Source organism: Salmo trutta, chromosome 15 (genome assembly GCF_901001165.1).
Source record: "Salmo trutta chromosome 15, fSalTru1.1, whole genome shotgun sequence".
NCBI lineage: Eukaryota > Metazoa > Chordata > Actinopteri > Salmoniformes > Salmonidae > Salmo > Salmo trutta.
The window spans coordinates 8,843,063-9,131,420 of record NC_042971.1 but is presented as its reverse complement, the minus strand read 5'-3'; the positions used below and the strand labels follow the sequence as shown (position 1 = coordinate 9,131,420).

The 288,358-nt window shown below is 43.2% G+C and overlaps 1 protein-coding gene and 1 long non-coding RNA gene across 2 annotated transcripts; one reads left to right on the top strand and one right to left on the bottom strand.

The window, feature by feature from the left end:
* Positions 1–48,392: 48,392 nt before the first annotated feature.
* LOC115148431 (E3 ubiquitin-protein ligase RNF43-like) lies at positions 48,393–224,505 on the top strand. Its single transcript, XM_029690319.1, has 8 exons — positions 48,393–49,982; positions 164,230–164,352; positions 219,286–219,360; positions 219,535–219,669; positions 219,943–220,044; positions 221,072–221,345; positions 221,522–223,141; positions 223,483–224,505. Exons 1-8 carry the CDS (start codon positions 49,743–49,745, stop codon positions 223,506–223,508), a joined length of 2,595 nt encoding a protein of 864 aa, XP_029546179.1. The 5' UTR covers positions 48,393–49,742; the 3' UTR covers positions 223,509–224,505.
* Positions 224,506–277,674: 53,169 nt separating this feature from the next.
* LOC115148213 (uncharacterized) lies at positions 277,675–278,295 on the bottom strand. The gene is made up of 2 exons (XR_003866596.1): positions 277,906–278,295; positions 277,675–277,743 (listed from the first exon to the last, which is right to left on the bottom strand). It is a non-coding gene; the product is annotated as an uncharacterized LOC115148213 (long non-coding RNA).
* Positions 278,296–288,358: the final 10,063 nt, after the last annotated feature.

Sequence of the window (288,358 nt, the reverse complement as noted above, 5' to 3'; positions counted from 1 at the left end):
CCACGCTCATCTGTAATCTAGACTGCTTTATATTGTCAATAACACAGTTGCAAAATTGAAAAGAGAAACTGAAAACTTTCAATGTTGAGAATCAATTGGAAGAGAGAGATAAACTACGATAGTGTTCATGATGAGTGTGTGCATATGTCTCTTCAGAAATCACATCTAGTTCATTTTAAATAACTTAGTTATAGTTACAAGAATATCAGATGAGATCAGTCAGGTGAAAAAAGTCTATTGGTTTTACCAGTGGAGGTTGGATAAGTCGTGCCAAAGGGTTAGTTGAGCCACCCCTTGTTTCTAGAAAACTCTACACAGAATTAATCACGTGACCAAATATTTAGGAAGAGGTCATCATTTCATGGAGTCTGTGAAGGAAAAAAACACATGGAAAAAGTGGTAAGCAAGATTTTCACAAAGAAATGAATTTATTGTGTTAAAGTTTTCCTGATGCTTGTATCTAAACCAAAGTAGATAATTTAAAGACTGTTTCATACATCCATTAGGTTCTCTATAACCTACAATATGACATCCTAAACCTAGCGTGAAAGTGCATCTTCGTAGCTGTGTGGGCTAATACAGTAAAAATGGTTGCTCTGGGGGAAATTGTGCCGTTTGGCCAGGGGCAAGTTGGGCCAATGGCTCATTATACCCCATACAAATGATGATTACATTGTCAATTTTACGCATAAAATGTATAGTATTTTTGCAATTTGTCATGCAGATGAACTCAAGATAGTGCATTTTTAATGTTACAGAGCAGACACAATCATGCCCTGTGTATACAAATGTCAAACAAGCAGGGGTCTTGCCCCCTTTGAGGTTCTTGAAAGAGCAGCCAAGGAAGTGAGAGGAGGGAAGAAGTCCATTCAAGCAGCAGCAAGGGATGAAAACATTGATCGATTGACACTGAAGAGGTACAATGACAAAAAATAAACCAAACATGTACCGTTTGGAAAGAGAGACCCCATACCCAGGGTAAGTTGTGCCAGGACAACCTATGTTTTCAAAACTGTTATGTTTACATTAATTCAGATTATTTCAAGGGATACACAACATCCTGAAATATATGTAGATATACAGTATTTGTTAGAAACAATACTATATTTCCCTTGACGTAGTGATGCTAAATGTAAAGAATAACTCAACATACCCCAGCACACTACATGGCATTAGTTATTTTAATTCATTGCTCAGTGACTTTACCTGCATTGGTATTGTGCAACTGTCTGATAATACTATTTCAGGAAGTACCTGTTGGAAAAAAACACATGTTATTTCCTGTGCGAGGCCTAGTCCTGCACTGTAGTCTTCACACATACTGTATATCACTCTCAGTAGCTTTCTTTTTCCTTTTCTTGAAAACAGGAAATACTGTATTTGCAGTATGTTTATACTGTTTATACTGTATATAGGCATTCTCATAGGTAAGATTAAACTATATGGATTGGATTATGCTATAAAGTAGCATAACATAGCTCCTCCCCTTTGCCCTGACCTCCTTTATAGAAAGGCTCACTATGGTATATCTAAAACGACTTGTTACCCACATTGTTCTTGCTGGCTTCATAGCGAGATATTTTCATGTCTAAGCAACCCACAGCTCAGCTCAGAGAGAGATGGAGGAAGTGGGGGAGGGCTGCCTGCACCACAGCAAAGCACCAGAAGTGTGCACATTAGAAAATACACTTGACTTCTTTTAAATGCTTGCAGAAAATACATTAATTCATTTTCATTTAAGGTTAACAGTTTTGAAAGGCCTTGACATTCAACTTTGTATAGAAGGCACAGGGAGGAAATCAGCTTGCAGTTTTGTGCCAATGCAATCAGACTTGATCACTACTATTTTATCATGTATGTTTTGATTTGGGCGTACACATTTCCAAACCAATGAATGCTTGTCAGTTAAATTCGGATCAAGTTAGGCCTTTGTAATTTATCAGGTGGAGCTGAGCTCTACACAATAAGAGTCCTCTTTCCCTAGGTCTTTGTTGATAAGAGATGGGTCCTTAGGGGTCTGGTGGTGGCAAAGTTAAGTTTTATTTTCCACTCTACAGTTTGTTTGAGGGACTTCACCACCATTGCTGTTCACAGCTGAAAGGCCAGAGAGGTTTCAATTCCCTCTTCGACCCTACGATGTAAGAACACTCTCACCAGTACAGCCGTGGGGGAGTGGTTTGTAACTATGACAACCTAGGAGATGGAATGGCAATGGGTGGGAAAAGGGGGGTCTATGGGGTTGGAAGAGATAAATGGATATGACAGTGGGTGTTGAAATGTAAGGTTACTTGCATAACCCAGGTTCTCTGATATTAAGAGTGAAATATCTCACATATGGTATTCACCAGAATCTCAGAAGCTCGAAGAACCTATTACACATCTGTTGGTCAGATAGGTCGAGTGGAAAGGAACTGAGCCCCTTTCCCCATTATAAGGAGCCACTCGCCCGCCCTCTGGTCATTCTTGAGCATACTGACTTCCTCACACTCTTGCGAGTAAGGGAATGCAGTGAGATATCTCACTCATGATATCAGACAACCTGGGTTACGCAAGTAACCTTGAGTTCTCTTTCAATGATTTGTTTTGATGTCTCACATGTGGGATATGGGCAACTCCTGTATCGCAAACATGCGCTCCGATGCCAGGTAGTCTCAACGTATCAACCCTCACAGGTCTTGACACTGAGGACAGTATGCGCCAATGAAGGTGCAGTGACGTCTAGCCAGTAAAACCTCATAACAGTATGAGAGGATGCCCAACAAGCCAAAGAGATGCCCTTAAACAGTTCTACAGCTGCACCATTGAGAGCATCTTGACTGGCTGCATCACCATTTGGTACGGCAACTGCAAGGCACCCGACCACAAGGCGCTACAGAGGATAGTGAGATCGGCCCAGTACATCACTAGAGCCGAGCTCCCTGCCATTCAGGACCTCTATGCCAGGTGGTGTCAGAGGACGGCCCTAAAAATTGTCAAAAACTCCAGCCAAGTCATAGACTGTTCTCTTGCTACCGTACAGCAAGCATTACCAGTGTACCAAGTCTAGAACCAACAGGACCCTGAACAGCTTCTACCCCCAACCCATAAGACTGCTGAACAAGCACTAACTATTGTGTTGTGCACTGACTCTATGCACACACATTGAACTCTACCCAAACACACACACACACTACTTATGCACACACACACACTCACACACACACACACACACACACACACACACACACTATTTCTATTTTATTAAAAAATGTATCTTTATCTTTAACTCTGCATTGTTGGAAAAGGACCTGTAAGTAAGAATTTCACTGTTAGTCTACACCTGTTGTTTACGAAAGCATGTGACAAATAACATATGATTTGAAAACCCACCACTGGTGTGCATGGCCAAAGAGCACCAATCCAAGTGTCTATGCCGTTTAGCAAACTCCAGGTGTTTAGAGCTCTTTGGCCACGTACAGCGGTGGTGGGTTTTGCATCGAAAGAAGGATACATATACAGCTAACAAAAACATATGGAAATGTCTGCTCTACCTGAAATTACAACCAACTAATTGCAGCATTGCTGCAAAAATGGAAGAGGAAAATGGAAGGGGGAAAAAGTAAGGAACTGGTTGTCGGCCCTGCATTAAAGACCATAATTGGTTAAAGTTGTGATAAATAAAAATGTATACCGGTTTCATTTGAGGACCAAAAAATTAACAGCCGTGCCATATAGATTGCAAAATAGTTGGGAAGATATTTTTGACGTACAGATTCCATGCCACATGGTTTATGAACTTATACGCAAAATGGCGACGGATTCAATACTTTTTTTTTCTTTCAATTTAAATTATACAAAAATCTTGTAACCAATATAATTTTATTTATACGGAGGATACAGCCTTCCCAGCTCTGCAGATTTTGCTGTGAAGAATCATTAGATCATTTGTTTTGGTAACTTTTTGGAACTGTTTGGCCATAACGAGCATCGTTATGTTTGGAGGAAAAAGGGGGAAGCTTGCAACCCGAAGACACCATCCTAACCGTGAAGCACGGGGATGGCAGCATCATGTTGTGGGGGTGTTTTGCAGCAGCATTGTCTGGTGCTGTCACGTCCTGACCAGTAAAAGGGGATATTTGTTATTGTAGTTTGGTCAGGACGTGGCAGGGGGTATTTGTTTAGAGTTTTTCGGGGTTTGTTGGGCTATGTGTTTATGTAGAGGGGTGTTTGTTTAGAGTGTTCCGGGGTTTTTGGTTATGTTCTATGTTAGTATATTTCTATGTTCTGGTCTAGTCTTTCCAGTTCTATGTTTAGGGTTATTGGTTTGACCTTCAATTGGAGGAGCTGTTATTCGTTGCCTCTGATTGAAGGTCCTATATAGAGGGGTGTTTTTGTAATGGGATTTGTGGGAAGTTGTTTTTGCATAGCTGTGTGTAGCCTGCATTACTGTTCGTTCGTTCGTTTTCTTGTTTTGTTTTTTCAGTGTTCTAATAAACGTTAAAATGAGCACTCAACCCACTGCGCCTTGGTCCATTACATACGATGACCGTTACAGGTGCACTTCACAAAACAGATGGCATCATGAGTAAAAAAAAGTATGTGGATATATTGAAGCAACATCTCAAGACATCAGTCAGGAAGTTAAAGCTTGGTCGCAAATGGGTCTTCCAAATGGACAATGACCCCAAGCATACTTCCAAAGTTGTGGCAAAATGGCTTAAGGACAACAAAGTCAAGGTATTGGAGTGGCCATCACAAATCCCTGACCTCAATCCCATAGAAAATGTGTGGGCAGAACTGAAAAAGCGTGTGCGAGCAAGAAGGCCTACAAACCTGACTCCGTTACACCAGCTCTGTCAGGAGGAATGGGCCAAAATTCACCCAAAATTATTGTGGGAAGCTTGTGGAAGGATACCCAAAACATTTGACCCAAGTTAAACAATTTAAAGGCAGTGGTACCAAATACTAATTGAGTGTATGTAAACTTCTGACCCACTGGGAATGTGATGAAAGAAATAAAAGCTGAAATCATTCTTTCTACAATTATTCTGACATTTCATATTCTTAAAATAAAGTGCTGATCCTAACTGACCTAAGACAGGGAATTTTTACTAGGATTAAATGTCGGGAATTGTGAAAAACTGAGTTTAAATGTATTTGGCTAAGGTGTAGGTAAACTTCCGACTTCAACTGTAAGCAAACTTAGAAATGACATGCCAACAACAAACACTGACACTACACATCCAAGTATACCGGACCAAATTATGAAAGACAAGAATTTTACTTTTGAATTCCGTAAAGTCAGTGTGGAAGAGATTAAACAATTATTGTTGTCTACCAACAATGACAAGCCACCATGGTCTGACAATCTGGATGGAAAAATACTGAGGATAATAGCAAACAATATTGCCCCTCCTATTTGCCACATCTTCAATTTAAGCCTACTAGAGAGTGTGTGCCCTCAGGCCTGGAGGGAAGCTAAAGTCAGTCATCTACCCAAGAATAATAAAGCCCCCTTTACTGGCTCAAATAGCCGACCAAACAACCTGTTACCAACCCTTAGTAAACTTCTGGAAAAAATGGTGTTTGACCAGACACAATGCTATTTCACAGTAAACAAATTGACAACAGAATTTCAGCATGCTTACAGGGAAGGACACTCAACAAGCACAGCACTTACCCAAATGACTGATGATTGGCTGAGAGAAATTGATGATAAAAAGATTGTGGGGACTGTCTTTTTAGACTTCAATGCAACGTTTGACATTATCGATCATAGTCTGCTGCTGGAAAAACGTATGTGTTATGGCTTTACACCACCTGCTATAATGTGGATAAAGAGTTACTAATCTAACAGAACACAAAGGGTGTTCTTTAATGAAAGCCTCTGAAATGTAATCCAGTTTGAATCAGGAATTCCCCAGGGTAGCTGTTTAGGCCCCTTACTTTTTAAATTTTTTACAAATGACATGCCACTGACTTTGAGTAAAGCCAGAGTGTCTATGTATGCAGATGACTCAACACTATACATGTCAGCTACTACAGCGACTGAAATGACTGCAACACTCAACAAAGAGCTGCAGTTAGTTTCAGAGTGGGTGGCAAGGAATAAGTTAGCCCTAAATATTTCTAAAACTAAAAGCATTGTATTTGGAACAAAACACTCACTAAACCCTAAACCTCAACTAAATCTTGTAATAAATAATGTGGAAATTGAGCAAGTTGAGATGGCTAAATTGCTTGGAGTAACCCTAGATTGTAAACTGTCAAGGTCAAAACATATTGATGCAGTAGTAGCTGCCGTTGGGGAGAAGTCTGTCTATATTAAAACAATGCTCTGCCTTCTGAACAACACTATCAACAAGGCAGGTCCTACAGGCCCTAATTGCACCTTGACTACTGTTCAGTTGTGTGGTCAAGTGCCACAAAAAAAAGAATTAGGAAAATTGCAATTGGCTCAGAACAGGGCAGCATAGCTGGCCCTTGGATGTATATAGAGAGATAATATTAATAATATGCATGTCAATCTCCCCTGGCAGAAAGTGGGGGAGAGATTGACATCATCACTACTTTTATTTATGATAGGTATTGACATTGAATGAATGCACCGAGCTGTCTGTCTAAACTACTGGCACACAGCTCTGACACCCATGCATACCCCACAAGACATGCCACAAGAGGTCTCTTCACAGTCCCCATGTCCAGAACAGACTATGAGAGGCACACAGTACAACATAGAGCCATGACTACATGGAACTCTATTCCACATCAAGTAACTGACACAAGCAGTAAAATTAGATTTAAAAAAACAGATTAAAAAACACCTTATAGAACAGCAGGGACTGTGAAGCAACACAAACATTGGCACAGACACATGCATACACACACACACACACGATCACATACGCACTATACACACTATAATGCCTTGCAAAAGTATTCATCCCCCTTGGCGCTTTTCCTATTTTGTTGCCTGACAACCTGGAATTTAAATTTATTTTTATTTGGATTTCATGTAACAGACATACACAAAATAGTCCAAATTGGTGAAGTGAAATGAAAAAAATGACTTGTGTCAAAATAAAAAAAAATGTAAAAACGGTGGTGCGTGCATATGTATTCACCCCCTTTGCTATGAAGCCCCCAAATAAGACCTGGTACAAACAATTACCTTTAGAAGTCATATCATTAGTTAAATAAAGTCCACCTGTGTGCAATCTGTGTCCCATGATCTGTGACATGATCTCAGTGTATATATACACCTGTTCTGAAAGACCCCAGAGTCTGCAACACCACTAAGCAAGGGGCACCACCTAGCAAGTGGCACCATGAAGACCAAGGAGCTCTCCAACCAGGTCAGGGACAAAGTTGTGGAGAAGTACAGGTCAGGGTTGGGTTATAAAAAAAATATTGTTAACTTTTGATCCCACGAAGCACCAATAAATCCATTATTAAAAAACGGAAAGAATATGGCACCACAACAAACCTGCCAAAGCTCATGGACCAGGCAAGGAGGGTATTAATCAGAGAGACAACAAAGAGACCAAAGACAACCCTGAAGGATCTGCAAAGCTCCACAGAGGAGATTTGAGTATCTGTCCATAGGCCCACTTTAAGCCATACACTCCACAGAGCTGGGCTTTACAGAAGAGTGGCCAGAAAAAAAGCCATTGTTTAAAGAAAAAAATAAGCAAACACGTTTGGTGTTCGCCAAAAGGCATGTGGGAGACTCCCCAAACATATGGAAGAATGTACTCTGGTGAGATGAGACTAAAATTGGGCTTTTTGGCTATCAATGAAAACATTATGTCTGGCACAAACCCAACACCTCTCATCACCCCGAGAATACCATCCCCACAGTGAAGCATGGTGGTGGCAGCATCATGCTGTGGGGATGATTTTTATCAGCAGGGACTGGGAAACTTGTCAGAATTGAAGGAATGATGGATGGCGCTAAATACAGGGAAATTCTTGAGGGAAACCTGTTTCAGTCTTCCAGATATTTGAGACTGGGACAGAGGTTCACCTTCCAGCAGGACAATAACCCTAAGCTTACTGCTAAAGTAACACTCGAGTGGTTTAAGGGGAAACATTTAAATGTCTTGGAATGGCCTAGTCAAAGCCCAGATCACAATCCAATTGAGAATCTGTGGTATGAATTAAAGATTGCTGTACACCAGTGGAACTCATCCACGTGAAGGAGCTGGGGCAGCTTTGCCTTGAAGAATGGGCAAAAATCCCAGTGGCTAGATGTGCCAAGCTTATATAGACATACCCCAAGAGACTTGCAGCTGTAATTGCTGCAAAAGGTGGCTCTACAAGGTATTGACTTTGTGGTGGTGAATAATTATGCATGCTCAAGTTCTCTTTTTTTTGGTCTGATTTCTTGTTTGTTTCATAAGAAGAAATATTTTGCATCTTCAAAGTGGTAGGGCATGTTGTGTAAATCAAATTATACAAATCCACAAAAAATCTATTTTAATTCCAGGTTGTAAGTCAAGAAAATAGGAAAAATGCCAAGGGGGTGAATACTTTCACAAGCCACTGTACACATGGATTTAGTAGTGGTACTAGAAAACTAGTGGTACTAGATGGTACTAGATAGAAAACAAATTGTGCAGGCTACTTTTATGTCCGTTTTAGATTATGGTGATATTATCTATATGCATGCATCGGCAAACACATTAAAACCACTGGATGCTATTTACCATTGTGCACTCAGGTTTATCACGGGTGATAGTTACAAAACTCATCACTGTATCCTTTATCAACATGTGGGTTGGGCCTCTCTATCTGTGAGGCGAGAGCAACATGCTCTCTTGTTTATTTATAAAGCGCTTCTTTTAAAACTACCTCCATATATATCATCATTAATTTCCACTAGATATACAAATTTTAAAACCAGATCACAGATGTGGATTACATTAGAGACTCCTGCGGTCTCCACAGAGTTGGGTAGGACTGCCTTTAGTTCCTTTGCGCCTTATTTATGGAACAAACTGCAGATCCAACTTAAGTTAGACACTCTGGTGTCCCTTGCCCATTTTAAAAATGTTATGGAGGATCAATATGATGTTATTTGTGATTGTTTCTGTTGAATTGTGTCTTTGTTTTGTATGTTTGAAATGTTCTTGTCTGTATGCCTAAAACTGTATATGTCAACATGTTTACACAGGGCACAGCCGTAAAAGAGATCCAGGTCTCAGTCTGTTTTCCCTGTTAAAATAAAGATTTAAAAAAATGGGGGGCCTGAGAGCACACAGTGTGTTGTGAAATCTGTGAAGGTATTGTAATGTTTTTAAAATTGTATAAACTGCCTTAATTTTGTTGGACACCAGGAAGAGTAGCTGCCGCTTTGGCAGCAGCTAATGGGGATCCATAATAAATACAAATACAAATACAAATCCCTCCCAATGTGTTCTCCCATCTCATAAAACCTTTCAGAAATAGAGTCAGTGTCGTTATTTTTACAAGGGGAAAGTGCTGGAGCATTGAAAACGTGATCCAATAATTTTGACCCCTATCTTAAAAATAAAATAACATTATTACTTGTTAAACAAAATCTCTTTCTCTGAGCAATTGTATAAGTATAAAATAATATAATGTTAAAAAAGTTTGAGCATACAATATAGCTTAGAATATTATTTATTTTATACAGTCTTTTTTGCTCATCTTTATCAAGGAATCCAATCATTTTGGTCCCCACTATACATATAATAGGATAAGAGGATGAAAGGAGTCTGGAAAGTTATCCAAAAAGGTGGCATTGTCGTAGTGACAAGGAAAATCATAAAGCGGTTGACATGAGCTATGTTCGAATACCCATACTAACATACTGTATACTACATACTTAATGAGTATATACTACATGCTATATACTATTAGTTCATTTTAGTATACTGTAAACAAACGGTATCCTTTCAGTTGAGCATACCAGCGCTATGTCTGTCTATCGGAAGTTGATGCTGTTGCTATGCCACCTCTTGCTAGCTGTTTAGCATAACAAATTACTAGCTAGATATTTTACGACTTTGGGTGTGTTTGTAAATTCAATCTATAGTGCCAGAGTGCGCTCTGTGAGTTCATAAATTCAGAGTGTTGTCAGATGTCCATTCTTAAATTCAGAGCGTTTCCCTCTCGGAGTGTTCACAGTGCACACTGGACGCTCTGGCCAAGGAGTAGGGTTGATCCGAGCATTCTGACCATCACAACATAAGCTAACTGGCTAGCTACCTCCAGCCACAAATGAGAGACCACCTCACTCTGATCATTTTACTCGCCCTAGCAAAGCAGGTTATGCTGTTATCATGTTATCCAGAGCGTAGGTGACTGTAACTGTACTGCTGGAAACAATTTAATTACGCTTTTTTTTGCAGACGTTTACTGACACCGGACATATTGGCCATATTCAACAGGTGTTGAGCATTCATAAATTCATCATTTATTCTGCGCTCTGGCACACTCAGACGAGAGTGCTCTGAAATCAGAGTAGATAGCCAGTGCGAATTTATGTCCATTGAGAACGCACAACAACTATACCACTTAGCTAAGAATGACGTGAATAATCAAGGCAATAAACGTTGGATAGTTAGTGAGATAGCATATAGTTAATATACTGGCAAGTTCAATGTATTAGTAGCCAACCAACGTGAGGTAGCTAGCTAACATACCGTTACCTACTGCTGTAATGATATACTATGCGGTTCATGAGGATAGCATAGCCAACGAATTGTCAGCCAACATAATGTGTAGCATAACTTATTTGAAATGTCATTACTTTATTACATTGCTCAACATTTTCTTAACATTTGTCATAATTAGTTAAAGCAATGAATATGTATCCGCTCTTGTTGGACTTCGGCTGCATATTTTCCGCCATTTTCTTCAAATCATAAAACATTGTGAAGCCAAGCCCATTTTCTGTAGAATTGCATTATGGGCCCTAAAAGCACGAAAATTGTGTCCACTGCTTGTAAACTTCGTATTTTGGCGAATGTAGTACATCCTCCGGGAACGTTTTATTTTTTTTACTACCTATATCCATACTATGACCAATAAGCATACTACATACTCAATTTCCATCACAAATAGTATGGTTAGTGCGGTTAGGATGAGTTCTCGAACACAGCTATAGTTCCCTTGTGCTGCTGAAAGAAAAAACAATGGCCTTTCTGAAAACTAGTCTCTCTTGTGCTGCTTACATTGATCGGTTTCAAGAACACTGAGATCGTGCAAGGAGAATATCTGTTTTAATCTTCAGCCATAATCATTTTTTATGTCAAGTGATGTTTTAGAGTTAACCAGATGTCCAACGGATTAATAATTCATGGAAGATCAATATCATATAATGACAAACAAATACAGACTGTACATCAGACACGGAAAACCTAGAACTTTGTATCAATCCGTATTTATTTGACAATGGCAAATATGTTGTGAAATGGAGGTCATATGTGTGAGTCGGGATATAGGCCATATATATGTGTATGGTATGGGTACTATAACAAGGACCCTGGCTGCCAGTTGTAAGGCGTTTGTGTGAGTGCCAGAAGGGAAGTGATCAGTGCCTGTCTGTTTGATGAACACAAGGCGGGGGCTTTCAAAGACTACCACACTGTCCCTAGCGAGATAGACCTTATCTGGGCCGGCAGCCATTTCCCCTCCATGCCTCCCTGCCCCTGCTCTCCCTGGCCCTATCACACGATGTGCCTCAATTGACACCCTATTGTCTATGTAGTGCACAACTTTTGACTTGGACCCATAGGCTCTGATCAAAAGTTGTGCACTATATAGGGAATAGGGTGCCATTTGGGATGAAACCCCAGTTTCATTTAGTCATGTGTCGACACCAAACCACCCTGCCACTGGATAGCCCTGCTGCCCCACTTCTGCCCTCCAATCCTCCAACCACTGTCTGTCTACACGTCCAAGCCATGGCTAACTTGACTCGTCTGAAGTTTCGTTTCAAGTAAAATTTTGTTTAGAAGTTTATTTCCTAGCAAACATTTTTAGGTAAGATATTATATCCTCCATTTACTTAGTAGGATCTCCATTCTCTCAGTTCTGTAGCTGTTCTGAATACTGCTAAAAAGAGGAAGTTTCATCAGCCCTTATGAAACAGAGTCACGAGCAACAGCGCATGTACGTGCACGTGCGTCCTGCTGTTGTAATGTTCAGAATCGCACTTGCTGCCTTTATCGCCTTCTTTAATATCGACCCTCCCTTCTTGCTGCCAAGTTTACCGTAAGCCTAAGCAGTGAGGGTACAATAACAGCTTTGGCCCAGACATAAATCATGTCGGAGCCTCTACTGAGATATCTTCCAGCTTGTTTCTTCACTTTTTCAATAGGTGTTCATACCATAAGATGAGTTTGATAGTTAACCCAGAAGTTACAACCTTGCTAGACATAAAAAAGACACAATCCAACAATGGATTGAATTGAGACATTCCCCTTCAAGATACTGATAGAAGCGTATACATGTCCAAATAAGGGAAAAACCATTCATAGCAGCTTCAGCCACCAATGAGACCTTGTAGGCCTGTGTGTCCTTGTGAGCGGCAGACAAAAGAGGATGCGCTTTCATTCGCAGGGGGAGGCGGAGTCTGATGATCTCTTCTGCAGGGGTTGGTGGCATGACCACATAGGCGGAGCTGACAACAGAATGAGCCTTCCCGACAGCGCCTGCCTACCCTGGCCTGGCCTGCGGTTGACAAGAGTTTCTGTACCGAGACGCTGATAGCTGGTTCATGTTTTTTTTGTTTTCACCCACCAGCTTTCGTGAAATGACTCAGAATGCCCTAAACTATACATACATCTAGTATGTAATCAGAAGAACCATGCAAAATGTGATAGAAGTATAAAAAAAATATATCATCTTACATACTACACATGTAGTGACATCCCAGCTAACAGCAAATGTTCCCACAACTTTAGAGAACATTCTCTTAAAAGTCTTAGGAGGGTAAGGAGAATATTCCATCAATGTCCCACCAAACATACACAGAACATGGTTGCCATGTTCTCATAACAGAAGATATTCATGTTCTAGAAACATTTCATGAGAACGTTGCAAAAAACATTTGTCCCCCCTAAAAACCCATTACACATCACATCTTGTTGCCAAGCAAATCGAGGCCCTGATTGGTTAACCACTGATCCATTCACAGCTCTTTTTCTGTTGGCAAGGTTCAGAATGCTCACACACAATGCTTTAGTGTTGATAGTGTATTTTTTACTTACATATTTGACACACTTTGACATACATAATTACATTGTGCATGTTCAATTAATCAGTAGTTATTATTCATGTTCTCACCTAGGATTTGAACTCACAACCTCTTGGTGCACGGTACTCCAATTTTTTGGTGCACAGTATTCCAAATACATACATTTCATTTTCATTTCATGCATTTTTTTTTTGTACTGGCCCCCCGTGGGACTCGAACCCACAACCCTGGCATTGCACACACTATGCTCTACCAACTCAGCCACAGGGAAGGCATCCTGCTACGCAACCATGTCTGTGTAAATTATCAGTTCATCTTACTATTCTCTTATCATTGATTTTATTAAAAAGGAACACAGACTGAGACCAAGGTCTCTTTTACAGCTGAGCCCTGCGTATACATTTTTACACATACAGTTTAGGTACAATGATTAAGAAACTACACAAGGCAAACAAAACGATCACAGATAACACAAAAAAATACAGCAGCAGATTGCTACATGTACACACAGGTTTTTCCCCTAACACCACAATAACTTGCATTACCCGAAGCAGTTACAAGCAATACAAAATAAAAATCCTCCAATAAATGTTTAAAATGGGCAAGGGGGACAAGAGTCTCAAGTTTAAGTTTAGTCTGCAGGCTATTCCATAGGCAAGGAGCGTAACAGGAAAAGGCAGCCATACCCAACTCTGTGGAAATCTCATGGGCCTCAAGTGTAATCCACGCTTGAGACCTGGTTTTAGGAATTATAATTCTAATGTTGATGAGTGATGATAAATAAGAAGGTAGTTTATTCAGAAGTGCTTTATAGACAAACACGAGAGCATGTTGTTCTCGTCTCATGGACAGCGAAGCCCAACCCACATTTTGATATAGAACACAGTGGTGAGTTCTGCAGCTAGCTCCCGTAATAAACCTAAGTGCGCAATGATAAGTAGTATCCAGCGATTTAAGTGTGGATGCCGTAGCAAGCATGTAGATAATATTCCCATAATCTATAACAGACATAAAAGTAGCTTGCACAATTTGTCTTCTATTTGTAGAGGACAAACATGTCCTGTTTCTATAGAGGAAGCCTATCTTGATTTTTAGCCGTTTACAAAGTTCGTCAACATGCATTTTAAAAGACAGTTTATCATCCAACCATATCCCTAAGTATTTATATGCAGAGACCTGATTAATTTGAGAGCCATCTGAGCTCGTAAGTGCAAGGGTATTTTCAACCAACTTTTTGACCCTATTAAAAATCATAAAATGTGTTTTCTTTGCATTTAAAACAAGCTTCAGTTGTATAAAATACCCTTGTAATATCTTAAAATCTGTCTCCAATTGTGATAATGCTTGGTCAGCTGTTGAAGCGATAGAGTATCACTGATATTGCTTATGTAGAGATTGAACAGTAATGGACCAAGTATAGAACTTTGTGGGACCCCTTTAACCAACCTCAATGGCTCCGACTTGATGCCGTTGACTCTAACAGCCTGACTTCGATCCTTTAGATAGTCATGAAATCAACGACAGGCATCCGATCCCAGTACTATTAACGACAGCTTACCCAAAAGTATCGCATGGTCTACAGTGTCAAAAGCTTCAGACAAATCTATGAACAAGGCAGCACAGTACTTTCTATTATCTAGGGCATTAGTAATATAATTTACAACACATACAGTGGCCGTAGTGGTACTGTGTTTAGGTCTGAAGCCAGATTGATTGTTAGAAAGAGTATTGTTAACAGTTAAAAAAGATTGTAGTTGCCTATTCACCAATGACTCTAGAATTTTTGCCAAACAGGAGAGCTTAGAAATGTATAGCTTAGAGATATATAGCTGAGTATATCTCCATCATCTCGAAATCCACACCACATGCCATATATGTATATACCATTCATTTACAAGTAAAAAAATAGTTGTAACAAGTGAAGATTTAACATATTGTGATTTCTGTGAATTGTCCCAAGTGATTCTGTATTTTTCCTATTTTGTTGACTTACAACCTGGAATTAAAATAGATTTTTTGGGTGATTGTATATTTTGATTTACACAACATGCCTACCACTTTGAAGATGCAAAACATTTTTTATTGTGATAAACAAGAAATAAGACAAAAAAACAGAAAACTTGAGCGTGCAGAACTATTCAGCCCCCCCAAAGTCAATACTTTGTAGAGCCAACTTTTGCAGCAATTACAGCTGAAAGTCTCTTGGGGTATGTCTCTATAAGCCTGGCATGTCTAGCCATTGGGATTTTTGTCCATTCTTCAAGGAAAAACTGATCCAGCTCCTTCAAGTTGGATGGGTCCCACTGGTGTACAGCAATCTTTAAGTCATACCACAGATTATCAATTGGATTGAGGTCTGGGCTTTGACTAGGCCATTCCAAGACATTTAAATGTTTCCCCTTAAACCACTCAAGTGTTGCTTTAGCAGAATGTTTAGGGTCATTGTCCTGCTGGAAGGTGAACCTCTGTCCCAGTCTCAAATCTCTGGAAGACTGAAACAGGTTTCCCTCAAGAATTTCCCTGTACTTAGCGCCCTCCATCATTCCTTCAATTCTGACCAGTTTCCCAGTCCCTGCCAATGAAAAACATCCCCACCGCATGATGTTGCCACCACCATGCTTCATTGTGAGGATGGTGTTCTCGGGGTGATGAGAGGTGTTGGGTTTGCGCCTGACATAACATTTTCCTTGATGGCCAAAAAAGCCCAATTTTAGTCTCATCTGACCAGAGTACCTTCTTCCATATGTTTGGGGAGTCTCCCACATGCCTTTTGGTGAACAACAAACGTGTTTGCTTATTTATTTCTTTAAACAATGGCTTTTTTATGGCCACTCTTCTGTAAAGCCCAGCTCTGTGGAGTGAAAAAAGTGGTCCTATGGACAGATACTTCCATCTCCTTCAGGGTTATCTTTGGTCTCTTTGTTGCCTCTCTGATTAATGCCCTCCTTGCCTGGTCTGTGAGTTTTGGTGGGCAGCCCTCTCTTGGCAGGTTTGATGTGCTGCCATATTCTTTCCATTTTTTAATAATGGATTTAATGGTGCTTCGTGGGATCAAAGTTTCCAATATTCTTTTATAACCCAACCCTGACCTGTATTTCTCCACAACTTTGTCCCTGACCTGGATGGAGAGCTCTTTGGTCTTCATGGTGCCGCGTGCTTGGTGGTGCCCCCTGTTTAGTGGTGTTGCAGACTCTTGGGCCTTTCAGACAGGTGTATATATACTGAGATCATGTCACAGATCATGTGACACAGATTGCACACAGGTGGACTTTATTTAACTAATGATATGACTTCTGAAGGTAATTGGTTGCACCAGATCTTATTTAGGGCCTTCATAGCAAAGGGGGTGAACACTCATGCACACAACACTTTTCCATTTAATAATTTTTGGAAACAAGTAATTTTTTTCATTTCACTTCACCAATTTGGACTATTTTGTGTATGTCCATTACATGAAATACAAATAAAAATCAATTTAAATTCCAGGATGTAAGGCAACAAAATAGGAAAAATGCCAAGGGGGATAAATACTTTTGCAAGGCACTGCATCTGATATTCTGAGAATATGACAACCATGTTCTGGGTGTGTTTCTACCAGAAGTAACGCTACCACTTGGGCCATGTGTCAGCAATACATTAGGACTGTTACTGTAACGATGTGCTCTGAGCGTCAGGAAGCAAGTTTAGGGAGTGAGTGTTTTAATAAATAAGCACAACATAATACAAAATAAGAAACACGACCAATGCACAGAACTGACACAGGAACATAAACAATAACGCCTGGGGAAGGAACCACATATACCACATATATAGAGAAGGTAATCAGGGAGGTGATGGAGTCCAGGTGAGTCTGGTTGATGCGCAGGTGCGCGTAACGATGGTGACATGTGTGCTCCATAACAAGCAGTCTGGAGACCTAGATGCCGGAGAGGGAGCACCCATGACAGTTACAGATAGAAATGCAATGACAAGAGCTGATGTGATTACTAATCAGAGACATGTTTGTTCTACATTGTTTATGAACAGGAAGGTTCTCATGGAAGGTGTCTAGAACATTAATATTGTATATTCTGAAATCATGGCAACCATGTTCTGTGTATGTTTAGTGGAACGATGATGGAATATTACAGATAGAAATGCAATGACAAGAGCTGATGTGATTCCTAATCAGAATGTTTGTTCTACATGGTTTATGTAACTACCCCTCAGAAAACTGGATACATGAATGTTCTTGCAAGGTCCCATGAAACGCATCTACATTAATGTTGCATATTCTGTTGCATGTACTTATTGGGCCAGTATTAGGCCCTGTCCAGAAGAAACCTTAACCCTTCCTCCCTAGGCACTTGTGTATATCTGATACAACTTCATATGTGTAAGCAATAGGGTGAATGCACTTTGAAGTAAATCTCAGCTCTGTTAAAAGTACACTCAAGAAAAACTTTTATTGATCATAGTGATTCAGGAGTATCATTAAAACAGGTTAATATGCCCTACCAACATTAGATAACTATACAGAAGGCCCTTAAATTGTTGAAATAAGTCAATCAAATCAATGATGAGAGAATAGTCAAATTAGCTGGTAAATGACACAGACATGGTGGAGAAGCAGAAAGATCTGGATGCCTTGAACCAAGAGGTTGTGAATTCAAATCCCAGGTGAGAACATGCTGAATAATAATTACTATATAAATGAACATGCATAATGTAATCATGTATGTCACATATGTACATTGAAGACACAATGTTAAAGGCACTGTGTGAGTATCCCTTACCAAAAAGCTGTGAATGGATCAGTGGTTCACCAATCAGGGCCTTGATGGTCTATATATGTTTGGTGGAACGATGATGGAATATTCTCAGATAGAAATGCAATGACAAGAGCTGATGTGATTCCTAATCAGAGACACCTGTTCGTTCTACATGGTTTATGTAACTAACCCTCAGAAAACTGGACACGTGAATGTTCTTGCAACGTCCTATAAAATGCAACTAGAACATTAATGTTACATATTCTAAGAACATTGTTTCTGTTTGAAATTAAGGGAATGTTATCCTAACTTTAACACCAAACACATGCTAAAATGGTTCTCAGAAGCTTTTTGCAAACATAGATAGAATGTTCCCCTAACTAATGGAAAACTGGACACTCCAACATTAGGGGAACATTACAGGTAACATTTCAAAAATGTTCTCTCTCCCTAGAATTGTTAGCTGGGTAGCTACTAGTAGCTAGCTTACCGTTTGTAAACAAAGATAAAGCAAGGCATAGGCGCACATATAATGATGGTTTTAAGGTGGTACATATTAAAATGAGTTAAAATCATAAGACGCTACCATTGGTGTTTTACATTTCTGGCTTTATGTGACGTTGCATAAAGCTGGAAGTAAATCCTTAGTAATGCCTGCCTCCTGAATCCAAGTGTTTGACACAGGGGGTGGCAGGGTAGCCTAGTGGTTAGAGCGTTGGACTAGTAACCGAAAGGTTGCTGACAAGGCAAAAATCTGTCGTTCTGCCCCTGAACAAGGCAGTTAACCCACTGTTCCTAGGCTGTCATTGAAAATAAGAATTTGTTCTTAACTGACTTGCCTAGTTAAATAAAGGTAAAATTAAAAAAATTTAAAGTGGGAGGGGACCAGTAACTTTTTTTATCAAACTTGATCAATGTACCATCTACAGCCATTTGTCATACTTAGGACACCCTTACTTTGAACTGGTTCCATCCAAATATCATCACATTTGATGAAAAACATGATTTTTACTGTTTACTGTTAATATCTAAATTGTGAGAACATGGCAACCATGTCCTGTGTATGTTTGGTGGGACATTGATGGAATATTATCCTAACCCTCAGAAAACTGAACATTAATGTTATATACTATGAGGACAGTGTATACACGTTCTAGATAAGATCTACTTGATATTTAGGGAAAGTTCTCCTAACCTTGGCACAAAAACATGCTAAAAAGGTTCTCTGAAGGTTTTTATTAAATTACATAGAATGTTCCCCTAACTAATGAAAAACTGGAAAATCAAACATTAAGGAAACTTTATGGGTAACATTACAAAAACGTTCTCTCTCCCTAGAATTGTTAGCTGGGATAGGGCTGTTAAGTAATTGGCTCCATAGTGATTAATTTAGTGTACAGTATAGTCCTACTGACCTAGAAGCTATCAGAGGCCTCAGGTGCCTACCCTCTTCCCTCACAACAGAGGAAGCTGAAGTGAAACCACAAGGCGGGCTGACGAACACTCAGGATTGATCATACGCATCTCTTTAATTTTACTAGCAACCGTCCCTGATCACTGATTGTTGTTCTGCGAACTTTGTAATTATGTGTTCCGTAACTGCTGCTTTTTCAAGTCGTCTGAATAGACTTCAAATATTGTTTTCTACAAATAAAAAGGGGATTTTGTCAGGTAGGCCAAGTCAATAGGTAGCTACCAGTGGTAACCTGATTGCATGATGAGTGGAATGAGGCCATGTGACAACCAAACCAACACAAGAACTTAAAGATACCCCAAGAATATCAATATTGTTTGGGAAGAGAATGAAACACAAAATATAATATCACTGCTTCATATTATATCCATATGGAGTAACATTTCAAGATAGGAAACGTATATTGATATATGAGATGATAACATTTTCATCAGTGTAAACTGAGGTAAACACTCAGTAGTACTAAGTGGAGCATATGAATAGGAAACATGTCATAAGAGAATATCTCATGTTAAATAGAGGCCTCATCTGCAAAAAGCATATACTCCCCACTTCGCAATGAAGTGTCTGAGATATTTTTGCATTTTCAGCGGGCCACAAATTTGAGACATCTCTCATAGATTCAGCTAGCAAAGGGAATCTGTGGTCTATTGAGTAGAAAGGTGCTCATGTGACATACCTGCTGAGACCATGAGTCTGCCAGGAAATAAAACATGTAAGAGCTGATATATACATCGTTAACCTATTTTTCACTATCTTTCAAGTTGAATTTATGATCAGATTTCTTGTCCAAGTACTTTTTTACACTTCATATTGTTCCAAAAACAACTGCAGATGTCATTTTTATTGCAGATACTGTACCTCTAACATTGATATTCTCAAAAGGAGGAAATTATGCTGTGTTCTTACAGGTGTCATTTTTACCGTCTTGTTTCTCAGCGTGAGAATGAAGAGTCTCGTCACCACAGAGTGGGTCTGTGGGGTTGTGGTGGTGTGTGTAAGAACTATAGAAATATCTAGATTCTATTTCTATGATAAGAAAACTATTCTGCTTGACTGTGGGTTAAGCACTTACAGAGCCACCAAAAGAAGATCATACATGATTATGAAATTCAGAAATCTTGCACACTCTCTTGCACAAATCTTGCACATTCAGAAATCTTGCACACTCCCCCCCCCCCCCCACACACACCTTGTATCAAATTGATCATAGCCTACATTAGGCTAAATTTGTTGTCTAACAGTCTCAACTATAAACTGGACAGAAGCAGTTATTTTCAGCGTTCATAAGACACAAAAGGCACCCGTGGGTGGATATATGCTAAGAAGGTATGTACACAAGCATACGACCATGGTGTCGGATGTCATTGGAGGCGTTTGTCATGTGTAGAGGAGGGCAAGGGGTGCGGGTGTTCAATCAAACGTGACACAGTGGTCAGACGGAGGGTATGTGGTTCTTCTGGCAAAAAATACATCCGCTACACTCCACCTCACCCACTACCTTTTTTCCCCCTTTATGAAATTGCCTCCTTGCGCTTCCAAGCAGATAAAGGCCCAAAGATCTTTGAGATACCTCTACATGAGGTATAACAAAACACAACCATGTTTTTCCATATCTCTAAGGTCTCCCATATATGAAATTGATAATATTTTACTGCAAAAGTGGTTATATTGATAGATATTGTGACACACCCCCTTAACTTAAACAGGGCAGAATAATGCCTGGCTGGAGGGGGGTTGGGGCACATAAGCTCATGTAACCCAATATTGCAAGTTAGTAAATTGTCTGCCCTACATACAGAAACAAACAACATTAGGACATATTAAAGCATTTTGGAAATATAGATGTGTAAACACACAGATGCAATAGGCAGAAATATCAACTATGAATATTTATGATGAATGTAAACTTAACTTTTTGGCAGCTGTTCAATAGACAACTTTCCAAGTCAAATTTGTTTTCATTCAGTGCTGTATGGTCCTGCCTGGCAAAAAATACATAGAGATGCACATTTGATGTTGTGGCTAATATAATTGGCTCTAAGGAAAACAAGTGGGCTCAGACATCTAATGACCTTTTTGGGGCTCAAGGTTCCTTAAAGGATTTTGTATATTTAGCCCCTAGTCTCAGGGCTGCCAACTTTTGAAAAAAGCTCGGACTGAGATTTGCTATCTGAATTTCATTGCCCCCTGGCGCAACCCCTAGATGGGGGAAATTGAACTATTTTAAAGCTAATTTATTGCAATTCTATATATTTTGACATGGCTTAGGTTTTTGACTAAGGTGGACAATTAAAAAAGTATAAGCATTCAGGATGCTTTGAACATTAAATGAACACCCAAAATTGGACGACTTTGTTACTTTGTGGAGATGAAATGTAAACCATGCTACTATTTTTGTAAACATGTTTTTTCGGTGGTTTGATACTTTCTTGAGACAGTAATGACATGAGATAGGGAGACAGGCACATGCTAGAAACAGTGGGAAGGTTGGAAGCAGGGATTTATCCCTGTTCTCAGGTGGAAAGGTGTATGCGGCACGTGCCAGGGAGTGTTACCACCACACCAAGGTGCTGCACAGGAAATATTAATAGTTAATGGCAGAGGGTAACCAAATAATAGATTGCAGTCTCCTTGTCCATAGATTGCTTTCAAGGTAAACACAAACATTTTGTATTTTGTCATTTGGATAAACTATCTCTTTAAAATAGGTCTGGAAGAAATCCTGCTTGCTCTCCAGGAGGGTTGGCCACCCCTGATCCATGTTTCCCAAGTGCTGGGTGTTTGAAAATGTTGTTGTTATGAGACTACATTTATCAAAATCACCAAACCTTCAAGAAAAATCTAAAATTGTCAAAAATTATATTTCAGGCCTGGAGCATGTACTATCCAATGCTTATTTGTATGACTTATTAAAAACTGTCTGTGAATGGCTGCAAAAAAAATGCATAGCCTCATAGGCATATCATATTTTTAAATATGTGATTACACTGGCAAAATTGGAAAGAAGTGGAATAATAAAATAAGTGTGAGGAATAATGGTAATGTCTTGCTGACAAGTACACTAATTACCTTATATTTTAGCCTATTGTGAAGAATGAGAGAGTGTTCCAATGATCAGGTAAATAAAGTAAATAGATAATAAAATCTCCTGAAAACAAGATTACATAAGTCTGCCCCTACACCCTAACCAAATAACTGTTCTATTTATTGTCCCCCCTCTAGAATCAAACTTACACTTTTGGATTCAGTCTGTTTGACAAAATGATTTTCATAGTTACAAATCAGTTCACTCTACCAAAGTTCCCTGATAAAACATACTGTAGGTCTGCTGCCTTTTCGTTGTCACAGCCTAAATGTCAATCCCCAAACAAGGGGACTAATGCAAGTGTGGATTACAATGACTTTAGTACATGCTGTCAAAAGGCTGCGTTCTGCAATAGGGACGGGAGTAACAGCAACCTATGTGGTATCCCAGGAGGTCTACCCCGGGGGATGGTAATAGAGGGGAGGTACGTGAGGCGACGTTGGCTCCCTCTGCTGGGAATACGGGAGCTGGGCACCCCGACACAGACCGCTCTAAGTGGAGGTAATTAGAGGAAAGTGCCAACCAGCCGTGGAGGCCAAATAAAAGGAACACGGTGGCACACTGCGAGAGAGAACAGGGAGAGACCGACACCAAGCCACAGTAGAGAAGAAGGACCAAGCCAAACCTAAGTGATTTTCTTTATGTTTATTTTCTGTCTTAATAAAGTTGTTTTTGCGGACTAAAACCTCCCTTTCTCTGTGTCAATTTCTGCACGCTCAACCCAACACCCCACGGTTTACCACACCTAATTTTCTTGACAACATTGTTCATAAAACAGCGCTACCGCGCTACTCTTTTTACAATTTTATACACTCTCAGCAGAGAAGGTTCTCTCTCTCCATTCACCACTGCAATCTTGAGGGGCGTTTCTTTAAAACATGCATCCAATCCCCTTGATCCCTTACATAACTAGACCAATACACACAAATCTAGTAAAGGAAAGGAATGGAATTAAGAATATAAAAATATATGGACAAGCAATGTCAGAGCGGCATTAAAATAAGATACAGTAGAATAGTATAGGATACTGTATATACATATGAGATGGGTAATGCAAGATATGTAGACATTATTAAAGTGACTAGTATTCCATTTATTAAAGTGACAAGTGATTTCAAGTGTATGTATATAGGCAGCAGCTTCTATGTGCTAGTGATGGCTATTTAACAGTCTGATGGCCTTGAGATAGAAGCTGTTTTTCAGTCTCTCGGTCCCAGCTATGATGCACCTGTACTGACCTCGCCTTCTGGATGATAACGGGTTGAACAGGCAGTGGCTCGGGTGGTTGTTGTCCTTGATGATCTTTTTGGCCTTCCTGTGACGTCAGTTGCTGTAGATGTCCTGGAGGGCAGGTAGTTTGCCCCCGGTGATGCGTTGTGCAGAACGAACCACCCTCTGGAGAGCCTTGCGGTTGTGGGCGGTGCAGTTGCCGTACCAGGTGATACAGTCCGACATGATGCTCTCGATTGTGCATCTGTAAAAGTTTGTGAGGATTTTAGGTCATAAGCCACATTTCTTCAGCCTCCTGAGGTTGAACAGGCGCTATTGCACCTTCTTCACCACACTGTCTCTGTGAGTGGACCATTTCTGTTTGTCAGTGACGTGTACGCCGAGGAACTTGAAGCTTTCCACCTTCTCCACTGCAGTCCCGTCAATGTGGATAAGGGGGTGCTCCCTCTGCTGTTTCCTGAAGTCCACGATCATCTCCTTTGTTTTGTTGACGTTAAGTGAGAGGTTATTTTCCTGGCACCACATTCCCAGAGCCCTCACCTCCTCCCTGTAGGCTGTCTCATCATTGTTGGTAATCAAGCCTACTACTGTTGTGTCATCCGCAAACTTGATGATTGAGTTGGAGGTGTGCTTGGCCATGCATGGGTGAACACGGAGTACAGGAGGGGGCTGAGCACGCACCCTTGTGGGGCCCCAGTGTTGAGGGTCAGTTGTTTCCTACCTTCACCACTTGCGGGCGGCCCGTCAGGAAGTCCAGGACACAGCTGCACAGGGCGGGGTTCAGTACCAGGGCCTCAAGCTTAATGATGAGCTTGGAGGGTACTATGGTGTAAAATGCTGAGCTATAGTCAATGAACTGCATTCTTCCATATGTATTCCTCTTGTCTAGATGGGGTAGGGCAGTGTGCAGTGTAATGGCGATTGCATCGTCTGTGGATCTATTGGGGTGGTAAGCAAATTGAAGTGGGTCTAGGGCAGGTCTGGGCAATTATTTTCTATGGAGGGCCACATTATAATATATTTTTGCCATTGTGGGCCAGAATCCTATTACAGGATTATACATCATGTGTATGACTGTGTTGAAAGATATATCTACTGTCAATCACGTCCAGATATGCTACTTATTTTACTTTTTTAACATGCACAGAAATAAACCACATACATGTTCTCCTTTTGGTAGGTATTTTCATTATTAAACATGCAATGAACTACACAGAGGGAAAAGTACACTGTGCATTCAGCACTACGGACAGAACTCTTGTTAACGTGTATGCACAAAAACACAAGAAAGAGAGAGAGCTCAACATTACATTTAGCACATCAACCCCCCCCCCCCCAAAAAAATGTAATCAGTTGAGATATAGCAAGAGATCAGTAATTTACTCACTGATCTTCTAAAGAAGCTACCCCTTTCCATTTGTTTCTGTGCCCACAAATGTTTAATAAAGTAACCAGCTATACTGGTAAAGTAACCAGCTATACTGGTAAAGTAACCAGCTAGCTAGCATGACTGAACAAAGTGTAAACAAAGGCCTGCAAGTGGATTTGGAATGACCCGCAACATGGTTTATGAACAGGGCCTAAAAACTAAGTTTTTGGTCCACCAGCCACTGTGGCAGGTGAATAAAATCTACCAAACACTCAGAATCCTTACCAGCCATAATAAAGTTCTTGGTTGTTTTTTCAGGTTTTGGATTCCACCACATTTTTTTCAGGTTTCCCCTTTAAAAATCACACTTTTAATAGAAAAACTACTAAACTGGATGTTCTAAGTCAACAAAAATGCTTAAACCACATCAGGAATTCCTTTTGAGATCTGGGGAAGAAAAACAAGTTGCCCTTTAAGTTAATTTGTCTGGCAATGTTTATGTAGGATACTGCATGCACAATAGCAGAGTTTGCTAAACAAAAGACCACCTGATTGATAAAAAATATGATATGATACCATTCTGCCAGGTAAGCCTACTTTGCAGTTAACATTTAATTTGGACAGTTTTATGGGAAATAAATGTTTTGGCATCGCTAATTGGCTAAACAAAGTGGAAGACTGAGGCATTCCCATGCCTTTACGTCTTCAGAAAGTTGCAAGAAACACAAATCACTGATGCATTCGTTAATATTCTTTACATGTAGCTAAGCTTTGGATTGAATAAATCTGCGCTTGCATCTGCCAACTGTAACGTTTGGTGGAGGTCTGGGGCTGTTTGTCATGGTTCGGTCTAGGCCCCTTAGTTCCAGTGAAGGGAAATCTTAACGCTATAGCATACAATGACAATTTACACTATTCTGTTCTGGCAACATTTCGGGGAAGGCCCTTTCCTGTTTCAGCATGATAATGCCTGTGCACAAAGCAAGGTCCATACAGAAATAATTTGTGGAGATTGGTGTGGAAGAACTTGACAAGCCTGGCCAGTGCCCTGACCTCAACCCCACTGAAAATCTTTGGGATGAATTGGAACACTGACTGCAAGCCAGGCCTAATCGCCCAACCTCACTAATGCTCTTGTGGCTGAATGGAAGTATGTCACCACAGCAACGTTTCAACATCTAGTGGAAAGCCTTCCCAGAAGAGTGGAGGCTGTTATAGCAGCAAAGGGGGAACCAACTCCATATGATTTTGGAATGTTTGATGAGTAGGTGTCCACATACATTTGGTTATGTAGTGTATCTAGGGGCATATACGACCAAAATGGTCGCACTTTAGAGCCCTGGTTGAGTATTATACAATTAACTGCCTTTGAACGTGACATACCTGGAGGTAACCACCCTGTCACCGTCACAGCATAGACACCTGGCTTGAAGTTACCTGAACAAGAAAAAGTGAAAACTAACATAATAGCACTACAACAGAATGAAATGAAACTTCAAGGTGACGTTTGAAAGAAAGTCATAGTCCAACAGGATAAACCGTGACAACAAACGTACTGATTCTCTGCCATTTGGCCACCCAGCTGTCCTCTGGACTCATCTGGGCTATCACCTTGGGGCTACGGCTTTACAGTTTGTGAGGGTGAGAATCTGAAGCGCATAGTAAGTAACATATGTAACCGTGTGGCCCCGGTCTTCCCCGAAGGATATATGGACATGGCTGTGGATGTCGCTCATCGTTTTGGGAAGAAGCAAGATGCCATCGGCAGCCGCTCGATCATCATCCAGTTCACTTTCCGCACAGTGAGCAATGCAGTTGGGAAGAAAGCAAATGAAAGCGCCTTTCTGAAAGAGAGAACATTTAGATTCAGTGAGGACCTGACTGCAGCAGACAAGGCTGCAAAGACAAAGTTGTGGCCTCTCGTCCAACAGGCCCGAAATCAAGGAAAGAGTACTACAGGGGAATCAGTCTTTTTCGCTGACTGAAAATACATTTGACCGGGGTGATTTGCTCCGTGGGTAGGCTTACAAGGTAGCCCCTTCCCCACAACAAACTGAGTGTTCTAGTTTTGAATTGTGGTGTTATGGTTTACAAGTTAAAACTTCTGTTAATACATTTATGAAGCACCTTTTTATAGAGACGGTAGAGTTGAGATTGCATAGGATTTTCCTTTCTATTTTGTATATGGAAAGCTTTTGTTTTGTTTTGAAAGGACTGCAACGCAGATCTTGTATTCGTTTAATAAATACATTCATGCAAGGACTATCTTTTTTATTTTATCTGTGGGGCAGTGACATTTTCTTGGCCCACGGGATTAATCATCAGCTGGGGTTGCAATCTTAACACACAATTTCAAAGGGAAAGATTTGTTTACTCAAATGAGCTAGTAGCGGTCATCAACCACATGGACAGATTATTTGTGTTGTGTACTGTATATGGTGTCACGAACAAGCTCGAATCCCGTAACAAAAAGGGAGACAACGTGGAGATGAGGAATAACAAAAATATATTCAATAACTGAAGTAACCTATATACAGTAAACAATGGTGTATGTAGTCAGTAGTGCAAGTGAGTGGTTGCATGCATACAGTTGAAGTCGGAAGTGTACATAGACTTAGGTTGGAGTCATTAAAACTTGTTTTTCAACCACTCCACAAATTTCTTGTTAACAAACTATACTTTTGGCAAGTCGGTTAAAACATCTACTTTGTGCATGACACAAGTCATTTTTCCAATAATTATTTACAGACAGATTATTTCACTTATTATTCAGTGTATCACAACTCCAGTGGGTCATAAATTTACATACACTAAGCTGACTGTGCCTTTAAATAGCTTGGAAAATTCCAGAAAATAATGTCATGGCTTTAGAACCTTCTGATAGGTTAATTGCCATCATTTGAGTGAATTGGAGGTGTACCTGTGGATGTATTTCAAGGCCTACCTTCAATCTCAGTGCCTCTTTGCTTGACATCATGGGAGAAATCAAAAGAAATCAGCCAAGACCTCAGAAACAAAATTGTAGATCTCCACAAGTCTGGTTCATCCTTGGGATCAATTTCCAAATGCCTGAAGGTACCACGTTCATCTGTACAAACAATAGTAAGCAAGTATAAACACCATGGGACCACGCAGCCGTCATACCGCTCAGGAAGGAGACGCGTTCTGTCTCCTAGAGATGAATGTACTTTGGTGCGAAAAGTGCAAATCAATCCCAGAACAACAGCAAAGGACCTTGTGAACATGCTGGAGGGAACAGGTACAAAAGTATCTATATCCACAGTAAAACGAGTCCTATATCGACATAACCTGAAAGGCCGCTCAGCAAGGAAAAATACACTGCTCCAAAACCGCCATAAAAAAGCCAGACTACGGTTTGCAACTGCACATGGGGGCAAAGATTGCACTTTTGGAGAAATGTCCTCTGGTCTGATGAAACAAAAATAGAACTGTTTGGCCATAATGACCATCATTGTGTTTGGAGGAAAAAGGGGGAGGCTTGCAAGCGAGAAGAACACCATCCCAACCGTGAAGCACGGGGGTGCTTTGCTGCAGGGGGGACTGGTGCACTTCACAAAATAGATGGCTTCATGAGGAAAGAAAATGATGTGGATATATTGAAGCAACATCTCAAGACATCAGTCAGGAAGTTAAAGCTTGGTCGCAAATGGGTCTTCCAAATGGACAATGACCTTGTGGGAAGCTTGTGGAAGGCTACCTCAAAAGTTTGACCCAAGTTAAACAATTTTAAGGCAATGCTACCAAATACTAATTGAGTGTATGTAAACTTCTGACCGACTGAGTGTATGTAAACTTCTGACCCACTGGGAATGTGATGAAAGAAATAGAAGCTGAAATAAATAATTCTCGCCACTATTAATCTGACATTTCACATTCTTAAAATAAAGTGGTGATCCTAACTGACCTAAGACAGGAACATTTTTACTAGGATTAAATGTCAGGAATTGTGAAAAACTGAGTTTAATTGTATTTGACCAAGGTGTATGTAAACTTCCGACTTGAGGGGAATGAGGGGTGTTGAAAGGTGCCAAAGCAAACAAACAAAACAGCCACAACCAAAATCAAACAGTGTGACTGCATGGAGAGAGTCTCCTCAATGAATGGGGAAGAGGTGTATTTATCCCGGGACACACCCGGGCCCAGGTGTGTCCCATTTCGCTGACGACCCTCCCTGCTCCGCCCACCAACATCCTAATAAGGAAAACAAGAGCGAAGAGAAAACAATTCAGCAGACAGAGTGGGAGGGTCGTCACAATGGATACTGCAGGTATAGGGCACCCCTCGGCAGGAAAAACAAAACTTGACAATCATTTTGACTGTATGTTTGTTTATGTGTAACTGTGTTGTTTTTTTGTCGCACTGCTTTGCTTTATCTTGGCCAGGTCGCAGTTGTAAATGAGAACTTGTTCGCAACTGGGCTACCTGGTTAAATAAAAGTGAAATTAAAAAAATATATATATATTAAATTGTGCCAGGTGTGACATCCCTCCTAAATAGCTCTGGCTAATGTTCCAATCGACCCAGTAAGGCAAGCAGGTATGTAACTGTTATGAAAGTTGTATTGTCAATTTGTTTTGTTATTTAAACACCACTTTAAACGTGTACATGACACTGCAACAACATTTTTGCATGGGGACAATAAAGTCAGTAAAGTAAAGTATGTTCTAGTCCTCCAAATGATTTACTTATAAAGGAAATTGTGGAAATTCTTAAAAGGCTTCTGAGAAAGTATCCATCCAGTCAGATTATAGTTGGTGGGGATTTTAATATAGCTTATTATAATGAGACTGATAGATTGCCCCATAGGCCTAACATTGGTGTGAACAAATTGGTGAATATCTGCCAAAGCTTGGACTTAATTGACATATGGGGAGTTAAAAACCCTGGAGAGAAACAGCACACTTAGAGATCGTTCACTACAATTAAGAATTGACTTGTGGGTGATAACCTTAAGTTTTGAGGCCAACACTAGAGGTAGAAAATAGTGCCTGCAGTCCTGACGGATCATAAAGTCATTTGGCTGACTGTAAGAATGTGCAGTAATGATGATAAGAAATACTCTGGTGGTTATTGGAAATTAAATAACTCATTGTTATTTCATGATTATTTAAAAAACATGATTAAGAATCAAATTTCTGTTTACTGGAATATAGCTACCTCTAAGCAGAATATGGGAAATATTGGGAACTGCTGAAATGTAAAATCCTCTCCGCCTGTATTACTTATGGCAAACGGCTTGCTTTAAGAAAGAGATGTGAGGTAGTTGTGCTCTCTAACAAAATTGCTGACATCACAGAGATTGAGCATCTTGATCTTAATGAGAAAGCTAGAGGAGCTTTCATAAGATCCAGAAAAACAATGGCTTGAAAAGGGCGAAAAGAACAGTAGATACTTTTATAATTTGGAAAAGAGGAGAGGGGAAATCAACACACTTTGAAAACTTAAGATTAATGGGGTAACCTCTAAGGATAGAGAGTTGTTATCAGACTTTACCACTAAGTTTTATGAGAATCTTTAGTCCTTAGATAACAGATTGAGTGACTCTAAGAATCTCCTTGATTTTATAGAGAATTGTGGTATCCTGGGAGGTCTATCCCGGGGATTGGTGATAGAGGGGAGGTACGTGCCGCGACGTTGGCTCCCTCTGCTGGGAGTACTCGGGCTGGGCACCCCGTCGCTGATGGCCCAAGTAGAGATAATTAGGGGAGAGTGCCAACCAGCCGTGCAGGCCACATAAAGGGAGCACTGTGGCACACTGTAAGGGAAGACAGAGAGACAGACACGGAGAATAATCTGAGAAGAAGGACCGAGCCAAACCTAAGTTATTTTGTTATGTTTATTTTGTTGCCTAGTAAAGTCATGTTTTCTGACTACAACATCCCTGTCTCTGTGTTAATCTGTCCCTGTCTCTGTGTTAATGCACGCTCAACCCAACACCCCACGGTTTACCACATATGCTGGAGAATATGGGCACTTCAGTAGCTTTGGGTGCCGTGGGGTCGAGAGTACGGAGATTACCATGGAGGAACTGGTGGCTCAGTTTATCCACATCCAGCAGAAGCAAAAGCCTCTCCAGGAGCAAGCGCTAGACGAGCAGTGCTAACAAAACCTCATACTGGTAGCGGAAGTAGCCCAGTTGAAGGGTGGGATGGCTCAGGAGTCTAGCCCGAATCAGTTCCTGGTCAAGTTAATGGAGGAAGATGACGTGGCGATGTATTTGTGCACCTTCAAGAGGACTGCGCAGAGGGAAGGATGGCCCAAGCCCAAGTGGGCCAGCCTTTTGGCACCCTATCTCTCTGGGAAGGCCCAGATGTCCCACTTCGACTTAAACGCCGACCAGGCAGTGAATTATGAGGGACTCAAACGTGAGATCCTGAGCCGTTATGGATACAGCCTCGCACGCTGTGCACAACTGGTCCACCATCTCCCCCCACGCTCAGATGAACGATCTGATGCGCCTGACCAAGGGCTGGCTACTGACTGACGTACCGTCCCTCCCGATAATCAATAAGGTCATCCTGGATTGGTACATTCGGGCCCTCCCATGCGAGATGAGGAAGCATGCAGAACCCCCAGAGCCTGGAGGAATTGCTGACCGTGGTGTAAACCCACCAGAACACCCAGGACCTGCTGAAAGGGGCCTGGGCGAAGAGAGTGGACACGGGGAGGGGGAAGAAAAGCACAGAGAGAGGTGAGGGGCTGAAGGGGGCCTGGACGGAACCAGCTGAGGCCGTGAAACGGGAGGGCAACCCAAACCAATGACGACGTCCACTGCTGGACCTAGATCAGAGGCACTGCTATGAGTGTGGCGAGCCGGGACACCTGGTGTGGAGCTGCCCCAGCTGGGAGGAGTCCATGCCCTCCGCATCCCCCAGCTCCGGGGTAACCCCGATGGCGAGTTATGTCGCTTCCTGTTGGAAGCTCACTGAGACGGCCCCTCCGAAGGTTCCAGTACAAATAGACGGCATCGACACCAGCGCTCTGCTGGACTCTGGCAGCATGGTGACCCTGGCCCAACCACAGTGGCTCACACAAGAGGGGAAAGACGAACCGGGGGACGAGGAGGTGAGTGACACAAAGAGGTACACAACTATGCCAGTGTGGATAACCACCCCAAGAGAGATGCCAGATGCATGTGGGGGGAGCTGATCCTAACCTGCCCGTACCCATTCTCCTCAGTAGAGATTGCCCTCTCTTCCAGGCACTGTGGAGGAGGGACCTGGGGAGGTGCGCGGGGTAGGAAGGAGAGGAAAAAGGAAGGTTGCCTGCACAACCCACACCCCACAGCTAGAGGTGTCCTCTGGGCCCGAGTCAGACCAGGAGGAGGGAGAGTGGGTGGCGATGGATCTGATGGGTCCGTTGGTGAAGACCATGAGGGGACACCAATACATCCTGGTAATCGTGGATTATGCCACCCGGTATCCGGAGGCGAACCCGTTGCGCATGGCTGCAGCAAAAGGTATCCCACGGGAGCTCTTCAATTTATTCAGCTGGGTGGGTATTCTGCAGGAAATCCTGATGGACCAGGGAGCTGCATTCATGTCTCGTGTAATGAAAGATGTCTGCAATCTGTTACGAATCAAACAGGTGAGGACCAGTGTGTACCATCCACAAACAGACGGTCTAGTCTAATACTTCAATAAGACCCCAAAGCAGATGTTGAAGAAGGCCATCGAGAGAGACGGGAGGAACTGCTAACCCAGAGGAAAAAGAAACGCACACCTATTTAGGTGAGGTGCTGGCTAGTGGAGTGAAAAACTAAGAGCTCAGATGCAAAAATGTAATGTCCAACGTTTCGACAGGCAAGCTGTCTTCATCAGGGTATAATCACAAACACTGCAGGGTGACTCATTTATATAGTGTCAAAAGACACACACACAGGTGTCTGTAATCATGGCCAAGTATGGCCTAATATCATTGGTTAATTCTCAAATATTAAAATGACATACAAAGAACAACATACAAAAAACTAATGGATAGCATACGATCATAGATTAAATTTAGACTACATAAGCCTACAAACAATTACAATGGCAAAGTCACAATAATGGCTACTGGACTGGACCTGACGAAGGGGTACTGGCAGGTGCCGCTGGCAGCGGCCTCCCGGGTGAAGACAGCCTTCTCCACCCCGGGGGACTATACCACTACCGGGTTCTTCCTTTTGGGCTCCACGGGGGCCCCAGCGACCTTTCAGCGATTCATAGACCACGTCCTGTACCCGCACTGTGAGTACGGTGCTGCTTATTTGGATGTAATAATCGTGCAATGACATCTTGGAGTCCCATCTCTGTAGGTGACAGGTGGCGAGGAATGTGCTAAGGGGTCTTTTATTTTCAATGACAGCCAAGGAACAGTGCAATCTGTTAGGAATGCCTCCGGTCACAATGCCTCCGGTCACAACTTGCAGACTTGTTTACGTGCTGCTGTGCGTTTTGTTGCCGATCTTACTTTGCTACCTGACTACTTCACGGTTTTTACTTTTTCATTACCGTATATTTTTAGTTTTTCCCTCACTCAACTTTTTCACCCCGGAGGTTTTATCTGGACATGGTTCGTCAGGACTTCAAACAGCCGAAGCTAAGTAACATTAACATGATGCCTTCTAATTGCAGTCGTTGTACTCATACTATACAGGAGAACGATCGCCTTATGGCGAGGATAGCTGTGCTGCAAGCCCAGCTTCAGACGCAATCGTTAGGCAAGGGTAATTTCAGTGTAGGAAAGGATGAAACAGCGTCTGTGCCACCAGTAAGTACAGATAGTAACGTTAGTATAAACCCCCTCGCACGGTCCCCGCAGCCGGACAACTTTCTCATGGCTTTTGGAGGGAAACGCTGTAGGAATGCTCAACCGGTGTCGCTTATTCAGCCGACAGAAACTTTCAACCGGTTCTCCCCATTAAGCGAGTCGGAGTCGGAGGCCGAGACTTCTCTGGTCTCTGCTCCTCCCGTTGTGGGGTCTGAGACGCCGAAGCCTCTCACCATTAGCTCTGACAAATTGAAAACCCTAGTCATTGGCGACTCCATTACCCGCAGTATTAGACTAAAAACGAATCATCCAGCAATCATACACTGATGTTAAGGCTAATCTAAAGACGGTGCTGGCTAAAGCTAAAACTGGCGAGTGTAGAGAGTATAGAGATATTGTTATCCACGTCGGCACCAACGATGTTAGGATGAAACAGTCAGAGGTCAGAGGTGATGAGCTCTACAGCAGTCTCACAACTCAATCGCTGGTTGAAAACTGTTTTCTGCCCCTCCCAAAATATAGAATTTGTAGATAATTGGCCCTCTTTCTGGGACTCACCCACAAACAGGACCAAGCCTGGCCTGTTGAGGAGTGACGGGTTCCATCCTAGCTGGAGGGGTGCTCTCATCTTATCTACGAACATAGACAGGGCTCTAACTCCTCTAGCTCCACAATGAAATAGGGTGCAGGCCAGGCAGCAGGCTGTTAGCCAGCCTGCCAACTTAGTGGAGTCTGCCACTAGCACAGTCAGTGTAGTCAGCTCAGCTATCCCCATTGAGACCGTGTCTGTGCCTCGATCTAGGTTGGGCAAAATTAAAGATGGCGGTGTTCGCTTTAGCAATCTCACTAGTATAAAGACCTCCCCCATTCCTGCCATTATTGAAAGAGATTGTGACACCTCACATCTCAAAATAGGACTACTTAATGTTAGATCCCTCACTTCAAAGGCAGTTATAGTCAATTAACTAATCACTGATCATAATCTTGATGTGATTGGCCTGACTGAAACATGGCTCAAGCCTGATGAATTTACTGTGTTAAATGAGGCCTCACCCCCTGGTTACACTAGTGACCATATCCCCCGTGCATCCCGCAAAGGCGGAGGTGTTGCTAACATTTATGATAGCAAATTTAAATTTACCCCCCAAAAAACAACGACGTTTTCGTCTTTTGAGCTTCTACTCATGAAATCTATGCAGCCTACTCAATCACTTTTTATAGCTACTGTTTACAGGCCTCCTGGGCCATATGCAGCGTTCCTCACTGAGTTCCCTGAATTCCTATCGGACCTTGTAGTCATCGCAGATAAGATTCAAATTTTTGGTGACTTTAATATTCACATGGAAAAGTCCACAGACCCACTCCAAAAGGCTTTCGGAGCCATCATCGACTCAGTGGGTTTTGTCCAACATGTCTCTGGACATACTCAATGCCACAGTCATACTCTGGACCTAGTTTTGTCCCATGGAATAAATGTTGTGGATCTTAATGTTTTTCCTCATAATCCTGGATTATCGGACCACCATTTTATTACGTTCGCAATCGCAACAAATAATCTGCTCAGACCCCAACCAAGAAGCATTAAAAGTCATGTTATAAATTCTCAGACAACCCAAAGATTCCTTGATGCCCTTCCAGACTCCCTCTGCCTACCCAAGGACGTCAGAGGACAAAAATCAGTTAACCACCTAACCGAGGAACTCAATTTAACCTTGCGCAATACCCTAGATGCAGTTGCACCCCTAAAAATTAAAAACAATTGTCATAAGAAACTAGCTCCCTGGTATACAGAAAATACACGAGCTCTGAAGCAAGCTTCCAGAAAATTGGAACGGAAATGGCGCCACACCAAACTGGAAGTCTTCCGACTAGCTTGGAAAGACAGTACCGTGCAGTATCGAAGAGCCCTCACTGCTGCTCGATCATCCTATTTTTCCTACTTAATTGAGGAAAATAAGAACAATCCGAAATTTATTTTTGATACTGTCGCAAAGTTAACTAAAAAGCAGCATTCCCCAGGAGAGGATGGCTCTCACTTCAGCAGTGATGAATTCATTAACTTCTTTGAGGAAAAGATCATGATCATTAGAAAGCAAATTACGGACTCCTCTTTAAATCTGCGTATTCCTCCAAAGCTCCGTTGTCCTGAGTCTGCACAACCCTGCCAGGACCTAGGATCAAGGGAGACACTAAAGTGTTTTAGTACTATATCTCTTGACACAATGATGAAAATAATCATGGCCTCTAAACCTTCAAGCTGCATACTGGACCCTATTCCAACTAAACTACTGAAAGAGCTGCTTTCTGTGCTTGGCCCTCCTATGTTGAGCATAATAAACGGCTCTCTATCCAAACTGTGTACCAAACTCACTAAAAGTGGCAGTAATAAAGCCTCTCTTGAAAAGCCAAATCTTGACCCAGAAATTTTAAAAAACTATCGGCCTATATCGAATCTTCCATTCCTCTCAAAAATTTTAGAAAAAGCTGTTGCGCAGCAACTCACTGCCTTCCTGAAGACAAACAATGTACACGAAACATCACAGTCTGGTTTTAAACCCCATCATAGCACTGAGACTGCACTTGTGAAGGTGGTAAATTACCTTTTAATGATGTCAGACCGAGGTTCTGCGTCTGTCCTCGTGCTCCTAGATCTTAGTGCTGCTTTTGATACCATCGATCACCACATTCTTTTGGAGAGATTGGAAACCCAAATTGGTCTACATGGACAAGTTCTGGCCTGGTTTAGGTCTTATCTGTCGGAAAGATATCAGTTTGTCTCTGTGAATGGTTTATCCTCTGACAAATCAACTGTAAATTTCGGTGTTCCTCAAGGTTCCGTTTTAGGACCACTATTGTTTTCACTATATATTTTACCTCTTGGGGATGTCATTCGAAAACATAATGTTAAATTTCACTGCTATGCGGATGACACACAGCTGTACATTTCAATGAAACATGGTGAAGCCCCAAAATTGCCCTCGCTAAAAGCCTGTGTCTCAGACATAAGGAAGTGGATGGCTGTAAACTTTCTACTCTTAAACTCAGACAAAACAGAGATGCTTGTTCTAGGTCCCAATTAATCTGGATGGTTGTACAGTCGTCTCAAATAAAACTGTGAAGGACCTCGGCGTTACTCTGGACCCTGATCTCTCTTTTGAAGAACATATCAAGACTGTTTCAAGGACAGCTTTTTTCCATCTACGTAACATTGCAAAAATCAGAAACTTTCTGTCCATAAATGACGCAGAAAAATTAATCCATGCCTTTGTTACTTCTAGGTTGGACTACTGCAATGCTCTACTTTCCGGCTACCCGGATAAAGCACTAAATAAACTTCAGTTAGTGCTAAATACTGCTAGAATCCTGACTAGAACCAAAAAAATGGATCATATTACTCCAGTGCTAGCCTCCCTACACTGGCTTCCTGTTAAGGCAAGGGCTGATTTCAAGGTTTTACTGCTAACCTACAAAGCATTACATGGGCTTGCTCCTACCTATCTTTCCGATTTGGTCCTGCCGTACATACCTACACGTACGCTACGGTCACAAGACGCGGGCCTCCTAATTGTTCCTAGAATTTCTAAGCAAACAGCTGGAGGCAGGGCTTTCTCCTATAGAGCTCAATTTTTATGGAATAGTCTGCCTACCCATGTGAGAGACGCAGACTCAGTCTCAAACTTTAAGTCTTTACTGAAGACATATCTCTTCAGTAGGTCCTATGATTAAGTGTAGTCTGGCCCAGGGGTGTGAAGGTGAATGGAAAGGCTGGAGCAACGAACCGCCCTTGCTGTCTCTGCCTGGCCGGTTTCCCCTCTTTCCACTGGGATTCTCTGCCTCTACCCCTATTACGGGGGCTGAGTCACTGGCTTACTGGTGTTCTTCCATGCCGTCCCTGGGAGGGGTGCGTCACTGACGTGGTCTTCCTGTCTGGGTTGGCGCCCCCCCTTGGGCTGTGCCGTGGCGGAGATCTTTGTGGGCTATACTCGGCCTTGTCCCGGGATGGTATGTTGGTGGTTGGAGATATCCCTCAAGTGGTGTGGAGGCTGTGCTTTGGCAAAGTGGGTGGGGTTATATCCTACCTGTTTGGCCCTGTCCGGGGGTTTCATCAGATGGGGCCACAGTGTCTCCTGACCCCTCCTGTCTCAGCCTCCAGTATTTATGCTGCAGTAGTTTATGTGTCGGGGGGCTAGGGTCAGTCTGTCACATCTGGAGTATTTCTCTTGTCTTTTCCGGTGTCCTGTGTGAATTTAAATATGCTCTCTCTAATTCTCTCTTTCTCTTTCTTTCTTTCTCTCTCTCGGAGGACCTGAGCCCTAGCCCCATGCCTCAGGACTACCTGGCTTGATAACTCCTTGCTGTCCCCAGTTCACCTGGCCGTGCTGCTGCTCCAGTTCCAACTGTTCTGCCTGCAGCTATGGAACCCTGACCTGTTCACCGGACGTGCTACCTGTCCCAGAACTGCTGGAACCCTGACCTATTCACCGGACGTGCTACCTGTCCCAGACCTGCTGTTTTCAACTCTCTAGAGACAGCAGGAGCGGTAGAGATACTCTCAAAGATCGGCTATGAAAAAGCCAACTGACACTTACTCTTGTGTTACTGACTTGTTGCACCCTCGACAACTACTATGATTATTAGACAATGCTGGTCATTTATGAACATTTGAACATCTAGGCCATGTGCTGTTATAATCTCCACCCGGCACAGCCAGAAGAGGACTGGCCACCCCTGATAGCCTGGTTCCTCTCAAGGTTTCTTCCTAGGTTTTGGCCTTTCTAGGGAGTTTTTCCTAGCCACTGTGCTTCTACACCTGCATTGCTTGCTGTTTGGGGTTTTAGGCTGGGTTTCTGTACAGCACTTTGTGATATCAGCTGATGTAAGAAGGGCTATATAAATACATTTGATTTGATAACAAGGGGGGGAACGCCAGATTTTTACCTTGTCAGGTCGGGGATTTGATCTTGCAACCTTCCGGTAACTAGTACAATGCTCTAACCACTAGGCTACCTGCCGCTATCTCATGCATCCTATCTTTTTTCATCTATTGACATTCCCAAATCCACTTGCTGTATGTTAGGTTATTGTACAACTTCATTTGGAAAAACAAGCCACATAAGATAAAAAGAGACGTTCTCACCAACAGGGTTTGTGATGGTGGTCTAAAAGTCTTAGACTTCACTCTCTTTAATTAGATATCAAAAGTCAACTGGGTTAAAAGGTACTTCAAAAATCCTAATTTTGTTTTTCAGAAGCTCAGAGAGCTTAATTTTTTACTACAATGTCCTTATATATATTATATATTTAACCAGGAAAGTCAGTTAAGAACACATTCTTATTACAATGACAGCCTACTCCGGCCAAACCCGGACGACACTGGGCGCCGCCTTATGGGACTCCCAAACACAGCCAGATGTGATACAGCCTGGATTTGAACCTGGGACTGTAGTGATGCCTCTTGCACTGAGATGCAGTGCATTAGACCGCTGCGCCACTCGGGTAAAGTTCCTGTGATATTAGGGGCTTTTCACAAGCAGACTTTAATGTGCTGGGCTTTGCTGTATAAACACAACTTTTCACCCCATTAATGTTTTATATGGAATAATGGGTCGATATTACATAGAAACAAGATGTTATTTTACCGTAATTGGTCCTCAAAAAACATTGTCCTTGTCAGCCAATTAGTTAGTATTATTGGGAATCTATTTAGAATGAGAGAATTTATGGAAAGATACAACTTTGAGGTTTCAAGCAAGGCATATGACACTGTTATAAAAGCTATACCTAGTGGGATATTTTCTACAGGAATTCTGTTCCTTCTGCTATATTTTGTTGGGCTTCATCGTTTGATGTAAATAGGCATCATGCTTGGCTCAATCCAAACAAATTTATGGTGACCAATAAAGTAAATTCTACCCGTGTAATAGCTTGATTTCTAAATATACAGTGATTTAAGAAAATATTCAGACCTCTTGACTTTTTCCACATTTTGTTACGTTACAGCCTTATTCTAAAATTAAAATACAATTATTTCTTCCCCTCAGAAATCTACACACAATACATTATAATGACAAAGTGAAAACAGGTTTTTAGACATTTTTGCAAATGTATTAAAAATAACAACTGAAATACCTTATTTACGTAAGTATCATAGCACAGGGTCTAAAGACTCAACATTTTGTTCAGGTGCATCCTGTTTCCATTGATCATCCTTGACCACAGTTGACAGTTCATGCCAGAGAAAAAACCAAGCCATGAGGTCGAAGCAATTGTCCGTGGAGCTCCGAGACAAGATTGTGTCGAGCCACAGATCTGGGGAAAGGTACCAAAAAAGTTCTGCGGCAATAAAGGTCCCCAAGAACACAGTGGACTCGGGGGAGGGAGGTGACAAAGAACCTGATGGTCACTCTGACAGAGATCTAGAGTTTCTCTGTGGAGATGGGAGAACCTTCCAGAAGGACAAACATCTCTGCAGCACTCCACCAATCAGGCTTTTGTAGTAGAGTGGCCAGAAGGAAGCCACTCCTCAGTAAAAGGCACATGACAGCCCGCTTGGAGTTTGCCAAAAGGCACCTAAAGAATCTCAGAACATGTGAAACAAGATTCTCTGGTCTGAGGAAACCAAGGCTTGAACACTTTGGCCTGAATGCCAAGCGTCATGTCTGGAGGAAACCTGGCACCATCCCTACGGTGAAGCATGGTGGTGGCAGCATCATTCTGAGGGGATATTTTTCAGTGGCAGGGACTGGGAGACTAGTCAGGATTGAGGCAAAGATCAATGGAGCAAAGTACAGAGCAATCCTTGATGAAAACCTGCTCCAGAGCGCTCAGGACCTCAGACTGGGGCAAAGGTTCACCTTCCAACAGGACAACAACCCTAAGCACACAGCAAAGACAATGCAGGAGTGGTTTTGGGACAAGTCTCTGAGAGCCCGGACTTGAACCCGATCAAACATACATTTACATTTACATTTAAGTCATTTAGCAGACGCTCTTATCCAGAGAGACCTAAAATAGCTGTGCAGTGACGCTCCCCATCCAACCTGACAGAGCTTGTGAGGATCTGCAGCGAAGAATGGAAGAAACTCTCCAAATACAGGTGTGCCAAGCTTTTTGCATCATACCCAAAAAGATTTAAGGCTGTAACCGCTTCCAAAGGTGCTTCAACAAAGTACTGAGTAAAGGGTCTGAATTGTTATGCAAATGTGATATTTCAGTTTTTTATTTCTAATACATTTGCAAAAAAATCAAAAAACCTGCTTTTGCTTTGTCATTATGTGTGTAGATCGACATCACACTGCCGGTCAGTGCCTGGTTGGTTCCTCTGGGTATTGAGGCAGCAGGCAGGGCGCTCTGGCGTCACCCCAGGTGAGTCGGCACCATTCTCACCCAGAGCCCTCTGTTGCACATATGTTTGTGTATGTCACTTTTCCTGAGTTTTCTCCGCATTCCCAGCATAAGGCGCTCGTCGATTCAGGCGCGGCTGGGAATTTTATAGATAGATCGTTCGCCCAAAGTTTAGGGATCCCCATTGTTCCCGTGACTGTGCCCTTCCCCGTTCACGCCTTAGATAGTCGACCATTAGGGTCAGGGTTGATTAGGGAGGCCACCGCTCCTCTGGGCAAGGTGACGCAGGGGGATCACAAGGAGAGAATTAGTCTCTTCCTTATTGACTCTCCTTTGTTTCCCGTGGTGCTAGGCCTACCCTGGTTAGCTTGTCATGACCCCACTGTTTCTTGGCCACAGAGGGCTCTCACGGGGTGGTCGCGAGAGTGCTCGGGGAGGTGTTTAGGGGTTTCCTTTGCTACTATGGTGGAAAGTCCAGACCAGGTCTCCACCGTGCGCATTCCCCCTGAATATACCGATTTGGCTCTTGCTTTCTCCAAAAAGAAGGCGACTCAATTACCATCCCATCGACGGGGTGATTGTGTGATAAATCTCCTGGTAGACGCTGCACTTCCCAGGAGTCACATGTATCCCCTCTCACAGGCGGAGATGGAGGCTATGGAAACATATGTCTCCGAATCCCTGCATCAAGGGTACATTCGGTCCTCCACTTCACCCGCCTCCTCGAGTTTCCTTTTTGTGAAGAAGAAGGAGGGAGGTCTGCGCTCGTGTATTGACTATCGGGGTCTGAACCAGATCACTGTGAGGTATAATTACCCGCTACCGCTCATAGCCACAGCGATTGAGTCAATGCATGGGGCGCGCTTCTTCACCAAACTAGATCTCAGGAGCACTTACAACCTGGTGCGTATCCGGGAGGGAGACGAGTGGCAGACAGCTTTCAGTACCACCTCAGGGCACTATGAGTACTTCGTCATGCCATACGGGTTGATGAATGCGCCATCAGTCTTCCAGGCCTTTGTAGACAAGATTTTCAGGGACCTGCACGGACAGGGTGTAGTGGTGTATATCGATGACATTCTGATATACTCCGCTGCACACGCCGAGCATGTGTTCCTGGTGCGCAGGGTGCTTGGTCACCTGTTGGAGCATGACCTGTACGTCAAGGCTGAGAAATGCCTGTTCTTCCAGCAGTCCGTCTCCTTCCTAGGGTACCGCATTTCCACCTCAGGGGTGGAGATGGAGAGTGACCGCATTTCAGCCGTGCGTAATTGGCCGACTCCCACCACAGTAAAGGAGGTGCAGCGGTTCTTAGGGTTTGCCAACTAATACCGGAGGTTTATCTGGGGTTTTGGTCAGGTAGCGGCTCCCATTACCTTACTGCTGAAGGGGGGCCCGGTCGGCTGAGGCGGACAGGGCTTTTGGTCACCTGAGGGCTCTGTTTACCTCGGCTCCCATGCTGGCCAATCCGGATCCCTCTTTGGCGTTCATAGTGGAGGTAGATGTGTCCGAGGCTGGGATAGGAGCTGTGTTCTCTCAGCGCTCGGATACGCCACCGAAGCTCCGCCCCTGTGCCTTCTCGAAGAAGCTCAGCCCGGTGGAGCGAAACTATGATGTGGGGGACCGGGAGCTGTTGGCTGTCGTAAAGGCCTTGAAGGCGTGGAGACATTGGCTTGAGGGGGCTAGACACACTTTCCTCATCTGGACTGACCACCGCAATCTGGAGTACATCCGGGCAGCAAGGAATTGAACCCTCGCTAGGCAAGGTGGGCCATGTTTTCACCCGTTTTGTGTTTACCCTTTCCTACAGACCAGGCTCCCAGAACGTGAAGGCAGATGCATTGTCCCGGCTGTATGACACAGAAGAGCGGCCCTTGGATCCCATTCCCATACTCCCCGCCTCCTGCCTGGTGGCGCCAGTAGTGTGGGAGCTGGATGCGGACATTAAGCAGGCGTTACATGCAGAGCCCGCTCCCGTCCAGTGTCCCGCTGGGCGTCTGTACGTCCCTTCTGCTGTTCGTGACCGGTTGATCTATTCGGCCCACACGTCACCCTCCTCTGGTCATCCTGGGATCGGTCGGACTGTGCGCTGTTTGAGCGGGAGATACTGGTGGCCTACCTTGGCTAAGGACGTGAGGGTTTATGTTTCCTCCTGCTCAGTGTGCACCCAGTGTAAGGCTCCTAGGCACCTGCCCAGAGGGAAGCTACACCCCTTACCCGTTCCACAACGTCTGTGGATTTTCTAACCAATCTCCCCCCTCACAGGGTAACACCGTGATCCTGGTCGTTGTGGAACGGTTCTCGAAGTCCTGTCATCTCCTCCCTCTGCCCGGTCTCCCTACGGCCCTACAGACTGCGGAGGCCTTGTTTACGCACGTCTTCCGGCACTACGGGGTGCCTGAGGATATAGTGTCTGATCGGGGTTCCCAATTCACGTCTCGGGTTTGGAAGGCTTTCATGGAACGTCTGGGGATCTCGATCAGCATTACTTCAGGGTTTCACCCCGAGAGTAATGGGCAGGTGGAGAGAGTAAACCAGGATGTGGGCAGGTTTCTGCGGTCCTATTGCCAGGACCGGTCGGGGGAGTGGGCGGCGTTCGTGTCCTGGGACGAGATGGTACAGAACTCGCGTCGCCACTTCTCCACTAACCTCTCTCCCTTCCAGCGCGTACTGGGGTACCAGCCGGTTCTGGCGCCTTGGCATCAGAGTCAGACCGAGGCTCCTGCAGTGGACGACTGGTTCAGGCGCACGGAGGAGACATGGGAAGCTGTCCGTGTTCACCTTCAGCGGGCCGTGCTGCGCCAAAAAGAGAACGCAGACCGCCACCAGGTCTGGCTCTCGACCCAAAACCTGCACTTCTGCCTGCCCTGCCGGAGGCTAGGTCCACGGTTTGTGGGGTCATTTAAAGTCCTGAGGAGAGGGAACGAGGTTTGTTATAGGTTACAGCTTCCCCGCGATTACCGTATTAACCCCCTCGTTCCATGTGTCTCTCCTCAGGCCGGTGGTGGCTGGCCGGCTCCAGGAGTCTGAGGTGCGGGAGGTTCCTCCGCCCCCTCCTGACATCGAGGGGGCCCCGGCGTACTCCGTTCGTTCCATACTGGATTCGAGACGTCGGGCGAGGGGCCTTCAGTGCCTCGTGGACTGGGAGGGGTATGGTCCAGAGGAGAGATGCTGGGTTCCGGTGGAGCACGTGTTGGATCCTTCAATGCTGCGAGAGTTCCACCATCTCCATCCGGATCGCCTTGCGCCTCGCCCTCCGGATCATCCCCGAGGTCGGTGTCGATGCGCGGGGTACTGTCACTACTTCAGCCGAAGTTGGTCCCTCTCCTTGTTCGGACGGTGTTCGGCGCTCGACGTCACCTACATTCTAGCCATCGCTGATCCATTTTTCATTTTCCATTGGTTTTGTCTTGTCTTACATCACACCTGGTTCCCATCTCATCAATTACATGTTGTGTATTTAAACCCTCTGTTTCCCCTCATGTCCTTGTCGGTGGTTGTTTGTTTGTATGTGTACCCACTTTTATTATTTTGTGTATTTTGGTTTTCTGAGTTTTGGGAGCACTTATTAAACGACTCCGTTTATACCAAGTTCGTTCTCCTGCGCCTGACTTCCCTGCCACCAGCACGCACCCATTACAGGATCCCTGTGGTGTTTAAAGCAGAGCTGCTGTCACCTCAGAAGCAAATGTTCAACACCATCGACTGTTTCAAAATGACCAACTTTACAAGTTTAAACCGCCAGCTGAATCTTTATCGGTTCAGGAAGATGACCCATGGCGCCAGGGGCTCGGGAAAATAATGATTGCTCGACGGACAGGATACAACACCACTTCCACAACCCCAACTTCAAACAAGATCCATCCGAACTGCTGGTGAATCTAAAGAGGCTGACAAGCAAAAACAAGGCGAAGATGGAGGCTGCCCAAGAAGTGAACTGTCGGTCCCCCAAAAGTTTCCGGCGACTCATGGCCAATGGTGAGGAGGAGGTCAAAGTAGAGAAAAGAGCTTCACTCAAATTGTCAATCAAGTCTATACCCTGTATTTAAAACGAAACAAGTAACTACAGTAATTTAATTGCCAATAACTCAAAGAACATTCTTATTTGTGCCATAACTTGTGTGTGATAATTTCTCAGCCTTGCTATAATTTGATGTTTCCACAGGTTACATGTTTGTTCGACAGGTACACCGACTATCTCCTTACCAACAGTACAACCAAAGCAGAATCCAGACCATGAAGGAGTATGATCGGACCCCCATCCCACCCCGCGGCTGTATCATGGGTCATGGGGATGCCCCCTCCCCTACGACCATCTACACAGACAAGGGAATCCCCATATCCGTCATCCACCACTTCCCTTCAGACACTTCCTGCTCTGTGCAGTCCAGTCCGACTACTGCGCACATCCAGCAGGGTTCACAAAGCCTGGCAAACCCTAGGCCCAAGTTCAACAGCTTCATCCCTCACCATGATGGTTTTTATTCGCCTGGTAACTATAATAAACCGTGCCATGGAAGCACCCATTAATTACACACAGAAACACTGCGATTTCCTCACAAACTGCCATAGAAGTTTAATTAACATACTTTTTGATTGTGTTTGTTTTTTCAGCATTGTTGTGCCAGTGCAGCCCCCTAGGTTCAACGGACTCAAACTGCCATAGTGTCCACCAGACAACTCCCTCATACTCTCATTACAGCTACTACCAGGTAGGATGAAATCAAACTGCTAGGCCTACTCATATAGCAGCATGTCTGTGAATCTGCCCAGTTAGATCTAAAATTCATATGCGTGGAAATATGGGGAGCATATAAGTCAAATGCTTGAACATGAAATTGCAGGCCTTTCATGCATTGCTATAAAATTGATATGATTAATCCTGATTTCTAGCCAAACTGTCCTGTGGGGTTTTTGTATCATGGCAATCAAAACCAGGACTGGCAGAGCAGGGAAAACTAGAAGGCCAAGAAGAGTGATGTCAACTTGGACACAGTTTTCCAGATAGTGGACGAACTGCACCACAGTTCCCCCAAAATACGCATGGTCAAAGTGTAAACCCCAGAGCGCCAGCAGCCGGTCCTGGCCACCTCTACATCGTCAGGGCCCCAGCCCACCACCAATATCAACAGCTCCCCTCACACAGTCACCGTCTCTTCCCAGATTGACTCCTCTGTCAACTCCAGCTTCCTGCCTGGCACAATACTGATGGATGCCAGCACAGTGACTCCACGAGGGTCCATCATTATAACAGTCCCGGTGAACATTCCTTCTCAGGGAATTGCCATCATGGTCGGTGGTCATGCAGCGGAGCAGCCAGTCAAGAGGGAGGAGGAACCTTTGCCTGTCGACGCCATTCAGAAAGTTAGCTAGCCTAGCTTAGTAAAAACATGGTAGATAGAGGCTATTATTCATCAAGAAACAAACCAGTGTACCTAAGCTCATTATCGTAAAGTTTAATAATTTGGGGTTTAAAGAATTTAGAATTGTGAGTGTAAAGAGAAAGCAAAGATATTCAGTTCGTATTCCTTGTTAATAAATGTAAAAAAACATGTATCGTATGGATGGTCAGTGATCCTGATGAACTCTGTTTTATAATAAGAGGTTGATCATGCTGTGATTTATCCCAGTGCCCTAAGGAAGCATCCAAGTACATCACCAAGGTGAAGGAGATGGAGGTAAAGGAGATCAAGGGGGTGGATGCAGAGGTCTGCAGTGTTCTACATGACGTTTCAGTGTTCTACATGACAAGTTTCAGCATCCTGGCAGAGGCATCCAGGTTTTTAGTTAAAATGTCCTGGTACTGGGTAAAGTTCATGATACCACCATATTTTACAGTAGGTATGGGGTTCTTTTCTGCATATGCAACTTTCTTTCAATGGTGTTTGTGGCCAAAGAGCTTTATATCCATGTATTCAACAAATGTAAATGCCTGGTGTTTGCTAAACGGCATTGGCACTTGGATTGCAACTAATGCTATGGTTAGATGAAAATGAAAATAAAGCTCTTTGGCCACACGCACCAGTGAAGAGTTTTGCGTCGAAAGAACAATGCATATGCAGAAAATACCTCATCCCTACTGTAAAATATTGTGGTGGATCTTTGATGTTATGGGGTTATTTTGCTTCTACATGTCCTGGGGCCCTTGTTAAGATCAACGGCATCATGAGCTTTACCAAGTACAAGTAGGAAATGTTTGCCAAAAACCTAGTTCCCTCTGCCGGAGGTTGAAACTTGGCCGAAAGTGGATCCTCCAGCAAGACAATAACCCCAATTACACATCAAAATCCACAAAGAAATGGTTAATTGGCCACAAAATCAACAGTTTGCAGTGGCAGTCTCAGTCTCCAGAATTGAACCCCATTTGAAAATCTGTGGTTTGAATTGAAGAGGGCAGTCCATGAGCACAGACAAAGGATATCAAGGGCCTGGAAAGATTCTGTATTGAGGAATGGTTTAAGATCCCTCCCAATGTGTTCTCCAATCTCATAAAACATTTTAGAAAAAGGCTGTGTTGTTATCCTGGCAAGGGGAGTTTTTTTTTAAGAAGTATTTTGTAGTTAAACAATCTCTTTCTCCGAGCAATTCTATTAAGTTAGTGTAATTTTTTTTATTTTTTACATACACTATAGCTCCGTATTTGTATTTATTTTTTACAGTCTTTTTGCTCATATTTATCAAGGGATCCAATCATTTTGATAATCTTCCTGCGGCCATACATACCAAGACTTATTTGTCTTTTTTTGTTTTTAGTTAAAGCACAAGTAACATTAATGTTTATTCCTCATTTGCTTTAGTTTGACACCAAAAAGTAACATTTTTACACAGTTTTGAAATGCAAAAAAGCAACAAATCTATTTTAACCTTGAGTCATTAAAAACCAAAAAAAATCTCTATCGTTATTATGATTAAAATGTGATATAATTAATTGGATATTTGCATTTCATTTATTGCATCATGTAGTTCTTTATATGGGGCCCTCAAAGGTGGATTGTCTACATTCCAGAATCTTCGATCTAAACGAGGTCAAAAAGTGGCGCTTGGCTGTTACCAGGGTTGTCCGCTGGAGGCCGCCCCGTGTCTTCTTTAGTCTGTGGTGCCACTGTGTAGCTCGTGCTCCACCCTCGGTAACAGGCAGTCAGCAGGTAGACGGTCAATGAAAGCCCAGGGGAGGGAGACTACGAGAGGCAGGCTTCGGGACTTCGCTTAATGTAGTGTCTTTTTCCAACTTTTCAATGTTTTTTTATGAAGACCAATAACAGTGTTTTAACGACTTGCGTTCCTTCGATTCTACATTTGTTCTACATTTTCAGTATCTTCAGTAAATTACTGGAGTTTAGCGTATATATATTTTTTCGGCAACCGCGGGAAGTATTTCGTTTCAGAATTGTTATAAATGTCAGACGTGGTACTCGGGAAAAGATACAACTTTTTTGGAAGGTGGCAGGAAGCAAACTGGTTTTAGATGCGTAACAACTTAAGCGGGCGATAGACGTGAATGCGTCGGCTGCAGAAATGACACGTGATTTCTACTGCTAATTAATTAACTAGTTATAACATGCTATGTAAATAATGTCAACGGTTCCATTGGATTAGCTAGTTAAACATGTCAAAAGTCCGGAATGCTCCGTTGTCAACTTTATGGTGGCATTTTTGTCGAGATTTAGTCGCTACAGAGTTTAGGAAAGTTACTATAGCGTTTCCGTCGTTGTTTACTGTATGGTCGACTGTCATCTTGGAATCAGTCTTATCAACATCAATTTGACTTTGTTCATCTCGGTTTCTGAAGTTCAACAAACCTTGCCATTCGTTTGAAACCTATAGGGATACAGTGCGGTGGGGATAGCCTACATTCACACATCTAGCGTAAATAATAGTAGGGGGAATTGCTTTTGAGATACTTGTTGCATCTGGAGTCCGTCAGCGAGATTTTACCAATTTTTTCCTTGCCTTGGAAATGTGACATGGAATACCGGTAAATTGGATACACTTTTTAAACCAGACGTAACTGTAGCATGTTTATAGTGGGTTGGTCACATAATTAATTATCAACATTGTTGCAAAAGATTTTTTGAAATATTGCCAGTGGTTGAAGATTACAAGAGCCGGTGTTTTGGAAGTGTCCGGACTGAACCGACTGACAACTTCAACCTGCACGTTGAAAATGAGGACTGGGCTACTGTTTATCTCGTGTAAGGACTGGAGCTCGTGTTGTATGTGAAGAGTGAAATCATTAACTTTTTAAAACTGGAACAAACTTTTAAAGCGGGGTAAGAATTAATCAGAAATCCACAAGACATGCATCCACAAAGACAACATGGCAGTCAGTGAGCCTTAAAACGTTGGATTTAACCCTGTTTTTCGAATAGTTTTCACGGGTTTTTACATTTTAGAACCCACAAAGAGGAGGACCGTTGCTGGGCCATATATTTCCTAAATCAACCCCGGTTGTTGACAGCTTTGAAGTCCACGATGTGCGGCCGGAGCCCGCCGCTGCAGCCGATCCAATGACCGTTCCCCAGCGGCGATTGGCCGGGCTCTGGCCGTGGCTGCTCATAGCGGCCCTGCAGGTGGTGTTCGGCCAGACGGGCCTGGAGCTGGCGGCGGCCGTAGAAACGGAGCGCTCGGCCCCAAGGGCTGTCATCAAGGTGACACTGCTGAGACACGAGCCCACGGGGAAGCCCATCACTCTGGAAGGGCTGTTCGTCGGAGGGAGCGCCGGCTCTGCAGAGGGGAAGCTCATGCAGGTATGTGTCACGGTCATATAGGTTTCCAGGTCCACCTGATCATGTGCAATGCAAGTCAAGTGCATACTGGCTACATTTTATTGGTTAGCTTTCAATAACTCTTTGGTAATAAGTTTAGCAAAGAGTGGTTATTGGCTTAAAATACCTCATGCATCTTAAATCAATTATGTCACATGAATTCAGTCCATGGAGACATCTTGTGATATAGGCTGGCCTGGTAGTCCATTGGACTGTGGAGTATTGTTTCAGATTTTTATGCATTGCTTGGTACAGTATGTCACATTGTGAAACAACATCCTCCAGAGGACCACTTTAGGCATCAAGCCTGTCCGATCTGAGGGTTATGGCTTGTTTTGACAAGTTTGGTTTTACCATTTTTGCCACCCTGACTCTTCACCTTGGCAGATTCACCTTGGTAAGCTCTGATGTTAACACTGTGCCATATCCTAAACCACAAAACCCCCATGGCAGTGTTAAATCTCCGGCCAACTTTTTTGTCATCTTTTTGTTGATCTCAGTCACTATAATGTAATAGGTTATTGAGCTGCTAGGCATATAACCCTTCGTTGTCACTCAGTCTCATGCATGCTGTCTGTGTCAACCATAGAATTAGGATTTAGAATTGAATAGGATCTCTCTATATCAACATTCCTCATTAACAACAGTGTTGACATATATATTTATAGAGCTCTGTTTGTTTTAATTTGACCTTATTCCCATGTGTCTTCTTCCTGCCTGCCAATAAAATACTGGTTAGGGGTGAGAGTGCCAACTTCTCCACCCAAACCTTTTATCAAGCTGAGGGATTTGTAGAACCTAAATTATTAGGGACAGCCATGCCCAGAAGTTGCCAAAAAACTCTATTTTTTAATGTTTTTTTTACTGAACAGTGTGATTAAATACCAAACAATGCATTCCATGCAAGTTCAACAGTTGAGATCAAAAGCTGCATTGTTTAAAAAAAAAAGTTAACTTGCTCGTGCCCTTACTGTACACAGTGCATAATGGAAATGCTAAACGCATAGGCATACATGTGGGCTGTACTGTAAATGTTCCTATTCTGCAAGCCAGGCCAGTTCCTGCACTCTCTGTGATGCATAGTTTGGATTCATGCATGGATTAAGGTTGTTGGGGAACTAAAGCAAGGCTAAGTCAATTTATTTCCAGTCTGAGAAGAAAGGGGGACAACAGATATGAGATACATAGAGTCTTGTCTGTCCTCACTCACCAGGTGCATAAGGCATTTTGAATGGAGAACCAGATGCTGCAGATGGCCATAATTGATAATGAATTAGCCTACACAGCCTTTTCCACAGGGAATGTCCAATATTAGACATAGCGGTGAAAATGATGACAGTAGATTAATTTAATATAAAATATATACTCAGTACGTCGAAGTGTGTGCACGTGTGTGTGTGTGCTTGCGTGTGTGTGATGTTGATTTTTTTAGAGGTGTATTGCATAGCAGTGCTGCTGAAAAGATCAAAGGCATAAGTCAGCTTTCCGGGTCTTTGTTCATTTACATTGAGGCAATGAAGCCTTTCCTTTCCTTTGCACTGAGTGTTTCTTTGATATCTCACCTTAGATATGAGTGATAACATTTGACCTGACCTTGAAGGAGGAGTGGATTACAGTTTGAAAACAACACTGAGGTGTAGACCTAGGTCTGTCTGTCAGAAAGTGATTCCTAGATTACTGTTTTACTGAGTCTGCATCCCAAATGGCATCCTATTCACTATATAGTGCACAACTTTTGACCAGGGCCCATAGTTAAGTATACAGGGCCGATTCAGACTAAGGACATGTACATCATGTCCTTTCCTACGCACTTCTCAGTAGTTTGTATTCAGACTTACCTTATGCAGGTTGGTAATGGGCTTTGCAGGCGTGGTTTCTTTGCTCGCGCTGAAAACATTTAATTCAACCAGGAAGAAAGGTAAACTAACGATGTAATGGAATGATGCAAATTGTTAGGAAACTAACTCTAGTCAGTGACAGTTAGAAACGTATGTGGGTATAACTGATGGTGGCTACCGATAGTGGCCAATATTTAACACAATACAAATTGTCAAAAAATAAATACAGTGAAAGTCTGGGCATATAATTAAAACATTCTAGAAATCATAAATCAACTCGGTAGGTTTGGTGATATACTGTCATTTACAGAAGCCTATAGCTTGGGTCCCCAAATTTCATCCCAAGTTATAAGACCAGGATTTCAAAAACTTCCCTGTGGAAAAGGTGATATGTTGATATGCTTCAGTTTGCTGCTATATGACTGGTTTCCAGTGATCATTATTGTGTGTGTAAAAGGTAAAATAGATCTAAAACAATTGTCATTTATATTTACAATCCCCTTATCCAAATGGCTTCCTCATTTACTTCTTATCAATAGATCTTATCAATTTGTAAATTACAGTGCATGGAGAATGGTGTTATTTATAGGGGGAAAAAATAAATGAGATGTTGTTCCACTTAGAACTGACAGGTTGCTCGACCTTATTCATCGTTTCATCGCTCGTAAAGGTGTTGGAATCAGAATAAGGAGTATCTGTAGACACACCTCCGCCACACCTTCATTTATTTCATCTCGACTCCCAGCGAATAGCGGGTGAATAGCATGCTATTCTCATGCTTAAGTTCAAGGTTAGAATACACTTAGAGAGAAAAGTGCATCAAAAGGGAATTACGTTCCATTTACGCGAGCTTAACTCGGGTCGGAATTCCCCACATAGCGAATAAGGTGCTATTTAGGCTGCGTTCTGAGTATTGGTGGACCAGGGTTGTGGAGGTGATTGCTGACATTACAGTATTTCCCTGATGGTGTGAAGTGATGCATATTTAGGCTTCATACTGGTTCCCTTCTATCTGCTGTTGTTCACTCAGCTCAGTTCGGTTACCTAGGGATAGTGACAGTGCTAATCCAGCGATGATAAGATCCCTGTTTATTTTTCCTTCAGAAGAGAAGAAATCCCAACACCACTAGGTCTTGGAATTGCCATGGACCTAACGCTAGGATAGTATCACCAATACGATATGTATTGCGATTCTCACGATTTTATATGTATTGCGATTCGATACTGCCATTTTATTGCGATTCCATGTTCCAAACATATTGCTCACCATTTCTGCTGCAGAGCGACAAGACCGAGCCATGAAAAATGAATGTGCTGAAAACATGTTGTCTCACCATTTAAAAAGAAGATGAGAACAAGCTAGAGAAGGAGAAATACCAGAGTTTTGCACAGTTAGTCAGCCGGCTAGCGCTAGCTAATGTAATTTTTACTCTTTTTGCGCTTGTAGTTTGTCCCCCAACTGTTGTTTGATATTTGATTTAATTCTAATGTATTTCAATCTATCAGGCGTGATGCAGTTCCTTCAGCAATGATTCTGTAAGGAAATAAAGGCTGAAGTGCAACACTGGAGAGATGAGAGTTGCAGGCTCATGTACATCAGAGTAGAGAGAGGGAGAGAGATCATATAAAGTCAATCTCATTTTAGTTCTGTGAGAGATACAGGTGCGCTTCTCACTAGAGGTCGACCGATTAATCGGAATGGCCGATTAATTAGGGCTGATTTCAAGTTTTCATAACAATCGGAAATCGGTATTTTTGGACGCCGATTTGGCCGATTTTTTTATTTAAAAAAATAAATAATTGGACCTTTATTTAACTAGGCAAGTCAGTTAAGAACACATTCTTATTTTCAATGACGGCCTAGGAACGGTGGGTTAACTGCCTTGTTCAGGGGCAGAAAGACAGATTTTTACCTTGTCAGCTCAGGGATTCAATCTTGCAACCTTACGGTTAACTAGTCCAACGCTCTAACCACCTGCTTTACATTGCACTCCACGAGGTTACGCGAATGCAGTAAGAATTCCAAGGTAAGTTGCTAGCTAGCATTAAACGTATCTTATAAAAAACAATCAATCAATCATAATCACTAGTTAACTACACATGGTTGATGATATTACTAGTTTATCTAGCCTGTCCTGCGTTGCATATAATCGCTTAGGTACACGTTGCTCCAACCATAAACATCAATGCCTTTCTTAAAATCAATACACAAGTATATATTTTTAAACCTGCATATTTAGTTAATATTGCCTGCTAACATGAATTTCTTTTAACTAGGGAAAATGTGTCACTTCTCTTGCAAACAGAGTCAGGGTATATGCAGCAGTTTGGGCCGCCTGGATCGTTGCGAACTGTGAATACTATTTCTTCCTAACAAAGACAGCCAACTTCGCCAAACGGGGATGATTTAACAAAAGCGCATTTGCGAAAAAAGCACAATCGTTGCACGACTGTACCTAACCATAAACATCAATGCCTTTCTTAAAATCAATACACAGAAGTATATATTTTTAAACCTGCATATTTAGCTAAATGAAATCCAGGTTAGCAGGCAATATTAACCAGGTGAAATTGTGTCATTTTGCGTTCATTGCACGCAGTCAGGGTATATGCAACACTTTGGGTAATTTGTCAGAATTTTACGTAATTATGACATAACACTGAAGGTTGTGCAATGTAACGTTTTGTTTTCGAGATGATAGTTTCCGGATTTGACCATATTAATGACCTAAAGCTCGTGTTTCTGTGTGTTATGTTATAATTAAGTCTATGATTTGATAGAGCAGTCTGACTGAGCGATGGTAGGCAGCAGCAGGCTCGTAAGCATTCATTCAAAATAGCACTTTAGTGCGTTTTGCCAGCAGCCCTTCGCAATGCATTGCGCTGTTTATGACTTCAAGCCTATCTACTCCTGAGATTAGGCTGGTGTAACCCATGTGAAATGGCTAGCTAGTTAGCCGGGTGTGCGCTAATAGCGTTTCAAACGTCACTCGCTCAGAGACTTGGAGTAGTTTTTTCCCTTCCTCTACATGGGTAACGCTGCTTCGAGGGTGGCTGTTGTCGATGTGTTCCTGGTTCGAGCCCAGGTAGGAGCTATACTGTTACACTGGCAATACCATAGTGCCTATAAGAACATCAAATAGTCAAAGGTATATGAAATACAAATTGTATAGAGAGAAATAGTCCTATAATTCCTATAATAACTACAACCTAAAACTTCTTACCTAGGAATATTGAAGACTCATGTTAAAAGGAACCACCAGCTTTCATATGTTCTCATGTTCTGAGCAAGGAACTTAAACGTTAGCTTTTTTACATGGCACATATTGCACTTTTACTTTCTTCTCCAACACTTTGTTTTTGCATTATTTCAATCAAATTGAACATGTTTCATTATTTATTTGAGGCTAAATTGATTTTATTGATGTATTATATTAAGTTAAAATAAGTGTTCATTCAGTATTGTTGTAATTGTCATTATTACAAATAAATAAGTAAAAACAAAATCGGCCGATTAATCGGCAGGGACCTTTTTTGCCCCCCCCCCCCCCCCCCCCCCCCCCCCCAATAATCGGTATCGGCGTTGAAAAATCGTAATCGGTCGACCTCTACTTCTCACACTTTGGTCTCAAACATACAGTTGAAGTCGAAAGTTTACATACACCTTAGCCAACTACATTTAAACTTAGTTTTTCACAATTCCTGACATTTAATCCTAGTAAAAATTCCCTGACTTAGGTCAGTTAGGATCACCACTTCATTTTAAGAATGTGAAATGTCAGAATAATAGTAGAGAGAATGATTTATTTCAGCTTTTATTTCTTTCATCACATTCCCAGTGGGTCAGAAGTTTACATACACTCAATTAGTATTTGGTAGCATTGCCTTTATATTGTTTAACTTGGATCAAACATTTCCGGTAGCCTTCCACGAGCTTCCCACAATAAGTTGGGTGAATTTTGGCCCATTCCTCCTGACAGAGCTGGTGTAACTGAGTCAGGTTTGTAGGCCTCATTGCTCGTACACACTTTTTCAGTTCTGCCCACAGATTTTCTATAGGATTGAGGTCAGGGCTTTGTGATGGCCACTCCAATACCTTGACGTTGTTGTCCGTAAGCCATTTTGCTACAACTTTGGAAGTATGCTTGAGGTCATTGTCCATTTGGAAGACCCATTTGTGACCAAGCTTTAACTTCCTGACTGATGTCTTGAGATGTTGCTTCAATATATCCACATAATTTTCTTGCCTTATGATGCCATCTATTTTGTGAAGTGCACCAGTCCCTCCTGCATCAAACCACCCCCACAACATGATGCTGCTATCCCCGTTCTTCACAGTTGGGATGGTGTCTTCGGCATGCAAGCCTCCCCCTTTTTCCTTCAAATATAATCATGGTCATTATGGCCAAACAGTTCTATTTTTGTTTCATCAGACCAGAGGACATTTCTCCAAAAAGTACAATCTTTGTCCACATGTGCAGTTGCAAACCGTAGTCTGGCTTTTTTATGGCGTTTTTGGAGCAGTGGCTTCTTCCTTGCTGAGCGGCCTTTCAGGTTATGTCGATATAGGACTTGTTTTACTGTGGATATAGATAATTTTGTACCTGTTTCCTCCAGCATCTTCACAAGGTCCTTTGCTGTTGTTCTGGGATTGATTTTCTCACCAAAGTATGTTCATCTCTAGGAGACAGAACACGTCTCCTTCCTGAGCGGTATGACGGCTGCGTGGTCCCATGGTGTTTATACTTGCATACTATTATTTGTACAGACGAACGTGGAACTTTCAGTTGTTTGAAAATTGCTCCCAAGGATGAACCAGACTTGTGGTCTACAATTTTTTGTCTGAGGTCGTGGCTGATTTATTTTTAATTTCCCATGAGGTCAAGCAAAGAGGCACGGAGTTTGAAGGTAGGCATTGAAATACATCCACAGGTACACCTCCAATTGACAAAAATGTTCTGGAATTTTCAGGAGCTGTTTAAAGGCACAGTCAACTTAGTGTATGTAAACTTCTGACCTACTGTTAACAAGACATTTGTGGAGTGGTTGAAAAATGAGTTTTAATGACTCCTACCTAAGTGTATGTAAACTTCCGACTTCAAATGTAGGTTGCAATGTTGCTCAAAACATAAGCCTACACCTCAAATCATCTCTTACAATATCAGGCACGTGCTGAAAATTACTTTTCAAATAACTTTTTTTGTGGGGGAAGGATAATTAATGACGAGGCAACACGAATGAACTTTGATCGCTTATTATAATTGTTTTATTTTAACATGTCCTCAACTGGCAGCTTCATTAAAATGTTACCCGCAAAACACCAGTCTCAACGTCAACAGTGAAGAGGCAACTCCGGTATGCTGGCCTTCTAGGCAGAGTTCCTCTGTCCAGTGTCTGTGTTCTTTTGCCCATCTTAATCTTTTCTTTTTGGTGGCCAGTCTGAGATATGGCTTTTTCTTTGCAACTCTGCCTAGAAGGCCAGCATCCCGGAGTTGCCTCTTCACTGTTGACGTTGAGACTGGTGTTTTGCGGGTACTATTTTAGTGAAGCTGCCAGTTGAGGACTTGTGAGATGTCTGTTTCTCAAACTACACACTCTAATGTACTTGTCCTGTTGCTCAGTTGTGCACCGGGGCCTCCCACTCCTCTTTCTATTCTGGTTAGAGCCAGTTTGCGCTGTTCTGTGAAGGGAGTAGTATACAGCGTTGTACAAGATCTTCAGTTTCTTGGCAATGTCTCGCATGGAATAGCCTTCATTTCTTAGAACAATAATAGACTGACGAGTTTCAGAACAAAGCGTCTTGTTTCTGGCTATTTTGAGCCTGTAATCGAACCCACAAATGCTGTTGCTCCAGATTCTCAACTAGTCTAAAGAAGGCCAGTTTTATTCCTTCTATAATCAGCATAACAGTTTCCAGCTGTGTTAACATAACTGCAAAAGGGTTTTCTAATGATCAGTTAGCCTTTTAAATTGATAAACTTGGATTAGCTAACACAACGTGCCATTGGAACACAGGAGTGATGGTTGCTGATAATGGGCCTCTGTACGCCTATGTAGATATTCCACAAAAAATCTGCCGTTTCCAGCTACAATATTAATTTACAACATTAACAATGTCTACACTGTTTTTCTGATCAATTTGATGTTATTTTTCAATGGACAAAAAATGTTATTTTCTCTTTAAAACAAGGACATTTCTAAGTGACCCCAAACTTTTGAATGGTAGTGTACATATTTTGATATTATTTTTGACGGTGTATCATATCGTTTTGACAATATCGCTAGTTTGCTGTACCTGCACCAAAACTCCAGTAGCTTTCCTTTACTGCTTCTTAAATAGGGAGACAATTAGGATTCTTCACTTTTATTTACATGACTGATAAACTCATTTTCTCATGGCTCTCTCTTGTCCCTCTGCAGCAGACATATGGTAAGCAATATGTTTGGAACCTTCGGTTCGCAATAAAATCACAGTATCGAATCATAATACGTATAGAATCGTGAGAATCACAATACATATCGTATCGGCACCTAACTATTGTGATAATATTATATCGAGATGTCCCTGGCAATTCCCAGCCCTAGTACGAAATGGTACCCTATTCCCTATTTGGTGTACATCTTTTGACCATATAGGGTTCCATTTCAGCCTCACCCTGTGCGATGAAGTGTCTTTGTTGCAGTGCAGGGAAGTAGACCTGTTCAAACAGGCCTCTATTGCCTCTGAGCGCTGCTTTATGTTCACCGCTTTATGTTCCTGTCTTCCTTCCAGGGAAAGAGGAGATGGGGGGGGGGGTGAAAGGAGGTTAGAAAGGAAGAGGTTGTGTCTGTCCCTTTCTCTCCATTAATGGCTTGGATTCAATGAATAGGCTACACATATAACTGGTTTATCAAAGGTGTTTGTGTTTACATTAAAGTACTTAAGGGCTGGGTAGAGTGCAACAGCTCTGAGTCTTCTAAGAGAGAAACACGGTCTTAGCTTTAGCCTAACTCACCTGTCCAGTATCCAGCAGCACTAGATAGATCTGTCTTTCTCTGTATCCTTCTGTTTTTTTGTTATCACTCAGGCGTGCCTGACTTGTAGCTCCTCAGGCTACTCTGAATTTGACTCTCTCAACCATGGTGGAGCATGACAGCCAGTTTTCATAACCCACAGTAATTACACCTCTCTGGCCACGTTTGATCTTCTTAAGCATGTTGTTTCTCTGGGCCACAGGTTCTCGCTCTCTCTCGCTCTCTATTTGATCACAGAAGAAAAACAAGATCTGGCATGAGGAAAAATGAAAAGTTTTATTTGATGAATTATCAAGCACCACAGCCTTTGGGTTTTTTCCCATGGATATTTTCATATATATTTTGTAACCTTTACTTAACTAGGCAAGTCAGTTAAGAACAAATTCTTATTTTCAATGACAGCCTAGGAACAGTCGTTCTACCCCTGCCTTGTTCAGGGGTAGAACGACAGATTTTTACCTTGTCAGCTCAGGGATTCGATCTTGCAACCTATTGGTTACTAGTCTAACGCTCTAACCGCTAGGCTACCTGCTGCCCCCACCTCAGCCCCTCATATTGAGTTTTTATTTTCCGTTCTTTGTCATTATATAGAATACAGTGTTTAGAATGTTATGATTTACTGTTCGACAATACAGAGAAATCATTGTTGGTATTAAATGCCTGTCATATAATATTTGATCAATGTGAGCAGTAGGGGGATGTGGGTGCTTTTATTTTCCCTGATATACACTGAGTATACAGAACATTAGGAACACCTGCTTTTTACATGACAGACTGACCAGGGGAATCCAGGTGAAAGCTGTGATCCCTTATTGATGTCACCTGTTAAAACCACTTCAATCAGTGTAAGTGAAGGGAAGGAGACCGGTTAAATAAGGATTTTTAAGTCTTCAGACAATTAAGACATGGATTATGTATGTGTGAATAGGCAATACAAAAGATGTAAGGCCTTTGAACAGGGTATGGTAGTGGGAGCCAGACTCATCGGTTTGTGTCAAGAACTGCAACGCTACTGCGTTTTTCACACTCAACAGTTTCCTGTGTGTGTCAAGAATGGTCCACCACCCAACGGACATCCAGCCAACTTGACACAACTGTGGGAAGAATTGGAGTCAACATGGGCCAGCATCCCTGTGGAACGCTTTTGACACATTGTAGAGTCCATGCCCCAACGAATTGAGGCTGCAAAAGGGGGTGCAACTCAATATTAGGAAGATGTTCCTAATGTTTTATACACTCAGCTGAAATAGAATGTGCCAAGCCAACACTTGTTGGTAATAAACAAACACAGCCACATAAAGGACTCTCTAACATGCTGTTTGCTATTCTTATCTCTTTCATATCCCTCAGTGTATTCAGGTCAGGGGACTGTTGCCACATTCACCCCTCAGAACTAATATCCAACGGTCTAATCTCTCTGGTAGGATGTCCTCAGGACACACACATATCCTACATTGGCTGGCTGGCTGGCCTGGCTTGGCTCAGGCCTGTACTGTATGTTTGGACGACTCCGAGCGGTCAGGAATTTTGACTCCCTCTCTCCGCCTTTCCCGCTACAACGCCAGTCGAGTGGCTATGGAGGGCCAGCCAGTGGAGGAGAAGAAGAAGAAGTGAAAAGGTTTCTGGGATAACTTTGAACTTGAAATGAAATCCAGCTGTCCTCTGGGCCCAGTGGAAAGGAGGAAGAGGAGGAGGTTACGCCTGCCGCACCTCCTTTTGAAGTTTAATCCTCTGATGGGCTCTCTGTCCAATTAAAATAAGCTAAATGGTTTTAAAAGGGCTATTTTTTCCACTAAGTCCCTTTAGAATTCTTCTTTACTCTCTCCTCTGTCTGCCGAGGGCTTTGTCCCAGTGAAAGGTCAGATTGACCTTTGTGAGGGCCCACAAAAACATCAGGTATAATTGGGGCAGGCAGGGCACTAGACAGCGCATACTTGTTAACTCTCCACCACTGTATGGCAAGCAGGCTTTTCATTCCTTCCTCCCTAGCCTGACGACCCCTGGGGAGGCCCTGTTTCTCAGCCTCCACCTCTCCCCTCAGACCAGAGGAGTCCCAATGTAGACCACTATCTCTCTCTGTGGCCAGCAGGCAGGCAGGCTCACCTAGCCCAGAGAGAGAGGCTTGGCCTGTCAGGTTGATAGTTAGTAGGCCAGGGATGAGAGGAGGAGGGGGAGAGGGGGGCTGAGGGAGAAGAAGATCAAAGTGTGTGTTCAGTTAAAAAAACATGAGCTGAGATGATTAAAAAAGGAGTCTGTTTACTCTGCACTTCCGATACACACCCAGCTCCCCTCCTTTCCCCGCCTCATGGATTTCCTGTCCGTATTTCCTCCCTCTCCTTTCCTATCTCCCTGGATGTGATAACAGCTCTCCAGGGCTCCTCATCTCCTCACTATGCTGCCCTGGTGGGATGAGCTGTTCTATCTGGGGGCTGGGCTGGCTGATTTCTTCTGGCTTTAGACTCACCACCTCACTGACTGCCCTCTAGATGTGTGTGCAGCCACTGTGCACACCATAGAATTACTAGCACAGATATCGATTAAATGATCTCAGGGGTTTTATCCGTTCTAGTATTTCTATTTCTATGGTGTGCACAGCCTTTTGTTGTTATCTATCTAATGAGTAATGTTGACGTATCGCTTTCTTTGAAGCAAATTGTGTATTATTTGTTTATAATGCATTCTGTTACACTTTTAGCAGGGATGTACATCTTTCCCTTTCAAGACAATTCGATACGTATCTACAGTGCCTTCAGAAAATATTCATACCTCTTGACTTATTCCATATTTTGTTGTGTTACAGCCTGAATTCAAAATGGATGAAATAAAAAAAAAATTCACCCATCTATACACAATATCCAATAATGACAAAGTGAAAACATGTTTTTAGACGTTTTTGCTAATTGATTGAAAATGAAATACAGAAATGTCTAATTTACATAAGTGTTCACACCTCAATACATGTTAGAGTAACCTTTGGCAGCGATTACAGCTATGAGTCTTTCTGGTTAAGTCTCTAAGAGCATTGCACACCTGGATTGTGCAATATTTGCATATTATTCTTTAAAAAATTAAAACTCTGTCAAGTTGGTTGTTGATCATTACTAGACAGCCATTTTCAAATCTAGCCATATATTTCCAAGCAGATTTAAGTCAAAACTGTAACTCTGCCACTCAGGAACATATAGGGCTTTAGTTTCATCTGGTGTTAAGACAGTGCTAGTGTCAAATGTTAGTTTAGTTAGTTTGCAATTTCGTCATGTAAAAATTGGCGCACTGGCATTTTCCAGCTGTAACGCCAGGTTCGGCAATTTACCTGTCTTGCAGTTGAAGTCTGAAGTTTACGTACACATTAGCCAAATACATTTAAACTCTGACATTTAATCAGAGTGAAAATTCCCTGTCTTGGGTCAGTTAGGATCACTACTTTATTTTAAGAATGTGAAATGTCAGAATAATAGCAGAGAGAATTATTTATTTCAGCTTTTATTTCTTTCAGCAGTTTACGTACATTCAATTAGTATTTGGTAGCATTGCTTTAAATTGTTTAACTTGGGTAAAACATTTGTGTAGCCTTCCACAAGCTTCCCACAATAAGTTGGGTGAATTTTGGCCGAGCTGGTGTAACTGAGTCAGGTTTGTAGGCCTCCTTGCTTGCACACGCTTTTTCAGTTCTGCCCACAAATTTTCTATAGGATTGAGGTCAGGGCTTTGTGATGGCCACTCCAATACCTTGACTTTGTTGTCCGTAAGCCATTTTGCTACAACTTTGGAAGTATGCTTGGGGTCATTGTCCATTTGGAAGACCCATTTGTGACCAAGCTTTAACTTCCTGACTGATGTCTTGAGATGTTGCTTCAATATATCCACATAATTTTCTTTCCTCATGTGCCATCTATTTTGTGAAGTGCACCAGCCCCTCCTGCAGCAAAGCACCCCCACAACATGATGCTGCCACCCCCGTGCTTCACAGTTGGGATGTTGTTCTTCGGCATGCAAGCCTCCCCCTTTTTCCTCCAAACATAATGATGGTCATTATGGCCAAACAGTTCTATTTTTGTTTCATCAGACCAGACAGAGGACATTTCTCCAAAAAGTACTATCTTTGTCCCCATGTGCAGTTGCAAACCGTAGTCTGGCTTTTTCATGGTGTTTTTGGAGCAGTGGCTTCTTCCTTGCTGAGCGGCCTTTCAGGTTATGTTGATATAGAACTCGTTTTACTGTGGATATAGATACTTTTGTACCTGCTTCCTACAGCATCTTCACAAGGTCCTTTGCTGTTGTTCTGGGATTGATTTGTACTTTTCACACCAAAGTACGTTCATCTTTAGGAGACAGAACGTGTCTCCTTCCTGAGCGGTATGACAGCTGCGTGGTCCCATGGTGTTTATACTTGCGTACTATTGTTTGTACAGATGAATGTGGTACCTTCAGTTGTTTGGAAATTGCTCACAAGGATGTGCCAGACTTGTGGAAGTCAACAATTTTTTTTCTGAGGTCTTGGCTGATTTCTTTTGATTTTCCCATGATATCAAGCGAAGAGGCACTGAGTTTGAAGGTAGGCCTTGAAATACATCCACAGGTACACCTCCAATTGACTCAAATGATGTCAATTAGCCTATCAGAAGCTTCTAAAGCCATGACATCATTTTCTGGAATTTCCAGGAGCTGTTTAAAGGCACAGTCAACTTAGTGTATGCAAACTTCTGACCCACTGGAATTGTGATAGAGTGAGTTATAAGTGAAATAATCCGTCTGTAAACAATTGTTGGAAAAATGACTTGTGTCATGCACAAAGTAGATGTCCTAACCGACTTGCCAAAACTATAGTTTGTTAACAAGAAGTTTGTGGAGTGGTTAACACGTTTTAATGACTCCAACGTAAGTGTATGTAAACTTCCGACTTCAACTGTATGCATTGTAGTCAGGCCCATTATTATAGTCATGCAGGTCCCATTTTGGACGTGTGTTAAACCCCCTCCATGATGTAGTCTATGTGTCCATGCCCATCATGAAACGAGAGATGAGTACCTCGGTGAATACTGGTGAACCTTGTATTTAGAAGTTATCTGTAACCTGTAAAAATTAGGGATGCACAATATATCGGTAAGCATATTGGAAACGAACGACATTAGATACAAATGCCAACATTGGCTCTATGTCTAGTTTAACGGCGATGTGCAAAACCGATGTCAAAGCTGACGTGCATAGCTATATAACATAAGTAGATGACGTAATGACGCCACAAAAAATACAGCGCTACTCAGAACAAAAGCAGAACAATATTAAGCGCACACTTCCAACAACTAAACAAGTTCAAGTCGAGCAGTCATTTGAAAGAGTAAGACAATTTCAGCGAGACAACTCAAAGGCGAAATCCATTAACGCCAAGATAATAGAATTCATTGCCCTTGACAATCCACCGTTCTCTGTCGTGTATGATGTTGGCTTTCGCCGACTGGTCGAGCACCTCGAGCCCCGGTACACACTAGGTGCTATTTTTCAGATGTTGCCCTACCGTAGTTACACAGTATTGTTGAAACGCACATCCATGAGCTACTTGCTATGGGTGTCACCGCTATTAGCTTCACGACTGACATTTGGACCAGCGATGTCAGCCCCATGAGCATGCTGAGTCTGACAGCAGTGGGTCGATGAGGATTTCCTACTGAGGAAAGCCGTATTGCATGCTCAAGAATATGCTGGTTCTCATACCGCTGCTGCCGTTTCAATGGCATTTGAGAACATGTTTGAAACTAGGAAACATGAACACACTCCTAGCTCCATTCGAACAGCTGACTCGAGAAATAAGCTCATCAACTGCATCTGCAGCAGACGTGATACCCTCTGTCATGGAATTGAAACGCCTGCTCAACAAAACTGCCGACACAGACCGTGGGGTTAAAATTTGCAAAAGTACTTGGCTGTGAACACGCGATTTGGTGGTATTCTCTCTGAGCTTCTTTGCTGTGTCGCCACCATACTCGATGCTAGGTACAAGAACCACTACTTCGATGCAGACAAGAAACAGGGTTTACATGAAATGTTACAGACACAACTGGACAAGATGGAAACGGACATAGTGACAGTGCACACCGAGGAAGAGATGCCACGGACAGACAGAGCTGAAACTTCACTGCTTGACATGCATGATGAAATCCTGGTTGAGAATGAACAACGAAACAGCACAACAAGTAAGTGTGTGTGTGTGAACTATTTAACTGTACTAGATTGCTTAAAAGGCTGCTAAAATGTTAAATATCGGTCATCTGTATTGGGTTTTTTGGCAAGGAAAATATCGGATATCGGTATCGGCCAAAAAGGTCATATCGGTGCATCCCTAGTAAAAAATTGCTTGTTTTCCATTTTTATTTCTTCAAAACCCAAGCCCTCCCTTAGGCCTATTATAATGAAGGCTGGTTCAACAGCAATGCATATCTTTTTTATGCTGACAACGTCTGTGGCGCGCTTGCCAATGCATCTTTTGGAGATAAGTGAATACGATCTGATCCTTAAGATGGTTCCAATTATGTTCATAAAACATAGGCCTATTTGGGAGCCGTATAACGGTGAAGGGACATTCTCCCTTTCTTTTTATATTGGATCTTTGTCCAGCTACTGTAAAAAGTTTGAATGTGCGTAAAACCCAAAGTAGTCTGCGTAGTTTTAATATTATATGCCCACAGGGGAAAATTATGGTGCCTGTAAGTGTGACAAAGCTGATTTAAAACAAGTTTGAATCAGTGATGTTCAGGTTGGAAAGTCGAGGCTCTAGAAAGATTGCCCGAGTTTCTGACTTGGAGTTCTGAGTTGGATGACCGCTCAAAAAAATCTTCCCAGTCGGGTCTATTTTTCTTGAACACTCTGAAGTCTGAGATTTCCCAGTTCCCAGTTGGTTTGAACACGGCATTAATCTCAGCGGAAGGCGGGAGAGAGCAACAGAGGGTCAGCTGCTCTCTCTTTCCTTTCCTTTGGTGAGAATAGCCAGACTGAGACTGATGGCGAAACTCGAGTCACACCGCAATTCATGTTGTTCCTATGACCAGAGAAAGTGAAATAATCATGACAAGCTTCTAATAATAATTAAAACACAGGTCTATCGATACACTTGGCTACTCATTCATTGTAGGTGCAGCGCGACTGGGAGTAGGGAGAAGGTGTTTTATGTTTTGTAATAGTGTTGAATAAAAACAGTGACAGTGCTGAATAAAACATTCAACTTGAACTCACTCATAAAAACAGCAGCTCTTTGCCATATTCTTTGACAGTCTCTCTCTGGTCATGATTTTAAAAGTTATGAAATCTCACGTAGGCTAGTATTAAACTTGTAGGCGGTGATTTGAGCTATCAGATTGGCCACCGCAGTTGGTGCACTCGGTTTAGCAATAGATCTTCAGGTCCACTGGGTAGGTGGAGTTTGCCTTTTCAGAAAAATGAAATGGTTCAAAATGGGAACACTTTGCCTACCTAATTTCCCTTTCCCTAGTAATGCTCAGGGCTTCTGAATCAAGTGCACCTACCTCCAACAGCGCAACGAATAATAATGAAAAAGGAGCGCAAGCCTTTATCGTTGCCGTTTTTACATAAATGTTTGATGATCGACTGGGAATACCTTGAAGATCGACCAGTTGGTGACCACTCCTCTAAGTTTTTGTCTAAAGTGCTGCAAAAGGTCAGTTGTTTGAGGATAACATTTTTAGTTTTTAATGCGCTTACTAAAACTTCTTCATCTAGATTGGTAACAGATATTTTTGTTCCGACTTCATATTTAAATAGCAGAGAAGTAGACGAAGTTGTCATACCCTCTAACTTTTTGTCTAACTTGTAGGAAAAGTGGTCAAAATGTCAGTTGTTCATAACAAGTTACAGAAAATGTTGTTGATGCGGTTACAAAAACCAGATAATTCTGTTGCAATTTCAGATTTTAATAACAGGGAAGTAGACCAAGATGTCATATCCTCTAACTTTTTGTCTAAGTTGTTGGCCAATTGGTCAAAGTAGCTGATTTGTGTAGTGAAGAACAGATGGAGTCAGACTGTATCCCACCCTTTACTGCAGTCTGATAACAAGATGATGACCCTGCTCCTTCACCCTGTCTGTCTCCCAGGGCATCTGCTGCCCTTGCCTTCCCGGACTAACGCTTTAGCTATCTCTCTCTATCCCTGACTGCTGGCTGACTTGTATCTCTTTCTCCGTCTACTCCTGACAGTCCTACTATCTTTCTCTCTGACCTGACTGAGCACTCGCTCTCTCTCACTCACTAGTCTCACCCATGCAGTGGCTTCAGGTTTATCTAATCTCACCCCTTCTCCCTTTCTCATGTCTCTAACAGATGCCTTGCTCAGTCATGGTCTCGACATTATCAGACAATCATTTCAGACAAATAGACAGACCCCTTCCCTTAATGTGTTATCCCGAAATGGATCTGACAAAATATCCCGATTGCAAGTAGACAGGAAAAAAGGGGATAGTGAGTCCTGTCTCATCCTGTCTCATCCTGTCTCGTCCCCATTCCACTGGGGCTGGCTGTACTGTTGAGATGTTTCTCAGGGCACTGGCAAAGGGAACAGACAAGGGGGAAACATGGCAAATCTCCAATGCAGCCGTTTTTATCTATCAAATCATTTCTTGGTAACAATTAAGTAACTTACTGTGATTGTTTTCAATTAAAATGGTCAAAATGAACAAAAATAGCTTCTTAGCTATGAGCAATTTCTCAAGCTAAAATGTAGCTAGGCTAAGCCCAGTCAAAGCTCTTCTCTGTCCTGGCACCCCAATGGTGGAACCAGCTTCCCCCTGAAGCTAGGACAGCAGAGTCCCTGCCCATCTTCCGGAAATTTCTGAAACCCTACCTCTTCAAAGAGTATCTTAAATAATCCCACTGCACCCCCCCCACCCGGCCTTGAATTCCTGAATGTGTTTGCGTCTGTCAGGCCCATGTTTTACAACACATTTTTTCCCCTTTTTCATGTCTCTCCCCACGCAAAAAACACAGAAGGCTTCCATCACTCTTCCTGACTGTCCTGTACACAAGCACACACACAGGCACACACACACACACACACACACACACACACACACACACACACACACACACACACACACACACACACACTCACACAACTGCTCATACACACACTGTCTCTTACAAAAGTACTCTCTTCCTTACATATATTTGCACATACTCACATACACACACACACACACTCTCACTCACTCACTCACACTCATCTACTATGGCGGGCCAAATGGTGTCTGGACTCCAGTCCCTCTCTGCTGATGTTTGTGGCTGCTACGTACTACTACAACACACACACACAACACACAAACACACACACACACACACACACACACACACACACACACACACACACACACACACACACACACACACACACACACACACACACACACACACACACACACACACACACACACACACAGCACTCAATATGTTAAAGGCATTACTATTGGCCTTATCCTTGAACCGGCCCACGGATGGGGTGAGCCAGAGGGGGAGGGAGGGAGAGCGAGAGAGAGGGAGGGAGGAAGTGGGAGACGCACACACGCTGAAACACACACAGCCTTACCAAATCAGCTCGCTCAGATTAAAGGGTGACCTGCTCTCCCGCACCCTTATCACCCGCTAGTTTATCTCCACAAACAGTCTACATGCCAAGTTAGTTTTGGAGGGTTGGCTAGCTAGCCTGTAACCTGTTTTGAACTGGGGCCCCCTCCTTCCCTTTCTCCTCTCTCTCTCTCGCTCCCTCTCCTCTCACTGTTTTGTTGCAATGCAGAGCGAGAGAGGGGGCGGTTCCTGAATGATCCTTACCTGGAGCCTGTGTGTGTAGACAGACTGGGAAACAGACCATCTGTTGCGCTGGGCACACACACTCCGTTTGAATCCAAAATCAGCCCCTCGCCCCTACCAACTCGCATGGAGGGCCGAGGGTGACTTCCAGAGAGTGGCGAGGGCATCAATAAACCCATCAACGTCGGGACACACTCATTTTACAATGAAATAATAATACAAGCATTAAATTCAAATGAACCATTCCCCTTGTCTTTTTGCAAGATATAAACCTCAGTAACAGTTAACCATTTAATTTTGAGGCGCACGGGAATGTGCAAATGGACGGCCAATGGGTGAGGGAAAGGGGAATCATGTGATTTGGGATTCAACCTCACACTCACACACACACATGTATGTTTTACTGTCCTGTGGGGACCAAACAATTGATTCCCATTCAAAATCATATTTTCCATAACCCTAAACCTGACCTTAACTCCTAAACCTGACCCTAATTCTAACCCTAAATCTAACCCCTAATCCTTGTGGGGACCAGCGAAATGTTCGAATTCTTGTTTTACTGTCCTTGTGAGGACTTCTGGTCCCCACAAGGATAGTAAAACCAAAAACATACACTTAGACAAAAACTCACACAGAGACACACACACACACACACACATAGTGACACGTATACAGAGAGACGCACACACACACTCTATAGACAGCTTAGATAACACTTCCGGGGGTCGGTTAGAGGAACGGTCACCTGTCATTCATTATTTCTGAGCGCCATATGTTAAGTTTTTCATGGCTCAAAAAACTCTTTAGGTAATCACTCCACTCACTAAAGGACCAGTCAGTGACTGTAGTCTGTAGTGTAGGCTGATCTCCTTATGTTGTGCTATTGCGTGTGTGTGTGGTGAGACACTCACCTCACTGCCTGAGTACTACTGAACACACTCGCACACACACTCCATGGAGGGAAAGCTGTGACGCTGAGAAACAGGTCAGGGTGGAGTCGGGTCAGTGGAATTCAATTATCCCAAGGTCACGGGGTCAAATAGTTGGTCAGAGTGAGTCAGACAGACCTTGGTGGATTATGGGTCTTGTCATTTCAAAGGAGGTATTCATAACAGATGTCAGTGTTGCGTAGGTGCCCCTTGCTGAAACTAGCAAGGTGTTGTAGCAAATGATGAATAGAATGGGCTTGGAATCTCTAACTAGTATTGTCACGGTACCGACACCAGGTTTATTATCACGATTCTCGATACCATCACAATACTCAAAATCAAAACGATACCAAAATGATACCACTGTAAAAAAAAAAGGCATACAGTTGAAGTTGGATGTTTACATACACTTAGGTTGGAGTCACTAAAACTAGTTTTTCAACCACCCCACACATTTCTTGTTAACAAACTATAGTTTTGGCAAGTCGGTTAGAACATCTACTTCGTGCATGACACAAGTAATTTTTCCAACAATTGTTTTACAGACAGATTATTTCACTTATAATTCACTGTATCACAATTCCAGTGGGCCAGAAGTATACATACACTAAATTGACTGTGCCTTTAAACAGTTTGGAAAATTCCAGAAAATGATGTCATGGCTTTAGAAGCTTCTGATAGGCTAATTGACATCATTTGAGTCAATTGGAGGTGTACCTGTGGATGTATTTCAAGGCCTACCTTCAAACTCAGTGCCTCTTTGCTTGACATCATGGGAAAATCAAAATAAATTAGCCAAGACCTCAGAAAAAAAATTGTAGACCTCCACAAGTCTGGTTCATCCTTGGGAGCAATTTCCAAATGATTGAAGGTAACACGTTCATACCACGTTCATCTGAAAAGGCGTTTGCGAGCAAGGAGGCCTACAAACTTGATTCAGTTACACCAGCTCTGTCAGGAGGAATGGGCCAAAATTCACCCAACTTATTGTGGGAAGCTTGTGGAAGGCTACCCGAAATGACCCAAGTTAAACAGTTCAAAGGCAATGCTACCAAATACGAATTGCGTGTATGTAAACTTCTGACCCACTGGGAATGTGATGAAAGAAATAAAAATCTGAAATAAATCATTCTCTCTATTATTATTCTGACATTTCATATTCGTAAAATAAAGTGGTGCTCCTAACTGACCTTAGACAGGGAATTTTTACTAGGATTAAATGTCAGGAATTGTGAATAACTCAGTTTAAATGTATTTGGCTAAGGTGTATGTAAACTTCCGACTTCATCTGTATTAATCAAAGTCACAGAATGGCACTTGATCCAGATAGATCATCTCAGCTTCTGGTCTGTTCAATCGTTAAGCATCTTTTGAGTTCAATATCATTACAATAGCATTACATGTTTTATGTAAACATTTTTCAGAGGCAGCCATGTAGGCTTATGCATTAATGAATCAATCATACAATCAATTTGACTTCGGTTTTTACCATTTTAACTACTTACATAATAGTAATAATTTATTTGAATGGTACATCTCTTGATAAACTGGGTAAATAAAATACAGGTGAATGCATATTCAATAGGAGTGTGTGCATGCATTGCGCTATCAACCTTGTTTTGGCTGATTTCATGGGACTATAGATAATTAAAAAAAAATGGTTTACCTTTATTTAACTAGGTAAGTCAGTTAAGAACAAATTCTTATTTACAATGACGGCCTAGGAACAGTGGGTTTATTTAACTGCCTTGTTCAGGGGCAGAACGACAGATTTTTACCTTGTCAGCTAGGGATTCGATCTAGCAACCTTTTGGTTACTGGCCCAACGCTCTGACAAATAAGTTCCATTTGGGACTTATTTAATTGGACTGATTAACAACATTTGCATAGAAGTAGCTTATTGTTTTAAAGTGCACTCTGTCTCTAACCAGTAATGACATCATTCCCATGACAAGAGGGGGGCGGCCCAGAGTCAGTTCACTGAGACAATAGATCATCTTTAGGAGAGACGTGAGAGAGAGGATGATTAAGTGACTTAATAAAGTTTTGGTGACAATCCACTATGAAATCAGCATATTTTGTGTTATGGTTTGCATATTATCACAAACAAAGTACCAGGGTAGTGAATTGATGATAGCTTCAGCTTTAAACTAGCAAGAAAAGTTAGCCTACAAAGCTGGAAGCTACTGGTATCTTTTTGCATTGTAAAGGGTTCTAGCCTGTATGGACATTGTTTTGCGAACAATAATTAACAGTTTCAACATTTCTACATGCTGTGTCGCATTATTCAATTGTGTTAACTTTTGTGCAGCATGAGTGGGGAGCTAACATGATGCAGCACAGACTCCCAGTGCAGGCTAAGTGGAGCAGGCGCAGTGCTATCGCGCTATAAGGGGGAAATCAGCTGTGCTGATAGACAAGAGTTGATCCGTGAGACACATTTGACAGATGTACCGAAAGTAAAACAAATTCTAGTACCGAACTGTTTTTCATGTTCTAGTGTCGAAAAAATACAGAAGTTTCGGTATACCGTGCAACACTACTTGTAACCTTGCAAATTTGACTGGTAAACTCATGGGCGCACTCGCAATGGCTGCCTGGTATTGCGATGCAGTAATTTCTATGGTAATGTAGAAGGTTCATTCAAATGATGTTAACTGATGTGGCTCATGCAATGGAATGTATTTTTGTAATGTCAGTTGAGTTGAATCAACAATCACATCACAGATTGATGGGTACATTTCCTGCTTTTACTTCCTGCTTTGCTTGTAGGTTGAACAAATACAGGTTAAGACAACGGGATTCTAATATCCCATAACTCTTTGCAGCAATGGGACCAGCTACGCTAGTTAGCAACGGTACTGGTAGTTAGCAACGGCGCTGGTCCCAGATCTCTGACGACGTTGTCTTAACCTGTATATTTTCGACCTAGCTTCGCTATTATGGGTACACACGCAATGGCCGCCAGTCCACCTATTATGCGACGCCTGTTTTAGTCATTATATTTCTATGGCAACGCATGCAGTCACGAGCAGAGGAAAGGAGAAAATATGCTATTCTATACTTCAGTCATTTGTCTGGACAATTACCATCATCCAAAATTCCATGACCATCCCAGTCCTAATATTGTGTCATACTGTTCTGTACTGTATGGCACTGTAGTTAAGCATGCCTCTCCTTAATGTCAATATGCCTTGTCCATTGCTGTTCTGGTTAGTGTTTATTGACTTATTTCACTGTAGAGCCTCTAGCCCTGCTCATTATACCTTATCCAACCTCTCAGTTCCTCCACCCACACATGCTATGACATCTTCTGGTTTCAATGATGTTTCTAGAGACAATATCTCTCTCATAATCACTAAATGCCTAGGTTTACCTCCTCTGTACTCACATCCCACCATACCTTTATCTGTACATTATACCTTGAAGCTATTTTATCGCCCCCAGATACCTGCTCCTTTTTCTCTCTATTCTGGACGTCACAGACGACCAATTCTTATAGCTTTTAGCCGTACCCTCATACTTATTCTTCTCTGCTCCGCTGGGGATGTAGAGGTGAATCCAGGCCCTGCAGTGCCTGGCTCCACACCTACTCCCCAGGCGCTCTCTTTTGATGACTTCTGTAACCGTAATAGCCTTGGTTTCATGCATGTTAACATTAGAAGCCTCCTCCCTAAGTTTGTTTTATTCACTGCTTTAGCACACTCTGCCAACCCGGATGTCCTAGCTGTGTCTGAATCTTGGCTTAGGAAGTCCACCAAAAACTGTGAAATCTTCATCCCTAACTACAACGTTTTCAGACAAGATAGAACGACCAAAGGGGGCGGTGTTGCAATCTACTGCAGAGATAGCTTGCAGAGTTCTGTCCTGCTATCCAGGTCTGTACCCAAACAATTTGAACTTCTACTTTTAAAAATCCACCTCTCCAAAAACAAGTCTCTCACCGTTGCCGCCTGCTATAGACCCCCCTTGGCCCCTAGCTGTGCTCTGGACACCATATGTGAACTGATTGCCCCCCATCTATCTTCAGAGCTCGTGCTACTAGGTGACCTAAACTGGGACATGCTTAACACCCCAGCCATTCTACAATCCAAGCTTGATGCCCTCAATCTCACACAAATTATTAATGAACCCACCAGGTACAACCCCAAAGCCGCAAATACTGGCACCCTCATAGATATCATCCTAACCAATGTGCCCTCTAATTACACCTCTGCTGTTTTCAACCAAGATCTCAGCGATCACTGCCTCATTGCCTGCACCCGTAATGGGTCAGCGGTCAAACGACCTCCACTCATCACTGTCAAACGCTCCCTGAAACATTTCAACGAGCAAGCCTTTCTAATCGACCTGGCCCTGGTATCCTGGAAGGATATTGACCTCATCCCGTCAGTAGAGGATGCCTGGTTATTTTTTGAAAATGCCTTCCTCTCCATCTTAAATAAGCATGCCCCTTTCAAGAAATTTAGAACCAGGAACAGATATAGCCCTTGGTTCTCCCCAGACCTGACTGCCCTTAACCAACACAAAAATATCCTGTGGCGTTCTGCATTAGCATCGAACTGCCCCCGCGATATGCAACTTTTTAGGGAAGTTAGAAACCAATACACACAGGCAGTTAGAAACGCCAAGGCTAGCTTTTTCAAACAGAAATTTGCTTCGTGCAACTCCAACTCTAAAAAGTTCTGGGACATTGTAAAGTCCATGGAGAATAAGAACACCTCCTCCCAACTGCCCACTGCACTGAGGATAGGAAACTCTGTCACCACCGATAAGCCCACTATAATTGAGAATTTCAATAAGCATTTTTCTACGGCTGGCCATGCTTTCCACCTAACTACCCCTACTGCATTCAACAGCACTGCACCCCCCACAGCTACTCGCCCAAGCCTCCCCCATTTCTCCTTCTCCCAAATCCATTCAGTTGATGTTCTGAAAGAGCTGCAAAATCTGGACCCCTACAAATCAGCTGGGCTTGACAATCTGGACCCTTTCTTTCTAAAATTATCTGCCGAAATTATTGCAACCCCTATTACTAGCCTGTTCAACCTCTCTTTCGTGTCGTCTGAGATTCCCATAGATTGGAAAGCAGCTGCTGTCATCCCCCTCTTCAAAGGAGGTGACACTCTTGACCCAAATTGCTACAGACCTATATCCATCCTACCCTGCCTTTCTAAGGTCTTCGAAAGCCAAGTCAACAAACAGATTACCGACTATTTCGAATCCCACCGCACCCTCTCCGCTATGCAATCTGGTTTCAGAGCTGGTCATGGGTGCACCTCAGCCACGCTCAAGGTCCTAAACGACATCGTAACCGCCATCGATAAGAAACAATACTGTGCTGCCGTATTCATTGACCTGGCCAAAGCTTTTGACTCTGTTAATCACCACATCCTCATCGGCAGACTTAGTAGCCTTGGTTTCTCAAACGATTGCGTCGCCTGGTTCACCAACTACTTCTCTGACAGAGTTCAGTGTGTCAAATCGGAGGGCCTACTGTCTGGACCTCTGGCAGTCTCTATGGGGGTACCACAGGGTTCAATTCTTGGGCCAACTCTTTTCTCTGTATACATAAATGATGTCGCTCTTGCTGCTGGTGAATCTCTGATCCACCTCTACGCAGACGACACCATTCTGTATACTTCTGGCCCTTCTTTGGACACTGTGTTAACAACCCTCCAGACGAGCTTCAATGCCATTCAACTCTCCTTCCATGGTCTCCAACTGCTCCTAAACACAAGTAAAACTAAATGCATGCTCTTCAACCGATCGCTGCCTGCACCTGCCCGCCCATCCAGCATAACTTCTCTGGACGGTTCTAACTTAGAATTTGTGGACAACTACAAATACCTAGGTGTCTGGTTAGACTGTAAACTCTCCTTCCAGACTCACATCAATGATCTCCAATCCAAAGTGAAATCTAGAATTGGCTTCCTATTTCGCAACAAAGCATCCTTCACTCATGCTGCCAAACATACCCTCGTAAAACTGACCATCCTACCAATCCTCGACTTCGGCGATGTCATTTACAAAATAGCCTCCAATACCCTACTCAACAAGCTGGATGCAGTCTATCACAGTGCCATCCGTTTTGTCACCAAAGCCCCATATACAACCCACCACTGCGACCTGTATGCTCTCGTTGGCTGGCCTTCACTTCATAATCGTCGCCAAACACATTGGCTCCAGGTCATCTACAAGACCCTGCTAGGTAAAGTCCCCCCTTATCTCCGCTCACTGGTCACCATAGCAGCACCCACCTGTAGCACGCGCTCCAGCAGGTATATCTCTCTGGTCACCCCTAAAGCCAACTCCTCCTTTGGTCGTCTCTCCTTCCAGTTCTCAGCTGCCAATGACTGGAACGAACTACAAAAATCTCTAAAACTGGAAACACTTATCTCCCTCACTAGCTTTAAGCACCAGCTGTCAGAGCAGCTCACAGATCTCTGCACCTGTACATAGCCCATCTTTAATTTAGCCCAAACTACTACCTCTTCCCCTACTGTATTTATTTATTTTATTTATTTTGCTCCTTTGCACCATATTATTTATATTTTAACTTTTAACTTTCTTCAAACTACAAATCTACCATTCCAGTGTTTTTCTTGCCATACTTTATTTACTTTGCCACCATGGCATTTTTTTGCCTTTACCTCCCTTATCTCACATCATTTGCTCACATTGTATATAGTCTTATTTTTTTCTACTGCATCATTGATTGTATGTTGTTTTACTCCATGTGTAACTCTGTGTTTTTGTATGTTGTCGAACTGCTTTGCTTTATCTTGGCCAGGTCGCAATTGTAAATGAGAACTTGTTCTCAACTTGCCTACCTGGTTAAATAAAGGTGAAAAATAAATAAAAATAAAGTAGTTCAAAGCAACTCAAACAACACTGAAATTGCATCAATGTTATAATATTTTTTTTATACATTTACCATTTGGCATGTCTCTGGTGATGTTGACAGAAGCACTGACAAATGTGTTGACTTGTGTCTGAGTTTTGAATGACCCTTACCCCCCTATTGATCCATGCTGGCTGAAGAACTAGCTAGCCAGTAACTAGCTAACACCAGACACAGATGAAATGGGAAACATATAAGTATCTTTGCCATAGATCATTGATCATCAACTAGATTCAGCGGCGGGACTATTTTATTCTTGAGCGGATGGTTGGGTGGCCGGAACATAATTACCAAAATTTGTAAGACTGCAAATTGACTGCCCAAACAGATATAATGTTTGAATAAAACATTATAATTTTTAACCTTGCTTACATTTGTATATGATCACGTGTCTCTCTATGTGTGAGAATACTTGGATATTATTTATATTTTTTTATTAAATCACTTCCTGGTGTTTTTACATTCCGCTCAGAAGGCTTTGAGGGCCAAATACAACCACATTTACATTTACATTTACGTCATTTAGCAGACGCTCTTATCCCCGGCCAAATTCGTCCGGGGGGCCCCCAGTTGGGGAACCCTGCCATAGATGAAAAGGGTACATTTTAAATGATATACAGTCAAATTCTGGCACCAGTAGAGTAGCTATCTAGCTTTATAAACCATATAGTACCTGTCTTGACTGCATCAAACCGAGAAAAGCTAGTTAGCTAAGCTAATTGAGACTACATAACTTGAACTCTGCGCTTTCTCCCCTTCCAAATCCTACTGTAAATAACAACAACTCCATTCAGATTATAAAGTAGCAGCCTACCTGTTGGCTCTTGGTGTCGTACGTAGCCTGTCCTTCTCAATTAACTTTTAGTTCTGTCATTTTAATTCCATCTTCCATTGATTAGCCTAGAGATATCTCCTAATAACTTGCCACACGGAGGCTCTAGCTCTATGACTGTAGCCTAGAGCCGGTTTAATGACTTGTGATTGGACGACAACAACAACAAGCTACACGCGCCACTGTTGTGAAAAGCAAGAGACCAGCAGCATAGATATCACCTTTTCTCTCTTTGCTGGAAGGGTGATGTAGAACATCTGCATTGTGAATTAACGTGGAATTTTATGATTTCTTTTCTTACATTTTTAACAGAAAATTGATAAAGAAATTGTCATTTCAACATTAAGAAAATGTTTCCATTTGTCACATCCCTAGCAGGAAGTACTTGGTTTGCTAAGAGAGCGGAGGAAAAGAGCCATTACCATACCGCACATAATGCTCTCTGACAAGCTCACTCCCTCTGTCTTCTCATTGTCTCTCTCCGTCCCTCCCTCCGCCTCTCTCTCTCGTTCTGTGTCTCTCATTCAGTCATTCTCACATTTTCTGTCTCTCTCAGTGTAAGTGGCTTTTTTAATAAAAATCCATATCAATCTCTGAATCTCAGACTAACTCAATTTACAGCCTAAACCCCATGTCTAGGTCAGTAGAATTAAAAACAGCTCCCATTTGTGTATGTGTGTGTGTGTGTGTCTATGTGAGAGGTTGTGTATGAACTATGAAGGAGACTGTAGCCTTGGCCCCTGCACTCTGTGATCGTTTACCAAACTCTATTAACCGCAGGATCAAAGGGACTTAGATCTGAAAGCGAGCGACCATGGCAACAAAAAACATATTGTAACCCCCGATCCAGGAAAATACCAAAGCTGACAGAAAATGCTTTATGTCTCCACAGTCACATGGTCACCTCCTCCAAACATCCAGCAGAAATAGCATGTCCTGTTTCTGACCTTTTTGTTTCCTTATTCTCAGAAAGCGTTTAGTGTATCTTTGGCTCTATGATTGTGCTCAGTTTACCCTAGGCCTCCCCTGCTCAAATATCCTGCCCTGTTTAACAAATCAAAGGCTTTGAGACACAGTCACATACACAAACATGTGCGCACACATACACACACACACACACACACACACACACACACACACACACACACCCAACACCTGGCCGTTTACTAGAAGCCCCTGAAAAGGTGCCGTTGGTTCGTCAAAACAGCATTCCCTGTGAAGATTAGTTACCATGACAGTTTCTTTGCTTACACTTAAACAAATGGTGTTTCATTTGGAGGAAAAAATAACACTCACGCCCTGCCGCTTCCAAGGATAAGACAGTTGTAAGTTGCAAAGTGGAGCGAGTAGCATTTCATTTGCGGTGTCATCGTCTGAAGGAGCTGTGGATGTTTCTGGTGAGAGATGCTGTCTGGTGTTGGCCAGAGTAGTAATGGTCTCTCATTCAAACTCCCACTGGGCACAGACTGGTGGTGCGCAAGTCAGCTTTTGTTCACCCGCACCCACCCGCAATTGCTAATAACCCATCCGCAACTGCCGGCTATATGTGATTAACTGAAAATCTGAGGCCCACACGCAACCTTAACCCGCAAAAATAGAAAATGCGCTATAGGCTACAGTCAAAGACTGCAGAACGATTTTTTGACAAGGGGTGCAGATTATTAATTTTGTTTTGCCTGATATAGATATGTTTCTGCTTAATTCATTCCCGGCATTTTTGGTGGGCTATTTGTTAGTCAACAATATCCTACCAACGGGACATTCACCGAGTCGTGGCTGAACGACGACATGAATAACACACAGCTGGCGGGTTTTACGCTGCATCGGCAAGATAGAACAGCCGACAAAGGGTGGTGGTCTGTGTATATTTGTAAACAACAGCTGGTGCACGAATTCTGATCGTTGACTTCAGGAAAAGGGGGACCGGGCACGACCCCATTCTCATCGACGGGCTGTAGTGGAACAGGTTGAGAGCTTCAAGTTCCTTGCTGTCCACATCACCTACAAACTACCATGGTCCAAACACACTAAGACAGTCGTGAAGAGGGCACGTCAAAGCGTATTCCCTCTCACGAGACTGAAAAGATTTCGCATGGGTCCTCAGATCCTCAAAAAGTTCTACAGCTGCACCATCGAGAGCATCCTGACTGGTTGCATCAATGCCTGGTATGGCAACTGCTCGGCTTCCGACTGCAAGGCACTACAGAGGGTAGTGTGTACGGCCCAGTACATCACTGGGGCCAAGCTTCCTACAATCCAGGACCTCTATACCAGGTGGTGTTAGAGGAAGGCCCTAAACTGTTCTCTCTGCTACTGCACGGCAAGTGGTACCGGAGCGCCAAGTCTAGGTCTAAAAGGCTTCTTAACAAGTGTAAGTGCTGAGAAAGTGCTGAAATCATGTTGGCTCAGTATTTAAAAAGAAGATGGAGAACAAGCTATAGGATGCCATAAGACTCCTGAACAGCTAATTGAATGGCTACCCAGACATTTGCATTGTCCCCCCTACTCTCTGTTTATTATTATCTATGCATAGTCATTTTAACTCTAACTACATGTACATATTACCTCAATTACCTCGACTAACCTGTGCCCCTCGCACATTGACTCTATACCAGTACCCCCTGTATATAGCCTCGCTACTGTTATTTTACTGCTGCTCTTTAATTATTTATTTATATTTTTTACTTATCTATTTTTAACTTAACACTTATTTTTCTTAAAACTGCATTGTTGGTTAAGGGCTTGTAAGTAAGCATTTCACTGTAAGGTCTACCTACACCTGTTGTATTCGGCGCATGTGACAAATAAAATTTGATTTGATTTAAATGCCCCCAGCCTTCAGATGTGAGCTAAACGGCTAACTTGCACTTGATATGTGTTTTTAGGCTATGGATGAGAATGTGAACTTGTTCAAACGTTTAGCTCAGTTGTATGATGCTTTGCGATTTATTAACAGCAAGGGTTGCATTAAATAGGCTCAATATTTTTTTATGATGCCTTTGGCGATGTTCAATTAATTCGCAAAAAACGTAGGAACAAAAGCAGTCACTGTGAAAGTCGATACATGTAGACCCTTCATATATAGGGTATGCGCAGCACTTCACTCAATTTATCAAATCAGTTATTGTTTTCTTTCTCAAACCGCGAGCAACACCTGTCAAACTCAGACATTTCTCTCAAAACACAGGGATGTCGATTCGCACAGGACTAGTATTATCACAGGACTTTGGAAGTTTCCAAAAAACAGTAGGTTAGTCAATGTCCAGATTTCAGTTTCCATTTAACCCATCTAAACAGTAGGCTACAGTTCCCTTGACATGCCATAGGCCTATTTGAAGTCCTGTCTTGTGACTGTTGAATTTGTATAGAGCCTCACAATCATCACACGTCATAACAGTCACTCTCACTGCTATCATCCTCTTTTACCACTTCACCAAATCTTTTCCAAACATTACTTTTCTGGCCCTCCTTTCTCTTTATTTTCAACTCTCCTTTTCCAGCTTTTGTCTTATTGAATTAAACTTCAACAATGTCATTTTTGCCTCCGTAGGTTGAAGTTAACTTTTTCTGACCGTTACCAAAAGCATTATTTGGTGATTGGCTGTGTAGGATATTTAGCGACCTGAGGGAGAGAGAGAGGCAGTAACTGTGGCGGTAACTGTGTTAGAGTTTACAAAATAAGTATTACAGTAAACTGGTATTTTCTGGATTGTAAATCCCGTTGTAAATGGACACTTGGGGCGGGGGTGGGGTAACAGTTGTGTAAACCATTTTTTGGAGGGCCTGATGGGTGGCTTGGGGCCTAGCCTTGCCTGCCTGCTGTCCCTGCCCTCTAGCCTATCCTCTCTGCTGGGCCCTCATGGACTCATCTACTCTCTAGACCAGGGGCCATACTCTCACCAGTCACTCGCACTCTTTCATGAGTCTCTCTCTCGCTCCCTCCCTCTCTTGCGCTTTCCTCTTTCTCTTTCTCTCTCATTCCCCCCGCTTTCTTTCTCTTTCTCGCTCTCTCCTCTCTCTCTCTCTCTCTCCATCGCTCTCTCTTTTTCTCTCTCACACAGCAGTCTGCTGTGATGTGTACTAGGGCTGGGAATTGCCAGGGACCCCACGATATGATATTATCACGATACTTAGGTGTCGATGCGATTTGTGTTGCGATTCTCACAATTCTATATGCATTGCTATTCGATACTGCGTTTTTATTACAATTTGATGTTCCAAACATATTGCTCACTAACTATACGTCTGCTGCAGAGAGACAAGAAAGAGAATGAGAAAATGTAAGTGCTGAGAAAGTGCTGAAATCATGTTGGCTCAGTATTTAAAAAGAAGATGGAGAATAATCTATAGGATGGCAGTCTTCCTGGGGCATACATCTATACATCTACATTATTATTTATTACATTTTTGCACTGCTGCTAAATTAGAGCCATATAAAATCTGCATTGCAGAAAACGCAGACGGAATCACGGAGTCCAGACATTAAAACGGAATTCAAACAATATTAAAACATTTATTGAACTTAGTAGGAAATCAACTAAATGTATTGAACTTAATCATGACATGAACAAAATGCATCAGTGATTCATATTTTTTTCTGCAACTTTCTGAAACGGCACAGGAATGCCTCTGTATGTGTGTTGTGTATGTGTAATTACACTTTGTGAAGCTTAAAAAATGTTAACTATCAACTAGCCTATGCCTACCTGCCAGAATGACATCGTGATTATTTTGCATCAATCCAGTGGCCATTTGTTTTGCAAACTCTGCAATCACATCAGTGCTACAGAAATGCCTCTAACCAAACAACCAACAGTCTCTGGCTGGTGTACAATTGCATTAAAGGCTAACTACACCCACAATTCAACATATCTTATACAGTGCCTTCGGAAAGAATTCAAAACCCTTGACTTTTTCCACATTTTGTTACGTTACAGCCTTATTCTAAAATTGATTTAAAAAAAAAATCCGTCATTCATCTACACACAATACCCCATAATGACAAAACAAAAACAGGTTTTTATGAGTTTTTGCTCATTTATGTAAAATAAAAAAATTATGTAGTGCTGCAAAGATCGTTGTCCTTCTGGAAGGTTTTCCCATCTCCACAGAGGAACTCTAGAGCTCTGTCAGAGTGACCATCATGTTCTTGGTTACCTCCCTGACCAAGGCCCTTTCTCCCCAGTTTTCTCAGTTTGGCCGGGCGGCCAGCTCTAGGAAAAGACTTGGTAGTTCCAAACATCTTCCATTTAAGAATGTGTTCTTGGGATACTTTAGACGTAGCTCAGTTTTCAAGGCTAACTAGGCTGTTTGTCCTCGTAGTGTATTTGGTCTGCCTGCTCCAAGATTAGAGTCCCAGGTTGTCTGGTTTAGTTTGGGCTGATGACACATCTGGTCTGCCCTCTTGAGTCCTTGGACTGTCTGGGACAGGCGACAGTGGTGGGGGCAGCACGCAGTGCCACTTTATCAACCCCCCACCAACACCACCAGGCAACCGACACACACATCGCTAATCCCACTGTAATGGCAGTTGATGTTAATTCAGACCATATAAAGTCACACACTCACACACACCATTACTCCCACAGCAATGCCAATTGATGTTAATTTAGACCATAGTCTAAATCAGGCGTTTCCAAACGTTTTCACACGCCCCCCTTCCAGCATTGGGGAACATCTGCCTCCCCCCCATTTGATCTAGACAGTTCTGAAAAGTAATGAATAGCTCTCTAAGGTCTACAATGACTGACATGACAAGAGGAAAATTGATGATGCACTACCCCTCTCACCCCACAGTTTGCGAACCACTGGTCTAAATGATTTGATAGTCTGTGTGTGTGTGTGTTGCTGTGGAAAGACACTTCTCCTTGTCGTAGCCTATATAATGAACTGAGAAGATGCCTCTTTGGTGGTTAAAGCAACGTTTGAAGCTGTGACGTTGATGTTCCATGCTGAAATTAGTCATTACATGGTCAAGCAGCACTGAGAATTGATCACAACATCCCAGATAAGCTCTCATTCATCTCAAGGCTTTTAGTAATACCATTTTACTCTGTACTAGTCAGCACAGCATTCAGTTGATAATTTCCTTTCAGGCTTTGTTTTTCTGACCTCCAGTTGTAGTGGTTTTGTAATACAGACTGTGCTTGTGTCCCAAATGGCTCCCTATTGCCTATAAAGTGCACTAGTCCCTGTGGGCTCTGGTCAAAAGTAGTGCACTATAAAGGGAATAGGAGGCAATTTCAGATGCACGCTGTGTGTATTAGAAGAGGTAGGTGACGATGATGATGCTGACTGCCAGGTGATGATGAACATGCTCATAGTATGTGGTGATTGAGATGGCCTGATGAATGCATAAAGCCCCACTGCAGTCAAAAACTAGATTTTTCTGTATTTTATATCTACAGTTGAAGTTGGAAGTTTACATACACTTAGGTTGGAGTCACTAAAACTCGTTTTTCAACCACTCCACAAATTTCTTATTAACAAACTATAGCTTTGGCAAGTCGGTTAGGACATCTACTTTGCGCATGACACAAGTCATTTTTCCAACAATTGTTTACAGACAGATTATTTCACTTATAATTCACTGTATCACAATTCCAGTGGGTCAGAAGTTTACATACACTAAGTTGACTGTGCCTTTAAACAGCTTGGAAAATTCCAGAAAATGATGTCATTGCTTTAGAAGCTTCTGATAGGCTAATTGAAATACTTTGAGTCAATTGGAGGTGTACCTGTGGATGTATTTCAAGGTCTACCTTCAAACTCAGTGCCTCTTTGCTTGACATCATGGGAAAATCAAAATAAATCAGCCAAGACCTCAGAAAAAAATTGTAGACCTCCGCAAGTCTGGTTCATCCTTGGGAGCAATTTACAAACACCTGAAGGTACCACGTTCATCTGTACAAACAATAGTACGCAAGTATGAACACGATGGGACAATGCAGCCGTCATACCTCTCAGGAAAGAGACGCGTTCTGTCTCCTAGAGATGAAGGTACTTTGGCGTGAAAGTGCAAATCAATCCCAGAACAACAGCAGAGGACCTTGTGAAGACGCTGGAGGAAACAGGTACAAAAGTATCTATATCCACAGTAAAACGAGTCCTATATCGACATAACCTGAAAGGCCGCTCAGCAAGGAAGAAGCCACTGCTCCAAAACCGCCATGAAAAATACAGACTACGGTTTGCAACTGCACATGGGGACAAAGATTGTACTTTTTTTTCTGGTCTGATGAAGCAAAAATAGAGCTGTTTGGCCATAATGACCATCGTTATGTTTGGAGGAAAAAGGGGGAGGCTTGCAAGCCGAAGAACACCATCCCAACCGTGAAGCACGGGGGTGGCAGCATCATGTTGTGGGGGTGCTTTGCTGCAGGAGGGACTGGTGCACTTCACAAAATAGATGGCATCATGAGGAAAGAAAATGATGTGGATATATTGAAGCAACATCTCAAGACATCAGTCAGGAAGTTAAAGCTTGGTTGCAAATGGGTCTTCCAAATGGACAATGACCCCAAGCATACTTCCAAAGTTGTGGCAAAATGGCTTAAGGACAACAAAGTCAAGGTGTTGGAGAGGCCATCACAAAGCCCTGACCTCAAGCCTATCGAAAATGTGTGGGCAGAATTGAAAAAGCGTGTGTGTGCAAGGAGGCCTACACACCTGACTCAGTTACACCAGCTCTGTCAGGAAGAATGGGCCAAAATTCACCCAACTTATTGTGGGAAGCTTGTGGAAAGCAACCCTTAAACATTTGACCCAAGTTAAACAATTTAAAGGCAATGCTACCAAATACTAATTGAGTGAATGTAAACTTCTGACCCACTGGGAATGTGATAAAAGAAATAAAATCTGAAATAAATCATTCTCTCTACTATTATTCTGACAATTCACATTCTTAAAATGAAGTGGTGATCCTAACTGACCTAAGACAGGGAATTTTTACTAGGATTAAATGTCTGGAATTGTGAAAACTGAGTTTAAATGTATTTGGCCAATGTGTATGTAAACTTCCGACTTCAACTGTATTTACATTGAGGTTGAAGTAATACTGTGAAATTGGGAAAATTATGATAATGCCTTTTTAGTGTAAGAGCTGTTTGAAAAGGCCGCCTGAAATTTCAGCCTGTTTTGGTGGGATGGAATTTTTAGCCTGCCTTGTGACATCACCATGCGGTAAATTCGTTAATAGACCAATGAGAAAGAGAGTTCCAAACCTCTACTTAGTTTTCCCCTCCCCATTCAGACCGCTCCGACAGTCGTAGCAAAATTCTTGCTTGAGAAATATCTCTTTTCTAAGAAACAATTTTTTTTTTTTTTTTTTTACCATTTTCATTTAAATTAATCACAGTAAGGTACTTAATTGTTATCCAGAAATGATTTGATATTAAGATAAAAACATCTGCATTAATACAGGGGCTCAATTTGCATTGGATTCGCTCAGGACACAGTTTCACATTCCTTCTATTTTACGCACATTCACAGACACACGTGTGTTCGGACATGAGAGGAATGTGTGCTCCCTTCCCAAAGATAATGTAATGTTTCGACACATCAATGTATTCACAGCCAGGGCTGATACTCAAGTAATCTGTAATGGATGCGTAATGGTACTTTCAGCGGTTTTCATACTTCTCATACTTCACTCTGCCTGTGCCCCAGATGGCACTCTTTTACCTTTATAGTGCATTACTTTTGGCCAGGGCCTATAGGGAATGCAGTGCCATTTGGGACAAATCCTCTGTGTCTGTCCTGATGTCTGTGGAAAATAATCCCGAAACCCACAAAATGGCCACTTTTAAAGATGACAAGTCTTACGGTCCCCCATAATAAAAACAGACTGTGACAGATGTGTCATCTTTTAATTTTCAAGATATGGGGCAATGAAACATTTATTAGATGCTCAAATAGACAGTGTTCTTATGCAGCCCTTTGATGAGGGCATGGTGCTGTGCTGTGGTATGACGGTGTGAGACTGTGACACAGAAAATATAGTTTACCAAGCTACCAATTACTTTACACTGGAAGAAGTTACGCTACACTGAAGCTACCTTTTAGAAAAACATAGTTTACTTAACTAAAGTTACTTTGAAAAAGTAGTTCACTACATCCAAACTAGAGAGGGAGTGAGGGAGACGGACAAAGAGAGAGAGAGAGACTGTGTGTAATGCAGTTCCCTGACCGACCTACCTCTCCTCTCCACTACGTTGCCTTCCTTCCACTGTTTGCCCACTCTGTTAACTGTTACGAAAGGCTGCTGTGTACTTTGGCTGCATCCCAAACCTGTTAAACACACGCATCGACTGGTGGGCCATCATCAAAGCGGACCGACCTGCACAGCACTACCACTAATGGAGAGAGGTCCTAGCGGAACGCAACAATCAGCATTCATTTCTTAGCTGGGAGCTGTGTGGTCTAGTTCTGTGGGGGGCGCAGCACAGGCCTGGTTCTCAGGACAGCATGTAACTGATTTTTGTAGCAGGTCAGAAGAACATTTTCGCTAACACTTTTACTAACCTTAACCTAAGTCTCCTAACCTGCTATGTTAATTCTCCTAACCTGCTACGAAAAAGTCACTTCGGTATCGAAGTGGCGTGAAACTAGTGTTTCCCCTGGGCTGTATGCAGCTTCCCATTTACACTTTGGGGTGGCAAAGGTTTGATGGAATTAATAGTTCCCCACAAGCCTCTGATCAAATTGATAAATAATATCCTCTCCAAAAAGTAGCTTTCTATGTTTCTTCACACCTTTATATATCTTGTTGTATGGGAGTCTATGCAATAGAATGTTTGCAGGCTGATAAAAGAATGTTGAGAACAGTTGGAATGTTCACCTGCTCATTGAAAATGACTATCAAACAACAATGGAACATTCTATTGGGTGGATCTCATCTTAAAAACCATGGGATCTAATGATTTACCTAGACTGACTCATCATTGAAACAATGTTACAAATAGCAGAACTACATTTTAATTGCATTGTTTTAGGGAAATTGGTCATACTGGGAAATAATACAAGTCCAAGAGATCGAAATCTGGTACAATATTGTTTTGATAGTTGCCACTTGTAATAGTCTGTTGTATAGCAATACTCTGCATACTAAGATGAAAGGTTAGATCTGCCATTTGTTGTCTTGTCCCAGCAAGCTAACTCAAAGATTTATGCAAACACAAATTATCTCTAAAAAGGAACGTTGTTGATTATAAGCTCTTCTGTCCCTGAACATCTTAAAATGATGTTCTCTATCCTTCAGCCTTATTTATTTAATTAATTAATTAAATTATTTAATTAAATATGTTACCTAATAATTTTGTAGCCATTAGTTCAGTGGCTGTTTGTCAAATTTAATTGAAATTATGCAATTGGTGATTAGAAAAAATCTAGCCTTTTAGCAATTGGTCTATTGCTGATGCCCCCGACAAACCTCAGCTAACTAACCGACACATATTTCAGTAGGCCCTATACTACAATATGCAATTATTTCATAAATAGTGTAACTAGACACCATCTATAAAGGCTTTAATTCTTAACCAGCTATGTAAGTTGGCGGTTTGTTAGAATGTTACGTTGGAATGAATATATGACAGGATTCAAGACAGATTTATATTTAACAATATGGCATAATATTGTATACCATTATAAGATATATTTGAATTGTTTTCAAATAAAATATAGAAATTAGGGACGCAAATACTGACCAAAATAAATTACCCAAATAGCGTGTTGCCAAATTTTGTTAACACATTTGCTAATATTTTACAGATTATATATTTTGCAAACATGGCTAAATTGGTTGTGATATCTGCATACCTATAATCATTTTTGTATTATCCTAGGCATATTCCACTATTATTGAAAGAATTGTGGCAATGTCACACCAATCCAAATTAAACCAATGGAGCCTGTTGACGGACATATTGGATAATGTGTATCATATGGTTAAATCGGCAATAGCTAAACATAATTGTTTAGACTTTTCCTAGCTTTATGTAAAGTTTGGTGCACTCATTATGAAGGCATTTTGTGAAAAATGGGTTCCCTGTACCTCTTTGCTGGACGTAATGCATTCGTATGGGATTTCATATAGAGTGCAATTGTAACCGATGTGAAATGGCTAGTTAGTTAGCGGTGGTGCGCGCTAATAGCGTTTCAATCAGTGACGTCACTCGCTCTGAGACTTGAAGTAGGGTTTCCCCTTGCGTTGCAAGGGCCATGGCTTTTGTGGCGCGATGGGTAACGATGCTTCGTGGGTGTCAGTTGTTGATGTGTGCAAGGGTCCCTGGTTTGAGCCCAGGTTGGGGCGAAGAGAGGGACGGAACCTACACTGTTACACAATATACAGAGCAGGTTTCACATTTCTTGATGTTAATACAATTTACAGAATCATATTGCATATCATTTGAATCAATAGACATCAGTGAAGGCTTCTAAAACATTTTCTAAGTGTTTTAACGTAATATATTTGAAACCACTACAAAACTCAACAATTTGGACAGCTTTTCTGGCATATTTTCCCCACTATTCTGCTAAATACATATAACTGACATATTTGCGCCATCATTTTGTGTTGTCCTCATTTTACCACACATTTTAAGCCATTACCCTTACAGAAAAAACACATGATATGGAAAATCACATGATTTTGGAACACTTCACATGTGATGATATTCCACATAAAGTTTCACATAATCACAACTGGATTCAAATTTTCACATGAGATTTCACAGCTGATGCAGTGCAAGGAATTTTTTTGGGTTAGGATTTCCCTGGAATGTAATGAAATAGTCACAGTGTTTTCAACTTACATATTTGACACAGATGATTATTTATATAGAAATTATTGCTCAACATGTCCTCACCTGGGATTTGAACTCACAACCTCTTGGCTCACTGTATTCCGATCGTCCAGATACGCCACCATGTCTGTGTTAATGACTGATTTCACCTGTTTTCCTACACTTTGGGCTTCAAACCTTAAAACTCTAATAAAATGTCATTACTTCACTTACAAAAAAAATATGTGAAATTTGAAATCGTGTTTTCACATGTAAAACTGCTGTTTTCACATGTTGAGCTGAAATGTTCACATGTGAAAACAAAAGAGACATATGTGAGGTCGAACCATGAAACCATACGCTCACATGTATTACATTTAAAGTTCACATGTTAACACCACATTTACAAATTTCAGGAGAAGAACACATTTGCAGTTTCACATGTGAACACCTAACTCTCACAGGTGGAATTGCATGTAAAAATCTAATTTGCAGTTCCACATGTAGGAAAATTTCACGTGAAAATCGAATTTGTAGTTTTATATGTGAAAAACGTTCAAATGTTGTCACAGGTGTAGTTTCATGGTATCACATGTTGAAATTTGCATCCCCATGTTGTCACATTTATTTCACGTCACATCAACAGGGTTTTAATGGAGCGGGTCGAGAGCTTCAAGTTCCTCAGTGTCCACATCACTAAGGATTTATCATGGTCCACACACACTAACACAGTTGTGAAGAAGGCACGACACTGGCTCATCCTCCTCAGTAGGCTGTAAAGATTTGGCATGGGCTCCTCAGATTCTCAAAATTTCTATAGCTGCACCATCGTGAGCATCTTGACTGGCTGCATCACCGCTTGTTATGGCAACAGCTTGGCACCCGACCGCAAGGCGCTACAGATGGTAGTGCATACGGCCCAGTACATCACTGGGGCCGAGCTCCCTGCCATCCATTACCTCTATACCAGATCTCTATACCAGAGGAAGGCCCTAAAAATAGTCTAAGATTCCAGCCACCCAAGTCATAGACTGTTTTCTCTGCTACCTCTCTGCTACCGCACGGCAAGCATTACCGATGCACCACGTCTGGAACTCACATCACCCTGAACAGCTTCTACCCCCATGCCATAAGACTGCTATATAGTTAGTTAAATAGTTTACTAATAGCTACCCAGAATATTTGCATTAACTCTTTTTGCACTAACTCTTTTGACTCATCACATACACTGCTGCTACTGTTTATTAATTATCATGTTGCCTACTCACTTTATCCCTACCTATAAGTACATACTGTATCTACCTCAATTACCTTGTACCCCTGCACATTGACTCAGTACTGGTACCCCATGTATATAGATAGCCATGTTATCGTTACTCGTTGTGAATTTATTCCTTGTGTTATTATTTTTGTATTATTTATCTTTTTTTCCTCTGCATTGTTGGGAAGGACTCATAAGTAAGAGTTTCACTGTCTACACCTGTTGTTTATGAAGCATGTGACAAATACAATTTGATTTGGTCCCGTGTGGCTCAGTTGGTAGAGCATGGCGGTTGCAGGGCATGGGTTGTGTGTTCAATTCTCACAGGGGACCAGTACAGAGAAAAAAGAAAGAAATATATGCACTCACTACTGTAAATTTCTCTGGATTAGAGCATCTGCTAAATGACTAAAATGTACAAAAATAAATCATGTGCAACAAAAAAAGTCACATGTTAGTTTCATGGTATCACATGTTGCTTTTACATGTTATCACATTCACTTCACAAAAGATCACGTGAAACACATGATCACATGTGAAATTCATATGGTTTTAGCCGCATTTATTTATTCAGCTATGCAAAGCCAATGCAGTTTCTCCCCATTGACATGAATGGTGGCCATCTTGAAAATAGGCTGCTGGGCCTGATTATAGACAAAATATATGATGACTCTATATAGCAAAAAAAAAATTATATCAAAAATGGGATTCCTTGTTCTGTGTGAAATTTGGTGTAGTTATCTTCTATGGTACTGTAGGTTGTAAGGCCATATTTGCATATTTCCCAGCATGCCTTTCGAGTGGATGTGAGAGACCTACCCATGACTGTGTTTGTTAATGACAGAGAGACATGGTTGTTGTATTCAGTCAATCCTAGTCCTGAAGCAATTCTCAAAGTGACTGCCTAAGTGAATGTGCTTCAATTAAACGTAAACTCTTTATGACTACATACTATACAGTTCATAAGGCCTTAAGTTATGGATGACTTATCCTCCAAATTGTAGTCTGAGAATTCTGGTTCTTGGGTCACATCAGACCTGCAAGTCACAATACACTGGTTTCTGAAGTGTTTAGTAATTTCTAGCGGAATCCATCCAGAGTGAAGCTATCCAACAATTTGAATATTTTATCCCCCACAACCTGCACTCAGAATGACTGCTTTGGTAAAGGACAATCAAGACTACCTAAACCATTTAAACTGGTCCAACTGTTGCAGTAATGGGTGCAAAAAGTCCAAACCCTTACAGATTCTATTAGTTTATATTTAAAAAAGCATGTTTAATCTTGCATTCTAAATGTTTTAGTTTTAAACACTGACATTTAGATTATAAACGTGTCATGTTCATGATTTTACAGTGTAGAGTGCATCCCAATGCTGCCCATTCTGTCTCGATGTACCCCAAAATTCATACATACTGTATATGACATTTGAACCCCCAAGGTGGGCCCCTAGAGATGTCATTATCAATCCAGTTGTTTCCTACCTTAATTTGTGTTGTATTAGGAAGTTAATAATATATCAATTGCCTTAGTATGAGATGATAGTTCCCTGATAATGCTAAATTACATTTCATACCCTCAATCCTATTGGCATAACTAACCACATAGGGGTCATAAAATATAATGCAGTGATAACCACATTTAGCTACCTCCGATAAGTGGTTATCATACCAAAATATACCCACAGACATGGACCTTAATAAAAATCACCATCATCAAATGTAGCCCTCTGGCCCATGGACTATGAGGCTGGAGTCCTTCTAACAACCCACAGACAGACAGACAAGACAGCTGATTTGGTTCTGCTTGGCTCAGTCACTATGGTCAGCAACACAGCACAGCACAGCAGAACCTCTCTCTCCATCTCTCTGTTATCTCCTTACCGCTTACTTATCTCTCATCTCACTACCTCTCTCTTTCCTCTTCTCATTCTCTTTCTCCCCTTCTCTGTCTTTACCACACATAAATTCACTAACCTGGCCATTGCATGTGCCTCACCCACTCCCCTCACTCGCTCCCTCTTCATTATTAACTGCTGCTTGATCAAAGAGCCTGTGTGTGTATGCGTGTGTGTGTGTGTGTGTGTGTGTGTGTGTGTGTGTGTGTGTGTGTGTGTGTGTGTGTGTGTGTGTGTGTGTGTGTGTGTGTGTGTGTGTGTGTGTGTGTGTGTGTGTGTGTGTGTGTGTGTGTGTGTGCGCGTGTGTGCGTGTGTTTGCCCACCCTCATACATTACCAGGGCTAATTGGTTAATGGATGTATTCCTTCTTATTTTCTTTGCTTCAACAAGGCTTTATTTCCCTTTCCATATTTACTGTGTTGTGCCACCAGGTCTGAAAACTAAAGCAGATCACCTCTACTCTAGCTGTGCTTTCTGAGTGATGATGATGAACAGTTCTGGGGGTATTAAATAATTACATTAAGGGGGAGTTTGATAGATTTTGCTATACAAGGTTACCTTCAGGTGGATTCTAGCTGCTTGTTCGTAGGCAGCTCCATTTCATTTTATGACACAGTTAACTTTGCACTCACTTTAATGTTATATCAACTCAAGCTGTGGTTGTGTTGGTGTATGGAACTGAGGAGGATGGTATGATTCTATCTAACTGGTATATGAACAATGAACATAACATAGCGGTCGTCTGAAGTGCAGCTATGTAGCATAGCTCTAGCTAATTTGAGACAAAGAGCGAATTTGACAAATTTCCACATTGCGTGGACAATAACGTTTTTCTAATTCCAATTAGCTGCTGTGTGTGATGTTGGAGAACCACCATGGTCCTGTGTGTTCTCCAGAGCCAGACCTATACTGTAGTTACAGTAGAGAGACCCTCACCCACGACTTCCACCCCATGCCCTCCACAACTACTTTGAGTCCCAGCCAGGGCACGGCACTCTGACTTCCTCTCCCTAGCAGGAAGTTGGGGTGCTGCCCTGGCTGTTCCACTCAGACCAGGGTGTGGAGACGGGACCTTCTCATTGGAGCCCTTATCGCTGCCAATCGGAATCAATTTAGTGGCTGTTACCTCACTGCCCTTTCATCACCGCTCTGCCTTTCCTTTCATGCCAGCAGGAGGGAAAGAAAAAAATAAGGTGAGGAAGTCAGAGTGCCGTGCCCTGGCTGGGCTGGGAGGGCTGGGCTGCCGTGCCCTGGCTGGGAGGTTGTGGAGGGCATGGGGTGGAAGTCGTGGGTGAGGGTCTCTCTGTAACTACAGTATAGGTAGGCAGAGCCTATCTATTTCATCCAGTGACCTGAATACATGATTCACACACACAGAGCCAATGCTAAATAATGTAAGTCAAAATAAAAGAGCTGCGAGCTGCTGACTGTTCTGTTCCTCTAACCCCTAGGGACATGGAACAATGCTTCTGTCTGGCTGGTGTGGAGAGGTGCACCATGGAAGTCACGGGGACAGGAAGTGGATCTGGGCCCGTATTCACAAAGTGTCTCAGTAGAGGAGTGCTGATCTAGGATCATTTTAGACATTTTTTTTTTTCATAATAACATTATACAGACAGATTCTAGATCAGCACTCTTACTTTAAGATGGTTTGTGGATACGGGCTCTGATCTAATTTTGGTCAGGGGACTTACTTTGTTACAATATTACACTAGACATGGATAGGCTATAAATTTGTCGATAAACACAGGGCATGTATTCTGGGTGTCTTTCTGTCTGTCATTCTGAGAGTATGTGTGTGTGTGTGTGTGTGTCCACTTATCGCATGTGGTTAGATCAGAAAGTTACAAAACAGGTACAGATGCTAGATGTACAATATGAGGCAGAGATGGCGATGTTCTGTGCCTTTAGGTGTATATTCCATACTGAGTTTTATTTCAGGCTTGGTTGTTGCGACTCGGGTGACTTTGTTGTTGGTTATATAATGAGCATAAAGTAGCCAGTGTTGGTTGCATGAGGCTTTTGTTACAGGCTGGTAAGTGGAAACCCAGCAGTGGCAGCAGACTTTGTTAAAGCATTGGTTTCGGATTCTGATTCAGCACGGTGTCGCTGGGTTGGTTATAACCCTGATTTGGGGACAATCATGGACACTTGGGATGACTTGATCTGGCAGAGTCTGTGAGTGTGAGAGAAAGTGGAAAACCCCATACACACATATGCATAATTGCAATGACCTGAGTGGAGCCGAGGAGATGGGGTAAACCAGCGACCTTTGGAGGGGACCCTCCACGCCTGCCTGCAAAAGGGTTCAGCGCTTTTGTTGTCTCCAATAATGATTTCCTTTTGGGTCACTTTTACCAGCTTTCAGGCCAGTGAAGGTGGATCTGGCCAGGTAGCTAGCGGCCTAGTGTCTATTCAGTGGTCTGGGGGTAGAAGCTATTGTCCAGTCTGACAGTTTTTTTGCTGCCCCCCCTATGGATATTCTACTCCCAGCCCCCAATGGACATGTATCATTGTTACAGCTGTAAATACACTACGTGGACAAAAGTATGTCGAACATCTCATTCCAAAATCATGGGCATTAATATGGTGTTGATCCCCCCTTTGCTGCTATAACCGCCTCCACTCTTCTGGGAAGGCTTTCCACTAGATGTTGGAGGGACTTGCTTCCATTCAGCCATAAGAGCATTAGTGAGGTCGGGCACTGATGTTGGGCGATTAGGCCTGGCTCGCAGTTGGCGTTTCAATTCATCCCAAAGGTGTTCGATGGGGTTGAGATTCAGTACTGCCTTGCATACTCTTGCCTGATCTAGAGTGTAATCATTTGCAAACAATACTTTTTATTGGACAAATTCAGGTATGTATATCACCGTTTCGTTCCGTTTAAGAAATGATTTTCAACAGAATTGGCGGAATGAATACACCTCTGGTCACACATAAACACAGTTCACATTCATAGCAGCCATGTTGTATTACTTCTCGCATCTATGTGCTCTCCTCCTCCCGCCTTTTCCCTTCGTGTGTGGACTTCAATGCACAACACATCAGCTGTATGTGACCAGGCGGAAAAACCTTTCCAAACCAACGTGTAAGCCAAATCATGCTACACACAGCTTACATCGTTGTCACCATATTAGCTAAAGTAACGTCATAGTCAAAATGGCTAATATAACTAACGCGTTAGTAAATCCACTACAATCATGCAGTAACTGTACAATTTATAGTCAGTAAGCAGTTTAGCAGTTACACCGGCAGGCCCCGGAGGCAATAAATGAGTAAAACCAAAAGCTTACCTTGACTTGGAAGAGTTCCAGTGTTGTGTTGGATAGTCATAGCCAGCTAGCTAACATAGCATCCCTCTATTTGAGCAGGATATTTAGCTAGGATATTTAGCTATTTATCTTTTTGAGTAGGCTAATCTAGCTAGCTGCATTTGCTAGCTAAGTAAGTTAAACTGAAAGTGAAAAAATTTACAATGTCTCTCTTGCTTCTCCAAAATTAATTTGTTTAAAACTGTTTAACTATTGTCTTTCTCTTTAAGGCAACTACTCACCATATTTTATGCACTGCAGTGCTAGCTAGCTGTAGCTTATGCTTTCAGTACTAGATTCATCCCCTGATCCTTTGATTTGGTGGACAACATGTCAGTTCATGCTGCAAGAGCTCTGATAGGTTGGAGGACATCCTCCGGAAGTTGTCATAATTACTGTGTATGGAAGGAGGTGAGAACCATGAGCCTCCTAGGTTTTGTATTGAAGCCAATTTACCCAGAGGAGGCCAGAAGCTAGCTGTCCTGCGGCTGCACCATGGTGCTACCGTACAGAGTGCTGTTGAGGCTACTGTAGACCTTCATTGCAAAACAATGTGTTTTAATCAATTATTTGATGACATGAATATATTTAGTATAGTTTTATCTAAAAAGGATGAAATGTTTTACCATTTTTATTTTTATGAAATTCACTGAGGAGGATGGTCCTCCCCTTCCTCCTCATACGTGTATATCTATTTTATTTTATTTTTTATTTATTCTTATTCACTTCTCTTTTTTTGACCTGCACTGTTGGAGCTTGGAGCATAAGAATTTCACTGTACCTTGCGATTACATTACAAGTCATCCAGTTTCGTGTATTAAATACCACCTCATATTTGATCTTCAAAGGTGAGACTGGTCAGGTTCACAAATAACTGGAGCAGCCAGTGGGTCCAGAGATAGTGTCCACACAGACACATACACAAACACCCACTCTCATACGTACACACACACACACACACACACACACACACACACACACACACACACACACACACACACACACACACACACACACAGTATAGTTTCCTGCTTATTCAGCCTCTCCAACCTTTCAGGAAACTTTATGGAGTGTATCGTAAACGAGTTAACCCCTCACCATGCCCCCATACCCTCCCCCCTCCCCGTCCCCCCTCCTTCCAGTGCAGCAGAGGGAGAGCAGAGAGCTTTTGCCTCACAGGTTCAAAGTTCATCCACTGGCCCCAGCAATCATTGACCCGGTTAGGCAATTGACACCTTTTTAATGGGACTCCATCTACTGTGAAATCAAAGGGAATAGAAGGAAGAACCAAGTGTTAGTCCCAAATGGCACCCTCTTCCCTATGTAGGTCACTATTGGTCAAAAGTAGTGCACTATATAGGGAATAGGGTGCCATTTGGAACATATACCAATCCTCCCTGGCTGGCCAGAGAGTAGAGAGATAGACAGAGACAACAGGTAATAAAGTCTGTCGGAAAATAAATAGTGGGCTAGGGTGAAATGTCAGGCCTGCCTTGTTTGTGGTTATAGTATTGCAAGGCCATGGTTTAGAATGACAAGGGAGGCAACCCTAGCCATGAGTTAGTGTTTCCCCCACTCACTCCTCAATTTTTCAGAGGTACAAGTAACTGCCAAAATAATGGAAACACTTGAGTAAATGAGGGATACAAAGTATATTGAAAGCAGGTGCGGTTCCTGAGTTAATTGAGCAATTAACATCTCATCATGCTTAGGGTCATGTATAAGAATGCTGGGCAGGCCATTATTTTGGCTGCCATGGCTATGCCCCCATAGGATGACAATGCCCCCATCCACAGGGCACGAATGTTCACTGAATGGTTTGATGAGCATGAAAATTATGTAAACCATATGCCATGGCCGTCTCAGTCACCAGATCTCAATCCAATTAAACACTAATAGGAGATTCTGGAGTGGTGCCTGAGACAGCGTTTTCTACCACCATCAACAAAACATTATGGAATTTCTCGTGGAAGAAATGGTGTCGCATCCCTCCAATAGAGTTCCAGACACTCATACATTCTATGCCAAGGTGCATTGAATCTGTTCTGGCTCGTGGTGGCCCACGCCCTATTGAGACATTTTATCTTGGTTTTTCCTTTATTTTGGCAATTACTTGTATGTAATATAGCCCACTGTTTAGGCAACAGCTAACACCACGGCCTGCCCTTCTCTTGTTAATCATTTTTCAGGGTTATACATTTAGGGAGATCACTCATTGTCTCTGGTGTAGCTACTGTACTGTACTACAGGGCAGGTGCGTTCCACCTAAGCTCCAAACACAACCCCCGTTTTACCCCATCCCTCGTTGGGCTTGCTCTGGGACCATTGCTTTCTGGAAAGACGGGACACATTTGACACACTTTTGTGTTTTGCATCATGCTCCCTCCCTCCTCCCTCTCAATACCGCCCTTCCTCTCTCAATACCTCCCTCCCTCCAGTCTTGTGCTTCCTAAGGTTTGAGTGGGCGGTGGTTTCAGCAGGCCTATCATGTGAAAGCATATCCAACATAGGCCTATCACACAAGAGTGTGATCAGTGTGGCTAATAGCAGCTGAGGTCAAAAAGCCGTTTCACTCATATTTATCAAAGCAGAGCAAATAACCACAGTGTTTTTAATAGACTTCTCTTATGGTCAGTGGTAATGAATCTGTGCTCTGTTATACTGCACTAATATTGGTTTGGACTGTATTGTACTATACATTAGCGAGGCTATATCCCAAATGGGTTGCATTAATATACTGTACATTATCGTTAATTCCTTCCATAGTCTTTTTCATCTCTACCATATCCACCGTTTGAGAAACTTGGAAACGTTGCGTTGCTCATTGTTCAAATTCTGATCTGGAAGACTTATCTAATGTAAATAGATGACAGGTTCTCAATTCCAGTTGGCTATTTTAAGGTTACAGCCAGGCTCAACAGATCCACTGTCGACGTAATCACGATTGCGCTCCATACAGCCTCCTTAGGAGGCTGAAGAAATTTGGCTTGGCCCCTAGACCCTCACGAACTTCTACAGATGCACCACCGAGAGCATCCTTTTGGGTTGTATTACCGCATAGAACGGCAATTGCACCACACGGCTCTCCAGAGGGTGGTGCGGTCAGCCGAACGCATCATCGGGCAGATTGCCTGCCCTCCAGGACAACTACAGTACCCGGTGTCACAGGAAGGCCAAGAAGATTATCAAGGACCTCAGCCACCCGAGCCACAGCCTGTTCAACCCGCTACCATCTAATATATGCCATTTAGCAGACCCTTTTATCCAAAGCGACTTACAGTCATGCGTGCATACATTTTATGTATGGTCCCGGAAATCAAACCAAATACCCTGCGTTTTAAGTGACATGCTCTACCAACTGAGCTACAAAGGACCACTAGAAGGTAGAGACTGTACAGGTGCATCAAAGTTGTGACCAATCTCCAGGCCACCAGACTGTTAAACCGTCTCCACTAGCCGGCCTCCGCCCAGTACACTGCTGTGAACCTTACACTGTCATTAGCCGGCTACCACCCGGTACTCTACCCTGCACCTTAGAGACCGCTGTCCTATGTACATACAACTTGGTCAAAATATTTATTTTTTAAAGACTATCAGAAAGAATGTTGGTACTTATTTATTTTGACTCAAAGCCACGAAAGTGTGAGTCACTCAGCTTTATGCTGACAAACATAGCTTTATGCTGCAAAATAGCCTGCTAAATAGACCAAGTCTAAATTAATATATTAAGTTGCCTAAATAAACTACTACATTTCAGAAATAAATGAAGTAGCTCAGGTCTTGAAAATATGGACAACTTTCTTCCCCTCCCTATCCTCACTAGACTGTCTTTCATTCACTTTCTTCTTCACATCAGCAAAGAAGGACTCTATATAGAGGGGCTATATAGAGGGGAAACTCTATATAGAGGGGCTATCAGTCGTTCACACTGTGGTAAATGAAGCCAGTTTGTTATTTAGAATGATTTCTTTCTGTTTTTAGAGGGAGATAAACCAAACCATAATCAGCGTTCTATCTCCCCCTTGTGATAGTGTGGCGCAATGACAGAATGATGCAATTTACCACAATCTGCCACCATCTACCACAAACGTCACAGCATAAGCTCTAAACTTTTAATTGAGGAACCACTGTAGAGTCATTGAACACTGGTCATTTAAATGTATATTTCCATACTGTTTTACCCACTTTATATGTACAGTATATACTGTATTTTAGTCATGGCTCATCCTATATAACTACTGATATACACACCTTTTCTATTCACATACTGTCCATACTGTCTACACACATCATTCACATACATGTATATTTATATTCCTGACTCTGGTCCGGAAGCTAATTTCCTGCAATTCTATCCATTTTGCCATGGGGTTTTGTACGGTGTATTTAAATTCTGTATTCTCAACATAGCACATGCTAATATTTCTACTACTGGACATTGCATTTTAGTTACACTGTTTATACTCACCGCATATTTATTTATATATTGGATTCTTGACATGTATTAGAGTGAGCTATCTACTGCTGTATCTCATTCTTAGTATATCTTGGTCATCTGGTGTATAAACGTATATATTGCATTTGAATTACTGTTACAGAGCTATTTGGGTTGTTAATTGGATTCGTTCCGACATTTCTTGATTTCTTTTCTAAGGATTATCTGTATACTTGTTTTACATTTTACTGCATTGTTAGGAGCAGGTAACATAAGCATTTCTCTGCACCTGCTATAACATCTGCTAAACTATGTACGCGACCAATAAACCTTGATTTGATTTGAGGCTCTGCTCTGTTCAGCTTTGCAAGGCTGGGGGCTCTGTATTACCCTCCATTGAAATCTGTCTGCTTTAATCTGCATGTCTGTCTCACTCTCTCTGAGTGACAACTGACAGTGACAGCCCCTTACCCCATTACAGATAATTTACACATCTATCTTCATAAATTCATATTTGTTTCAAGTTTGGTTACTCTTTGTATATAAGGTTATTTTATGGACCTGCTGCATGATAAATGTGTTATATCAATAGGAAAGAAACATTGAAATGTTCCTTCAATCACTGTCAATGGGAGTGTAACTACTACAGTAAATATACATAGAAACTATGCAGTTCAGTTCACCAGGGTTGTGTTGTTTTTGCCCTGTGATTGTATCCAATAGCGATGTAAGACGAAGGCATTTCCTTTTAACAGTATCTTCTAGAGTTTCCTCCCTCCGCCATACAGAGTCAGTCAGTGTGACGTGCATGCCACTCTGCCACATTATACCCACCTCTTTTATTTTTAGATCTGTTATCTGATATTGTCATGACAATGCAGCGTAAACAAACAGTGCTGATAGGTGCATTTCTTAGTTGTAACCTGCCTGGATCCCTTTGATCAGAGAGGGCATTCTATTCTGCCAAGCAGCCAAGGAGAGGACAGGGGAGCAGAAGACTGAGTGACATAGGAGAGGAGGAGAGGAGAGAGCAGATTTCATGCCAGAGAGTTCAAGGTTTAAAACTGACTGAGTGACATAGGAGAGGAGAGAGCAGATTTCATGCCTAAGAGTTCAAGGTTTAAAAACTGGGATGGAGAAATGAGATAATCTGTAGAGTTTCTTTGTGTATTGTTTTTGTTTGGTGCACCATCTCTGTTGGTTGGTGAATCAGCAGTGTTGATTTGAGGTGTTTCAGCTGGAGTGGAGTGGATGAGGTTTGCAGAGCTGTGTCTGTGCCCCATGCTGGCAGTTGCATGGCAGCATTGTGAGATCCGGTGTCCTTGGGGGATGGTGGTTGTGTGTGTGTATATATGCTGAGCCCATACATGGTGATGTCATTCCTTGTTGGCCCCGGTGCGTGGTAAAGGTGGGGGAAGCGAGCGGAACAGTGAGGCTGGTGCACTGTAGCAGGAGAGTGTGGGAAAAAACTGCACACCCCATACAGTACATACATGCATATAGCAGGGTTGGAGGCCGGTTGACTAGGGGCTGAGAGGGAGAGAGAGAGACAGACAGACAGAAAGAGAGGCTGTGTGCAATGCAGTTCCCTGACCTATCTCCTCTCGTCTCCACACCGCTGTTTTCCCACTCTGTTAACTGTTACGAAAGGCTGCTGTGTACTTTGGCTGCATCCCAAACCTGTTAAACACACGCAGCGGCCATCATCAAAGCGGACCGACCTGCACAGCACTACCACTGATAGTCCAATGGAGAGAGGTCTTTTGTGTAACGCAACAATCAGCATGTTAATGTCTTAGCTGGGAGCTGGGTGGCCTAGTACTGTGGGGGGCATGCTGGTTGTCAGGACAGCATGTAACTGATTTTCTTAGCAGGTTAGGAGAGCATTTTGGCTAACTCTAACCCTTTTCCTAACCTTAACCTCAGTCTCCTAACATGCTACGTTAATTCTCCTAACCTGCTGTGAAAAAGTGACTTTGATATCGAAGTGGTGTGAAAAGAGTGTTTCCCCTGGGCTGTATGCAGCTTCCCATATACACACACACACTAAGCCGCTCCCCCTGTGGAGGATCAAACCTGACATAATTAGAAATAAATTCAATTTAAAAAAAATAAATGCACACATAAATTGATAAATAAATGAATAAATAAATCCATACATAATTATATAAATGAGTAAAGAAGTATAAAAATACTGACCAAAATAAATAACTGTTTTCTACATATCTATGTATTTAATAATTGATCTATCTATTATCTAATTATTCAAAGTTTAATTCATTTTATGAATTTATATATTCATTAGTTTACTTATTTCTGTATTTCTTCCTCCAATATGATAATGGGGGGGTGTCAATCAAATGTCTTCCAAGTATATTACTCGCTAATGTTCAGTCTCTGGATAATAAAGATGAGCTCAGGGTGAGGATCTCCTTCCAGAGAGACGTCAGGGATTGTAACACACTCTGTTTCACGGAAACATGGCTCTCAGGATATACTGTCCCCGTCCATACAGCCAGCTGGGTTCTCAGTACATCGCACAGACAGGAATAAAAAACTCTCCGGGAAGAAGAAAGGCAGGGGTGTATTTTTCATGATTAACTACTCATGGTGTGATTGGACTCAAGTCCTTTTGTTCACCGACCTAGAATACATCACAAGCAAATGCCGACCGTATTACCTCCCAAGAGAATTCTCTTCGATTATAGTCACAGCCGTGTATATTCCCTCTCAAGCCGATACCATGACGTCCAAATACATACATTGTAGTTATTCCCTCCATAAGGCAATTAAACAAGCAAACGTCAGTACAGAGACAAAGTGGAGTCGTAATTAAACAGCTCAGACATGAGATGTATGTGGCAGGGTCTACAGACAATCATGGAATACAAAGGGGAAACCAGACATGTCACGGACACCAACGTCTTGATCCAGACATGCTAAACACCTTCTTCGCCCGCTTTGAGGATAACACTCTGCCACCGACGTGGCTCGCTACCAAGGACTGTGGGCTCTCCTTCTTCGTGGCCGACGTGAATAAGACATTTAAGCGTGTTAACCCTTGGAAGGCTGCCGGCCCAGACAGAATCCCTAGCCATGTCCTCAGAGCATGCACAGACCAGCTGGCTGGAGAGTTTACGGACACATTCAATCTCTCCCTATTCCAGCCTGCTGTCCCCACTTGCTTTAAGATGTCCACCATTGTTCCTGTACCCAAGAAAGCAAAGGTAACTGAACTAAATAGCCACCTTTTGCCTTGATGACAGCTTTGCACACTCTTGGCATTCTCTCAACCAGCTTGTTTTCCCAACAGTTTTGAAGGAGTTCCCACATATGATGAGCACTTGTTGGCTGCTTTTCCTTCACTCTGCGGTCCGACTCATCCCAAACCATCTCAATTTGGTTGAGGTCGGGGGATTGTGGAGGCCAGGTCATCTGATGCAGCTCTCCGTCACTCTCCTTCTTAGTCAAATAGCCCTTACACAGCCGGGAGGTGTGTTGGGAATTTGTCCTGTTGAAAAACAAATGATAGTCCCGCTAAGCCCGAACCAAAAAAAGAAATGCACCTTTTTCAGGACCCTGTCTTTCAAAGATAATTTGTCAAAATCCAAATAACTTCACAGATCTTCATTGTAAAGGGTTTAAACACTGTTTCCCATGCTTGTTCAATGAACCATAAACAATTAATGAACATGCACCTATGGAACGGTCATTAAGACACTAACAGCTTACAGACGGTAGGCAACTAAGGTCACAGTTAAGAAAACTTTCTACTGACTCTGAAAAACACCAAAAGAAAGATGCCCAGGGTCCCTGCTCATCTGCGTGAACGTGCCTTAGGCATGCTGCAAGGAGGCATGAGGACTGCAGATGTGGCCGGGGCAATAAATTGCAATGTCCGTACTGTGAGACGCCTAAGACAGGGAGACAGGACGGACAGCTGATCGTCCTTGCAGTGGCAGACGACGTGTAACAACACCTGCACAGGATCGGTACATCCGAACATCACACCTGCGGGACAGGTACAGGATGGCAACAACAACTGCCCAAGTTACACCAGGAATGCACAATCCCTCCATCAGTGCTCACACTGTCCGCAATAGGCTGAGGCTGGACTGAGGGCTTGTAGGCCTGTTGTAAGGCAGGTTTTCACCAGACATCACAGGCAACAACGTCTGATGAGCGTTACACCGAGGCCTGTACTCTGGAGCGGGATCGATTTGGAGGTGGAGGGTCCGTCATGGTCTGGGGTGGTGTGTCACAGCATCATCGGACTGAGCTGCTTGTCATTGCAGGCAATCTCAACGCTGTGCGTTACAGGGAAGACATTCTTCTCCCTCATGTGCTACCTTCCTGCAGGCTCTGCCTGACATGACCCTCCAACATGACAATGCCACCAGCCATACTGCTCATTCTGTGCGTGATTTCCTGCAAGACAAGAATGTCAGTGTTCTGCCATGGCCAGCGAAGAGCCCGAATCTCAATCCCATTGAGCACGTCTGGGACCTGTTGGATCAGAGAGTGAGCGCTAGGGCCATTCCCCCCCAGAAATGTCCGGGAACTGCAAAGCTGGTGCAGTCCATGAGGAGGAGATGAACTGCAGTACATAATGCTGCTTGTGGCCACACTAGATACTGACTGTTACTTTTGATTTTGACCCCCCCTTTGTTCAGGGACACATTATTCAATTTCTGTTAGTCACATGTCTGTGGAACTTGTTCAATTTATGTCTCAGTTGTTGAATGTTGTTATGTTCATACAAATTTGTACACGTGTTAAGTTTTCTGAAAATAAACGCAGTTGACGTTTATTTTTTTGCCGAGTTTATATCTTGGCCACGGAATTTTGGGTGATGCTCCCTCGCCCAGTACATGGCACGTTCCTTGTTTAGATAGTGATGAAAGTGACCTATGACCTCCCTAGGCCGCTGCCCTGTGTTGGGTTTAGGGGTGAGGGATCTGTGCACTCGGTCGAGCTCCGGCGGCTTGTCAAAGACATCATTGCCCATGACTTCTATCAATATGTCGGAGACAAATTTCACAGGGTTAACTCCCATTCTCAATTCCTTCCACCATGTTAACATTCCCTCCTGGTATAATTCTCCAATGAATCTAACTTTGAAAGTAGAGCTGTGTTGTCCATTTTCAGACTGTGTGACAGCTGTCTCCAGTTCGATAATCCGCTCCGTGTTGTCAGTGGTGGAACCTTCCAGTGTTATGAGACGTCGCGCACATTTTTTGGCTGTTTCCCGAAAGCATCAATGGAAGGTGCCAGCGAGGTGCTGATGAGAGCAGCCATATCTTCTTTTAGGCTACTTCGCTATTTAGCTAGATCAGCTAGAAGCGTGGTCATAGACTAAGTCTCTGCAGCTGCAGGGCTGGCCGCGGCTGTCGTTTTCAGTGCTCGAACAGTTGAGTCGGCCTTTGTGGATGCGTTGTTCATATCTGTTCTTCTTGGGTTGGTCTTGACCGTGGCACCACTACATTTTGAAGAATATAACCAAACAATATATCAATAGGAAAACTAGATTTGGCGTGTAAAATCTTTAAAATAAAAGTTAAATTGGGAGCCTCTCTCAAACATGTCTTCTTACGTTGCCCAACCGGATCTTCCTCGCGTTTTCTTTTCTAAGCACAGTTGACTCCCGCTGGAACAATGTCAATGGGAATTGTGTGATTTTTTCTACCCTCCCTCCCTGCAGTTAAATCTTAACTGCCAGCATTCAAAGCCTGTCAATGAAAGACCAGCTGTTCTTCCCTCCCTCCATCCTGCCTGCCCCTCGCCCTCCTCCACCCCCTGCCGCCCTTATGCCGCCTTGCCTTGCCGCCCAAACTTCCGTTATCCACTCCACACTACCAATGTGCGCCAACCGTCACGTCCCCCCTCGTCCCCCCATCCCACACCCCCGGACCCCTCCCACCCCCTCACACAGAGAGAGCCAGGCCGCTTCTGTGAAAGCATGAAATGCCATTATCAGCGGGCGTCAGGTTACCCGGGTGCAGCACCAAGATATTTCCCCACTGTTAGAGAGAGAAAGGCTGCATCACAAATGGAACCCTGTTCCCTTCATAGTGCACCCCCCCCCCCTTCGTCCTGGGTACCATTTGGGACACAGCCTAGAACTGACTGGGGGCCCTGGGCGGGGGGGCCTAGGCCGCTCGACTCGGTGGTAAAGACCCAAATTTGTACATTTGAACCATATGACCGAAATAGAGAGCGATGCCCTTTAATGTTGCAGTAGTCTCAGAAAAAACACGGGATGCGACTGGCCGCTATTTAGTTGAAGTTCCAACCTTAGAGGACTCCTTGAAGTAAATTATGGCTTATGTAGGCGGTCTATATGTTCAGTCTCACAGCGTCGCCAACTGGGAGAGATTCCTCACGACTGGTTCCAGGCAGCATCCTCAAAGCCTGTTATAACATTATAGACCATGGGATCCTGTCCAACACAGCTCCATCTAAGTATGTCCTGGGGAATAAATAGGGTATGAGAATAATAAGCACTGTTTAAATGTAATAATACATGCAATAACAGTTTCAAAACATACACTTGTTTTAAGATTGAGTGCTATTATAAAGCCTCTATTTGTGTTCACTTCAAGTACTTCATTTCATTTTCAATTTTTCCTGATGTGAAACACCCTCAAGCCTGTCTGAGTTAATATTGGAGTTAGTGTTTTGTTTTCTCACAAGTCATGTAAATGCATTAGTTAGCTGGCTTGCTCTGTCTATCACAGTGGTGGCTACTATTGTGTTATTGCTTATGGTGGCAGACGGGGACCCTTTGATCATTGTTTTATTTCTGCGTGGAGTGGGAGGGAGGCTGGAGGCTTCCTCTCCACTGCTTTGCTCTGCTTGGCCCGGGGCCACAGCTTTCTCTGATACCATCTGATAATATCTGATATTATCTGATCACACGCTTCCATTGCCTTTATGAACTCACTTACAGCAGAGCCTGGCAGAGCAGAGCTGTGACGAGGAGGACACACCTGCTGTATTCTGCTAGCCTGGTTCAACCAGACTCAACACTGTGTTCATCATGGTTGGTCACCATTCATCCCGGTTTAACTAAGCTACTGCACTATTCCCATCCTTGACCAGACACTCTCTATCCCTGCTGTCTGATAAACGTTGTCAAAGGTTCATATTATTATATGATATACACATATGCCAGACACTTTTCTTCAAAGTGACCTAGAGTGAGTGCATATGTCTGGGGGAATTGGACTCACAACCTTGGCCTATCTTGGTTCTGGTTTTGCTTCGGCGTCACCACTAAAACATTGTCCACCATTGGAACAAAGTTGTTTTTGCTGTCGAAGAACAGTCGCCGCAAAAATCATTTGCAGATTTCTAGAGAGGGGGGGAGAAACACTTCTTGCGAAAAGTAGCCAGGTCTTAAGGACATTTTTATTTTCTTCTTCTCCTTCTTTCCTTCTGTTGTTTTTCTTTTTCATTGTCACTCTACCCCTCTCTCTCTCTCTCTCTCTGTGTGAGGGAGTCGGTGGGGAAAGCTTTAATAAGAGAAGGCCATTGTTTCTGGGGGCTACCGCCTGCTTGCAGCTGTGGATGAAACTATCCGGCGTATTTGGCCCGGCGCCTGTCATCAGCCCCACTCCACTTCTTTTTAAACAGGAGGAGAAGAGAGAGAGAGAGAGAGAGAGAGGGAGGTGGTGGAGGAGGAGAAGTCAGGACAGGCTGGCCGGGTAAACGTTGCGCTACACGCTGCACGGTCTTGATGTGCTGCTTGATGTGGGCTGATGAACATAGGACAGCTTGCTGAGGCTGGGTATCCTCCGGCTCTAACACACTGCTTTGGTTTCATAACCCAGTTACAAAGTAATCTGTGGACTGTAAGACAAAATAGAGGCAAATGAGGGAGACTGTTCATTGTGCGTTGGTTTATAGTCATGCATCTTTGAAAAGACTGATCTGACCCGTAGCAGTTAGTATATAGTATTATTGACATCTTTAGTTTGAGCTTTGTTGATATCAGTGGACAATTTAACTTTCTTTCCCATCTTGGTCCATTGTGTGCCACATACTGGAGATCTGCATGGCTTCCCTATACCTCTTTAGGATAGATGTGGGGCCCCTACCTACGGCCCCCTCCCTGTCGCTCAGACAGCCCCTCTCCTTTTATCACTGCCTGCCTGTCAGATACTGTTGACAGTCAAAACATGAGGCCCTTATCCCCATGGCCCATCTCCTGGTCAGGAGGCCCCTAGGCCCCTCCTCTACACAGAGGAGGCCTCTGGCCCAGCGGGCTGTCTCTGCCTCGGGATGGGGTGGGCACGTGAGGTAGTGAAACAGTTCATTGTAGTTTCCTGGTAGAGCCCGACTGATATATCGGTTCTCCAATATTATCGGCTGATATTAGCCTTTTAGCACTATATCGGTATTGGCCGATAATTCAAGCGATAACCGATATTCAATAAATAAGATAGAAAAATGAAATATCATGCTGATCTGAACACTAGTGGCCATTCACATGATGCCATTATTGTCACAATGTATGAAATCAACATTTGAATCATAATTATTGGACAATTGCTCATTTGGATGGCAATTTATGATAATTCAGTGTGAAAAAATTTCACTTTTTCATTTCCCCCGTCAAACAGTATATCGACGGGTTTTGTTCCACAAAAAAATTGAAATTGGTATCGGACCCCCCAAAAAAACATTGGTTTCCTGACGAAGGTAATAAAGCCCTGGTGAGCAGAATTAGGCTGTGCCTACTGTAAATGGACCATTCCCCTACTTTCTCTCCCTGACATAGGCCTACCTGTACCCTGACATCCTGACTGATCACATGACAACAGAAGAGACAGAGGTGTGCTTTGACTAAAACGGAAATCATAGTCCACAGAAACTGAGACACGATAGTCCGGTGTCTCATTGTGACATAGCTACGCAGCTCTGAGACCACCATCCGCGTGGGGGGCACAGCCCGAACGCACACCTCCCCACAATTCCCAACCAACGCAGCTCCGGTACACGTCCTCTATTCACTTGAATGAGCTGACAGTTGGAGAAATAGCTTGAACTGTGCTGAGAATTAAAAAAGTATGAAAGCCAACAGTCCAATATTCTAGAACACTGCTGTGCGTATGCGTCCCAGTTTTGGACTATGATAGACGCTTAACAGGACTGGCTCATACATCATCACCACTGTGACACGCCAGACAGACAGTCAGTCCTCAAAGGGCCATAGAAATCCCCCTGATCTGAAAAGAAAATGGACAAAGTGTTCTTCTATGTTATTATTGTGTCTCTATAGCAGGACATTTCTAATACATTTCTAAAACTTTGTATAATCGAGTATGTGTGTAAACATCACATCACGAAGTCCTGTGCTTTTGGCTTAGTGTCTGTATAGTCTCAAGTAGAGTATTGTTTCCGGTGTCTCCAGGCCTTTGTGTGACTTGTGTTATGTGTCATGTCCGGGTTCTTTCCATGCGACTGGGAGCTCAGTACAGGAGCAGTCAAAGGGGACAGGGTTCATAATAAAAGAGGAGGATGAATGAAGACAGATTATGTATTCATCTGGTCTATTGAGAGGAAGTGATGCCTATAGACGAGGTCCCTGCCTGCCTGCTGAACCAACCAACCAATGCACCAACAGACTGACAGACTGATGATTACTCACAGGTGCAAAGAGGGGACAGCCTGGGCCCTTTATAATTCCCTTTTTCCTTCCCTGTCTCACACACACACTCACTATTTCCTTCTTGCTGTATCCCTCTCTCTCTCTCTCTCTCTCTCTCTCTCTCTCTCTCTCTCACACTCCTCTCTCTCTCTCTCTCTCCCTCCCTCTATTCCCCCCTCTCTCCAGACCCCACTGCTCTGCCACCTTCAGTGTGTGTGTGTGTTTGTTATCTCAGTCCTCCATCTCTCTGCTCTTGGCGCGTTTCTGCACGTACAGCCCTTTGTCTCTTATCAGTAATCCACATCTCTTATCCCTTTTATGTGAAAGCTTTATTCTTTTTCCTCCCTCACTCTGCAGTCGGCAACCTTTTATATTTCACGAAGGCCCCAGCAAACAAGGCCCTGGTCCAAAAGCAGTGAGGTCTCTCCAAACATAGTAGGAATGCCAAGTTACCCACTGAACCTACAAGGTGCTTTCTACTAATATTGCTGTCATAAAGGAGACTGAAGGGGAGAGATGGAGGAAGGGAGAGAGTTGAAAGGTGTGAGGGGGAGAAAGAGAGATGGAAGGTGTGAGGAGGAAGGAAAGAGGTGGAAAGTATGAAGAAGAATGATAGAGATAGAGAGCGAGAGAGAGAGAGAGAGGAGGAAAGTGTTGGTCGGCCAGTGTGGCTCATTTCCATGCGAGCATTGACAGTAATGTGTTCTGTGTGCTCCAATAAAGAATTAATCTTTAACCTGACTTTTTCCCTTCCAGAAAAGCCTGGAATTTCATAGGCCTTGTGAATAACCTGTGGCTGACTGACTGACTCTGTGACTGGCTGACTGACCGGAACTGTGACTGGACCATGCTAAATACTGTTAATAGTAAAGTAGCAACTAGCGTTTCAATTAATAATAAGTAATTTTATAATCAGGACCAACAGATCATTTAATTTTGAATTTGTATTAAGATATTGAAGTTGAATGTAATATTTTTGAATTTGTAGTGCAGAAATTGAATCATTGAATTCCTGAATGTAACTTGTACAGTATTTCATGATTTGAAATGGAATTTTCAATATTTTCAATATGGTAGATATTACATTCATTGTCTGTTTATCAAGATTAAAAATGATAATTTCAAGTGTATCAAAGTTTCATGTATTCAACTTATCAGTTTTCAAATTCAGTTCTGTAAATTCAGATTCAAAACCAGTCACCATCCTGGTAATTTGCTAGCCAGGAAAGGTAGAGGAGAACAGTATCGTGATAATATCGAATCGTGAGGTCCCTGACAATTTCCATCCCTACCAAACCACCTGTTACACTTCACCCCCCTTTGACCTCCTTCTTGAAGAGACCCATCCAAGTCATAGGACCAATGCCTAGGCTTTAGCTCAGCAGGCTAACAGTCAGTCACGTTACGTTACCCTTATAATGACTACCCTTGCCAGAGACTTGAAACTAACACATGTCAAACTAACACATTTCTTCAGGTCTCAGGCAAGGTTGCTCATCACATAAGCATGGACCATCAACACACTCTTTTGATGAGTAACCTTGCTGGATCTTAAAGATTTGTATTCCTGTGGCAGATGGGGATCTGTGAAGCTCACTCCTCAGCCTAAAGTGTCTCTCTTGTGCAATTGAAGAAGGCCCTTTTTAATAGCAAGATTGGTTGGAATGCTTCAGGAGGGCGGTCACGTGTGTTTTGGAAGCAGAAGTCCTGTGTTCAAGTCTCCGTATGAGCTGAATCAGGGCTAAGTTGTACTCGCTAAGCAGGTAGCATGACATCCTTTACAATGGTGCCACTGGACTCAGATCTACAGTTGCGCTGGTTCAACCACTGGGGTCGCTATGGAGTGAGTTTGGGAGGTGTATACAACGTAGCAGATGGGGATCTGTTAAACTCACTCATCAGCCTGAAGTTTCGCCCCTTACGCAATTGAAGAAGACCCTTTTTAATAGCACGTTGAGTTGAAACGCTTCAGGAGGGTGGTCACGTGTTTGCAAGGCAGAAGTCCTGAGTTCGAGTCTGAGCTGAATCAGGGGGAAGCGGTACATGCTAAGCAAGCAGCGTGTCATCCTTTACATTAACTTCCTGATCTGATCCCTATATGCTTTGGCTAAGCGGACTAACAAAGTCTTGTGACATGCAGGAGATCTGGTTCGAACACAGCCACAAGAGTAAGATTAAATAGGGAGGGCTATTCAACTATATTCTAATGGGGACCAAATTGCGTTTTTTGTCACACTCCCTTCTAACGTGTCCTGTCAACCTGTGATCATCATAGGGGGGACAGAATGTTCCAGAGAGTCTTAGCTTTCAGGAATAGGGTCATAACAGCTTATAGCCAAAACGGTTCAAATGCTACAACCAAATTCAACATACCACATAAAATCCAATGTTATTCGTCACATGCTTTGTGATCAACAGGTGTGGACTGACAGTGAAATGCTTACGGGCCCTTCCCAACCATGCAGAGAGAAAGACAATAGAGGCATAATAGAAAAGTATTATTATAAAAGTCATCAGAAATACAACAATAACTTGGCTATATACTAGGGGTAACGAGTTGATGTTTTGGGGTTATGAGGTAATTGAGATAGATATGTACATATAACTAGGAATAAAGTGACAAATAGTAAACAGTAACAGCAGAGTATGTGATGGGTCAATGCAGATAGTCCGGCTATTTGGTTAACTATTTAGCAGTCATATGGTTTGGGGGTAGAAGCTGTTCAGGGTCCTGTTGGTTCCAGACTTGGTGCATCGGTACTGCTTGCCGTGCGGTAGCAGAGAGAATAGTCCATGACTTGGGTGGCTGGAGTCTTCGACAATTTTTAGGGCCTTCCTCTGACACCACCTGGCATGGCAGGGAGCTCGGCCCCAGTGATGTACTGGGCCGTGCGTACTACCCTCTGTAGTGCTTTGCGGTCGGATGCCAAGCAGTTGCCATACCAAGCAGTGATGCAACCAGTCAAGATTCTTTCAATGGTGCAGCTGCAGAACTCCTTGAGGATTGGAGGGTCCATGCCAAATCCTTTCAGCCTCCCGAAGGGGAAGAGGCGCCGCCATGCCTTCTTCATGACTGTATTGGTGTGTTTGGACCGTGATAGATCCTTAGTGATGTGGACACCGAGAAACTTGAAGCTCTTGACCGACTCCCCTACAGCCCTTTCAATGTGAGTGGGGGAGTGCCCGGCCCTCCATTTCCTGTAGTCCACAATCAGCTTCCTTGTCTTGCTGACATTGAGCTTGTCATTGGCATCAGAAACCGCCAGAAGCTTCGGTTTACCACTGAGAGTGTTTGATTCCATCTGTTCTCCTCGACCTCTCCTGGTGGGCAAAGTACCAGGATGTTGTCACTGGTTTTGAATCTGAATGTGAAAACTAAATCTGAAGATATGAAGCTTTGATAAACCTGAAATTATAGTTTGTATACTTGATACACAGACAATGAATGCAATATCTCCCATATTGAAACTGCATATATAAATATTCAAATTGGGTATTCAATTAAATTGAAATTGAATTTTCAAACAGAATACAATATTCAATACTCATTCAATTCAGTTTAAAATCATGAAATATAAATTTAATTTAGGAAATCAATTATTCAATTTGTGCATTACAAATTCAAAAATATAAAATTGTAATTAAATATTCTAATACTTATTCAAAATTATGGAATTCAAATACAATTTCTGTTGGAACTGAAATCGCTTCATAGTTAGCACCAGTTGGGAATTTAGGAATTGTAATGATGGGAAATTGATTAGGAAATTGATGGTGAAATGTATGATTTATGCTGTTTGAATTGAAAGTGTAACACTCTTTTGGGCAGTTGCCAAACTTCATCTTTGCTTACTCTAACAGGACTGGTCAAAGCCCCCATGTGCAGAGTGTTATGCATTTCTCCATTCACCCACCCCTCAGATTACTATTCCATCTCCTCTGTTCTAGCTAAACTCTGCTGTAATGTATATGTACAGTAGCCTACACAAAGAGAGGCATGTGTTGGCCAACTAAACACGAGCCCAGGGGTTTGTATGTGTCTGTATGTGTGAGACAGAGATCTCTGGTGCCCCCTCTCTGTGGAACAGTCTGATTTCTGTATTCCTAGATGGCCAACAACAACCACAGTAACTGACACACAGACATTACAGAGGTTAAGCCAGTTGATAAAAAGACAAAAGGCCAATTGTAAGCTTTGAGATAGGGCTGTTTAGAAAAGGCATTATTGTTTACCTTTGTGATTAAAAGCGTTGCTTGTATTTTACCCCAGACGTTTATGGACCTCTCTGGGACAGATAACAAACATTACCGCCATTAAAACCCAACAATCACCTTGACACGTCATTCTCATGCTCATAATCAGCCTGATTTACCACTTCCTAAACACAAAGATTAGACATTCACTAAAGATCATCTCTCTCAGCTCTATCAAGTCAAGTATGCTGCCTAAGCATAACATACACCTTGTATTATTGACATCAGGCTGTTTCGAAGGAAGGACGCCATTCTCTAAAAATCATGGTTTAGTGTTTAGTCCAAGCAACGTGTCTCGGCTCTACACAGGATAAGACTGATTGTTTTGGTGTGTGCGTGCGTGCACCTGTTTTGGGGGGTGTAAATTGGTTTGTTGATTGACTAGGTTGACTGCTCTGAGTGGGAATGGAGACTCTTTCCTGTACGCCCCCTCCGTGCCCTTTGCTCTGTAGCCTGTGGCTGATCAGCAGTGCATGTTTGAGGCCAGGTAGTTAGGTAGTACTTTGGGTAGTTGGCCTCCTTGTTAGGTTATGGAGTATACTATTATTTGCTCTACCTCTACCATGGTCTTCAGTGTCTCTCCTGCTACCTGCCTGCATGGGGTCTCCAAGGCTGGCATGCATGTTTCCCTGCAGACCTGTAACCCCCTCTCTTCTCTCTCTCCCTCCCTCTCTCTCTCAGCTTCTCTCAGCAAGACAGTGTGCCTTTGAGTAGATCTTCACCAGTGGTCACCAAACCTTTTCTGAGGCAAGATCCCTCAAAATGCAGGCTGAGTAGTAATAGAATATGTTTCTAAACACTTCGACATTCATGTGGATGCTACCATGATTACGGATAATCCTGAATGAATAGTGAATAATGATGAGTGAGAAAGTATCAGACCCCCAAGACATGCTAACCTCTAGGCTTGGGCGATATACCGTTTATACCGGCGTATTTCAAAATACCGACGGTATGATTTTCATTACCGCTTCGCTGGGACAGCTGGGATGCGTGCAACGCCACTGCTTATACGTTATCTATAACTATACTAAATCAAAGATGTGTCAAATAAATGATATCCAGCTCAGGGCTCCAGCTATGCATTTGGTTTGCTAACTTGCTAGCTACGTGGCTAGATGTCAAGATCAAGCTTCTTGGTTACAGCAGAGATATTCAATCCCTTCCTGGATCAAGATCCCTGTTGCCTAAATTGTTTTGTGTCCAAACAAACAAACCAAAAAGCGTTTTCTTTGTTTGTTTGAAATAGCACCCCTTGTGTGTACTGCCGGTAATACCGCCCAACCCTACTAACCTGTCACCATTACAATAACAGGGGAGGTTAGCATTTTTTGGGGGGGTATAATATTTGTGCGTCTGTAACTTTCTCACTCACCATTATTTACGATTCATTATTATCCATAATCATGGTCGCATCTATATTCATGTAGAAGTGTTTAGAAACATATTATATTCTTCTTTACAATAAAAGTGACTCCAAAGTGACACAATACATTATTTGCCATTCATTTCTATTGGGCACAAAATAATCTGAAACACAACCCCCCCAAAAAATGCAAATGCATCCAACAACTTTGTAGAGTAACAAATTTGATGTAGTCATTGCGTGCTATGAATATGGGACCAAATACTTAACTTTTTGCTACTTTAATACACATAAGTGAATTTGCCCCAATACATTTGGTTCCCTAAAATGCAGAGAGTATGTACAAAAAGGCTGTAATTTCGAAACGTTTCACCGGATAGGGATGAAAATACCCTGAAATTGTTGTTTGATTTCAAATCCAAACTTTTGGAGTATAGAACCAAAAGATAAAAAAATGCTTCACTGTCTCAGTAATTATGGAGGGCACTGTATCTGATTGGCCAGTGGTAGGCCTATAGGTGCACTTGATTTGGTCTCCAGGCCGGGTAGGTGGGAGCACTTTGACTACTCGGCACGCAGGGCAGCTGAATCAAGTGTACCTACCACAAACAGTGTGAAACTAATACAAAATAAGAACGCAAGGGTTTATCATCGGGCTTTTTGGGGCTTTTTACAGAAATGTTTGACGATCGATCATTAAAGTCTTGGAGACCGACCAGTCTTGATGTGCCTTGGGCCACATCCATCATATTGGCTGTATTTTGAAAGTTATATATCTTGAAAACTTGATTGCTGAGATGCAAAACATTTTGGGACTATATCAACATTGGACTAATGAAACAAAATATATATTTTTAAGCTTTGAGCTTGATCTGTTTGTGTGTACATGTTGCTTTTATATGTTGTTGTTGAATGTGTTGTCGGAAACTCCTCGTCTGTCAGACTTATTCCTATTAAAAGGAAACTGTTTATGAGAAGTTGTGTGTGCGAGTGTATGTTTATTTGAATCAACCTGTGTGTGTACGGTGTGTACAGTGTATCCGTGTGTGTGTATCCGTATATGTGAACGGTGTGTATCCGTGGGTCAGTAGTAGCGGGATCACTGTTACAAGATTAGGATGACTCCTCCAGATGAGCGTTGTGTGTAGCAGTGCAGAGCGGCAGGGTGCAGCTGGAATTGCTATCTCCTTTGATATTGGGCTGCATGTAATGTGGAAAACACCCAGAGCCGGCTCCACTTCCTTCTCAAACGATACGGGCTTCGCATGCCAGTTGGTTTTATAATCCCTTGGCGATTAGACGTTTATTTCCACAGAATTCGCCCTTTGTCAAATATTTCTCAATTTTTTTCCGAAGGGATTTCTTTACTGTGGAGATAATGTCTAGATTCTCACTTTGTGTTTGTGTCAAAAGCCACATGCCCTGGCCGCTTGGCTGAGGGAGTGAGTGGTGGTTTGTTGTTTGGCAGTTTGCTCCAAGGCTGTCTCTCTCTCTCTCAGTCACACAAACACAGAATTTTTATTTCGTTTTCACACATGCCTACTCTCTCTCACAGACACAAATTCATACTTGTGCTTCATAGATAAATCCTAACAGTTAAATTGGCAGTCTAGCCTTTGAGCTAGAGTTAGTTCAAGTGAACTTTCATCCACTAATATTTAAACTGCAGGGCCTAAAGGCGTGTCATCAATACGCTTTAAAGATGGTAGAGATTAATGTTTGTCTGTGTGAAGTTCTCCCCTCCCAGTCTATCTATCTCTACCTTTACAACATGTTCTGTAGATGTCAGGGGAAGGAGGAAGTTCTTTGGACGTCCTTGCCACTCTCCCCAGAGGGGCTGCATGTTGAGACACAGCCCTCCCCTCCCTCCCTCCCGCCTTCTTCCCCGTGGTCTCCCATCCCACCGCATTCATCTCTCCTCCGGGGCGACAGTCACGTCTCCTTATTAGATCTGCCTCTCCTCTTCGTCTCTCCTTGGATGCGTTCCAAATGGCACACTATTTATTCCCTATAGGGCTCTGGTCAAAAATAGTGTACTATGTAGGGAGTAGGGTGCCATTTGGGACGCTATCCTTGTCTCTCTCAGGGCTTCCTACTAATGGGACAAACATGGACTCACTCTAGAGCAGTCAACACAAACATCAGTCATATTCAAACCAAATATGCAAGTGTGTGTTAGTGAGTGTGTGTGTGCGCTTGGGTTTCGCGCGCGCGCGCGTGTGTGTGTGTTCTAGGACGCCTTGAGTAAACCACCAATAGGGAACTCGGTCTAGCCAGCCAGCAGCTGTGGTTCCAAGTAGACACAAACACAACGCCTAGCTCTGAATCGAGATAAAGCACCTGTACCACAATTCTTCTCATGTGGTGCCAAATTCTGATATGAAGTTTCTGATCCCTTTGCCAGAGCACACCATAGAGAAGTAGATTTACATTATTTCAGACTATCTGAGTTATGCATTGTCAGTGAATACCTTTGTTCCAGTCCATGTTGATGTGAGGTCTAGTGTAGTTCTCTCCACCTATACAGATGTTGGCTTCTGGGCTTTAAATTGCTCCTCCTCACACCAGATAGTGAGATGTCTGTTCATTGGTGAAACTGTCATTTTCTCTCTTGTGATCTGTACATCAGAGCTCAGTGTTCAGCGCTATTAGAGAAAGGAGGAGTCGCTATGAAAGTGGGGTAGGAAGGAGAAAGACCCATATCCTGGGCCGTATGTGGTGGTGTTCCACAGGGAACCACTCCTCGGCCCCCTGCTTTTCTTTGTTTGCATCCCAAATGGTACCCTACTCACTAAATAGTGAGTTGAGTCAGCTCACCTCGTGGAGGCAGTATAATGACTCGGTGCTGAGTCAATGTGAGTCGCCCATTTCACAGGGAGGAACCAACCGACCAGTTACACTGTGATTTCAAGATGGCCGCCACATTAAAGGCTGCCCCAGGCTAATTAATGCTGAGTAATATTGTCACTGTGGGGTTGCTTGTCTGCTCTGTTATGCAGTCGAGCGTCATCACCACTGCTCTTCCAGGAAATGTCTCATGTAGCCTGCTAGCCACTAGTGTGTGTGGGTGGTGTAAGATGTACATGTTGAAAGTTGGGTATACTCACTATGGAACATTATTTATTATTTTGATACCCCAATGACTACTACTAGTGTGGTTCATGAATGCAAAGAAAGACAGATTGAGTTGAACAACAAATCGTTTTTCAATTGGCTGGTTATAGACAGTCGTGGGCGGGACAGTAGAGGATATTCCCTATGGACAGGAACGGTCTGTCTGTCGGCTGGCCTTATTGCATTTATCTGTTTTTTTAACCTTTTGAATAAATGTCTCCCTGGCAGCTCAATACAATATTAAGCCTAACCGCTTGCCGAGAGAGAGAGAGAGAGAGAGAGAGAGATACCAGTGTGTGCGCGTGTGTGAAACCACTGTTCCTATCGCTGGGTTCTGAAGAGGCTTCTGCTGGAACAATAAACCACTGTAGTACATACCGTTCAGTATGACACAGAGGGCAGACGACTTTTCCCTTGTCGCTGGGATGGCAGACTGGCAGTTGGAGTTCTAGGAAGATGACTCAACTTTATGTCTCTTTATGTTAAGGATCATTCTAAAGGCATTTAATGAGTTGTTGGTTTTACACTACTGAAGGGAATTGTGTTTGAAGTTGAGGAGCGGCCCTGCCTACCTAACTAATTATGAAGGCTGTCATGGAGGAATTGGACTGTATAAACTAATGACCTACTCGTCAGTTATTATTATACATAAGGAGTCCAACCTCTGACATCCATTATAAGCAGGCCTCGTGGACTATACTAGAGAAACAGCCATAGGCTGCAGTGAGGTGCCTTGTTGTTCTTGCCTTAACAAGTGATGTGCATAACACATATACAGTGCCTTCGGAAAGTATTCAGACCCCTTGACTTTTTTCACATTTTGTTACGTTACAGCCTTATTCTTGAATGGTTTAAATAAAACAATTTCCTCAGCAATCTACACACAATACCCCATAATGACAAAGCGAATACAGATTTTTTTGAAATTTTGGCAAATGTGTTAAAAAAAACAACATAAATACCTTATTTATATAAGTATTCAGACCTTATGCTGTGAAACTCGAAATTTAGCTCAGGTGCATCCTATTTCCATTGATCATCCTTGAGATGTTTCTACAACTTGATTGGAGTCCACCTGTGGTACATTCAATTGTTGGACATGATTTGGAAAGGCACACACCTGTCTAAATAAGGTCCAACAGTTGACAGTGCATTTCAGAGCAAAAACCAATCCATGAGGTTGAAGGAATTGTCCGTAGAGCTCCGAGACAGGGTTGTGTTGAGGCACAGATCTGGGGAAGGCTACCAAAACATATCTGCAGCATTGAAGGTCCCCAAGAACACAGGGGCCTCCATCATTCTTAAATGGAAGATGTTTGTAATCACCAAGACTCTTCCTGGAGCTTGCCACAAACTGAGCAGTCGGGGGAGAAGGGCCTTGGTCAGGGAGGTGACCAAGAACCCGATGGTCACTCTGATAGAGCTCCCCAGATCATCTGTGGAGATGGGAGAACCTTCCAGAAAGACATCCATCTCTGCAGCACTACACCAATTAGGCCTTTATGGCAGAGTGGCCAGACGGAAGCCACTCATTTCAGGAAAGGCATGACAGCCTGCTTGACATGACAGCCCACTTGGAGTTTGCCAAAAGGCACCTAAAGACTCTCAGACCATGATAAAACAAGATTCTATGGTCTGATGAAACCAAGATTGAACTCTTTGGCTTGAATGCCAAGCGTCACGTCTGGAGGAAACCTGGCACCATCCCTACTGTGAAGCATGTTGGTGGCAGCATCATGCTGTGGGCATGTTTTTCAGCGGCAGGAACTGGTAGACTAGTCAGGATTGAGGCAAAGATGAACGGAGCAAAGTACAGAGAGATCCTTGATGAAAACCTGCTCCAGAGCGCTCAGGACCTTAGACTGGGGCGAAAGTTCACCTTCCAATAGGACAACGACCCTAAGCACACAACCAAGACAACACAGGAGTGGCTTTGGGACAAGTTCTTGAGTGGCCCAGCCAGATCCCGGACTTGATCCTGATCGAACGTCTCTGGAGAGACCTGAAAATAGCTGTGTGGCAACGCTCCCCATCCTACCTGACAGAGCTTGAGAGGATCTGCAGAGAAGAATGGGAGAAACTCCCCAATTACAGGTGTGTCATGATTGTTGCGTCTTGCCAAGAAGACTCGAGGCTGTAATCGCTGTTGAAGGTTAAATCAATTTTAAAATAAAAATGGAACCTAAAAAATGTGGAAAAAGTCAAGGGATCTGAAGGCAAGGCACCCCGTGGGACAATAAGAGGACTTTTCGTTTGTCATGAGGAAGTTTAATTTGTTGTCATGGTCTGATTTAGATTCTAGGGCTCTCCCCTTCTCATGTATCTCTTATTACTGACATATCTGCTGCATCTCCCTCACTAGCCTGCTGCAAGTCCAAGGGAACAAGGTAGGATATTAAGGCTGGGAATTGCCAGGGACCTCATTATACAATATTATCACGATACTTAGGTGCCGATACGTATTGCGATTCTCACGATTCTATATGTAATGCATTTCGATTTGGGATGCACGATATATCGGTATCGGCCTGATGTCTAGTTTAACGCCGATGTTAAAAACCAATGTCAAAGCTACCGTGCATACCTATCTAACGTAGGTACTTGACATGATGACGCCACGTAAAATTTTGCGCTACACGTGCAACACAGCATTCCTACCCTAGCTCACAATGTCTGCTGTGTGGATCGAGCAGTCAACAAGTTGAGCAGTCATTTGAAAGAGTAAGAACATTTCAGCGAGACAACTTAAAAGGCCGCTAAAATTGTAAATATTGATTATCGTTGTCGGGTTTTTTTGGCAAGAAAAATATTGGATATCGTTATCGGCCAAAAATGTAATATCACTAATTTCGATACTGCGATTTGATTGCGATTTAATGTTCCAAACATATTGCTCACTAAATGTCTGCTGCAGATAGACAAGTAAGAGCTTTTTTTTTTTTTTTATTAAAACATGTTGGCTCACTATTTAAAAAGAGGATGGAAAACAATCTGTAAGATAAATAACACCGGAGCTGTGGCACAGGTACAGCCGACTAGCGCTTGTTAACTCTACCTAGCAAAAAAATAAATAATATACACTACCAGATAAAAGTTTGGACACACCTACTCATTCAAGGGTTTTTCTTTATTTTTTAAATGTTCTAATTTGTAGAATATAAGTGAAGACATCAAAACTATTGTAACGGTTGTCGTCGGGGATAGAGGACCAAAACGCACCAGGAATGTGGATGCTCATCTTGATATTTATTTTAAATAAAGAGAACACCAAAACAACAAAACGAAGAACTCACGAACAACAAAAGTCTTGTCAGGCTCACACAGGCAAAACAAGAAACAATCTCCCACAACACTACACCAAACAATTACCCATATATAGGACTCTCAATCAGAGGCAACGAGAAAGCACCTGCCTCCAATTGAGAGTCCAACCCCCCATCAAACTAAACATAGAAGTACAACTAACTAGAAAACCAACATAGAACATAAACCCAGAAATAATAAATCAAACACCCTACTACAAAAATCACCACCCCGAACCACATAAACAAAATACCCTCTGCCACGTCCTGACCAAACTACAATAACAAATAACCCTTATACTGGTCAGGACGTGACAACTATGAAATAACACATATGGAATCATGTAGTAACCAAAAAAGTGTTTAACTAGTCAAAATATATTATTCGATTTTAGATTCTTCAAAGTAGCCACCCTTTGCCTTGATGACAGCTTTGCACACTCTTGGCATTCTCTCAACCAGCTTCACCTGGAAGGCTTTTCCAACAGTCTTGAATGAGTTCCCACATACGCTGAGCACTTGTTAGCTGCTTTTCCTTCACTCTGTCGTTCAACTCATCCCAAACCATCTCAATTTGGTTGAGGTCGGGTGATTGTGGATGTCAGGTCATCTGATGCAGCATTCCATCACTCTCCTTCTTGGTCAAATAGCCCTTAAACAGCCGGGAGGTGTGTTGGGTCATTGTCCTGTTGAAAATGATAGTCCGGTTGCAAAGAGTCGGAAACTTTCTGGGAAATTTCCATGGTAGTTAAGCCCGGGAATTTGATGAATTTTGCTTAAATTATCTTATAACAGTGAACGTTTTTTTGTGTGCATATTTTGGTTAACCTCTTACATCTAGACATTCCACTAGCGGAACACCTGCTCCAATATCCAATGATGGGCGTGGCGCGAAATACAAATTCCTCGAAAATCCGAAAACTTCCATTTTTCAAGCATATGACTATTTTACACCATTTTAAAGACAAGACTCTCCTTTATCTAACCACACTGTCCGATTTCAAAAAGGCTTTACAGCGAAAGCAAAACATTAGATTATGTCAGCAGAGTACCCAGCCAGAAATAATCAGAAACCCATTTTTCAAGCTAGCATATAATGTCACAAAAAAACCCACAGCTAAATGCAGCACTAACCTTTGATGATCTTCATCAGATGACACTCCTAGGACATTATGTTATACAATACATGCATGTTTTGTTCAATCAAGTTCATATTTATATCAAAAACCAGCTTTTTACATTAGCATGTGACGTTCAGAACTAGCATTCCCACCGAACACTTCCGGTGAATTTACTAAATTACTCACGATAAACGTTCACAAAAAACATAACAATTATTTTAAGAATTATAGATACAGAACTCCTTTATGCAATCGCTATGTCCGATTTTAAAATAGCTTTTCGGTGAAAGCACATTTTGCAATATTCTGAGTAGATAGCCCGGCCATCATGGCTAGCTATTTTGACACCCACCAAGTTTGGTACTCACCAAACTCAGATTTACTATAAGAAAAATCGTATTACCTTTGCTGTTCTTCATTAGAATGCACTCCCAGGACTTCTACTTCAATAACAAATGTTGGTTTGGTTCCAAATAATCCATAGTTATATCCAAATAGCGGCGTTTTGTTGTGCGTTCAAGACACTATCCGAAGGGTAAAGAAGGGTGATGCGCCCGGCGCGTTTCGTGACAAAAAATTTCAAAATATTCCATTACCGTACTTCGAAGCATGTCAAACGCTGTTTAAAATCTATTTTTATGTGATTTTTCTCATAAAAAAGCGATAATATTCCGACCGGGAGTCGTTGTTTTCGTTCAAAGACAGAGAAAGTAAAATGGACTCTTCTCGTGCACGTGCGCACCAGTCTCATTGTTCTCAGATCGACCACTATCCAAATGCGCTACTGTTTTTCAGCCATGGCCTGCAAAGTCATCATTCAACGTTCTGGCGCCTTCTGAGAGCCTATGGGAGCGTTAGAAAATGTCACGTTACAGCAGAGATCCCCTGTTTTGGATAGAGATGATCTTCTTGGCCAAGAAATGGTCAGAGAGGGCGCTTCCTGTTTGGAATCTTCTCAGGTTTTGGCCTGCCAAATGAGTTCTGTTATACTCACAGACACCATTCAAACGGTTTTAGAAACTTTTGAGTGTTTTCTATCCAAAGCTAATAATTATATGCATATTCTAGTTTCTGGGCAGGAGTAATAATCAGATTAAATCGGGTACGTTTTTTATCCGGCCGTGAAAATACTGCCCCCTATCCATAACAAGTTAAACTTCCCCCAATTCAATAGCATTGCAACCCTCTGCATGCACAGTGTGTTCTTCCATCACATGTGCAGTGCACTCTTCCATCACATGTACAGCTGATTCTCAAGATCTTTCACACTAATGAGATGCTATTGAGCCCACACTGCTACACTGACTGAGCCAAAGACTACATGCTTTCTGGTAAGTTTTGATTGCTCTACTGGGTGGGGTGAATATATTTGATATGACATACATTATTTTTTGTTAGTTAACTAGTAAGTAGTAGCCTACAGCAAAGTGTATTTAAATCATTTCTAACGTGTTAACAATTTCTACTAGTTAGTGTTTGCTACCATGTGGGTTTTAGCTTGCTTGAGCCTGCTAACTGAGGAGTGCTTATTCACCTGTTTCCATACATGTTTCATTTTAAAACATTTATCTTACAAAGGAGTTGTTTAATTCTAACTGCTTAACTATTTATCTGTACATGGAATTGTATATTTTCTTTTTGTACTAATTTTTTTCTAATCCTTACAGGAAAATGCCACGGGTACTATCTGATGTGTGGAGACATTTTACTTCAGCTAATGTACAAAGAATGGCTGTGTACATTTGCAAATACTGTGCCAAATCATATGTGAAGAATGCTGAAATATCTGGCCAAGTGCATAAAGTTCCCTCAGTGCTCACAACAAGCAACCTCTGACAACAGTCCCCCTACTTCTATTCGAGGTGAAAATTATGAATCAGACACCTTATCGATAGCAACAGCTCATGGTCCTCCTGGAATCAGAAGTTTTTTTGACTCAATGGAGGAACGTAGTCTGAGAAATGCTGATGAATGTCTTGCTCGAGCTATGTATGCAACTGGTTTACCTCTGATGCTCACATGCAATGTGTATTGGAAGAGATTTCTGAATGTTCTTCGCCCAGCATACACTCCCCCAACCAGACATGCTTTATCTACTCATTTGCTGGATGCAGAGTTCATCAGAGTTCAAGTGAAGGTCAAGCAAATCATAGAGAAAGCATTGCAATCATCTCTGATGGGGGGTCGAATGCTCGTGGGCAAGGAATAATTAACTGCATCATCTCCACACCTCAACCAGTATTCTACAAGAGCACAGACAGAATGGACAATGGACACACCGTTGTCCATTCTGCATTGCAGATGAGCTGAAGGCAGTCTTCAATGACCTTGGCCCACAGAAGGTACTTGCACTGGTGACAGACAATGCTGCGAGCATGAAGGCTGCTTGGTCTAAAGTGGAGGAGTCCTACCCTCACATCACACTCATTGGCTGTGCTGCTCATGCATTGCATCTGCTCCTCAAAGACATCATGGCACTGAAAACAATGAATACACTCTACAAGAGAGCCAAAGTTAGGTATGTGAAGGGTCATCAAGCTATAGTAGAAATCTACCTCACCAAGCAAAGTGAGAAGAATAAGAGCACCACATTGAAGCTGCCCAGCAACACCCGTTGGGGTGGTGTTGTCATCATGGTTGACAGTCTCTTGGAGGGGAAGGAGTCTCTCCAAGAAATGGCCATATCACAGTCTGCCGATATGGACAGGCCCATCAAGAGGATCCTCATGGATGATGTATTTTGGGAGACAGTGGTAAGCAGCCTGAAACTCCTGAAACCTATAGCAGTAGCCATTGCACGGATTGAGTGAGACAGTGCCATCCTGTCTGATGTTCAGACTCTGCTTGCAGATGTAAGAGAAGAAATCAGTACTGCCCTGCCCACTTCACTGTTGCTCCAAGCAGAGGAAACTGCAGTTCTGAAATACATCAAAAAGTGTGAAGACTTCTGCCTGACGCCCATACGCAGCGTACATGTTGGACCCCAAGTATGCTAACAAGAGCATCCTGTCTGGTGCAGAGATCAACAAGGCCTATGGTGTCATCACTACCGTGTCTTGCCACCTTGGCCTGGATGAGGGCAAGTTTCTTGGCAGTCTGGCGAAGTACATTTCTAAGCAAGGGCTTTAGAATGGAGATGCAATATGGTAGTCGTGCCAGGATATCTCATCAGCCACCTGGTGGAAGGGACTTTGTGGATCTGAGGCTCTTTCCCCTGTTGCCTCCATCATCCTCCAAATCCCACCAACATCAGCTGCCTCAGAGCGCACACACCAAAGCACAAAACAGGCTGACCAATACAAGAGTTGAAAAATCGGTGGCCATCTGGGCAAATTTGAGGCTTTTTGAGCCTGACAACGCCATCCTCAACAAGGTTGGAAAGTGACAGTGAAGATGAGGCCTCAGAGTCTGATGTTCAAGAGGTGGACATTGAGTAGGTCCAGGGAGAAGACATGGAATCCTGAGAGGCAGACAACCAAAGTTTTAGTTTCTAGACTATCATTTTACAGATGTATGTTGAAAACATTTTTGGGAGATGCGATGCATCATTGGGGATCATTCAATATTCCCTTTATTTTGTTGTTCAGTGAAATCATCCCATGTGAAGATTGAACTCATTTAATTAAAGTTCAATTGAGTCATTTGCAATTATGTCTACTTATGATAAGGTAAAATTTTTATGTTTCTGTGATATTTATATGATATTTATATAATGTAAATACAGTTGAAGTCGGAAGTTTACATACACCGTAGCCAAATACATGTAAACTCCATTTTTCACAATTCCTGACATTTAATCCTAGTAAAAATTCCCTGTCTTAGGTCAGTTAGGATCACCACTTTATTTTAAGAATGTGAAATGTCAGAATAATAGTAGAGAGAAGGATTTATTTCAGCTTGTATTTCTTTCATCACATTCCCAGTGGGTCAGAAGTTTTACATACACTCAATTAGTATTTGGTAGCATTGCCTTTAAATTGTTTAACTTGGGTCAAATGTTTCGGGTTGCCTTCCACAAGCTTCCGACAATAAGTTGGGTCAATTTTGGCCCATTCCTCCTGGCAGAGCTGGTGTAACTGAGTCAGGTTTGTAGGCCTCCTTGCTTGCACACGCTTTTTCAGTTCTGCCCACAAATGTTCGATAAGATTGAGGTCAGGGCTTTGTGATGGCCACTCCAATACCTTGACTTTGTTGTCCTTAAGCCATTTTGCCACAACTTTGGAAGTATGCTTGAGGTCATTGTCCATTTGGAAGACCCATTGCGACCAAGCTTTAACTTCCTGACTGATGTCTTGAGATGTTGCTTCAATATATCCATGTAATATTCTTTCCTCATGATGCCATCTATTTTATGAAGGGGAACAGTCCCTCCTGCAGCAAAGCACCCCCACAACATGATGCTGCCACCCCCGTGCTTCACAGTTGGGATGGGGTTCTTCGGCTTGCATGCCTCCCCCCTTTAACTCCAAACACAACGATGGTCATTATGGCCAAACAGTTCTATTTTTGTTTCATCAGACCAGAGGACATTTCTCCAAAAAGTCCGATCTTTGTCCCCATGTTCAGTTGCAAACCGTAGTCTGGCTTTTTTATGGCGGTTTTGGAGCAGGGGCTTTTTCTGTGGATATCGATACGTTTGTAACTGTTTCCTCCAGCATCTTCACAAGGTCCTTTGCTGTTGTTCTGGGATTGATTTGTACCTTTCGCACCAAAGTATGTTCATCTCTAGGAGACAGAACGTGTCTTCTTCCTGAGGGGTATGACGGTTGCGTCGTCCCATGGTGTTTATACTTGCGTACTAATGTTTGTACAGATGAACGTGGTACCTTCAGGCGTTTGGAAAAAGGAGGAACCAGACTTGTGGAGGTCTACACATTTTTTTCTGAGGTCTTGGCTGATTTATTTTGATTTTCCCATGATGTCAAGCAAAGAGGCACTGAGCTTGAAGGTCGGCCTTGAAATACATCCACAAGTACACCTCCAATTGACTCAAATGATGTCAATTAGCCTATCAGAAGCTTCTAAAGCCATGACATTATTTTCTGGAATTTTCCAGGCTGTTTAAAGGCACAGTCAACTTAGTGTATTTAAACTTCTGACCCACTGGAATTGTGATACACTGAATTATTGTCAGAAGCGTAGATGAAAGGGGACCAAGACGCAGCGTGTAAAGTGCTCATCTTTTTTATTACGAGTGAACACTTAAACAAAATAAACCAACGCCAAACAACAGTTCCGTAAGGACACAAGGACTATACGAAAAACAACCACCCACAAAACCCAAAGGAAAACAGGCTGCCTAAGTATGGCTTCCAATCAGAGACAACGAAAAACACCTGCCTCTGATTGGAAACCATACTCTGCCAAACATGGAAAATGAAACATAGAAATAGAAAACTAGAACCAAAATCCCCTAGAACCAAAAACCCCAAAACACACAAAACAAACACCCCCTGCCACGCCCTGACCATACTGCAATGACAAATGACCCCTTTTACTGGTCAGGACGTGACAATTATAAGTTAAATAATCTGTATGTAAACAATTGCTGGAAAAATTACTTTTTTCATGCACAAAGTAGATGTCCTAACCGACTTGCCAAAACTATAGTTTGTTAACAAGAAATTTGTGGAGTGGTTGAAAAATGAGTTTTAATGACTCCAACCTAAGTGTATGTAAACTTCCGACTTCAACTGTATATCCAATTCAAAAACATCTACATTTAAATGGTATTAATATTAATTTTCATATATTAATATATATATATTCCTGTTAATTCCCATATATTCCCGTTAATTCCCACGGAAAGTGTCCACCTCTGAATATTCCCCAAATGTGCAACTTGCAAACCTGGCGGGATGATGCAAACCTGGCGGGATGATGCATCCCTGCAGAATTCTGTCGTAGCCATGCTGGTTAAGTGTGCTTTGATTTCTAAATAAATCACTGACAGTGTCACCAGCAAAGCACCCCACACCATCACCCATCCTCCTCCATGCTTCACAGTGGGAACCACACATGCGGAGATCATCCATTCACTAATCTGCGTGTCACAAAGACACGGCGGTTGGAACCAAAAATCTCAAATTTGGACTCATCAGTTCAAAGGACAGATTTTCACCGGTCTAATGTCTATTACTCATGTTTCTTGGCCCAAGCAAGTCCCTTTTTCTTATTGGTGTCCTTTAGTAGTGGTTTCTTTGCAGCAATTCGACCATGAAGGCCTGATTCATGCATTCAAGACAAGGTCATTTTTATTGTTTTGTCAGCGGAGTAGGCTAACCTGTAATTTTTGTTAAAGATTAGGATTCTGCTAATATGTCTCAAGTCATGTAAACTCTCGTAGAATTGCAAGAAAAGTGTTTATAAAAGGTCACATTTTCCCGGATCCTCCTAAAAGAATCTGCGAACAGTGAGTGAGTTATGTTATAATCCTAATTTATGACTATCCAATCTACTCATCACATTAGGAATAGGAGGCTATATTACATTAGTCTGCAAATGCAATGATAAATGCATTCTTTATCATGGTGAAAAGCTTCCCATACTTGAAACTCACACGCTGCCTATGAGTAGGTGAAATTACCTCTCACAGCAGTAGGGGTATCAAACATGACGAATACATTTAAATCTCCCTTATTTGTTGTTTCAAACATTTGATCATTAAGAGACATCAATTTTACCTCTCAATGCCACAAATGTATGTGGACACCTTTCCATTAGATATTGGAACATTGCTGTGGTGACTTGCTTAAATTCAGCCACAAGAGCATTAGTGAGGTTGGGCACTGATTTTGGGCGATTAGGCCTGGCTCGCAGTTCCAATTTCGTCCCGAAGGTGTTTGATGGAGTTGAGGTCAGGGCTCTGTGCAGGCCAGTCAAGTTCTTCCACACCGATCTCGACAAACCATTTCTGTATGGACCTCGCTTTGTGTACGGGGGCATTGTTATGTTGAAACAGGAAAGGGCCTTCCCCAAACTTTTGTCACAAAGTTGGAAGCACAGAATCGTCTGGAATGTAATTGTATGCTGTAGCGTTAAGATTTCCTTTCACTGGAACTAAGAGGCCTAGCCCAATCCATGAAAAACAGCCCAGACCATTATTCCTCCGCCACCAAACTTTACAGTGCGCACTATGCATTGGGGCAGGTAGCGTTCTCCTGGCATCCGCCAAATCCAGACGGGCAGAAATTTGACGAACTGACTTGTTGGAAAGGTGGCATCCTATGATGTTGCAACGGGTGTGGCTGAAATAGACTAATACACTAATACACACATACTTTTGGCCATGTAGTGTACGTCACACATCTTGTCATAACTGGCTAAGGGGAGTTATGGTTTGAGTGTGTTTAAGTAAAGCATCTAATGTTGATGCTGTGTCTTGTCTATTCACATAGTTCTAGGCTGTGTTATTCTACTCTTACACTCTCATGATAAGCAGGCCTGAATGGAGATGGGACTATTACTAGTTGATGACTGGTCTGAAAGGTTAGGACGTTTGAGCCATGGGTGGTTGTGCTGCTATCATGATAATAACAGTCCTGGCACAGTGCAAGTTATTACTGTGGCCTGTGTCGGAGCAGTGGCCTTACTAGCCTGTCCATGTGCTAGCCTGGTCCCAGCTCTGTTTGTTTTGCCTTGGTGTTGACTAGACGTCACAAACAGATCTGGGACCAGGCTAGGTCTAAAATGTCAGAATGACTGTCCTTTTACAGTTGAAGCCAATATGTAGCCTGGTCCAAGATCTGATTGGTGTGATAACTGGCGTGATAATTGGCATGATAATTTCCATAAGAGTTGGCAAGATGGCACAAAAAGATCTGGGACCAGGCTACATCTGTGCCACATAGCACTGGATGGCTGTGAGGCTGGGTCTGACTTGTGGCCCACCCACGTGGCAACAGCTTGAATGGACAGACTGAAAGAATGTTGTGTTTTCCCTCTATCCTTCATTATCGTTTCACTGCCAGGACTAGGAGTATAATTTCTGTGGTTATTTACTGTGGTTGACTGGGAAGTTGGATTGATCTGAGAGTTTAGTGGTTTTTTTTTACTCTCCGTTGCAGGTGTGTGTGCACTTGACCCAGGCAATGTGTTGGTTTGTCTACAAAGGCTCCAGTGTTAAAGATGGATCAGGAATTTCTGGTTCCACTTTATACGGACTCCCCCCATCCTCCTCTCCTTTCTTCAGAGAGAGAAAAATGTCATAAAGCAAACCCCTGACTAACCCACCCACTGCGTCAAGAAAAGCTATTACGGATATGTTATTATATAGCTGACTCCATTGATGTTGTCACCTCTACAGAGCTTCTTTCTGCCTTTAGAGTAGCACTGTCTCTTAAGATGGTGGTCCTCATTGGAGACCAAATGCGTGGTTTGAAATACAGAGGGGGAGGGGTTAGGAGCGGCTGCTTGGGAACCCCCAATAACAAATCAGGCCCCCCTATAAGAATTAAAATACAGATGTAGGATCTTAATTTGATCAACCTGTTGTAGGATAACTTTCCTGAAATGCAGAACATTTTAAATGTGTAGTTTGAGGGTTAAAAACAATAGTAACTTCAGACTTGAATTTCCATTACAAAAAATGTATCAACCCCTACAAAGATGAATTATAATTATAATCCACATAATAATTAATAATAAGTCACATTTCCTGTTGCTGCAGGATTGTTTTGGCTCAAATTAAGATCTTACATCTGTATCAATGTAGGCAAATGTTTTGCTTTTGCACCCCTCTCTCTCTCCAATTCAATTCAATTCAATTCAATGTGGCTTTTTTGGCATGGGAAACATACAGGTAACTGGCAATATAAAGGAAACACCAACATAAATTGTCTTAATAGGGCGTCGGGCCACCACGAGCCGCCAGAGATGCCAGAACAGCTTCAAATACACCTTGGCATAGATTCTACAAGTGTCTGGAACTCTATAGGAGGGATCTGACATCATTCTTATACGAGAAATTCCATAATTTGGTGTTTTGTTGATGGTGGTGGAAAACGCTGTCTCAGGCGTCACTCCAGAATCTCCCATAAGTGTTCAATTGGGTTGATATCTGGTGACTGAGACAGAGGCACACACACACACACACACACACACACACACACACACACACCCTCTTTCAAAGTCACTGAGTTCTTTTCTTCTAGTCATGGTAGCCAAAACACCAGATTTCTATTTTTTATTAATGTTTATTGATTATGAAATTATGAAAAATATGAATAATATTTCACCCATGAGGCCACTAGGTCATTTGACTACAGGAAAGGGCTACTTCTTTCCAATGTGTCAAATAATTATCTTTTTGTTTTCTCATGATTTGGTTGGGTCTAATTATGTTTCTGTCCTGGGGCCCTGTGTCAGAACCAGCTGGCTGAGGTTACTTTTCTCTAGGTTTATCTCTCTGTAGGTGCGGGCTTTGTTATGGAAGGTCTCTCTCTCTCTCTCTCTCTGTGTCTCTCTCTCTCTGTTTCAATCTCTCTCTGTCTCTCTCTCTCCAGTCCTCCCTCCCTCTCTCTCTTCTGTAAACTCGTCAGTCAGGAGTCGCCTTTCAGAGAGCTCTTAAGAGGTCGCCCCCTATTGTCCTGGCCTCGGACATGCACACACACACACACACACAAACACACACACACACACACACACACACACACACACACACACACACACACACACACACACACACACACACACTTCCTCCCCCCTGTTCACACACCTTCACACACACACAGTCCCGCTGCACTGAGGGCTAGAGGAAAATGCCATGCCACAGGAGGAAGACAGAGGAAGTGTAAGAGGTTAATGTGAGGCTGTTGAGTGACAGGGAAAGGACTGAGACTAGATCAGGTTGCAGGAGGAGAGGAGCTGCTCTCTATTGTCAGGATCAGAATGGCCTGAGCTGTGTCTCTATGAATGAGACTCTTCTCTCTACTAGTGGGGTGTCAGACCTATGGATCTGCCCTGAGATCGGATGAATGAACGGCAGTTTCAATTCCATTGTATTCAAAATAAGGACGCATGAGCTCATTGAGGAAAATGTTTCAACCTCTCTCATTAAAAGGGACATTTTTATTTTATGTAAATCAAGACATCCACTCCATTTGGAGCATTTTAATCTCAATATTATTCAATTTCCCAAGCCTACAAAATGAGTGAGTACACAGGAGTACACTTCCACAGGGGCCTCAATCATCTACAGGTCAACTGAACAATCTGTTGACAGTCTGTGCAATGTGACCAAGTATCCGTGAGCCTGAACTGAATGCAACAGTGCTAGGCTAGCAGCTGTAGCCTGCTGTTTATGTGCGTTAGCAACGGAAGGGTAGACAGGGGAGATATGTGCCATTGAGGACGTGCCAACTCCCTCTCTGTCTGTCTGTCTGTCTGTCTGTCTGTCTGTCTGTCTGTCTGTCTGTCTGTCTGTCTGTCTGTCTGTCTGTCTGTCTGTCTGTCTGTCTGTCTGTCTGAGTGAGTGAGTGAGTGAGTGAGTGAGTAATGGCCTGTGAGAGTTAGTGGGCCAGGCTTGAGAGGAGCTGCAATATTAGAAAACAATAAATCTGACCCTGAAGACGAGGCGAGGACAGGGAGAGGGAATGTGGACAAGGAAGAAAGGAAAGGAGAGGAGAAAGGGAATGTGGCAATGGATGAGGGAGAGAGGAGAGGAGGACTGACCCTTTGAAGAGCAGAGATTGAAATATATATGCCAGCAGGAAATTATTTAAGGAGCCCCCTGGAATTGGAACTGTCCCTGGTTTAGTCATCTGTCAGAATCCAAGGGGTTGGAGATAGAGAGAGGCTAACTTTCTGCCAGCGTCGTAGTATTGTTGTTTTTTTCTTTGAGGAGAGAGGAGACTGCAAACGAGCATACACAATCTCAGTTTACGGTGAAATGCTGCCAGCGAACGACAGAAGAAGGAAAAAAATAAGCTCAAAACATGGACAGGGTCTGAGTGTATCCGAGAAGCTGCTTTCCTTCCCTGCCAGGAATCTCCTGAAAAACATTCCCAGACCATCACTGGCCAGCTTTAGAGTTTGAAAGTTCACGGCAGCATACCTGAAGTAGCTGAGCTGCTGGAGTTGTTGTTTGTGGTACTCCAGAGCAGCCGAACTAGCCTGATTCAACTCATGACGGACTTGCCTTGGTGATTAGTTGACTAATTGAATCAGGTGTGCTAGTAATGGAATAGGCCTACATCAAATAAGTGGAACAGCGGAGAGGGTTGTGAAACACTGCTCCAGACTGGAGCTAGGCCCTATACTCTCATTCAAAGTGGAGTGGAGTGGTGCCTGCCTGTTCTTGCTATCTCCAGTCATCTACTTTAAATCATAGACTAGCATCATAGACTACCAGTCACGTTATATAATAAAGTCTGTTTCGCTGGTAGAGAGATTTATCTGTTGGGCACCAGAGTTCCCCGGCTGACAGACCAGCTCAGAGAACCCTGCTCTAGTCTTTATGCATCATGGGTACCAATTAAAAACAAGAACCATGATATCACAGTGAAAGAGCAATTGGGATGAATGGGCTCACTGGCTCTCTGTTCAACGTCTGGATGTGGCTTTGTCCCCAATGGCCCCCTATTCCCTCTTTTTTTTTTTTTACTACTTTTGACCAGGGGCCATAGGTGGTAAAGTAGTGCACAAAATAAGAAATAGGGTGCCATTTGGGAGGTATCCTGTGTTCTCTGCCCTTCCCAATTTTCATCGTTCCGTCATTCACATCACAACCCAAATGCTGCTTGACGTTGTTGAGTCGAAGGAAACAACAGACTGAGAAACTTTTCAAGTTCAAATCCTCTAAAATATGACAGAAAATATTGGGCTGTCTTGTGGTACAACGGCGCCCTGTGTTTTGTTGTCTGAGGCAGAGAGAGGCCGAGTGCGAAGGCCTGCCTGGAAGATGGCTCAAGATGTTTTCCCTTCTGTAATTATGTCAAAAATATATTTTATTGAGGAATGATGTCGAAATAAATGTCATTTACCAAACGGCCATTTTGCTCTTTTGTGCAGTTTCTGAAGATATTTTGGAGCCAGTCGTCTGCATTCCCTTGTCCTCTTAAATGGGCTTTTCCACTGGCGCCCAGAGCGGAGTCAGACAGACACACAGGCAGTCAGTCAGTATGAAGGCTACTGCACTCTGGGTGTGTGTGTGCGTGTGTGCGTGTGTGTGTGTGTATTTATTCATTCATCCAAGCTGAAACTGTCTGCTGACGTTCAAAGACGCCAGAATTCTCTTCCTCCTGAAGTGGCACTGGCCTGTAAAAATGGAAACGGTGTCCAAATCTCCTGCAGCCTCAGCTCAATTGTGTACACTGTGTGTACTGTACTGTACCAGGGAAGGTGTGATGTAGGTATACAGTAGAGAGGGCTTTCTATGTATCTGAATTGGTCTGTGATATGGTCTGTGTAGACACTAGGCCAGGGGATTCAAATCCCAGCCTGGAGATCTGGAGTACTTCTGGTTTTCTGTTGTACCTGATCATTAATTGCACCCTCCTGTTGTCCCAGATCTAAATCAGCCCTTCATTAGAGAGGAAGAATTTGCTTGCACTAGGCAGATAAGATGACTAGTAGAGCAGCAGCAATCAGAGGAGTTTTTGTTGCTTCCATCTCCAGTCTCAAAGCCTTCAGTAATGAGAGATAATAATAGTTTTTGAGTCGATTAGCAGGTCTGGGTGTTGGATACTTTAATCTCTGACTCAATTAGACTGTCTATGACTGGGAGAATAGCTTATGATGTATGACTGGGTCTGTTGTTATCTTACATATACAGTATATAGATGCACACACACACACACACACACACACACACACACACACACACACACACACACAAAAAAAACTGTGTGTGTTTACCTAACTGCCCACCACTTCCAGTGTATCCCTCCCTCCACCCGCTGGGCTGGCTGTCTCAGACATTAGGGCAGCTAGAGGCTCTGGTGCCTGCCTGTCTACTGTCTACACTGGACACATTCTTACCCTGATATCACTGCCCTGCGCCCAACAAAGATGTTGAAATCCCATATTGAAACAGGGAGAGGGTTCTGGAGAGCGGGGTGAGAATGGAGAGGGAGTTAAAGCTTCGCATGCTTCGGTTCGGCTGGCGCCTACACAAACTTGGCTAGGTGAACCCAACAAGTGTGCTTACATACTCCCTTAAAAGACCTTTGCTAAAAAAAATTCAATAGTGCTTATATAGTATACATTTTTACGTTTTTGCCGAAGAGATCTTAGTTGCATATTTTTAAAAGTATTTCTCAAGAGAAAAAATGTGCATGAAAACAAGTTGTCTATTGTTGAATGACAACAAACACTTAATTGAAGAATCCCTACTGTTGACCAATGACTGACGAAGGGGCGTAGACTTCGCTTACCGAAATGTGGCTTGCCTCTAGAAAACAATGTGTGTGCACGAACAACGGAAAAAAACCTTGCCTTAGACCAAAATGAACAAAAACATCACAAAATAACTGTTCCGAACGATTTCAGATGGGAAGCATACAGACGCCTTCAGATGACTGGCCTCATAAATCATACAGAAAAAATGAACACATTCTATTCATTCTTAGCTACAATTTTTAGGATACATGTGAAATATTTAAAATTGGTCAAATAATGTCTTTAAAAAAACTATATTTAATACATTTTAAATACATTCCAACATATATTACGGAATGTATTTAGAATGTATATATTAATGTACAGTATGTAAAATGTATATCACAATATACACTGGGTATACCAAACATTAGGAACTGGATGTCCTTTGGGTGGTGGACTGTTCTTCATTCACACAGGAAACTGTTCTTGACACACTCAAGCCAGTGTGCCTGGCACCTACTACTATACCCCATTCAAAGGCACTTATATCGTTTGTCTTGCCCATTCCCCCTCTGAATAGCACACATACACAATCCATGTTTCAATTGTCTCAACGCTTAAAAATCCTTCTTTAACCTGTCTCCCCCCTTCATCTATACAAATTGAAGTGGATTTAACAAGTGGCATCAATACGGGATCTTAGCTTTCAACTGGACTCACCTGGTCAATCTATGTCACGTGTCAAACTCTTTCCACGGAGGGCCGAGTGTCTACGGATTTTCTCTCCACCCTTGTACTTGATTGATTAATGGTGGTCACTAATTGTTAAGGAACTGAATGATGAATTAAGGTCACTAATTATTAAGGAGCTCCCCTCACCTGGTTGTCTTGGTCTTCATTTAAAGCAAAAACAAACAACCCGCAGACACTCGGCCCTCTGTGGAATGAGTTAGACACCCCTGGTCTGTGCCATGAAAAGAGCATGTGTTCTTAATGTAATGTTTTGTACACTCAGTGTATTAGGTTAAAACCTCTTATGGCTAGGGGGCAGTATTTTCACGGCTGGATAAAAAACGTACCCGATTTAATCTGATTATTAGTCCTGCCCAGAAACTAGAATATGCATATAATTATTAGCTTTGGAGAGAAAACACTCCACAGTTTCTGAAACTGTTTGAATGGTGTCTGTGAGTATAACAGAACTCCTATGGCAGGCAAAAACCTGAGATGCTTCTGTTCAGGAAGTACCCTGTCAGACCTTTTATTTTCTTTCTTTGACATCTCTTCCAAAAACTAAGGATCTCTGCTGTTACGTGACACTTCCCACGTCTCCAATGGAGTCTCAGAGCCCGGGAAAAACAGGAATGACGTAATTCAAAGCCCTGGCTGAAACAAAGGAGAGCAAAAGCTAAGTGGTCACTCAGTGGACTAAGCCTTACGCTCGCGACCCGCCCCCGGCTTTCGGTTTTTCCCTCAGTATACAGACAGGCAGATTCCCGGTCGGAATATTATCGCTTTTCTACGAGATAAATTGCATAAAAATTGGTTTTAAACAGCGGTTGACATGCTTCGAAGTACGGTAATGGAATATTTAGAAATTTTTTGTCACATTCTGCGCCATGCTCGTGGCCGAGATTTAGCGTTGGGATAGTGTCTAGAACGCACGAACAAAACGTCTTGATGGAACATAACGATGGATTATTTGGGACCAAACCTACATTTGTTATTGAAGTAGAAGTCCTGGGACTGCATTCTGACGAAGAACAAGCAAGGTAAGAACATTTTTCTTATAGGAAATGTGATTTTGGTGAAGGCTAAACTGGTTGGGTGTCTAAATAGCTAGCCCGTGATGGCTGGGCTATGTACTTAGATTATTGCAAAATGTGCTTCATCCGAAAAGCTATTTTAAAATCGGACATATCGAGTGCATAGAGGAGTTCTGTATCTATAATTCTTAAAATAATTGTTATGTTTTTTGTGAACGTTTATCGTGAGTAATTTAGTAAAATCACTGGAAGTGTTCGGTGGGAATGCTAGTTCTGAACGTCACATTCTAATGTAAAAAGCTGGTTTTTGATATAAATATGAACTTGATTGAACAGACATGCATGTATTGTATAACATAATGTCCTAGGTGTGTCATCTGATGAAGATCATAAAAGGTTAGTGCTGCATTTAGCTGTGGTTTGGGTTTATGTGACATGATATGCTAGCTTGAAAATGGGTGTCTGATTATTTCTGGCTGGGTACTCTGCTGACATAATCTAATGTTTTGCTTTCGCTGTAAAGCCTTTTTGAAATCGGACAGTGTGGTTAGATAAAGGAGAGTCTTGTCTTTAAATAGCTGTAAAATAGTCATATGTTTGAAAAATGGAAGTTTTCGGATTTTAGAGGAGTTTGTATTTCGCGCCCCGCCCATCATTGGATATTGGAGCAGACGTTCGGCTAGCGGAACGTGTAGATGTAAGATTACGCATCAGAAAATGTATTTCAAAATACATTCTGAAATACAATGAACAATGTATTTTTGAATACATTTTAAAATGTTTTTGGAAATGTCTTGTTTGTATTTGTAAGAAATATATGTTTACATTAAAAAGTATGGCAAATATAAACATTTGGCCAAACCATATTGTAATGAAATGATGAATGTCTTAACAATGGAGCTCTTTAGTATCACTTATGTCAGTCTCATTAACACTACAGAACAGAACAAGCTCAACCATCATTAACAAAGTACAGTACAACATAACAACTGAACTGGCATTACACTTTCTCCCATGGATGGCCCAAAGAGAGCCACGCCTCCATCAAGTCACGCATCCAGATCCTCTAATAGGCTGCAGCACCAGCAATAATATATTTTGTCAAAATGCATTTTTATTGCACTTGACACACCAAAAGCACTAGTACTACAAAAATGACTAAAAACATGATACATTATCGATCATGTGGTGACTCCATCTCTTTCACATCTCAGGTACTAGATTTTTAAATGATTTAATTAAGCTGAAGAGAGGCATTTACTATAGTATTTAAAAATATATATTTAACTTCTGGAGATGGGAAAATGTGTTTTTTATGAAGTTGAACATTTGATATAATGTTAAATTAGGTGAGATCAAACTGTTTTTTTTAACTCACCATAACCAAAGCATTTCTGGAATTGTCAGGCATTACATGGCATTTGAGCATTTCTGGAATACATTTTAAATGCATTTTAGCAATGATGCAAGTGTATGTACATGTATTTGAAATACATTTTAGGTTAAGTTAAATACATTTTTCTATATGGGTCCGCTGTCGTCAATGGGCTGGAAGCCTTGGTGTAGAGGGAGAGCAGGTGTGGACTTGTGTGTGTGTGTGTGTGTGTGTGTTTGTGCGCTTGTGTGAGTGAGAGTGTGTGTGTGTGCTTGCTACATTACAGTACCGAGGACGTGGCACTGTGCGGGGTAATATTTGCTGTGCATACCCGCATGAGATATATCATCAGACACTGTTTACGTTTTTTTGGGAGCTTACTTTTTCTCTTCCCTGATCTGTTCAGCTAACTAGCTTGAAGCAACTGTAATACAACAGGGTTTCAGTTTTGTTGCTGCCTTTCCCTCGTTGTCTTCAACTCTTTTTGTCCTGCTATCTGGGCTGATCACGGGGCGATAAGGAGAGGAGGAGGAGGGTGGAGGAACGGAGGGAGGAGAAAGGGAGGGGGGCGATCAGTGACTTCAAAGTGGCGTGGCAGCATTCTCCCGACCAGGGCTGTTTACACTGCTCAGTGGAGTCTGCATTCCTGCCTCTCATTTTTCCATGGCATACCAAGAGGAGCTCCATGCTCCTGGCCGAGTGCCGAAGGGCTCAGCGACATTAACCCCCAACCCCTACTACACTCCTCTGTTCTACCGCTCCACCCCTCTCCCAACCTCCTTCGCTGCCATTAAAGCGAGACGAGGCCAGAATTAGAGGAGCACGGAGCACATGCACCACTCTCAACAAAGTGACCCAGGGAGAGAGGTGGGGGAGAGGGTCTCATGCATCAGGGCACCACAGGAGCCTTCTGAGGTGGGTGGGGTGAGGGTGAGGGTTCAGCCGGGTGCTCCTTCTGTTCTTCCTCCTTATTGTCACTCCCCAATTATTTTTCTTTTTTTTTCCATCCTCTTCTTTTTCCTCTTCCTCCTTCCTCGTTCTCCTCATCCTCCTCCTCTTCTTTCTGCCTCCCTCAACCTGTCGTCAGTTATTCCCTAGACAGAACCAAATGACATTCACTACACACTTAGAAAAAATGGTGCTAAGTAGAACCATAGAGGGTTCTTTGGTTTGTCCCCATAGGGAACCCTTTTTGGTGCTGGATAGAACCCTTCGCAGAGGGTTCTATCTAGAACCCTCTATGTACAGTAGGATTCTTCAAAGAACCCCCTATATATGGTTCTACCTAGAACCCTCTGAATGGTTCTGCCTATAGCCTTCTATGAAGGGTTCTACCAAGAACCATTTTTTCATCTAAAGTTTTTTCCTAGAACCATCTACGAAGGGGTCTTTCCTAGAACTCTCATTGAATAGTTAAACCAGCCTTATTAGCCTTTAAAATTGATAGTTTATGACAATAATTACATATCTCATTATTTAAGGGCCTAGTTATACCCTAACACAGTGGTGTTAGGAATCTCCTGGTTTACAGGCCATATCAGGCCTGCAAGTCACATTACACTGGCTTGCAAAGTGATGTGTAATTCCTATTGGAATCCAGCCAGAGTTAGGATATCCAAGAAGTGCCATTTTTAATCACCCACAACCTTCATTCATAATGACTACCAGGGTAGGGAAGATTGAATACTGAGACTACCAACAATCATCTAAACTGGAACAAGTATCTCAGTAATGGGTGCATTAAATCCAACAGATGTATCTTTGTGTAGCATAAAAATCAACCGATCAATGGAAAAACACAGATATGACACATAAAACAAACAATTCTAAAAATCTCCCTGCAATAGAGCATGCTGGGAAATATTATATATGGTTCTATGTAGAACCCTTCTTGCCTTCCAAAGAATCATCAAAGATTTTTTCTGATCAAAACGATTCTTGGTAGAACCCTATGCCTACCCTATCCCGTTAAGAACCCTTTTGGAACCCTTTTTTCTAAGAGTGTACCTCACATTACAGCCTACACCTTATTTACTCTTATTCTGAAAGTAGTGTAGAGGATTTCTCAATGTATTCTCACTAGTCATCAATCACAGTAAGCTTTACCTCCCTGCTTTCTAAAGGGAAAGTGAAATAATGATGTGTAAATAACAATTACTCCTCCCAATTACAAGCTGTTGTAAGAACCGTCACCACATCACAGCGGACCCAGCTGATTCGTTTATGTGTATTTACTCCAGCGTTGTCAAGGCTGTTGTTTGTGTCCCGGCCATATTCACATGCAGCAAGAACAACAATAACAACCGAGGGATTTAATTTGTCTTCTTTTAATTGGCCTATGTTTCTTCATGACTCCGTCTTTCCTACAAAGACTGCAGAAGGCTGATTATGGGTTCCACTTTGGAGCAGAGGAATGGATGAAGGGATGGAGAGGTCCTGAGTCACATGGAGAGAGAGGGGGGGAGAGAGAGGAAGAGAGAGACAGAGAGAGAGCGTTTTTGTGCAGGAAGACGTCAGCGTTTGGGTCTAGTTTGATGTGTTTTTCTTCCACAAGTTCCTACATCCTCTTCAATTACTCAAAACATGTTTCAGTAACCCATAGAGGGAGGGGATTTCCAATGGAAGAACTGCTAGCTAATGATAATGCCACATACAGTACATACTCAATGTCACTGTCGTACCGCTATGTTGCAGGCAGACAGAATCTGACCTATCAATGGACATCTGAAAGTGTTGGTATTGATATAATCCAGATTGTATTTTTGTGTCTTTATTGGAGACTGTAAAGGCTGAGTCGTGTGGTTGTGTGTGTCGGTATGTGTGAGTTTAGCTGGCTATCCAGTAGAAACCTGATCTCCTTGCCGTCTCCGAAGGTGTTAGTCACTACAGGCACTGTAGCATTCCACTACATTACGTTAGGCTCCCAAAACAGTCTCAGTAACCATCATCTGAATTCTAAACACCTTCATATACACACACACACACACACACACACACACACACGCATACACACACAAATTCACACACACACACGCATACACACACACAAATTCACACACACAGTCTCAGTAACTGTCATCTAAAGCCCTTGACCTGACCTGCTGTGGTGCATCTGGGATGTGCTGGAGGCTGGCTGGAAGACAGGAGATATGAAGAGAGAATTGCATAATGAATGGTATTCTACATTACACCAACTTCCCCTCCTATGGTGGATTAACATAACGCTGGTGTATTGTGGGGTAAATGGCTGTTTTGCACCTTGCCTTTACTCCCTACCTGCTCTCTGGGTGTGTGCATGCACGTGGGTGTGAACATTTGTGTGTGTGTGTCTGTGTCTGTGTGTGTGAGAGAGTGTGTAAGAGAACATGTGTGTGTGTGTGTGTGTATGTGTGTGCGTGTGTGTGCGTGAGTGCGTGCAAGCTTATTTTCCGTCTCAGGTGCTGAGTTTCCAGCCTTTTGTACTGCCCTTGTGAAGAGAAAAGAGAAATTCCACAAGGTCCTTACACACAAGCACTGTATAGAGAGAGAGAGAGTGTGTGTGTGTGTGTGTGTGTGTGTGTGTGTGTGTGTGTGTGTGTGTGTGTGTGTGTGTGTGTGTGTGTGTGTGTGTGTGTGTGTGTGTGTGTGTGTGTGTGTGAGAGAGAGAGGGTGAGTGAGTGAGGGTGTGTGAGGGTGGGGGTGTATTGTGAAAGTGCTTCAGTGAGGGTGTGTGAGGGTGGGGGTGTATTGTGAAAGTGCTTCATCTGCAAATGAAAGGAGGATATTAAAAACGCCCGACAGCCCATCATTTTTTATTTTATGTGGATGTGTGTAAAAAACGCACCTGTCTCTCGTTAAAGGCGAGCATACTAAAACCAACCCTGCTCTGCTCTCTCTCAGTGTCATCTGCCAGCCTGTGTGTGTCTTTATATGGGCGCAGGCTTTTATTTTTATGCGGGGGTTTTATTTAGGCTGACTGACTCTACACAGTAGCCTTGGTTAGCCAACAGCCAGGTTGTGTCCTAATAATATACCATTTAGTAGACTACAGTTTTTATTTCAAATTCAAAGCGACTTAAAGTACAGTGAGTGCATATTGTACATTTGTGGCTCCAGAGGGAAGAGAACCCACAACCCTGGCGTTGTTAGTGCCACACTCTTACCAACTGAGCAACACAGGAGGGCTTATAGCTACGCTCTACTCTACTTAACAGTAGAGAGTAGACGAGAGTCCTGACTTCAACCATAATGACCCAAACAACAACACAGGCCCTAGAATAGTCGCTAAGGGGTAAATTCATTTGAATTCAATCACTTTTTGACGGCACCCCTTTTGATTTGAACAAAGCCTTCCATACATATTTGCTCATTGTAGAAGTGCTCAGACAGTGACTTTTTGGACATTAATGCCAAAACATTCAAGAGATTAAGGTGCTCAAGGTTGACCTATTTTGCATACCCCACCATACCAATACAGAAAAGAAAAACAGTTGAGATTGATATAATTTAAAAGCTTACAAAGCAGGGTTGCCAAACTGTTTTCCAATTATGATTTTTTTTTATTATACTTTTTTACATTAAATGTCAATGATCTAAAAACGTTCATATTCATATATATATTGTTATAACTTAGACCCTATTTTACATCATCTGAGGTTTTGTGTTGTGCCCGCCATCGGTTGAGACACAACATGCTCCTGAATACTGGGTGGGTGTCATGTTTTGGCTGATAAATGTACTAAAATGAGAATAACATAGAAATTTAGACTTTCAAATGGTACCACAAAGATGGTTGGAGGTCAACACGTCTGAGAATGTTGCCTTGAATGGGAATGTCTGTTGTTTTAAATGATACTATAGAAAACCTAATGAAATCTTAGAAATATAGATACTAGAATAGACATGACCATTTATGTTGACATTCGACGGTGGGTGGACCAGCGGCCATCTTTGTGGTAGTAATTAGAAGTGAAAATTGTAGTTACATTTACATTTCAGTGGTGTACCAGTTAAATAGCTGTGGACCAGTTAAATTGCTGTGGTCTGAAAGGATAGGTCCATTCTATGAACTCTATTTCTATGATTGAATTGACACCCACCCTGTATTCAAGAGCATGTTGTGTCTCAACCGAAGGCGGGCACATATGCTACGACATATGCAAATATGAAGAAAACGGGAGTTTACATGTTTTAGATCATTGACATTAAAGATGAAGAAATGTCAGAATTTTTATTCAAAAACATATTTTTCAAGAAATTATCCAATAATTTGACAACCCTGTTTGTAAACTTTTAAATTATATCACACTCAACCGTTTATCTTTTCCAGTGATGAAGACACTGGTATGTCTCATGGTATGGTGGGGTATGCAACAAGGGTCAACTTTGAGCATCTCTATCTCCTGAATGTTTTGGAATTCAGGTCCAAAAAGTATCTTTCTGACCACTTCTTACATGGGCAAACATGTATGGAAGGTTTTATTTAAATTAAACAGCTTCTGTCAAAAAGTGATTGAATTCCTATGGATTTCCCATAAGGGCATAATGTATGGCAGTGCTTCTCCACTTCCCCTGTTGACCGGCACCGGGCCCTGAGATGGTTAACTGGCACTAATTTAGTCAGTTCTACAGTGTTAGTTTAAAGGGATATGCTAGTATAGCATGCTAGTTGATCCTGTAGACTTCCAGTCATTGCGCTAACTTTAGTTAGCAATGGCTCCATCAACTAGCTTCAACTACCTTCAAACTGCACACAGGGAAGTAAAAAAGGTATCCATGAGTTCATCTGACTCTCGGTAAGAAGGAAAAAGGGCTTAATTCACAAAATGTCGCAGTATTCGTATGCCCCCAAGGAGGAAAAAACGCAGCTTGTCGGTCCCTGATATTAAAAAGAATAAGAAACATTAGTGTATGTATGGTCCCTCTCCAGCTTCCAGCCTAGAAAGCGGTGACTGGTGCAGTACACTACAGCTCATAGTGGTGCTTTGGCACATGGGCGTCTGTCTGATGCGATGTGGCCAGGTGGTTAGGGCTTTTTTAGAGGAGAGGAGGTGGAGGAGGAGGAGGTGGCACAGAGCTGGAGATGAACAGAAGAGAGAGAGAGAGCAGGTCCAAAGGCAAGGCTGGTTACAGACGACGGCTCGGCCCGGCACGTTCCTCAGATCCACCCATCCCAGCAACGTTTTCCATATGTCTCTCGCCTGCCCTGCCTCCACTGCACCGACTTCTCTCCCTCTCTGCCTCCTCCTAGGCTAATTCTCTCCCTCCACTTTTCTTCCAACTTCCGTTTGTTAGACGAATCATATGATGTAGAGAAGGCTTGATTTTTACCTATATCCCCCAGTAATCTCACTTTGGAGGACCCTGTCTACTACTATATTACACTGAACAAAAATATAAACGCAACATGCAACAATTTCAAAGATTTTACTGAGTTACAGTTAATATAAGGAAATCAGTCAATTGAAATAAATGAATTAGGCCCGAATCTATGGATTTCACATGACTAGGAATACAGATATCCATCTGTTGGTCACAGATACCTTAAAAAAAAGGTAGGGGTGTGGATCAGAAAACCAGTCAGTATCTGGTGTGACCACCATTTACTTCATGCAGTGCGACACATCTCCTTCGAATAGAGTTGATCAGGCTGTTGATTGTGGCCTGTGGAATGTTGTCCCACTCCTCTTCAATTGCTGTGCGAAGTTGCTGGATATTGGGGGGAACTGGAACAAACTGTCGTACACGGGTGACATGTCTGGTGAGTATGCAGGCCATGGAAGACATTTTCAGCTTCCAGGAATTGTATACAGATCTTTGTGACATGGGGCCTTGCATTATCATGCTGAAACATGAGGAGATGGCGGCGGATGAATGGCACGACAATGAGCCTCAGGATCTCGTCACGGTATCTCTGTGCATTCAAATTGACATCGATAAAATGCAGTTGTGTTTGTTGTCCGTAGCTTATGCCTGCCCATACCATATCCCCACCGCCACCATGGGGCACTCTGTTCACAACATTGACGTCAGCAAACCACTCGCCCACACGACACCAAACACCAGTCTTAACGTCAACAGTGAAGAGGCGATTTCCAGGATGCTCGGATTTCCTCTGTCTGTGTTATTTTGCCCATCTTAATCTTAATCTTTTCTTTTTATTGGCCAGTCTGAGACATGGCTTTTTCTTTGCAACTCTGCCTAGAAGACCAGCATCCCGGAGTCGCCTCTTCACTGTTGACGTTGAGACTGGCGTTTTGCGGGTACTATTTAATGAAGTTGCCAGTTGAGGACTTGTAAGGCGTCTGTTTCTCAAACTAGACACTAATGTACTTGTCCTCTTGCTCAGTTGTGCACCGGGGTCTCCCACTCCTCTTTCTATTCTGGTTAGAGACGGTTTGCGCTGTTCTGTGAAGGGAGTAGTACACAGTGTTGTACGATATCTTCAGTTTCTTGGCAATTTCTCGCATGGACTAGCTTTAATTTCTCAGAACAAGAATAGACTGACGTGTTTCAGGAGAAAGATCTTTGTTTCTGGCCATTTTGAGACTGTAATCGAACCCACAAATGCTGATGCTCCAGATACTCAATTAGTCAAAAGAAGGCCAGTTTTATTCCTTCTATAATCAGCATAACAGTTTCCAGCTGTACTAACATAATTGCAAAAGGGTTTTCTAATGATCAATTAGCCGTTTAAAATGATAAACCTGGATTAGCTAACACAACGTGTCATTGGAACACAGGTGTGATGGTTGCTGATAATGGGCCTCTGTAAGCCTATGTAGATATTCCATTAAAAATCAGCCGTTTCCAGCTACAATAGTAATTTACAACATTAACAATGTCTACACTGTATTTCTGATCAATTTTATTTTATTTTAATGGACAAAAATGTTGCTTTACTTTCAAAAACAGGGACATTACTAAGTGACCCCAAACCTTTGAACGGTAGTGTATAGCTACAATTACTACTGCTGCTATACTACTGACAGTGATTGACTGTCACAGCTACTACTAGCGTATAGGTGCATGGTCCCCCAACTGGCGGCCCTTGAGACAATTTTGGCCCGCGGGTGATTTCAAGTTTTCTGAGAAGAAAAAATATATATATATTTTTAATTGTTGGACATAGAAAACTGTATAAACAAGTAATTTCAATTTTGGAAATCTGTTCCAAAGTATTCCCACACATAATAGAGAGATGTATGTGATTGTGTACAAATGTAAACAAGGCTTGAAATTACTATGTTTTAGTCCGATGTTAAATCTGTATGGGTTTCTTGCGGTCATTTTGCAGTCTACAAATTATTTGTAATTATGTTCCCGCCCTGTGACCATCCGCTCATGAAAAAAATTGGCCTGTGGCTGAATTTATTTGATGATCCCTGACCTAGAGGTTTGACATGGATAGTGTGGGCCTGGGGGTGATGGAGTGGCGATAGTGGGTTCTAGTCCAGTGTGTTCCAGCGTGTGTGTGTGTTCTAGTCTGTGTGTGTGTGGCAGAGATACTAAACCTGTGAAGAACTAAGGAGGGGAGGGCAAAGGTCACTGTCTCCAAGCTCTCTCCAAGCCATCTCCATGGCGATACGCATGTTACTGACCCACTTGTGGCTTGTATTGAAAGCATTGTGACACGACACAAAGAGCCTATAGAAATGGAACATTGCCATTTTGCTGTGTCATTCATCTTTTACTTAATTGTTAGAAGAAGCAGTGTGTGTGAGTGTGTCTCATACAGTGCATTCTGAAAGTATTCAGACCCCTTGACTTTTTCCACATTTTGTTACGTTACAGCCTTATTCTAATATTATTATATATTATAATAATATTATTTTTTCTCAGCAATCTACACACAATACCCCATAATGACAAAGCGAAAACAGTTTTTAGAATTTTTTTCAAATGTATTAAAAACATAAATACCTTATTTACATAAGTATTCAGACCCTTTTCTGTGAGACACGAAATTGAGCTCAGGTGCATCCTATTTCTATTAATCATCCTTGAGATGTGTCTACAACTTGATTGGAGTCCACCTGTGGTAAATTCATGATTCATGATTTGGAAAAGGACACACCTGTCTATATAAAGCCCCACTGTTGACAGTGCATGTCAGAGCAAAAACCAAGCCATGAGGTCGAAGGAATTGTCCGTAGAGCTCCATGACAGGATTGTGTCGATGCACAGATCTGGGAATGGGTACAAAAATAAAAAATTGGTCAGAGAGGTGACCAAGAACCCGATGGTCAATCTGACAGAGCTCCCGAGTTCCTCTGTGGAGATGGGAGAACCTTCCAGAAGGACAACCATCTCTGCAGCACTACACCAATCAGGCCTTTATGGTAGAGTGGCCAGACGTAAGCCACTCCTCAGTAAAAGGCACATGACAGCCCGCTTGGAGTTTGCCAAAAGTTTGCCAAAAGGCACTCTCAGACAATGAAAACAAGATTCTCTGGTCTGATGTAACAATGAATAAACTCTTTTGGCCTGAATGCCAAGTGTCACGTCTGGAGGAAACATGGCACCATCCCTACGGTGAAGCATGTTGTTGGCAACATCATGCTATGGGGATGTTTTTCAGCGGCAGGGACTGGGAGACTAGTCAGGATCGAGGCAAAGGTGAATGGAGCAAACTACATAGAGATCCTTGATGAAATCTTGCTCCAGAGCGCACAGGACCTCAGACTAGGGTGAAGGTTCACCTTCCAACAGGACAACAATCCTAAGCACACAAACAAGACAACGTAGGAGTTGCTTTAGGACAAGTCTCTGAATGTCCTTGAGTGGCCCAGCCAGAGCCCGGACTTGAACCCAATCTAACATCTCTGGAGAGACCTTTAAAATAGCTGTGCAGCAATGCTCCCAATCCAACCTGACAGCTTGAGAGGATCTGCAGAGAAGAATGGGAGAACCTGCGAGAAATACAGGTGTGCCAAGCTTGTAGCATCATACCCAAGAAGACTCGATGCTGTAATCGCTGCCAAAGGTGCTTCAACAAAGTATTGAGTAAATGGTCAGAATACTTATGTACTTAAAAAAAAAAAAAAAAAAATTGCAAAAAAAAAAAACTGTTTTTGCTTTGTCATTATTGGGTATTGTGTGTAGATTAATGAGGGGAAAAAACTATTTAATACATTTTAGAATAAGGCCGTAATGTAACAAAATGTGGAAAAAGTCAAGGAAGGTGTCTGAATACTTTTCGAAGGCACTGTATGAAATCCTCTCAGAATGCTCTTATTGTACTCATATTGTACAATACGGTAAATCCTTGTGACCTTTCAACTCTATCACTTCCTGCTATTTGTATCTCAAGGCTGGTTGGTTGACACACACCATAGATGAGAGATCTGAGGAATGAATGAAGTGTTAATGTTGGAGCTAGGGGACAGACAGACAGAGGTAGGTAATTCCCACTGGGCACAGACGTCAGTTCATCGTCTAGTTTTGATTTACATTTTGTTGAGTTATCAACTAACGTGAATTCAACGTGAAATCAACAAAACATTTCAGCATGTCATTAGATTTAGGTTAAAAGTTGGGTAAAGAAAGACTAAATGCCCTTACGTTAATGGCTTTTTGCAAGTCCAATCAGTTTTCCACATTGGTTCAACGTCATCACATTGATTTTTGGGGTTGAAATGATGTGGAAACAATGTTGATTCAACCCATTTTTGCACCAGTGGGTTGTGAGTGACAGTAGACTTAACCAATAGGGGTGACTGTCTGACCCCTCTCTGCCCAATTGGAGTATTTGGTTGTGTGTGTGTGTGTGTGTGTGTGTGTGTGTGTGTGTGTGTGTGTGTGTGTGTGTGTGTGTGTGTGTGTGTGTGTGTGTGTGTGTGTGTGTGTGTGTGTGTGTGTGTGTGTGTGTGTGTGTGTGTGTGTGTTGTGTCACACTTTTAGCTGGGGACTCAGGCAGGTCAGTGGTGCATTAATGCATTTCAGACCCTGTGTTCGGTCCTCTTGTCCCTTTTAGTGCTGTGAGTCTGGATGTAACACTGCTGGCAACTCTGTATAACTGCACTGTCTCTCACCCCATTTATTCAAGAGTGCTCATTGCTGGCTGGGGTGTTTAGGCCTTAAAGAGCCTGTAGTGTCACTCCGTCATATGTGAAATACACACACCGTGCACACAGATGCAAGCAACAGGTAGTAGGGCCATGTGTGTTTTAATTTCAATAAGAGACTATTGTCTCAGAACATCACACTCATTATTGGTGACCTAACCTTTGCCACTCAGTCTGTCAATTGCCAGGGAATTGGGGTGGGAATTGCCAGAGACCTCACGATACGATATTATCACGATACTTAGGTGCCAATACGATATGTATTGTAATTATCACGATTCTATATGAATTGCAATTCGATACGGCAATTTTATTAAAATGTTATGTTCCAAATATATTGCACACTATATGTCTGCTGCAGACAGACAAAAGAGAACATGAGAAAATTAGTTTAGATTAGTAATGGGAATAAAAGTGCTGAAAACATGTTGACTCACTATTTAAAAAGAAGATGGAGAATGAAAAGTACCGGAGTTTTGGCTCAGGTACAGCCGACTAGCACTAGATAACGCTACCTAGCATAAACAATAACAATAAAACATTTTCATTTATTTTTTACAAATCAATACTTGAGGTCAAGTATCATTATAATATAGTGCAAAATAATATTGTGATATGTGCCTGTATAGATATTTTCTCCCATCACTAATGATAATTAACCTTCAAGTTCCCTGTGTTTGCTTTCATTCCTTGACCCTCCTCCTTCCTCTAATGCTAATCCCCTTCTAAGTGAGGAGAGACAGTCTGACGGGCCGGCCGGCATTCATTGTGAGAGGAGTCATGATTCGGGTCAGGATCGGGAGAGCTCATACTTTAAAAAAGCACCCTCGCAGATTTGGGTCTGGGCTGGCTGGCTGGCCGGGGATAATTATTTTGTCCTCATTATGGGATCTGTTTTCCCCCGAGTTTTTCCTATGTGGGGAGCGTTACTGGATCTGGGACTGACAGTGTCAATAAAGCCAGGGGGAAATCTGACACATACGTACGCAGGCCAGCCAGGCCTCTTGTTTTGACAGGGCTGAAGCGGTAATGCTTCCTTTTCCTGAAGTATTTGGAAGGAGAGAAAAGGGGCTGTGAGTTGAGAGTCAATACCAACTTTCCAGATGCTTCTGTAGAACTCAGAAAAAGAAAAGTCAAGTTTTCCTCAATCAGGAGTCCCTGGTCTCAGTCTGTAATCTATCTGCGCTGAACATAAATATAAACGCAACATGCAGCAATTTCAGAGATTTTTGCAGTTCATATAAGGAAATCAGTCAATTGAAATAAATGCATTAGGCCCTAATCTATGGTTTTCATATGATTGGGAAAATAAATATGCATCTTTTTGGTCACAGATACAGTACCTTAAAAAAAAGATAGGTAGGGGCGTGGATCAGAAAACCAGTCAGTATCTGGGTGACCACCATTTGCCTCATGTAGCACGACACATCTCCTTCGAATTGAGTTGATCAGGCTGTTGATTGTGGCCTGTGGAATGTTGTCCCACTTCTCTTCAATGGCTGTGTGAAGTTGCTGGATATTGGGGGAAACTGGAACACGCTGTTGTACACGTTGATCCATAGCATCCCAAACATGCTCAATGAGTGACATGTCTGATGAGTATGCAGGCCATGGAAGAACTAAGAAATGTTCAGCTTCCAGGAATTGTGTACAGATCCTTGTGACATGGGGCCTGACATTATCATGCTGAAACATGAGGTGATGGCGGCGGATTAATGGCACGACAATGAGCCTCAGGATCTCTTCATTCAAATTGCCATCAATAAAATGCAATTGTGTTCATTTTCTGTAGCTTATGCCTGTCCGTACCATAACTCCACCGCCACCATGGGGCACACTGTTCACAACGTTGACATCAACAAAATGCTCGCCCACACGATGCCATACAGGCTGTCTGCCATCTGCCCGGTATAGTTGAAACCGGGATTCATCCGTGAAGAGCACACTTCTCCAGCATGCCAGTGGCCATCAAAGATGATCATTTGCCCACTGAAGTTGGTTACGACGCCGAACCGCATTCAGGTCAAGACCCTAGTAAATACGACGAGCATGCAGATGAGCTTCCTTGAGACGGTTTATGACAGTTTGTACAGAAATTCTTTAGTTGATAAACCCACAGTTTCATCAACTGTCCGGATGGCTGGTCTCAGACGATCCCGCAGGTGAAGAAGTCAGATGTGGAGGTCCTGTGCTGGCGTGTTTACATGTGGTCTGCACCTGTGAGGCCGGTTGGACATACTGCCAAATTCTCTAAAATAACATTGAAGGCGGCTTATGGTAGAAAATTAACATTCCTGGATGTCCTGGATGATTATTGGTCCCTTGGAAAGGGGTCGTTCCCCTCCCCTTTGTACCCCCCTGCCCTAACCCTGAGGTTGAGCTTCACTCCTCCCCACAGCACGTTGTTGGGTTACTTCTCAACCCTCCCTAGGTTGGGCATCTAGAGGGAAACACATGCTCACACATGCTCACAGGCTCTAGACTGGCTAAACCACAGACCCTCTGCTGAAACTCCCGAATGTTACTCCTCTCTTCTTGACTCTGCTTTCCTCTCCTTCCACTTTCTCCAGTCCTTTTGGAAGATCCTGACCCTTTAATCCAGTCTCCGGTCTTTGTGTGTGTGTGTGTGTGTGTGTGTGTGTGTGTGTGTGTGTGTGTGTGTGTGTGTGTGTGTGTGTGTGTGTGTGTGTGTGTGTGTGTGTGTGTGTGTGTGTGTGTGTTGGGCCAGGTGTCTGTTTGATGGTAGAGTGGAGTGAGTCCCAGTCTGGCCTTGCAGCCAGCCAGCCAGGCCAAAAACATCTCATGGTTTGATAAATTTGACTTTAGATTCTGATATTTGTCCACGTTTGTCGAAAGGTCAAATTTCAAAGTTGCTCCAAACGTCACATTTCGAGATGTTTTGGACACCCTGGGTTGCTCTTCCTGCTGCAGCTGCTGCTCATTAAGTTTAGTCATTCATTATGAATGGTTAAGCTAAGAGTTAACGTTTATGATAGGGTTAAAACTAAATTGAAAAAAAAATGAGTGCCTCACTGGGCTTGAACACGTGACCCTCAGAGCTGGAGCTTGCGGTTTATGCCAATCCGCCATCTCCGTCCACAATGCCCTATCAAAACCCAAGCCTACTTCATGGTAATAGCACTCACAGTTGCCCCTAATGGATGGTTTTGAACGCATCTCCCGATGTCCTGGGTACCTGGACAGACGTCGGATTTCAAATTGTATCTTGAACGACCTGGCTGAGTTAGCCAGAGCAGTTTGGATCAGGCTCACAGAGTCGGAGTGTCTTTCTGATGCTGGAGGCCAGCTGTGAAGCAGCAGCACAGGCATTCGGCTGACGCAAACACAGACACATGCATGCGCACAGACACACACGCACACCAAACACAGAGTGTACAAAACATAAGGAACATCTTCCTAATATTGAGTTGCACCCACCTTTTCCCCTTAGAACAGCCTCAATTCGTCAGGGCATGGACTCTACAAGGTTTCAAAGCATTCCACAGGGATGCTTGCCCATTTTGACTCCAATTTTTCCCACAGTTGCGTCAAGTTGGCTGGATGTCCTTTGGGTGGTGGACCATTCTTTATACACACGCGAAACTGTTGAGCATGAAAAACCCAACAGCATTAAAGTTCTTGATACACACAAACCGGTGCGCCTGGCACCTACTACCATACCCTCTTCAAAGGTACTTCTACACTGATTGAATTGGATTTAACAGGTGACATCAATAAGGGATCATAGCTTTCACATAGCTTTCACTATGTCATGGAAAGAGCAGGTGTTCCTAATGTTTTGTACACATCGTGCGCAAACACATGCACAAGCACACACACATACACTCTCTCTCACACACACACACACATCAATTGTGTAGGCGGATCGACCTTTGAAAGCCCTGAGCTTTGTTGAGTCAATGGATGGAAATTGAAGTGTAGAGGCTGTCAATGAGAGGTGCAAGCTCTTTCTCTCTTTTAACTCTTAGTTCCCTTTTTTCTCTTTTTGGTTCCGCCATACTCTCTTCTCTAACGCCCCTACTTTTTGGGACCCATCTCTTAGCTATTCCCCTGTCTCTTTTTGGTTCCCCTTCTCTCTTGTCTCACCCTGAAATAAGTAGCTGGCTCAACTCCTTCCTGCCTGGTTCCCCCTCTTTAACGGTCCCCACTCTCTTAACATTTCCCCAAGATGTCTTATTTTGGTTCCCCCTCTCTTCTCTCCTCTAACTCACCCTAACATAAGTGGCTAGGCTCAGCTCCTTCCTGCCTGGCAGCAGATGACCAAGTAGAACGCTTCTCAGTCGCAGAGCTGCCGCTTATTGGCACATGAAAAAAGAAGACCCACAGGGCAAAGAGGGGGAAAGAAATTATTGACTTCTCACCACAGCTACTATTCATTTTCACATTTTTTCTGATGGTCTGTTTGTTTTTGAGGCTGTTAGATTCTTGCCTTGGAGTATTTTGAGACAGTCAGACTTTGATTGAGCTGGATAGGAATGTCTTTAATCGTGGCTACAAAGGAGTGGAGAGAAGAAGGAGGATGAGATCTCTCCACCAGATTTTTAAACAGATATAGATGGAGGAGAAAAGGAGTAGACAGAGAAGAGGAGGAGGAGGAGTGACCATTGTTAACAGAGCAAGGAAATGTGTGTGCGCCCTGCGGTTTCTAGTCCCTTTGAAATGGAGACTCAGTGATTTTGGTTCCCAGGCCCCCTTTTTCTCAGGCCCGTACAAAAACCAAATGAAGACATTTCAGTGTGTCTGTCTGTGTCTATGTTTGATGCTGTTTATAGCCCAGCGCCAGACTGCTGCTAACCGGACGAAGGTACAAATGGTGGCATCTGGACAATGTTCACAGTCGGTTGATTGTAAGTGAAGTGTGGGCGTATCTAAAAAAGAAGATAATGCATAGTCTTGTAAGCAATGCAAAACATAGACACTGTCACAAACAACAGCATTTTATACTGAACAATAATATAAACGCAACATACAACAATTTCAAAGATTTTACTGAGGTACAGTTCAAATAAGGAAATCAGTAAATGTAAATAAATTCATTAGGTCTAATCTATGGATTTCGCATGACTGGGAATACAGATAATCATTAAGGTATCTGTAAGGGTGTGGAACAGAAAACTAGCCAGCATCTGCTGTGACCATCATTTGCCTCATGCAGTGCGACAGATCTTCGCATAGAGTTGATCAGGCTGTTTATTGTGGCCTATGGAGTGTTGTCCCACTCCTCTTCAATGGCTGTGCGAAGTTGCTGGATATTGGCGGGAACTGGAACACGCTGTCGTACATGTCGATCCAGAGCATTCCAAACATGCTCAATGGGTGACATATGGAACATTTCTGGTATCTCTTATTTCAGCTCATGAAACATGGGACCAACACTTTACATATGCATCTTTTCAGGAAAGTCAGGAACCAATATACTCAGTCAGTTAGGAAAGCTAAGGCTAGCTTTTTCAAACAGACATTTGCATCCTGTAGCACTAATTCCAAAAAACTTTGGGACACTTAAAAGTCCATGGAGAATAAGAGCACCTCCTCCCAGCTGCCCACTGCACTGAGGCTAAGAAACTCTGTCACCACCGATAAATCTATGATAATCAATAATTTCAATAAGCATTTTTCTATGGCTGGCCATGCTTTCCACCTGGCTACCCCTACCCCGGCCAACATCTCAGCACCCCCTGCAGCAACTTGCCCAAGACACCACCCCCCGCTTCTCCTTCACCCAAATCCAGAAAGCTGATGTTCTGAAAGAGCTGCAAAATCTGGATCACTACAGATCAGCTGGGCCAGATAATCTGGACCCTCTCTTTCTAAAATAACCCCTATTACTAGCCTATTCAACCTCTCTTTCGTATCGTCTGAGATCCCCAAAGATTGGAAAGCTGCCGCGGTCATCCCCCTCTTCAAAGGGGGAGACAATCTAGACCCAGACTGTTATAGACCTTTATTCATTCTGCCCTGCCTTTCTAAAAACTTTGAAAGCCAAGTTAACAAACAGATCACCGACCATTTCGAATCCCACCGTACCTTCTCCACTATGCAATCTGGTTTCCGAGCTGGTCATGGGTGCACCTCAGCCACGCTCAAGGTCCTAAACGATATCATAACCGCCATCGATAAAAGTCGCTCTGGATAAGAGCGTCTGCTAAATGACTTAAATGTAAATGTAAAAGACAGTACTGTGCAGCTTTCTTCATCGACCTGGCCAAGGCTTTCGACTCTGTCAATCACCGCATTTTTATCGGTAGACTCAATATCCTTGGCTTCTCAAATGACTGCCTCGCCTGCTTCACCAACTATTTCTCAGAGTTCAGGGTGTCAAATCGGAGGGCCTGTTGTCCGGACCTCTGGCAGTTTCTATGGGGGTGCCACAGGGTTCAATTCTCGGGCCGACTCTTTTCTCTGTATATATCAATGATGTCGCTCTTGCTGCTGGTGATTCTCTGATCCACCTCTACGCAGACGACACCATTCTGTATACATCTGGCCCTTCTTTGGACACTGTGCTAACAAACCTCCAAACGAGCTTCAACACCATACAACACTCCTTCCGTGGCCTCCAACTGCTTTTAAATGCTAGTCAAACTAAGTGCATGCTCTTCAACCGATTTCTGCCCGCACCCTCCCGCCCGAATAGCATCACTACTCTGGACAGTTCTGACTTAGAATATGTGGACAACCACAAATACCTAGGTGTCTGGTTAGACTGTAAACTCTCCTTCCAGACTCACATTAAGCATCTCCAATCTAAAAATCGGCTTCCTATTTCGCAACAAAGCGTCCTTCACTGATGCTGCCAAACATACCCTCGTAAAACTGACTATCCTACCGATCCTTGACTTCGGCAATGTAATTTACAAAATAGCCTCCAACACGCTACTCAGCAAACTGGATGTAGTCTATCACAGTGCCATCCGTTTTGTCACCAAAGCCCCATATACCACCCACCACTGCGACCTGTATGCTCTCGTTGGCTGGCCCTCACTACATATTTGTCGCCAAACCCACTGGCTCCAGGTCATCTATAATTCTATGCTAGGTAAAACCCCGCCTTATCTCAGCTCACTGGTCACCTTAGCAACACCCACCCATAGCACGCGCTCCAGCAGATATATTTATTCGGTCATCCCCAAAGCCAACACTTCCTTTGGCCACCTTTCTTTCCAGTTCTCTGCTGCCAATGACTGGAACGAATTGCAAAAATCACTGAAGCTGGAGTCTTATATCTCCCTCTAAATTTAAGCATCAGCTGTCACAGCAGCTTACTGATCACTGTACTTGTACACAGCCAATCTGTAAATAGCACACCCAACTACCTCATCCCCATATTGTTACTTATCCTCTTGCTCTTTTGCACCCCAGTGTCTCTACTTGCACATCATCTGCACATCTATCACTCCAGTGTTAATGCTAAATTGTAATTATTTCGCCTCTATGGCCTATTTATTGCCTTACCTCCCTACTCTTCTACATTTGCACACACTGTACATATATTTCTATATTGTGTTATTGACTGTATGTTTGTTTATGTGTAACTCTGTGTTGTTGTTTTTGTCGCACTGCTTTGCTTTATCTTGGCCAGGTTACCAGTTGTAAATAAGAACTTGTTCTCAACTGGCCTACCTGGTTAAATTAAGGTGAAATAAAAATAATAAACATGTTGCGTTTGTATTTTTGTTCAGTGTAGAATGTTCAATGTGGGCGAAGATTAGATACTGAATTTGCAAAGTTAGCAAGTATTGGATACAGTACAAGGAAAGTGAAATATTTTCTCCTCCCATTATTGACAGATTTTGATATCAGTAGTTTTATATCAGTAATTCCACAACTTCCACATTGCTAGGTGTTGTGTTGCATGTGAACATATACAAGTGTGTAACATGATCATATGGTATAGGCCAGTGGTCACCAACCGGTCGATCGTGATCATAGACTGTAAAAAGAAGCCTCGAGCGCACAGCAAAGTTGATAATGTGAGATTTCAAAACTTTTAAAACCATGACTAGAGACTCAATGAATAGCTGCTGTTTTATTAGTAAGTTCATGTTTAAGTTGTTATTCAGCACTGTCAACACTTTGTTCAACAGTTTTTTAAGTCATAAAATGCACGTTTGCTACTTCCACTATCTCTACAACCAACCAGCACTGCAGCTGCAATTAGTGAGTATAGCAAAGTGTTTCAATAAGCTTGCATTGGTATTATTTGCGGCTTGTGTATTTTTTAATATCAAGGAATATTCCAGTTTCTCTGGTCATAGGAGTAACAACATGCATTGGTGCGACTTAAGTTTCACTATCAGCTGGAAGACTGTGTCCCCTTTTTTCAGCTCTGCTGCTCCCTCCCTCCCCTCAGACTGACCTTCAGATGCAGGCCATCAGTCCAGTAAAAAAAACATGCTATCTATTACTGAGCGGTAGATCTCGACTTACATTTTGACTCAGAAAGTGATCTTGACTAAGAAAAGTTTGGGGACTACTGGTATAGGCTATACAATAAAAAGAGATAGTGAAACCTGATTAAAAGCTAAAACCCTGAATAAGGATATTTTTTCCAGACATTTCCTCTAAACCTATGTCAGGGTGTGGTGATGGCGGAGTAGTAGTTGTCATTATCTTTTTATTTTTTACTTCCTTTTGCTTTGTTAAAGGACCAAGTTCCGCTGTGGGTCTCTAATTTGGGCCTAGTAAACATGGATAGGGAAAGCAGCTGCCAGGCTTCATAATGTAGTCTAGCGTGGCAAGGTTGGGCCTTGCCCTCAGACATGGCACTAGACTAGAGATTCCTATGGGTTGTAGAATCCTATGGCGCCATAGGAATAACGCCATGTCTCAGGGCAAGGCAGGGACAGGACAGGCGTTCAAGCTTCCTCCTCGCTACTCAGACTGGTCCTTCATTACAGTAGCAACCTCTGTCCATCTGTCGTATGGGAGACACACAGCTAGAGCATGTCGAGCAAGGTATTTTAGGGGGCGGATTTGGCCCGGCATATGGGTGTGTGCGTGTGTGTACAGTATGTGTCTCCAGCTGTAGCTGTGACTTCACACTGTCCTCTGTTTACAATAACATCTCCCCCTGTCCGTCTCTGTAAATACATAGTTCACATCCAGTTTACAATATTCTCTCTGATTTAGCTTCTGTTATTGTTGTGTTTTGGGGACGACCCAGCTGCATCTGCATCTGAAGGCCAGATGTTAGCTGCGTCCCCTATATAGTGCACTATTTTTGACCAGACCCCCATGGGCCCTGATCTAAAGTAGTGTACTACTAAATAGGGGGCCGTTTGTGACAGATCCGTTGTTTAGATTAGTCTAACCCTGATCTGGTGCAGACAGACTTCTTGGCTCGCTAGTGAACAAGTCACTCTGTAATGATCAATGGTGTTGTAGTTTTAGTTACGTTGCCAATGCTCTGATGTCCATAGTTGTATATCAATCAGTTGTTGCACGTGTACAGTGGTCATAAACTAGGGCCCCACCCATGCGTGAGGTGGTTGACTTTGGATGTTTTTCTCCCTCTCTCTTCTCTTATTCTCATTCTTGCTCTCGCTCCCTCTCACTTTCTCCTCTCTCTCTCTCTCTCTCTCTCCTCCCTCTCTCCTTTCCTCTGACACGCTATAGCCGTGCGTGACTCATGACGTCAGGCCCCTTATCCCTTCTCAGGGTTCGTGCCAGCTGTTGATGTCACCCCTGGGTCTTTTTAATTCGGGGATTTTCGTTGGGGCCTGGGTGAGATCAGATCAGTGGGAGTCCCATGGTCCCATGACCTCAGCCCAGTGAGCCCACAGCCACATGAAGGGACCAGCGTGTGGGCTGGAGTGGGGGAGAGAGTGGGTGCTGGCGGGATCTGGCTGAGAGATTTACACTGACAGACAGCCATACATTTCTGCCCTTGTTGTTGATGTCACACGGAGGCATTTTCCTCTCGGAATGACAAACGCACTGGTCACCCATTTGCCTGGAAACCCAATGTTGAATTGGATTGAATTCTACGTCGGGCAGAAATGAGCGTTTGAATGAGGAAAGTTTCCTCTCATGACCTCTAAAAGCCAGAATGTAGAATATTTTACAAAATTACTTTGTTGGTTGCCCATGCAGTTGGTCCCTTTGTAGATAGGAATGCGACACAATATATCCACAGGAAAGTATAATTACATCAACTTTTCAAAGCGCTGGTAGTGCGTTAAGATTTCAATCACCTGAAGCATGCACACAAGATGAAAATACATGCACGCCACACATGCATACCTGCCGATCTCCTGCACGTGTTTACATGGTCTGCGCATGCCAGCACTTTGATTAGGTGATTTAATTCTACTTTCCTGTGGCTATATTGTCTCACATTCCTACCAACAAAAAGACCAACAGCGGTAACAGCCGGTTGAGTATGTTGAAATGTAATTTTATTCAACATGCTGAATTCAATGCAATTCATTGTTGGGTTTCGATGCAAGTCACCCATGTGTAGTGTCGTGCTGGAGGAGGCGTTGCCTATCTTCTTGGTTTCTCTCATGCATCGATACCCTGATTGATGTCATGGTGTGTAGTGTTGTATAGATGTGTTGCCTATTAAATAGAGGTCGACCGATTAATCGGAATGGCCGATTAATTAGGGCCGATTTCAAGTTTTCATAACAATCGGTAATCGGTATTTTTGGCCACCGATTTGACGATTAAAAAATAAAATAAATTTCATTTACTTTTTAAATTTTTTAAACATTTATTTAACTCAGTTAAGAACACATTAAACCTTTATTTAACTCAGTTAAGAACACATTCATATTTTCAATGACGGCCTAGGAACGGTGGGTTAACTGCCTTGTTCAGGGGCAGAACGACAGATTTTTACCTTGTCAGCTTGGGGATGCAACCTTACGTTAACTAGCCCAACGCTCTAACCACCTGCTTTACGTTGCCAAGGTAAGTTGCTAGCTAGCATTAAACTTATCTTATAAAAAACAATCAATCAATCATAAACACTAGTTAACTACACATGGTTGATGATATTACTAGTTTATCTAGCCTGTCCTGCTTTGCATATAATCGATGTGGTGCGCATTCGCGAAAAAGGACTGTCTTTGCTCCGACGTGTACCTAACCATAAACATCAATGTCTTTCTTAAAATCAATACACAAGAATATATTTTGAAACCTGCATATTTAGTTAATATTGCCTGCTAACATGAATTTCTTTTAACTAGGGAAAATGTGTCACTTCTCTTGCAAACGGAGTCAGGGTATATGCAGCAGTTTGGGCCGCCTGGCTCGTTGCGAACTGTGAAGACTATTTCTTCCTGACAAAGACAGCAGACTTCGCCAAACGGGGATGATTTAACAAAAGCGCATTTGCGAAAAAAAGCACAATCGTTGCACAACTGTACCTAACCATAAACATCAATGCCTTTCTTAAAATCAATACACAGAAGTATATATTTTTAAACCTGCATATTTAGCTAAAAGAAATCCAGGTTAGCAGGCAATATTAACCAGGTGAAATTGTGTCAGTTCTCTTGCATTCGTTGCACGCAGAATCAGGGTATACAGAATCTGGCTCGTTGCGAACTAATTTGCCAGAATTTTACGTAACTATGAAATAACATTGTAGATTGTGCGATGTAACAGGAATATTTAGACTTATGGATGCCACCCGTTAGATAAAATACGGAACGGTTCCGTATGTCACTGAACGAATAATGTTTTCGAGATGATAGTTTCCGGATTTGACCATATTAATGACCTAAGGTTTATTATATTATAGTTAAGTCTATGATTTGATATTTGATAGAGCAGTCTGACTGAGCGGTGGTAGGCAGCAGCAGGCTCGTAATAGTCAAAGGTATATGGTTTAGAGAGAAATAGTCGACGCGTCATAATTCCTGTAATAACTTGCGGCTGAACTTGAAAGGGGTTTCTTCGTTATTTTACCGTTCATGTCTTCCATAGAGAATGTCTTGATCTACTTCAAATAAGGTCTGTGTTTTGTGCTTAAACCGCCTCGGCGTTTTGATACCCGTGTAAATCTCACTAGGTAACGTTTGTCAACATATTTTCATAAATCCACTCTACAAAAAATTGTATCTTCGCTTATATTGATCAGAGTTATATCCTATGGATATCTACACAGTTATAAAATTGGCAAGTTGGTGTAAGCCTAAACCAAACAAAGACCTTATTTTAAGTTAATCTAAAAATATCCTATGGAATAAATGAAGGAACCGCTTTTCAGATTTTGCTGGAAGGTGTCATGGGAATTATGACTCGCACTTTTGTAGTCAATTCTTACTATGCCCATTATTAAAATAGGATTTCCTGCATATAGAAATTACAGTTTTTGTTTTCAGCATTCATCACAGGTAACTTAAACTCTATTTTTATTATTCAAACAGTTGAGAGTATTTGTCTCTTAAGCAGACTCTTCAGTATCGTTGTCACTTCAGAGCTGTGTGTGTGTGTGTGTATATATACATATAAAAAAAACAATAATAATCGGCCGATTAATCGGTATCAGCTTTTTTTGGTCCGCCAATAACCGGTACCGGTATCGGCGTTGAAAAATCATAATCGGCCGACCTCCACTATCAATGATGCCTAGTCTCTCCCGGCCTGGTTGCCGTGTGTGTCGTGGTGTGCGACTGACTCCAGCAGTTTGTGTCACTAACTTGGCTGCTATCCCCTTGAGCTCTTAAATACAGCTTTTCAGCAGCTATATATCCCCTCCCTTTCAGATGGGATCAAATGTTCCAACCAGAGACTAGCTCCTGTTTCCCTCCTAGCTTCAAATGAATGTGAGGGAATGGGCTAAACTGAACGTTTATCCATGGAGTTGATTGTGTTACGACTGTTCTCTTCTATTTAAGCAATAAGGGCTGGGGATGTGGTATATATTGAATCAGTCAACTTCTACTATCAATGATGCCTAGTCTCTCCCGGCCTGGTTGTCGTGTGTGTCCTGGTGTGCGACTGACTCAAGCAGTTTGTGTCACTAACTTGGCTGCTATCCCCCTGAGGCAAAGGGGTATTCTTAGGCAGTAACGTGAAGATTTGATCTTTTATTCTCTAAGTGTGACAGCGTGTTGTCTTTTTGATTTGATTTATTTGAAAGAAAAGCTTTATTTTTGTTGTGTCACTATTCAGTTATATAGATACAGGTAACTGCCAAAATAAAGGAAACAACACCGACGTGTCTTAATAGGGCGTTTGGCCACCACGAGCCGCCAGAACAGCTTCGATGTGCCTTGGCATAGATTCTACAATCTGGAATCCTATTGGAGGGATGCGACACCATTCTTCCTTGAGAAATTCTATAATTTGGTGTTTTGTTGATGGTGGTGGAAAATGCTGTCTCAGATGCCGCTCCAGAATCTCCCATAAGTGTTCAATTGGGCCATTTTTCTGTGCGTACATGCATTGTTAATTGAGCCCCTGTCATGTTAAGGGAAAGTGGCTGGGAGAAGAGAGAGAAGATACCTTCTTTTCTCCATAGATTGTCAAATCTTCGCCCACTTGTCCAGGAAGTTCAATGCATACAGTATATCAACCGTACACCATCCGTATGGACAGCTAGCAGTAGATTCAGTACACACTCATGGAGCTGGATTTTGTGTTAAATGAGCACACCTTATTCTAATCTTCTCTTGCTCTGTTGATATCTTAATGTACTGTTTTAAAGATACATCAATAGGCCTATGCTACTATATGTTTGGTGGTCACAGCAAAGCAAAGCTGACTGACATGATAGAACCACAGAGTTTGGAGCCACTATTGCGTTACCTATTGTAATGTGCAATTTGGTAAGATCACAGCCGATTTGGTTCCCCGTCTGCCCCTCTGGTTTGGTTAAATGTCTGGTTTGGTTCTAAATCCTTGTTCGATCTCTCTCCTCTCCAGTCTCACCCTCTGTCCCTGTGCAACACCAGTGAAGATGAGCGCCAGGAGTCAGACTTCATCAGCATCGTCAAGCTGGAAAGCCCGGAGCGCAAGGTGCCTCAGTGTCTGCCCCTGCTCAAAAAGGTAAGACCATTTTACCCATGCATACTGTTGAAGTGCTATGGGAGGTTTGAGTGGTGGCAATGATACAGTTGAGCAGTTGAATAAGTATCTTGTCCAAGTGAACGGCTTTCTTTGCCGGACCATACTGTATCTGTTCGGGCTGGAAATTGAATGTGATCTCACAATACGATATTATCACAATACTTAGGTGCCGATATGATATGTAATGCGATTTTCACAACTCTATATGTATTGTGACTCGATACTGCGATTTTATTCCGATTTGATGTTCCAAACATTTTGCTCTGCGACAGAGACGAGAGAGCATGAGAACATTTGTTTTGATCAGTCATAGAAATAAAAGTGCTGAATACGTTAGCTTACTATTTAAAGTGAAGATGGGGAACAAGCTATAGGATGGCAAAAAAACATTTTGTTCAAAATCGTGACATGTAACTGCATAGATTTTCTTCCCCCATCACTATCTGCCCTCCCCAAAAATTCCTCAGGGCTCTATAACCTACTGTAACTCTGTGCCATACAATATTTGAAATGTTCTCTACTGTGTAGCATACAATGGTTGTTTGCTATTTCTTTCTGTTTGTTTACTGTGCGTATCTTGGTTGGAACCAGGCAGTTGTCCTTGATAAAGATTACCTTAACCATTTGAATGGAGGAGAGCCAGAGTGCTAAACCTTTTCCCCTGCCTTTTTTTCTGGCGCACTGTCCACTCTTAGATCCAAGGTGCTTTAAGGATCCAGACTTGAGTTAATAGAATGTAGAACGTTGGCTGGCGTTGAATGTGATTGTGAGGATGTTATGCTGCCATGGCTGTGATCTGTCAGGGTAAAGGGATGTGATGTGGATGTGGCAGAGAGCCCCATGCTTCCTGGCGCTGGATGTGAGTCACTGAGGCCACAGCTGTCACTGGTTGTACCCAGGACCCTGGGCCAGGGTAGTAAGGCCAGGTGCTGCGCCAGGACACCTGCTGCTCCACTTCTCTCCAGGACAGATACAGATACGGCCATAGACACAGATAACGCTAATTACCCATGTTGCTATTGTTGTTACATGTGTGAGATTGCATCCAGTATGAAGGAAGTTAGCCGTAGTTTCGGGAGCCAATGCTAACACAATGACTGAGGCACTGAGTTTGAAGGTAGGCCTTGAAATAAATCCACAGGTACACCTCCAATTGACTCAAATGATGTCAATTAACCTATCAGAAGCTTCTAAAGCAATGACATCATTTGCTGGACTTTTCCAAGCTGTTTAAAGGCACAGTCAACTTAGTGTATATGAACTTCTGACCCACTGGAATTGTGATACAGTGAATTATATGTGATATTATCTGTCTGTAAACAATTGTTAGAAAAATGACTTGTGTCATGCACAAAGTAGATGTCCTAACCGACTTGCCAAAACTATAGTTTGTTAACAAGAAATTTGTGGAGTGGTTGAAAATGAGTTTTAATGACTCGAACCTAAATGTATGTAAACTTCTGACTTCAACTGTGTATAGGTCAGCAGCCTCTAAGGTGCAGGGTTGAGTAACCGGGTGGTAGCCGGGTGGTTGATGTCCTTGATGATCTTTTTGGCCTTCCTGTGACACTGGGTGCTGTGGATGTCCTGGAGGGCAGGCAATGTGTCCCTGGTGATGCGTTGTCCAGAGATCCCTACGGTTGCGAGCGGTACAGTTGCCGTACCAGGCGATGATACAGCCCGACAGGATGCTCTCATTTGTTCATCTGTAAAAGTTTGTGAGCGTCTTAGGGGCCAAGACAAATTTCTTCAGCCTCCTGAGGTTGAAGAGGCGCTGTTGACCCTACTTCATCACACTGTCTGTGTGAGTGGACCATTTCAGATTGTCAGTGATGTGTACACCGAGAAACTTGAAGCTTTTCTCCTTTTCCACTGTGGTCCCATTGATGTGGATAGGGGGGTGCTCCCTCTGCTGTTTCCTGAAGTCCACAATCTATGCTCAAAAAATACAAGAAAAAATTGCTGCATGTTGGTATGTTATGGATTTAAAGACATGGGGGGTTTCGTTGCTATGCACTTCTCTTCTTCATGGCTGAATTAGTGGGGTTTTAGGTTTACATCTGCGGTTACACCATTTTTTTTATATAGATCAATAGATATTATAAAATCTATCTATCTATAACATTTCATTTTGACAGGTATATGTTGGCTAAACAAACAGGAATACAGGTATGTATTAGCCAACATCTGCCTGTGTAGTTGTGTAGAATGATCAGTTTGTTTACATGAAGATGCTTTCCTACAATCTAAATGAAATGTTATAGATAGATAAATATACATAAGCCTGCTTGTTAGCCCACATTTGTGTAGTCTGTCCCCCAGCAGCCATAGCCCATGTTCCAGTCAGATGTCATTTGTTTACAGTGCAGCCTTGCTAAAGCAGCCTGGCAAGCAGGCAGATCTATAGATAGATAGATACACAGACAGGACGTTGGTCGGTCGGCCACAGAGCCAGGCTTCATGTTGCACCCACCACCATCACACACCGTTCAGAATAGACCTTTAAGCAAACAAAGTGAAGCAGCTACAAACCTTGGGGGATAAGGTTTCATTGTAATCCTTTTTTATTTTTTATTTTTTTCTAGAGGGTTCCTATCCCTGGCAACAGACACTGTGCATCCTGGGGATGTGCTATAGATTCCTGATTTGTGGCGACTTTTTGCTCAAATGTCCTCTATAAGCTTTTTTTTTCTTCAGTGGCTTGGATTTCACAATTCATTTTGAGCAGAGCTTTTGAAGTCCAGTGCTGAGCTGAGAGGATGCCAAATGTTTCATTACGATCAGGCTTTATCTCTTAAGGATGGAGCTCTGCTGTAGTAAACATCTCTTCCTTTTGAGAAAGAGATACTTTACTTTAAACCACAGAGAGAAATAGCAATAGCATACATGCTATTTGGCTGTGCTGCTGGTCTGGCTGCCCCTATCTTTTTCCATTATGTATCCAGAATGTAGGAGGTACGTAAGCCTACTGTAGGACTGTGGGGCATGAGTTAGGTGTCCCATCAATCGCCATTTCCTGGAACTGCACACCCATAGTTAAAGACTATATATGCCGGTGTTGCTGACACAGATTCATATCCATGTTAGCCTCAAATGCAGATCTCTCCCCATTTGCATTTGTAAACCGTTCTCTTCATGCAAATGTCTGGTTCAGGATTTCTCCACAGCTTTTCACCACATCAAATGGCTGACACTGACACTGACATAGGCAAAAGCCCTGCTTTTTTACCCAGAATGAACTGCTTTGCAAGGACCCACCTGCTCAGTCTCAAACTACGCCCTGAACAATGCTAAACTCCGGCTGAAAAGAATTCCCAGCAAATATCACAAAACAGCCAGTAGGCCATGGTCTAAACATTCTACGGAAGTTCCGTTTGTAATGAATGTAACTAGCTCACAGTGGGGCTGGATACGACAAACTGTGATCATATTCCCAAAGTCTAAACCAGTGGTGTCAAACATACGGTGTGGGGGGTGAATGAACTCAATACATTTTAAAATGACTAAAACCAAATCTAAACTGTGTAGAATAAAGGGCCAACATTCATATAGTTTCTTGACTTTCCAGCTCGCTAATAATCACTAGACAGTCAGGCAGCATTAAAGATTCCAAAAATGATGGATAGAGGATTATTTTTTTGCATATTTTGACGGCATGGAAATATAAAACAATGTCAGTGCGGCCCTCCAGACCTCGTTGAAGACCGAATGCACACACAGACACACAGAGGGTGACACTGACCCCAGGCTGTTCCTGCCTGCCTGGTGGTTTCTGAGCGGGGGTTGGAGTGGAAACGCGTGGCCTGCTTTGCTTCTTGGCCTGTTTTCGTTCAGTAGCAAAGAAGTCAAATGTTTATATCTCAGGGGAGAAGAATCAAGAGCAGAAAGCTCTTGAGAACATCTGGAAAAGGGGCCGATCTGAGGCTTTGAGGGTTTAAAATACAAAAAGGCTGTCTGTCTTTTGTGGCTGTCTGAATCAGTTCCATTAGTCTGAATCTGTAAGTGACAATAAAATAATATTCAGTACTCAGCTCAAAAGTGTTGAGTCTGGGACTACCCACATTTGGTTATATCAGGATGTACCGCATAGCTTAATGCTGTGTGTCTTCAATCTCTCTCTCCCTGGACCCAGAGATGTGTTCTCACAGTGAGTGGACCCACACTGGCAGCCCTTCCCATTTTCCATCCCAGGCCCATTTCCCGTCCCTGTTTCTGGGGCACCCAGGCCAGAGCAGCACCTGGCCTCCCTCTCAGCTCTCCCCCAGATTCCTGTCTCTCTGTCCCTCTGATCCATTGACTGCGCCGGGGCCCCTGCAGCTCTGGGCAGAATCCATTTAAGCACGTTCAGTTCCTTTGAAGCATTGCAAAACAAAGAAAATAGAACAACATTTTTGACCACGGAAATGTGTAACTTGTTTGAGAGCTTTACATGCAAATTAGCTTTTCATATTATATGAATAGATGGAAACCACATGTCAGCCTTTTTGCTATCTGTTTTTCACTTTTTCTGTCTTTGAAAGTGAGGGGTCAAGGTAAAGAGTGGCCCCTCTTCTTCTCTTTTCCTTTCCCTGGCATGTCTACCGATATATCAAACTGGGGGGCACTTCTTTGAGGCAGACTAATATAGTTTATGGTTCATTCATCTACTACTCTAATTAGCTGACTAGTCTGTCTGATAGTGACTGGATAGTGAAGCACTAAACACTGACTGACAACCCCCCCTTAATGCCCCCTCCCTGCTTTTACCTGGAGCTGTTTGATATGAACTGTTCAAGCTGTTAGTTTTCACCCTAGGCAATGCATGCTATCACCATCATTCTTTCTCTGTGGCAACCGCAACACTCATATATAACCTCCTCTTTAACACAGTAACAAGAACAATTACCCACAAACCCCAAAGGAAAAGTAGGCTACTTATGTGTGACTCCCAATCAGCAATAACCCTCTACAGCTGTGCCTGATTGGAAGCCACACGGCCAAAATAAACTAAACAAACCAACCTACACACTTCTCTTCTGCCACGTCCTGACCCAACTACAACATCTACTGGTCAGGACGTGACAGTACCCCCCCCCCCTCAAAGGTGCATACCCCGAATGCACCTACACCGAAAAAAAAAAAAAAAAAAAATATCCTCCCCCCTAAACAATAAGGGAGGGAAGGGAGGGTGGCTGCTGTCAACGACGGCACTGTGCTACACCCCCCCTCCCCAACCCACCTAACCTGGAGGTGGATCAGGTGCGGGACGTGGCCTCCGCTGCACCCTTGGCGTCGCCCACTTAGGTTGCGCCCCTGGCCGCGCCGGAGGACTGGTGGGCGACCCTGGTTGCGCCCGGCTGGCGGGCGACTCTGGTTGCACCCGGCTGGCGGGCGACTCTGGCTGCGCCGGAGGACAGGCGGGCCACTCTGGCTGCGCCGGAGGACAGGCGGGCCACTCTGGCTGCGCCGGAGGACAGGCGGGCCACTCTGGCTGCGCCGGAGGACAGGCGGGCGATTCTGGCTGCGCCGGAGGACAGGCGGGCGACTCTGGCTGCGCCGAAGGACAGGCGGGCCACTCTGGCTGCGCCGGAGGACAGGCGGGCCACTCCGGCAGATCCGGCACGGCGGCCACTCCGGCAGATCCGGCACGGCGGGCCACTCCGGCAGATCCGGCACGGCGGGCCACTCTGGCAGATCCGGCACGGCGGGCCACTCTGGCAGATCCGGCTCAGGATTCACCAGGCTGGGGAGACATGAAGGAGGCCTGGCTCTGGGCGCAGGCCCTGGACTCACCAGGCTGGGGAGACCCGCTGGAGGCCTGGTCTGAGGAGACGGCACAGGAGAGACCAGGGTGGAGGGATCCACCGGAGGACTGGTCCTTGGAGGAGGCACAGGCTTGACCAAGATGAGGAGACCCACTGGAGAACAAACCCCAAAGGAAAAGTAGGCTACTTATGTGTGACTCCCAATCAGCAATAACCCTCTACAGCTGTGCCTGATTGGGAGCCACACGGCCAAAATAAACGAAACAAACCAACCTACACACTTATCTTCTGCCACGTCCTGACCCAACTACACCCTCTACTGGTCAGGACGTGACAACACCAAGGAACTTGAAGCTCTCAACCTGCTCCACTACAGCCTTGTCAATGAGAATGGGGGCGTGCTCCTTTTCCTGTAGTCCACAATCATCTCCTTAGTCTTGGTTACGTTGATGGATAGGTTGTTATTCTGGCACCACCTGGCCAGGTCTCTGACCTCCTCCCTATAGGCTGTCTCGTCATTGTCGGTGATCATCTGCAAACTTAATGATGGTGTTTTAGTCGTGCCTGGCCATGCAGTCGTGGGTGAACAGGGAGTACAGGAGGGGACTGAGCATGCACCCCTGGGAGGCTCCAGTGTTGAGGATCAGCGTGGCAGATGTGTTGCTATCTATCCTCACCACCTGGGGGCGGCCCGTCAGGAAGTTTCAAAGGTAGGTGTTTAGTCCCAGGATCCTTAGCTTAGTGATGAGCTTTGAGGGTACTATGGTGTTGAACGCTGAGCTGTAGTCAATAAACAGCATTCTCACATAAGTGTTCATTTTGTCCAGGTGGGAATGGGCAGTGTGGAGTGCAATAGAGATTGCATCATCTGTGGATCTGTTTGGGCGGCATACAAATTGGAGTGGGTCTAGGGTTTCTGGGATAATGGTGTTGATGTGAGCCATTACCAGCCTTTCAAAGCACTTCATGGCTACGGACGTGAGTGCTAAGGGCTGTAGTCATTTAGGCAGGTTGCCTTTGTGTTCTTGGGCACAGTGACTATGGTGGTCTGCTTAAAGCATGTTGTATTACAGACTCAATCAGGGACATGTTGAAAATGTCAGTGAAGACACCTGCCAGTTGGTCAGCACATGCCCAGAGCACACGTCCTTGTAATCCGTCTGGCCCCGCAGCCTTGTGTATGTTGACCTGTTTAAAGGTCTTACTCACGTCGGCTATGGAGAGCGTGATCACAAAGTCATCCGGAAAAGCTGATGCTCTCATGCATGCCTCAGTGTTGCTTGCCTCGAAGCGAGCATAAAAGTGATTTAGCTCGTCTGGTAGGCTCGTGTCACTGGGCAGCTCGCGGCTGTGCTTCCCTTTGTAGTCTGTAATAGTTTGCAAGCCCTGCCACATAAGACGATGTTCGGAGCCAGTGTAGTATGATTCAATCTTAGCCCTGTATTGGCGCTTTGCCTGTTTGATGGTTCGCCGCAGGGCATAGCAGGATTTCTCGTAAGCTTCCGTGTTAGAGTCCCGCACCTTGAAAGCGGCAGCTCTACCCTTTAGTTCAGAGCGAATGTTGCCTGTAATCCATGGCTTCTGGTTGGGGTATGTACTAGAGGTCGACCGATTAATCCGAATGGCCGATTAATTGGGGCCGATTTCAAGTTTTCATAACAATCGGTAATCGGTGTTTTCGGCTACCGATTTGCCGATTCTTTTTTTACATATTTTTATTTAACTAGGCAAGTCAGATTAAGAACACATTCTTATTTTCAATGACGGCCCAGGAACGGGGGTTAACTGCCTTGTTCAGGGGGGATTCGGGGATTCGTTTTTGCAACCTTCTGGTTACTAGTCCAATGTTCTAACCACCTGCCTTACATTGCACTCCACGAGGAGCCTGCATGGCAGGCTGACTACCTGTTACGCGAGGACAACAAGAAGCCAAGGTAAGTTACTAGCTAGCATAACTTATCTTATAAAAAACTATCAATCTTAACATAATCACTAGTTAACTACACATGGTTGATGATATTACTAGTTTATCTAACGTGTCCTGCGTTGCATATAATTGATGCGGTGCCTGTTAATTTCTCATCGAATCACAGCCTACTTCGACAAACGGGTGATGGTTTAACAAGCACATTTGCGAAAAAAGCACTGTCGTTGCACCAATGTACCTAACCATAAACATCAATGCCTTTCTTTAAAATCAATACACAAGTATATATTTTTTAAACCTGCATATTTTGTTAGTATTGCCTGCTAACATGAAATTGTGTCACTGCTCTTGCGTTCATTGCTCTTGCCTGCTCTCTGTCACTGCTCTTGCCTGGCTCGTTGCGAACTAATTTGCCCGAATTTTACGTAATTATGACATACCATTGAAGGTTGTGCAATGTAACAGGAATATTTAGACTTAGGGATGCCACCCGTTAGATAAAATATGGACCGGTTTTGTATTTCACTGAAAGAAAAAAATGTTTTGTTTTCGAGATGATAGTTTCCGGATTCAACCATATTAATGACCTAAGGCTCGTATTTCTCTGTGTTTATTATATTATAATTAAGTCTATGATTTGATAGAGCAGTCTGACTGAGCGGTGGTAGGCACCAGCAGGCTCGTAAGCATTCATTCAAACAGCACTTTCGTGCGTTTTGCCAGCAGCTCTTCGCAATGCATTGCGCTGTTTATGACTTCAAGCCTGTCAACTCCCGAGATTAGGCTGGTGTAACCGATGTGAAATGGCTAGCTAGTTAGCGGGTGCGCGCTCTGAGACTTGGAGTAGTTGTTCCCCTTGCTCTGCATGGGTAACGCTGCTTCGAGGGTGGCTGTTGTCGATGTGTTCCTGGTTCGAGCCCAGGTAGGAGCGAGGAGAGGGACAGAAGTTATACTAAAGTGCCTATAAGAACATCCAATAGTCAAAGGTATATGAAATACAAATCGTATAAGACAGAAATAGTCCTATAATTCCTATAATAACTACAACCTAAAACTTCTTACCTGGGAATATTGAAGACTCATGTTAAAAGGAACCACCAGCTTTTATATGTTCCCATGTTCTGAGCAAGGCACTTAAACGTTAGCTTCCTTACATGGCACATATTGCACTTTTACTTTCTTCTCCAACACTTTGCTTTTGCATTATTTAAACCAAATTGAACATGTTTCATTATTTATTTGAGGCTAAATTGATTTTATTTATGTATTCTATTAAGTTAAAATAAGTGTTCATTCAGTATTGTTGTAATTGTCATTATTACAAATAAATAAATAAAAATCGTCCGATTAATCGGTAGCGGCTTTTTTGGCCCTCCAATAATCGGCATCGGTATCGGCACTGAAAAATCATAATCGGTCTACCTCTAGTATGTACGTACAGTCACTGTGGGGACGACGTCCTCAATGCACTTATTGATAAAGCCAGTGACGAATGTGGTGTACTCCTCAATGCCATTGGAAGAATCCCGGAACATGTTCCAGTCTGTGATAGCAAAACATTCCTGTAGATTAGCATCTGCTTCATCTGACCACTTTTTTATAGACCGAGTCACTGGTGCTTCCTGCTTTAATTTTCACTTGTAAGCAGGAATCAGGAGGATAGAGTTGTGGTCGGATTTACCAAATGGAGGTATTTTCCCGATCCAGGCAGTGCCCTCCGTCTGTCCCGGTCCTCCCATTACGTTTACGGGATGATATTATGAGCGACGCGCGGGCCGCGCTCACAGGGCTTTTGATGGAGGAAAACAATGGGAACCTTTGTAGGGGCCTCCCCTCCCTGCCCTTCACCACCAGCATACACACACACACACACACACACACACACACACCAGAGACATACCACACACACATACATACCACCCACATACCATACACACATATCGCAAACACACACATACCGCACACACACACACACAAACCACACACACAAACACACACACGCATACACACACAATCCTCACACAGCACACACACACACACACTGCCAACATCAGCAGCAGTCTCCTCCAGAGCAAGCTGACTCCACAGTGCCAGAAATAAAAAAGTATTCAAACAATGTGGAGGAAGGAACAAAGTAGAGTTAGCCTGGGCCCCGAGCCGTGGCTTTCAGTGTTGTGACTGAGGTCAGTCTCTCTCTTTCTCTGGTGGTGGTTCTGTCTTCGTCTTTTCTGTCAGGGCTGACCTCCACTCTGACCTCTGACCTCCACACTCTGACAAGCGCTATTCTATGGAAAGGTTAAACTTCACTCCAATACTATGATCATCCGTTTCAATGCTGCAGTTGGAATACACTTCACTACTCTACAATTTCAGTTTTTTGCAGTGTACAAAATTTCCACGAGGAATGGACTAGCTAAATTGGATATTGTCGATGTATCATACGTTGCTGAAGCTGTGTCTAGGTTTAAATCAGGTTAGTTGTACTTTGTGGCACCCACTTACTTGTTGCTTAGTATCGTCCTAGTGTTCCACCTACCTACTGTAGCCTCTATGTCATTTTTCCTACAGCAATCAAACCGGCTGGCATCTCTTGTTTTGATTCTCTCCACTGAATGTTTTGGGACTGAGCTTTCGAGTGTGAGATCTGTGATGACCATAGAATAACCAATGTGGGTGATGGGGCAATCTGGAATAGATAGAGAATAGATGACATCAGCAATACAGAAAGAGGGGCTCTTCTGCTCTGACAAACAGACGGCAGTCTTGAATACTATTTCAAATCTTTCAAATCCTTGAGCGTTTGCTTTAGTCTGCCTGGAGACCGGCAGACTAAAGCAGACTAAAGCAGACCGGCAGCCTCTGGAACTGCCGGTCTGCGGCCAACAAGGCTGAGTTCATCTCAGCCTATGCTACCCTCCAGTCCCTAGACTTCCTGGCGCTGACGGAAACATGGATCACCACAGATAACACTGCTACTCCTACTGCTCTCTCCTCGTCTGGCCACGTGTTCTCGCATACCCCTAGAGCATCGAGCCAGCGGGGTGGTGGCACTGGAATCCTCATCTCTCCCAAGTGGACATTCTCTCTTTCTCCCCTGACCCATCTGTCTATCTCCTCATTTGAATTCCATGCTGTCACAGTTACCAGCCCTTTCAAGCTTAACATCCTCATCATTTATCGCCCTCCAGGTTCCCTTGGAGAGTTCATCAATGAGCTTGACGCCTTGATAAGTTCCTTCCCTGAGGATGGCTCACCTCTCACAGTTCTGGGTGACTTTAACCTCCCCACGTCTACCTTTGACTCATTCCTCTCTGCCTCCTTCTTTCCACTCCTCTCCTCTTTTGACCTCACCCTCTCACCTTCCCCCCCTACTCACAAGGCAGGCAATACGCTTGACCTCATCTTTACTAGATGCTGTTCTTCCACTAATCTCATTGCAACTCCTCTCCAAGTCTCCGACCACTACCTTGTATCCTTTTCCCTCTCGCTCTCATCAAAAACTTCTCACTCTGCCCCTACTCGGATGGTATTGCGCCGTCCCAACCTTCGCTCTCTCTCTCCTGCTACTCTCTCCTCTTCCATCCTATCATCTCTTCCCTCTGCTCAAACCTTCTCCAACCTATCTCCTGATTTTGCCTCCTCAACCCTCCTCTCCTCCCTCTCTGCATCCTTTGATTTTCTCTGTCCCCTATCCTCCAGGCCGGCTCGGTCCTCCCCTCCTGCTCCGTGGCTCGACGACTCACTGCGAGCTCACAGAACAGGGCTCCGGGCAGCCGAGCGGAAATGGAGGAAAACTCGCCTCCCTGCGGACCTCGCATCCTTTCACTCCCTCCTCTCTACATTTTCCTCTTCTGTCTCTGCTGCTAAAGCCACTTTCTACCACTCTAAATTCCAAGCATCTGCCTCTAACCCTAGGAAGCTTTTTGCTACCTTCTCCTCCCTCCTGAATCCTCCTCCCCCTCCCCCCCCCCCTCCTCCCTCACTGCGGATGACTTCGTCAACCATTTTGAAAAGAAGGTTGACGACATCCGATCCTCGTTTGCTAAGTCAAGCGACACCGCTGGTCCTGCTCACACTGCCCTACCCTGTGCTTTGACCTCTTTCTCCCCTCTCTCTCCAGATGAAATCTCGCGTCTTGTGACGGCCGGTCGCCCAACAACCTGCCCACTTGACCCTATCCCCTCCTCTCTTCTCCAGACCATTTCCGGAGACCTTCTCCCCTACCTCACCTCGCTCATCAACTCATCCTTGACCGCTGGCTACGTCCCTTCCGTCTTCAAGAGAGCGAGAGTTGCACCCCTTCTGAAAAAACCTACACTCGATCCCTCCGATGTCAACAACTACAGACCAGTATCCCTTCTTTCTTTTCTCTCCAAAACTCTTGAACGTGCCGTCCTTGGCCAGCTCTCCTGCTATCTCTCTCAGAACGACCTTCTTGATCCTAATCAGTCAGGTTTCAAGACTGGGCATTCAACTGAGACTGCTCTTCTCTGTGTCACGGAGGCTCTCCGCACTGCTAAAGCTAACTCTCTCTCCTCTGCTCTCATCCTTCTAGACCTATCTGCTGCCTTTGATACTGTGAACCATCAGATCCTCCTCTCCACCCTCTCCGAGCTGGGCATCTCCGGCGCGGCCCACGCTTGGATTGCGTCCTACCTGACAGGTCGCTCCTACCAGGTGGCGTGGCGAGAAGCTGTCTCCGCACCACGTGCTCTCACCACTGGTGTCCCCCAGGGCTCTGTTCTAGGCCCTCTCCTATTCTCGCTATACACCAAGTCACTTGGCTCTGTCATATCCTCACACGGTCTCTCCTATCATTGCTATGCAGACGACACACAATTAATCTTCTCCTTTCCCCCTTCTGACAACCAGGTGGCGAATCGCATCTCTGCATGTCTGGCAGACATATCAGTGTGGATGACGGATCACCACCTCAAGCTGAACCTCGGCAAGACGGAGCTGCTCTTCCTCCCGGGGAAGGACTGCCCGTTCCATGATCTCGCCATCACGGTTGACAACTCCCTTGTGTCCTCCTCCCAGAGTGCTAAGAACCTTGGCGTGATCCTGGACAACACCCTGTCGTTCTCCACTAACATCAAGGCGGTGACCCGATCCTGTAGGTTCATGCTCTACAACATTCGCAGAGTACGACCCTGCCTCACACAGGAAGCGGCGCAGGTCCTAATCCAGGCACTTGTCATCTCCCGTCTGGATTACTGCAACTCGCTGTTGGCTGGGCTCCCTGCCTGTGCCATCAAACCCCTACAACTCATCCAGAACGCCGCAGCCCGTCTGGTGTTCAACCTTCCCAAGTTCTCTCACGTCACCCCGCTCCTCCGCTCTCTCCACTGGCTTCCAGTTGAAGCTCGCATCCGCTACAAGACCATGGTGCTTGCCTACGGAGCTGTGAGGGGAACGGCACCTCCGTACCTTCAGGCTCTGATCAGGCCCTACACCCAAACAAGGGCACTGCGTTCATCCACCTCTGGCCTGCTCGCCTCCCTACCTCTGAGGAAGCACAGTTCCCGCTCAGCCCAGTCAAAACTGTTCGCCGCTCTGGCACCCCAATGGTGGAACAATCTCCCTCACGATGCCAGGACAGCGGAGTCAATCACCACCTTCCGGAGACACCTGAAACCCCACCTCTTTAAGGAATACCTGGGATAGGATAAAGTAATCCTTCTAACCCCCCCCCCCTTTAAAGGATTTAGATGCACTATTGTAAAGTGTTTGTTCTACTGGATATTATAGGTGAATGCTCCAATTTGTAAGTCGCTCTGGATAAGAGCGTCTGCTAAATGACTTAAATGTTAAATGTTAAATGGAGTGCCACATGGGTGCAGTTTCCACTTTTGGGGTTCTTTGGGGCCATTGCAACAGCAAGCTCAATCAAGCACAGTATGAAACTATTAAAAATACTATTCAAACCTATTTCTAACAGACAGACACACAGACAACATTTCAGTCAGTGCGCTAGGCCAGCCCCTTGTCACTGAGAAAAAGGAGCCAGTTGTCGTAGGCTAACCGTGAAGCATCTGCTGTGTTTGAAGTCCAAGGCCAGGCGCGCCAGGCGATAAGTCTTCTGTTGTCGCCACGGAGACTGGGGAGTGCATTCCCGTGGGAACAGTCCAACGGATACTACTAGAAGGGGGACAGAGCGGCGGTGGGTGATGTCACTGAGGCCCTACTACTAGCCTAAGTTATATAAATAAATACATAAACTTAGGCTCTACTACACGTACAGTACATTACCCTTAGTCACTGATTCTAGATTTGAACGGTCAGTTTTTTGTATATTTCATATTCACACATTAAGCAAACTGCTAAAGTCTCTATAAGAATGACTGCTGCACTGTAAATATGAATTCTGCACCATATATATTTGTTTGGAAATACAGAGGTCCTCTGTGGCTCACCCAGAGACTAGAGAGTAAATCTGCTTTAATCTCGGCATCCCAATAGCCTGTTAGCCTCCATTCACCCTCCCTCCATCGATCTGTTGGATCTACTTCTCTGTCCTCAGCTCTCAGGCTGCATCAAGTGGTGAATAAACACAGAGCACACAGCCAGTCAGCCAACCCCAGCTCCATGAAAATAAAGAAGCAAAGTTCTCTCTCTGCCTGACCTCTAATTTCTTTCTTTAATTAGACATTTTCAAAAAATGTTTTGGTGTTGTTCTTTTCTTTTTAAATGGGATACAACCTGAAATAATAGAAATGAGCAGTGATTCTTTCACATTGAAGAGGAGGCTTCCACTGTCACTTCATACTGTATGTGTATTTGCCTGGTGGCAAACGGCTCACTGAGGTTTTTGCTGTTGTGTGGATGTGAAATGCTAGGAGAGAGGAGTGTAACAGAAACCTAGGAGGGAAGAGAGAGGGGATCGTCCCAGGAAGAGTTCACCTCCTGGGCACAGGGAGAGTCCATACAACCTAGGAATAACTGTGGGCGAGAGGGAAGGTGTGTGTGTGTGTGTGTCTGTTCGCGCTCATGTGTGTGTGTTCGTGTGTGTGTGTGTGTGTGTGTGTGCGTGCGTGTGTGCGTGCATGCCTGCATCCGTGTGTGTGCGTATGAATGGGATACCACACACACACACAAAAAAAGCATATTAACCAAAGTCACAGAATGGCACTTGATCCAGATAGATCATCTCAGCTTCTGGTCTGTTCAATCGTTGGGCATCTTTTGAGTTCAATATCATTACAATAGCATTACATTTTTTATGTAAACATTATCCAGAGGCAGCCATGTAGGCTTATGCATTAATGAATCAATCATACAATCAATTTGACTTTGGTTTTACCATTTTAACTACTTAACAACATAATGGTAATTATTTATTTGAATGGTAAATCTCTTTATAAACTGGGTAAATCAAAATGTAGCCTAGGTCTATTCACAATACAGGTGAATGCATATTATTCATTAGGAGTGTGTGCATGCATTGAGTTATTGAGCTTGTTTTGGCTGATTTCATTAGGATACAGATGACAAACGATCTGTTTCCCTTCCATTTGGGACTTATTTTATTGTACTGATTAACAACATTTGCATAGAAGTAGCTTATTTTTTCTCTAACCAGCAATGATTTCATTCCCAAAGCAAGATAGATCAGCTTTGGGGGAGACGTGAGAGAGAACGATTAAGTGAATGAATGAATGTTTGGTGGCAATCCGCTATGAAATCAGCATATTTTGCGTTATGGTTTGCATATTATCACAGACAGAGTACCAGGGTAGTGAATTGATGATAGCTTCAGCTGTAAACTAGCCAGGAAAGTTAGCCTACAAAGCTGGAAGCTACTGGTATCTTATTGCATTGTAAAGTGTTCTAGCCTGTATGGACATTGTTTTTTGTGAACAGTAATTAACATTTCTACATGCCGTTTTGCATTATTGAAGTGTGTTAACTTCTGTGCAGCATGAGTGGGGAAACCAACATGTTGCAGCCCAGACTCCCAGTGCTCTAGCGATGAGTAAGTGGAGCAGGCAAAAGGCACGGTGCACTCGCGCTATAATGGGACTTGGTCCTCTCAACCAGTATACTACGTGAGACACATTTTGACAGCAGTACCGAGAGCAACAAAAATTGGAATACCGAACCGTTTTTCATGTTCTTGTATCTAAAAAGTACCAAAGTTTCCCTTACTGTACAGTACTTTAGCCACCCCAGGGACTGAGTGAGTGACTATGTAACATGGAGATTAGTAAGGTAAAGGAGAAGCCTTTTATCCCAGAACACCTTTCTGTACTCTGCTATTGTAGGAGGCAGAACAATAGCGCTGGAATACTTCAGGTTCCCTCCTCAATGGTAGAAGTGCATTCCTCCCTTTTGTCCCACACACACTCACTTCAAAACAAGTGGGATGGAATGCCTGCCTTTCTGAGTCATTTAGGTTTGGGAGCTGGAGCCGCCGCCAGTCTTTTATTATTTGAGTTTGACAGATGAAATTAGGACTGTTCTTGTGTGCTGGGTGGGGGTGGAGAGGGTTATAGGGGGCAGGTGACTGTAAACTGGGAGGGTGTGAGGAGCAGACCGATGGCTGTGGGTGTGTCTAGGGGGGTGGGGGTTAACTGTGTTTGGGGCTGGTGTGAGCTTAACACATGCTAAGGGTGTGCTTTGGGGTGGGGCAGGTCAAATCAAATTATATTTGTCATATGCTTCGTAAACAACAGGTGTGGACTAACAGTGAAATGCTTACTTAAGGGCCCTTCCCAACAATGCAGAGAGAAAGAAAATAGAGAAATAATAGAAAAGTAAGGTAACAATGAAGGTAATGATAGGTACACAATGAGTAATGATTTGGCTATATACAAGGGTACCAGTACTGAGTCAATGAGTAATGATAACTTGGCTATATACAAGGGTACCAGTACTGTGTCGATGTACAGTGGTACGAGGTAGTTGAGGTAGATATGTACATATACTAGGAATAAAGTGACAGATAGTCAACAGTAGCAGCAGCATATGTGATGAGTCCAAAAAGTTAGTGCAAAAAGGGTCAAAGCAGATATTTGGTTAACCTCTCTAGGGCAGGTGGCACCAAATCGTCCCACCTACGTAACAGCCAGTTGAATCCTGTGGCGCGATTTTCAAATACCTTAGAAATGCTATTACTTCAATTTCTCAAACATATGACTATTTTACAGCTATTTAAAGACAAGACTCTCGTTAATCTAACCACACTGTCCGATTTCAAAAAGGCTTTACAACGAAAGCAAAACATTAGATTATGTCAGCAGAGTACCCAGACAGAAATAATCAGACACCCATTTTTCAAGCTAGCATATAATGTCACAAAAATCCAGAAGACAGCTAAATGCAGCACTAACCTTTGATGATCTTCATCAGATGACACACCTAGGACATTATGTTATACAATACATGCATGTTTTGTTCAATCAAGTTCATATTTATATCAAAAACCAGCTTTTTACATTAGCATGTGACGTTCAGAACTAGCATACCCCCCCGCAAACTTCCGGCGAATTCACTAACAATTTACTAAATTACTCACGATAAACGCTCACAAAAAGCATAACAATTATTTTAAGAATTATAGATACAGAACTCCTCTATGCAATCGATATGTCCGATTTTAAAATAGCTTTTCGGTGAAAGCACATTTTGCAATATTCTAAGTAGATAGCCCGGCATCACAGGGCTAGCTATTTAGACACCCAGCAAGTTTAGCCTTCACCAAACTCCGATTTACTATTAGAAAAGTTTGATTACCTTTCCTGTTCTTCGTCAGAATGCACTCCCAGGACTTCTACTTCAATAACAAATGTTGGTTTGGTCCAAAATAATCCATAGTTATGTTCCAACAGCGGCGTTTTGTTCGTGCGTTCAGGACACTATCCGAATGGTAAATAAGGGTCACGCGCACGGTGCATTTCGTGACAAAAGATTTCTAAATATTTCATTACCGTACTTCGAAGCATGTCAACCGCTGTTTAAAATCAATTTGTATGCAATTTTTCTCGTAAAAAAGCGATAATATTCCGACCGGGAATCTGCAATTAGGTAAACAGCCGAAAGAAAATACAGCATGGGGTCGACTCGGCACGCGCCTAATTCCTTTGTCCTCTGATCGGCCACTTGGCAAAAGCGATAATGTGTTTCAGCCTGGGGCTGCCTCGACATCGTTCAGCTTTTTCCCGGGCTCTGAGAGCCTATGGGAGCCGTAGGAAGTGTCACGTTACAGCTAAGATCCTGACTCTTCAATAAACAAAGGCAAGAACAACAACACCTTGTCAGACAGGCCACTTCCTGCATGAAATCTTCTCAGGTTTTTGCCTGCCGTATGAGTTCTGTTATACTCACAGACACCATTCAAACAGTTTTAGAAACTTTAGGGTGTTTTCTATCCAAAGCCAATAATTATATGCATATTCTAGTTACTGGGCAGGAGTAGTAACCAGATTCAATCGGGTACGTTTTTTATCCGGCCGTGTAAATACTGCCCCCTATCCCCAACAGGTTAACTATTTACCTAACTATTTAGCAGTCTTATTATTTGGGGGTCGACACTGTTCAGGGTCCTGTTGTTTCATCTGTGACTTGGGTGGCTGGATTTTTAGGGCCATCCTGACACCGCCTGGTATAGAGGTCCTGGATGGCAGGGAGCTCGGCACCATTGATTAATTGGGCCGTGCGCACTACTCTCTGTAGTGCTTTTTCGGTCGGATGCCAAGCAGTTGCCATACCAAGCGGTAATGCACCCAGTCAAGATACTCACAATGGTGCAGCTGTAGAATATTTTGAGGATCTGAGGGGCCATGACAAATCTTTTCAGCCTCCTGAGGGAGAAGAGGCGTTGTCATGCCCTCTTCATGACTTTTTGAGTCATGCTTTGCCAAGCAGTCGTGGGTGAACAGGGAGTACAGGAGGGGACTAAGCACGCACCCCTGAGGGGCCCCTGTTTTGGGGGTTAGTATGACGGATGTGTTGTTGCCTACCCTCATCACCTGGGAGAAGCATGTTAGGAAGTCCAGGATCTAGTTGCAGAGAGAGGTGTTTTACCTTAGGGATGAGCTTGGAGGGCACTATGGTGTTGAACGCTGAGCTGTAGTCAATGAACAACATTCTCACATTATGTTCCTTTTGTCCAAGTGGGAGAGGGCAGTGTGGAATGCAATATAGATTTTCTCATCTGTGGATCTGTTGGGGCATTATGCGAATTGGAGTGGGTCCAGGGTGTCTGGGATGATGCTGTTGATGTGAGGCATGACCAGCCATTCAAACCATTTCATGGCTACAGATATGAGTGCTACGGGGCGAGAGTCATTTAGACAGGTTACCTTGGCATTCTTGGGCACAGGGACTATGGTGGTCTGCTTGAAACATGTAGGTATTACAGACTGGGTCAGGGACAGGTTGAAAATGTAAGTGTAGACACTTGCCAGCTGGTCAATGCATGCTCTGAGTACATGTCCTGGTAATCAGTCTGGCCCTGCGTGGATCACATCGGGCTTAATTGATGGATCATACCAAGCGGAGTCACTAAGGGGTCAGACAGGAGATGACCACGAAGCACGCAAGCCAGTGGTGTTGATGTGTCCGGATTGAGCCTGAGTCCCCCCCTTCTCCAATCCCCCATGAATGCCTTTGGCAGTGGGCTCTGGTGTGGTCATAACTTTTCTGACCCCCCGCCCCTGTAGGCTCCGTCTGGGTTGGCCCTAGTTTCTCTGAGCCCCTCCCCCCACCCCTAAGGGTCAAACCATGGTTAGCCCCTAATCCAGGGGTTAGAGGTCACAGCTAACCATATGTCACCTTCAGGAGCAGCATTGTTGCCATTCACTTCATTCACTAGAGATCAGCTGAGAGGCTACTGCCACAGGCAGTCATCAATCCTAGACATGTGCTACCAGTGATGATAGGAAGTTCTTTGAGAGCCTCGTTTGGGTAAAATGGATAGTGAAAGTTTTTCATTTGCTAGTTCTGTGATGACCTTAGACAGATAATGTAGAAGGTAATGTTTCTTTACTAGGGTACTATATTATCTAGCATAATTGTAGTGTCTATGTAGGTTTTTTGTGTATCATTGATATGATCATATTATATAATATGTTCATATAATATGATCCAACCAGATGGTGTTGGTCATTTCAGTTCAGTTCAAACAACTTCCCTTGCGGTGGTGTGTGTGTGCATGTATGTCAGTGTGAACATTCATGTGTTGGTGTGTATGACTGCCTCTGGCGCTTGTGTTCCAGTCTGCAGTCGGACTGTACACTGTAATTAATAAGGCTAGCCTTGTACTGCTACTCTACTGATCTCTGCCTTTTATGAACAGAAATATCCAGAAGAAGACTGACTGATTAGAAGCTCTGGGTTCTCTCTCTCACAAATCTCTCTCTCACTCTACCCTTTTCTCTCTCTGAGTGTCTGTCTCTCTTTCCCTCCTCTGTCTCTCATTCTTTCTCCTTCTTTCTCCCTCTTTCTTGCTCTCCCCATCTCTCTCTCGTACACACACACACACACACACACACACACACACACACACACACACACACACACAAAGAGAGAGAGAGAGATAGAGAGAAATCACACATACACCCTTTTTCACACTCTGGTTCTCTTTCCGTTCTGATCTTTTATGACCTGTCAGTGACACATTAATAACCTGGACTCCTGCCAACACTTTTCCTCAGGCCTCCCTCCCTTTCTGCCTCTCTTTTCCTTTACCTAGCTCCCTCTCTCCCTCTGTGTCTGTCTCTCTCTCACTCATCCTGCCACTTCAAAGTGATGGGAAATGTTCCACCCTAAAGTTGTGCACATTACATAATTCTCCCTCTGGCTGTCACAGGGCATATTTACTACAGAACCCCCCAGATCGCTCATCAGTTAGAGTTAGGTCCGTACAGGTACTCTCTTTATGGGGATCTATCCTGTCCACACCTGGGTTCACATACTATTTGAAATAATTTCAAATCATGTATAGAGGTCGACCGATTAATCGGAATGGCCGATTATTTGGGGCCGATTTCAAGTTTTCATAACAATCGTAAATCGGTATTTTTGGACGCCGATTTGGCAGATTTTTTTTTTATTTTTTTTTTAGACCTTTATTTAACTAGGCAAGTCAGTTAAGAACACATTCTTATTTTCAATGACGGTCTAGGAACGGTGGGTTAACTGCCTTGTTCAGGGGCAGAAAGACAGATTTTTACCTTGTCAGCTCAGGGATTCAATCTTGCAACCTTATGGTTAACTAGTCCAACTCTCTAACCACCTGCTTTACATTGCACTCCACGAAGTTACACGAATGCTGTAAGAAGCCAAGGGAAGTTCCTAGCTAGCATTAAACTTATCTTAAAAAAATCAATCAATCAATCATAATCACTAGTTAACTACACATGGTTGATGATATTACTAGTTTATCTAGCCTGTCCTGCGTTGCATATAATCGCTTAGGTACACGTTGCTCCAACCATAAACATCAATGCCTTTCTTAAAATCAATACACAAGTATATATTTTTAAACCTGCATATTTAGTTAATATTGCCTGCTAACATGAATTTCTTTTAACTAGGGAAAATGTGTCACTTCTCTTGCAAACAGAGTCAGGGTATATGAAGCAGTTTGGGCCACCTGGCTCGTTGCGAACTGTGAAGACTATTTCTTCCTAACAAAGACAGCCGACTTCGCAAAACGGGGATGATTTAACAAAAGCACATTTGCGAAAAAAGCACAATCGTTGCACGACTGTACCTAACCATAAACATCAATGCCTTTCTTAAAATCAATACACAGAAGTATATATTTTTAAACCTGCATATTTAGCTAAATTAAATCCAGGTTAGCAGTCAATATAAACCAGGTGAAATTGTGTCATTTTGTGTTCATTGCACGCAGTCAGGGTATATGCAACACTTTGGGTAATTTGTCAGAATTTTAAGTAATTATGACATAACACTGAAGGTTGTGCAATGTAACAGGAATAACGTTTTGTTTTCGAGATGATAGTTTCCGGCTTCGACCATATTATTAATGACCTAAGGCTCGTATTTCTGTGTGTTATTATATTATAATTAAGTCTATGATTTGATAGAGCAGTCTGACTGAGCGATGGTAGGCAGCAGCAGGCTCGTAAGAATTCATTCAAAATAGCACTTTCGTGCATTTTGCCAGAAGCCCTTCGCAATGCATTGCGCTGTTTATGACTTCAAGCCTATCAACTCCCAAGATTAGGCTGGTGTAACCCATGTGAAATGGCTAGCTAGTTAGCCGGGTGCGCGCTAATAGCGTTTCAAACGTCACTCGCTCTGAGACTTGGAGTAGTTGTTTCCCCTTCCTCTACATGGGTAAAGCTGCTTCGATGGTGGCTGTTGTCGATGTGTTCCTGGTTCGAGCCCAGGTAGGAGCGAGGAGAGGGACGGAAGCTATACTGTTACACTGGAAATACTAAAGTGCCTACAAGAACATCCAATAGTCAAAGGTATATGAAATACAAATTGTATAGAGAGAAATAGTCCTATAATTCCTATAATAACTACAACCTAAAACATCTTACCTGGGAATATTGAAGGCTCATGTTAAAAGGAACCACCAGCTTTCATATGTTCTCATGTTCTGAGCAAGGAACTTAAACGTTAGCTTTTTTACATGGCACATATTGCACTTTTACTTTCTTCTCCAACACTTTGTTTTTGCATTATTTAAATCAAATTGAACATGTTTCATTATTTATTTGAGGCTAAATTGATTTTATTGATGTATTATATTAAGTTAAAATAAGTGTTCATTCAGTATTGTTGTAATTGTCATTATTACAATAAATAAAATTAAAAAAAATAACCGATTAATCGGTACCGGCTTTTTTGGTCCCCCAATAAATCGGAATCGGTATCGGCATTGAAAAATCATAATCGGTCGACCTCTAATCATGAATCTCTGCTTGGTTGAGCTTACCTGTGGCAATGTAACCAATAGAAACATCCCAAAAGTGCAAACACTTCCTCACCTGTGGCTCCAGACATTGAGAAGTATTGGAAATATTTTAAATATTATTTGAACATAGTTTTAAATGTAAATGAACAATAGTATCACATGTAAATTGTAAAGACTTTTTGCCTGTAATGTCTTTTTCGTTATGTTTCGAACCTCAGGAAGACTAGCTGATGTCATTGGATCCTAATAAAATCAATCCCGGGTCTGATCCTGTCCTGCTCCTGCTGCCGTTGGCTGGTGTTTTTTTAAATACAGGCTCAAATGTGAAGATGAGGCAAATCAAAACTTGCCCTCAGATCTCTTAGGAACATAAGGCTTAGGAAGAGATGTCTGCTTTTAAGGATCTATGTTTGATCGCCTGTTCTCTCTTTTTCCCTCTTCTTGGCTATAAATGAGTGGCAGCTTGTTTCTCTCTCACTTTGCCTTCCTCCTCTCATCCTCTCCCTTCCTCCCTCTCATCTCCTCACTCTCTCTCTTCCTTCCCTCTCTCTCCATGGCATCTGTCCTGGCTCTGCTGTGACACCACATGAGAGGCAAGCTGAGATCTCTTGGCGCACACAGTCCTTCTGCTCTTCTTTCAGAACATTATTATTGTTGTCGTAATTATGGTGGCTGAATTGCATGGAGCTCAGTTGGTCTGCAGTCAGATTTGGGTTTGTTGACAGCACCACCGCACAACTTTTATATGCAAACTGTGGGACGGCTACAAGGCCACGGGGCGGGAGGTGCAGCCCAAAATAGCAGCAGCAGTCTGTGGGTGTTTGGTGTCTTTCTGTGTGTATGTGCGTCTGCGTGTGTGCATGTGTGTGTGCGTGCAATATTTGTGCGTGTCAGTGTGCATGTGTGTGAGCATTAGTGTGTGCGTGAATGGCTCGACGTGCACTCGCGTGTTTACTGTATCTGCTTGCTCCTGGACCGAGTTTGGGAAACGCTGGGTTCGACTCATTGGGTTGGGGTTGGTGAGTCGTGGAGGAGCTTCCATGCAAGCACATTTCATGTGCTGTTGATCCAGTTTATGGTTCATTATCAAACATGAGAGGATTCCATTTTCTTGTCAGTAGGAAACAGAGTGCTTGCTATCAGTGATACTGAGAGTAGTACTACAATTATGTAAAAATACAACTAGAATAGGGTGAAATATTTCAAATGTTCCATCTTGAGAATTAATCACTTTTCTCCCGGGTAACCCAGTATTTCCCGCCAAAAACCGGAAGCGTCATTCTAAAGCATATAAATACTGTATGTCTGCATTTGATTAGAGCTTTGATCGGCATGAAAATTCAAGCCTGATGCTACCAGAGTCTGATGTGCTATAGCTTAAAGACATTTTATGAGCCCTACATTAAAGCCATTTTATGATCCCATGCCCCAAAAATCCTAAATAACTATGCCGTTATCCAGTGCATAGCCTATGATATAGACTACCGCACATTACGCACGACAGAAAAACATAAAAGCCCATAGATGTAGTTATGCTCTCTTAGGTAAATAAATTAAACAAGCTCTTTTTGAGTGTAGACTGTATGACTGTACTGTATTGAATTATACTGTATTATATAGAGTGGAATTACGGACCTAATTCAAACCATAAAGCTGGAAGAGAACATGTGATGCTGGTGCAGGACATGCGGCCGACAAAGTTACAATTATAAGCTTGCGAATTTGATTTTCATTTAGAAATATAATAGGGCCTATTTTACATTTGTATAATCAGTATATATAGAGGGCCTTTATATATATATATATAAAGGCCCTCTATATATATATATATATATATATATATATATATATATATATATATACACAGTACTGTGCAAAAGTTTTAGGCAAGTGTGAAAAAATGCTGTAAAGTAAGAATGCTTTCAAAAATAGACATGTTAATAGATTATATTTATCAATTAACTAAATGCAAAGTGAGTGAACAGAAGAAAAATCTAAATCAAATCCATATTTGGTGTGACCACCCTTTGCCTTCAAAACAGTATCAATTCTTGTAGGTACACATACACAAAGTCAGGGATTTTGTAGGCATATAGTCAGGTGTATGATTAAACAATTATACCAAACAGGTGCTAATGATTATTAATTCAATATGTAGGTTGAAATACAATCATTAACTGAAACAGAAACAGCTGTGTAGGAAGAATAAACTGGGTAAGGAACAGCCAAACTCAGCTGACAAGGTGAGGTTGCTGAAGACAGTTTACTGTCAAAAGTCATACACCATGGCAAGACTGAGCACAGAAACAAGACACAAGGTAGTTATACTGCATCAGCAGGGTCTCTCCCAGGCAGAAATTTCAAGGCACACAGGGGTTTCCAGATGTGCTGTCCAAGCTCTTTTGAAGAAGCACAAAGAAACGGGCAACATTGAGGACCGTAGACGCAGTGGTCAGCCAAGGAAACTTACTGCAGCAGATGAAAGACATATCATGCTTACTTCCCTTCGCAATCAGAAGATGTCTAAGGTGCCATCAGTTCAGAATTGGCAGAAAACCGTGGGACCCTGGTACACCCGTCTACTGTCCGGAGAAATCTGGTCAGACGTGGCCTTCATGGAAGACTTGCGGTCAAAAAGCCATACCTCCGACATGGAAACAAGGCCAAGCTACTCAACTATGCACGAAACACAGGAACTGGGGTGCATAAAAATGGCAGCAGGTGCTCTGGACTGATGAGTCAAAATTGGAAATATTTGGATGTAGCAGAAGGCAGTTTGTTCGCCGAAGGGCTGGAGAGCAGTACACTGAGTGTCTGCAGGCAACAGTGAAGCATGGTGGAGGTTCCTTGCAAGTTTGGGGCTGCATTTATGCAGATGGAGTTGGGGGAATTGTCAGAATTAATGGTCTCCTCAATGCTGAGAAGTACAGGCAGATACTTATCCATCATGCAATACCATCAGGGAGGCATCTAATTGGCCCCACATTTATTCTGCAGCATGACAACGATCCCAAACATGCAGCGAAAGACATTAAGGACTATCTGTGGCTCAGTTGGTAGAGCATGCTGTTTGCAACTCCAGCATGGTGTGTGCAACGCCAGGGTTGTGGGTTCGATTTCCACGGGGGACCAGTACAATTTTTTTTTTATATATATAATAATGTATGAAATGTATGTATTCACTACTGTAAGTCGCTCGGGATAAGAGCATCTGCTAAATGACTAAAATGTATCTTCAGCGTAAAGAAGAACAAGGAGTCCTTTAAGTGATGGTATGGCCCCCACAGAACCCTGATCTCAACATCATCAAGTGTGTCTGGGATTACATGAAAAGAGAGAAACACCTGAGACTGCCTAAATCCACAGAAGAACTGTGGTTAGTTCTCCAAGATGTTTGGGCCAACCTACCTGCTGAGTTTCTTCAAACTGTGTGCAAGTGTACCTAGAAGAATTGATGCTGTTTTGAAAGCAAAGGGTGGTTACATCAAATATTGATTTGCGCGTTAGTGAGACTAAAAGGCATAACCAAGTACTCGAAATGTCCAAGTGGTGTGTTGAACGCCGTTTTCCACCCGTCCCCTTCTCTGATGCGGACGAGGTGGTAGGCATTCCGGAGGTCCAGTTTAGTAAACACTGTGGCACCATGGAGGGGGGCAAAAGCCGAACTGATAAGTGGCAAGGGATACTTGTTCCTGACAGTGATAGTATTCAACCCACGGAAGTCTATGCATGGCCTCAATGACCTATCCTTCTTCTTGACGAAAAATCCAGCTCCCATCGGAGAGGAAGAAGGCCTGATATGTCCGACAGCAAGGGAGTCCTGGATGTATTCTTCCATGGCTTCTTGCTCGGGGCGAGAGAGGTTATACAACCTGCTACTAGGGAGAGGAGCTCCAGGCTGAAGCTCGATAGCACAGTCGTATGGGCGATGAGGCGTCCATGATGGGTTGTGGTGCTTACTGAATACAGGAGCTAGACCCTGATATTCTGGAGGAACAGAAGACTAGTCTGGGGGTTCTGGAAGGTACTGGGGTGCAGACAGGGCAGGTGGAAGGGCAGAATGTAGACAATTAGAATGACAACAATTACTCCAAGTAGTAACCCTTCCGGTGGGCCAGTCAATCTGTGGGTTGTGTAGCTTAACCATGGAGGGCCCAGAACCAGAGGTGAGTGAGAACAGTCGATTATGTGTTAACTGATCTTTTCCTGGGGATTTCCAGAGAGACGCAGGATAACAGGAACTGTTCGCTCCAAAACGCGGAAGAGTAACTTTCCATTGAGAGCATTGGCATCCGGAGGTGAATCGAGCAAAACAGGGTCCAGACCAAACTGATTAACAACCCCTCGGTCCAGAAAACTCTCGTCGGCGTCTGAATCGATGAGAGCAGGCAGAGGAAAAGCCTGGCTCTGCCACACAAGGTTGGCCTCAAGCAGGGGTCTGGGAGATGATGGGCAGCGATTTGGCTCAAAAGTATATCCCACACTACTGCTGAGCCCCCTCTTTTGCTGGACGCAGGGAACAAGTGGAGACCAGGTGACCAACCTGGCCACAATATAGACAGCTCCTAGTACTGATACGCCGCTGCCTCTCCTCTGGAGATAGACGGGTCCGGCCGAGCTGCATGGGTTCAGGATTAGAACCTGCCTGGTGATGTGATGCAGTTGGAGAAATTGAGCAAGGCACAGAAGCAGACGTTATGGGACATGCAACCCTACCGCCCTTTTCCCTCCGACGCTCACGGAGACGGTTGTCAATGTGGATAGAGAGAAATTAGTTCATCAAGTCCATGAGGCTCCTCTCTGGACACCAACTTGTCCTTGAGGGTCTCAGTGAGTGCGTTCCGGAATGCTCCCTGAAGGGCCTCATCATTCCAGCCGCTCTCTGCGGCGAGGGTGCGGAACACACATGCCATCTCAGCCACACTCTGTGAGCCTTGACGAAGGGACAGAAGTTGTTTGGCAGCATCCTTTCCACAGACCGGGTGGTCGAAGACCTTCCTCATCTCATCAGTGAATCCACTGTAGGAGAAGTAGATAGATGACTGTCTCTCCTAAAAAGTGGCCCAGGAGTGCACTGCTCCCCGAAGGCAGCCAATCAAAAAATACATCTTGGCTCGTTCACTAGCATAAGAGTAGGGCTGTTGCTCAAATACTAGTGAACATTGTACAAGAAAGGCTCTGCAAACGCCAAGATTGCCATCATAACGCTCAGGAGTCAGAAACAAAAGGCTCCCGGGGTGGAGAAGAGGAACTGGAGACAGGTTGTGAATTCTGGGCGGCGGTTCGGACCTGTAGGTCAGACAGGCTCCGTGAAAACTCCTTGATGTTCTCCAGCAGGGTTTTCAGGGATTGGTCATGTTGCTCAAAAAGCCAAACAAGAATTTGGTGAAGAGTGAAGAGTAGGGGAGTCTGCTGGGTTCATCTCTTGGCCAGATCGTACTGTTACACGGAGCGAACACAGGGAAACCCAAGAGTGGACTCAGATGCGGAAAGCAGGGATGAATGAACCAAAATGTTTATTGTACACAGAGAGATATGGAGTGCAGAACCAGGGTAGCTAAGATGAGTTGCAGAAAACCCCGAAGTGTAGAGTGAGATTGGAGTTGACTGAGTTGAACAGGGTAAACCGGTCCTGAGGGGAATCCAAGGTGGTGGTGGTGAGTGAAATCCAGAACAAGGTGGTTGGGTGGTGAGATGTGGTACAGGAGACAGGAGCCAGTAACTGCAATGAGAGGACAAAACGGTGTACGCCAGGGAAACAAGCACAGCAGAGAAACAGGATCTTGATAACGAACAAAAGGCTAGGATAATGACTGACTGAGCAGAGATTACAATCTGGCAGAGTGGAAGTGGCAGGAATGAGTATTTGTAGAGGTCTTGATTTATGGAACGAGTTGCAGCTGATAGGGATCTGCTCTGACTCCAGCACACCTGTCTCCAACCACACAATCAAACAGAGAGGGAGAGGGAGAGAGAGAGAGAGAGAGTACAGGGGGAGAACTACAGGTCAAGAAGACACCAGACGAACACCAGAGGGCGTAGCAAGAGCAGATGTGACAGGGATGGGTACCAAAACATTTCTTCAGCATTGAAGGTCCCCAAGAACACAGTGTCCTCCATCATTCTTAAATGGAAGAAGTTTGGAAGCACCAAGACTCTTCCTAGAGCTGGCCGCTCGACCAAACTGAGCAATCGGGGGAGAAGGGCCTTGGTCTGGGAGGTGACCATGAACCCGATGGTCACTCTGAAAAAGCTCCAAAATTTGTCTGTGGAGATGGGAGAACCTTCCAGAAGGATAACCATCTCTGCAGCACTCCACCAATCAGGCCTTTATGGTAGTGCTCAGACGGAAGCTACTTCTCATTAAAAGGCACATGACAGCCCACTTGGAGCCAAAAGGCACCTAAAGGACTCTCAGACCATGAGAAACAAGATTCTCCAGTCTGATGAAACCAAGATTGAACTCTTTGGCTGGAATTCCAAGCGTCACGTCTGGAGGAAACCTGGCACCATCCCTACGGTGAAGCATGGCTGTGGCAGCAAGATGCTGTGGGGTTGTTTTACAGCTGCGGGGACTGTATATCTCAATCTTGAACAGGATTAGGCCTATCTATTTTGGATGCAATTTGATTGGAATTGATGGAGAGAGAGAAAGACAGAGAGTGCTAATGTGCGCACTGATTTAATGCAGCGATATTCGAGTGATAGGCTGTTTTAAAATTCTGCAGCTGCAATTTAAAAATGCATCTTTACAATCAAAAAATAAATTGACCCCCACAAGCCAGATGAAGATGTGTAAATTGGACGTGCATTTAGTCCTTATATTACTGAGCATAGGCTATTCTGCAGTAAATGTAGTCCTACCTTTCACAATAAAAAAAGTTACCACGATGAGATGATACATGCATTGTGAACTGTGCTCCATACTGAGATGTGTTATCTGTCCGCATGCTAAGCGTTGATGATTGATCGTGCAAATAGCAGAGAGTAGGCCGTGGCCCGTAGAGAAGCCAGATTGCAAAGAATTTAACAGTTCCATTTCACATCATGCTGTTCATAGAAATAATTTGTTATAATTGACTGGTTTCTCGCAGTTATTTATACCAGAAAAAGGGAGTGGGTTTGAGCGGGAAATCTCGGTAACCCGGTTCCCACTATTCAACCCAAAACTAGAAATATAGAACTAGCTTCATTCAATCAGATCTTCTCATTGCCCTATCAAACTCTCTGGAACGTTGTGTTATCTGATGTTACAAACATAAGCACAGTCATAAATATGATCATATCTCCTCTTTTTCAGATTAACTGTAAACGTCTCAGTTAAAGATGTTAAATGACTGGATCCCACAGATTAATTATAGTGCAAGGCAAAGCACTTTATTATTATTATTATTATTATTACTACTCAGTATTAGCCCTTTGACCCCCAATGCTGTTTGAAGATTGAAGGTTTTCAGTTCTCTAGTTTGGATCAGGCCTGGTCTTGTCCTGACTGAGAGAAAAAGTGGGGTGTGTTATCCAACGGACTAGGGTACAGTCAGTACCTCTGAGGGTGAATAAAGGGGGTTAGGGATTGGAGAGAGAGAGGAACAGACAGGTTGGGACTCGGAAAGGGACCCTCGGATGAAACACAAGACGAAACTACACACTTGTTTGTTCTCTGGGTTTGGATTCAGACTTTGATTAAATAGTTTTACGAAAGGGACCCCGTTTATCACAGCTCGGTTTCCGTAACTGCTCTGTAAATAGTGTTGTTTTAACCACAACGTATTAACATCTACTGCATGTTTGATCCCTCTGCCCACCCTGTTCTCCCCCAGGTGTATTTATGTCTGAATGTCTCATAGAAAATGGGGAAAGCATTTGCTCCATAGATCTTTGTTGACCACATGAAACATCTTTCCCATAAAATATGCTAGGCTGCTGGGCTCTGTTCCTGAAGCTTTCTGCTCTGCTCTGTCTGAGCTCCTCTCCTCTCAGGACTCAACATAAAAACCGTCCCCCTTACAGCACACATTCCTCAATCGTTTGCAAAAGGCAAACACAAAGCTTTGTGGTGAAAGAGTAACAGTCACGCAAGAGTAACAGTCACACACAGACAACACAGAAACAGAGAGCGAGAGATTGCCCAAGGTCGCGTCGGAGAGCCAGGCCCAGCCCAGGCCACCGGTGTTTTTCAATTATCCGCTTTTATTTAGTTCCCTCCCTCCTTCACTCTCTCTCTCTCGCCCACAATTCCCACCTCTTTCTTCACTCCCTCCCTCTCCTCCTCTATCCCTCCTTCCTTGTCTTCCTCCTTCTCTCCCTCAATCCCTCCCTCCGTTCCTCCATCTCTCCTTCAGTTCTCCCTCCCTCTCGTCACTCTCTCCCTCTCCCTCCCTCTCATCCTCCATCCCTCTCTAGGGCCCGGCCTGATTCTCTCTCATTGAATGTTGTTTTTATATGGCCATGGGAGGGAGGGATGTAGGGTGTGTGCAGAGGCATGTGGAGCCTTTTTGAACTGCTATGTGTAAACAGATGGAGGTTTTTAAGCTGCCTTTATGTGATTAAGAGAAACATTACCATAAAAAAATACATTTCCCTCCGTTCCCCTGTGCTCCTATCCCTTCACTTTCACTCGCTCTCCCTCTCTTTCATTAAGCCTCAGGCCTGGGCAGGGGCGCGTTGAGCATCGAACACCTAGTGGAAAGTAGAGTAAAAAGCCACATCACCCTAAAATGCTTCCCCCAACAACAAACACTCAGCAGCATCTCTAAGAGGTTAGAGCAAACTAACAGTCAGGTCTTAATGCAATCAATGTTGTTAGCCCTGCTCTGTGATTCAGAGAGAATTCTGGATCTGCTCTGCTGCTTGTCTCCTTGCTCTAGGTCAGAGGTTCTCAAACTTTTTCAGGTCCCCCCTTCCACATTGGGGAACATCCCACGGCCCCCCTGTGCGTCACGTCTATTTCTATGGGCACAAGCACTGTTCATGACACAAACTGTTCACACCCCTCTTGTTGGTGGAGAGAAAAATGTGCAGGTTTAAAGCTTTTTTCCTGCAATTATACACATTTTGTCACTGGGTGCAGAGAACATTTTGCTGTTTTAAAGCTACTTTTCTTGCAATTCTATACATTTTGCTATGTCTAATATGTATTCATGTGATATGGGAATGACTTAAACATTACAACAAAATCTATGAGCTAAGAAACCTAGCAAAAAAAAGTTAGCTGACGTGGGCTAGTTGATCTGGACATTTCTGACAAGTTTTAAATAAGGTATGCAATGACTGACATGACAAGAGGAAAACTGATTATGCATTACCCAATTTCAGGAAGGGTGGGGGGGCTCCTTTAATTCTTAGGGATCAAATCCCGTTAATGGGATCAATTTGACAACATCCGGTAAAATGGCAGAGCGCCAAATTCAAATTAAATTATTCGAAATATTTAACTTTCATACAATCACAAGTGCAATACACAAAATTAAAGCTTTACTTCTTGTTAATCTAGCCACCGTGTCAGATTTCAAAAAGGCTTTACGGCAAAAGCAAACCATGCTATTATCTGAGGACAGCACCCCATCAAACAAACACAGACAATCATATTTCATCCCACCAGGTGCGACACAAAACTCAGAAATAACGATATAATTCATGCCTTATCTTTGACAAGCTTCTTCTGTTGGCACTCCAATATGTTCCATAAACATCACAAATGGTCCTTTTGTTCGATTAATTCCGTCGTTATATATCCAAAATGTCCATTTATTTGGTGTGTTTGATCCAGAAAAACACTGGTTCCAACTCACACAACATGACTACAAAATATCTAAAAAGTTACCTGTAATCTTTGTCAAAACATTTCAAACAACTTTCCTAATACAACTTTAGGTATTTTTTAACGTAAATAATCGATAAAATTTAAGACGGGATAAACTGTGTTCAATACAGGACGAAAACAAAGTGAAGCGAGCTTTCAGGTCGCGCGCCTCTAACAAACAGTACACTTCACTCGACCCTCGTTGTGCACTGCCTTACTTCTTCATTACACAAAGGAAAAACATCAACCAATTTCTAAAGACTGTTGACATCCAGTGGAAGCGATAGGAACTGCAACCAAGTGCCTTAGAAATCTAGATCCCCATAGAAAACAGAGTGACCTCAAACATTTTCTTTCCTGGATGGTTTGTCCTCTGGGTTTCCCCTGCAAAATAAGTTCTGTTATACTCACAGACATCATTCAAACAGTTGTAGAAACTTCAGTGTTTTCTATCCAAATCTACTAATAATATGCATATCCTAGCTTCTGGGCCTGAGTAGCAGGCAGTTTACTTTTGGCACGCTTTTCATCCGGATGTGAAAATACCGCCCCCTAGCCTAGAGAGGTTAATTTAATTATAAAAATAATATGATATGACTCGTTGCTGGTTTTGAAAATCATGTTTTTTTTCTACTTTTAATCCTACCCTGTAATGTCACAGAGAAGCTTTTTTTTATGTAGTGGTAGAATACTGGAAGTTGGTGAAACTCCATCCTGTTTGGCCCCGCTAATGTTGATTTGTGGGGCGTTATTGTACTTATCTACTAACCCTCGTATAATAGCATGAAGCTTATGGCCTCGTAGGTGTTTTACAGCTTTCCAGCCTCTCTGCCCCTCTCTACTTGCCTCGTATATCGAGTGTGTGGGTGTGTGAGTGTCACTGCCTGGGCTGTCTGCAGTTGGCGTGTAGGTTTTTATGTGTGTTTGCTCTGCAGAAAGACACGGCTCACAGCACAGCCTGTTCCAAGAGTGAATTCCTGGCGGCTTACAAAAGATGTTGAATGAGATGGAGGGCTCAGCACAGGAACGGAGAGAGGGAGGGAGGACAGAGGGAGGGGACGAGGGTAGCTACAAGGTAGGGAAGCGGTTAGGGGGTTAGTGTAGGAGTAGTGGGAGGGAGGGAAGGGGATGAGGAGGTATCGGGTATCGGCGATTGGTGAATTATAGGAGGGGGGGCAGGCTCTCACTTAGAAGAAGGGAGGGGTGGCAAGCTCTCACTAGGACAGAGGGGGGAGGGAGACAGGTAGGGTGGAGGGGGGACGAGAGGTGGCAGTCAGGCTCTCACCAACAGCTATGATTAAATAGCAGGATGCTCTATGAAAACAGGAACATTATCTGCCTCTTGAAAGGGCAGGAATGGCACTCTAATTGGCTTCCCCCTAGTCTCAGCGCTACCATCCCATTGGTGGGAGAGAGACAGCAGCATGGCCTCATCGCCAGGCCTTGGACTGAGGTGGAGGCACACTGTCTACACCTCATCCAAATTCTCTACCCTTCGGCCCTAAGTGTGCACTTGTTCACTTCCCTTTATGGAGTGAAAAGGAAAGAACATATATGATATATATGGTGGAAACTCCCTCAAGTCTAATCCATGTTTAAACCAATCCAATGTGTACACTTCCCAGAGAATCAGGGCACAGGAAGGGTTCATCTCTCAGCATGGAGAATAAAACACTGTTTTTCCTTTCATCAGCTTGATAGGAATGTAGCAGACTAGTGTCTGGAATTAAATGTATTTCACCCCTCAAAGAGAACCAATGGCTGGCCCTGGCAGCTGAGCCTCTTGATTGAATGCAATTCAAATAATAAAGAGGGTTTATAAGTCCTCTGTGGTATTTGATGTTTCTTCACAGCAGAGATTTGAAAGTAGTTTGGAACAGGACGGCCTGTATGAAGGAGAGGAGAGAGAAAAGACTGATCTCTCTGTGTAGGAGGTATGGAGAGATGGAAGGATGAAGAGAGGTGACGTGTTTGTGTTCCAACTAAGATTAGAACAGTCAACAGAGAGAGGTATCAGGAGCATGGCTACTCTCCCTAAACTGACACTCACAGCCCCACACCAAAGTAGGATTCAGACAGGATTTGTTTTCTTTCAAAATACTTTGTGCGTATTACGTGTTATAGTAATAGTTGTATAGTAGAAAAATAGCACTAAAAACAAGAACACTATTGGAGAATGTACATTAGCCTAATGCTTGTGCTGAGGTGGTACAGTCAGTGTCAGTGTCTGGTGTGGTCTGTCGTGTGAAAGGTCACATGACTCTGTCTGTATCTGGGATGTGTTTAACAAGTGATAAGCTATCAGATGACAATGGCCTTTCTCTATCACCTTGTGTTTTGCATTTCAAATCTATGTCACTGTACAGCCATAGCACAGCCAAAGACTGTAGCGTGAAGGGAGAGGGAGAAACGGCAGGCAGCCAAGGAGAGGGAAGGATCAAAGAGGGAGAGAGAGGAAGGGATCAGAGACAGAAGGAAAGAGAATGAGTGGAAAAGAGGGGGGAGAGGGAGAGAGTGAAATGCTCCCATTGACCCCAGGGCTGTAACGCTAGATTAGAGCAGTAACCTCCCATACCTCCCATCCATCCATACATACATACATAGTGTATGTATGTATGTAAGTACAACTGCCAAAATAAAGGAAACACTTTAGTAAATTAGGGATACAAGTATATTTAAAGCAGGTGGTTCCACACAGGTGTGGTTCCTGAGTTAATTAAGTTATTAACATCCCATCATGCTTAGGGTAATGTATAAAAATGCCCAGTTGCCCATTATTTTGGCTACCATGGTTAGAAGAAGAGATTTCAGTGTATTTGAATAAGGGGTCTCAAAGGTCTAAAGTGTGTGTGTGTGTGTGTGTGTGTGTGTGTGTGTGTGTGTGTGTGTGTGTGTGTGTGTGTGTGTCAGTCACCAGACCTCAACCCAATTGAACACTTATGGGAGATTCTGGAGCCCCCGCCTCCCCCTTCTCCCCCCAGCCATACCACTTCCAAGTCATTTAATGTCTGTATCTGGGATGTGTTTAACAAGTGATACACTATCAGATGACAATGGTCTTTCTCTATCACCGTGTGTTTTGCATTGCAAATCTGTGTCACTGTACAGCCATAGCACAGCCAACAACTGTAGTGTTGAGAGGAGAGGAAGAAACGGCAGGCAGCCAAGGAGAGGGAAGGATCAAAGAAAGAGGGAGAGAGGAAGGGATCATAGAAAGAAGGACAAATAAGTAGTGAGAAAAGGAGGGAAAGAGAGAGAGTGAAATGCTCCCATTGACCACGGGGGTGGAACACTAGAGCAGAGAGCAGAGGCATAACTATCCATACATGCATACATACCTACATACATACCTACATATGTACGTACGTACATACGTTTAAAGGGTGGGTGGGTAGGTGTGCATGTGTCTCAGTCACCAGATCTCAACCCAATTGAACACTTATGGGAGATTCTAGAGCTGTGCCTGAGACAGCGTTTTCCACCACCATCAACAAAACACCAAACAATGGAATTTCTCGTGGAAGAATGGTCTAATAGAGTTGCAGACACTTGTAGAATCTATGCCAAGTCACATTGAAGCGGTTCTGGCCACTCCTGGTGGCCCAACACCCTACTAAGACACTATGTTGGTGTTTCCTTTATTTTGGTAGTTACCTGTATATACTGTATCTGCAGCTCAGCTCACATTAATAACTTTTTCCAGCCAGAACCTCTTCCTCCAGGGGAGGGGAGCGGAGAGGTGGACCAGCCCAGGATTATCAGTGTGTGTCAGGGGTTTACAGTAGGACGTGTGAGGAGGGTTAGTATTTTTATTTTATTTTATTTAACCTTTATTTAACTAGGCAAGTCAGTTAAGAACAAATTCTTATTTACAATGACGGCCTACCTGGTTGGGGGTAGTGATGGGGAGGGATATCGATACAGTTATATATCGCAATATTATTTTTGGACTATATTATATCGATATTTGACTCCAAGTATCGATTTGTATGTTTTTTTTTAAAGTATTATTATTTTGTATTATTTTTGCTTCTGTATGTAGTGTTAGACAGGGCTAGTCGGCTGGTATCTGCGCCAAAACGCCGGTATTTTTCATCCTATAGCTTGTTCATCCACATCTACTTTTGAAATAGTGAACCAAAACTCTTTTTCTCATTCTCTTTCTTGTCTCTCTGCAGCAGACGTATAGTTAGTGAGCAATATGTTTGGAACATCAAATCGCAATAAAATCGCAGTATCGAATCACAATACATACAGAGTTGTGAGAATCGCAATACATATCATATCAGCACCTAAGTATTGTGATAATATAGTATTGTGAGATCCCTGGCAATTCCCAGCCCTAGTTGGTGGGGTTGGAGGGGGGTATGAGTGTGTATCTGGGTTGTTGGAGAGGGGTGAGAGAAGGTAGAGGAGGGGTAACGAGGTTTGAAGGGGGTATGCGTGTGTGTCGGGGGTAGAGAGGAAGGGGTTGGAGGGAGTAGGAATAGGAGAGAGTTGAAAGAGGTGGTTCGGTCTATGATTCAGTCCCATCCCCTTTGGCTAGTCGGGGCACTCCTGAGAGCGTAGCATCTACCTGCCCTGACACGCCACTCCCCCCAGCCCCACATCAAAGCAGCCCTGTGAGTAATGGATACCAAGTGGTGAAACGCCCTTTCCTCCTCCAACCAGCTCGGCTGCCTACAGCCAGCGGCAAGCACCAAGCACCCTGTGCTCACACACAGCAACACACACACACTATACTCACACACACAGTACGCATGCATATACTCACACACACTTGCGCACACACACACACACAGTACAGACAAAGACTCACATGTGCACACACACACTTATTATGTCAGCAGGTGAGAGAATCAGTCTAGTCCGAAGTGTAAAGTTAATACAATTTGTTACTACCATGAGGATTGCAATTCAAATACATGGGGTCCACTTAAGATTTAATTCAGGAATTAATTAATTATAGAAGTTATGCCTATTAAATGTTTTGGGCACAATGTTGACGCCAGTGGCAGTGAGAGTAATTATATGCCTGCACTTGAACACAATTTATCTCGTGCCCCATGCTCTACGAGCGTGCTAGACTGACGGCCTGTCCGACGGAGTGCCTGCTCACAATTGGACTCACCATTGATGTTCACGAAAGAAAATGTTTGGACTCTCGTGGAGGAAATTGATAGCAGTGGCAAAAAAAACATGTATTTCTACAGTAGAATATTTTTTGCTATGGAGTTGTATAGTCATGTAAACAATAGCGCAAGCAACAAGCTCCTCATCCACTGCAGTACACAACTAAATGCTTAGTTCAATAATGTACATTTACAACAGCTCACGCACATTAGCTAGTAAACCAAAGATAGTTTATAGCTTTGGTCAAAACTCATTTCAATTGCAGAAGCCTGGGCTGTCCCATGCCTCGATCAGCTGTTTCTGTCATTGGTTCAAGAAGTGCATTTTGACAGGACACAGATGTTGTCTAAACTAAAGCACAAATGTCAAATTTGCGCAAATTTGGACGGAATGGGGTTAGTCAACAGTATACACAAAGCAACCGTTTTACTTCATAACTATCAGCTAGGCATATGTGAATCGTAATAATGTAGCCAACCAGATAGTTTAACAAGCAAAAATGACCTAAAACTAGTATTATGCAAGATAGATTCAATTCTTCGTGGCTATCTGGCTAGCTAACAGTATTAGTAGATAGCCAGTTAGCCCTATTGACTTATTATGGGCTTGTGATCTACTGTACGCATGCAGGTAAACATACCAAAATTAACACAGCATGTATTTATTAATTCATATTGTAGTCAGGCAACATATGAGATATGAATTGACAACATTTAATTTCGATGTCAGGGTGTATTTTCTCTCGGTTCAGCTCAAATAATAGCCACCATTGATTTCAAGAAATGTAGCAACATTTTTACGTGATTACGTCATATTTCTTTACATAATTTCTGCTTCAAAATATGTACAAACGAAGTACGGATTAGAGAAGTGTCCTTTGTGCTCCATTTTGCATACTTTGATCTGGACTCCAAACCTCTCGAACTCCAATTTGTGAGCTCGTAGCAAGGTAGTATGCATTTTGAGAAACACCCATGGTTTCCATGTGTTTGATGCCATTCCATTGCTCCGTTCCAGCCATTATTATGGGCCGTCCTCCCCTCAGCAGCCTCCACTTCCTTCGTCTTCTGGACTGAAATTAGATAAAACATATTTGGTGAAATATTAATTGAATCATAGATAAAGTCAGTATCTTCCTTGTAATTAATGTTACGAAGCACATCTTATCCCTTGACTGTGACGAGTAATTTCAGGGTTGGCCATTTCCAGACGAAAGGTTGAAATACAATGAAACATGATGGTCACAATTGATATGCTTACTAATGAACGCCTACATAGCCAGTTGGTAATTAGCTAGCTACATTGCATGGACCGAAATGGAACTATGAAGATGTGATTTGTAATCATATTGACAGATTCTGAATAGCGAGTTCACCTTGTGCAAAGTAGCTAACTCGCTAACTACCTTGGCTAGCTAGCTAGCTCAGTTAGGTAGTTAGCTAGCTTCCTCTGCGATCTTTCTACAATGAGTCATCAAAATATGACTCTTTCCTGAAACATAGTACAATTAACATTAGATGACAAGTTAGATAGATAGATAGATAGATAGATAGATAGATAGATAGATAGATAGATAGATAGTATGATTTCAAGCAGAGCTAACGTTAGCCAAGTTTTGAGTTTAGCTTACAAGCTGAGTGCATTACGGTCCTTCAAATTATGATTAGCAAAATAATACTACTGTACTGTCATATGGGTCTGGATAAGAGCGTTGGCTAAATGACTAAATGTATGGGTTGTCCGGGCGGTGCTCGGCGGTCGACGTCACCGGTCATCTAGCCATCATTGATCCATTTTTCATTCTCCATTGGTTTTGTCTTGTCTTCCTACACACCTGGTTCCAATCCCATTCATTACATGTTGTGTATTTAACCCTCTGTTTCCCCTCATGTCCTTGTCAGAGATTGTTTGTTTGTTATGCTCATGTATTATGTATTGGTGCGCAACGGGTTCTTGTACACGCCATTACATTTATACACACATAATAACATTGTTTCTGTTCTAATTTATTTATACGATATTTTAAGAATATTGGACACTGTCAGATGGATCTTACACGCAGAGGTACCTGCAGTGTTTTCCTATTGCTTTCATGCTAATTCAAACCAGTCAATGCATTTTGGAGCAACGCTGCTTTATATGGTGGGATTTATATGGTGGGGTTCAGTCTGCCTGTCTGTGTGTGTGTTTGTGTGTGTGTGTGTTATTGTCTCCACTTTAACCTCTCCTGGAAAATGGCTGCAGATGAAGGCATTACCGTCCTTCAATTCCCAAATAAGCTGCTATCCACTCCGTCCGATCACCCTGGTCTTTCCACAACTTTCATCCAACTTTTTTGTGTGGATATTTTGCTGTCAGTCTGCTGTTGAAAGCATATCCCTAGTATGCAAGGGTAGCAAATACTTTCGCTTTAGGGAAGCAAATATTTTCGCATTAGGTTTACTTGAATTGTGTTGGTGTCCTCAGAGAGATAAATGGTCACGCCTCTTACGTATTGCATCCCTCTCAGAGCGCGCAGGCCAGATTTGCCAGCAAATCGAACCCAGTGATATTTCAGCTGCTGCTACAGGTGCAACACTGGGGTCTGAAGTTATCTAATCTTCATAAACTTAAACACTCTCTGATGCTTGCCACTTTATTATGACCATTTAGAGTTATTTTAATGAAAAATTCTTACATATTGTACTTTTAAATTCCTTCAATGTTCTAAACCAAATAACCACCTGCCATATGTTTATAATGCTGGTGTAGTCTATACTCTTCACTTTCACTGTTTCACTTCAGCTGCCTGCCTGCCTACCTGGTCTCCGGTCTGTCTGACAGAAGACAGAGAGAGGGAGACTTCCACCCTGCTAACTCAGACCTGTAGGCCTGTAGACCCAGCTCACTACTCACTGGACCCTGTCATTACCCATTTTAATGCTTTCAGCCTCTCTCTCCTTCTCTCTCTCTTCCTTCTCTTTTTCTAGTTTCCCTCAAACCCTCTGTTGTCATGGCAAGTGTATTATGGTTAGCAAAATAATACTACTGTACTGTCAAATCGGTTTGTTTCTAATGTTATAATTTATTAGCCGTTATTTTAAGAAAATTGGACAAACTGTGAGATGGATCTTACACGCAGAGTTCCCTGCTGTCTTTGCCTATTGCCTATTCATGCAGATGTAAACCAGTCCTGTAATCTTACATGTCAATGCATTTTAGAGCTACGCTGCTTTATATAGTGGGATTCAGTCTGGCTGTGTGTGTGTGTGTGTGTGTGTGTGTGTGTGTGTGTGTGTGTGTGTGTGTGTGTGTGTGTGTGTGTGTGTGTGTCCATTCTCTTCCCTCTCCTGGCTGCAGATGAAGGGACTATGCCACAGGATGAAATGAAGTTGGCTTGGGCCTATGTGGCATAAACACACACACACACACACACACACACACACACACACGTACACGCCATATAAAAGCAATCACTTCAGCATAACAAATTAACAAGCAGAGTGATCTTGTCAGGCGATGGAAAACTTCAGACACAGTCTGTCTGTCTGTTGTCTGTGTGACTGTGTAACTGTGTGCGTGCGTGCGTGCGTGCGTGTGTGCGTGCGTGTGTGTGTGAGTGTGTGTGTGTGACTGTGTGTGAAATGAAAACATCAGAGGTTTATTCATTGAGAACACAGAGTGACTCCAACAGAGAAGGCCCGACACACACACACGCACGCACGCACGCACACAGACACACACACACACTCACACACTGTTCTATAGTTTTCATGGCACCTACAGTAGTGGCAGCCTAGGCAGAGAGCTCATGTAAATTCTGTATATACAGTACCAGTCAAAAGTTTGGACACACCTACTCATTCCAGGGTTTTTCTTTATTTGTACTATTTTATACATTGTATAATAATAGTGAAGATGTCAAAACTATGAAATAACGCATATGGAATCATGTAGTAACCCAAAAAGTGTTAAACAAATCAAAATATATTTTATATTTGAGATTCTTCAAAGTAGCCACCCTTTGCCTTGATGACAGCTTTGCACACTCTTGCCAGTTTGGGCTAGGCCCCTAAGTTCCAGTGAAGGGAAATGTTAATTCTACAGCATACAATGACAATCTAGACGATTCTGTGCTCCCAACAGTTTGTGGAAGGTCCTTTCCTGTTTCAGCCTGACAATGCCCCCGTGCACAAAGCGAGGTCCATAAAGAAATGGTTTGTTGAGATCGGTGTGGATGAATTTGACTGTCCTGCACAGAGCCCCGACCTCAACCCCATCGAACACCTTTGGGATGAATTGGAAAGCTGACTGCGAGCCAGGCCTAATCTCCCAACATCAGTGCCCGACCTCAATAATACTCTTGTGACAAAATGGAAACAAGTCTACGCAGCAATGTTCCAACATCTAGTGGAAAGCCTTCCCAGAAGAATGCAGGCTGTTATAGTAGCAAAGGGTGGACCAACTTCATATTAATGCCCATGATTTTGGAATGAGATGTTTGACAAGCAGGTTTCCACATACTTTTGGTCATGTAGTGTATGCTGCATGGACTCTATGTGCAATAATAGTTTTTAATATGCTTTTTAAATGACTCTGTACCCCACACATATAATTATCTGTATGGTCCCTCAGTTGAGCAGTGAATTTCAAGCACAGATTCAACAACAAAGACCAGTGAGGTTTTCCAATGGTTCGCAAAGAAGGGGACCTATTGGTAGATGGGTATATAAAAAAAAAAAACATTGAATATATCAGGTATTAAGGTAAGACCCAGATGCAGACCACGTCGAATAGACAATAGTTTAATATTCCAACAGGGGCAGGCGATAGACCGGTCAAGGCAGGCAGGGGTCAGTAAACCAGAGGTGGGGCAACGGTATCAGGCGGCAGGCAGGCAGGCTCAGGGTCAGGGACAGGAAAAATGGTCAGGCAGGCGGGCTTGGAGTCAGGACAGGCAAGGGTCAAAACCAGGAGGGCGAGAAAAAGAGAGACTGGAAAAAGCAGGAGCGGAGGCACAAAATGCTGGTTGACTTGAACAAACAAGAGGAACTGGTAACAGACAAACAGGGAACACAGGTATAAATACACAGGGGATATCGGGGAAGATGGGCGAAACCTGGAGGGGGTGGAGACAATCACAAGGAGGAGGGTGGAGACAATCACAGGTGAAACAGATCAGGGTGTGACAGAATATCCCTTTGATCATGGTGCAGTTATTAATTACACTTTGGATTGGTGTATCAATATGCCCAGTCACTACAAAGATACAGGCGCCCTTCCTAACTCAGTTGCCAGAGAGGAAGGAAACTGCTCTGGGATTTCATCATGAGGCCAATGGTGTTTTAAAACAGTTAGAGTTGAATGGCTATGATAGGATATAACTGAGGATAGCATTGAAGTTACTTCATAATACCAACATAAATGACAGAAAAGAGGACTGTACCGAATAGAAATCCTGTATCCTGTTTGCAATAACGCACTAAATTAACACTTCACAGTATTTGGCAAAGAAATTTATTTTTGTCCTGAATACAAAGCGTTATGTTTGGAGCAAATCCAACACAACACATCACTGAGTACCATTCTTCATATTTTCAAGCATGGTGGTGGCTGCATCATGGTATGGGTATGCTTGTCATTGGCAAGGACTAGGAAGTTTTTTAGGATAAAAAGAAACTGAATAGCGCTAAGCACAGGCAAAATCCTAGAGGAGACCCTGGTTCAGTCTGCTTTCCACCAGACACTGGGAGACAAATTTAGCTTTTAGCAGGACACTTATCTAAAACACAAGGCCAATATACACTGGAGTTGCTTACCAAGATGACATTGAAGGTTTCTGAGTGGCCTAATTGCAGTTCTAAATTAAATTGACTTGAAAATCAATGGCAGGACTTGACAATGGCTACCTAGCAATGATCAACAACCAACTTCACAGAGTTTTTTGAATAATGGACAGATATTGTACAATCCAGGTGTGCAAAGCTCTTAGAGACTTACCCAGAAAGACTCACAGCTGTAATCGCTGCTAAAGTGATTCTATCATGTATTGACTCAGGGGGTTAAATACTTATCTAATCAAGATATATTGATGTTATAATTTTCTTCCACTTTAACATGACAGAGTATTTTGTGTAGATCGTTGACAAAAAAAAGTTGCAGTTAAATCCATTTATTCCCACTTTTGTAACACAGCAAACTGTGGAAAAAGTCAAGGGGTGTGAATGCTTTCTGAAGGCACAGTGTGTGTTTTCTTTAACCTAACTTAGTTTAATTTGTAACCTTTATTTAACTACAGTAGGAACGTCAGATAAGAACAAACTCTTATTTACATTGACAGCCTACCGGGGAACAGTGGCTTGTTCAGGGGCAGAACAGCAGATTTCTTTTTTATTTACCTTGTCAGCTCAGGGATTCGATCCAGCAACCTTTCGGTTACTGGCCCAACACTCTAACCACTAGGCTACCTGCTGCACCTGTAGGTCACTCTGGATTAGGGTTGGGTGGTATCCAGATTTTCATATCGTCATACAGTCCTTCTCTCAGCCCGAGATTTACGATATTACCGGCTTAGTACACAAGGCGGCACCAAAAAAAAATGCAAAAAGCCCATTGGGCGTCTATTTTCGGCATCAGAGTAATTTTGTGCTTCAGTTGCACTTTTCCACTCGGATGAGAATTCACGAATTGGCATTCTATCACTAGATAGTGCTCTGACTGATGTGTAGCTGCTTTTCTGTTGTACTTTCTCGGTCAGTGAAGCCAGCCTACTTTTCTCCGGTAAAATGCGAGATTAACTTTAAACAAAACATTAATAAATGTAGCTGGCTACATTCTTTCTATGATAAACATTGATGGCAATGCACAGTTTTTGCAAAAAATACTTTTTCATTATAAACTCATTTACTTATGTGGCTGCCAGCCAAATAGCGTTGCACTTCTGTTGTCATCAGATTAAAATGAAGCTGATTTCTGCCAAATGTGTGGCACTAATGTATTTTCTGTGAAGAAAAACTATAGTTGCACGTCGCTGATCACGCTATTGAAGCAAAAAACATTGTTGACATATAAAACGCTACCCCTGTCAATACACAGATGGACTCCTGCTTTCTCCCATTGTGCTATTAAGCTGTAAGCTTCATAATGTAAAATAATGTGACAGGTGAAATTAAGAAAGCGATCTGCTTTATCTCCTAACTTATTGCATAAGTTGAGTGCAGATAGTACACATCCAGCTTCTTCACCTGCGGGAACGTCGGAGACCAGTCACTCGGACAGCTGATGAATCTGTGAGTTTGCACAACTGAAGAATTTCTGCACATAATTTCATAAACCGTCTCAGGGAAGCTCATCTACGTGGTTGTTGTTCTCACAAGTGTCTTGACCTGACTGCAGTTTGGCGTTGTAACCGACTGGCATGCTGGAGAAGTGTGCTCTTCACGGATGAATCATGGTTTCAACTGTTTTCTGATGTCAAAGTTGTGAACAGAGTGACCCATAGTGGTGGTGGGGATATGGTATGGGCAGGCATAAGCTACAGACAACAAACACAATTGCATTTTATTGATGGCTATTTGAATGCACAGATACTGTGACGATATCCTGAGGCCATTGTAGTGCCATTCATCCGCCGCCATTACCTCATGTTTCAGCATGATAATGCACGGCCCCATGTCGCAAGGATCTTCCATGGTCTGCATGCTCAGAAGAGCAAGTTCGGGATGCTCTGGATAGATGTGTACGACATGTTCCAGTTCCCGCCAATATCCAGCAACTTCGCACAACCATTAAAGAGGAGTGGGACAACATTCCACGGGCAACAATCAACAGCCTGATCAACTGTATGCGAAGGAGATGTGTCGCGGTGCATGAAGCAAATGGTGGTCACACCAGATACTGACTGGTTTTCTGATCCACGCACCTACCTTTTTTTAAGGCATCTGTGACCCACAGATGCATATCTATATTCCCAGTCATGTGAAATCCATAGATTAGGGCCTAATTTATTTTTTTAAATTGACTGATTTTCTTATGTAAACTGTAACTCAGTAAAATAATTTAAATTGTTGCGTGTTGCATTGATATTTTTGTTCAGTGTATTTAAAAAGTAGCTACAAATATTAAAATGTATTGATAAACTTCAAAGAAATAGTTTCAACGGTATTGGCAGTATTGAAAAACCATCCCGTGGCTATTTCCAAATACCCTGGTATAGGGTATATACGGTATACCGCCCAAGTCTACTCTGGATAAGAGTGTCTGCTATATGACAAAAACGTAAAAATGTAAATTGTACTCTGTGGGAATAGTACAGTAATAATAAGTCTATAATACCTTTGACACAGCTAGCTCTGGTTTGTCAGACTTTAATTGATGAAATTTTTATGAAGTTAAATCTGTCATGATGGCACAAGTGGAGAGTTTGTTTTTGGCTCAAACGCCAAGTGGAGGTGCTTTCTATCTACCGATCAAATCTGTCCTATCATGTTGTTGTATCACTAGGATGGATGTTTGCTAACCACAAAGCTGGCTGTTACAGTACTGTTCCTCCGACCATAACAAAACAGGAATGTTTCCACATACATTTTGGCTCTCATTGCCTTGTTTTATTCTGCATTTAGTTTTCATTTGTTAAAGGGATTGTAAAAAAATAAACGTTTAATGTAATTCCAATTAATCATGTCATAGCATGAGTTCTTTCTGTTATTTGAGTTTGTTTCCTTTCCGGCTTTGTGGCTTCACAGAAACCTATGGGATTATTAGCCAGCATTTGACCACTGCCACCGGTCCACATTGTGATACTATAATGACATAATAGAATATTATGATGTATTCCTGAAATGGCTACTGCGGTTCTTTAGTGGAGTAGTCTTGCAGCTCTGTGGTCGGGGCCATTTAAAAGTATTTAGTAGGGAGAGAGTGTGTGTGTGTCTGTGTCCCCGTGCGTGTGTCGTTGTGTGTGTGCGTGTGCGTGTGCGTGTGCGTGTGCGTGTGTGTGTGTGTGTGTGTGTGCTTGTCCTCAGTACCATACCACAAGTATAGTTTTTTCTCCATTTATTACCTCGATTAGAAGACATGTGTGTTTCATGCTGGGTAGAGAACTCTTGAACTCCAGGTAAAGCAGATTCCCACATGTTGAAGCTCTGCTTCTTCTTACTCATGTCGCTGCGCCCCATTTAGTCTCATGCTGCATACTACAATTACAGCCCTAATGAAATTATGGGTTGGAGGTTGTTGACTTGGGCCAGGATGCTACAACAAAGGGATACATGTACATGTTCATTTTCTATCTGACCTTCTTATGACCGTTGACACTGTGAACTTTAATCCCAACCCTAGTCATCTGAGTGGCTCGAGGAAGAGGAATACTGGACCATTAGAATATGCAGTATGCCCCACTTTCCCACACAGACACTCATAATACATGTACACACACAGACAGATGCCATATCTTAATTTGACCTAGTTTCTCACAACAGAAAAATAATCCTGCAGGAACAGGAAATGTGAAATATTATGTGGATTATAATTAATGGTCATTTTTTGTAGGGGTTGATAAATGTTTTTTTAGGGCAAATCAAGTCTGAAATTACAAATTACAAACTTTAGAAGCCTTTTTAAACCTTGAATACGCTTCAAGTTTGCATATCCTGCTGTGCAGGAAAATTCATGCAACAACAGGATGATCAAGTTTAGATGCGGCATCTGTACAGTACTCAACAGCTTTTACATCTCACAATACCCACTCAGGAAACAGGGGAAGGAGGGGTGCACCTCTAGCTCTTGACAGTTTGTGTATACAGTCAAATGAAATGAGTGTGTTTCTAGTCATGTATTAACTTTTTTTCTAGTCATGTATTAACTTTCCCTTTTGGTTTTTGAAGTGTTAAAAACTGATCGGAGTTCAATGGAGCCGTTCCTCTAAGTGTTTTTTACATTAACTTGTGATAAATGGGTTAGCTGAGTGATGTCTTCACCTGGATTTGTGGTGTGTGTGTGCGTGTGCGTGTGTGTTTACCTCTTGGCTCCCTGCCACCTGGGGCTGATGTTAACCTGCTAGACATTGTTTAGTGTTGTGTTTGACCTGGATGATCAGTTGTTTCAGCTTGCGGCTCCACTTCATTAAAGATATTGGCAGCCATTCAGTCAGTCAACCAGGAATGCCACCCTCTTCACAGCATGTGTTGAGACATTGATGAAAAGGTTGATCTAAATTATTTATTCAGGGACACTCTTAAAATGCCTTTGGTTATTGTAGAGTACACCGCCATATTCATATTCAGAAGCTATATTTTCCCAACATTGGGGAATTTGCATGTAAACATAACATAACGCAAACCTCATAGAACTTTTCAGGACAGGGCCCATAGGTGCTCTTTAGAAAGGGAAAAGGCTAGGGATAGATACAGTAGAGCCCGACCGAAATATCGGTTCACCAATATTATTGGCCGATATTGGCCTTTTAACGCTATATCGGTATTGGCCGATAATAAATAGGATGAAAAAAGGGAATCTCATGCTTGTCTGAACACTTGGGGGCATTCTCATGATGTCATTATTGTCACGATGTATGAAATCAACATTTAAAGCATAGTTATTGGACAATTGCTCTTTTGGATGACAATTTTACATTTTATTCATTTAGCAGACACTCTTATGCAGAGCGGTTAAGGTTAATTGCCTTGCTCAAGGGAACATAGACAGATTTTTCACCAAGTCGGCTTGGGAATTCAAACCAGCGACCTTTCGGTTACTGGACCAACACTTAACCACAAGGCTACCTGCCGCCCCAATTTATGAGAATTCTGTTTGGGAAAAAAATTACACTTTTTAATTTCCCCACTGTAAAACAGTATATTGGCAGATATATCGGTATCGGAAAGTTTTGACCCACAAAAAATCAGAATCGGTATCGGACCCCAAAAAAGATATCGGTTAGGCTCTAAGATACAGGAGGTGCTGGGTCAGTTGTGCCGTAGTGTATGTCCTGTCCTCCGGTTTCCACCCACTGGACACACCACGTCATTTCAACATGAAAATGTGGGTAATATTTGGTTGAGACATTGATCAATGAGATTTCACCCTTTATTCACCCACTCAAAAAGACAGCCAGAAGTTGATGCTTTCAACCATCTAAAAGCGTAACCAAATTCCAATGTTAAAACAATGTCAGATTTGGGGGTTTAGTTGTCATCTGAATGTGTTATCACTGCGCTTTCAACCATTTATAACCAGACCAAAGTTAAAATGGGAATGCAATATTACATATTTTGTATTTATACAACAATTTAATGTGTTATCACTGTGCTTCATCTAATAGCACAACCAAATGACCTGGATTGCAGTTGAGATTACATTAAAAGTACATAGTGCAAGTGATCAATGCTGTTAAAAAGTCTGCATAGGACTTCCGACAATGGCGAAGCTCTAACAACACGCGTCTGCGTAACGTCCTCAAAATTTCAAACAATTTTAAGGCATTTTGACACGGTTTACCTGTTCGTTAATAGTGAGTTGGAAGTTACAATAGATGTTTTATCGCCAAAGCAAAAGATGTCCAATATGTCAAAGCCTCAGACGAGGCTTGGAAAAATGCCCCTCTCTGACAGCCCTTCTCCAGCCTCCGCGGATGCTAGCCCAGAAGAAGCACCAGCATGGTTCAGAATGGAGATGGACAAGGGTATAACAAAATCCAAGAGACACTTTTTGAACGCCTCAGCAAAATTGATGTACTGGTCGATAAACTCCACGAAGACCAGAAAGTCACAAAGGGACGAGTGACAAAGTTAGAAAAAGACCATGCTGACCACCAGGCTGCCATCCTGGACGTCCGTGAGGAAGTGGACCAAAAATACAAGAAGTTGGACATTTCCAAAGGCGCTCGAATTTGAGACTTCAAGGTTTCCCGGATGCCGTGGAGGGAAGAGGCGATCTCCTTTCTACAGGAATGGATTCCCCAAATTCTGTATCTACCCCCTCCCGCGCACCCACTGGAGATCGAGAGGGCCCGGAGGCGGCTGCCTGGTCAGGTTGCACCCAGAGCATTTGTCATTACATTTCTACGGTACCAGGACACTGTTCGCATCCTCTCTGCTGCTCGAGCAAAGGGAGAGCTCAAGTACGGAGATGCCAGAATCATGATCTTTCCGGATCTTTCTCCCACACTACACAAGAGGAGGATGGCTTTCTCCCCACTGAAGAGACTTCTGCGTCAGGCTAGCTTGGCATACGGCCTTCGCTACCCAGTGACTTTGTGGATCAAAACCAAGAATGGTGAGCGCACATTTGACTCTGTGAAGATGGCTGAAACATGCACAAGGAAAGAACTTCCTGACTTGTTCACGTCTACTACACCCCGAGGAACTGTCTTTTGAACTTGGATACAGTGGATAGTGAACTGTTAGCACATGAGAAAACAACGAAATTACACATATGATCAACTGGCTGGCTGGCTGGCTGGCTGGCTGGCTGGCTGGCTAGATGGCTAGCGTGATAATGACTGGCAAGGTAAAGTTGGTTCATAGCTAATGTTGGCTGAGCTATTTAGCCAGCTCACTAAGTTTACAAGGGTGTAGCTATAGCTACTATACATCCACACTATGCCAGGTAGTTACATTTTTGCTGTATACTTTAATTTTACGCAGAGAGGTCCTGTCGGGTTTGGTTAAATAGTTATGTGGCTTTTGACTGGGTTTCAAGCCTAACTATGTCAGGGAATTTGAGGTACTATTACGTTTGCTGGCTTGTTTATTGTTAGAGATGTATGCTAGCGTTAGTGATACCAAGGCAGGGATAAGCTACTCACTGGCTGGCAGCCTAATTGCCAGCTATCAGATAGCTTTACACTTGTGTATGTGCGTACATGTGTGTATATATATATTTAAAAAAATTATAGTTCCTGAATATTTCCTGAACAAAACCCTCCTGTCTGTAGGAAAGCTAGTAGAGGTCATGAACCCTGACTATACCCATGTCCAATTGGTTCGATTGTTATTGGAGGATTTTCTCTGTGATGTTAGCTCTTCTATGGACCACTTGGCCATGAATAGAATCCCCTCATATCTAGTGCCCCTCTCAATGGTGCACGACATATTGACCTCAGCTACTACAACCACGATAAGGCCGTTACAGTCACATTTGGCCTATAGTCTGGGGTCGGCAATCCCAATACATGTTGATATTGATCGTAATGAAGTGAGATTTTTAGAGATGCTGCTGTAGGTTGAACTGGAGAATATCTATAGATTGAAAATGGTTCTAAATGTAGGATTTTGGCACGACAGTACCCACGTGAAAATTGCTACTCCCCCAGTCGTAGTTTATCAGGAAAACAAGTGGTGGTGGTAGGGAATCGATGGTTGGTTAACACACCGTTCGCGTCCTCCACTATGACTTACGAACGCCATGACTCAACCACCCAATTGAACCTCCCCAACCAGACTGTTTTTGTTAAGGTACCAGAGGGGGCGATTGTCCACATAGACGACCTCGCTCTATACCAACTTCCCGACGGCAGGATAGACACATAGATTGAAACGCCTGACGCTTTTGGCTTGAGTTACCACAAGCCATTCAAAATCAAATCCAGTACGAGGGACCAATGACTGTTGATCTTAGCATACTGGATGATGCACTTTTAGTTGACCCGACTCACTACAAGCCAAAAGATTGGTCTGTCTTGGATGGTGCCGGACAGCATCCTGACTGTTGCCATGATTCTTGGTCTTATTTCCCTTGGCGAGTGTACCTACTACGTACACAGGCGCACACGTGCAATGGAGACCGAATGAGGTCTTATACTAGGATCACCTGTGAGACAGAAGCGATCCCGATTTTCAGAAATTTGGCAGTAGATCCTGAAACCCCATCAGGGTGTCCATCCACAGCATCCCCAGCCTCCTCTCCCGAATTCGCTAGGTCAGCCCTGTAATGTCCCCAATATAAGCTTTGACCTTCAGGGTGCCATTTTTCCAAGTGCCTTAACTACCCACCTTCAAGTAGGATCGCCCTCGATATGACATTAGAGACAATGCCATGATAGAGTCATTTAGCCAAGACCTTGGACATATATAGAACATAGTCCAAATTAGATGATTAAGGTGTGTTAGATATATTTGGTATATCTTTTGTTTATGTTTTTATTCATTTATTTTTTTACTTTTCTTTGACATTTAGAAAGTGATAGAGCCATAAACAACTTCCCCATACAACCACCAGTTACAGCCACAACACCGCTCATTTGGGGAAGAAATGTAATGATGAGTGAGTGTTGAGCGTTATTAACGTCTGCCCAAGTTACTGCCTAGCTCCACAAGCCAGGACAACCGGACAACGGGCCGGAACACAGAGCCATCGCCGGACCTCCCATGTCCATTCTGGTGGTGATCTGCAGCTTTCAGAAATCCTACCAGGGTAAAACACCAGCGGGGGACTGCTACGATGATCCACAAACCAGGACATCCGATCGTCATTCTTATGATGGGTTGCAACATGCAGAATCCTTCCAAGTTTAACCCACCAGAGGGAGATGTCATGACTGGCCAGTTCGGGTCAGATTACTGTGGACCATAATCCTACAGAGATATCTCTCACACCCACCAGTGGGGGAGAGATTGAGAGGTATGGAGGTGGGGAGTTTTATGACACCTCCCGCCCATTGTAAATCTTAAGGCAGCAAACAAAATCCCTTTGGTCCTCTCAGTATGGAGGGATGGAATGTATGATGGGCCTATGGAGAATCTACTTCTGAACAGTAACACGCAATAAATGGACTTGGGGACAATATGTTTCGTCAGCCAAAATGGTAGATGGAATATGACGATAGATGGAATATGAAAATGAATGTTATTTTTGTTATGTTATTAGAAGTTAAATGACGACGTTATAACGAAAACATTGTAACTTGAAGAGTTTTCACACTATGTACTTCAGGTTTGCATACTGTACATTGTGTGGAAAATGTCCAGATCAAAGAGAATGTTTTCGTAAAGATGAAATTTGAAGTTAGTTGTCTAAATTGGATCTGAGTAAAATCCAGACCTTGCCTCGTAACTAGTTACCCCCAGAGAACTTGCCCTAAAGGCAGAAACGTCCATTTCTGACCCGAGGATATAAAACATGTGAGTTAAGAATTAACATAGCAGACTAAGTGACCACGAGCTGCAGCCAAGGTTCGAATGAGTTGTAAACCCAAAAGCAAAGAATTGTCTACAAAATAATAATTGATATGTTGGATTCACCTCTATATCTCACCCAAGAATCAAAGTTAAAGAATAAGACTAGGGCCTCCTGAATGGCGCAGCTGTCTAAGGCACTGCATTGCAGTGCTTGAGGTGTCACTACAGACCTGTGTTCAATCCCAGACTGTCACAACCAGCCGTGATGGGGATTTCCATAGGGCGTTGTGGCTTTACTTGGCTCATTGTGCTCTAGTGATTCCTTGTGGTAGGCTGGGTGCCTGCAGGCTGACTTCAGTTGTCAGTCGAACAGTGTTTCCTCCAACACATTGGTGCAGCTGACTTCCAGGTTAAGGAGTGTGGTTTGGCGGGTCATGTTTTGGAGGGCACATGACTCGACTTTTGCCTCTCCCAAACCTGTTGGGGAGTTGCAGCAATGAGACAAGATCGAGAGAGAAAAAAAAGAATAGGATCAAATCAACCTGTGTTTAATGTTTGATTTAATTTGGTCCAATTCTTTAACTTAGATTTTTGATTGAGATGAAGATGTGAATCCACCATTCCAAATTACTAATTACTAATTTGTAGAAAAACTGGAATTAAAGCCAGACTAAGTCAGTGTCTCAACAGATACACAGATGGAACTAGCTAAGCAGAAGATCTTATTCAAATGTTGATATTTGGTTGCGTTGACAGCCAAACACAATTTAATATCCAGTTTGTCTACAAATTCATAACTGAGATGTTGGATTCACGTCTCCATCTCAACCAAAAATCTAAATTTAAAGAATAAGACTAAATCTAATCTAATCAAACTTGAAATGCACTTTAAATAAAGTTTGATTGGATTTAGTCCTATTCTTTAACTTAGATTTTTGGTTAAGATGGAGACATGAATCCAACATATTATTGATTAACTGGAAGATTACATTTGAAATCAACCAAAACTTGAAACCGTAGTCCCGAATGTATTGTCTGTTTTTAGTTGAACCGTGGGTTGAATTGAGACAGTAGCTGTTGATGACTTTGAAAATGCTTTAAAGGCCTAAATACTATCATTGATGAAATATGATTTATAAAGTATGGTTACATTTAATTTGCTCTGTTAAACCTACCGTTTGGATTGACTTCGGTGGCAATTGTGAATATATTTAGATCTCTCAATAATTATTCTCACGATAGCACATCGCGAGTCAGTGACAAATATAAAAGCTGGTTTGGGTCTGGTTAAAACCCTTGATGGGAGACTAAATGAATAGTTGTACATCAACGCTCCAGTAGGAGGTGCTGCCCAGCCTATTTATTTTTTCTTCTGATAGTGAATATAACGTTGAAGATCTGACGTTGTTCAAAGGTACAAATGTAACATATTTGATACAAGGTTTGCCTATGTTGAAAATTGGTTACAATGTTGACATAATCCTGTGGTTGAAATCTCACCCTCAAAACAACAGTGATTACAAATCCAATGTATTTTCCACGTAGACTCCATGCCACATGCTTACGTTGAAACAACAACTCAACCAGTTTGTGCCTAGTGGGCAGTAGTGTACTCTCTACTCCCAGGTTCCCCAGCCCTGCTGCTCTGCTGCCATGTTTGTTTTGGTGTGAAACTGGAGATGGCATACAGTCCTCCCTCAGCCCACGTAACCACAACACAGCCCCTCTCATTGCTCTCTCTCTACCCCCCCCCCCCCCCCACGTGACCTGCTGCAGGCACCTGCACCTCCTCATGTGTTTTCTGTCCATCCCTCTCTCCCTCCAACTCTCATTGATTCTTATCTCTCTCACTCCTCCATCTTCTGTCCTGTCCGGGCTTAACAATGTTATTATGTGCGTCACTGTCAAGCAGTGTTGCTAGCAAGGTGTACTACATTAAGAATAGTGCTTGTGCTGTGCAGGCTGCAGTCTTTTCCCATTCAATAATACTGTGTGTAGTGGGTTGTCTAGAGCCAGCCAGGTCGGGATTGTGTAAGGAAGAAGGGCTATACTTTGGCTTTGTTTGGCATTTGGAGACAGTGGGGTATGACTGCCATGTAGTCTTGACTATGCAAACCATGTACAGTAGAAGATTACTACACTGCTTCGAAATACAGGGGAGTTTTGTTTTGCACTCTATTGTGAGATCCAATTGTGAGATTTTCACTTTACCTTCTCTCCTTTCTCTCTCTTCCTCCTCACTCTCTCTTGTTCTTTCTCCTCTTTATAACAACATGTTATGTTAACAGTCATCTCTCCTGTGTCGTCTCCCTTAGGCTCGCCTGGCACTGGAGAGAGGTGCTCAGGCTGTCATCTTCGATGTCACCGACGACAACGACGCTGCTCTCGAGGTGAGGAATGGTGGAGACCGTCTGAGAGAGCAGAGGACAATAAAGTAGCATAGCCTGACCTGACGGAGAGAGACAAAATAGTTTTAGTGTTACTGCTTTATCAATGATTCATTTTCTGTCTTCCCCTCCTCTATCCATTGTGTGTCTTCTCCCAACACACACACACACGTGTAGCTGCATGAGTCTGACTCCCTGCCGCTTCCGGTGGTGCTGGTGAAGGCTGAGGATGCTGAGGAGCTGATGGGACTGGTTAACAAGAACGAGGAGGCTAGAGTCCGCATCGACATCAAAAAAGAGGACCCAAAATGGGTAAGGAACAGAATACACACATGCCGAATATCACATATTATTATTATTATTATATAATAAATACATGATATATGTTTTTATACATGTTTTTTATTTATTATATAGCCATATATTTGTATTGTATTTATTATTATTATTATATATATATGCATATCAAGAGACACATAATGGAAGTTGTTAGTTACATTCCCTCAAAGGTCTGCTCTAAATGCATGTTTCCCAATCTCTACTATGAAATGGTAATTACATCTCACTCTTTCTCTCTCTTTCCAGCCCCACTATGATGTTGGTATCTTGCTCACTATAGTCCTGGCTATTCTGGCCATCGTTTTGATCTTTGCCTTCCGGTACCGATGCAAGTCCAACAGAACCTGGGTGAGTCAGTCAACAACACATACACTTTTCACAAGTCTCAATACTGAAGCCTTTATCTCTGCAAAATACAGCCATCTTAAATTGGTTTAGGTCTGGGCCGGTTGCATAAAACATCTTACTGTTTCCCTTAATGCATCATTTTCCCTTACCTAAGGGAATTGTTTAAGGGTGTTGCAGAGAGCCCCTCAAACCTTTCCTTAGGTAAGGGCATCATTTAAGGGTTTTACAGTAGTTTGAAGGAACATATTGCAGAAAGAGTCTCTGGTGACTATGGAGACGACCTGATTCACTGGCTGAACATCTCATCAAACAGATGCATTTATTTTGGGAAATCTCAAAATAGAATTTCTACATTCAAGACAGGTGAAACAAATTGATTCAGAAGATAACCGCGTTTATGTTAGTTACTTTTTTCTCAACTATTACTTTCTATCACATCAAGTGAACCTAGAGTAGCTAGCTAGATAGCTAGCCAACAGCTTTGTAGCCATGGATTGTGCACCTTACATTGTTTAACTAAGTAGCTAGCTGGTGGATGTTTTCCTTTTGAAACCAGGGCAGAGGAAATCAACATGTTGGATTCACCTCTCCATCTCACCCAAGAATCAAAGTTAAAGAATAGGACTAGAGCCTCCCGAGTGGCGCAGCGGTCTAAGACACTGCATTGCACAAATACTGTTTACATTGATATCCATACTGAATGAAGCACTTAAGGGACCGCATGGACCCAACTTTTTCACTTAATTTAAAGGGAAAATTCACCTTAATATGTTTTGTGCAACTGACTTAAAGTTAGGGAAACCTTAAGCAAAAAGATAAGGGGGAAATTAACTTAAGATGTTTTTTGCAACCAGGTCTTGTACTCTAACTGTCGACCAAACACAAGTGTCCACTGTATATACAGCTCGAACATACACCAGAAAACCCTCAGAGAGGAACAAAATGTGAACTTTGAGACATCTCAGTCAGTTCTGAAGTCCAGTTCTCTAACCTCCGTCCCACACGGCCTCTTCCTCTATGACCACAGGACTCAGTCCATCAGCAGACCATGCGAGCCATCAGTCGTCTGGAGACGCGAATGTACAGCTCTCAGGGCTGCGGGGGCTCACAGCGCCACCGTGGGGGCTGGGGGTCTAATAGCAGCTCCAACTCCAGCCCCGTCTGTGCCATCTGTCTGGAGGAGTTCCTGGATGGACAGGACCTGAGGATCATCTCGTGTGCTCATGAGTTCCATAAGGAGTGTGTGGACCCCTGGTTGCTGCAGCACCGCACCTGTCCTCTCTGCATGCACAACATCATGGGTAATGACATCGCATGACCACTAGGGGACGCCTACAACAGGCCTTAGAATGGGGGAAGCACAAGACTATTTTACCCACTCTTGAGCACAAGTAAATTTTTCCACCAAAAATCCAGTTTTACAAACTGTGTGTGTGTGTGTAGTATGTTTTACTGTGTGTGTTCCTATGCTCCACAGGTACAGAGCTGTCACGTCAGCCCCAGAGGAGCAGACTGCAGCAGACCCCCGAGCACAGCCAGCGTTTCCTGCACGCCCACCCCTACCCCCACGCCTTCCCCCAGCATCCCATCCCCTTCTCCATGAGGCCTCACTACCCCCGTGGCCCCTCCGGCCCCTACCCCTCCCTGGGCCACTACAGCAGCTCCCCACCCCTGGACCCCCAGACCCTCCGCTTCCTCCCTAGCTGGCCTCTTGGCTCCGGCTGTGGATACATCCACCCTACAGAGGGCCCCGGGAGGCCTCACAAGGCCGGGAGCAGCTGCAGGACGGCAGGTCACCCTCTGGGGTCCCACTACGGCCCCGGGTCCCACCGCTCCTGTCACGCCTACCGCTCTGGCTGCCCCGCCCAGCGCAGCAACTCCAGTTCCAGGCTCCACCACACCCCCTCCTTTGCTCCCCGCGCTTCCGAAGGGGGGGCCCACAGCCGGGGGGGCGAGGGAGGCAGCTGCTCTGGGGGGAGCTACCGGACGGAGCGCAGTGGCTACCTGGCAGATGGGCCGGCCAGTGACTCCAGCTCTGGCCCCTGTCACGGTTCATCCAGTGACTCGGTGCTCAACTGTACCGACGTGTCCCTGCAGGGTGTGTACGGTAGCTGGTCCACGTTCCGCAGCTCCTTGAGCAGTGACTATGATCCGTTTGTGTACTACGGGCCGGGTTTGGGACGGACAGGCCGCAGGGACAGCATGGAGGCAGGGGCCCAGAGACCAAGGTCCCTGGACTCAGTGATGAACAGAGACAGAGACAGAGGACGAGGGAGCCCTGAGGAGCAGCCGCAGGCTGTGTTTAGCCACGTCCACTACCACCGCCACAGACACCACCACTATGGAGAGGACGGGGAGCGGGAGCACGCCCAGGGACAGGGGCCAGGCAGGGGGTCAGACCAGGAGCAGGGGGCTGCTGTTGCTATTGGCTCTGGTTCTGGTTCTCCCCCGGCTCTAGACAAGGACTTCCCAGTGTGCCCTCTGAAGCACAGCCCCTGTCAGTACCCTAAGGCAGAACACACAGACAGTAGGGAGGCCCACTGCCACGGGATAGAGGGCCAGGACCATGGGCTTAGCCTCAGCCCCCCGTCAGGCCCCCTGCCTGTCCTGGTAGCACCAGCACCCTTAGCAGCCCCAGTCCCCTGCTGCCACCAGGACCACGGCCATGGAGGCCACCCCAACCGGAGGGCAGACCGGCTCGGCGGCTGCGTCCTTGACGGCCCCTCGGTGCTCTTCCACCAGAGCCTGGAACTGCAGGACGACTGTAGCATCCACATTCACTACGGCCAGGGCCCCAGCTACTGCTGCCCCCCGCCTGACCTGCCTGTGCCTGTGCCTTTCATTCTGGACTCTGGGGGCATGGGGGCCCTAGGGGGCCTAGAGGACTGGCCCTGCTGTGGAGGGCCCCACCATGTAGTGTGGCAGAAGCGGGTGCAGCAGGCCCACTCTGAGCCCCAGTTGCTGGGGCCAGGGCTGGGGGGCCCTATGGACAGACCCCCGCCCCCATGCAGCAGGCGCCACCACGGTCACCACAGCCCAGCGCACGACCGCAACACAGACTTTTGTTTATACTGCCAAACATTACACAACAATCAGGGTGGGTGTTCAATCAATCCTTATATTATAGCTACATGTGATGTGAACAGCTGCTCCCGTATTCTAACTTGAATGTGCTAGTATATTCTATGGCTCTATCTCACTTCGCCTTTCCGCGATTCTTTGCGTCTTCTCACCGCCAAATCAGCCGAATTGGAGGGAAGTTTAATTTCATTACATTTTGGGAAAGAAGGCAAGGAGAGAAGATGCGATTAATCGAGGAAAGATCATTTAGAAAGAGGCCCGTTTGTGTTATTCTTCCTGTCATCCTGTGTGTCATGTGAGTGTCTCTCTGTGTGTTAGAGAGGTAAGTAAACCTAATGTCTGTTTCTCTCCCTCCAGGATCAGAGGAGGAGTCCGGTGTGTGATAACTAACTAACTCGAAAGGTGCATCCCCAAACTCACGCTGCTACGTACACAGGAGCCGGAATGGACAAACATGTTAGCGGCGGCCATCTTTCTCAAGTCTTCCAAATAATTCCACATGAAATACCTGCATTCAAACTACACTTCCCAGAATCCCCCAGTCAGTGCTGAGTTACATCTGTCAACAGAGATCAAAATGTGTTAGATTATGATTATTTTGAACATTTGTTTCTTTTGACCATCAAATCAATGAAAACACAAGTCAAGTAGAGACCTGAAATTGCTCATATTCATTGTTGAATTCAAGTATGTCAATGTGTTTGATTAGATTTTTGTTGTCGCTAAGTGGTGTACTTGTTTCAAGATGGAGACTGACTGGGAGATGCTGGGAAAACAACTCCTACATCACAAAGGGGAAATTTGTTTTATTCTCTTCTGCCTTGTTGTTGTTTTGTTTTGTAAATTACACGAAGAATTCAATACCGACATGATATTACAAGTTCCCAGTTTGACTTATTGACCGCTAGGAATTCTCACTGCTCAGGACTTGAGCCTCGATTCACAGCACGAAACTCCCCTACTATTTCTCTCAGTAGAAATCACATGGACAAATTGGATATCTAATTCCTTGAGTGGTTAAGTACTTAATCGATTATATTATGAGGTACTACTCAGTAATACGTGATTTTCCCTCTTTACCCCCATAGATGCTCAGTTAGAGGTTTCTTGCTCTTTCCAGCCTGCCTCAAATCAGATTCAGAAATGTGTTCCAGTGGCATGGGTATCGCAAAGGTACTCAAAGCTATAGAAAAGAGCCTAGAAGCTTCTCTCTGGGCAACCTGCCCCATTGGGGGAAAACTGTTATTTTCTTAGCTGGCCTTACAAGCAGTGTGCATCCTGAGAGGTCACTAGAGGCTAGCATGGGGACTTGTGTTGGTTAATTCAATAATGGCAGCTGCTTCCATCACATTTAGTTTGCTTTGTGTTTCGGTAAAAAAATGTAGTCTGTAATTTTGAACCAGATTCACTGAAATGTGTTATTATTACGAGCTATTTTAGTTTTGCTCATGTCATTTCTCATGTTGCCAGTGGTTACTTATTATGTTTGATCTGAGTGCTGATTTGGTGGCCAGTGAAGAAGGGAGGGGTCCACCAGACAGACCTGGGTTCAAACTGTATTTGACATCTTTCAAATACTGTAGCTGTGCTTGATTAAGCTTGCCTGGCTCAATGGGACCAATGTAATCTTCCCAAAAGTGCAAACCCCACTATCTGGCATGTACTCCAGTCAGGCTAAAATATGCAAATGCTCCAAGTATGTGAACAATTTCAAATACTATTTGAACCCTGGTAGGTCTGCCTCCAGAAAATCACACAGTGTGAGTGAAACTTCGCTCGACTCAGGAAGGACATCCGCTATGTCTCCTGCTCTTCACCCCTGACCTCTAATCACATGTCCTAGTACACGACCCAATCAATGTCGACCTGCAAGGATATTCTCTCCCTTCCATTTCCCAAATACCAGCAGCTAAAGCTCAGCAAGGGTGCTCTTATCTTGGAACATTGCAGCAAAATATGATATACAGTGCATTCGGAAAGTATTCAGACCCCTTGACTTTTTCCACGTTTTGTTACGTTACAGCCTTATTCTAAAATTGATTAAATAACAATTGTTCCTCATCAATCTACACACAATACCGCATAATGACAAAGCGAAAACAGGTGTTTCGAAATTTTAGCAAATATATTAAAAATAAAACAGAAATACCTCACTTACGTAAGTATTCAGACCCCTTGCTCTGAGACTGGGGGCTCCTGAGTGGCACAGCGGTCTAAGGCACTGCATCTCAGTGCTTTAGGAGTCACAACAGACACCCTGGTTCGAATTCAGGCTGTATCACAACCGGCCGTGATTGGGAGTCTCATAGGGGGAGCACAATTGGCCCAGCGTCGTCCGTGTTTGCCTAGTTAAATAAAGGTTAAATTAAAAAATAAAATACTCTAAATTGACCTTAGGTGCATCCTGTTTCCATTGATCATCCTTGAGATGTTTCTACAACTTGAATGGAGTCCACCTGTGGTAAATTCAATTGACTCGACATGATTTGGAAAGGCACACACCTGTCTATATAAGGTCCCACAGTTGACAGTGCATGTCAGCGCAAAAAACCAAGCCATGAAGTCGAAGGGATTGTCTGTAGAGCTCTGAGACAGGATTGTGTCGAGGCACAGATCTGGGGAAGGCTACCAAAAAAGGTCTGCAGCATTGAAGGCCTCCAAGAACGCAGTGGCCTCCATCATTCTTAAATGGAAGAAGTTTAGGACAACCAAGGCTCTTCCTAGTGCTGGCCAACCTGAGCAATCGGGGGAGAAGGACCTTGGTCAGGGAGGTGACCAAGAACCCGATGGTCACTCTGACAGAGCTCCAGAGTTCCTGCAGCACTCCACCAATCAGGCCTTTATGGTAGTGGCCAGACGGAAGCCACTCCTCAATAAAAGGCACGACAACCCGCTTGGAGTTAGCCAAAAGGCACCTTAAGGATTCTCAGACCATGAGAAACAAGTTTCTCTGGTCTGATCAAATCAAGATTGAACTCTTTGTCCTGAATGCCAGGCGTCACGTCTGGAGGAATCCTGGCACAATCCCTACGGTGAAGCATGGTGGTGGCAGCATCATGCTGTGGGATGTTTTTCAGCGGCAGGGACTGGGAGACTACTCAGTAGTCGGAGCAAAGTACAGAGAGATCCTTGATGAAAACCTGCTCCAGAGCGCTCAGGACCTCAGACTTGCGAAGGTTCACCTTCCAACAGGACAATGACCCTCAGCACACAGCCAAGACAATGCAGGAAAGTCTCTGAATGTCCTTGAGTGGCCCAGCCAGAGCCCGAACTTGAACCCGATCGAATATCTCTGGAGAGCCCTGAAAATAGCTGTGCAGTGATGCTCCCCATCCAACTTGACAGAGCTTGAGAGGATCTGCAGAGAAGAATGGGAGAAACTCCCCAAATACAGGTGTGCCAAGCTTGTAGCATCATACCCAAGAAGACTCGAGGTGTCACACCCTGATCTGTTTCACCTGTCTTGTGCTTGTCTCCACCGCCCACCTGGTGTCTCCCGTTTGTCCCCATTATCTCCTGTGTATTTATACCTGCGTTTTCTGTTTGTCTGTGGCCAGTTTGTACTACCAGGGCTCAGGCTAAGACCCAGATGCAGACACAGGATACATATAGTACGAGTCTCAGAGTGTATTATAGTACAAGAGGCAGGCAAAATGGAAGTCAAGGCAGGCAAAGGGTCGTAATCCAAAAAGTCAAGGGGACTGAATACTTTCCGAATGCACTGTACATAATTACTATGTAACTGGAGGAAAGTCATAATAATTCATAATTCATTAAACTTTGGGAACATACATTATTCACTACCTTGTAAAAAAAAAAATTGACCAGCTTCAATAGGATTGTGAGTTTGCTCAACCAAAATTTCATTGAGCAAACTCACAACAAAAATTTTGTGGAGAAAACTCACAATCCTATCGCTGCTTGTATCTTTCCAATTGTACGTTGAATCAGCATATATAAATATTTTTCACAGTGTACCAAACATTGACTTAACAAAGCTGTGGCCTTTTATGAACTTAAGTTAACTTAAATGGAAGCCTGGTGAAACATCCTAGAAGATTAAAAACCCTGGACTAAAGAAAAGTCTTGAAATGTGCGTAGTTATATCCCCCAATATATTTTATTGCTTAGTGAAAATGTGAAAGGAGACTGCATTAAGACAGACAGTTAACATGGAGCCTTAGTATTTAATTGAATAAACCTATTGATCCCCAGACTATTTTCAAAAGAGCTGGAAGCACTTAAACAACCTTGTCTGATCTAGTAACACTCTGAATTTGTAATTGAGATAAGTCTGTCTATGCTATTTACTTCAATTGTGCCTTCTGTATTCATTTTTCAAAGGGGTTAGTTGTGGGATCTGCATTCACTACTTCCTGTCAATGGGTTGAAGTTTATTATGATATAAGATCAGCAAATTACCTAATACATTAAAGCTCTTGTTATTTTACCAAAGAAACACAGTTTTGAATGCAATCAACCTGTGCCTTTTATTCCTCCTCCATCAAACTTAAACCCAATTAAATGTGTTTTACCTAACAAGAGAAATCTGAAAATGGAATCATATGCTGTCAAACAGTGGAAAATCATGGATTACTGCCCCATATATATCGATACCTCGTTTCTAATGTTTTTTGGAGACAGCTTCTCTTGCTAATACTCCAGGTTGTGTTTCTGTTATATATATTTGTGTAGAGAACAGTCCTATATAGCCTGGTTAAACCAGACTGAACACTGCACTCACCATTGTTTCCCTTGAAACAACAGTGAAACATTGCAAAACCTGTCTGGATTCCAGGCTACAGTTCCCTAGCCTTAGCTGAAATTACTAAATCACAACCAACCAGCACTGGAATCCACAACCAACCAATATTTTTCAGTAAAAACTGAAAGCAAGGCAAATCAAGGCACTATAACTACGTCAACGACCAGAACAAGGAAATATAAAACTTAAATTAATCAAACATCTCTGAAATGTTTTTGGCGATTTTATTATCCTCTTTAGGGTCGTTTTTTGTTTGTGTTCATTGTTTTGTTTTTTAACGCATAATGAGCTGAAACTGCCTTTTTTCTAATAGAGCACAATCCCGATAGAAATTGAAGGGATCTGTCAGTATATTTTGGATACTTTGTGTACAAAAAGAGAAAGACAAAAACAAAAATGAAATAAAGTGTTGTATTTTATATATAATAGAACATTTCAATATGGTGATATGTCACTAATATATTTATTTACTAATATATTTATCCATTTTTGTCCAGGTCCTGAAAAAGAATGCATGGTTTCTGTATAGAAACGATATCTATATGAAACTAAGTGCCATCACAGATGTATCAACATGGCTTCATTCCAATTATATGCAAATAAATTATTTTGAAATAAAACCTCTGGTGCTGATTATGGTCTCAATTTTATGATCTTCATCTTCAAAATTAAGTATTTATCTGACAAATCTCATTGTAAGACTTGGCCATTCCATTTCCAGTCATACATAATTTCTATCAGAAGTATCATGTTGGCACTGGCAGTTATGTAATTGACAAAAATACCAAACTTTGAATAATGGTTCTTACCTTACAAAGGTCAAAGATGGAAAGCTGGTGCATGTTATCACAGTGATTATACAATGAAGAAATATCACAGATTGCTTTGTAATTGCTTTCAACAACTTGTCCCATACATTTCTCAGAATAGGTTGTAAATCTCTTAGCAAAGCTAAGAACATACAGTAGAACATACAGTGGCAAGAAAAAGTATGTGAACCCTTTGGAATTACCTGGATTTCTGTATAAATTGATCATCAAATTTGATCCAATCTTCATCTAAGTCACAACAATAGACAAACAGTGTCCTTAAACTAAAAACACACAAATTATTGTATTTGTCTTGTCTATACTGAATACATCATTTAAACATTCTCAGTATAAGTTGGAAAAAGTATGTGAACCCCTAGGCTAATGACTTCTCCAAAAGCTAATTGGAGTCAGGAGTCAGCTAACTTGGAGTCCAATCAATGAGACGAGATTGGAGATGTTGGTTAGAGCTGCCTTGCCCTATAAAAAACACTCACAAAATGTGACTTTGCTATTCACAAGGACTGCCTGATGTGAACCATTCCTCAAACAAAAGAGATCGCAGAAGACCTAAGATTAAGAATGGTTGACTTGCATAAAGCTGGAAAAGGTTACAAAAGTATCTCTAAAAGCCTTGATGTTCATCAGTCCACGGTAAGATAAATTGTCTATAAACGGATAAAGTTCAGCACTGTTGCTACTCTCCCTAGGAGTGGCCGTCCTGCAAAGATGACAGCAAGAGAACAGCGCAGAATGCTCAATGAGGTTAAGAAAAATCAGCTAAAGACATACAGAAATCTCTGGAACATGCTAACATCTCTGTTGACGAGTCTATGATACGTAAAACACTAAACAAGAATGGTGTTCATGGGAGGACACCACGGAAGAAGCCATGCTGTCCAAAAAAGACATTGCTGCAAGTCTGAAGTTCGCAAAAGTGCACCTGGATGTTCCACAGCGCTACTAGCAAAATATTTTGTGGACAGATGAAACTACAGTGGAGTTGTTTGGAAGGAACACACAACACTATGTGTGGAGAAAAAAAGGCACAGCACACCAACATCAAACCTCATCACAACTGTAAAGTATGGTGGAAGGGAGCATCATGATTTAGGGCTGCTTTGCTGCCTCAGGGCCTGGACATCTTGCTATCATCGACGGGAAAATGAATTCCCAAGTTTTATCAAGACATTTTGCAGGAGAATGAAAGACTATCTGTCCGCCAATTGAAGCTCAACAGCAGATGGGTGATGCAACAATGACCCAAAACACAGAAGTAAATCAACAACAGAAGAAAATACGCCTTCTGTAGTGGCCCAGTCAGAGTCCTGACCTCAACTCGATTGAGATGCTATGGCATGACCTCAAGAGAGGAGTTCACACCAGACATCCCAAGAATATTGCTGAACTGAAGCAGTTTTGTAAAGAGGAATGGTCCAAAATTCCTCCTGACCGTTGTGCAGGTCTGATCCGCAACTACAGAAAACGTTTGGCTGAGGTTATTGCTGCCAACGGAGGGTCAACCAGTTATTAAATCCAAGGGTTCACATACTTTTTCCAACCTGCATTGTGAATGTTTACATGGTGTGTTCAGTAAAGACATGAACATGTATAATTGTTTGTGTGTTATTAGTTTAAGCAGACTGTGTTTGTCTATTGTTGTGACTTAGATGAAGATCAGATCAAATTTTATGACCAATTTATACAGAAATCCAGGTATTTCCAAAGGGTTCACATACTTTTACTTGCCACTGTATTAACTCAGCTTCATTGGTGTAGCCATACAATCATGTTGTAATATTACTTAGAAATGGTGAGGTTGCCCCTGGCATCCTGGTCCTTCTCAATGCACTCGAACAAAGACTTGAAATTTCCTGCCCCGAAGCCCTGTGGTGGGAAACACACACGGGTCCAACTCAGTCAATTAATGAAATGTATTTATAAAGCTCTCTTTACATAAGCAGTTAATTCAAAGATCTGCCTTGTTATGTGTAATGGCTCTTGGATGTACTCACTGACAGCTTTTGTAAAGGAAAAGGTCTTTGCTTTGGCTTTATTGTCTTTTGATGTTGAATTATTGAGACCAAGGCTAAATACTTAAATACTCTCCCAGGGTTTTATGTTCAAATGCCAGCTTGCCTCACAACACAAGTTTAACTTATGAGCTCCAATTAATCATGAAAATATTTAAAAGTGTAATCAAAAGATCAAGACGGTAAAGACCAAGAAAGTGTTGGTGGTTTCTCCCACAGTTCCTTTGGTGTGGTGTAGCTAAATGTTTTTTAGTTTCAGGCATAACCAATCCATATCACTAGACTGAAATGCCAATGACTGATGGAGCCTGTCCTAACAGGTAGTGGATGGGGGCCTCGGTTAGAAAGTGCCACAGGCTGAAACCCAATCCAAAACTTTAGCTCAGTTCCAGCTCTCCCTGCTACAGTTGGTCTTTCATCTGCATCTGTGATAGATGTACCTTTACAACTCTGGGTTGAGTTGTGTTCGCCTTGGGTAGGAGCCATAAACAGTTTTTAAAGGAATACTTTGGGATTTTGGCAATGAGGCCCTGTATCTACTTCCCCAGAGTCAGATGAACTCATGGTCGTGGATATAATTTCTATGCTAGAATGCTAGCAGAAACCCATAGACTGCCATGAATTATGCAACGCTAATTAGCATTGGCTGGCGAAACTGCGTCTAACTTCCTTCATTCTGGACAAGAGACATAAAAATGTTATCCACGAGTTCATCTGACTCTGGGGAAGTAGATAAAGGGCTTCATTGCCAAAATCCTGAAGTATCCCTTTAGGCCGCATTGTGTTCAATGTGTTAATGGTTTTATGGACTTACAACCCACTGGGCACAAATTGGTTGAATCAACGTTGTTTCAACGTAATTTGTCAATGTATTGTGATGTGATCTACATGGAAAATACATTGGATTTGAAAAATATCAACTGTTGTATTGAATGTGAAATTTTAACCACAGGATTATGTCGAATTTGTAACTATGAAACAATGTCAGATCTTCAACATTATATCCACAATCAGAAAAACATTGTCTGGGCAGTATTTTGTGATGGAAATGTTTCTGTTTGTGCTTTTCTAATAACCAATCACAGGGAACCAATAACCAATAACAGTTTCACACCAACAATGATAAGAATCAGTTTGGGGAATGAGACTCATAATCTCAGGGTCCTCCCAGGCGTTCAATCAGTCACTTGCATGAACACAGAAATTGGTTATTTGAATAGCACCAAAAAAAAAAAAATCCATGACAACTTCCTACTGGAAAGTTGATCTATCTACAGCTATTCATTTGGTCTCGCATCCAGGGTCTCCCATCCAGCCTAGCTTTAATATTTGTCACTGACTACTACCAACCAATATGCTATCATGAGAATGATTATTGAGAGATCTCTTAATAACTAAATACGGTGCCTTCAGAAATTATTAATTATTCAATTATTTGGTTACGCCACCTACGCTCATGAGACTCACCTGAACTCCATCACCTTCCTGATTACCTCCCCTATATATCTGTCACTCTCTGTTTTTTTCCCCCCAGGTGTTATTTTTTATTTTTCTATGTTTCATGTCTGTACACTACTCGTGTTTCTTGTTTTGTTCTATGTTTGTTTATTTATTAAATTCACTCCCTATACTTGCGTCCTGATTATTAGCGTATGCGTTACACCTAGTCCTTGCAGATGACAAGTATACACATGCAACCACCACCATGCTTGAACATTTAAAGAGTGGTACTCAGTGATGTGTTGTGTTTGCTCCAAACGCTTTGTATTCAGGACATGAACTTCATTGCCACATTTTTTGCAGTTTTACTTTAGTGCCTTATTGCAAACTGGATGCATGTTTTGTAATATTTTTATTCTGTACAGGTTTCCTTATTTTCACTCTGTCATTCCAGCCTTTCCTGTAGCTCAGTTGGTAGAGCATGGTGTTTGCAATGCCAGGGTTGTGGGTTTGATTCCCATGGGGGGCCAGCACGGGGGAATTTTTTTTAATGAAATATATGCATTCACTACTGTAAGTCGCTCTGTATAAGAGTGTTTGCTAAATGACTAAAATGTAGTATTGTGGAGTAACTACAATGTTGTTGATCCATCGTCCATTTTCTCCTATCACAGACTGTGGCACTGGAGGTGGGAAGTCCTCTTGCCTCTCCTTTCCGGCACCTTATCTGTTGGAGGCTAATGGAGCCCAGCTGAGGGTAAAAAGTCGATCCAGTGTGCGATTGGCTGGATAATCAGCCCCAACAGTTGATTAGGTTGCTGAGGGAGAGAAAGAGGTAATGTTGGCGTCGTTTTTGTGAAACTATTGGAAGGGTGTACACCTGTGGGAGAAGAGTGGGGCTGATTAAGAGGATGAGTGAGGTCAGAGGCAAGTGGGAAGTATGTGGCAGTAACAGATGAGAAGGCAGAGATGATGGCCAAAGTGTTTGTTGATGTGCATAACTTGGCAAATTTGTCAGAGGGGGAGAGAGAGAATGAGAGAGGAGCATCCTGGAGTGCTGGATAGGACGGAGGATGTAAATTATGTGTTGAATGCACCATTTACTATGGCAGAGGTAAAAAAGGGCAATAGGTAAGACTGGGTTAACCTCACCTGGGAAAGATGAGGTGTGCTACGTTATGTTGGCCCATCTTAGTGATGAGGCACTGGATAAGGTATTGGTGTTGTACAACAGAGTGTGGGAGGAGGGAGAAACTACCAGGCAGTTGGAAGGAGGCAGTAGTGGTATCAATCCAGAAGCCTGGGAAGGACCCAGCAAGGCCAACAAGCTATCGGCCAATAGCTTTAACATCACATTTATGTAAGATTATGGAACATATGATTACGGAGAGGCTAACTTACTTCCTGGAGAGCAGGGGGCTAGTATTGCCACATCAGAGTGGGTTCAGGAAGGGAAGGAGAACTATGGACCCAGTGCTCTGCTTAGAAGCAGAGGTCAGGAAGGCTCAGGGGAACAAGGAGACTGTTGCAAGGAGACTGTTTTTTAATATGGAGAAAGTGTATGATATGATGTGGAAAGAGGGATTGTTAATCATGCTTGATATTATGGGGGTAGGAGGGAGAACTTACAACTGGATAAAGGATTTCCTTTTTGGAAGGTCTATCCAGGTGAGGGTGGGAAAGTCACTATCAGGCAGCTACCTAGTGGATAACGGTACACCACAGGGGAGCGTGATTAGTCCTCTGTTCTCAATCATGATCGATGATGTTTACTCTCAGGTACAGCAGGATATTTGGAGGTCATTATTTGCAGATGGTGACTTATGGAAGAGGGGAAGAAATGTGCCATACATAGTCAGGAAGGTACAGGAAGCAATTGATTAGGTAGAGCGGTGGGCATTAATGTGGGGATTCAGGTTCTCTGTAGAGAACTCAGTGTTCTTTACCAGGAAGAAGGTGGGAGATGCGATATGCTTGAGGTTATATAGTAGAAACTTGGAGAGGGTGGGGGCCTTCAGGTTCCTTGGGGTATATTTTGACACTAGACTGACCTGGGCAGAACCCATTGAGAGAGTGGTGGGAAAGTGTAAGAAGGTGCTAAATGTGATCAAATCAAATTTATTTATATAGCCCTTCGTACATCAGCTGAAATCTCAAAGTGCTGTACAGAAACCCAGCCTAAAACCCCAAACAGCAAGCAATGCATGTGAAAGAAGCACGGTGGCTAGGAAAAACTCCCTAGGAAAAATTTCCTACAAAGGCCAAAAACCTAGGAAGAAACCTAGAGAGGAACCAGGCTATGAGGGGTGGCCAGTCCTCTTCTGGCTGTGCCGGGTGGATATTATAACAGAACATGGTCAAGATGTTAAAATGTTCATAAATGACCAGCATGGTCAAATAATAATAATCATGGTAGTTGTCGAGGGTGCAACAAGCACGTCCGGTGAACAGGTCAGGGTTCCGTAGCCGCAGGCAGAACAGTTGAAACTGGAGCAGCAGCATGGCCAGGTGGACTGGGGACAGCAAGGAGTCATCATGCCAGGTAGTCCTGAGGCATGGTCCTAGGGCTCAGGTCCTCCGAGAGAAAGAAAGAAAGAGAGAAAGAGAGAATTAGAGAGAGCATATTTAAATTCACACAGGACACCGGATAAGACAAGAGAAATACTCCAGATGTAACAGACTGACCCTAGCCCCCCGACACATAAACTACTGCAGCATAAATACTGGAGGCTGAGACAGGAGGGATCAGAAGACACCGTGGCCCCATCCGATGATACCCCCGGACAGGGCCAAACAGGCAGGATATAACCCCACCCACTTTGCCAAAGCACAGCCCCCACACCACTAGAGGGATGTCTACAACCACCAACTTACCGTCCTAAGACAAGGCCGAGTATAGCCCACAAAGATCTCCGCCATGCACAACCCAAGGGGGGGGCGCCAACCCAGACAGGAAGACCACGTCAGTGACTCAACCCACTCAAGTGACGCACCCCTCCCATGGACGGCATGGAAGAACACCAGTAAGCCAGTGACTCAGCCCCTGTAATAGGGTTAGAGGCAGAGAATCCCAGTGGAAAGAGGGGAACCGGCAAGGCAGAGACAGCAAGGGCGGTTCGTTGCTCCAGCCTTTCCGTTCACCTTCACACTCCTGGGCCAGACTATACTTAATCATAGGACCTACTGAAGAGATAAGTCTTCAGTAAAGACTTAAAGGTTGAGACTGAGTCTTCTTCTCTCACATGGGTAGGCAGACCATTCCATAAAAATGGAGCTCTATAGGAGAAAGCCCTACCTCCAGCCGTTTGCTTAGAAATTCTAGGGACAATTAGGAGGCCTGCGTCTTGTGACCGTAGCGTACGTGTAGGTATGTACGGCAGGACCAAATCGGAAAGATAGGTAGGAGCAAGCCCATGTAATGCTTTGTAGGTTAGCAGTAAAACCTTGAAATCAGCCCTTGCCTTAACAGGAAGCCAGTGTAGGGAGGCTAGCACTGGAGTAATATGATCAAATTTTTTTGCGCTGTCTGACGGGGAAGAAGTGGTGGGCTGGGCATTCCTCATTGAGGACCTATGGGCACAAACCCACCTTCGCTGGACCAGACAGGACTGGCAAAAAGTGCTCTTCACTGACGAGTCGCGGTTTTGTCTCACCGTGGGTGATGGTCGGATTCGCGTTTATTGTCGAAAGAATGAGCGTTACACCGAGGCCTGTACTCACAGCGTTGAGACCGGTAAACTGACTGTTTTATAAACGTTCTGAGAACAGAAGTTACATTTTTGCCTGTTCTGGGAACATTTCTTTTTAGGTGGTAGGGAGGTTCTGAGAACATTTTACTCTGGATCGTTGAAGGATTTCCTTCAATCTTTTATTAACGATCTGAAAACAGAAATGATAGGTTATTTGTAGGTTTTTTCAATAATTACTTAAAACTATCACTGAATGTTTCAATAAGACTTTTAATAACACTGCTAGCTTATTTGGGGTTAATGTTTTTGAATTCCAAGCACGAATAGGACACATGATAGGACAAAATGCATTTCCTTAGGCATTAATTATGCAAACACATTTTTTTTTATTTTGACACAGCGTCAGTGAGTTTCAAATCTATAATGTTCTGTTGTCTATCCATGGAATTAGCCAAGTGCACCACCAGGATAGAGCTAGCATACCATGTTTTTTTTACCCATACAAAGCTGTTCATTTTAGTCTATGTAAACAAACCACATTTCAAAGGAAACAAGCGCTTATTAAGATCAGATGTGGCCAATTAGCGGGTGCGGCCAACACACCTGAACATGCTTAACAAGATAGAGGCTAGAGAAGCTTTGTTGATGCTGAGAACGGAATGTATATGTTTTTAATATTATTCTTACAACGTTCTCTGTGGTTTTAGGAAACGTTCTCTGAAAAATTTCAGAACATTATTTAAAATAGAACATTGAGGAAAACTGTAGGGAGCGTTATGCTGAAGTACTGAAATGCCCACAGTAGATCGTTAAGAAAAAACATTCTTGGAACCATTTGAAAATCAAATCAAATGTATTTATATAGCCCTTCTTACATCAGCTGATATCTCAAAGTGTTGTACAGAAACCCAGCCTAAAACCCCAAACAGCAAGCAATGCAGGTGTAGAAGCACGGTGGCTAGGAAAAACATGACTTTAAATAGAACCACGAGGAAACCTGTGGGAAACGCAGAGGTGGGAAAAGTACCCTATTGTCATCCTTGAGTAAAAGTAAGGACAGCTTAATAGAAAATGCCTCAAGTAAAAGTGAAAATCACCCAGTAAAACACAACTTCAGTAAAAGTGTAAAAGTATTTGGTTTTAAATAAATCAAATCAAATGTTATTCTGTTACAGAGCCGCCCGCCAGTCAGGAGCCGCCAGAGCCGCCCGCCAGTCAGGAGCCGCCAGAGCCGCCCGCCAGTCAGGAGGCGCCAGAGCCGCCCGCCAGTCAGGAGCCGCCAGAGTCGCCCACCAGTCCTCCGACGCGGCCAGGGGCGCCACCTAAGTGGGCGACGCCGAGGGTGGAGCGGGTTCCACGTCCCGCACCTGAGCCGCCTCCGATATAGGTGGGTTGGGGAGGGGGGGTGTAGCACAGGGCCGTCGTTGACGGCAGCCACCCTCCCTTCCCTCCCTTTAGTTTAGGGGGATTTTTGTTTGTTTTGGGGTTTTCTGTGTTTTTCTTTTGAGGTGCATTCAGGGTCTGCACCTTTAGGGGGGGTACTGTCACGTCCTGACCAGCAGAGGGAGTAATTGTATTAGTTTTGGTCAGGACGTGGCAGAGGGTTTGTGTTGTGTATGTATTTCTATGTTCTGTCTAGTTTAGTTTTTCTATGTTTAGGATTGGGTGTTGGACTCTCAATTGGAGGCAGGTGTTTCTAGTTGCCTCTGATTGAGAGTCCTATATAGAGGTGTGTGTTTGGCTTAGTTATTTTGTGGGTAGTTGTTTGAGAGCACTGCTTTTGTTGAGCCTGCTTCTCTGTTCCTGTCGTTAGTTTGTTTATTGTTTTTCCGTAGTGTTCGCATTTTTTATAATAAATATGTTGAGCACGCAAACCGCTGCGCCTTGGTCCCATTCTCTCTTCCACGACAGTTGTGACAGCGCTTATATTTATGCGCTTGTATGCCGATGATACTGCTGTGTATGCTATTGCCCCATGGTTAACTAGGTTCTATCTGAACTACAGTCTGCTTTTATTGTATTACAAAATAACATGTACTTAGTTTTACCTGCATTCAATACTAATTTCATTGTAATCTGTAATACAATAAAAGCAGACTGTAGTTCAGATAGAGCCTAGTCAACCTTGGGGGCAATAGCATACACAACAGTATCATTGGCATACAAGAGCAGGTAAAATGTTATATTGTTAATGTAAACAGTAGAATGTACAGGACCCAGAATTTACAGGACACCTGTCATAATATCGTATTGCTGCCCATGAGCGCTTCGGTAGAGAATGTTTGATCAACAAACGGTATGAGAGTAGATATGGATATTTTTTTTAACAGAGTTGGCTCCCGTTAAGATACCTTGATATTTAAACAATTTAATCTTCCCGTTATTCATGAGCTGATCTGCTATCTGTATAATCATCAACTCTATTTTGCCAAATAGGGGATATTCTGTCATTCGTTGGAGGTTATCTAGCAAGCTTACCAACTTTAGTCATTTGACTTTTGTTCGACTGCCATTACAAAGTTTGTATGATTGGACAATGCTATGGCCTACTCGAGAAGTGATTTGTGTGTCCTGAGTGCGCTCTGTGTCGAGATAGCCCAGGCCTACTGCTGAAATGCACTGAGTTAATTGAGGAATATGATAATGCTCTGAATTTATAAATGGCCTGTTTCGCAAGTCACAACAATGTCATTGGGGAAGTTACTGTATCATTACTAAATATACATTTTACTTGCTGCTTTGGGAGAATTGGGGCATAGTTGCCATATCTTGGTTTTAAATGCTTAAATTAGCATGATATTTGCTGCATTTCTTGGAACTCTAGGATAAATATGAATTATTCCCAGTATTAAAACTTGGTAGATTTTCGGGAAAATATTCATCCCTAGTTCGATATATCGGCACGGTAGAATTAAATGGCTATAGAATTCTATGATGAATTCAAAAGAACACAAAAGAAACCGTTGATTGGAAAGAAAACCATAGCTAACAGTAGCTGCTACAATGGAGGCTTTTGCTCTATGTTTTGATTTACTTCCGAGGATGATGATCAATCATCAACCAAGAGACATAAAACTGTCAATGATGCTGATGTTGATGAGATAGAGGAGGGGAGAGGTGAAAACAACACATAAAAAAGACAACATTGGCCAACGGTGTACTGAAAGACTGGCTGTGGGATAATCGGCAAATTATATTTTTCCCTGCTGAAACAGAACAGCTCAACCGAGGGCGTGGTTATGGCATTGAACTGAGCTGATGTGTTTTTGGGCCTCTCCTGCCAACTTCAGCTAAATTCTTGTAATCTCTCCTTTTAAATACTCGTAACACGAACAGCAATTTCCTTGGACAATTTCAGGCGTATCTACAACCGTTATAAATGGACTCAAACATGGTTCTCCTAAAACAAAGAACAACTCGCAACGAGTTGGCTAGGCCAGTTAGCCCTGATAATTCAGCTAGCTCTGCTAACACATTTAGCCCTGCATGCTCAGCTAGCCCCTCACACCACGAGGTGTCCGACATGGCAATCAACAATGTCGATGACCTGAACCAGAACCAGAGCAAAGGGGTCTTGGAAGCCATCTCTGCCATGAGGGCAGACTTTTCTACCAAACTCAAAGGTGTCCTAACAGGGATTAGTGAGCTTAAATGTGACCTTCAGGCCAACTCCACGCGTTTGGATGAAGCAGAGGAACAAATTATCACAGTGGAAGATATTGTCATCACAGTCAAAAAAATGACCGAAAAGTTGGAAAAACAGGTGGCCGATCTTACTTCAAAACTAAGCTCGCTCGAGAACCACCACAGGAGGTCAAACTTGAGACTGGTTAGGGAGTGAATTTTATTTGTACTGAACAAAAATTTAAATGCAACATGTAAAGTGTTGGTCCCATGTTTCATGAGATTAAATAAAATATCCCATAAATGTTCCATAAGCACAAAAAGCTTATTTCTCTCAAATTCTTTGCACAAATTTGTTTACATTCTTGTTAGTGAGCATTTCTCCTTGGCCAAGATAATCCATCCACCTGACAGGTGTGGCATATCAAGAAGCCGATTAAACAGCATGATAATTACACAGGTGCACCTTGTGCTGGGGACAACCAAAGGCCACTCGAAAATGTGCAGTTTTGTCACACAACACAATGGCACAGATGTCTGAAGTTGAGGGAGTGTGCAATTGGCATGCTGAATGCAGCAATGCCAGACAGAGCTGTTGCCAGATAATTGTATGTTCATTTCTCTACCATAAGCAATGTCGTTTTAGACAATTTGGCAGTACGTCCAACTGGCCTCACAACTACAGACCACGTGTAACCACGCCAGCCCAGGACCTCCACATGCAGCTTCTTCACCTGTGGGATAGTCTCAGACCTGCCACCAAGACAGCTGATGAAACGGAGGAGTATTTCTGTCTGTAATAAAGTCCTTTTGTGGGGAAAAACTCATTCTGATTGGCTGGGCCTGGCCCCCCAGTAGGTGGGCCTATCCCCTCCCAGACCCACCTACTGGCTGCGCCCCTGCCCAGTCCTAATTTTTTTTTTTCAATTGACTGACTTCCTTACATGAACTATAACTCAGTAAAATCGTTGAAATTGTTGCATATTGCATTTATAGATTTCTTTCAGTATATACTAATGGTTACATTAAGAAAATCAGACCCCTCTGAAATGAAAATGGATGGCACCTAAACACTCCCTGAACGCTTGAAAAAAAAAGTGACCCTTCCCTATACCCAAAATAATAATTAAAACAAAGTGGATACAGAGAACACTACAGTTTACCCTTTCTTCTTGGACAGACCAGAGCCTTAGATATGCAGATTTGGAAACTGTTCTTTGTCCTGTAAGAATTATTTGGCAACACAGGAATTTTGATAGCGCACAGGGCCAGAAAGTTAGGGGTGGAAAGATCTCCTTCATAGTAAAACATTGCATGAATCTATCATCATATTTGCAGGTCCAATAAAAAATTGCCTTTATAAACATTTCATGCAATTCTACGTCATTTCACATATTAGCAGAATCTTTTATAATACCATACAAATTACCTAAATGACAGGCTAAGAATGGACAGAGAGATAGGCCTATGGGTTCATCTTATCATATTTATCTAGTGCCAAATCAGTGTGTCTTGTTTGCAGCTGTCCCTGTTTGCAAATAATTTAATCTGAGACATCATTAGGAATCTGAGCATTTTTTGGAGTATCTATACTTTACTTTACTACATTTTTTTGACAACTTTTACTTTTACTTCACTACATTCCTAAAGACAATTATGTACTTTTTACTCAATACCTTTTTCCTGACACCCAAAAGTACTAGACGGGACCGACGGGACAGCTCCCCGGCGTACACATCACTGACAATCTGAAATGGTCCAGCCACACAGACAGTTTGGTGAAGAAGGCACAACAGCGCTTCTTCAACCTCTGGAAGCTGTAGACGTTTGGCTTGACCGTCACAAACCTTTACAGATGCAGAATTGAGAGTATCCTGTCGGGCTGTATCACCGCCTGGTACGGCAACTGCACCGCCCGCAACTGCAGGGCTCTCCAGAGGGTGGTGAGGTCTGCCCAACGCATCACCGGGGGCACACAGCCTGCCCTCCAGGACACCTACAGCATCCGATGTCACAGGAAGTCCAAAAAGATTATCACGGACATCAATCACCCGATCCACGGCCTGTTCACACCGCTATCATCCAGAAGGCGAGGTCAGTACAAGTGCATCAGAGCTGGGACTGAGAGACTGAAAAACATCTATCTCAAGGCCATCAAACTGTTAAATAGCCATCACTAGCCGGCTACCACCCGGTTACTCAACCCTGCACCTTACATGCTGCTGCCCAATGTACATAGACATAGAATCACTAGTCACTTTTATAATGGAACACTCGTCCCTTTAATAATGTTTACATACTGTTTTACTCATTTCATATGTATATACTGTATTCTAATCAATGCCACTCCGACATTACTCGTCCTCATATTTATATTTCTTAATTCCATTCTTTCTCTTTTAGATTTGGGTGTATTGTTGTGAATTGTTAGATACTACTACACTGTTGGAGCTAGGAACACAAGCATTTCACTACACCCGCAATAACATAGTCCAAATATGTGTATGTGACCAATAAAATTTGAGTTGACTTGTTACATTTTTAATGCTTAGCAGGACAGGAAAATGGTCCAATTCACGCACTAATCAAGAGAACATCCCTGGTCATTCCTACTGCCTCTGATCTTGCGGACTCACTGACTAACGAAGCACAAAAGCTTTGTTTGTAAATTATGTCTGAGTGTTGGAGTGTGCCCCTGGCTATCCGTAAATTAAAAAGATTAGCTTAATATAAGGAATTTTTGATAAGTATATTTTAAACCAAATACTTTTAGACTTTTACTCAAGTAGTATTTTACTGGGTGACTTTCACTTGAGTCATTTTCTATTAAGGTATCTTTATATGTACTCAAGTATGACAATTGAGCACTTTTTCCACCACTGCTTTCCACCCCAGACAAAGTAGGTCTACCGATGCAGAAAAATGTAAACTTTAACTGCAGGCTACTCTTCTTCTGTGGCTTAACCCAACGAGAGAAGGTCACAAGTGTTTCCCTAAAAGCTGTCTAGGTTTAAACATCTTCTATTGTACAGAAAGTGAATATCTTAATCAATTGATAGTGACAGAATTAGATTACTTACCAAGGTAAGTCCATTTTTGGTATCCTCAGCAATAGAAGGTTGTAGCTCAGCTTCTGAATGTCAAAGAAATTAAACAATAATATCCTCATATGCATCGGAGTCATTCAACAAGTATTTTACAGATTGTTTCTCGCATTAAGCATTGCGGACCAAAGCGCTGTTATAGATCACTTTATATAATTGGATCAGTTTTATTTTCATCAAAATCTCAAACTTTGCCTTTGGCATACCCTCTCATACCCCCTCAATTCGAGTCTAGGTGTCACGTCCTGACCCTTGTAAGATGACATTTTCTATAGTAGAGTAGGTCAGGGCGTGACAGGGGGTGTTTTTGGGTGGTTTCTATGTTTTCTATTTCTATGTTATGTTCTAGGTTTCTATTTCTATGTTGGGATTTTTTGGGTTAATCTCCAATTGGAGGCAGCTGGTCCTTGTTGCCTCTAATTGGAGATCATATTTAAGTTGGGTTTTTTCTATTGTGTTTGTGGGTAGTTGTTTTCTGTTTTTTTTGTCTGTTGCCTGACAGAACTGTTTGCTGTCATTTTGGGTTCTTTGCAAAGTGTTTCATTTTTCATTAAAGAATAATTATGAGCACTCAACACGCCACGCCTTGGTCCCCTCTATACGACGCACGTTACAGAACTACCCAACACGATTGGATCAAGCGGCGTGCCCAGGCAGAGATGGATACCTGGTCAATGAAGGAGTGGACCGAAAGGAGAAACTGGACTTGGGGGCAGGTAATAGACAGGTATCGTAGCCTACCGGGGAAGAACGAGAGGCAGCCCCAAAAATGTTTTGGGGGGGCACACGGGTAGTTTGGCTGGGCCAGGGGTAAGACCTGAGCCAACTCCCTGTGCTTATTGTGGTGAGCATGTGCCTGCTTCTCGCACTCTGCCTCCATAGCCCAGTACGGACGGTGCCTGCTCTGCACACCCGGTCCTCAGTGCGTCTCTCCAGTCCGGTGAGACCTGTTCCAGCTCCACGAGAAAAGCCTCCAGTGATAATCCATGGCACGAAGCCTGTAGTGATGATCCATGGCCCGGAGCCTGTAGGGATGTTCCATGGCACGAAGCCTCCAGAGGTAATCATGGCCCGGAGCCTGTAGGGATAATCCATGGCAAGAAGCCTGTAGGGATTATCCATGGTCCGGAGCCTGTAGGGATAATCCATGGCAAGAAGCCTGTAGAGAGGATCCATGGCACGAAGCCTGTAGAGAGGATTCATGCCACGAAGCCTCCAGTGATGATCCATGGCACGGAACCTGTATTGATGATCCATGGCATGGAGCCTGCAGCAACGGTCTCTAGTCCGGAACTTATAATGACGCTCCCCAGTCCGGAGCCTCCGGCGACGCTCCCCAGTCCGGAGCCTCCGGCGACGCCCTGCAACCCGGAGTCTTCGGCGACGCCCTGCAACCCGGAGTCTTCGGCGACGGCCTGCAGCCCGGAACCTCCAGCAGCGGCCTGCAGCACAGAACCTCCAGCGATGATATACACTCCGATTCCTCCTCCGACGATCCACGGTCCGGTGGTACTAAAGCAGAAGGATCAGCGGGGGCAGCGGGGGTTACACCCCAAACCGGAGCCGCCTCCTCTGCTGGAGGTTAAGGTTGAATTCCTGCAGGATTCCTGTCAGACTTTTTTGTGAGGGTGACAACTTTATGCGGGACTAATGTAATGAAATTATTTTCTGTAACGTATTATTATTATTATTATTATTATTAGAAACATATCCGTGTGTGTGTTTGTGAGCAAGTAGGCTATAGCCATGGTATAAAAGGGATAATCAAGTCAGGGCTCTATGCATTCTATGTAAAATAATGCAACTCTGTGGAATGTCAGTTCCACTCCACTATAGTGAGGAGAGTCGACTCCAAAATAATCAATTCCTCGAATCCTTGCTCGTCGACTCCCATTTCTGGGTGTCAAGATTAGATTCCGCTAGTATTTTTGCAACGGAGAAAACTAGTTGCTGGAGGCTACTTCAAGAACACAAACTCTCGCATCTTTCACAGCAAAGAAAGATCTAGTGAGGGAGAGACAGATATGGGAGGGGCACGTACAGGTATAGGTTGTCATGGCTAGAAGGGATCCAGCTTGAAAGTGTTTTTATATTTTTATTTTAGCTAACCCTAACCCTTTTCCTAACCTTATTCTAATTCCCCTTAACCTGCTACGTTAATTACGCTAACCTGCTAAAGAAAAGTCAAATCTGACGTTAATTTTACAAAAGCTGGATCCCTTCTAGCCATTACTGGCATAGGTAGGCATGTCGGGCACCAGGCAGAACCATGTGCATTGGTAATCAAAATATGAATAGGCTATGGCAATGCTGTATTGCAATTTCTTAGCTTGCAATGTCTCCCGCATGTTCACTGAAGTAGGGGCTGTAAATGAGTAAGCTGAGCATTCCACACACAACAGACCGAAGACCAAACACACACTAGCATTTTTCGTAGCAGGCGAGCCAGCAAGGGAGAGACGATTGGGGTAGGCAGACCATAGAAATAAGTGTAGTGTCTTAGCTCTCATTACTAATGGGTATAATAAGAAAGACTCCCGAAAACAAGGAAGTGAACTGGAGCTTCACATTTACTGAAGCTAGTTAGTAATACAAGAATAACTATATCACATCCAGCCGTGATTTGGAGTCCCATAGTGTGGTGCACAATTGGCCCAGCATCGTCCGGGTTTGGCCGGGGTAGGCCGTCATTGTAAATCAGAATTTGTTCTTAATTGACTTACCTAGTTAACCCTTGTGTTGTCTTAAGGGTCAAAAATGACCCACCACCATGTTTAACAGCAGAGAAAATCCCCTAAAAATCCCCACACACACACACACACACACACACACACACACACACACACACACACACACACACACACACACACACACACACACACACACACACACACACACACACACACACAATAAATTGAAATTGTGTACTACTGATTGAACTCAGACAAAACTAAAACTTTCCTGTGCATGTGCAGCATCTCCTCTCCACGACCCCACACATGATTCATGTTCACAGACAAAATAAAATCAATTTCAGACAAAATAAAAACAATTTCAGACAAAATAAATATTTATTGAAGCATTGTTTACTAATGGGGAACGCAGTCAGAGGCTATATAGGTGCTGCAGATGACATTCCCCCCCAGTTCTCTCTTTGCTAAAGCTATGAGTGCACGTTTCAGTGCCCAACAGGTCATATATCAGATTTTTTCAGATGTCCAGGAGGAACAAGAGAACAATGATTTAGAAGAGGAGGTATCTGAAGAAGAAGATGGGGAAGAATACAACCCAGAGCACGATGCATCATCTTCAGATGAAGAAGAAATCCCCCAAGCTGAAAGAGAGACATTCTTGTCAAAGAACAGCAAAATAACATGGGCAGGACAACCAGGGCAGGATGGCAGCACAAAATGTCATAAGGATGACCCCAGTGCCCACAAGACATGCAGTTGCCCATGCCCAGGACATCACCTCAACATTCTACATGTTCATCATACCAGCCATCAGAAAAATCATCCTGGAGATGACACATTTGGAGGGTTTCCATAAATATGGAGACAAGGATGGATGAGATTGACCTGCGTGCCTACATAGGGCTGCTAATCTTAGCGGGTGTGTATAGGTCCCGAGGCGAGGCTACGTGTAGTCTTTGGGATGCAGAGAGTGGAAGTGCAATTTCCCATGCCACGATGCCACTAAAAGTCTTTCGCACTTTCTCAAAAATGGTGTGATTTGATAACCGTGAGTCAAGACCTGCAAGACCTGTGAGAGACAAACTGGCGGCCATAAGAGAGGTCTGGGAGAAGTGGGTGGAGCGTCTGCCATACCTCTACAACCCTGGGCCTGAAGTAACAGTGGATGAACTGGTTCCATTCAGAGGTACATTTTTATTTTCATATCTTTAATGTAAATTATTTTCACTGTTCATTTTATTATGAATTGCTGTAATATCATTGATTTATGTGATTGTTTTTTCTTTTGTCTAAAGGTTGCTGTCCTTTCCGGCAGTATATGCCCAGCAAGCCAGCAAAGTATGGCATCAAGATATGTGTGGCTTGTGACGCACAATCCAGCTACGCTTGGAAGATGCAAGTCTACAAAGGGAAGCCGACCAGTGGAGGCCTGGAGAAGAACCAGGGGATGCGGGTTTTGCTGGATGTGACAGATGGACTGAAGGGGCACAATGTCAGGGGTGACAGTTTCTTCACCTCTTTTGAACTCAGCCAGCAGCTCCTGAAGAGGAAGATCACCATGGTTGGCACAGTTAGAAACAACTAGCCTGAGCTCCCCCTGAACTCCTCGCAACAAGGGGGAGAGAGGCCTTCTAATCAACATTTGCCTACACCCCCACCACCACTCTAGTTTCTTACCTCCCAAAGAGGAAGAAGAATGTGGTCCTCCTGAGCACTTTGCACAAAATGGCTGAGATCAGTTATCGTGAGGACAGGAAGCCAGCCATCATCCTGGACTACAACCACAACAAAGGAGGCGTGGACAACCTGGACAAGGTGATTGGACAAGGTGAGTGAACTTACAGCTGCAGGAGGATGACTGCCCGCTGGCCTCTGGTCATCTTCCATAACATCATTGATGTGTCCTCATATCCTTTGTGATATGAAACAAGATCAACCCTACCTGGATGCTTGATAAGCGGTACAGGAGGAGGGTGTTCCTGGAGCAGCTGGGAAAGGCACTTGTAACCCCACACATTCAAAGAAGTGTGTGTCTCCCCCGCACAGCAGCCTCTGCAGCACTTGTGAAAGCTGTTCATGGGGCTGAATCTTGTCCTGATCCACCTGAGGCTGCAGCTGGGGTAGGCAAGAGGAGGATATGCCAATTCTGCCCCCCAAAGAAGGACTGTTAAACAAATACTATGTGCTGCACATGTGAGAAATACATCTGCAGAGTCCATGCACACACACTTGCATATTGTCCTACATGTGCTCATGACTGTCTTCCCTGTGGCTCAGTTGGTAGAGCATGGTGTTTGCAACGCCAGCATGGTGTGTGCAACGCCGGAGTTGTGGGTTCGATTCCCACAGGGGGGCCAGTACAATTTTTTTTTTTTAAATGCATGAAATGAATGCATTCACTACTGTAAGTTGCTCTGGATAAGAGTGTCTACTAAAATGTAAAATGTTAAAATGTGCTAATTAGAGTTGATTGATTTATGGTCTATACATTTTTTTTTTATCTATTATTTTATTCTTATTTATTGTTGTTGTTTATACACCTTGTGGTTGGGGGCAATGGTTCAAATGGGAGAAGACTAGTATTTTGTAGTTGAATTCCTCATTGTACAGTATATAAGAATATATCGCTATTGTCGTGACGTTGTATTAGTTAATGTGACGACTGTTGCTCATCGAATGATTAACGGTTTATAATTACGTGATTAAATGAATTAAGCAATGAATCAAGCAATTATTAACTCATTAACCTGGGGCACCATGGGAACATTGTTTTGATTGAGTTTCTATTTCCCAAATTAACTCAAAGGATATCAGAATATCGATTACAACAGTCGCTAAATTAATCAATTTCCTCTACAGTCTCATAATCTGAAAGTCGTATAATCCGGGAATCTGCACGGACCCGGGCTTTACCACTGAATTTACCACACCAATCTTAGTTGATTATTTATTTACTAGCAAGCTAAAATGATGATAAAAATGCACATACACAAAACACAGTCTAGCTATTGATTAGGACTTAGTATAACGGGCCAACACACTATGGCGCTTGTTACCCAAAATGGGGATTTTAAAGAGAGAGAAAGAAAGGAAGTACACGAGAGAAATATACATTTGGGTTCATTTGTCAGCCATGCTTATTTAAAATTAGCCTTGCCCCGAACTGCCGCTCTTATGGGTCAGAATATAATGATGTAATTACGTGTTGTAGTTCTCAGGTGGGAAGCTCCGCGTGGGTCGTTTAGGCTTCTAAATGACGCAGTACTCCGGCGCAACTCTCGGGTTGTCCTCACGATGTCAGTGTCCTTCTTGGCTAAGTGGTCTGATCCTCACCCTTGATCGGAAAGGGGTCTTCTGAGGACAGACAGCTCTGTAGCTCAGAGCTCACAGCTTCGGCTCGAATGGTGTCGATACCACGATTCAATGGAGAGTGGAGGCTGGGTGGTTCGGCTTGAATTCACCCGCTTAGACACAGCTACTCGTCCGTAGCTCGTGTAGAAAAATATTTCTTTGTCTTCAACCTTGTGTTTCGTTTTGGGGTTCGTCGACTTTGTTAGACCTTGGCTGCAGCTTCGGGTCAATAGTCTACCATGTTAATTCTTCACTCTTCTGTCTTATACCCTCGGGTCAGAAGTGGGTGTAACAGCCTTTAGGGCGATTCTCTGGGCGGACCAAGTAAAGGGGGGCAAGGCTTAGATTTGGCTAAAAATCCGATTTTAGACACTAACTTCACATTTCATCTTTATCAAAACATTCTGTTTGATTTGGATATTTTCCAAACAGCGTACAATGTATAAACATCAGGCATATACTGGGCAAACTCTTAAAGGTACAATGTTTTCATAATAACGTCATCTCTTAACCTTTAAAAACAAATACAAAAGTTACATACATTTTAATATTCCACTTTTCGTCATAACCACCATTGTGGCTGACGGAAACCATTGTTCCAAAGTCCCTTTATTGCATGTTTAATGTTCTGAGGCCAGTTCTCCATTGTTAGGACAAAGGAATTTCTCTGTATTATGGGCATGAGGTGTCATAAAACCCCCACATCTTCAGACCCCTAGATCTCTCCTCCTCTGTTGGGGGTTTGGGAGATAATCTGTAGGGTGGTGGTCTCCTGTACCCTGACCTGATCAGGACAGTCATGACAGTCCCCCTCTGGTAGGTTCAACTTGGAATGATTCTGCATGTTGCAACCCACCATAAGAATGACCATCGGATGTCCTGGTCTGTGGATCATCAGAGCAGCCCCCCCCCTTTAGTGGTTCCCCCTGGTAGGCTTTCCGCAAGCTGTGGATCACCACCAGAATGGATCAAGGAGGTCTGGCAGTGGCTCTGTGTTCCGGCCCGTCGTCCGGTTATCCCGGTTAGTGGACCTAGGCAGTAACTTGGCAGACGTTAATAACGCACAACACTCAGGCAATACATCATTACATTTCCTCCCCAAAGGAGCGGTGTCTTGGCTCTAAGGCTTCCTAAGTGTCAAAGGTAATGAAACGAAAAATTGGAATAAAAACATAAAAGTATACAAAATATGTCTACCACACCTTAATCATCTAATATGGACTATGTTCTATATATGTCCAAGGCCTTGGCTAAATAGCTCTATCATGGCATTGTCTCTAATGTCATGTCTAGGTTGATCCTACTTGCAGGTGGGTAGTTAAGGCACTTGGAAAAACTTGGCCCCTGAAGGCCAAGCTTACATTAGGGACATTACTGGGCTGACCTAGCGAGTTCGGGAGAGGAGGCTGGGACTGGGCCCTGTAAGAGGGTTTCCGGATCCATTGCCACCTTTCCAAAAATCGGGATCGCTTCCGTCCCACGGGTGATCCTAGTATAAGACCTCATTAGGTCTTCCATTGCACGTGTGCGCCTGTGTACGTAGTAGGTGCACACGCCAAGGGAAATGAGACCAAGGATCATGGTAACAGTCAGGATACTGTCCGGCACCGTCCAAGAGCGGGCGACAGACCAATCTTTTGGTCTGTAGTCAGTCGGGTCGACTAACAGTGCCTCATCCAGTACGCTAAGATCGACAGTCATGGGTCCCTCGTACTGGATTTGGTATTGAATGGCTTGTGGTAACTCAAGGGAACGTTTAGCAAAAGCGTCCGGCATTTCAATCTCTGTGTCTATCCGGTCGTCGGGAAGGTGGTATAGAGCGAGGTCGTCTACGTGAATAATCGCCCCCTCTGGTACCGTAACAAAAACAGTCTGGTTGGGGAGGTTTAATTGGGTGATGGAGTCATGGCGTTCGTAAGTCATAGTGGCGGACGCGAACGGTGTGTTGACCAACCATCGGTTCCCTACCACCTCCACTTGTGTGGTGGTGGCCCCATCCCTGGCTGTTAGTTTGTCTTTACAGCGTTCTTCGCTGGTGATAGCTTTAATACCACAAAGACGCTCAGTGTTATCCCTGACAAATGGTTTGCTAGGACAAAGGTAGTGGACATCTTTGGTTAGAGTACACATTAGCAGGTTAGGGGTGAGATAGAAATCTGGGTTGTTTTCCTGGTAAGCTACAACTGGGGGCGTGGCAATCTTTACGTGGGTACTGTCGCGCCAAAATCCTACATTGAGAACCGTTTTCAATCTATAGATATTCTCCGGTTCAACAACCGGCAGCGTCAGTAGAAAACCCACTTCATTACGATCAACATCAACGTGTATTGGGATGGCCGACCCCAGACCATAGGCCAAATGTGATTGTAACGGCCTTAGTGTGGTTGAAGTAGCTGAGGTCAATATGTCGTGCACCATTGAGAGGGGCACTAGATATGAGGGGATTCTATTCATGGCCAAGTGGTCCATAGAAGAGCTAACTTCACGGAGAAAATCCTCCAGTAACAATCGAACCAATTGGACATGGGCATAGTCATGGTTCATGACCTCTGCTAGCTTTCCTACAGACAGGATAGTTTTGTTCAGGAGAGTAGCGTGTGTGTCGACCACCAGAATAGTGTCCTGGAGAGACTTTCCCACATGTTGCAACCTAAGGGCCTGTGCCTTCATCTGCTGCTGGATAAGTGGCATCTCTTCAGTAATCTCCCTAACATTCCTCTTGACTGTGGCTAGACTGACTGCGTTGACGGCAGTGGTACCTAGGGCAAATAGTGACCCTACGGCTGCCCCTATCGATAGTAGCGCCCCGACGAATCGTTTTTCTCGCCTGGGCTCAGCTAGTTCTGACTGGGTTACTGTGAACTTTTGGAGTTGGGCCAACATATGGGCAGTGTCTAGCTGGGCGTGCTTAATTGCCTGGCTGGTCCAGTCAGCCCCGGCCCAACTCCAATGCGCCGCAGGTGGAATGTGTTGGCGGTACACATTCTCTGCATCTAGGCGGACATATACCCTCTGCGTGTGTACTCTGCAGTTAGTTATGAGGAGTCCTGGATCGTCGCGGAGAACGATTCCCGTAGGGGGTTCGTTCGTGATTACGTCTGCTGGGTTGGTTTTGACCAGGGCGCAGAGTGTCAGGATCATCCAAAGGAACTCCATCCTACAGAAACGCATAATCAGAGATTGTTGGATTATTTCAGTTATTTGTATTCGTAAACAAAAATTGTTTTGACAACTATTTTTCTGTTTTTCTTATTTTTAATCAGTACAGCGCAGGACGATATCACTAGTGACAACAGATGTATATCTGGTAGCTGGGAAGAGAATACAAGATATTAGGTGCAACGTACTGGTCTCCTGGAAGGGATCAGCTGAGGGTACTTAAGAATTTTCTTAGTACCTCTGGTTTTTTTGCTAGGGTTTTTATCTATTCGGTGCTGGCTAGCACCCCTTCTATTCCCATGGGGGGAGTGTACAACTTGATTTGGTTCCGGTGGACCCACTTTAATGTGGCAGTTTGTCGACCTTTGCTGATTTTGATCTGGTAAGCTACAGGTGATAGCTTCACCACAATCTCGTGTGGCCCCGTCCAGTGGGGCAGGAACTTTGTTGCGACGCCCGCGGGTTTGGTGTATATGTAGTACCACACCTTATCTCCGACCTCGAACACCTGGTGTGAGGCTTTTTTGTCGTAATAGGTCTTGTCACCTTCTGCACTTCTTTCCAATTGTCCTTGAGCGTACGCAAAGGTAGTCTGGAGATGGTTCCGCAAGTCGGTCACGTATTGGTGAGCCGTGTAGGCGGTGGCTGCGGCGACATCTCCCGGTCGGTACAGGAGATGCAGAGGAAGGGTAATTTGCCGGCCCGTCATCATCTCAAAGGGTGTCATTCCCGTAGACTTGTTGCGTGTGGCTCTGATTGCCATCAGTACCAATGGGAGTTTGAGGTCCCAATCTTTGTGGTTGGCTGCCACATATTTCCTCAAGATTCTGACAATTGATTGTTTGCTCTGGTCTACCCCCCCCGAGCTCCTAGGGTGGCACGCGATGTGGAGTTTAGCTTTGACTCCCAGGAGCTTCCACAGTTCGGTCATTACAGCTGCCGAAAAGTGGGTTCCTCTGTCGCTGTCCACGGTTTCTCCTGGCAGGCCGAAACGACTGAAAACGTGGTTTAGCAAAAGAACGGCAGTGGTTTCCGCTGTGTCATTGGTCGCCGGCAGGCACTCCACCCACTTTGTGAATGCGCAAGTCACTGTGAGGAGGTACTTGTTGCCTCTGGCAGACCTGGCAACTGGGCCGACCGACCCAGTCGATCTGGATCGAGCTCCAGGGGTAAGACACACCCTTGCGTTGCAGGGGTGCTCTGTGAAGTGGCTTGGTGGGTTGAAACTGGCAGCAAACTAGACACCCCCTCACGTATCGTGCCACGTCTTGTTCCATGTGAGGCCAGTGGGCCACCTGTCGCAATGTTTCACATGTAGCCTTGACCCCCCTATGGCCTCCACATGGCTCGTCGTGGGCATGAGCTATCATTATCCCCCTCTGTGTTTCAGGAACCACCCACCTTCGAGCGGTGTCGGTTTCTGAAACATACACCAATAGGTCATCTACAAGTGTGAGGTGCTGTTTAGTTGCGTACAGGGAACGCAAGTCGTGTGAACCTGCCAAAGCCAGTTCGGACACTGGGTGGTTGACAGGATCCGACAGGAATGCCATCAACGTGGCGAGGGACTCATCTTGGTGTTGCATTGCTACCAGGTCACCATTCATGAATGAATGCGTTAGCAACACATTATGTTTGTGCGACGACGTTTTCCGTGGTGCTACATGGCTACGCGTTACCGCAGACACCATAGCTTCCTCAGTGGGTTTTTCGTCTCGAGCAGCAAACACCCAAGGGGTGCCGTGAATTGCACCAGATTTCGCCATGCTGTCAGCATGGTCGTTGCCAAGTTTGTCACGACCAGGTGATTTGGAGTGTCCCTTGACTTTCTTCCAATACACCTGTATGTCGTGTTTGGTGATGAGGTCATCACAAGCTAGAATGAGCTCTTTGTTTTTCACCTCTTTACCACTTGAAGTAGTCATGTGCTTTTGTTTCCAAAAAGGCAAGTGGCATAAGAAGGTGAGTCTCGCGTAGTTTGAGTCGGTGCAGATCGCCAGTTCTGCCAATCCGTGTTTCACCGCTGTTTGCAGGGTGATCAGCACGCCAGCCACTTCTGCAAACTGGCTGGTCTTGTTGCCAAGCTGAAATTGAAGTGGTTTGCACGGAATGTCGTTGTGCCATACCAATCCCACCCCAGCTTGCAAGTGGTCTAGATGGCGGTAAGAACAGCCATCTACAAATGCCATCGGCATGTCGAGACACACGTTCTCTTCGAAATAGTGATGGTTCGAAGGCAATGGCGGAGCGATGTCACGCGGGGGTGGTCCGGAGTCGGTTTCATCGTCACCACAGTGTTGACACACCGCCAAAGCACTGCCCAAAGGCAGGTTCTTTGCTTTTGCATAGTTGATTACTACATCATGGCTCTGCAGCGTCATGAGCCAAGCCGCTATCCTGCTGTTGTGTACAGCACCCTCACGGATTCGTTGGCTTTTCAGAAAAGTCACAGGCTGGTGACATGTTTCTATGATCACCTTTTGTCCACCGACATAACTGGTGAAGTGTTTGATCGCCCAGACTGTCGACAGCAGCGCTTTTTCGCAGTCTGAGTATTTGTGTTCGGCGGGGTTGAGTGTTTTGCTCGCGTAAGCAACCACACGTTTGTCTTGGTCGTATTTTTGGTACAACCCAGCGCTAAGGCAGTGCTCTGAGAAACCGACTTCCAAAAAGAATGTCTTGTCTTTGTTGGGGTATACCAGGCAGGGTGCCTCGCAAAGCAGGTTTTTCAAGGAAGCCACCGCTTCGTTGTGAGTGACATCCCAAACGAATGGGGTGTCTTTCTGAAGAAGGTGAGTCAACGGTTTTGACAAGTCGGCGTAGTTTTCGATGAATTGACGGGAGTAATTACATACTCCCAAGAAGCTGCGCACCTCGTGAAGGTTTGTAGGTGTTTTGATGTTGCGGACTGCTTGGATTCGGTTAGACTGTGGCAGGATGCCCTCGGCACCCACCAGAAGCCCAACGTAGTTTACCTTGGTCCTGCACCATTGCCCTTTCATGATGGCCAACTTAGCCCCTGCAGTCCCGAGTTGGGTGAGAACGTGGTCCATTTCATTGAGGTGATGTGACCAAGTCTCACTTCTCATGAGAACGTCGTCCACGTTAATTATCGTCCCCCTAGAGGCTGCGTCTGGCATCGCCTTGTGCAGGAAGATGTTGAACTCTGAGGGGGAGTTCGCATACCCGAATGGGCAACGATTGAACGTGAAGAGCTTGTTCGAGAAAGAGAAAGCCAACTTGTGTTGGTCACGCGGGTCGACTGTCATGGTCCAGAAACCATTTGCCACGTCGACTGTGGAGAAGTACTTGGCGTTTGCCACCTTTGGCAACTCTTGGTCGAGCTGTGTCATTGGCCAACGAGACAACGGAACCAGTTTGTTGAGTTGTCTATAGTCAATGGTAAGACGCCATTTACCCGTTGGTTTCAGAACGGGCCACACGGGAGCGCTGTACGTACTGTTACATTCCCTGATTATCCGTTTAGCTAATAAGGAATCGATAATCTCTTGTACTGCTGCGTATGCTGCGAGCGGGATTTTGTATTGTCTAACGAACGTAGGAGTTGCTCCGGGTGGCGTAGGAATACACACCACATGGATACCCGTAACCCCGCAATCCAGCGAGTCTGTCGACCAGATCTCACTGTGTTTGTTAAACAATTCTCTCAACTGATGGCGTTCAGTGTCATTGACAAGAGCATCAGCCTCCGACAGTAGTTGTATTACCTGTGCATGGAAACCAGGATATGGTTCGGTGACATTGTACAGGTCTTCATCGGGTGGTGACGGCATGTCACCTTTGGAAGAGTCATCGGTTGTTTTCTCACAAGAGTGTACTTCGCATGCAGGAGGAGACGCAATATCATCCTCCGTGACGATGGAGTATATTAACAGGTTGCTGTCAGGATCGGCATCCAGCCGGAATGCCGATGTGTCGTCCAGTGGCAATACGGGAGTTAGTGCTATTGCTTTTGACTGACAAGTAAACAGCGTACCTCCCTCGCCATCTAGGTCTAGGGAGGACGGAAGAGGCCCAATCACAGGAACAACTAGTTCAAAATCATGGAAGGCGTAATCGATCAATGTTCCTAGCTGAGTGTGCCGAGGAATGGAAATATCCGCTTGAGTCAGATTTTGTACCAGGAGGTAAGTGGATCTAGCGGTTAGTTCCAACAGTGGGTTACCATTGATAGTTAGCCCCAAGTCGAATAGTTTTGGAGAGGGTTGGAAGAACGCAGTGGTGCCTTCCATCCGGTATCCGGGCGCCAGGTTCAGTCTTACAGAAACCTCTGTGGTTCTTGCCGGTATCAACATGGCGGACTCAGTTATCGTCTTGCAAGCTTCAGGAATAGTCTGCCCGGAAGCCATTCGCACCGGGTCAAAAGACAAGGCATGTTGGTTTGGCTGCGCCAAAGACCAAAGAACTTGGTGTATGGTATCAAGTTTAACACCCAATCTTACCAAAATGTCCGCTCCCACATAGACTGTATGTGGGAGGTCCGCGACAACCAGTAGGTAGTGGGATAATTCCTTGGTTCCAATGCGGATCGATAGCGCACACACCCCTATTGCGGTGAGTGTTGTCTGGGGAGTCGTTCCCAGTGGAAATCTAAACGTTTTCGGCACAAGAGGATGGCAGTTAGCCGTTTTCGAAATTTCGTTGAACATTTCCAAACTGATTGCGGATTTTTCTGACCAGGTGGCCAGCCTGGTATCCTCAGCCATAGTGCCGTTTAGGCACACGCCCCCTGTCAGAGGAGGGCGGTAAGTGTCAGCTGGTGAATCACCCAAGCCGCACAAGAAAACCACATGTTCGGTTAAGTTCCGAGTCGAACTCACATTGTCCTTTGCCACAAATGGCGGGCTCATGGCCAAGTTCACCGGGTTTGCGTCAGATGCTGACGTCGGACCCACGTCGTTGCACAATGTATGGCAGGTAGCCTTGGAAGAATGCGGCGAAGTCAACGGAGTTGGCATAGGTATCTGTGACCAGATTTGATTGGTTTTCCAATCCATTAGTGGTACCAAACGGTCAATTAAATCACTCCCAATCAGCATTCGTTCGATTTCGATGCTAGTCACATACACGGGGTGTATCAGTGACACGCTTTCGAAGTTGAGTTTAAGTAGGAGACGTTTGGTTAGGGGCGAGGTAGCTTGAGTGAAACCTCGAAGATTCGTATCGCAATGTTCCGTTTTCATCCAACGTTTTGTTGGGTCCACTGCCCTTTTTAGTTCATCCAGCAAGGTTTCGGATATGAGGGAAATTGTTGAACCCGAATCTATCAGAGCGTGACAGGTCACACAGTCCTCCAGGACTGTTCTAAGGTATGGCCTGTTCGAGTTGGTTTTTCTCGTCATATCCCCAACAAAATGGAGTGGGTTGGGAGAACGGAGCGGTTTGTAATCTGCGTCGATTTCCAAGACAGATAAGTCACCTACGTGACTCAGTGGGTCCTCTATCGGAATGGTAGAGGAATCATCTGTTGCAAAGCTGCTTATCTCGTGCATCTCCACCTCCGTGTCCAAGTCTGTAGACAAAACCTGCGGGCTTGTGTCTAGAACGGGCGGTACCTGGACAGGGATTCGAGTGGGGGCGGGGGTAATGGAAATGTTTGCATCCTCTTGAATTGCATGAATTTCGGCGGACTCGGTTTCCAACGATTTTACGCCTAGTCATGAGGATTTATCCTTGTCCTCTTTCTCAAATTTCTTACGATGCAGTACATCTTTTATCAGAGCTTCTATATCATTTCGGTTAGCGTTTAAATCATTGTTGAACACTTTGTTAACCTTGTTACGCTTGTTACCCTTGTGTCCTGACCCTTTGTGAGAGTTAGGCGGAGGGGCATGTCGGCTAGGTTGATCTCTACGGGACCTGTTAGATTGGGGACGTTCATCGTAGCTATTGTTACGGCGGTGGTTGTCGGGGTGGTGGTTACTTGGTAGCCACCCCCTTTGATCGTCCTCTTTTACAGCATATGTCCCTGATGCAGCCCCTTCTATTTCGAGTGATGGTTCCCGCCTAAGCTCGAAAGTCGAGGTGTCCGGGCTCTTAGCCCGGCTTGCTTTTGATGCTTCAAAAGCGGTGCTTGCCAGCTCTCGGAGCGTCGAGATTGGCAACCCGACGTGGGCAGTAGGGCCCAAGTAGTTAATGAAGTTGGGAGACATGTTTGACAGAAAAAGTTGTTTGAACGGTAATAGGTCTTCCATTCCTGTTTCAGTGAGCATGCCAAAGTAAGCTGAACGAAGCCGGTGATAGTAGGCTTGTGGGTGTTCATTTCGAGCTTGTCTGATATTGTTAGCCAACGAACTATCGTGTTTGCGAGTCGCAGAACCACTGAATTCTATTTTCAAAACCGTGGCAAGTTTAGCATAGTCGTTTTGCACGTGTTGCTCTTGTAGACGGATGAACCTTGTCACGTGTCTGTTGGACGTTCGCTTCAAAAGATAGAGCCTGTCTGCATTCGTAGCGTTTGGGTAGCCATCCAAGGCGTCCTCTATGTCGGCTAAGAATGTCTCAGTGTCGTTTGGCTTTCCCGGAACGGGGTCGAAGAGGCGGAAGTTTTTGACGATTTTGTCAAGGCGATCCCCGCCAAGTGCGCGGGGAGCATCTGCACTCTCCCGTGGAGAATTGTCGGCCGAGAGGCCAAGAGGAAAAGTCAAGCTGTGGTTGTGTTGGCGAGGAGGCCCCAATTCACTGTGGGCCGAACGGCCAAGAGAAAGAGGCTGAAATCTCCTGTCATCTACATTCCCTCGTTCTCTTAGCTCCGGATGTGAGCTAGGTTGCTTGGTTTGGTTGTCCCGCGCTAGCGCGTGACTGTTCTGGAGTTCCTCCAGATGATACCTAAGGGTGGTGTTATGCTGCATCGCAGAGTCCACCTGGGAGTTGAGGGTGTTTATTTTCGACACGTAGGTGTCGCCCTTTTTTCGCTCGGCCTCATACTTGTCTGTCATGGTTTGCAGGGAGAGGTCGCGAGTGTGGAGTGAGAGATCCAGTGATGCGATGTCCTCCTTTTGTTTAGAGGTCACATTTTCCAACTTTCTCACCTGGTCTTTCTCATCCTTCATTAAATCAGCGACTTCAATGAGTTCTGCTGTTTTGTCCTCCAACTTGGTCATTGTGTTCATTAACTGATCGTCTTTGGTCTGCAGCTTTTGGAATAGAGCATTATTGCTTTGAGTGGTTTCATTCACAACCGTTTGTAGGGCATCAATTTGCTCGCCCCGTTTTCTAACTAGCTCTTCCGATTCATCTAGTTTCGCGTGGACTTCATCGTATTTAGTTTTGGCTAAACCGAGTTGTTCTTTTAGAATACGGACTTGGTCAAGAGATTGTTCGCGTTCTTTGTTGTAAGTGTTAGACAGGTCTTCCAATTTATCTGTTCTCACACTTAGTTCCTCAGCTAGCAGTAGCTTATCTTTTTCGGCTTTCGATGCCAGCTCCCTGGTTCTCTCCACCTGTACCTTGAACTCCCCAGCTTCCTGCTCGTGCCTCTGCTGGGCACTGAGGTACTGGTGCACTGTCCATCTCTGCTGGTGGGCATAGTTGAGGGCTAAACTGGAGAGAACCTTCACAAGGCCTCCGCCTGATGGTCTATTTTGAAGAGCGTCTGTCGCAATGTCTGCATTTTTCTCGCTTATGGCATTGAAATCTAACATTTTCAGCCCCTCGGCATAGTTAGGATTTGCATCGTTGCTGAGGTCCGCGATCAATCTTTCCGTGGGTGAAGGTCCACTGATTAGAGGGGAAATGGGTGGAAACCCATCTGATGGATTGCTCATTATTATGATTGTCAGTTATTTCAATTTACGTAATGTTTGGGTTTTTTAGTTGGAGGCTGCAAACACGATTTAACTCAGTTTGTAAACGTCAATGAATCATCAAGACTGGGTCAGTAATGTGAGTTGGTTATTACTGAACTTGCCAAAACAGGTTTAATTGATTAAATCGATTTTAATGATAAATCTAACCTGTATCGGCTATTTGGGAATTTTAATTTTAATTCACCTGAAAGAGTTGCTATCTCTAAGTTAACGTTGAAAAGTTTAACTATGTCTCATTGGTTAGTACACATTAGTTTGCGTATTATTCCAATAACCAACCTGGACGGTAGTGTAGCAATTTAATGTGTATTAAATTGAACGAGACAATGATATCCAATCAGTTGAGACTGGTTAGATATCGTACAGCATAACCTGAATTATTTAAAAATAATTACTGGTGATTCTTCACCACCGGAGGTCACTGTTAACACAAGCTAAAATCGACAGGGTATCAGTGAAAATAGAATTTTACAAAACTGTTAAAAAGTCTACCTAAACACCATTAAGCTGGTAAAACAGCTTTAATCTATTAATCAATTTGAATGATTAGTCAACCCCGTATAGGCTAAAGGAATTAGCTTTAATTAACCTGAAATAGTTGCTATATCTAAGTTAACGTGGAACAGTTTAACCATGTCTCATTGGTTATGGCACATTCGTGTGTGTATTATTCCCATAACCAACCTGGAGAGGTAGTGTATCAATTTAATGTATGTATAAAATTGAACAAGACAATGATATCTAATCAGTTAAGACTGGTTTGATATCCTACAGCGTAACCTGACTTATTTCACGAAAAATGACTGGCGATTCTTCGCCAGAGGTTACGGATAGCCCAAGCTGAGAACACACAGGATTCCCGTCTAACGCGGGAATTCACTATGAACAAAGAGGAAAACAAAAATGGCTGCTCCCCTTTGTTAGCTTAGCATCTGGCGCAATGCTTAGCTTTCCTTGCGCGGGGTTTCCCCCTCGCCGCACAAGGGATGTTCCCTCCAACAAGGGAACGGGTTTACTTGGTGACGTCTCACGTTCAACCCTTAACCTCTCCCCGTTACCCAACGCGAGAGGTAGAGGGATAATAACTTTGCTTCGGTCAAACGAATATATCTACTCTAATTTCCGTAATGGCTGGCTCATATGTCCTCTGCTCTAGGAATTACTTATGACCGAGTCAGATCACTCCTGAAAGCGATCGACAGAAATAACACTACGTTAGGCCCAACTAGTATTATTTCTCAGAATGCCTGCATCGGCTGGTACATATGCCCTAGCTCGTAGCATTCAGTAGACCCCCTTCACACTGGCTTTGGTCAGATATACAACAGGGGTCGTTCTCTCCCGACCAGTATCTGGGTCAAATGGAACGACACACACACACTTCTCTCCCGCACTAGTCCTGCCTATAGCTATTAATGGAATGTATATATATTGCTACACAATTGATATGGAATAACACAACAGTGCGGCCTAGTCCTATCTTAGATTCCTCACAGGGGGCACCATATGTCGTGACGTTGTATTAGTTAATGTGACGACTGTTGCTCATCGAATGATTAACGGTTTATAATTACGTGATTAAATGAATTAAGCAATGAATCAAGCAATTATTAACTCATTAACCTGGGGCACCATGGGAACATTGTTTTGATTGAGTTTCTATTTCCCAAATTAACTCAAAGGATATCAGAATATCGATTACAACAGTCGCTAAATTAATCAATTTCCTCTACAGTCTCATAATCTGAAAGTCGTATAATCCGGGAATCTGCACGGACCCGGGCTTTACCACTGAATTTACCACACCAATCTTAGTTGATTATTTATTTACTAGCAAGCTAAAATGATGATAAAAATGCACATACACAAAACACAGTCTAGCTATTGATTAGGACTTAGTATAACGGGCCAACACACTATGGCGCTTGTTACCCAAAATGGGGATTTTAAAGAGAGAGAAAGAAAGGAAGTACACGAGAGAAATATACATTTGGGTTCATTTGTCAGCCATGCTTATTTAAAATTAGCCTTGCCCCGAACTGCCGCTCTTATGGGTCAGAATATAATGATGTAATTACGTGTTGTAGTTCTCAGGTGGGAAGCTCCGCGTGGGTCGTTTAGGCTTCTAAATGACGCAGTTCTCCGGCGCAACTCTCGGGTTGTCCTCACGATGTCAGTGTCCTTCTTGGCTAAGTGGTCTGATCCTCACCCTTGATCGGAAAGGGGTCTTCTGAGGACAGACAGCTCTGTAGCTCAGAGCTCACAGCTTCGGCTCGAATGGTGTCGATACCACGATTCAATGGAGAGTGGAGGCTGGGTGGTTCGGCTTGAATTCACCCGCTTAGACACAGCTACTCGTCCGTAGCTCGTGTAGAAAAATATTTCTTTGTCTTCAACCTTGTGTTTCGTTTTGGGGTTCGTCGACTTTGTTAGACCTTGGCTGCAGCTTCGGGTCAATAGTCTACCATGTTAATTCTTCACTCTCCTGTCTTATACCCTCGGGTCAGAAGTGGGTGTAACAGCCTTTAGGGCGATTCTCTGGGCGGACCAAGTAAAGGGGGGCAAGGCTTAGATTTGGCTAAAAATCCGATTTTAGACACTAACTTCACATTTCATCTTTATCAAAACATTCTGTTTGATTTGGATATTTTCCAAACAGCGTACAATGTATAAACATCAGGCATATACTGGGCAAACTCTTAAAGGTACAATGTTTTCATAATAACGTCATCTCTTAACCTTTAAAAACAAATACAAAAGTTACATACATTTTAATATTCCACTTTTCGTCATAACCACCATTGTGGCTGACGAAAACCATTGTTCCAAAGTCCCTTTATTGCATGTTTAATGTTCTGAGGCCAGTTCTCCATTGTTAGGACAAAGGAATTTCTCTGTATTATGGGCATGAGGTGTCATAAAACCCCCACATCTTCAGACCCCTAGATCTCTCCTCCTCTGTTGGGGGTTTGGGATATAATCTGTAGGGTGGTGGTCTCCTGTACCCTGACCTGATCAGGACAGTCATGACACTATGTTGCCACATTTTTTTGTTGTACTTAGCAGAACTTAACAACAGTTGACAGGCAACAGTTGACATGGTGACCAAGATGTCTCATGACCGTCTTCTTGTTGTATTTTCTAAAGAAGAGTTAAAACATTTTTTTAATATAAAAAACTAGCAAGATATATACAAATGTGCACAAATGTACACTCACCTCCACACACTTTACCTCCTCCTTCAGCAATTTGATTATCCAATAACTGTTATTGTTTCCCTTCAATAAAATGCATTCAAACTACTTTTGGCACATTTCTGCTACTTTCTTAGGCTATACAAGTGCTATTTCTTGCAAATAAAATGTATGTTTACACCTATGCAGTACCTTTAGCAATAATAATAATAATAAACCTCTACTTTAGTAAAGAAAACAATTGTAATAAAAAGGAGTGGTGTCCACTGATTAAATGCAGTCTTTCTGCATTGTGAAGAGGGAAAACCCAGATATTCACAAAGTTTGTGATGAATGACGGGTTGTTTCTTCATGCAAAATAGATTTGGGGTTTAAAATTCAATTAAGCTGCTTCATTTTAGGGGTTTAGTGAAGGCGGATCATTTTGACCCTTAGGACAAGGGGAGTATACATAATGTTAAGACTACACAAGGGTTAAATAAAGGTTAAATAAAATAAATAAAAAAACACTAAGCATTACCAAGGGCGCTCCGTTCTTAAAGGGGACATCAGTAATTAACAGAACATAACATTCCCTCCCATGTACAATCACAGTTACTTTTACCAAACCAAAACCCAATACATTTTCCAGAACTTGTTGTAGTTATTTTGCATCTTTAATTTGAACTTGAACAGTCTTAGTTTTAGGTTTTGTTTGCTTGTAATTTCATTTCTCCGCTGGAAATACGGTGTCAGCTCCTTTCTGCCTATAGCTGGCCATCCTGACATGGTTTTTGTACTTTTGACAATGTCACATCTTTCCTTGTCTCCTGTTTGATAACTGTGCTTGTGACAGGTAGTACCTCAAGATGAGAGGTATGGAAAATGTCCACTGCATCCACACTCCTTTGTCTTTCTCTTATACAGGGCAGTCTGGATAATCCATCTGCATTTGTGTGGAGGGACATCGGCTTAAACTCAATGTCATACATATGACTGGCAGGGAACAAGGTGTATCGCTATAACCTGGCCACTGTCATGCCTATATTTGGACTGAAAATGGAAAGCAACAGCTGGTGATGTGTAATCAGTGTGAAACACTTGCCATATACCGTAGGTACAGTGCAATCGGAAAGTATTCAGACCCCTTAACTTTTTCCACATTTTGTTATGTCACAGCCTTATTCTAAAATGTATTACATTATTATTATTTTTTAAACAGAAAAACCTTATTTACTTAAGTATTCTGACCCTTTGCTAACATCCTGTTTCCATTGATCATCCTTGAGATGTTTCTACAACTTAATGGGAGTCCACCTGTGGTAAATTCAATTGATTGGACATGATTTGGAACCAAGATTGAACTCTTTGGACCGATTTCCAAGCGTCACATCTGGAGGAAGCCTGGCACCATCCCTACGGTGAAGCATGGCGGTGGCAGCATCATGCTGTGGGGATGTTTTTCAGCGGCAGGGACTGGTAGACTAGTTAGGATCAAGGGAAAGATGAATGTGGAGAGATCCTTGATAAAAACCTGCTCCAGAATGCTCAGGACCTCGGACTGGGGCGAAGGTTCACCTTCCAACAGGACATCTACCCTTAGCAAACAGCCAAGAGAATGCAGTAATGGCTTCGCGTCTCTGAATGTTCTTGAGTGGCCCAGCCAGAGCCCAGTCGAACATCTCTGGAGAGACCTGAAAATAGCTGTGCAGCAACGCTCCCCATCCAACCTGGCAAAGTTTGAGAGGATCTGCAGTGAAGAATGCGAGAAACTCCCCATATACAGGTGTGCCAAGCTTGTAGCTGTCAACGGCGTCGTAAGGATTGGACCAAGGCACAGCGGGTAAAGTGCTCATCTTCTTAATTTTATTTAAAGAAAACACTTAATCAAAATAAACAAATGACGATAACAGGCTCCCAGGCTGTAAGGCTTCGTAAGGCTCCCAGGCTATACAGAAAATAACCACCCACAAAACACAAGTGAAAACATACCCAACTAAATATGGCCTCCAATTAGAGACAACGACAACCAGCTGCCACTAATTGGAGGTCATTGCCAAAAACCCAACACAGAAATAGAAAACTAGATATACACATAGAAATAGAAAATATAGAACATAAACCAAAAAACCCAAACCACACAAAACAAACACCCCCTGCCACGCCCTGACCAAACTACAATAACAAATAACCCCTTTTACTGGTCAGGATGTGACAACCCCCCCCCCCCCTCCAAAAGGTGCAGACCCCGAATGCCATCAAAAACATAAACCCAACAAAAATAACCCCAAACTTAAAGGGAGGGAAGGGAGGGTGGCCACCGTCAACAACGGTCCCTGTGCTACACCCCCCCCCTCCCAATCCTCCCACTACGGAGGTGGCTCTGAGCGTAGCTCCCGTTCCATAGACTCTAGGCTGAGGAGCGTCGCTGGAGACTCGGGGCTGAGGAGCGTCGCTGGAGACTCCGGGCTGAGGAGCGTCGCTGGAGACTCCTGGCTGAGGAGCGTCACTGGAGACTCCGGGCTGAGGAGCGTCACTGGAGACTCCGGGCTGAGGAGCGTCACTGGAGACTCCTGGCTGAGGAGCGTCACTGGAGACTCCTGGCTGAGGATCGTCGCTAGAGACTACTGGCTGCGGAGCGTCACTAGAGGCTCAGGGCTGGTGAGCGTCGCTGGAGGCTCAGGGCTGGGGAGCGTCGCTGGAGGCCGAGAGCTGAGGAGCGTCGCTGGAGGCCGAGGGCTGAGGAGCGTCGCTGGAGGCTGCAGACTGGAGAGCGTCGCTGAAGGCTGCAGACTGGAGAGCGTCGCTGAAGGCTGCAGACTGGAGAGCGTCGCTGAAGGCTGCAGACTGGAGAGCGTCGCTGGAGGCCGAGTGCTCACAGCAGGCACTGACTGTACCGGGTTATGGAGGCGCACTAGAGGGTGAGTGCGCGGAGCAGGAACAGGACATACTGGACTGGGCAGGTGCACTAGGGGCCTGATGTGTGGGGCTGGCTTTGGAGGCGCCAGACTAGTAACACGCACCTCATGGCTAGTGCGCGGAGCAGGAACAGGACATACTGGACTGGGCATGTGCACTAGAGGCCTGATGCGTGTGGCTGGCTTTGGAGGCGCCAGTCTAGTAACACACACCTCAGGGCTAGTGCAAGGAGCAGGAACAGAACGTACTGGACTGGGCAGGCGCACTAGAGGCCTCATGCGTGGGGCTGGCTTTGGGGGCACCAGACTAGTGACACGCACCTCAGGGCTAGTGTGAGGAGCAGGAACAAAACGTACTGGACTGGGCAGGCGCACTAGAGGCCTGATGCGTGGGGCTGGTTTTGGAGGCGCCAGCCTAGTAACACACACCTCAGGGCTAGTGCGAGGAGCAGGAACAGGGTAAACTGAACCGAGGAGATGCACTGGTGGCCATTGAAATAGAAAACTAGATATACACATAGAAATAGAAAATATAGAACATAAACCAAAAAACCCGAACCACACAAAACAAACACCCCCCTGCCACGCCCTGACCAAACTACAATAACAAATAACCCCTTTTACTGGTCAGGACGTGACAGTAGCAACATACCTAAGAAGACTCGAGGCTGTAATCGCTGCCAAAGGTGCTTCAACAAAGTACTGAGTAAAGTATCTGAATACTTATGTAAATGTCATATAAACCTTTTTACATTTTTTTATACATTTGCACAAATTTCTAAAAACCTGTTTTTGCTTTGTCATTATGGGGTATTGTGTGTAGATTGATGAGGAAAAAAGTTATTTAATCAATTTTAGAATAAGGCTGTAATGTAACAAAATGTGGAAAAAGTCAAGGGATCTGAATGCTTTCTGAATGCACTGTATTTGTGGAATTTCTTGACAACCCACACTAGCGCCAGTGCTTCGTTCTTGTCAGCACTCTCCTCATCACTGCTTGCTAGCTGCTGTGCTACATGGTCAAAATGTTCCTCTCTTTCTACGAGCTCCATCTGCGTTCGTGATACACACTGTAGGTAATCATCCTCGTCACCATTGTAATGATTAGGCTATGATCACACTTCATCAATTTAAATATTATGGGGACACCTATACATGTGGTAGCCAAGCACGACTTATCAGTGTAGCCTATTATCGTCTGGAAATGACTTTCAAATATCTTCACTCCTAGAATACAAACCTCCACGTTTCCGTCATACGAGTCAATTAATGAGGAGCAACCAGACGCTGCACTTTATGAAACGACTTATTCTCAGTTACTAATAAGCACGCACCCATTAAGAAAATGACTGTTAAAACTGTTAAATCCCCTTGGCTTGATGAGGAATTGAAAAATTGTATGGTTGAGAGGGATGAGGCAAAAGGTACAATTAAGTCTGGCAGCCCAACTTATTGGCAAACGTACTGCAAATGAAGAAATCATGTGACTAAACTAAATAAAAATAAACTACACTATGAAACAAAGATAAATTATATAAAGAATGATAGTAAAAAGCTTTGGGGCACCTTAAATGAAATTTTGGGGAAAAAAGGCAACTCGGCTCCTTCATTTATTAAATCAGATGGCTCATTCATCACAAAGCCCACTGATATTGCAAACTACTTTAATGACTTTTTCATTGGCAAGATAAGCAAACTTAGGGATGACATGCCAGCAACAAACACTGTCACTACACATCCAAGTATATCGGACCAAATTATGAAAGACAGGAATTGTACTTTTGAGTTCCGTAAAGTCAGTGGCGAAAAGGTGAAAATATTATTGTTGTCTATCAACAATGACAAGCCACCAGGGTCTGACAATCTAGATGGAAAAATACTGAGGATAATAGCAGACGATATTGCCACTTCTATTTGCCACATCTTCAATTTAAGCCTACTAGAGAGCATGTGCCCTTAGGCAAGGAGGGAAGCTAAAGTCATTCCGTTACCCAAGAACAGTAAAGCCCCCTTTACTGGCTCAAATAGCCGACCAATCAGCCTGTTACCAACCCTTAGTAAACTTCTGGAAAGAAATGTGTTTTAGAGTAAAGAAACTGACAATAGAATTTCAGCATGCTTATAGGGAAGGACACTCAACACGCACAGCCCTTACACACATTACTGATGATTGGCTGAGAGAAATTTATAATAAAATGATTGTGGGGCTGTCTTGTTAGACTTCAGTGCAGCTTTTGACATTATTGATCATAGTCTGCTGATGGAAAAATGTATGTGTTATGGCTTTACACCCCCTGCTATAATGTGGATAAAGAGTTACTTGTCTAACAGAACACAGAGGGTGTTCTTTGGTGGAAGCCGATCAAATATATTCCAGTTAGTATCAGGAATTCCCCAGGGTAGCTGTTTAGGCCCCTTGCTTGTTTCACGACATGCCACTGACTTTGAGTAAAGCCAGAGTTTCTCAACATTATACACGTCAGCTACTACAGCAACTGAAATGGCTGCAACACTCAACAAAGAGCTGCAGTTAGTTTCAGAGTGGGTGGCAAGGAATAAGTCAGCCCTAAATATTTCTAAAACTAAAAGTATTGTATTTGGAACAAAACACTCACTAAACCCTAAACCTCAACTAAATCTTGTAATAAATAATGGGGAAATTGAGCAAGTCGAGATGACTAAACTGCTTGGAGTAACACTAGATTGTAAACTGTCATGGTCAAAACATATTAATTCAGTAGTAGCTAAGATGGGGAGAAGTCTGTCTATAATAAAGCAAAGCTCTGCGTTCTTAACAACACTATCAACAAGGTAGGTCCTACAGGCCCTAGTTTTGTCGCACCTTGACTACTGTTCAGTTGTGTGGTCAGGTGCCACAAAAAAGGACTTAGAAAATTGCAATTGGCTCAGAACAGGGCAGTACACAGAGAGCTATATTAATAATATATATTAATAATATGCATGTCAATTTCTCCTGGCTGAAAGTGGAGGAGAGATTGACTTCATCACTACTTTAATTTATGAGAGGTATTGACATGTTGAATGCTGTCTGTCTAAACTGCTGGCACAGAGCTCGGATACCCATGCATACTCCACAAGACATGCCACAAGAGGTCTCTTCACAGTCCCCAAGTCCAGAACAGACTATGGGAGGCACACAGTACTACATAGAGCCATGACTACATGGAACTTTATTCCACATCAAGTAACTGACGCAAGCAGTAAAATTTGATTTAAAAAACAGATTAAAAAAACACCTTATGGAACAGTGAGAACTGTGAAGCAACACAAACATTGGCACACACACACACACACACACACACACACACACACACACACACACACACACACACACACACACACACACACACACACACACACACACACACACACACACACACACACACACACACACACATGGATATAGAACTGTGGTAGTGGTGGAGTAGGGGCCTGAGGGAACATAGTGTGTTGTGACATCTGTGAATGTATTGTAATTGCTTTAATTTTGTGAATGTATTGTAACTGCTTTAATTTTGCTGGACCCCAGGAAGAGTAGCTGCTGCTTTGGAAGCAGCTAATGGGGATCCATAATAAATACAAATACAAATGAACATGAATATACTGAGGAGAAGAATAGTGTCTGTTGCATGCAACCCCAACTGTTTTCTACCCATATCAGAAGTCGTTGATTGTATTATTCTTTACTTTTGTCAGAACGAGGAGTACAACATCAACTGGTATGTGTGGGTGGTCATGTCGACAATTACGTCCTTTTAAATCAGAGTTCATATTATGTGAGCTTATTCCACAATATATAGTCACAGCCAGCAGCATACCAGCCTTTATCCCACTGCTGGCTTGCTTCTGAAGCTAAGCAGGGTTTGTTCTAGTCAGTCCCTGGATGGGAGACCAGATGCTGCTGGAAGTGGTGTTGGAGGGCCAGCAGGAAGCACCCTTTCTTCTGGTCTAAAGAATTATTGCAATACCCCCAGGGCTGTGATTGGGGACAATTCCCTGTGTAGAGTGCTGTCTTTCACATGGGATGGTAAAAGGGTGTCCTGACTTTCTGATGTCACTGAAGATCCCATGGTACTTATTGTAGGGGTGTTAACCCTGGTGTCCTGGCCCTCATACCATTACAGTCATCTGATCATCCTCAGCTTACAATTAACTCATTCATCTCCTCTCCCCTGTAGCTGTTCACCAGGTTGTTGCTGTATATGTATTCATAGTTAAATTAAAGCTCTGTTCTTGGTGTGTGTCAGAGAGAGAGCAAGCCTGGTAAAATAATATCAGTGTGGGCCACCATTTAAAAAAAACAGTGCAGGAAGATGGCACATTGAATGTAGTTATGTAGAGCACTTCAAGATAAAAATGTAATATTCAATATTGTAATTTAAACAAAATATTAGCACTACACAATATGGTGGGTGATAACCTTCAATCTGGATCACAAAACAAATCATAAGACTAGAGAAATGTATTGACAAATATTACAAAAACAAGCAACACCCAAACATGATGGAGAGGAAGACAGGGGAACCTATTTCAAAACAAAAACGTGAATCTTCTACAGACACAGACGATTTAATACCACCGGGAATGGTAAAGATCGAAACCAATCTGTTAAAATCAATAAATGACAAACTGGGTATAATTTAATTAGTCAGTAAGAATACAAAAGAGTTGAAGGCAAGCCTTGAGATGAGTGATGAAAAAACTGCGACATTGGAGAAAGATACAAACAAGCTAAAAGGGACAGTCAATAAGACTGAAACCAAAATGAATGAACTTTGAAAGGAAAACACCATTCTGAGAGAAGCCTTACTTGACTAGATCCATGAGAGAGAATCTGGTACTTACAGGTATCCAAGAGAAAGAAGGAGAAGTTCCTGAATCTGTAGTTAGAGAGTTCCTCCTTACAGTGCTTCAGATTCCACGCGAAGCTATCGACAAAATCAAACTCGAACGTGTACACCGCTTCGGACAGAGAGGGCAGAGGTATGAATGCCCAATCGTTGCCAAATTTGCTTCCCTTAAAGATAAAATAATGGTTAAAAGCCTGGGTAAAATACTTTCTGGGACCCAAATTGGCATGAATGACAACTTCCCGAAGGAAATTGCAAACGGCGTAAAGTTCTGTATCCAATTTTCAAGGAAAATAGGTTAAAAGGGAAACGAGTAGCTCTCTTCGTCGATAAACTATATATTGATAACCAGTTGTTCAGAGACACAAAGACTACACAACGTTTTTATAGACGAGGATAACAATAAAACCCAATTCTAGCCTGGTTATGGATTGTAATAATACAACAAAAAATATAGCTTTTCTATATATCAACAAATATAACGAATTGGAGCACCAAAGCAATAATTCAACAAGGTTGAAGATAAAAACTCAGTAAACAGAAGGCACAGTATGTGTGGATGGTGTGGTGTGTGTTTTTTTATGTTTGGGAAAGAGTGGCGTTGAGTGAGAAAGAAAATGGTTGTATATCCCAGAACCAATGTATTGCTGTGATCGGGGTTTGTGAAAGAGCTTTCAATGTTGTTCATATGATGGATATACTTTTTATTATGATTGTTATTTATTTACTATCCTATCATGGTGGAACAGCGTTTTAAAATAAACTATACATTTAACTTATTTATTGTCCTATCATGGGGAACTACATTTAATTTATTTATTTATGATCCTATATTGATGGAACGGTCCACAACCCTATATCCTAGACACCCATCTGAATGACCCAGATACTAAGGAGAAGTCCCTAAACTCAGTGCCTCTGCTTGACATCATGGGAAAATCAAAAGAAATCAGCCAAGACCTCAGAAAAAACTTGCTCCCAAGGATGAACCAGACTTGTGGAGGCCTACAACATTTTTTTGAGGTCTTGGCTGATTTCTTTTGATTTTCCCATGATGTCAAGCAAAGAGGCACGGAGTTTGAAGGTAGGCCTTGAAGTACATCCACAGGTACACCTCCTATTGACCCAAATGATGTCAATTAGCCTATCAGAAGCTTCTAAAGCCATGACATAATTTTCTGGAATTTTCAAAGCTGTTTAAAGGCACAGTCAACTTACTGTATGTAAACTTCTGACCCACTGGAATTGTGATACAGTGAATTATAAGTGAAATAATCTGTCCCGCTAGCGGGACAACTTCCGGTGAAACTGGAGTGCGTGCAATTCAAATAATCATACAAATTATGGATATTAAACATTTAGGTACATACAAGTGTCATATCAGTTGAAAGCTTAAATTCTTGTTAGTCTAACTGCACTGCGATTGTTTGAGGGCGGCGCCCCAAAATATTTTTCCACCGGCACAGGTTTCAAAAATTAACAAATAATGATTAAATGTTCACTTACTTTTTGAAATTCTTCCTCTGATTTGTCATCCAAACGGTCCCATCTTTTACATGTAGTGTCATTTTGTAAGATAAAATCCTTTATCCCAAAAAAGTCTGTTTAGCTGGCGCCCTCAATTTGAGTAATCCACTCATTCAACATGCAGAGAAAGGATTCTGAAAATCTACCCCTAAACTTTCTTTCAACAAGTCAAAATACGTTTCTATTTACTCCTCAGATACCCTAAAATGTAATCAAACTATAATATTTCTTACGGAAAGAAGTATGTTCAATAGGAAACCGATTTTAGCTGGTGTGTCTTGTCTTCATGGCGCGCGCAAACACGAATTTCCATGACTGTGTCCCTGTACTAAAACTGATATTTCTTATTCGTTTTGGAAGTTACAAGCCTGAAACCTTGAACATGGACTGCTGACCCCCTGTGGAAGCTATGGGAATTGCATCCTGGGAGCTAAAATTGAGTATGCCCTTATACTTGCCATTGTAAGAGCATCGTCTCTCAAAAAATAATTCTGGTTGGTTTTTCTCCTACCCTATCTTTTGTGTTATATTCTCCTACATTATTTTAACATTTCTACAAACTTCAAAGTGTGTTCTTTCCAATGGTACCAATTGTATGCATATCCTGGCTTCAGGGCCTGAGCAACAGGCAGTTTACTTTGAGCATGTCATTCAGGCGGATATATAGAAAAACGGGGCCTAGCCCATTGAAACTAACGGAGACGCTGTGAGTCGAGAAGCAGGTGCAACGTTTAATAAAACATGAAACGAGACAACATAACAGTGGCGTTTATGCATGAACAATACTGACAGAGGAAGGAACCCAAGGTAGTGACAGATATACGGGAGTTAATCAGGAAGGTAATGGAGTCCAGGTGAGTATCATGATGTTCTGCAGGTGCGCGTAATGATGGATGCCAGGTGTGCATAATGATGGATCCCAGGACCAGTGGTTAGTATACCGGCGACGTCAAACGTCGAACGCCAGAGGGGAGGAGCAGGAGTAGAAGTGACATAAACACTCTCTTAGCTGGTGAAAAGTGGCATAACGATGACATGATTGACATATTCAGGGTCCATATTCACATAGCGTCTCAGGCCTGGATTCCCAAATGGGCATGCAGGGCAAAAGCCCCTGGGCCCCCAACGTCTAGGAGGCCCCCAACCCAAAAAATTGAATTAGCCCTAAAACAACATTTTCTCATAGCCTCATGACAAAATGTGTAGAATAGCATTATAAAACTTCACATTTTTTCAACACAAAATGTGTCCAGCCCTGCCATTTATTCATTATTATTTAAAAGGCAAAACTGATCCTAGATCAGCAGTTACTCTGACTGAAATGCTTTGTGTACACAGGCTCCATTATTCATCATCTGATGGATGAACTGGCTGGGGTGAGGTTCAGTGGAGGCTGGTGGGAGGACGGCTCATTGTAATGGAGTCAAACATAGGGATTCAAATCAAATCACATGGTTAGCAGATGTTATTGTGCGTATAGTGAAATGCTTGTGCTTCTAGTTCCAACAGTGCAGCAATATCTAACAAGTAATCTAACAATTCCACAACAACTAGCTAATACACACAAATCTAAGTAAAGGGATGGAATAAGAATATGTACATTTAAATATATAGATGGGCCATGACCAGACCGACATAGACGAGATGCAATGGATGGTATAAAATACAATATATTCATCTGGGATGAGTAAGATATGTAAACATCATTATTAAAGTGGCATTAATGAAGTGATTAGTGATCCATTTGTTAGAGTGGCCAATGATTTCAAGTCTGTATGTAGGCAGCAGACTCTCTCTGCTAGTGATGGCTGTTTAACAGTTTGATGGCCTTGAGATAGAAGCTATTTTTCAGTCTCACGGTCCCAGCTTTGATGCACCTGTACTGACCTCACCTTCTGGATGGTACCGGGGTGAACAGGCAGTGGCTCGGGTGGTTGTTGTCCTTGATGATCTTTTTGGCCTTCCTGTGACATCGGGTGCTGTAGGTGTCCTGGAGGGCAGGTAGTTTGCCCCCGGTGATGCATTGGGCAGACCGAACCACGCTCTGGAGAGCCCTGTGGTTGTGGGTGGTGCAGATACCGTACCAGGCGGAGATACAGCCCGACAGGATGCTCTCAATTGTGCATCTGTAAAAGTTTGTGGGGGTTTTAGGTGACAAGCCAAATTTCTTCAGCCTGCTGAGGTTGAAGAGGCGCTGTTGCGCCTTCTTAACCATACTATCTGTGTGGGTGGACCATTTCAGTTTGTATGTGATGAGTACGCCGAGGAACTTGAAACTTTTCACCTTCTCTGCTGCTGTCCCGTCGATGTGGATAGGGGTGTGCTCCCTCTGCTGTTTTCTGAAGTCCACAATCCTCTTCTTTGTTTTGTTGACGTTGAGTGAGAGGTTATTTTCCTGACACCACACTCCGAGTGCCCTCACCTCATCCCTACAGGCTGTTTTGTCGTTGGTGGTGATGAAGCCTACTACTGTTGTGTCGTCTGCAAACTTGATGATCGAGTTGGAGGCGTGCATGGCCACGCAGTCATGGGTGGACAGGGAGTACAGGAGGGGGCTGGAGCCCCACTCTTGTGGGGCTCCAGTGTTGAGGATTAGCGAAGTGGAGATGTTGTTTCCTACCTTCACCACCTGGGGGCGGCCCGTTAGGTAGTCCAGGACCAATCGCAGAGGGCATGGTTGAGACCCAGGGCAGCCTTGCGAGGGTTAACACGTTTCATTGTCTTACATTGGCCACGGAGAAGGAGAGGGGGGGGCGCAGTTCTTGGTAGCCGGCCACGTCGGTGGCACGGTATTATCCGCAAAGAAGGTGATTAGTTTGTCTGGAAGCAAGACGTCGGTGTCCGTGACGTGGCTGGTTTTCTATTTGTAGTCCGTGATTGCCTGAGACCCTGCCACATACGTCTCGTGTCTGAGCCGTTGAATTGCGACTCCACTTTGTCCCAATAGTAACGTCTTGCTTATTTGATTGCCTTGCGGAGGGAATAACTACACTGTTTGTATTCTGTCAATTCCCGGTCATCTTCCCATGGTTAAATGCGGTGGTTCGCGCTTTCAGTTTTGCGCGAATTCCGCCATCTATCCACGGTTTCTGGTTAGGGTAGATTTTAAGTGGGAACAACATCTCCCATGCACTTCCTTATAAACTCACTAGCTGAACCAGCGTATAAATAAATCTATATTATTCTCTGAGGCTATCCGGAACATGTCCCAGTCCGCATGATCAAAACAATCTTGAAGCGTGAATTCCGATTGGTCAGACCAGCGTTGAAAGGTCCTAGTCACGGGTACATCCGGTTTGAGTTTCTGCCAATAGGAGGGTAGAAGCAAAATGGAGTCGGATTTGCCAAAAGAAGGGCGGGGGAGGGCCTTGTATGCATCGCGGAAGTTAGAGTAGCATTGATCCAGTGTTCTGCCAGCCCGGGTACTACAATCGATAAGCTGATAGAATTTAGGTAGCCTTGTTCTCAAATTTGCTTTGTTAAGATCCCCAGCTACAATAATTGCAGCCTCCGGATATATGGTTTCCAGTTTGCATAGAGTCCAGTGGAGTTCCTTGAGGGCTGTCGTGGTGTCGGCTTGGGGGGGATATACACCGCAGTGACAATAACCAACAAGAATTCTCTTGGGAGATAATACAGACGACATTTGATTGTAAGGAATTCTAGGTCTGGTGAACAGAAGGACTTGAGTTCCTGTATGTTGTTACAATTACATCATGAGTCGTTAATCATGAAACATACAACCCGCCCTTCTTCCCTGAGAGATATTTATTCCTCTCGGCTCGACGCACAAAGTTTCCCGGTGGCTGTATTGACTCCGACAACATGTCCCCAGAGAACCATGTTTCCGTGAAACAGAGTATGTTACAATCCCGGATGTCTCTCTGGAAAGCAACCCTAGCCCTAATTTTGTCTACCTTGTTATCTAGAGACTAGACATTAGTGAGTAAAATACTCAGAAGCGGTCGGTGGTGTGCGCGCCTCCAAAGTCTGACCAGAAGGCCGCTCCGTCTATCTCTCCTGCGGAGACGTTGTTTTGGGTCAGCCTCTGGAAACAATTTGAATGCCTTGGGTGGTTCGAACAAAGGATCCGCTTCGAGAAAGTTGTATTCCTGGTCCTAGTGCTGGTAAGTTGACGTAGCTCTGATATCCAATAGTTCTTCCCGGCTGTATATAATAACACTTAAGCTTTTCTGGGCTAACAATGTAAGAAATAATACATAAAAAAACAAAATACTGCATAGTTTTTAAAGGACTGGAAGCGAGGCGACCCTCTCTGTCGGCGCCCTCTTGATTCCATATGTTTGATGTGTTTGATACCCTTCCATTTATTCCAATACATCCATTTTAATGAGCCCATCCTCTTATAGCTCCTCCCACCAGCCTCCACTGGTGATGTTATTATCTGAGAACCTTCCTTGGGGTGAGGTTATTAATCTGAGAACCTTTCTTGTATCACCCATCTCACCTCTAGATGGAGCTGTAGCACCATCTTCACCCATTCATCTGAGAGGACAAACACAAAGAACCTTCTAGTCTAGTCCTTCTACAAAGAAATCTAAATCTAATGTATCTATGATTTCTGAGACGCTAAGAATGTATATGGGCTGTTCACTTTGTCTCAAATACTGAGTGAAAGGCTGACTCAATGCCTCATTCAAAAACAGGTTTGGTCAGAGTGATCTTGTCTAACCATTTCCACTGGACACCTCACTTTTAACACCCAATGAAGATAAATAGATCTCAATTTACATTCTCAGTAAAATTACTTTTACCCCTGGCTGAAACAATGAAACAGAAAGATGTCTATCTCTTTCTCTCATTAAATGGAATGTAGGCCTATTGCGCAATTTTGAGCTTAATTCGCATTAAAAAGTGGGTTAAGGGAAGGAGGAGAGTTGTGATTAGCCAAGCTGTGAGAGAGGGTCAAAGGTCCTAGGCTGGTAGTATACTTAGAAGTGAGGTGAAGGGTTGTATGACTGTTGACTAGTACTCTTTTGAGCTTTTGAGGTCAGAGCAGGCGATTAGAGGCGAAGGCCACAAGAACAAAATAGCGCCAGGCCTTAACTACCGTGCTCAGTGTTGTAAACATAGGGAGTGACAATGTGTCAGTCTTTGACTGTTGGCACACACACATGTTCATGTGTCTTGACTAGACTTGACTTGACAGAAGAACACACCTCTTTACGTACTACTTTTGCAGCTTGTCTGTTTGATTTATTTAAATACAAATCAGAACGTAAAGTCCATCACATACAGGTGACAAAGTCATATGACATGATTGTGTGTGTGTTTTGCCTCTTATATTAGTGATTGACTTGTTGTCATATTCAGTCTATCTCTCTGATGTTCGTTCCTCTTTTGTTTTATCTTATGACCTGGATCTCAATGACGACATTGAATGACATTAGAAAATCCAAATGGGTCTTTATGACAACCAATATGAAGATTATACTCTATCAGCTGGAGTAAGAATTGCATTAGATGCAATAGATTCAAATGAAGTAATGACCGCTTTAACAAAGCTCCCTGTAGCTCTCTTCACGACAACAGACACAGGTTGGTTCCTTGAAACGGGCGTTTATTGCATTGCAGGTCTTTTTCTCCGATGCATCCACGTCACGCCGTGAGAACTATATGTTTGAATGAACACAGTAACGTTGATAAATTATACAGTACTGAAACAAAGAAATACAAATGGCGCTCGGCGCAACAATACAAATGGCGCTTGGCGCGACAATACAAATGGAACTTGGCGCGACTATAAACAATGTTCTATAGGTTGAACAAAATACCTCGTTGGCTGCTTGTCCTGAAAAGAGGTTCTTGAATCCTTAAAGTCCCTTGAAAGTCCCTTTACTGTCTTTCTTAGCCTCTGCCATCAACAATTATGACTGAGACTAAGATCTGTTAGATTGCACACAGTCAATTAACAAATTCCGTAGCAGTAACACAACAGAGAACATTAGTTCCGGGATGGAACATAAAAACACAAACAATGGCCTAACGTTAATTTACCTGTTACACCACATTTAAATTCTTATCTATACATCAATAAATCCTTTATTTATTTACTACATCAAATAAACCTTGAATTATGTATTAATCATGCATCGTGAACACAGCATCTATGTAACAACACTTACACTCCCCATGATGCACCATCGCATGTGATCAGTTTGTGCTGAGCTGGGATTTTCTATTGGCCCCCCATTTCATTAGAATGCCGCCCATGGCACTTGCCGCCTCTGATGCCACGTTGTGACCAGCAACATTCTAGATGCACTGATCTGGCTTGATTGGCTTTGATCTGGGTTTTCACATTGCTTCAAAGCCTTGTTTACCTGTTGTAAGATATCATTGGCCGGATCCTATAATCCAGTCTAATGCTACGTTCATAACAACTCGGAACTTGGAAATCTATGACTTCCAACTTCAAGACAACTGGGAACTCTGGGGAAAAAACTAGCTCTGACTTGGAAAAATCGCTTTGAATGGTCATCCAAGTCAGACTTCCTGACTTGACGATCACTGACTTAATGATTTGGCCTTGTTTTTTCTGAGTTCCCAGTTGTCTTGAAGCACCATTACCTAATGTAGCAGTAGCAGGTGTAAAATAAACTCCTGGTGTCTATAGAAACTGGAAGCATCTGGTTTTCAGGCTTCCCCTCTTCCTCTATGCTTTTGCCCTAAGCTTTTGGTTTCTATCGACCCTGCTGTGGGTGTTATTGGTATGGATTAAAGACCAAGAACTTTGTCAGGGTCCCTTCACTCAAGCCATGAACTAACCATCTCCATCTTCGGGGAGGATGCAGCTTTCAAAGACCTGGCCTATTGGTTAACCTGTCATGATATATCGCTTGTTTGTTTTTTGCTTTTGAAGAACTTTGAGATTCTATGAAAAATGCTATAAAAATGTAATTTATTATTATTATTGTTATTAAAACGTATGGATCCTCTCAGACTATTGGTCAAATATAGGCTTTACCAAAGATTATCTTTTAAATTGACAAGATAGTCCTCAAAGATGGAAGGCAGGCGGGAGGAGGGGAGATCAGGTGGGACCATTCTAGCCAATGAGAGGGCAGATACAAGTGTGGAAAAACAGGCACAACTCCAATATAAAGTGATTTTTTTCAAAGTTGCCAAAATGCCACGTGTCTACTTATATCTGTGCTTTCGAAACAACCTACTGTAGCCATTGCAAAAATTATATTCGATCAAATAAGTCTCACGTAACAAATGATCTCTCATTGACCTCCATACAAAAATTCCTCACTTCCTGGTCTTATTTTTGTGGACAGATTTTGGGGGGAGTAAACCAATCATGTATATAAACCCTGGATTGCTAATGCTATTTTTTGGCCCGTGAGAGGTTTTGAAGCCACTGGTCGGCCATATTGGTACTCCTCAGAAGACGCAGTCCTCCATAGGAATGAATTAAATTCTACAGTATTTCAATTAAATGAAATAGGACAAAGGACAAAATTACATGTAGGCATATTTAAGTATTTATTTGTTGTAGTGGGGACAGTAACATTAGTACTTATAAAAATATATGTACACTACCGTTCAAAAGTTTGGGTCACTTAGTCATTTCCTTGTTTTTGAAAGAAAAGCACATTTTTTGTCCATTAAAATAACATCAAATTGATCAGCTGGAAACGGCAGATTTTTGGGTAATATCTACATAGGCGTACAGAGGCCCAATATCAGCAACCATCACTCGTGTGTTCCAACGGCATGTTGTGTTAGCTAATCCAAGTTTATAATTTTAAAAGGCTAATTGATCATTAGAAAACCCTTTTGCAATTATGTTAGCACAGCTGAAAACTGTTGTGCTTATTAAAAAAGCAATAAAACTGGCCTTCTTTAGACTAGTTGAGTATCTGGAGCATCAGCATTTGTGGGTTCGATTACAGGCTCAAAATAGCCAGAAACAAAGACCTTTCTTCTGAAACTCGTCAGTCTATTCTTATTCTGAGAAATGAAGGCTATTCCATGTGAGAAATTGCCAAGAAACTGAAGATCTCGTACAACGCTGTGTACTACTCCTTTCACAGAACAGCGCAAACTGGCTTTAACCAAAATAGGAAGAGGAGTGGGAGGCCCCGGTGCACAACTGAGCAAGAGTACATTAGAGTGTCTAGTTTGAGAAACAGATGCCTTACAAGTCCTCAACTGGCAGCTTCATTAAATAGTACCCGCAAAACACCAGTCTCAATGTCAACAGTGAAGAGGCGACTCCGGGATGCTGGCCTTCTAGGCAGAGTTGCAAAGAAAAATCCATATCTCAGACTGGCCAATAAAAAGAAAAGATTGAGATGGGCAAAAGAACACAGACACTGGACAGAGGAAGATTGGAAAAAAGTGTTATGTACAGACTAATCTAAGTTTGAGGTGTTCGGATCACAAAGAGGAACATTCGTGAGATGCAGAAAAAATGAAAAGATGCTGGAGGAGTGCTTGACGCCACCTGTCAAGCATGGTGGAGGCAATGTGTTCTGGGGGTGCTTTGATGGTGGTAAAGTGGGAGATTTGTACAGGGTAATAAGGATCTTGAAGAAGGAAGGCTATCACTCCATTTTGCAACACCATACCATACCCTGAGGACGGCGCTTAATTGGAATCCAATTTCCACCTACGACAGGACAATGACCCAAAGCAAAGCTCCAAACTATGCAGTAACTATTTAGGGAAGAAGCAGTCAGCTGGTATTCTGTCTATAATGGAGTGGTCAGCACAGTCACCGGATCTCAACCATATTGAGCTATTGTGGGAGCAGCTTGACCGTATGGTATGTAAGAAGTTCCCATCAAGCCAATCCAATTCATGGGAGGTACTTCAGGATGCATGGGGTGAAATATTTTCAGATTACCTCAGCAAATTGACAACTAGAATGCCAAAGGTCTGCAAGGCTTTAATTGCTGCAAATGGAGCATTCTTTGACGAAAGCAAAGTTTGAAGGACACAATTATTATTTCAATTAAAAATCATTATTTATAACCTTGTCAATGTCTTGACTATATTTCCTATTCATTTTGCAACTCATTTCATATATGTTTTCATGGAAAACAAGGACATTTCTAAGTGACCCCAAACTTTTGAACGGTAGTGTATTTTTTTAATGTTTAGCTCACATAAAATAGCCTAATAAAGTATGCTATATGCTTTAATGAAATATGCATGGCAAAAACAAATGTAGACATTACCAAATGCATTTCTATAGCTTCCAAAATATGTTTTACAACGGTGGGGAGGGCCAAGATGGAGGTGTAGTGGCTTCATAACAGTGCCCCCGTTAGTCGTCTAGTGTATATATAAATCATTGGAGTTAACCCTCTCACGTCACCTATTCCTCTCTGGTCATAGATACTGGAAATAATGACGAGATGCTTGTGGGAACGTTCGCACGGATAATTTTTGTGTTGCATTATGGGGATAAGAATTGTCCGACGTGGACTGCATGAACAAAATCATGTGATCAAAGGTCCTGAAGTTTTGACTGCAGTCAACTGCAACTTTCTGCAGTTTCTCTTCGCCAGCTTCATCCTGCAGCCATCGCCTACATTATGGGAGGCTCTACTGTCAACCAATCACTAGGGTGTTTTTGTTTGATCCGCGCAAACGTGACCAAAGACCTGACTGAAACAGGAACCAACTTTTCCGCAATTCATGTAGACAGTGGATATCACAGGAGGTTGGTGGCACCTTAATTGGGGAGGACGGGTATCCTAGTAGTGGCTGGAGCAAAATGAGTGGAATGGTATCAAATACATCAAACACATGGTTTCCAGGTGTTTGATGCTATTCCATTTGCTCCATTCCAACCATTATTATGAGCTGTCCTCCCCTCAGCAGCCTCCTGTGGTGGATATGTACAAATTAATGTGATATTTGAAGCTCTCTCACCAACTGATTGTAAAATTTACACACATATATTTTCAGTTTGTGAGTGAATGATATCGGGGTTGGAGATGTTTATTTCGACATTATAAAGAACAACTTTTATAAACAATGGCAACACTGCGATGTTCCCATGAGCCTTGCTTTTGGAAAACCACGTCAGTGCCCGACTTTCGGCTGTCGCAGATGCACCTCCCCCGACTTCACTTTTGGACTTTTGTTTACAGTCATTTGCTTTCACCTTACCACTCAAACGAGCCCTGTGTCGCAGCTCTAACAATGGGATTTGTTGCCTATTCCTCTCTTTAGATGCATCTCTTTCTTTGAATACTTAAAAAAAATATTCGATAAGGGGTGTCAACTGCCTGTATTCAATGGAGAGTGAGATCCTTTGCTAGCCTCATAAATATGCATAGGCCGTCTCGAAATTCAACAGCGACAACTCTGACATAAAGTGTTTTTTCTGAAAGTTGCCAGGATGTCATGTGCATCACACTTATATCAGTACAATCGTAACAACCTAAGCATTACGGAACTTCTATTCGATCAAATAAGCCTTACATATCAAAATAGCAGTTCATTTTTATCTTGACCAATTCGACACTCTCTCAATGACATGTCCGAGAGCATCAAACCGTGATGTATCATGGGTAAATTGTGACTGACTAATCTACAAACAATAATGAGATGTTATTTATGATGCAAGATCAGTTAGTCAGCAGTTGCCTACACTGTCGGCTGCAATGTCAAACAAGCCCATAGCCACCCAAAAACTCCTCACTTGCACATTAATGATGATCTGCTTAATGTGGGCAGATTTTGGGCAGAGTAACCCCGAGCTCCAACTGGGAAAAAACTTTTTGAATGGTCATCCAACTTAGAATTCCAAGTCTCGAACTCTGGGCTCTTTCTAGAGCTCCACTTTCTGAAAGAAACATTACTTTTGCAGATTGGTCGAAGGTGAGTGATACTGAGAGGATTCTTGTAAGTAGGTAGAGACCAAGAGAGAGTTATAGGAAGAATATGTGCTTCGGTAAGGTGGGCATTTTAGCATTAATAGCCATGGTTGTCAATTGTACTGCAGAACTGGATCGGAAGTCACAGAAAATAGAACTTGTGGCAGCTGAGAAATACTTGGGATTGTGAGGATTTACTGCAGAACAGTAGAGTGGTATTGTTTTGTCCTCTCAGACCATTGTTCTGGAGTAAGATTAGATAGGGTTAAATTGTGGAATGGGGTGGTGATTTTTTTTTATAGAGAGCTAATAGTTGGGAGGGCAATTTTCCTTTTCCCCAAATGTGTATTACCGTATCAACAATTTAATGTAGGTATGCGTGAATGGCCTCACACACGAGTACAGTAGGCAGCGCTGTATGCACCTGAAAGTTGGATGCGATCCGCCAACCAAATCCTAAAGAAGAAGAAGATAAAGAAGAAGATTGGTCGAAAGGAGGCGTCACAGCGAATGAGGAAATCGTGGAGTCTACTAAGTCACGGTTGTATCAGCTGATTCTTTCTGAGTAGCTAACCTGATAATTTTTTATTTTCAAAATAAACCAACATGTAAATATTTTAAATTATTTGGATTATGTTGCACGGCTTCTGCAAAATATGCCGTATATTACCTACATGTTGACATGTGTCTGCCTTTTGAACAGTCCACTTCGTAATCTTGTGCTAGAAGCAATTGTAGTCATCTCCCCCTAGTAGCTGGTGTGTTTGATGGGTCACCACCACTCACTAGCTAGCCAGCTACATTGGTTAACGATACTAGCCAGCTCCTAGTTTTCATACAACACCCGTTCTGCCTTTGGCACCTGTTTGGTTACACCACTTTGTTTTTGGTTGTGTGCAACACGGTGTGACCATTGGGCTAGGCATTTAGCTGTCAAACGGTGCTGTTTAGCGTGCTTTTAGATGCTTTTGTAGGCTAGTTAACTTGCACACTAATGTCAATTTCAAAGACCATGTCACAGCAAAGGAGTCTCTGAAAAACGCAGCCAGGTCGCTGATGAGCTGTCGGTGACGCAACAGTATCTAGCTTGTCTCGAGGGGTGGCGAAATGTCATATACCAGATCATAATAAAGTAACGTTAGTGACTTTGCACTATGGTTTATGTATCATGCTAAATAGCTGATTTTAGTATTACTTTAATATTAGCACCAAGTGCAAAGCTTCTCTGCCCCTCCCGAAATGTTAAGGGAGTATGCTGGTGTGTATAGCTACAGAATGTATGCCAGAATATGATATAACCAACGATTGTTCGTGTCAGTTACACACACCACACTGACCCCAAAAAGTTATTTTATTTGCCTTGTTAGGACCTGAATATGACTGCACGTCACATAATTTAACGCGGTCATTAATTTAAGTAGTTATTATACATTGATTACACTATCACTCGTATTTCATATATCACAATGATTTATCGATACGTATGCTATGATGCTGGTAGAGTTGTATTGCACACCTACAGTGCTGGTCATAAAAAAAAGCTAGCTAGCAAGCACCTGATGTTCTTTCCCAAACACATAGCAAAACGACATCTGTTTCAGTAGCTACAGTTAGCTAGCTAACAATAAAGCCTGGTGTCATCTAAAATAACCCTAATTTATAAGACAATTCTTATTTGATTAATGGTGGTCGAACCCATCAATGTGAAGCTAGCCACAATAAGGATTAGCCACAATAGTGGACTTTGCGATTAGCCTTCAAAATAAAAATATGGCATAATTATACTGTTTGTATTCATTTGCATCACTGTCAATGACACATTTATTTTGAAGGCAAAACGCAAATTCCACTATTGTGCCTAATCCTTATTGTGGCTAGCTTTACAGCACATAACCCGGTACGGTCGAGCTTCACTAGCCAGATGAAGCTAGCTGGCTGCTTATAACGTTAGCTTTGGGCAACAGGGTTAAGTAGCTGGTTTGCTATTTTTTCCAATTCAATTTCAGTTCAATTTCAATAGGCGAACAACAAGTGGCAACCTAGCTAATACTTACTCACAAGGATTCCTAAATCATTGCTAAGAATAATAAAAATGTCTGCAGTTTCTACTGGTAATTGTTTTCAGGCTGGTTGTATTGGTGCTAGCTAGGTACCAAGCTAAAGCTAGCTACCCCAGAAGTTGCGGTCAAACAAATTATGCTCTATTAACAACGCGGTATTGTTAACACATCGTTCGTGGCCGGTGTTTGCTTGTTTGCAGACATTTTTGTACAGCTCTGACAGTGCTACTGTATCTTTTTTGACATGCAAAGACCCAAACGGCGTTCCATAGTATGTATGTATTATGTATGTCGTGAAGCTAATAGCAGTGACGCTATTACTGTGTAACTCTGGTAGGGCAACATATGAAAAATGGCGCACTTGGTAGTGTATACCGGTGCTCAACCAGTCGGCTAAAGCCAACATCACCCACAACAGAGAACGGTTGATTGTCAAGGGCAATGAATTCCATTATCTTGGCTTTAATGGATTCGCTGAAATGTTCTTACTCTTTCAAGTGACTGCTCAACTTGTTGACTGCTCGATCCACACAGCAGACGTTGTGGGCTAGGTTAGGAATGCTGTGTTGCACAACATTTTACGTGGCCTCATTACATCATGTACCTACATTATGTAGGTATGCATGGCAGCTTTGACATCGGTTTTTAACATCGGCGTTAAACTAGACATCGGGCTGATATGGTCATTTTTAGCTAATATCGTCTGATTCCGATATGTTCACCGACTTATATCGTGCATCCTTAGTTTATACAAATCTCTGCTGTTGAAAACCAAGTGATGGTCTAAAACAAATGGGAGATAATGTCTAGATTTTTTTTATAGTGGCGATCAAATTTAGAAATTGCTGGGCTGATTAGACAGTGTTTTGCGAAGTGAGATGGAACAGAGTAAATGGGCATTTCAACATCATAGCATTAGCCGGTGGTAACTTGTGGAATAGACACTGGCTGGAATGTGGTTTTAATCAATCAGCATCTCTAGGATTAGACCCACCCATTGTATAAGTAGATGACAGCGCCTCACAGTGAGACCAAAAAAAGATCTACACACATGTAAGAGGCATATCTCACTTTATACAAAACATGGATTTACTATATTTCTGACATTTTCTATAGTTTTTGTAAAACCAACTGGAAACAGACATTTCTAAGATAGATTTTCTCACTGAATTGAGAACGAAGAAAGTATCACCAAGAACAGGTTAGTTGAAAAATCTGTGGCAGTGGTTTGTATGGAGCTTTCCTGTAACACCCAGTAACGGACACCACTAATCTTTGTACGCCGGATAATGTGATATAACTAAACTGTAGCTAGCTCGTGCGAGTCATCCCCAGCCAGACCCATGTGTAGCCCCATCCCTCAAGGTATACAACATGCCATACCCTGCTGTGTCACATGATGCTTTATTAATTTCCCTCTGATCAAGTTACAGGTCAGACTTCTCTTTGAATAGTCCATAGACATGTTTGAGGCTAACCTAGATGTTATGCTAGAAAGATAATAAAATGTGCTATAGCCACCCACCCACCTCATCATGGAAACAGAGCTATAAAGAGAATGTCACATGTGAACTGTAACAATCAGCTGGTGTGAAATAATCAGATTAGAGAGTGCAGCTAGAATAATGTTATTTAAAATGTTGGTGTGGGAGGAGAGTACTGTCGTATTAGCCTAATTGTTACAACTCTTTGACACACATTTGTTTTTGCTCTGAGAGATTCCATTTCTCCTTTTGGCCCATATCTCGTGTGGACAGGACTGAACTAGCAACATAATTGCTCAAAAACCTTGCAATTTCTGTTATCAGTTGCATGGTGAACTTTGACATGGGTGTTGATGTGTGATGACAGGAAATCACTTTGTGACTGGCCTGGAGATATTGTTTATGTTAAACACTCTTGTTTGAGCTCTTGAAGGACTGGGGTGTATTCACTAGAAACCAAACGAAACGTGAGCGGGACCTACCTGAATTTGCCCAATAGAAACTCTTGTCTTTGTTGCAAAATGTTTTCTGTTTGCTACGGTTTGGACTAATGATTACACTCCTGGGTTGTATTCACTAGGAACCAAGCAGAAGCAAACAAACGGGGAGGGACCTACTTGAATTTGTCCAATAAAAACTATTGTTTTCGTAGCAATATGATTTCCGTTGCGAAACTATTTGCAACTGTTTGCTACGGTGTGCGCTAATGATTAGACCTCTGATCATGATGCAAGAATATGTGGAGGAAGATGGGCAATTCCACGTAACAGAAAAATATATATACATATATATACAGTCTGAGATTTTTCACATTAAAATGTATGCCAAACAAAAACCATTTTTCAAAGTTTAACAAACCATACAACTCTATGCATAAGGACTACTTTGAAGAATTTACTCAGAACATTTCAGTAAAACATTTACTGGAAGAACTGTGTAGATGCTACATTTAACAGAATTACAGTAAAATCTATTTTATTTTGTCTCCATGCTTTCCGAAACCTCTGTTAAATATCTGCACTGAATTAAGATTCAAAGATGTCTGCAGAAAGAATGGGGTGTCAGGTATAACATGACCCCTTGAGTTTGAAAACATATATTTTGGTTATTGAACTACAATAAGTGAAGTTGATTTGGGTGGTTAACGTTTTTAAAGGGAAGATTGCAGAATTGGGTTGCTGTTAAACGTTCTTATTGGTTTCATCCGTCCAACTAAAAGTCCCAGTACGACATTTTGTATTTTGGGCCCGAAGTCATGTTGGGAAAGGGTTCAGAAAAGTGATGTCGAGAGGAACTGCACAAGCAGAAGTGAAGCCACGGTCCACATAAGACAGTAAAGACCCATACGGAGTCCTATTGTTTAAAAATATATATTTTTGCACTCTGAATAAAGCCAACTTATCTAACCATATCCTGTGATTTCTTTATTCTGTCAGCATTTTTTTTTTAAAATCAAACTTATACAGCGCGCAGGCTTTTAGCATAGCCCCTTTTCCACCCCTGCTGGCTTACCCATACTAGCTAAGCACTAGCAGGCTTGAAATACATAATTTATTATCAGTTCAACACATCAGCATTTCTCATACTCTTACACAAATTAAAGATGAACCTTTACCATCATAGACATTGAACGTCTATAACCAAACTGGCTTAAACTCTGTTGGCCTATGGTAGCTATAGCTAGCCACATGCCAAGCTGAGTGCTACTACTGTGTAGTAGTAAATCCAGGTATAATGGCTAACAAACGTTGGCTACCATGGTATACTGATAGTTATATCAACCAAGATAAGGCAGTTCAGCAAAAATAAAGACATGCCTTGAAATAAACAAAAACAACGTGA

Coding starts and splice junctions, on each gene's coding strand:
- LOC115148431 (XM_029690319.1), top strand. CDS start 49,743: ATGACCGTTCCCCAGCGGCGATTGGCCGGGCTCTGGCCGTGGCTGCTC. Junction 221,346..221,521: donor CTGCATGCACAACATCATGG/GTAATGACATCG, acceptor TATGCTCCACAG/GTACAGAGCTGTCACGTCAG. Junction 223,142..223,482: donor AACATTACACAACAATCAGG/GTGGGTGTTCAA, acceptor CTCTCCCTCCAG/GATCAGAGGAGGAGTCCGGT.